This window comes from Aptenodytes patagonicus, chromosome 4 (assembly GCF_965638725.1).
Source record: "Aptenodytes patagonicus chromosome 4, bAptPat1.pri.cur, whole genome shotgun sequence".
Lineage (NCBI taxonomy): Eukaryota > Metazoa > Chordata > Aves > Sphenisciformes > Spheniscidae > Aptenodytes > Aptenodytes patagonicus.
In genome coordinates, this window is record NC_134952.1 from 60387605 (window position 1) to 60651796 (window position 264192).

The 264192-nt window shown below is 41.5% G+C and overlaps 8 protein-coding genes across 15 annotated transcripts; 5 read left to right on the forward strand and 3 right to left on the reverse strand.

The window, feature by feature from the left end:
- Nucleotides 1–1004: 1004 nt before the first annotated feature.
- MCUB (mitochondrial calcium uniporter dominant negative subunit beta) lies at nt 1005–57874 on the forward strand. 2 transcript variants are annotated; one of them, XM_076336885.1, is made up of 8 exons: nt 1005–1169; nt 47846–47921; nt 48205–48375; nt 52927–53031; nt 53258–53418; nt 54260–54463; nt 55878–55994; nt 56989–57874. In XM_076336885.1, exons 1-8 carry the CDS (start codon nt 1050–1052, stop codon nt 57064–57066), a joined length of 1032 nt encoding a protein of 343 aa, XP_076193000.1. In that variant the 5' UTR covers nt 1005–1049; the 3' UTR covers nt 57067–57874. The 2 variants fall into 2 exon arrangements, with proteins under 2 accessions (XP_076193000.1, XP_076193001.1); XM_076336886.1 differs by lacking the exon at nt 55878–55994.
- CASP6 (caspase 6) lies at nt 44200–68281 on the reverse strand. Of its 4 annotated transcripts, none has more exons than XM_076336890.1 (8): nt 68107–68281; nt 66164–66205; nt 65358–65400; nt 63168–63314; nt 62653–62729; nt 62023–62198; nt 59689–59845; nt 44200–45302 (listed from the first exon to the last, which is right to left on the reverse strand). In XM_076336890.1, exons 1-8 carry the CDS (start codon nt 68135–68137, stop codon nt 45274–45276), a joined length of 702 nt encoding a protein of 233 aa, XP_076193005.1. In that variant the 5' UTR covers nt 68138–68281; the 3' UTR covers nt 44200–45273. The 4 variants fall into 4 exon arrangements, with proteins under 4 accessions (XP_076193005.1, XP_076193002.1, XP_076193003.1 ...); XM_076336887.1 differs by lacking the exon at nt 44200–45302 and adding an exon at nt 57878–59078; XM_076336888.1 differs by lacking the exons at nt 44200–45302; nt 68107–68281 and adding exons at nt 57878–59078; nt 67305–67399.
- A 3125-nt stretch (nt 68282–71406) lies between these two features.
- Nucleotides 71407–76856, reverse strand: PLA2G12A (phospholipase A2 group XIIA). Its single transcript, XM_076336894.1, has 4 exons — nt 76652–76856; nt 75408–75484; nt 74117–74282; nt 71407–73073 (listed from the first exon to the last, which is right to left on the reverse strand). The coding sequence occupies exons 1-4, from the start codon at nt 76854–76856 to the stop codon at nt 72955–72957; spliced, it is 567 nt and encodes a 188-aa protein (XP_076193009.1). The 3' UTR covers nt 71407–72954.
- A 3328-nt stretch (nt 76857–80184) lies between these two features.
- On the reverse strand, nt 80185–95954 carry CFI (complement factor I). 3 transcript variants are annotated; one of them, XM_076336892.1, is made up of 13 exons: nt 95601–95954; nt 95153–95259; nt 93238–93556; nt 91771–91915; nt 90255–90433; nt 89133–89243; nt 87441–87557; nt 86222–86260; nt 85621–85724; nt 84865–84980; nt 83851–84125; nt 82623–82724; nt 80185–80643 (listed from the first exon to the last, which is right to left on the reverse strand). In XM_076336892.1, exons 2-13 carry the CDS (start codon nt 95210–95212, stop codon nt 80426–80428), a joined length of 1785 nt encoding a protein of 594 aa, XP_076193007.1. In that variant the 5' UTR covers nt 95213–95259; nt 95601–95954; the 3' UTR covers nt 80185–80425. The 3 variants fall into 3 exon arrangements, with proteins under 3 accessions (XP_076193007.1, XP_076193008.1, XP_076193006.1); XM_076336893.1 differs by lacking the exon at nt 95153–95259; XM_076336891.1 differs by having other exon boundaries at nt 95153–95954.
- Nucleotides 95955–96416: 462 nt separating this feature from the next.
- GAR1 (GAR1 ribonucleoprotein) lies at nt 96417–101840 on the forward strand. The gene is made up of 7 exons (XM_076336895.1): nt 96417–96535; nt 97160–97350; nt 97431–97585; nt 99083–99142; nt 99540–99675; nt 100617–100727; nt 101082–101840. Exons 2-7 carry the CDS (start codon nt 97173–97175, stop codon nt 101093–101095), a joined length of 654 nt encoding a protein of 217 aa, XP_076193010.1. The 5' UTR covers nt 96417–96535; nt 97160–97172; the 3' UTR covers nt 101096–101840.
- Nucleotides 101841–108112: 6272 nt separating this feature from the next.
- On the forward strand, nt 108113–122519 carry RRH (retinal pigment epithelium-derived rhodopsin homolog). The gene is made up of 7 exons (XM_076337647.1): nt 108113–108218; nt 114207–114397; nt 116040–116139; nt 116635–116788; nt 117148–117316; nt 121312–121490; nt 122414–122519. The coding sequence occupies exons 1-7, from the start codon at nt 108113–108115 to the stop codon at nt 122517–122519; spliced, it is 1005 nt and encodes a 334-aa protein (XP_076193762.1).
- Nucleotides 122520–123993: 1474 nt separating this feature from the next.
- On the forward strand, nt 123994–136419 carry LRIT3 (leucine rich repeat, Ig-like and transmembrane domains 3). Its single transcript, XM_076337648.1, has 4 exons — nt 123994–124124; nt 125346–125824; nt 133929–134234; nt 135317–136419. Exons 1-4 carry the CDS (start codon nt 124009–124011, stop codon nt 136417–136419), a joined length of 2004 nt encoding a protein of 667 aa, XP_076193763.1. The 5' UTR covers nt 123994–124008.
- An 18757-nt stretch (nt 136420–155176) lies between these two features.
- On the forward strand, nt 155177–217919 carry EGF (epidermal growth factor). Of its 2 annotated transcripts, XM_076336897.1 has the most exons (25): nt 155177–155905; nt 165089–165220; nt 168746–168945; nt 169925–170106; nt 173146–173376; nt 174990–175192; nt 179841–179966; nt 180977–181099; nt 183546–183668; nt 184883–185008; nt 185998–186134; nt 188072–188220; nt 189838–189942; nt 191644–191867; nt 195413–195580; nt 196329–196478; nt 196912–197061; nt 197710–197826; nt 198876–199001; nt 201379–201498; nt 203481–203631; nt 206304–206468; nt 209955–210057; nt 213524–213626; nt 215152–217919. In XM_076336897.1, exons 1-25 carry the CDS (start codon nt 155779–155781, stop codon nt 215373–215375), a joined length of 3765 nt encoding a protein of 1254 aa, XP_076193012.1. In that variant the 5' UTR covers nt 155177–155778; the 3' UTR covers nt 215376–217919. The 2 variants fall into 2 exon arrangements, with proteins under 2 accessions (XP_076193012.1, XP_076193013.1); XM_076336898.1 differs by lacking the exon at nt 201379–201498.
- The last annotated feature ends 46273 nt before the right edge of the window (nt 217920–264192 follow it).

The following is a 264192-nucleotide window of genomic DNA, read 5'->3' on the forward strand; positions in this document are numbered from 1 at the left end:
AAGTGGGGTCTTATTTAGTCCCCCAGAGCCTCCCCCTGCCATCAGTTGTGGAGTTTTTCCATGACAGTGGCACTCTTTCAGATCTGCAACAGCCCCGTTTCTAAGATCCCTTTGTCATCATCGGATAAAGTTGGTTTTGGTTTGTGCAGCATTGCGTTGGAGGAACATCATGAAGGGCAGGGAAAGCAGAGGAATACAACACCTTCCTGTATTATTTCCCTGATATAATGCCGTGGGTCTGATGCGCTTCAGTGGTTTGTACTGAACACAAAAACCTGCGTTTGTGGGCATGGAAATTCTGTGGGATAAGGTGGTATCAAACAAATGACTGACTAGAAAAGGGTTAAGCTTTGCTGATTGCTCTACTGCTGTAAACAGAACTTTCTTGTAAAATAATGAACTCCAAGAGTGTTTTTCTTTTGTGCTTTGCTGTTCATTTCTGTGGTACCACAATGTGTTTATTCCACTGAAACACGGGGGGTAGCAATAGTCCTGTTCCTCGAAAAAGGCAATACTCAGCTCCAGAAAAGGCAGGTTACCTTAATCTCATTTATAAATAGAGCTACTGAAATCCGTTTTCAATTGCAAGAAGAAGAAAGATGCAGAAGAGGGAGTACAGCACCTGTATACAAAGGGCGGTGGGTTGCGCCCAGCTGGGCCGGGGCGAGGGCCGCCTCCTCGCCTGCAGCTCACCGTTGCGGCCGCGATAACGGCTCCCAGCCGGGCTGCGGGCCGCGCCTGGCCCGGCACCCAGCGGACGGCCGGGCGGACACCCGCGCATCCGCTGCCGCCCCCGCCTGCTCCGGGGATCGCCCCGGCAAGCGGGACGGAGGAAGCTGCGCCGCCCAGCCCAGTCCCTCCTCGGCGGCTGGCGGGAAGGAGAAGAGGAAAAATATACAAAACCACACCGACCGCCGGAGGAGACGCCCTCCGCTTGGGCTCGCCCACGCCCGGCGCGGCAGCCAGCGCCGCCCGCCCCGAGCCGAGCCGCGGCGGGTCGTGCCCGGAGGCGGCCCGGTCCCCGCCGGAGGAAGAGGAGGTGCGGGACGATGCTGGGGCGGGTGGTGCGGAGCGCCTGGCCGCCGGGCAAGCGGCAGCCCCCGGTGCTGCTGGGCGGCCGGGCAGCGCGGGGCAGGCGGGATGGCTGCCCGCTGCCCTCAGCGCCTCAGGTAAGACCGAGAGCGGGGGAGCGGGCGAGGTTCACCGCGGGACGGCGTCGGGAGGAGGCGGAACTCCCCCTCGCGGCTGTTGGCGCCTCGGCTGCCTATCCCCCGGCGGCAAGGCGCCCCGGCCGCCACCGGCAGCTCTGAGGCGTGGCGGGGCTCGGCACGGCGCCGGGGGCGCGGAGGGACAAACTTCGGGGAAGTTCAGCAGCGGCGCGGTGTTGCCCCGGCCGGGCTGGAGCCGGAGGGGCTCCGGGGGTCCGCCGCGGGGCCGTCCCGCTGCTGCCTCGCTTCCCCGGGGCCTGGGGAGGGGGGAGGCTGCGGGACGGGCCCCCGGGTCGTCGCTGCCTGGCGAGAGGCGCGGTGACTCACGCGCGGGGCGGCCGTTGGCCGGGAGGAGCCGCCGTAACGGCCGCGGGTGGCGGTTTGGGGACAGCAGCGTAGTCGCCCGCCGGGCCGGGCCGCGGCCTCGCTGCCGGGGGCCTCCGTGCGCCTCCGTCCGCCTCCGTCCTCACAACTTCGTGAGTTATTTTTCAGGCGTTGTGCTGCTTTTCCGACTCCGAGCTGGTTGGAGAGTAATAGGTGAATCACAGGCTGCTGTTGTAACGTGCCAGAAATAAAATGGCAGCGCAAAAAAAAAGTTTTCCTTACAGGCTCTCGTGGAACTGCCTTGCACGTATAAAAATAGTGAAGTCCATCTGCCTCTGAGCGTCTCTTGGCTTTAAGAAGTCTCAGAGATCCTATGAGTAGGAAGGATGAAGGAAAACATGAAGGCACAATGACTTCAAAGATCTATTGGGACGTAGGACAGTGTGGTTCTAGAGTCCTGAGCGACTGCCTGCTGGGAGAGGAGACAGTTTAATCCTTGGTTATTGTTTTTAATAATAGAGATGCTATACGTGCTTGCAAACGTTGCTGTGATGAAACACGACAAAACACCGTCCCTGCGTCCAGGACCCATCCACAGCAAGGAAGTCGCTGGGGCGTGTGGTGACATCCACAGAAGGAAGCCCAGGGCGCACAGGGGCTTGTCAGTGAGCAGCATCTATAACCGGGGTCTCGAAACCTGTGGTGGCAGCTGGAGTTGAGGAGTTGGTGCAGAATGAACTCTGTACTTTTTGCTAAGAATTTTTGCACAAACTATTCAAACACCCTTTCACAAAATTCCATGGTATTAATTTGCCCCACCTCTGTTGATGTGAATGGCCCTTCTTTGCTTTGTCATGTTGTATATGAGGACATTTAAGAACGGAATTTAAGATAAATACTGACTTAGGCTCCTTAATGTTCTAAGGTTCAAATGCGGTGTGCTAAAAACATCTTGCACCTCACTGGGAGCATTTACACTGTCATTCAGCACACGCTGTTATTACCTACGCAGTTTGTCACCCCTAACTTCTCCAGGGTATTGCTTTGCAGACAAGCTTCGTGCTTTTCTAAGGCTCTAAAATGAGACTGAAAGCTGATAAAGCTTCAAGAAGAGACACCAAAAATGAGAGGAGAAGGAAAAGCTCTTGCTTTGGCAGTGCTGCCATTATAAGAAAGAGCAGAAAAATGATTGGCCTCGTTACTTTGTGGGATGGAACATGACAATGGCATGACTCAGGAATTAAATTCTCGCACCAAGTAGGTTAAGGAGAGGGATGTTGTAATGTTGAGGAAAATTCTAATTGGGAAGAGTGTTTAATGCAGGATTTTGTTTATTTCTTAAGTGGAAATTTTTGGAATAAATTAATATAAAATGCTTTTTATATATGCAATCCATAGTTCTAGTTTTTCTACAGAGTTGCTAGCATGATAGGTAATGAAGCGTGTTTACTGATTTCCCCCTTCCTGTTTTCATCTTTGGGTACCTTTCAATTTTTTTACTATGTGTCTGCAGAACAGTTCAGGCAGTTAAAATATTTGTTCTCAAAAACATTAAATGAGTGGCCTGTAGCTGTAGTTCCAAGCTAGTGAAAATAAAGCATGTCCCAATTGTTCTTTGCAGTTGTTTAGCTCTTTAGATTTTGATGTAATGCAGAACGTCAGGTTATGTACATCTTGTCCAGTGCAAACGCTGTTGTGATTATTTGATTATTTTTTTCACCAGTATTTTCTGTTTTATCTTTTCTTTTTCATTATCATTGCTATTGTTTATTGCTAGCTCTGCTGCTTGCCATTGCTATTTGGGTGAACAAGTATTTTTGCCTCTAGCTCTGGAAGGAAAGGTTGAAGTGCTTCTGCGGGGCTGAGGACAGCAGGGCTCGGTCGCTTGGTGTGGTCCAGTGCCATGGCGGGCCATGTTCTCCAGCTTGTTTTGTGCTGTGTTTGGTGATGGGAATCAGTTTGCCCTTTTGGGGCATTGACTGTAGGTTTCCGTTTGTAAAGCTGGAAGTGATACTTCAGTGGCCACGCAGGGTTGTAGTATGTGTACTTAGTCATCAGATACTGCGAGATAGTCAAGTATTACTGTGTTGATGGGCAGGTGTGTAAGTACACAGTGTATTTGTGTGCTGTGTTTTTGACTAATAACGCTGCTGTGGGGACAAACGAACCATTACTGCAATGGCTAATTTGCTGTAATTTTTCTGTAAAAGCGGGGATTGCTGTCCTGAAGAGCTGTATCCTTAATTGTGAGCTTCTCAGCTCAGCTTTTAGACAAAACCCCCAACTCTTCTGATGGCTGTGGTTAGCTGCTTTGCCTTCAGAGCAATGCTTATACAAATTCCTCGTTATTTTGTAAAGTTGAATTTTTTGTTATGTGTGGGTTTTGGTATTAATATATATATATTTTTTAAAGTGGCTAGTGCTTATGCAGACACTTAGTTTTTCAAACTAAGTGAAGCATGTTATATTGTGTTCTTTGGACAGGCTTCCTTATTACAAAAAATTTTGTTCCCCAAAGGGTGCAGTTCATTTTGCTAGAGTCCCAAATTTGTAATGCTGCAGTTATTTTGCATGTGGTGAAACCTAAAGGTTGCCAGCTATTTCGCTTCCTCTTCACTTGCATGTTTTAACTCCCGGAGCTCTTACTGAGAGAAACACCCTGCTTGCACTGCTCTCCACGAGGAAAAGCTCCCCTCACCATATCGCGATGGAGAACAGATGCATTAATACAGAATCAAAGCTTAAAATTGCTGGTTTTTTTTGTATATTCATAAACCTTCTAAGCCAGGAAACATTGAAGGGACCGGATTTAATTTTTTTTTTTTTTTAGATGAACTTCATTAGTTTCTCTGTAGTGCTGAATCCAGCTGATCTGAAGTTGTGCTGCTTTTTATGGCCATTCGTGTACGTGAGATTCCCAGTTTAGTCCATACTATGGAGATCTGTACCAGCATGCCTACACCACTCGGGATGGGTGGCAACTGTGGAAAATGAAGCCTGGGTTACACAGTTTCTCTTAGCTTAAAACCAGATTTCTTTGCAGTTGCACAGCCCTGTTCTAGCTAAAACTGTTTTTATCCTGTATGAAGATGCTGGAGCGGTGACATTTCTCCTGCAAAAGGCAGGGCTTGCTTTAAACAAGTATGAGTGAGGGAACTAAAATGGGAAAACTTTATTTTTTTCAAAATGGGAGTTTCTTTAACATCATTAGTTCAGAATGCATTCCATTTTTGTGTGCAAAGTTCTCTTAAAATTGTGCCTCTGGAATACATTGGCGAGGGGAAAGATTGTGTGTAAGCTGGCAAGATTAAATTGCAAAGGCTTCTGTGAAAAACATTACGGATTTGTTTTATTCCTTGATTAGGATATCACATATGCTTGTTGCTGAGGGGAATTTTCTTCCGAGTTGCAAATTGCAGCCAGTAGGAGAGTCATTGGTTTTGTTTATCTGCCGAAAGCAGAGTAGAGAGGGTTTTATTTTGGTGGGGGTTTTTTGTCAGTTCCCAGTGTCATCCATATCTGTCAAAAATGTTTCTTTTAATGCTTTCAGCTGATAAGTTGTTCACTACCCAGTTCCTCAGACTGGCTTGAACTTTTTTCCTGTGCTTCCTGTTAGTTTTTATAGTTATTCTTCTTACTTCCAAATTACCATAATGCTCCCAGCATTATACCTATCCAGTTTGTCCTCTAGTTTTATACAGTCTTATAAGCAAGGATCTAAATGTGTCCTAATAGCCACAGGATAATTGGAAATGTGTTTTTTCATTTGGGTTTTTTATTTTGCCCCTTTCTTTTTTGCACATACTCTGCTGTCAGGATTTCTAAGATACTCTGTCAAAGTAGCAACCCCAGGACATCCCAGGCAGCTACAGAGAAGTGAATTACCATTGAGTGTCTTGTGCAGCTGTATATTTCACGTAAGTGTGGTTTAAGTCCCTGCTTTGTATTTTCAGCCTACTCAGGTCCTTTGGAAATTGACATCTAATTGGAGCCAAGAACTTGGGAGTAATTTGTGGCTGCTGGGCCTGTTTTCCCCTGTCTTTCCTTCCCTTTGAAAGCCTTGCACAACAAAAGTTAGCTTTTTGATCCAAGTCTTGTTTTCTAAACAGAAACCTCGTGCTTATACTGGCTTATGTCAACAAAAACATACAACCCACTAAACTGTTTGTTTATGGAAGTACTGTTCACTCTTACAAATACGAATTTCTAAATGCCTCAAAAAAGCCATTTAGAAGATCTGTGGCGCTTGCTGGAGGAAATGTGCCTGCCTCAGCAAGTTCATTTATTTGCCTTTGACGCTGCATCTATGCCAGAATAACAGGATAGCATTGGGAGTGGCTGCTAGCCATTTGCTGTTGTATCTCCTCATCTGGCAACTGGGAGATGGCTAGGTTTTCTCTGATAAATACACTTTTGGGGAGAGATGTGATGTATAGCACAGAAATTCATCATCCTTTGTATTTCTGCACATGCTCTCATATACTGCTCTTCTGCGTCTCCTCTCTCTGGTACAGATTCGGTAGTAACTCAGTGCGTTGTGAGATACTCTTGTATGTGCATGTATAATTACCTGCAAAACACTCATTTCCTTAGAGGTTTAGGAAATTTCCAATAACCAGCCTCACTCAGTGTTTGAAACTGGCATCAACAGTGTGACTTCCCAAAATTGTCGGTGTTTTTTTCCAATGGGGCGGATGACAGAAAAGCAGCAAATTGGGATGTGTAGATCAAATCAGCTCTCCTTGCACAGAATATTAGGATGCTTTTTTGCCTACGCTGAGTAAATGTCAGTAGATGCGTGTCTTTGGTGTTTGTGTGAATACAGCAATTCCTAAGAAAGGAAATGAAAACCAGCTCCTGCAAGGCTGCAAAGACCGCAGTCATGTTCTTCAGGATCACAGGCTTAAAGAAGTTGGAGCTTTTGTGTGCTAAGTAGAGGCTGTGTGGTACTGCAGAAAATGTAAAGAAACCCTAAAAATGAAATGCTGGTCTAACATTACTATGTATAGCAGAATCTGTATAATATTTTAGCAAACTTCCCGAAGAGCTTTCTCATATGTGATATAGGAGTAATAGGCTGTGCTTCCCAAAGGTTGGGAAGTACCTTACTCCAAATATATGCAACGGCCTTATCACAAAGGAAAATAAAAATTTATGTAACTTCCTGTCGATAACCATAGCAACATTGTTTATTTTATATATTTTTTTTTAATTCAGAATGGGGATAGGAACAGTCATACCATGAAGTGATACCTGTATTGGGTGCTCTATGGTTAATAAAGTAGATGACAGAAAATGATGCTGTGATTTCGTTTGAAGTGGATGCTGTGGTCATACAAACAGTGCTGTAAGTGTGAGTAATTTTTTTGTTGCTCATGAGATGAGGAACATCTGAGTCTGGCACTGTTCCTTCTAGCACTCTGGGCAAGGCCTTTACTCTCAGTTTTTGTGTACCTGTAAAAAGACTAATACTAAACCTCTAGAGGGTGTCTGAGAAAATTGCTTTGCAGGTGTCTTAGGTGCTCTGAAGATTTACCACAAATCACCGAGTACTTAATGCTGTTTACAAACCTAGTGCATGTTTTAAGAATATGAGTCTCTTCTGATGATGTTTTGTTTTGTTTTTGTTCTTTTTACAGTTTTATGTTTTAAAATAATGTTTTAAAGCTTACAGGGCAAAAATGTAAACCCTATTCTAGAGCTTATAATATCTTAATTTCTGAAGGGGTGGGAGAGGAAGGAAAGGGAAATACAGAATTTTCTTTGGTTGGTTGGTTTTTGGTTTTTGTTTTCTTGTGGTGATGACTTCACCTTCTGAAGTCCTTCTTACACAGTAAGATTTTTGGCATTGGAGAGGAAGCAAACAGTACACCTGTTCTCAATATCTAGTTAAACATTAAAATCTTGATTTCCCCCCTTCCCCTTGAGGGGAAATGAGCTGAAGGAAAACGAATGGAATAGCTGGGCTTGAGCTAGGCTTGCTTTCTCTGAATCATCTTCACCCTGACAGCATGCTTGCAAGTTAGCCACAAAGGTGAATTTCTCATTGGGTTGCTCATTGGTGGGGGGGTTCCCACAGACAGGTGAGAAGGCAGTAAGCTCTTCTGAGCCCAGAGGTGTTTCACGGTCATTTCTGGGCCTTGTTACAATATGATGTTAATTAAGTGTCTGTTAAGGGCATGTAACACCAGCTCTTGCTCTGGGTTGGTTTCTCTTCTCTTTTGCTCTTTTCCAGAAAGATGAAAGGGAGAGACAGGTTCTCTGTGGTGCTGCCTTGTCCTCTGTCTTGCTGTCAAGATATTGAGTAATAACTTGGTGATTAGGTTTGCCTGGGGAAGAGTTGGCTTTTTATAAGGTCACATCTGCCACTCTTATGACTACTCACTTTGTCGTTTCTGGTATCCCAAGCTAATCTGAGGAGCCCAACAAACGATTACATTAAGCTATTTATTCTGTGAACTTGCGTAGGGAGGCTAGGAGGAGGACAGTTTTCAGGCCTGCAAGTTATTTGCTGTGACTTTTTCCATCCTCGGCTGACGCATGAGTCCCTGGGTCATCTCGAAATTGCGTCCAATGCAGGTGTTCTTACATGCTGTCCCCAATACACTGTGTTTGCCAGGCAGGCTGCTTTTTAATTCCTGTGATATGTGGAGAGCGGCTTGGTCTATGAAAGTACTGCTGTACACCCATTTGTAACTGATACAGCATACAAGGAACCTGTGGCATCATCATGGTGAAGATAGATGGCCTACGGGGAATGCTTGACCCAAAGTCTGTGATCCCCAAGCGTTGGGAAAGTGTGGATCTGGACTCTGAAGGTCAGGTCCATCACTAGTAAGATAAATCCCTCGTGTTCGAATGACTCTATTTACTGTAACACAACAGCTGAAGAAGGGAATAGAAGTTAAAAATGAACATTGGTCAGCTGCCTGCCTACTAAAGATGGTAACTTTTGTAGTCCATAAACTAATTCTCCTTCATCCAACGAGGGCTGGCTGGGGTAAGTGGCCTACTACTTTGCCTATGCGGAAGTGTCAGGTGTCAACAGTCAATGCGTGGATAAACAAACAGCTTTGTGCTTGTGTGATGACGACTGGTGAGTACAACCTCCCCTTACTGGTGAGGAAACATTGAGTACTCCCTCAGACTGAAACGGAAAAAAGATGTTTACTGTAAAAATGGAAAATTTATACCTTTTAAAAGCTGTATTTATCATGATGAGCACGGGCAGTGCATCTTCAAAAGGACAGAAAAATTGAATACATTATACACAGGCAAGATATAATTTACTTTTTTTTTTTTTACTTCAGATGATAATTGCTTCAAAATTTTTTTCATATTCACCGTCTGGTCATTTTAGATCAAAATTACTTCAGTCTTCACATTCTAGTCAGATGGAGAGAAATAAATTGTCTTCTTTTTAAGAAACGTTTTGTTTCTCTGCAAAGTAGGCAGCGATTTAATGTTCCCAGTATCTCCCCATTGGTACTTAAAAGTATAGTAAGAGACCGTGAAGTTGATTGAGATCACAAAAGCATCTTTAAATGTCTTGTATGTTTGCCAAAGTGGAGGAAAAATTACATTGCTCTTTTTTCTGGCAAATGAAACAATATATCATGAGGACATCACTTTCGTCAGAGTGCCATGATGGGGAAAAGATGACTGCTCTGTGTGTACAGTGCAGTCACTTCTTTTTCCTGAAGCGCTTATGCCATACTGTTCACAGAACAACGTTCCTATGGTTTTGTTTGAGGTTTCTTTTTTGTAGGGCCTGACATGACCTTCTCTGTACCTTCTCATGCAAACTATTTGATATTCTGTACTTGCTTTTTGAACCAACCTCTCTCTGCCTGTGACAGCACAGCTGTGAACATATTCCATGGTGCTATCTGTGGAAGCAAGACTTTTTTTATAAAACATATCCCTCACCTTTACGTGTTTGTTCTAAATAGAAGTATAAAGGTGCCAGGCCCCTGAGATGCAGCAGCATCGTAGGGACCTCTGTGGCCCCAGCTGTTCCTTGTCCGGCCCCTCTAGGCTGGAGTCCCTCCTGTGAAACACCATCACAACAGGGTTCCTGATCCAAGGAGCAAACCAGGTTTGCAGTTGGGGTGCCTCTGAGGGTTGCAGTGACAGAAGGAGGGTTGGTGTAGGGGTGGGCTAATCACCAGGCTGAGCTAGATAGAGGCTGGGTGCTGAAGTGATGATTCAGCTGGGAGAGGGGCAGAGATTTTGGCTAGCCTGGGGTATGCGGTTGAATAAGTATGTTAGCAAATAATCAGGTTTTAAGTTAACTGCAATAAATTAAGATGGATTAAACTGTGTAAAAGTGTTTGAGAAGATGGCAAACCCACTGCATAACCACAAGGTAGTTCCGCTTCCTTTTCTGCAGGTACTGTCTGTGTCTGCCTTGCCCTAGACAAGGAAAGAAACTGAAAGAAGTGTTTGCAAACAGTAAAATGAAAACAATTACAAAAATATAAACCCAGTGGAAGAAATAAATCTGTAATAAAATAAATGCTAAGTGAGAAGCTGAAGTTATGACCTTGCTGTCCTGAAAGCTGTACCCAAGGCTAGCAATTCTGAATCAACTGAGTGTTGGAAGTCAAGGATCTTGATCAGTGGCTCAGGTAAATACGTGATGCTGTTAACAGATAAAATAATTGAAACTTAAAGGCAGTCATCTCTCACAACTCTATTATAAGAGCTGTGTATCTGATTCGTATATTTTAGGTGTTTTAAGTAGAATGGATACCTGTGAAATGGCAAGGTTAGGAGCTTATCTAGCTTCTCAGTGGATCAGCTTCAATTTACCGGCCCTCCCCCTCTCCCCCCCGCCAGCTTTTCAGGATTTTAAAATTCAGATAAAACTACCAGGAAGTTGTTAACAACTCACCAGCTTCTTAAAAGACAGCAACGGTTTTTAAAGTTTACACTGAGCTCATGAATTGAAAGAACCCAGGGAGATTAATTCCCCAGTTCTGTAAATAATACTGTTTTTTTCAGAGTGCTACTTATGCTAATATTTTTAACTAAAGGCAGGAAGTCTCTTAAATTTGGGGAGGGGGGGAATGGAGACACAGCAATTAGTGATCTTGAGCAATCTGTTTTCTTCTGCTGCCAGAGGCGAGAGGGTGAGCCTGTCTCTTCTGCTTTCCTCTGTTTTGATTTGACTGCTGGATGGCCCTGAGTTGTGTTTAAACAGGAAAACTGAGTCAAGTCCTTGGAGCTCTTTTGTGAGGAGCTTTTGTGCTCAGTAACCAAATGCCGTGATTCAACCCTACATCTGTGTTAGACGGGACTTGGCTTTTAGTTTACGTGTTCCCTTTTAATCTTACATGCTGCTGGTGATACCCTGGATTCTTGTTAGCACCTTCCCAAAGGCTGCTTTTAAATGAGTCCTGAACTATTCAGGCATCGTGTTACTTGTGTTTGTGGCACACCTTTTGGCAGTTTGCTTGTGGGTTTGGAAAAGCTTTTGAAGCCATAGTGTGTTCCCTGTAATATCCCAAAGCGTAAGCCTTCCTATAGGTGCAGCACAAGGAGACTGTGAAGGTTCAGAATGGGGGGTTTGTAGGGGTTTTGCCCTCGGTGGACTTGGGAGATGACCTGCTGCAGGATAAGTTGCAATGCATTTAAACCAAGAAAAGTCTAATAAAAATCTTGAGAGAAGGTTCCTGCCAGAATGTATTCCCAGGCATTGGCACCACAGCAGTATCTTTTATCTTGTAGTCGATTCTGACTGGTACAGTTTCTCAGCTAGCTGCAATGGCTTTCAGTCAAAAGCAGTTTCTTGTAGGGCAGCTAACGCTATTTTTTGCAGAGCTGGAGCTAGTCCTAATTTAACGTGCAGGCACTGAAATGTCTGCACTGAGTTTTCTACCACTGTTTTCTCATTTTATCCTGTTGGTTGTGAGAGCATTCTCCAGTATTCTTTATTGTAGTAGTTTTAAATAACATTATTTATCTGAAGCCATAAAGTTTGATAGGATACGAAACTATAGTTCGTATTTAGGTCTGTGTGCGTTAGTCAGAAGCCAAAGGTGTGTACTCAGTGTTTGTAGCCTTTCTGGTGTAATAAAATCAGGCATGCTTAGAAGATTGCAGTTTGAAGGTTGAAGTTTCAGGCTTGGTCTTGCAGTGCCATGTGACTGTAAGCACACTGGAAATGTGACTGAGCTGGAGTAATTTAAAGAGACATCAAATGGCCCAGGCCCTAAAACTGAATTACAGCTGTTAAACCACACGTGCTCCTTGGAGTACCAACCCCAAGCTGTTCTTCATGGCAGTGGAAGTGTAAAGTCAGTATATTTTGCTATAGATCGGACCCTGATATGACTTTAAGCTGGGCAAACCATCATAGTGGTGCCGTTCTTGAGCATTTCATAATGCTGCACATACTGTAGCTTGTTTCCTTGTGAGTTGGTTACCTTTCCTTCTGCAATGGCCATGTTACTTTTCTCGTGAACAGGGATGTAACTGTCTTTGGGGATTCCCCTGAGCCAGCCGATGAAAGCTTCATCTCATTGGCATTCAAATATAAATACAGTTTTGGGCTGTTGGGAAGAAGATCTTATAACTGTGCACTCTACCGCTAACACTTACAGCACATCTTGTCTTACTTGGCATTAACTATCAGTAGTTAATAGTTTTCTTGACATATTACAAAAGCTTTTGTGCAAGTTACAAATATTCATAACTAATGCAAGTAACTGCATAAAGTTACATAATAAGGTAGATGCTATCAAAGCTTATTAACAGGCTTAAACAAAAATGCAGATGTTGATTATTCATATGCTGCTAATAATTTTGAATGTTGTATAACATTTAGAATTCAAGCCCTTAGATAATGCTGTTGGCCTTTGTGGTGTTTCTAATAGTTTCTAGATTTTGGATGAGGCTTTGCAATGGTGGGTCAGCCTGTTGTGTAATCCCATGACTCAAGGACTTGAGCTTTAAGAAAAATATGCAGCACCTCGTGGCAGCAGTCAGACTAGCAAGATCCACTAGAAGAAGCCAGCAGCAATGTGCTGGTTCACAGGTCAGTGCATGCTCCTATGGCACAGGCTAATCTTATCTGCAAGCGTGCAAGAGAAAAACAGTGTATTTCCATGACACAGATATGAAATACTGCATATGCACAAGCAATACAAAGGTCTGGGAGTGGCCATCATAAAAAATAGTCATCCAGCAGCTATTCCTAGGCCTGGAGCTGACAGGGGAACCATCTTCTCTGTTGCTTTTTTAATTCATTTGTAGCCAAACTCAAAACTGGGATGGCAGGTCAGACATTATATTTAAATCAGGTGGTTGCTGGTGTCAGAGGGGCTTCCTTGCTGCTGTTAGAAATTCACTGGTGTGTGTCATTGAAAATGAAAAAAACCCAGTTTATCTCTCTCAGTGTTGCTGACACCACACATATCCCAGCCCAATGCAGTTGGCCCTCTGTCTGTCTCTAGCTCCTGCTCCAGGCGCCTCACTGCTCTTTCATTTGAGAGGTCACCATAGGGTGCAGCCTGAAGCCCTGCAGAGCAGTGAGGGTCACGCTGCTGCAGTGCTGCTTTCTCAGCCAGTATTGGGTTGTCATGTGGTTTTTCGGTGTTCTCGGGGGATCCACTTCAGGGGGAAGCTGTAGTTGGAGGAACTTGTTTTGTTTTGTTCCCTGCTTTCGTGCTCTGTCCCTGTCCCCCCCATTGATGAAAGCAGAAAAATCTGGTGTCTGAGTTCAGGAAAATACGGTTGAACCCCAACAGCACATATTCAGAGGGAGGGAGATGTTGAACAGCAATGTTTATTCAAAGGCAATGGTGAAAGCACAGAATGATGGACTCTTGTGTTTAGCCCAAACTATAAATATTTAGTGGGCAGTTTGTCTACATTGTTACTGGTTTGTTGTAGCATACTATTCAGGCTATCCCTTTTCGTTTAAGTTATTGTTTGATAGTGTTAATTAATGCCTCTGTTTAAATTTGAATAGTTTGCATGTTGCTTCAGAGACTTCAGCTGCAACAGGTAAATATGGCAGATGGTAGGTTTTTAACTGAACTTCAATCATCTTATTCTGAGAGTGAAAGAAAATAAAGATATGGGGGAAACAACCTACAGAGACTGATCAGTCTCTTTATACTCTGCCACAAAACAAGTGAGGAAAGAGGTTTTTCAGTATGTTTATTAGTCCATATCATATCCTCGTTCTTGGAACTGGCACACTGAAAAAGCATATTGCAGCAAAATGCGGTGGTGTCAAAGAGATTGTGACTGTATTTTCCCTTGTACTTTCTTCCAGGATGACACGTTGCAAACATGGTTATGAATCTCTATTGCTTGCTTGTTATTAATCGGGTATTTTTCCTAATTTGCTAGACTTCTAATAAGCCGTCACTGAGAAAATTCAGACACTATTTTGTGCTCCAGGAAAACACTTATTGAGTCCTAAAGGTGTTTGTTATAAGCTACTGCAGCTTCTCCAAACTGCAGTTTTCTCAAGAAGATGCAGGTTTTATAATGTGAGAAAGATTTACAAGAATCCTTTTACTGTGTATTTGTGGGGAATTCAGCTCAACTCCCACTGTCTTTCTTCCTCATAACAAAGCAATAGACAGTCTGAGAGCATGGCTGATCCCATTTTCTCCATTTTGGTAAGGAAGATGGTGAGTTGATAGTCCTGGGTATCTGCATTTCATATTGCAGATGGTCTTGGATGCAGATTGGACTCTGTGGGCATGATTATGCTTTTCACTGTGGCTCGTTCTGAGTGGGCTGCTATATCCAGAAAACACTGTTGATATGGAGAAACTAGCTGGGATCCTGGAAGCAGCGTGTAGCTGCTCAGTGTGTTGGTGCACCTGGACCAGAAAGCCCTTCTGTATTGTGCAGTGTGCATCTAGCGTGCACCTTCTCACCGGGTCAGGAAGAGAGCAGTGGTGCCAGAGCTTGTTTCAGGCTCTTGCTTCAGGATGCAGCTTTTTGTCTGAGTGTCAAATTCACAAGGTAACACAAAACAAAAAATTTTCCTTAACCAAAGTAGGTTATAGGGTACAGAAGACTTTTTCCCTCTGTATTTCTAGCAGTGTCCTCTGTGTCCACGTTCAGTCACTTGACAGCAAGCAGTCCTTGAATATTTTGTGTGAGTGTGTATTTTTCTTAATGTCATAACTTCTCAGAAACATTAGGCACTTATTTTCTAAACGAATGTTGTGGTTCTGTGTACTTGCCTTCCATTGGGATTTGAGTCTTTAAGATGGGTTTGAGTAGTTGTTGTAGTTGTTTTTTTCAAGCTCTTTCACAGGCAAGAGGATAATGCATTCTTCTATGAAAAATGAGATTCTTATCCTGTAGACAGGCAATTACAGAAGATCTGAAAAAAATAGCACAAGGATTTGGAGCGTGTGGATGTCTGAGTAGCTGATGGATATGTTTTGCTGTCTGGGATTGGACTCTTTTAATTTTTTTTTTTTTTTTTAACTTGGTCAGCACTATTGACCTAAGTTAAAGATTGACTTGACTGAATCTGAAGAATCTGAAGGGTATTGTTTCAGAAGGGAATGAGTTTCAGCATCAAAGTGATTTTCCAAATGAAGGAAGTCTGATTATTGCCTTGTTAATGTTTCAGGTATTTTCTATCAAAGTATTTTTTGATCTCATTCAAAAGCTAAAAATACTTTCAGCTTTAGTGTTCAGCCTCTCCTACATAAGGAAAGAGTCAGTTAATCTGTACTAGCATGATTTAACACAAAGTCTGCTCAAGCTGACATTGTTTTGCTAGTGGAATTTACAAACTCTGCTCAAATTAAGAAAGATGTACCAGTCAAAGGACTACTTTTGCTGGTATAGCTCCATCTGCAGTAGGAATTCTGCCTTTTGAAACCTGTAACCAGCAGGGATTTTCTAGCCAAAGTCCTAGAGTTGGTGAAATCCAAGGAACTGGTGTTAATCCTAGTATAAGGTCTTTGAAGGAAGAAGAATCAGTATAATTATTTACCTGTTTTGCATACATGAGATGCTTCTATACTGAGAGGTTTGTTGGTATAACTATACTACAGATCTCTTTCCCTGTAGAAGTGGCATAATCTTTTTTTGTGGACACTTTGAAATTCCCATAAACAGGAGACATAATATTGTAACCACAGTTTTTGAGTTTAACTTACAGCATTTACTGGTCAGCTGTTTTCTGTTTACTTTGAAGGTTCTAAACTCAAAATACTTCAAATAGCATGCTATCATAATATTGATATACTTACACATTTAATTTGGGGTAGGACATTTAAAATTGTAAGGAATATGAAAGAGTATGAGGAGTGATGCTCTGATAAACATACAGGGAAGCCTCAGCCTAATATCTAGCTGTGTAATTGCCACTAGGTTTTGCTCCTGAGTGATCATTTTCTATATTGCAGCTGATAGCTTTGATAATTAATGGGGATGAAAAGTTGAGTGGATTTTTTTTTTATTAGACACTTCAGAGCTAGTAGTAGTAGCTAAAGGACTCCCATATATATATATCCTGTGTCTTTGTCGAGATGTTTCCTCATGATAGCTATATCAATAAGCTCCTTTTAATGTTGACAGTGCCTTAGCAGAGCTAATGTGAAAGTCTTTTAAAAATATATAACTCCATCTTTAAGGTCTTAATTATAGTGAGGCAAGAACTAAATCAAGTGTTGAGCCAACTGGACACTAATCACATCTATCCAGTGATGCTGTGAATCAAGGTGAGCAGCTTGTCAAGAATAACATGTCAAATTGTCTTTTTCTTTGCTAAAGCAGAGGTTAAGCATGCTGATAGGTACTCAGTGGAAGACGAGGTGCTGTCTCTCAAAGAAGCAAGATGCTACTAGCCAGTTAATTGGTGATATCTTGCCTCTAAGTGAGGCAGCGACTCTCAGTTGCTGTTCAGTGTAGACCTCTGTGGGAGTCAGGAGCTGGGAGCTGATGACTCTCACCACACTGGGACGGTGGTGCTGTGCCAGCCTGCCAGCATGGTCTTCAGCATTAGCCGTAGCGCATCTTTTTGCACCAGCACCATGGGATGCTGATCTCTCCTTTGTAGAAAGGACAGAGGCCAAACTGGAAGCTGTTTTTTCTCACCCACTGCCAAATGCAACATAATTGTCTGCTTTGTTGCTACTAATGCTGAAGTAAATTTAACCCATGCTAATAAAATGCCTGCAGAGTGAGTCCTGTGTTCTTAGTAGAATACAGAAGTGAAATAGCTGGTGTAATAATGAGATCTGCTGCTTGCTATGGATCCGAAGGTGTATTTGGGAGTGCAGTCCTGGCATTACTCTTCTAATGGTGCTGGTGACAGTTGAGCTGGACTTACGGAAATAAGTGATGTTCTAAATTCTCATTAAAAAAAAAATTTCCTCTGCTGAAAATGGTCTAACTAGAGCGTTTTGCTGCAAATCAGAGATATGAATGAAAGCTGCTTTGTCCTATCTTTGCAGTGGCACCTGAAAGACACAAAAAGAAATTGCCATGTTGCTTAGACCCACAGATGTGTCCAGAATTGCACTTCAGATTGGCCCTTTGGATTTGATACCTTTGTAGCATTTTAATCAATATGAATGTACATGATTTTCTTAGCAAACAGATTTACAGATTGGGACCCTGTAACTCCTGCTCTCGGGCTTCTTAGGTAGAGCCTGTTCTTTTCTGTGAGCTGCTCTGGTGGTCCCCTTTCAATCTTGAATGCTGACAGGAGGAGCAGAGCTTTAGAGGATTCAGTTGACTCTTTTTCCTAGGGAGATCCGAACACAGCGGCTATAATTTTAACAGGCTCAAGACAGAAGGAAAGAGGCAAAGAAGAGGGAGAAGTGATAGTTGTTAACTCCAGCCACTCCCTCCTTCAAACTCCCCAGGAAAGGAGATGCCCAAGTGCTGTAATCTTTGCTGTGTGGAGCTGTGGGCACTCACTCACTCTCTGTCTGGAACAGACAGTGTCCAGGACTCATTTGGCATCCTCAGGGGGGTGCAATAAATTGGGGCTGCTCTATGCTTGCTACTGACATTTTCCTGTAGCTGCTGGGGCCTGGAATTGGCCAACGACTTTTTCCATGTCTGCGCTTCCCTGCCCCGGTCTCTACCCAGCTGGAGAACAGTTGATCCATAGCTGTGAAATGCCACCCCTCTGTCTCCTCCAAATAATTTTAGAGAATAAGAAAAATTCTCCCCCTCTGCTAATAGTTGAGAAAAGAGCAGGTTTTTCTAATTTGTGAAGCTGAAGCTCATAAAGCAACAGATGTAGAACAAACATTCAGATGATTCCTTATCTGAACAGATAAGAGGAGTGACTGAAGTTCACCTCAGATTAAACACTGTTGTAATCTGTTACTAGGATCCCTTCACATCCCAGATGAGGAGTACGCTTACATTGCTAAATAGGATATTCTATCAGCTTCAGACCACAGGGGAAGATGAAAGCATGATGCTGAAGTACAGTTAAGGAGAATCAAGCTGACAAGTATGTTGGCATGATTCTAGTAGTTAAATATTTACCAGAAGCAGACTGCTCTTAGAGTCTCATTTTTCTTCACCCATCAGTATAATAAGGTAATAAACCATGCAGAGATCATCATTCTCCAGGGAAATGGCTGCAAAGGGTCCTGCTTCTTGAACAAGGACAATTAATGTCTGGTTCCTTTAGAAAAACTAGAATTTATTATTTGTTGAGATTCACTGGAAAACAAAGCTTCTGCTTGAGCTGTAGTGTTGGTGTAGCACAAGGTAAGGGAGTTCACTTCTGCGAGTATCAGGACGGGTGCTGGCTGTAATAGGATGGCTGTTAAAATGGACGTGATTTGGTTTTGTGGGGTCAGATTTTGCTGTTTATCAGCTGCAAGTTCAGTAGCCAGTCTTATCTCTCTTTAGTTTGCTGTTTGTAAAGGAAGGAGTTTTCAAGCCTGCCGTCCCAATGGTAGTTTATGTTAGTGTTGTATCAGTGGGTGCAGCGATTGTGCAAGGCCTCTCTCCTTATCATAAATCACTTTTGCAGGCATGGTCGTGAGTTTGCTGGCTTGATTTGGTGTTGTCTTCCTTCACAGCCCCCTTCATGCTCACCCTGGTTTCTCCTTCTGGACTGAAATCCTTAATGCTCCTGCAGAGGTCCAGAATCCATGTTCCGGGGAAGGGGAAGAGCAGTGGCAGTATGGCAGTGCCTGCTGTGTCTTAACACAGCTGCTAACATCACCCTGCAGCTGCTGCTACTGAATAGAGAGACCGTGCTTACGTGTACCTTATGTTTCGCACATGCAGAGTACAAGATGAAGTTCTGAAGTGGCCGGTGTATATTTTTCCAGGCCTTGCTGTCTCACTGATGCTGAAAAAATCGAGCCATTTGATAAAAGAGATGAATAACTATAAATTCCTCTTGTGTCTCAGTGAAATCCAATGGCATAGATGTTGAGAGAGAATCTGAAAGGCATCTGAAGAGCAATATAAAAGTGACAGGCTTTAGGGGGATTGACATAGTACTTACTTTGTAGTTTTTCTTGTAATAAACTTGAAGTCTCTAGATATTCCATTTTACTAGGCACTATCTCAGTGCTAGACAAAAAATTGCTCGACAAAAAATTGCTAGAGAAAAGGGAAAGAGCAAATGTAATACCTTTGTCGTGCTCCTCACCATCTCCCTGGGAGGAAACCCACTGAATTTTGATGCTCCTAAAAAAATGTTTTAATGATGAGGAAACCATGTGAATATGCTAGGGTGGTAGGAAAGACCAGTGTAATTTTGTGTTGCATGTGTGGGAGGCATTGTTTCAGGGGACAAGAGAATAAGAGCGCTGGTATGACAGTATCTTAAATATTATATTAAGATTCAGTGTTCCTATTACCATAAAGATACTGATCATTGAAGGGAACTCAAAAGCAGTGTAAATGGGTAGAAGCTGTAGAGATTAATTTATGAGGAAAAATTTAAAAATTAAATTTGCATAACTTGCCTAAGCAGTGACTACAGGGGTTCCTAAATCTAACAAGTACGAGAGGTGCAAGCACAGAAAAAAGAACAGAATTATGCGCATAGTCAGGGATAAGGCAGAAATGGAAACTTTGAGTATCCTACACGTGACTTCCTGAGAGTGAAATGGTCTGAGCTATTAAATATCCTCCTTTGGGAGAGGACAGGAATTCATTACTTGACGTACACAGAGCTACACTAGACAGAAATCTAATAAATATGTAGTAAGAAAAATTTTAGCGTGATTAGATGTATGTATTGAGTCTGGCTTCATCCTGTGACATTAGTCACGTTAGCTGTCAGCATTATTTGAATCTAGTGTGAAGGACGCGCAACGCAACAAGAGTTAACCATGCTGTCTTGGATCCTACAGACAAATGCGGATTTATAAACCTGACAAACTCCTCACTCTTCTCATCCTTGAACATCAGGTTGAGGGGAGGAGAGTGTCACAGTCCTTTTGGATCTCTCAAATTTACAGGACAGCATACTCTGTAAATTAAACTTTATTTAATGAGCTCATTAGAAAACAACACAAACAAGAGCTCAATCCCCTTTGTACAGACTAGTCTAACATGTGAATTCACTAATTCGTCACTTAATTCATGAGGGTTCTGACTGCCAAGTTCTCTGATTTGTAACTTGTGTACCTGTGAGCAAAGCAGTTACCTTGCTGAGGGTAAGAGTGCTCATGCTTCCTCCTCCCGCACAGTGCGGGCATCCCTGTGTCACACTGGGAAGCACGAAAGCCTCAGCAGCCTGGCTCCTGCTGGATCTGCTTCGAAAGCTTTTTGGGTAAGCTGAGGAAGTTGGGTCTATACCATTTCCATAGGTTAGTGGATTCCGAAAAAAATGCCAGACAATCGAAATGCAAGGATGATGGCTGCAGGAGACAGCAAGTTGCAGGTGATAGCTGCGTAATGACCTTTAGCCCTTCCTGCCCATGTGTCCTGCCAATGCGTTGCTCTCGCTTTGACCTAATGGCACTGCTCCCAGCATACATCAGGCCTTGGGATGGGTTGCGTGTTAGCCAAAATCTGAGCAGGAGCTGAGTGAGCAGGCACAGAGAGACTTTCTCAGACCTGCCTCTGCATCTGATGGTCAAGCTGAAGCTAAGTGGTAAGAACTCCTCCTCCTTTGCCAGGGACTGGTTCTTAGACCCTTGCTGCTCTTCCTTGGGATTCTCCTTTGAGAATGTACCAGTTGCATTTTCTTCTACTTACGGTTACTGAAGTATGCAGGCATGACAGAAGTCTACCTGAAATGGGCCAGAGTCTGAGGTAGAGTTGGCTGCCGTACAGCCGCTGTGTGCTGCACTTGTTGCTTCCACTTGTTGCTATTTTCTACGTTTAGCAAAATAGCTGAAGGCTATGAAATTGGATCTCCTAAAACCAAGTTGCTGAGTGTCTTTAATACATGTGATCTTTGCAGTGATAGTTGTGAGACAAAGCAGAATCGTAGTGTGACAAGGACATGAAGCTGCCGTACTTTGTGAAACCCACATTAAATGCACTTGTCTTTTGCTCTTTTGAAGAGGAGACATGTAAAATGTGCTCTGGAAGGGAATGAAAACATTTTTGCCCTGTTCTCATTCCTCCCTGGGCATCCCTAAGGGATCTGCCCACCCACAGTTGGGTGGGGGGATGCTGAGCTAGCTGGACTCTCGTCTGGACTATGAAGGCCATTTGTAGGGTCTGAGATCAGTTCGTGGCTTCAGTGTGGTTCTTTCTTCTTGACACCTGATCTGCTATGCCCCCAAAATACAGGCAGCAGATGGGACAGCATCCCAAAAAACCCCAAGGTCCTTTGATTAAAAAATAGTTAAATCAACAAAAATATGCACTTATTAAAAAAAAATAGGATTTAGACATTATAGATTTAAAATTAAAAAGTTGTAGGTGGATAGTTTAAAATGTAATGTTTATCTTGGTAGGGTTTTTTTCTGCTGAGTCCTAGAACAGGGAAGCACACAGTACTCTTTCATATGTGATGCAGATGATACTTTGATACACAGGTTTTGTTCTTTGCTCCACCATAAGCTTTGTGTGTTACCTTTGGCAAGTCACTTAAACTGTGTTGTTGTTTCAATCTGGATAAAGAAGTAATTGTACTTCCCTGCCTGCAGCAGTTGTCTGAGGATCAGAGATGGAGATGCTCAATTATAGTGTGAAGGAAAGACATAATCAAATTAGCTGTAAGTGCTCTAAAAGATAAGAACATGTTTCCAACCTTTCTCTCTTTTCCAAAGCAATTTAAAAAAAAAACCAAACTTTTGGCAGGCTCACTGCATTGTTGTTGAGCAGTGAATACTGACAGCTGTTATGTTCTGGGTTGAGGTGCTCTTTACTATCTGTGCCTGAACACCCAGCAGTTGAAAATAAAACACTGGAAGGGATTAAGATGCCAAGTGTTCATTCTGTTTCCTATTTAGGATGCCAACTGTGATTACCACGTAGGGTCAGGCTGTTGAAGCAGAGGCATCCTTCAGAGAACGTGAAGTGAGGAGCTGTAAAGAGCTGTCTTGGGGCACCCCCTTCTCCTTGGCAGGTGTCAGTCGGCTCCTGACTGTCATAGGCTGAAAGTGCAGGATCTATCGGAGCGGCTTCTTCTCAGGCATCAGCTGTGAGCTAAGACAGCAGCATGACTTTCTTTCCACGATAGGGGCTAAATGTGGACTAAAGCTAGCAGTTTGATGTAAAGAAGCAGCACCCCACAGAGACTAGGAATCCTGCAGCCCTGTAAAAATTTTTGCTGTTGTTGCCAGTTTAATTTTCAGAAAGCTCCTGTTCTTTCCTAGATTTGAGCTGTTTTGTTATTGTTTAAATGGAGCTGTACCTTGGAGGGTTGAACTCAGGAAGCACATTGTTAATTTACTCAGATAGTTAACAATTACTTTATAAAATCCCAATGAATTACACAGTGCAAAGTAAATACAGGTTTTCATCACTTTGACTCATATACAGCTATGTTATTGGCTACTGGAGCCTGGCTAAATCTTCATGCTCCGAGCCAATGGATATTGTCGGTAGTTGTTCCAGTTCAATCATCAGGGAAATATTCACAGATTTACAGTCAGCTTAGAAGTGAAGCTGTCAAAACAACTCACCTGATAATGATAAAGAAATAGCTATCAAAGAAGTGGCAGGCAGCTTCTGGGCTGAAGTGTTTCACTTCAGAAATTTCAGCACCATTTGCGTTTTGTATCATTTCTGAGAAATGCATAAATAAAAATTCTTTCTCATTTGTGTTTTTTTAAGGATTTTGAAATGTCCAAACTTGTCATCTGGCTATTGTTCTTACTGGGTTTTGACTATTTTTCCTTACAAGGGAAGAAAGAAAGAGGAAATAGATTAATGACTTACTACATGCATTGTAAAAAAAATACACACTGATGGATGAATTTATACAGCTTAACTGCCTGACCTCATTGTCTGCAGGCAAGTGGTTGAATCTTATTGTTTTAAAGTTTTCAAAAGAGACTGTCATATTAATAGTAGTGTTGGTTAAGTACCCACAAGTAGAAACGCAGCAGCTGAGGTCAGCTATTTCCCATGTGAGTTCTTAAACACAGGTCTACTTTTCAGATGAAGGAAATGAAAGGAAATGGTGCTATTGTACTGATCTGCTTGGCTCCGTGTGGAAGGTCTTCCTTTCACGCTCTAAGGATAGTAGGAATGGGATGTGGAAATGGTCCCATCTGGGATCCAAGTGAGAGTATATTATGAAAGCAAGTGCAGACCGAAAGAGAGGGCAACTTAGAGAAATACGCCAAAGCTGCAAACAGAACATCACCCATCTGTGCAGGAGGGACAAGGGTATTGTGTCTTTGCCACTATGCAGTGTACACCTCAAAAATAGCTGCTGACTGCTTTTCTTGTTCCATTGCAGTAGTTTTAATTTCCTTCGCCTGCTCTTTCCATGCTGTTTTTTTTTTCCTGTAGCTTCAAATGAAAACCATAAAGATGAGAGAAGCAAGGGGCAGAGACGCTAGGGAGAAAGCCCAGCTCCTGAGGAAGCAGATGCATGAGGTGAGAAAGCAACACATAGTCTGTATTCTCTGCGGCATGCAGATTGTGGTCAGCTCTGCTGCTCTGGGAGATTGCTCAAGTTTCTGTATTTGTGCATGTCCCAGCCCTCTAAATCCATGTCTGCAAACCTTCATTTGGGCTGGTCTGATATTTGGCCTGAGTGTTCAGGGAACTGGTAGCTATTCAGCTGGTGACCTACCCAGGGTCACCAGGCAGGGTTATTGTCATTGGGGACATCTTTTACAGGGTACGTGCAATTCCAGTGGTAGAGGAAGATTTCAGGCAGAGAAGGATGAAGCAGAGCTCGGAGCACAAGCTCAGCACCTTGCCATTCCCTGGCCTTCTTGCAGTGTCTGCATGAGCTGTGTGGCCATCTCAGTCCCTCGTTAGGTGAGCTCCTGTTCCACAGCTTTGCTGTTACACTGCTAGTGACCACTAAATTGCTCTATGCATCAGTGCTTCAGATAAAAGTCAATGCTTTCAATATAATATATCTAGAATACAGCATAGTTAACACTGCAGCAAAATTCAGCTGTTCTTGTGACTCTCCTTTTAGGACACAAATTGTTCTTTGCGTTCAGAGGGCAACTGACTTCCTACTTGTTTTTTTTTGTTTGGTTGGTTTGGTTTTTTTTCTGATCCAGTTCAAGATGTCCAGGTTCCCGTAGATGACTTCTTCAAGATTAATTTAGGCTAAGACACTCCTTCCCTGGTTATTTTTTTTTTTTTTCCTGCCTGTTCTTTTGCGCTTAGGTTACAGAGTGAATCCACTTGAAATCTCTCCTGCCTCTCCTCTCCCCACTCTCTCCTTTCATTGTTTTTCCTCTCTCTCTCCTGGCTGGTTTTCAGTTGGCTGAGTTTCCTGTTCTGGTTGATCAGCTGGTTGTAGTGATGAAGCTGGGACAAGCCATTTTTCTGTGACCTGCACTCTGTATCTCCTTAAGATGATCATGAAATTGTCCTGATGTTCCTGAATGCTCAGCCAAAGAAATACGTTTGTGAGCACCTCTAGGCTAGCTGAGGGAGTTGCAGGAGTATTGGAGATTGAGAACAGTGCTCCCAACAGATTCCTTGAAACCTTTCTTTTCCTCCCCTGGGGTCTGTCCTTCCTGCCCTGCAGAGCTCCAGCAGAAAGGTTGATAATCCTTATTATGGAGGATCTGCCCACCCTGGGTTGCTCTTAGTAGTCAAATGTTAAGTCTAGAAACAAAGAAACTAAACCCTTAATTTGCAGTTTGTTTTTGTTGATATCTCAGGCACTCTTAGAGAAAATGCAGGCTGTACCTAATACCTGTAAAATTGAGGTGAAAATAGCAAAATATAGGTGAGATCTTAGGGATCTAAGATTGATTAAAATGCAAATTGAGAGTCAGAGGAAGGTGTCACCATAGGAATGGTGGCACTGGTGCAGGATGCAAGATTAAGGTACGTAAGGAGTTGTGGAGAGAAAAGCAGCAAGTCTGTGGTGCTAAAGCTTGGTGTTGTGATGCTGATCATGTTTGTCCTGTTGAGCTCCCCTCTGATAGAATTAAGCAGTACAGAAAATACAAACGTCATTGCTGAAAACAGCTTTACAGCTAATGTACTTCGATTTTTGTACCTTTAGGTCTGCAACATGCTGTGAAAGCTTGAGCCATTTTATAGCTATGGCAACCCCCTTCCCTCCTCTGTCTACTAGGTTTTGCAGAATGTTTTGTTAAACCTACAAGTGTTTTGGATCCACTGCTTGGAATATAAGGAAGTGGGATTTTCCTTGTTTAAATTAATATGGGAGAGGTTGTTGGTTATCACGCTTTCTCTGAATTATCTGCTTTGTTTTGGGCTGAATTGCTCTGGAACACCAAAAAATGTGAGTGTTGCCTTGTGGAAACTCTCTATTCTGTGTAAATGTGAGGTATGTGCAAAACTGATGCAGAGTTACAGATCCCGTAACAGCCTTTCTTGATGTTTATATTCAGGTAGCCTGTAGTGATGTGATTATAGGTTGCATAGGACAAGCTGTCATAGTTAGATGGCTCATAGACCTAATGATGCCTGTTTTTCTGCAGATGTGTGACACATATTCCCCCAGTCATCCTTGTCCTCGCCCACTGGACTTGCATTGTCAGGCAGGGAATGGGAAGTGTTGGCAGGTCCCTGGCTAGTAATGCAAGGGCTGTCTGCGTGCCTGCCTCTGGGAGTGGGTGAGCTATTGCCTTTTCCTCCCTGGGGGTGTTCATTCTTCCGCTCAGCCTCCAATTTTTCCATGCAGCATGCAAGAACATAATAACCTTGAGACCTCTACCATCTCTCAAGATTGAGTTGAAATTCGCTACAGGTTCAGAAGCTCTTAGGACAAGGAGAACAGGCAACTCTCTTACAGAAGCATTGCTTCCTTAGAAACCTGTGCTATGATCACGGTGCATAAGTACAGTGCAATGAGTGGAAAAAGTGAATAATTTATCTTAAGAAATACTACTGGAGGGGGTTCGACACTCTGGTCTCAGGTTGGGGGTGGCTGGGGAGGGAGGAAGAGTGATGTTTCAGCATGTGCGCATGCTTCAAACGTTCATTTCTGGCTAGGCACAGGCAATTCTGTGCCCTTAAAACCATGGGTTCAAGCCTATCTTCCAGTGTCTCTTTACATGGAGGTAAAATTGTGCTGTTGATTTTAGAAGACAACTTCATTTGCCAGAGGTTTTTTTGTTTGTTTTTTAATCTCATAGGCAGTGAGGAGTACAATCTATTTTGCTCAGTGCAACAGCATGCTGGAGAAACAGAACAGATGGCAAATGGAAATATTTGTAATTCTATGTTTAGATAATTTTCTTCCTTTTGTCAACTTATTTGTTACTATTTTGACCACTTTGATCAGGTGGATTTGGGTGAGTGCTGGGGTATGTGATGGATCTCTCCCCATATGCAGCTGTTCAGCATGCTGATAAGAGTGTAAGAGAATTCCTTTAAAGAAAAAAAATTCTCCTTAGATTTCTAAAGCCCTTTGTGAGCTCCATGAAAATGGTCTCAATGCCTGTGTTTGTATTCCTGGTTGGTATGAATAGATACTGTCCTAGTTTTTGAGAACTGGGTGCCATGTGTTAACAGAAAGTTTAACGAAAATACAGTGTAATGTACAATCTATCAACGCCAAAGAAAAAGTTATATGGTTCGGTACATTGTGGAGATAACACAAATGATAGGAAAGTGAGGATCTTCTGCAGATGTGACAGGCACTGGAAGACTACCTTGGAAACCTGAGAGGCTGAGTGGGGGGAGAGCAGCTTACCATCATTACCAAAATAGGTGTTTAGCTGGTTAAAAACAAATCCCCCGACTCCTAAGCTCTTAGCTTGCTTACGAGTCCTCTCTTGATACTGCTAAATTTTATTCTCATCTAACAAACTCCCATGCAAAGCTACTGGAAATTCAGGAAGTCTTGCTTGGGAGTCAGCTGCTCTTTCTGGCTGGCAAGGATCGGCAGCCCCGTGCGGCCGCGTGGGTGGCTCTGCCCTGGTTGCCTCGCTCTTAGTGGACCTGAAACAACACATAGGATTTTCTCCTTGCTGTGGGCTTCAGGATGTGATTCCAGATAGTGAGGACGGAATGCAAATTTTAAGGTACTGCAAATAATGAGCACTGTTTGGCAGCAAAACAGAAATAGATAAAGTTGGATCAACCCAAAATAATATTGCTGGTCCTTACCAGAAGAAAATTTTGAAATGAACTGGGGAGTTCACTGACCACATCCACCTGGTTTTCAGGCTTTTCTAATTTACGCCAAGGACAGGAAGGATATATATATGAAATAGCTAGTTGAAGGTCATGATGGTGCCCCTGATGTCATTTTCCCATAGCTCAGGGCTTGGGGTGCTTATCTTGGCTCTAGACAGGAGTATGAGTCTCTACAGAGTGATCCATCATTTACCTTTGCCAGTTAACATGAAAATCTAGCTAATAAGTATTCCTTGATTTGTTGCTTTGATCTTCTAGAGGTAACACTTAGTTTTTGACATTGCTTCCCTTTCCTTGGAAAAAAAAAATTGAGTCCCTAAGTCCCTTAGAGTAAATGGTTTTCTTAGAAATTTCTGACTCTGTTTCACCTACATGTGAATGCTCTGCTTTTACTTGTAGGACATTAATTATGAAACAAAAGTGAGCAATTTTTTAAAATGATGATGCTAGAGACTCTTTACTGATTGCCTGGAAATTGCCTGCGGCTGACAGCTTGGGATTTCAAAACAGAAAGGAAAGGAATTCAGCTGCTCACCATTTGACAAAGGCTGGGCTCTGGCTGGTATGCAATTTTGTAAAGAAATAGGTAATCACATGTAATGTAATGGAGGTATGAGATGGCAGGCTAGCTTGACCATAAGGAGAAAAAAATAGGCAGTTTCTTCTGATGGCAGGGAATCCTTAAGCACTGATTATGCTTGTGCTGTATGAAACCTTTTGCTGTTGTCGCTATTGCATTTCATCTTTATTTTATATTCTTGAAGCAAATTCTCCTTGTAAAAATCACTTGAAAACTTGTCTTTTTCCTTTTTGTACATGGAATCTCTCTGGCACTGTGAAAGGTACAGTAATCCATTTTAAATCGTAAAGTTTGACAAACCAGAGGTAGGAACCAGTAAGACCTAACTGAGCTGCCAACATACCCATTATTAATATCTACTTGTCTTTTAATTCATAAATAAGATGTCAATAAAGTGAGAGCACAAAATTAACTGTGAATGCAGTGATGCCACATGTTTGGGGTGGCTGTGTAAGAGCTCTTACCTGCTGCTATTTGAGTATCCTAAGCACCTAGAGCAAAATACAATTACTGGTAAAATGTACAGATTACCCAAACAATATGGTTTACCAGTTGCTTGGCTGATTAATGGAGAGATCAGTGGTGGGTAACTCTGGGTGCCTGCTGAGGTTGATTCATTTTTGTCCCTTATAGCATGTAAAAGCTGGTAGAAATTGGGTTAAGTGTTATTATTTTTATTTTAAGATATCCCTATTTCAACATATGGGGAACTGAGATGCAGTAACATGTCCAAGATTGTCCAGTAAGCTGGAAGGCATTGGAAGCTTTATCTTCTGTATCTCGCTTTCACCCAGTGGTGTCATTTGAATATGGTTTGAAGAAATTATAGGACATCAAAAATAAGGTCCTCCATCTGGAAACAAAGACTGTAAATGACAGACTGTAAATGACAGACTATGTCCTGTAAAGCAGCCGTTCTGAAAGGGGCATGGAGCTTGTGGTGGCTGGATTTGAATCCCATTGTGAGGCTGTAGTCAAAAGATTCTTGGTCAGATGAGCATGGGGAGGGAACTGTGAGGTAGGAGCATTATTCTCCCATATAATGTTAGTGAGTCTGGAATTCTGAATGCTGGAAAACTGGAAAGTTTGAGTTTCCTTTAAAGAAGTTACAAGAATTGTTTCCAGAGCAGAAAAATATTCTACAGCAAGAAACTGAAGACTTTCAATCTAAGTAGCTTCATGTATTCTACGGGTACCTACAAAGGAGAGATGTTTCTGAGGCTTAACAGCTGTTGATATAAGCAGGTTAAACTCTACGGAGATTAACTCACTCAACACATTAAATAGAAATACAGTGCCTGGGTTTTTTTAATATGCTAGCTTATGATTGTCATCTCTGATTTACAGAGAATCTATAACATCCATCTATTAAAATCTTTTAAATCAAGGCAAAGTCATTTTCTGAAAAAATGTGTTTCAGCTTAGGCTGAACTTTGTGCAGACATTGCTGTGCTGTGTTACGCAGCACATCATATAGGATTGATCTCACCGGTCCATTCCCTCCTTAATATCTCTTGGTGTGTTTTCTGATCTGTACTACTGCAGTTTTGATTCCCTAGCTATTTTTAATAACTGAACTGGATAGCAAACAAAAAACCCCAAAACCCAACAACAAAGCAAACCAAACAAAAAGCCCCTAAGGCTCTTACTCTTCTCCTTTCCATATGATGCAGTAACCAATATAAAGGTCCAATAAACAGTGATGTATGGAAATGCTCTGTGTCAAAATACATACAGGGCTAAACAGAGCAAGAATTTAGGTAGTTTGTCTTGTTTGACAGCCAGCACTAAGAAAACTTCTCCCTGGAATCTAGGCTTGTGTTTAGATGGTAAAGGTGTATTTTTTGGTGAGATTCAGATTGTTTACTTGTGCAGAAGACCTGGACCCTGTGACATAACATCCCAGTGCGTGCTACTAAGGCCTGGGAAACGAACACTAGTTCTGCTGGTTGGGCGCTGCTCGGCTCCTTTCTGATGTGCAGCATTACTCACACGTTTCTCTGTTCTGCCTCCCCCAAACAAGTATGTTTTTGGGGAAATAAGCGTCCCTGCCTTTCTGTGCTCTGTTTGATTGCTTGTGAGATCCCTGAGCTGAAAAGCGTTGAGGCGGTTTAAATAAGGTTACACTCTTGGCTGCATGTGTCTAGGAAATATATAAACAGTACTAATATATTGTGACACTTATGCAATTCTCTTTCTAATAAAAATGTGTGAAGATAAAAGCTACCAACAACCAGAGTTATTTGCTATCCTCATGTGTTGTTTGGCTGATCAGATCAGATACTTGATTATATTCAGGTTTTATTACTGCAAAGACATGGATTGATTTTTGTGTGGTTGTTTACATGATCTTTAATTTACTTATATATAGGACACTGTATTTGGGCACTACCTGAACAAATTAATTTGTGTATCTGTTGGCTGTTGAACTTTGAACCTTAACTAAAAAAGTAACTTTTATTCATGGCATTTTAAATGTGGGGAGAAAAAAAAGAAAGAACTAATTCAGGTATTGTCAGTGGTGTTCTGCCACTCTCAGCCACACTGAGGGGTACCAGTGGATCTGTATGCCATTTCTCCTCTGCTGTCTGGTTTCTCTTCTAAATTCACCAACATTTTGCTTGTGATAGGCATTTATGACTAGACCTTTCATTGTTTTGCATCCTGCAGTTCCCCTCAGCTAGCCATTAGCGTATTGAGTACGTTATCTGCTTTATCCTTTTAGAATCATAGAATAGTTTGGGTTGGAAGGGACCTCTAAAGGTCATCTTGTCCAACCCCCCTGGCGTGGGCAGGGACATCTTCAACTAGATCAGGTTGCTCAGAGCCCCCTCCAACCTGACCTTGAATGTTTCCAGGGATGGGACATCCACCACCTCTCTGGGCAACCTGTGCCAGTGTTTCGCCACCCTCAGCATAAAAAATTTCTTCCTTATATCTGGTCTGAATCTACTCCCCTTTAGTTTAAAGCCATTCCCCCTTGTCCTGTCACAACAAGCCCTGCTAAAAAGTTTGCCGCCATCTTTTCTATAAGCCCCCTTTAAGTACTGATAGGCTGCAATAAGGTCTCCCTGGAGCTTTCTCTTCTCTAGGCTGAACAACCCCAATTCTTCATAGGAGAGGTGTTCCATCCCCCTGATCGTTTTTGTGGCCCTCCTCTGGACCTACTCCAACAGGTCCGTGTCTTCCTTATGCTGAGGGCTCCAGAGCTGGACACAGTACTCCAGGTGGGGTCTCACCACAGCAGAGTAGAGGGGCAGAATCACCTCCCTTGCCCTGCTGGCCACGCTTCTTTGGATGCAGCCCAGGATACGATTGGCCTTCTGGGCTGCGAGCGCACATTGCTGGCTCATGTCCATCTTTTCATCCACCACTACCCCCAAGTCCTTCTCGGCAGGGCTGCTCTCAATCCCTTCATCCCCCAGCCTGTATTGATAGTGGGGGTTGCCCCGACCCAGGTGCAGGACCTTGCACTTGGCCTTGTTGAACCTCGTGATGTTCACACGGGCCCACTTCTCGAGCTTGTCCAGGTCCCTCTGGATGGCATCCCATCCCTCCGGCGTGTTGACCACACCACTCAGTCATCTGCAAACTTGCTGAGGGTGCACTCGATCCCACTGTCTATGTCATTGATGAAGATATTAAACAGTACCAGTCCCCATACGGACCCCTGTGAGATGCCACTCGTCACCAGTCTCCATCTGGACATTGAGCTGTTGACCACTACCCTCTGGATGCGACCATCTAACCAATTCCTCACCCTTTACCGGACAGTCCACCCATCCAATCCATACCTCTCCCGTTTAGAGAGAAGGATGTTGTGGGGGACCGTGTCAAAGGCCTTACAGAGGTCCAGATAGATGACATCTGTAGCCCTTTCCGTGTCCACTGATGTAGTCACTCCATCAGGGAAGGCCACTAGGTTAGTCAGGCAGGACTTGCCCTTGGTGAAGCCATGCTGGCTGTCTTGAATCACCTCCCTGTCCTCCATGTGCCTTAGCATAGCTTCCAGGAGGATCTGTTCCATGAACTTCCCAGGCAGAGAGGTGAGACTGACTGGCCTGTAGTTCCTTGGGTCTTCCGTTTTTCCCTTTTTAAAAATGGGGGTTATGTTTCCCCTTTTCCAGTCAGTGGGAACTTCACTGGACTGCCACGACTTCTCAAATACGATGGATAGTGGCTTAGCAACTTCATCTGCCAGTTCCTTCAGGGCCCGTGGAGGGATCTCATCGGGTCCCATGGACTTGTGCACCTTCAGGTGCCTTAGATGGTCTCGAACCTGATGTTCTCCCACAGTGGGTGGCTCTTCATTCTCCCAGTCCCCACCTTTGCCTTCTGCGGCTTGGGCGGTGAGGCTCGAGCGCTTGCCAGTGAAGAATGAGACAAAAAAGTCATTGAGTACCTCTGTCTTCCTCGTGTCCCGGGTAACCAGGTCTCCTGTTTCATTCCGGAGAGGGCCCACGTTTTCCCTCGTCTTCCTTTTATCCCCGACGTACCTATAGAATCTTTTCTTGTTGCCCTTGACATCCCTGGCCAGATTCAATTCTATCAGGGCTTTAGCTTTCCTAACCTGGTCCCTGGCTGCTCGGACAATTTCTCTGTATTCCTCCCAGGCTACTTGTCCTTGCTTCCACCCTCTGTAGGCTTCCTTTGTGTGTTTGAGTTTGTCCAGGAGCTCCTTGTTCATCCACGCAGGCCTCCTGGCGTTTTTGACGGACTTCCTCTTTGTTGGGATGCATCGCATCTGAGCTTGAAGGACGTGATCCTTGAATATTACCCAGCTTTGGGCCCCTCTTCCCTCCAGGGCTTTGTCCCATGGCACTCTGCCAAGCAGATCCCTGAAGAGGCCAAAGTCCGCTCTCCTGAAGTCCAGGGTCGTGAGCTTGCTGTGCGCCCTCCTCGGTGCCCTAAGGATCTTGAACTCCACCATTTCATGTTCACTGCAGCCCAGGCTGCCCTTGAGCTTCACATTCCCCACCAGCCCCTCCTTGTTGGTGAGAACAAGGTCCAGTGTAGCACCTCTCCTCATTGGCTCCTCTACCACTTGGAGAAGGAAGTTATCATCAGTGCATTCCAGGAACCTCCTGGACTGCTTATGCCCTGCTATGTCGTCCCTCTAACAGATGTCAGGGTGGTTGAAGTCCTCCATGAGGACCAGGGCTCATGAGTGTGAGGCTGCTCCTATCTGTCTATAAAGGGCCTCATCCGCTCGGTCTTCCTGGTCAGGTGGCCTGTAGCAGACCCCCACCGTAATGTCACCTGTCCCTGCCTTCCCTTTAATCCTGACCCACAAGCTCTTGGTTGGCTTCTCATCCATCCCCAGACAGAGCTCCATGCACTCCAGCTGGTCATTGACATAGAGGGCGACACCCCCTCCTCATCTCCCCTGCCTGTCCTTCCTGAAGAGCCTGTATCCCTCCATCCCAACACTCCAATCATAGGAGCCATCCCACCACGTCTCCATGATGCCAATAAGGTCGTAGCCCTGCAGGCGTGCGCACATCTCTAACTCCTCTTGTTTCTTCCCCATTGTCGTGGTTTAATCTCAGTCGGCAACTAAGCATCACGCAGCCGCTCGCTCACTCTCCCCCCGGTGGGATGGGGGAGAGAATCGGAAGGGTAAAAGTGAGAAAACTCGTGGGTTGAGATAAAGACAGTTTAATAGGTAAAGCAAAAGCCGCGCACGCAAGCAAAGCAAAACAAGGAATTCATTCACTATTTCCCATCGGCAGGCAGGTGTTCAGCCATCTCCAGGAAAGCAGGGCTTCATCAAACGTAATGGTTACTTGGGAAGACAAATGCCATCACTCCACATGTCCCCCCCTTCCTTCTTCTTCCCCCAGCTTTATATACTGAGCATGACGTCACATGGTATGGAATATCCCTTTGGCCAGTTTGGGTCAGCTGTCCTGGCTGTGCCCCCTCCCAGCTTCTTGTGCACCTCCAGCCTTCTCAGTTGGTAGAGCATGGGAAGCTGAAAAGTCCTTGACTAGTGTAAGCATTACCTAGCAACAACTAAAACATCGGTGTGTTATCAACATTGTTCTCATCCTAAATCCAAAACACAGCACTGTACCAGCTACTAGGAAGGAAATTAACTCTATCCCTGCTGAAACCAGGACACCAATGCTACGTGCGTTTGCGTAGAGGCATTTAAGTTGGGCCCCCGATAAAGCTGTCTTACTGGCTGGAGTTCCTTTGTGCTGCTCTTCAGGTGCTCTCCTGCTGACCTGTGTTCCTTCTCCAGGCTCTGGGCATCTATTGCTGGCCCTGGCATCAAACTGGTAGGAGTGGGATGGATTGAGGTTCCCCTCCCCTGGCAGCTCTAGTTTAAAGCCCTCTTCACCAGCTTGTCAAGCCTATGACTGAAGATGCTCTTCCCCTTCTCTGACAGATGGACCCCATCAGCCCATAGTAGACCAGGTTTCTCAAAGCGAGTCCCATTGTCTAAGTAGCCGGACTCCTGGCTGTGGCACCAGTCCCGTAACCATTTGTTGGCTCGCCAGATTCGACTGGTCCTTTCAAAACCCTTCCCTTTGATCGGCAGGATTGATGAAAAAACTACCTGCGCTCCTGAGTCCCTTACTGCCGCTCCCAGGGCTCTGTAGTCCTTCTTGATAGTCCTCAGATTGCTCCTGGCTGTGTCACTGGTGCCCAGTGACTTGAAAAAGTCAAGATTTACTTGAAAAAGTAAATCTTGAAAAAGTAAATCTTGAACATCAATATATGTAGTTTGAAGAATATTATTACCAAAAACCTGAAGATGTCTGATTGATTACTTCTCATAAAAACCCAGGAATGTTGTCTTGCCTGTTTTCCATACGCTTTCTCAAATACACACAAAACAGTTATACTTTTCTGCAAAGCTGAATATACAGAATATTATCAGTGAGGGTATCCATTAATGGAGATGTAAATCTGGACAACTGTAATGACCTGTAGCACAAAATCAGATTGGTTTTGTTTTCTGGAGAAAGTTCTTAAAATATTTTAGAGTAACACGCATATACACACACATTTTGAGACTAAAGGAAAGGTTTTAGAAGAGGATATCACTACAACTTTAAGGAGGATGTTACGCTGTTATGGCTCACTGATATAAAACCATGATGCATAAATGCATGCTTTCAACTGAATCTCTTTATCCCATGAGCTCTACATGCTCTAATGAAACATAAACATTGCAAGTGATTAATGTATTACAAACCCCTGTAAGTGTCCATATGGAAATCTCCGGTTCTGATTACTACAGCTCGCTCTGTGCTAGATAGAAATCCATGAGACAGGTCTCCTTAAATCTCATCCTGGAAGTGGATGTGCGTTAACCTCTAGTGTTACAGGTTACAGCGAGTTATAGTTGGCTCCATGATCTACTGAAAGTCTTACAGCTATATTTTTTTCTGTAAAGCTGAAGTTTAGAGACTGAATAACCTGACATTTTATGACATGCACGTGGATTTGGGGTGCTTGGTTGGAAGGCAGGTGTGACTGAGGTTGAAGTCTGTGGTAACTTTTGGGTGCTTGATGGCAGGCTTAAACACCTGAAGCGTGAAACACCTTGAGGTTAGTGCCCTATCTGAAAACTTGGATGGGAGTGATTTTGCCAAGTCTGCACATTGAGTCAGAACCAGAATTACCACCTGGTCTGACTTCCAGGTCACCTGCTTACATTGCCAGCAGGAAGAAAACTGCTGCACTGTAAAATGGCAGAGAATACGTCAGTGTGGTTCTTTCGCTTTTATGGATGTTAAAATTCGTACCTTTACTGAAATAAGAAAGATACGCTCCTGTAATAGACTCCGAGAACAGTCTGTGCTGTCCCTGGCTGAGGGCAGATTCGACTGGGAAGAGCTTGCAATAGGACTGCAGGAAAAATTACATTAAAAGATGAAGAGGGAGTACCTGCGTATGCATTGAGCAGTTTATAAAGCCATTTTCCTATGAAACAGGGATTTCTCAGAGTGGATTGCACATCTTTTCCATGTTTCTGAGAACATCTTTGTTATAACTGGATTGTTCCAAGAAAGGCACTAAATAACTTGTCTTTAAATACAGTGCCCACAGTGCTCTTACCTTGCTAGCATTCAGGCCTTGTGAGTAACCACAGGCTCTGAACAGCAATATTTGCAGTGCTCCAGTGCTCTCTCTGGAGGTAAAGCTACTGATGACCTTTATGGAAGATGACAGTCTTTCCACGTTGTTAGAGATAAAGAGGTGGAAAGTATTTTTTGGTTTGGTTGGTTGGGGATGCTTTTGTCCGTATGCACAGAATAACATGTTAAAACTATTCTAAATACAAATTAATTGTTGTTAGAAGGGTACTGGGTAAACGTGCTGAGGTGGAATAGCTCACCCTTGCTCCTTAACAGCGTTGCTCCTCTCTGTTGTTTTGGTGGTACGGAGTGGCAAACTTGCTGCCAGGAATGAGCAGCTGTTAGATGTCGGTTTTGAGTAACCTCTCTGTAATCATATTTAATTTAAAATTAACATCTCTAATGTGCTAATGTTTTATGCATCCTAGTAGAGGGAATGTAGGCTGTTGGATCTTTGAGCACTTGTTTACTGTTTCTGACTGTGAGTGGCCGGTAGCTGTGTAATTAAATAATCTTAAATCTTAGTGGAAACTTTGGTAGACAGACGTAGAGCATGAATATGTGTCTTGTTCCTATAGGAAACCACACTACCGAAGCAAAAGAAGAATCCAGATCATCCATAACTCTGCGCGATAGTCTTAACCTGAAGTGGGATGTTGATGATGGGGATTTTCCCCTCTTCTTCTGTTGGCAGAGTTAGTAAGGCTTTGAATTGCCCCTGATGAACTGAGAAACTTCACCTGGAAAATATTAGGTCACTTGGAAATTCAAAAGTGCTAATTAATGAGATATATAATATGGAGCTGCCTTGTTAATCAGGTTACGAAGATAGAAGTGCAGTGAAGATGCTTTAGATTCCTTCAGAGCAAGGAGTTTTTGCAGCTGCTGATATAACCTGCACTCTACGTCTTCCTTAAGATCAAAGCTGATAAAAGGGAGAAACAGGATCCATAATTTTTAAGAGCTAAGTGTAATTTTGAATTCAATTTTATATACTTTTTTCACTTTACAATTAATAGCTTTCCAGTAAATGGTTTAGTTGGTGTATCAAAAATGTAGCTTGTCCCTCTGTGTTAGTGTTTTAAAGATGAGTTTCTTTGCTATTGTCGAGAGAAATTGGATGTAGCATGTTAGAATACCTGTTGGTTTCCCCCTGCCCCATTCTTTTTCCTGCACAAACTGCATAAACATAATGCTTTACAAAATATGACAAACTTGATATTCTTTGATTCTTAATATGAAAACATAGTGGCAGAATATTTTCCTGGTAGGAAATCTGTTTGCATATGCACATTTACATAACAGAGGGGAAGGAGTAACTTTAATTTTCCAGTGATCCTGTGTTAAAATTCCAAGATTAAGAACTAAACAGTTTTCAGGTCTTTTGAATGTGAGAATTCTGTATGTTTCACTGCTTGCTCTGAGTAGTAAAGTGTTAATGATGAGTATGTCAAACCTATAATAATTATAATAAGTTATTTGAAACTGGACTTTACATAGAATTCCTGTACAAATTCGGGTGCACGTTGGGGGTGGAGTGAATAGAGTGACCACAGACCATTCATTTTTTAGATCAGTGTTGTGGCTTGTTCTGGACTACAGGCTATAAACATGGCAACCTGACACAGAGCACTCTGCAGGATTTATTTACCTTATTTTAGAGTTTTCTTTTCGTAATGCTTTCCCCAAATTATATGCTTCCATTCAATTAGGAGGAAATCTGAGGACAAAGCTGGGCTTTAACTGCAAACTTCGCTTGATTAATTAACAAGGTGAGAGGATTTATCGGGGATAGCTTAGAGAAAACTTGCCAGCTTAAAACAAGACTTTCATCGGTGTTGCCGGCTAGAGATTCTGCTGTCCGCAGGAGTCTGATTCATCAGTGGCAGCTTCCTTTGAATGTATCTCAAAGTACGGAGCTGGATAAAAGGTTCTGCCTATAATCATTGCATTATAGCAGTCTGCTAGTGCTGGAAGACCAGATGATTACACCCGATACATATTGATGTTACTATGGGCCTGAGGAGAAGAGCAGCAGCAGCTTTTGCCTATTGGTTGCTTGTTCTGCATGGCATTAAATTCTTGTTTGCTTTAGCCTTAAAAGGGGTTCCTAAAAACACTCGGTAAACCCTGCATTTACAGAATGCAGGTTCTTGCCCTGTTTGTTGCCTCAGTCTTTCAAATACATGTCCTAAGTGAATTAATAGAGGAAGGGGAAATAGAACAACTCTTAATTGGCTGGAGTTCAAAGGCTTTGGGGTGAAAAGTGAGCAGCTAACATGCAGATTTGCCAACCCCCCTGGGAGGCACAGCGGGCACATCGGAACACAGGTGCTGGACCATCTGGGGTATATAGAGCCTTTCATCTTCTTGTACTGATTTTAATTGTTTTTCTCATGATAATAAGCTTTAGAAAAAGCCATTAGAAACCTCTACAGTTAATCTTTAGTCTTCCTGTTTGCTTTGCCTGCTCTATGGAAAGGTATAAATGTACAGGCTGCTTGTACAGAGTAAAGACTGAAGGGCAGAGTGGTAGCTCAGTGTATTGCAGCCAGTATTGGTTGTTGATTTCCAAATATCATTGCTGTCTGTATGCTTTGTACTTTTACTCCCATAGGAAGAAGATGAAAATCAACTATGCTGGATTTGATAAGGATGTTGCAAATGAGTTCACTGAGTCACTATTTCAGCTAAGATATGTTTTTAAAACACTGATGTCGACAGCTGAAACATGGAAGTGGGCAGCATCAGGAAAGCCACAGCCATTTGATATTTTTATATTAAAATAGCTTCTTCCTGGAAATGTCGTGGCAGGAGAAAAAGGAGAAACCTCTCTAATAGTGCAACATTCAGATACTTGCACCTAGACTTGCTCTAAATTTTACTGGGACTAAGCCAGACACGGACATAAGACTAAGTACCCACTCTCTGTTACTGTCCTCTGTTGCCTTAGATTTGGTCCCTAACATTTTCCTGCCCCTCCAAATAATAATTAATTCTTTAATTAAAAAGCCTGTTTGCTCAGTATGGGTGGACAAATGGAATGAATCCTCTGTGTCCAGCCGAAGTCAAGTGAAGTTTTTCTTGGTCTGCATTTTCTTGCCGGGGCGGCATCCTCTGCGCCAAGGTGACCGGGGAAGTGTTTGAGAGCAAACGAAAGGAGAAGGGCTCTGCCCACAGCTCTGCCAGTCTCAAAGCCAGGCCCACAGAGCTGGCCGGAGGCTGGCGCAGGTGGCTCTGGATCTGCAGCTAACAGTCTGCATTGCCAAGAAACATTCTGCTTTTGGGATGATGGTGTTTGGGTAGCAGAAATTGCTAGCTGTGGGGAAACGATCTTCAAGAGAGAGCAAAATTTCACTACTACTACATAAGAATAGTGCAGTCAAATTTTTAGGAAGGGAAAGAAAAAAGGTAGGGCAATGGAACAGGGGAGATGGTTGCTTTGATTTTTGCAGGATATTGGGGTTCCTCATGGCTTCTGGTCAGACCCTAAGGAGGTCTGAGAGGGGACAAGGTGGGAAGTGCACCTAGCGGGATAGAGATGGAAATGATTTGCTGGAGAGGTGGCTAAGTGAGGAATGGAGGGGATACTGTGGAGAGGAGCCAGCTTTCCCTGCCTGGCGCGTTTCAGCAGCTGCACAGCTGGTTCCCTTTCCAAGGTCTGTTTGACGGAGCAGGTCTGCAGCATGTTACCTGCTAAAAAAATTGCTGAAAAGCCGGGTAAGAGCCATCGCTGGGAATTTCTCCACTGCTGATAATTCTGACTGACCTTTTTGCACGCATCTGTCAGATGCTAATTCTAAGCCCTGAGTCAATCAAATTTCCCAGGCACTCTCTTCTTTATTAGCCAAGCTGTAAATGCCTTAAGGCATTTGAAATCTGCACAATTGAGTAAAGAAAAGCTGGGGAAAGCAATACTCATAGAAATTAACAGAAATGTGTCCTTGTAGGTGTATAAAAAACTGTTTTTATTGTGCCGGGGGGGGGTGTTAGGGTTATTTATATTGTAAATAGAAGTGTCCATTCTAAATGAAAGTGTTGACAAGCAGTTCTGTTTTCTGGGTTACATCATCTTTTTCCTGTGTGCTACAACCTGCCCAGTGCTTTCAATCTGAAAAGCTCCGTAAGAGAAAAGCGAGAGTTGGCTGTAACTTTGGTAAAACTGTAAGTGCATTCATCTGACTTTGCATCCATATCTCTCTTCTGTTATCTCATTTCAGCTGAAATTTAAACAAGGTTTTTCTTGGCTGGCAGTTTGAAGAATTAGTGTTATTCCTAGAGATGAGTTTGAGCGTTGTTTTTGAGAGATACGCGAAAGCAGCTGCGTGCATTAAGATATGCTCTTTCTAAGACCTTTGTAGGAAAAGATGCAGCAAGCCCATTTTCTTATCTAATGAGATATACTATAAGCATATTTTTGAAAGCAAAGTCACTCTTGTTACCCTTAAAGTAAAATTTTGCAACATTTCCCAGGTCAGGATACCTGTCCCAGAAGGCACGGCACAAGAGGAAAGATCTTGGGAAAAATTAAAAATACTGTCTGTGCTGACAAATTAATCTTTTGTCCAAGACTGTTGTTGGGGAACAGATGGCACAGCTCTTGAATGTAGGCTTGCTTTTGCTTTTAATAAAGCACAAATAAATTTTCACACTATAATCCCTCCCTCTCAAAGTCTTACCTCTCTTTGGTTTGCAAACTTCCTTCTAGGTGTTGCATCCCATCTTCAGTTCTGAAAATAAAGTAGGCTGGGAAGAACAGCAACTTTCAGACAACTAGACTTTATTGAAACCAGATAAAGATGCGAGATTTCCAATACTGTAAAACCTTCGACTCAGGGGAGATTTTAGGTCTGCTTCTCTTTGTAGGGAGGGAAAGAGAAGGTGGTTTGATAAAATAATAAGACACAATTCTTGGTGTTCCTCCTTACAATGCACTTGGCCTGTTGTGCAATTGTCTTGGTTTTAGGCCTGTCCTTAGGCTTGCTTGGAAGTCTGCTTGCTTTGAAAAGGAAAGACACTGCAGGCAGAAGATGTCAGCTGGTGTTCGTCCTTCTGGTCTCCTCAGCACTTCCTGGTGTTGCATCTTTGCAGTGAAGGCTCACTGTCACTGAAATCATGCTTTTGGAAGGGGAAAGGCGAAGCTTAATTTCAGCCTGCTTTAAATGTTAGTTGTTTTCAGCATCTATTTTTATGGCTTGTAAAACTGATACGGATGCAAATTCAGGTGCTTCCTTAGGTACCCGGAGCTCTGCATCCTCAGCTGCCTGGTGGACAGTCAGATGACCTCGGTGACATACAATGTGAGAAGACGGACTTTGCCCCCTGTGATCATTCATGACTTGCAGGGGCTGCATAATGGCTTCTCTCCCCTACCTGCACGTACTGAGTGGGGGTGTGTGGGGTGGAAGAGTTTGGGCAGGGAGTGGGTGAGAAAGCACAAAGGAATAGTGTGCAGAAGTCAAGTGGAGTATGTGCACTTGCTCAGCAGAGGCTGGGTGGAGGGTCTCCTGGTGAAGCCCTGCTGCAGTGGATTTGACCAGCTGGGGCTTCATAAAAGAGGTTCTTGGTGGCCAGTCGCCTTGATGCGCTTCTCATCACAGCTGTCACTTTGGTCGTTGGTAGTGTTTGGCTGGCTGCCTAAATCTAGTGCCAACTGTTCTTGGAACCTGAGCAGAGGGAGGAAATGAAAGATCATCAGGGATGATAAAGGCACCAAGAACAACAGGCATGTGAAACCAAACTTTTGATTCCTTGGGCTTTTTGTTTGTTTGGTTTTGTTTTTTGGGGGGTTTTGTTTGTTTGTTTGTTTTTTACAGTGCTGTAAGGCAAGTGAGTTTTGAAGGAAAGCCACATGAATGCTGTATTGCTCTTGCTTCTTCAGGATCACCAGAACATGCATACTCGTGTTGAAACTACTGCTTTGCTGGAAGAGACCTCTTGGCTACTTTTTTAAATGTTGATTTGTACTGAGGAAGGGCTTAAAAATACTGTGGATTTTGAATAAGCTGCAGGGTTGAAATGTAAATGTTGCAATGCAGTTCTTGTAGTGCCCTATGGAGCAGCTGGGAGAAGGTATTCACCACGTGGTCCATATTGAGACAGGAAAGCTGTGTCTCAGGAAAATAAGAAAAGCTGTCTTCCCCCCCCCCCCCCCCCCCCCCCGCTTCTCCTCTAGGAAAGAGAAGTATATCCGGAATGGTCCCAAGTATCAGAATTATCTTCCCTGGCTGAAACTGTTACTAGGTATTATGGTAGAATGAGTGATGTGTCTGTTGCAGGGGTTTTGTTTGTTTAATTTAAGTTGGGCTTCCAGAAGATGTTGCTAAATCTGAGTGATGTACCTTGAAGCTGCTGTTTGTATTGAGGCTGCTGTTGCATGGTCATCTAAATCGGTTCTAGGACCAGTGGAGAAACAATAAAAAACCTTTCAGTGTAAGCAAAGACAAATTACTGAAAAGTTAATGAGAGAGAAGGTGTTTCTGTAGCTCAAATGGGCACTTGTAAGATGACTGTAGGCTGTTATTAGGGCTCCTGATGTCTTATTTTCCTACTCATGTGGGATTGCTTATAAAAACAGCACAGAAATTTAACTGCAGATATCTCCAAAATGGCCTTGGTGACTCATTTTAAAAAGGGAAATACCTTATTATTTGTAGTTATTGTAAACTTGGTCTGAATACTGATTCATTTTTGGTAATCTTAGTTGTGCAAGATCTGCAAACTCAGTAGACTGTGACAGCACCTGCTTTTTTTTCCTCCTTTCCCTTGGTTTTAAACCTTTCTGAAATGTCTGTAGATAGTTTATTCTGAAATTGCAGATTGTTACTCCATAATTAATTAATTGCTCGGTTTGTTTCCCTTGGAGAATCAGACGGGAGCTGACACCATTCATATGCGGAGAACTTCCAGGTGTGTTTATTAGAGAGAGAGAAAAACATATCAGTCAATATGGAAAAAATAAATAGCGATTTATAGTACGTGCCCTCACTGAAGAGTGGCTAACATGTACCCGCCCTCATTTTCCTCCTGCTGCAGACAAGCAAGCAGCATCTAGAGAGGTGACTTGTCTTGCCCTCTTCTTCACAGGCCGGGCAAGATCAGTATGTGGGGAGAATGATGCATACCGGGGATATTGGCTCATCTAGCAACACTTAGAAAGAGAGGCCCCAAAATTCATTTTTAGGCATTGCAACTACTAGTTTCCACCATGGTTTTTCTCCCTTCTGTTCCCTTCCCCCAGTCCTTCTCCAGCAGCTGTGTGAAGGGAGCTGTACCAGGTGTTGGACAAGGACTCCAGGAGATAACTGAGCTCTCCTCTCCTGCCTAGGGAAAAACTGTAACGTATTACTGTTGAAAAGCACACTGCAAGATACATTTTAATTAGAGTGTGTTTTTCTGCAGTGTAATTAAAATAAGGGTAAAAAGCTTACACTTAGTGGAGTAGTGTGTTTTATTATTGTGCTTTTCTATTTCAGATTCTTATCATTGCCTTAGAGAGAAGGAAATGAGAATCTGGGAGACCATGGCAGTCATAGTAACAGTCTGCGGTAATAATTTTTTGTGAAGGCTGCTTATGAGTTTGACTTGAGGCATTATCGACAGCATCTCACGCTAGAGGAATATAATACTTCAGCTGTAGTATTGCATGGCACTTCAAGAAGAGCGCAGACGGAGTTGAGCTGACTATGTCTTTTGGTTGGAATGAAAAGCTTTCCACTAATAAATGCAAATTAATGGGGACTTGAAAGTTGAAGGAGCATTACATTATTTTTGCTGTTGAAATAACAAACCAAAACTACCGAATCTTCTGAGATTTATATAAGCGAAGTCAAAACAGTTTCAAATACGTGATTGTTGGCTAGCTGCATTTTGATTCAAATTTTTTACAACAATTTGGTATGGCAAGTCAAAATGAAATAAATCAACTAAGTGTCAAAGATGATAATTCTGTGCTCTCAGAAAGTCTCCTAATGACATGTTTTTGTAGAATTCCTTTTTCAAGGTCACTTTTTCATGAGAAAAATATTTTTACTTCTTGCTCTCTCCCCACCCACATTATAATTTTCCAGAGAACAGAAGTTATGGTTCCTAATGAGGTTTCTATTTGCATATGCAGTACTGAGGAAGATGAGAGACTTTGGTGCCACCTCATATGCTGCTGCTGATACCAATTCTTTACACGTAGCTGGCCACACATAAATTTGAGCTGATGTTTGCTGCAACACTCACTCAACATCATAAGAGATTGCTTATTCAGAACAGCTAACTCCAGAAAATGCAATGTAGATAGGTTTAGTGGTTTGCCACTCTCAAAGTGAAAAATGCAGTATCGCTGTTCCTGTCTCTCCCCACCCCCCATGCCTGGCTGCTTAGTTTTCCAGCTCAGTTATGCTGCTACATTAGTCCCTAAAGCTGTGCTGTAAACCAGATTGTTGAAATTTCCACTCTGACTTTAACAGTGGCAACTTCTCTGCATTTAGAGACAGGAGGTACCCTTAAAAGAGGAAGTACTTCTTTAAACTGGAGATATATTTTCTGTTTTACACCAGCTGGTATTTTTTAATGGAATATATTGGATTATTTTTATCACAATTAGCACTCTGTGCCTGAAATTCTCATGGGTTTTCACTCCCAGAGTCCATGCCTTGAACTGAGTCAAGAGATCTAGGTCACTGTGGCTGACTGCTGCTCCCAGGTGTTTTGTGTTAGGAAGCAAACATAGCTGAGGGAGAAAGGGTGTTTCACAGCTAAATGCTGTTCATAAGCCTTTGGCCCAATTCCAGAACATAGTTGTAATTGCATTAGAGGTATTTTAGCCAGATGTCCTGCCACGTGTGTGCTCGAGTTGCAGGAAGATGTAGAATAGCTTTCTTTAGCCTTTGTGTGGTTAGATGAATTAGCCGAGATGCATGTACTGGCATATAAGAGAGTTAGTAGCGTGCTGTCCTCCTTACAGTATCTCAAAGTCATGATGCAGTTAATTCAGGATACATTCCTTCTATTCCAGCTCTCACTGATGTTACTGTGAGGGCGTTCTCATTGGTTTGGTCCTGTGGTTCAAGTCTTCCTTTTAGCTGCGGTGGTTGCCGACCTCATTTCTTTTCCAGTGGCAGAGTAGGGGTCATTCCAAGCACCTCGAAAGTGGCACAGTGATTTGGCTGTAGGGTGCAAGCTAATGGTTTAATAACTTTCTCCTTACATTTCCAGATTTACATCTCCAGTTTCAGTGAAGTTAACTCAGCCCTTCATACTTCCCAGCTAATCAACCTAGAGCTTGTATAGAAAGAGTTCATTATTTGGTACTCAGTTCAACTCCATGGCTCAGTGGCTTTTGCTTTTCTTATACTTCACATTTTCTTTGCAGGTGATTTTAATGGGTAGGCTGCATTAACAGACAATCTAAAAAAGAAAAAAAAAAGCTTCAGTATATATTGAGATTTTTTCAATGGATCATGAATGGTAAACGTCAAAGTCTAAAGAATAATAGACTCAAATACCTTAAAGATCTTATTTCCATAAATGGAATTTAATATAATAAATATTTTAACTTAATATATTTAGTATATCTAAATATTTTAATATATTAATATGTATTAATTGTTGAATGCATTGATTCCTCCATAAGCAAAGTAGATACCCAAATTCACCAAAATGGGGCTTTGAGCGACCTGATCTAGTGGACAGTATCCCTGCCCATGGTAGAGGGGTTGGAACTAGATGATCTTTATGGTCTCTTCCAACCCAAACCATTCTATGATTCTATGATTAAAAAAAAAATAAATGAAGGAACCTTCCAATACAAGCATGGAGCAGTTCCATGCCTGAGGTGGGTTGGAGGATAAGTATCTAAATGTTAATTGCAAAGTTACGTATCAGGTATCTGTGAAAAAAAAATCAACAGCTAGTTCCTTAAATACATCCCTCAGAAGAAACAAGTAACACGGTTGCTGTTAGATTCAAGGCTATTGAGTATTACCATGGACTGTTCTAATCGGTGTGTTTCAGGGTCTTTTGTGGAAAAAACAGATCACGTGTTGAATGTTTTCCCCCTACTGCTAGGCTGTATATTTCTAAATGTTTTGTGGGTGTAGGTGCCCCCTGTAGATGGGGTGAGAACTGGTGAGCTGGGCTGAGTGTCCTGCTCTGCTCCAGGGAAAGTCTCTTGCTCTGCTGGAGAAACAAACAAGTTACCGCATGTGTCCTAGCCCTGGGTAGCCATTTGGCATCCCTGCACTCCTAGTGTCTACTCTTTCTTTTTTTTTTGACGATGCTCTTGTGTTTAAGGTATTTTGCTATTTAGTCTAGGTTTCTGAGTGCCTTTGATACCTGAAGATTACAATACACAAATTTCTCAGTGTTGGAAACTCCCAGTGTGATTCATTTTATTTTCTTCAAATCCTGAAAAGTCCTTGTTCCAGGTAGAAAGCTAGGGCAAGGTCAGCATCTTTGAAACACACAGATTTATTTTTTTACAGATGAATCCTTTATTTAACCTAACAGGATATTCCTATCCAGGCAGTCAAACTTGTGATTCTTTAAAAACAAGTAAATCACATGAACGTGGTGAGCAGTGCTCAGCATACTGAATGGGCAGAGGCCTCCTGCATTTGTAGCTTTCCTTTCCTGCCTTGTCGAAGGAGATTATCTTGCAGACTATGAAAAGTTGTGGCCTTCAGACAGATGAGCTATAAAGCTGACCAGAGGGAGAATCGGTCCTTGTCATCTCTCCCCACATCATTTTCCACTTCCCCCGGCTATCATATTTCAAACCCCATGCCTTGGTCCAGCCCATGCACAATTTTTGTAACCAGCTTACTCAGGGATGTGATTTCCCTTCTTACTTCTGCCTGTTACACTTAGTTTATAGCAGTAATGCCTACTTTGTGGGAGTCACTGCAATAAAATTGTTCCTCTCCTTGTGCAGGGGGGACTAGCTGTAGAAGCAGAGTACTTTTGTGTCAGAGTAGTTGCATCTTCCACAGCGTGGCTGGACTGCTTTAAGTACAAGGGTCTAATCAGAGCAGTTTGTCTCCTCTGTTTTGACATGGCTGTGTTGAAGCGTCTTGATGGTTCTCACCAATGTCCCTGGAAGGGATGGGCTTGGGAGCGCAACCATGCAGGTTCAAAATCCTGCTGTCAGCACTGTCCCAGGGCGTAGGGGATACTTATTGCATCTGGGTGTACCTCCTTCGATGTGGTACCAGAGGCTGGCGGTGCTGTTAGTTGCAGCAGCAGTATCTCAGCTGCAGTTGAAACAGCTGTTCAGATTTTAAAAATAAAAATAAAATATCTTCCATACTTTGGCAAGCCGCATTGTTGTTGTTGTCCTTTAACACCATGAATGTCAATAGTTAACAGTTGGTATATGATACATAATTACGAAGCAAAGGGGAGTTACCTCAGTCTGCATTGGCTTTCATTTTATTTGAGGTTATAAAGAGTGCCATTCTGTTTATGATTTGGCAGTAAAAGACCTCACTGAAACCATGCACACTGTTTTAAGTTACACTGCAGACTCTGAACTGCTGCAGAACACTTCTGCCTTCAGGCGCCACGATGTAGAGCTCTTTCAAGCAGCTGTTTTTGTGGCAGAGGAGAGGGCTTATTGTGAGAGTTGCATGAAGCACTTCAGAAACACTGGATTTTTTTTTCCCCCTTTCTTTCCCTCCCCTTTCCTTTTTTTCTTGAGTTATTTACACGACGCTGGACAAAAAGTTAAACTATGGGCAATACCTTAATACCCTTGGCAACGTTTATGCTTTCTATAAGGACGGTTCTGTCTTTTAAATAGAAATCGGTAAGCGAGGGGTTTTTCTTGAGAAGGACACCTCTGCTGTCAGATCACACAGACAGATCACCGTGACAGGCTGGGTACTGCCTTTGACCAGATAAATCTTGCATCCTAACCTTTCTAAAGCAAGCTCCCTGTGTCCGTGCTGCAGGTGCGGCTGTGGAGGCACGCCGGAGCTTGGAGGGGCCGGGAAGGAGCACCTTACAGCACGCTGGTGCCATCTGATGGTAAGCTTGCCCAGCAGGTTTTCCCCCCTCCCATCAATGTCAACAAGCTTTTCATTTATTTTGTGGGAGTAGGGTGAGATGACGTTAGTTGCATGTTATATATATATTTTTTATCTCTCTCTCTCTCCCCCCCCCAGAAATAGAAGTACTATATTTATTAAAGAAATCTAGAATGTTTTGTGTGGTTCTCTTTATTCATCCTGTGTTTTAAAAACAGCTTTTAAATTAAACTACAACTTACGATATGACTTCTTCACTTAGTTTTCTTTTCCGCCTCCCCCAGAAGTAACTATTAATTACAGACATGGTCTGCCTGTGATAACTCTTACGCTGCCCACAAGAAGTGAACGCTGTCGGTTCACTGTCAAGCCAGTGGTGACCACCGTAGGTGCATTCCTGCAGGATGTGCAGAGAGAAGATAAAGGAATTGAGAGGGCGGAAGTCTTTGCAACAGGTATCTTACATTTCTGTCATTCCTCAGAATGAATACATTCCTTTTCAAATGGACTGTACTTCTCTCCTGAAGCATGAGTTCAGTCCTCCATCAGGTTTAGCATTGTTGTTGTTGGGGTAGTTCTTGAATGCTTCTGGGGTTTATTGGTGTTTCAAATTTAATATGTGAGTCCTCTTGGAAAGGCTGATTAAAAATGCAAAATTGGACATATTACTGTAACCTTCCCTATATCCCAGTAGTGTCCTCTATTATCTTTTTCAGGTAGCTTCTCTCTGTAATGCTGCCTTAAATAAGTGTCTCTCTTCTGGTTTCCTTGATATCTTTTTCTTTTCTTGTCCTCCATGATCATTCTTAAAGACAAGCAGTCGGGCTCTTGAATGTGATGTCTGCCAGTTGTTCAGTGTTACCCAGAGCTGAAAGTATCGGTTTGCCTTACTACAAACTTGAACTTGTATGGAAAACTTACTAAGAGCTAAGCAACCAGATAATGTGTGCAATGATAAAGGGCAGCTTTTTGAGACTTTGGGAAGGTTTCATTCATCAGCTCGAGTACAGTACTTCGGGGCCCCTGGGTTGAAAAGAAAAAGCTATACTGATATGTTAGCATTGATGTGGTCTTTCCTCCTTGTAGCATACTGTTTATCCCATTGTTCAAAGTCTTCAGGTAATTTTCTCAAGCTCTGCTCACTGTTTTCATGTGTTTTGTCTGCCTGTTGATAAAAGCTAAAATCCAGTTAGTTAAACTGGTTTTTCATTTTATTTTCATGACAACGTGGTTTGTATTTTGGCAGTGCTTTGTAGTTTTTCCACAGCAATTCTGAAAAGTCTTGCAACCCCTGTCCTCATCCTAGAGAAGGACTCAATCTCAAAAGTAGAACTGAGATGTAGCTTTCTTGTCCGAATCTGGTAGAATAGGTACTTGAATTTGGCTAACTAAAAACATCTATTTCTTTCCTTCCTCTCCCCCCCCCCCCCCCCCCCCCCAAAAAAAAAGAAAGAAACAAAAAAAAAAGGATAGTTACATCCCTGTAGAAAGATTTATTTTCCATCAGGTAACACATAAACAGAAGAAAGGGTGGGGTCAAGGAAAGTTGGTCCAAAGGTTCATAACTGGGTGCATTCATAATGTTCCCTTTCTTCCTGGTTGATATTGCAGAGGGCTGCAGGGACTTTTAAAGGGACTGAAAATAGATTGATGCTCCTAGAAGATCAGGAAGCCACAGATCTAGGAGAAGCTGCTTTAGTTGCCTTTGAGAGCACATTTAGTAAAATAGGAAAATACCCCATAGAGCAATATATTTATAGAGCAATGGAGATGTGATCTGTGTGGATCCCAGTGTGTTCATGAGCTTCATGTACACAGGAACTTTGGGGTTGGCTTGGTTTTTTGTTGTTGTGGTGGTTTTTTTTTTAATGCTACGTCTGCTAGGCAGCAAAGGTAGAAAATTCTCTTGAAAAAGATAATTTCATAAGAGACACTTGTGTCTTCAGAAGCCATTGTAACAAACTGTCATTGTCAGCAGCTTGCCTTCCCCTTAACATGGAAGTTTTCACTACAAAGGATTTCTTACTGAGGTGAGGCAGGGCTAGCCAAGAACATGCTCCAGCAAACAGTTAACCTCCGAGTACTGCTATCTGTGCAGAGACATCCATGACAGGTATTTGTGATTCACTGCTGAATCCCATTCTTCTGTGGTATGTCAGCAAAAGCTAACTACTCATTCTGCTTCAGTGCAAATATCGATCACTTGTGAGGCATAAGACAATTTCAGTAAGAAACCTACAAGTCTGCCATTTTTGGCATGGGCGGGCAGCAGGTTCCAAAGTGGAAAGGAATTTGGGCTATTTTCACCTCGTCTCATCTGTTTAACACTGCCTCCCCCGCCCCCAACTTTGAAATAGAAATATTGTCCGCTTTGATTAAAACAATGACTGTTAAACAGTTCTCTGCTATGTATTTTTCAAGTGCTGGGCAATTGTAATGTTAAGAGAACAGCTTAGATGTTTAATTTATTAGGAAACTGATACTGTAAAAAGAAACTATTGGTCAAGTACTGAGAGTTGAATTTAAACATTTATTATTAAATTATGAAGCCTTGATTTAGTGCAGACACTTCTTCTGTGTCATTTAGCCGTTAAATGAAACCCAGCCTTAATTGAAAGCATTAGTGCTGTGTATGATGACTCACTTTCATTTTCTGTGGATTTGATTTTGGTCCTGCAAAACTTCTGTAGACAAAAACTGGCCCTTGGTCCACATTTGAACACTTGTGCTTTGGTATAGGAAGGAAAGTAGCCTTTTGCTGAAAGGCTGTGGCGAATTTTCTAAAATAAAACACCTCCCTTCCCCCCAAACTTTTCTGCTTTTCAGTTGATGAAAGGTTGGACGGGTTAATAAATTGGTGTTGTATCACATCCAGAACAAAGAGCCTACCTGGCACTTCCTTTGAAAAGCATTTTTTGCTTAAATGTCACTTTATAAATGTCACCTTAATAATTTATATGCACATGAGCTTTGATGTTCTATTACACCATAAAAAAAAAAGAGTGGATGGGCACATTAAAATTTCAGATTTTGGACTGAAAGTGATAGCCTTCCAGGTTTGCTTTGCTACCCACACAGAGTGGGTCGGGGAGCCAGCTGGTGCATTAGCTCATGGAGTTCAGTAGTCTCAGCCTCAGCAGATGGGGCACGAGAACAGAGTTCAAGTGAATAAATAATTGCAGGTGTGGGGTTATCTACGGTGCCTTTCTGCAGTGGGCATGTGGGGACAGATGGAGGAGCTGGAGCAGTAGCACTGTGACAAATATTTACATACAAAAATCTTCATATTTTGTAGCCTGATTGTTATTCATCTCAGGAGTAAAGCTGCTGTTTTCCACCACTGCCCACCCCTTGGCAGGAGCAGGGGAGAAGATGCCCTTTTTATGTATAGGAAATGAAGACCAGGTCAAACAGTGGAGCAGCTGCCCTGTGGCTTTTGAACCCCCCATGCCACAGCAATGTGTCCAGCAGCAATGGTGTGCAGCTCCAGGGGTTCTTGGGCCACGTCAACCCCCTGTGGGGGCTGGTTTTATTGGGTGGTTCTGGGATCTGCTGGACTTGGGCCAGTGAGAGCTCTGGGGATCCACCATTACATGTTGCTGCTAATGACTCTGGAAGCTCCTTTTCCCTGTCTTCAGCTCCCAGTGGGATGTGATGTGTTCCTTTGCGTCTTAGCTGCGGTGAGGTGCGGTGGACGGTGAAATGAAGAGGAGATATGAAAGCCGGCAGGCAGGAAGAGTAGTAATATACTAAAGAAAAGAGGTTATTTACAATTTCAGGCCCCTTTAAACAGGGAAACAAAAAGCAGAGATGGGACAAAACAGATCTTTTACATTTCAGCAGAGGTTTTAGATTACCTTTAGATTGCCTTTGTGTATTGAATGTAAAATAGGAAGGGATCCATTTCTCATTTGGATGCAACTATTTCTCCTGTTGTTCAAGAAATCGGAAATGTTGTCAGAGTACTAATCTTGCAAGATCTGCTGTGTTGAGAATGCCCTGGGAAGGGCTTCAATATGTCCATGCTGTTGGATGAGAGCCTTTTCATATATTGAAGTTGTGGTCCATCTACCAGTGGCAAATCTTTTCTAAGCCCTAGGCACACAGATACTGCCTTTTGGGTGAAAGGGCCTTTGGCAAAGAAAAATGGTAGAGAAGGGATGAAAAGAAGGAACAAATATAAAAGCAGGATAAAATCTTCAACAACCAGCTTTCCTGGTTGAATGTCACAGTTGCCCCCTTGATTCTGATTTTAAGTCATTGAAAATAGATAGGATTTTTTTTTTTTCCCTCAGCCTGTTCTCTGTGTTGCTGATGGGGTAGTATTCATGTAAGTTTTTGCATAAAAAAGAAAAGTAGAAAAGGGTTCTCCAGAGCTTTTTAGACTAATGCCTCTGTGGCTCCTGGTCTGCCTTGTACTGGACAGTCTAGCTATCTACTTCTTAACTCGCAGTCACAACTGATATTGAAACAGAGTGATTGCAAGTACCATTAATAAAAATCTGAACACCACTACTGATAAGAATTGCTCCTTTTGTCTAGAAGAGCTTGTTTAAAGAAAGACATAAATCTGTAACTGAAGATGAGGTCTTTGAAGGTCTTTTAATTTCCCAGAACCCTTTGTCCTAGTGAAGATGCAAACTTTTGTGTGGATGGAGAAACAAAAATGCAGATCTTCATGTTGCAATATGTTGCTGTTTTATGCAAGACTTCTTTTTCTTCTGCCCTCCCCTTCCCAATGGGTCATAATTGTAACACAAGAAAACACAAGTCTGCTCATAGTAGTGGCAAGTCCAAATGACACTGCTAGAGAAATCATTCAGGCACACACTCTGCGTTGATGTGTTCCTCCTTACTTTTTAGTATCAGTTACCACATTTACTAGAAGTACAGTTCCCTTCCAAACATTATTAATAAAGAACTCTAGCACTTTTTCAAAGGGATATCAGCTAATGTTTAAGATTCCTTATGATAAATGATTTAGAACTTAAATCTTTCGTCTGCAGATGGTAGCAAGGTCTCTGATGCAACCTTGATGGAGGTCTTATTGATGAATGACTTTAAACTTGTTGTCAACAACACAGCATACAGTGTGTCACCTCCTGCAAAAGGTAAGAGTGATGCTTAGTAACTCGGATTATCTCACTTCATCTAGTGAAAGGCATGGGAAGTCTCAGAAAACTGGAACCTGTCTGGAGAAAGGAATTAAGGAATTTCTCTTTTTTTTTTTTTTTTTTTTACTATTGGATGGTCCTGCTTTTTGGGGTTGGAGGTGGGGAGAAAATGAAGAAGGGTAGATTCTTGAAATGTTTTATATGACAAACACTTTCTTTTCAGAGATGCTGAGTAGTGAGCATGCTACTGAAATGGAAGATATCAAATCCTTGGTTCACAGACTGTTTGTGGCTCTACATTTAGAAGATCACCAGATCAGGAAAGAGAGAGAATTGCTACAGAAACTGGACCATCTGAAAGAAGAGTTGCTGCCTCTTGAACAGGTTGGAAAGTGGGGTTACTTCTTTTCCTTTTTAAACTCAAAAGAATTTCCTTTCATCATGAGTAAGTCCTGTGATAGAAAAAAAATAGCATGAATGGCTAGGGTGTGTCTGTTTTGTTTGTTATGCAAACGAGGGTCAATTCAAATATAATTCAAATTATTTTCAATTCAGTTCTTTTCCCTCCTATAATGCACATGCCCTGGGTAGAAACCACACACTCGGAGAAAGCTGTCATGAGCAAGCCTCCGCATGGCTAGTATTGGGATTGAAAGTCCTCTTAGTCACCTGTTGCTCTATGAGTTCTGAATACCCGTTACAGAAAAAACAATAGCGAGGTAAAAATCATCTGTGGCGTAGGCTAGGGTTTTCTATATCACCAAGGCAGCAAGGCGAATTGTTTGGACTAATGGTTGCCATAATCCAAGAAGGGAAGGTATGAATATTGATCTAGTGCAGGCTAAGCTAACTCAGCATGAGGGGAGGAAGCCAGAAAGAGCCTGACAAAGTAGACAAACTTTTCCTTCGCTTCAGACCTGCTTTGTGAGGACCAGCCTCAGCGTTAACCAGAGCTGCCTTGAATGGTAAATGGAAATCTAGTAGACATAAATCCCTAATAGTGCGAAGGGGAGATTAAAAGCAGCATTTCTTGGTGCACAACAGCCAGGAGATCTGATTGCCCTTGGATTTCAGTCCTTTTCTTTCTTGGCAGGGTAAGTTTGTAAGAGGAGTCAGTAAAAGATCCTGAAAAAGGATCTAGCCCAGCAGGAGAAAACATAGTTGAGGAGCTGCTCATCAGTTGCACTCATTTGCTTGAACAGGTTTCTATATTCCTTTTCCTTAGATGAAAGCCAGAATCACGGACAGGGCAGATGCAAAGACCTCCAGGCTCCTATGGGTTGGCTTAGCTCTGATGTCAACACAAGGGGGAGCACTGGCATGGCTCACGTGGTGGGTCTATTCCTGGGACATCATGGAGCCGGTCACATACTTCATCACTTATGGGAGTGCCATGGCTTTCTATGCCTACTTTGTTCTTACTAAACAGGTAAGTCTTCATTTTGTAAACGTCTGGAGTATTGTAAAGGAGGAAGACTGACTCTGAAAATCCCAATGTTTGGGCTTTGATGAAAATACAATTCAGTAAGTAGCCTTGCCATCAGATAGGGACTTGTTTGATCCCTAATGGGGTTGGATATGAACATTACATTATGCAGTGTCAAGCCAGGTACTGTTACACATGAACTGCAGACCAGCTGCTGAGCAGAACTACTATCTGTAAGAGTTCATAACCTAGGGAATGAAAAGTGATCAAAGAAGTCTCTCCTTTTATTTTAAATTTTTGTAGATCACTTTGAATAGTAAATGGCACCTTGCTCATTGCTGTAAAGGGAGAGCAACTAGTAGTGCTGTGCCAGTTTGTGAACGCTGCCTTACAGCAGGCCAGGAAGCAAATCACTGAACAGTAGGTTTTATTTGCTGGAGTTTACATATAAACGGTGCAGGGTGCCAAATAGTTTGGAAATCTGGCAGTTGCATTATTGAAATATACCTAATTTAGTGCCTGAAAAAATGTTATTGCTTTGTTCTTCATAATCTGACTGCTTTTCCTTGACTTTGAATGAATGGAGGTAAATCTAGGACAGCTGAAATGGGGCAGGAAACAGGCTTTGTTCAGAAGAAAAAAATTTTGCTGGGTAACAAAAAAACAGATCTTAACTGAGCTGCAGAACACACTTGTCCTGAAATCCTGTAAGACTTCGAGGAATGTTTCTTTTTCCTATTTTAGCTCTGTACTTTACTCCCAAAGTGGACATCTCAATGTCGAACTTTGTGATGCAAAACTTTTTGTTATGGAGGTATGAGGAAGAGTAGCCAACACTTCCTTCCATAATACCGATGGATCTATAGACCTCGTGAGACGTCAGGTTCCTTTAGTGAAAAGGGGAGATGTGTCTGTTTTTATGAACAGCTGGCTCTGAATGCGAATTTTACTCCTCCTCACTGACTTTTAAGAAGGGCTATGGCATTCCTACTTTTTATATGTGAGTAGATAAAGAGATTACTACTTGGCTTTTCTGAACAGCTGCTGGCGCCATTGCTTGAGACTTTCAAATAAGTCTTTGAGAAATAGTAGTTGAACTTTCTCTGACTCCTTGGAAGTAGTGTCTGTTGACTCAGGCAGCTCCTGTCATGAAGATCACACTATGTCTTTATTATGATTGAAAATTCCTTTAGACGTGATAGAAATGATTCATACCATGTGTCTCAAAGGCCCTTATGACTTATAAGGGCATAACTTCATATGTAGCCTCTTAACAGAACATGTGTGTGTGTTGAACTAGATAAATCTTCCTGAAACAGGCTGAATTTCTGTTGAAAACTCATTTGCCCAGATAATCTTCTGACCTCTACCCAGTTTTCTTGCTAACCCCAAATATGTGCCCTGCTTTCTTCACCAGGACTACATTTACCCTGACGCTAAAGACAGGCAGTTCCTCCACTACTTCTATCAGAAATCCAAAAAACAGCATTTTAATGTGGAACGATATAACAAGCTCAAAGAAGACCTAGCAGAGGTATTTAAATGCAGTCCTTAAATAATGAGGTAGCCTCTGGGTTAAGACTTTTTCAGTAAACGCTCAGCTAATGGAAAATTGACCTCAAGGTTTGTTACTTACATTCAAAACAAACAGTGTATTGCTTATCAGCCAGTTTGAGCTGTTTAAATAACCATACAATGTTTGCCATTGATGTATAAACTACTTCAGTAAGTCATCAGAAAGGGAGACCTTCATGAATTTAATTTAAAACAAATAAGTCAGTTTATCAGCCCTACACATCCATTTTTTGCATACTTGAATATGTTGCATTTTCAGCCTATTTCAGCCTATAAAATATTCTATTTTAATAGAATAGCTGTATTGCTTTGGGAGGCAGTGTGCTTGCTGCACTGCTGTGGTAACACAATCTTCTCCCTTCCTTGGAAGAAAACTGTCTTGCAGAGTTCAGCATTTAACAACTTAATCCTATTCCTCAGGTAAAAGGCTTAGATTTCCATCCAGTCACCCGTGTTCTCTAAAAGGTGGTGGTGTGTGTCTGGGAGAAATTTTGTAATCTTCATGAAAAAATGTAGCAGATCCCACTCCTCAATTCTTACTCCCCCATTCCATCTCCCCAGCCCTATGTTCCATGTCTCATAAAAGAAAACTGAAACTACCCCTAATTTTAGTTCAAGACCTGTGGTTCAGGGTATCATTTCATGAGCCACATTTGGCATAAGGCTAGAGTTTGATGCTTTTTCAGTATCCTTTGAGTATGAATTTTGTAATTGTCATTTCAGGAAAATAATACTTTGGGGTGTGGGTGAGTGGGTGGATGGGCAGAGCACATGCTTCTCTCTGGAGACTGGCTGAATGACCTGTAAACGTTCGGCGTCCTCCATTCGATTAGTATGGTTTCTTGTGTAAGACCAGTGCCTTCTGAGAAAGGAAAGATACTGGATGTGTGAAAGAGGAGGAGAAGACAGAGGGCTGCAGAAGGACGAAATCTCACTCTTTCTTTCACTGGCAGGCAGAAGAATCCCTGAGGCGTCTGCGCCAACCTCTGCACCTGAGGCTTCCAATCCAGGAAATCAATGACAAGGACTGACTTTGGTTTTTCGTATATATTAGAATTGCCCTTTCAAAGGTGATACGAACATTTAGTTACTCTATAGAAACTGGGTATCTTTGACCACTATAGTTTTGAAAGTTGCAATAAATAACTATAAAAATGATTTGGTCACTTGGTGGTTTGGGATTGGTTTTTTGTTTTTTTTTTTCTTAAATACTATAAAGAAGTTGCTGAAGCAAAGTTCTTCAAGATATTTGTCAAACCTCATTAGTAAAATAGAGGCATTCTGCCTGCTGGTAAAATGACAGGGATGTTTTATAGAACAAGGGCTGTCTTTTTAGGACTATTTTCTATAGCACAGCAGTAGCTCCTAGAATAATTTTCTGCATTGAGTATTAAGGATTTTTTTTCCTGAAATTACTGTTTTCCTTTCCCTAGCTCTGTGCTTTGACTCTGATATAACACCATTGGTGGAGGTTAGACTTGCATTACAAGTAAGCTTTTTTAGTAAATATTGCTGGGAAAGTAAGATATATCAAACTCATTTACTATAAAATCATTTATGTTTCACTGTTGCATTTTATTGAAAGAATTTATCAAAACATTCAAGTTTATACATGCATGATTTATACAAAGCTTAAAGTAGCCATAGTAAGATTTAACATCTGTGACTCAGAACATAGTATATGGAAAGATTAGCTAAAGTAGAGCCAGTAAGTCAATTCTTTTATACCCAGGAAAGTGGATTAAGACACTTTTCTCAGTGTGAGTTCTCCATTGTCCCCCAGAGTTAAGTGTATGTACCAATAATGTAAAAAAATAATAAAAGAAATATTCGCTTCTAGTGAGTACCATTGAAATTACTGATGCTGCAGTAGTAACAATCCTATGGTGAAACATCCTGTGGTGACAAACGCACTATCACTTTTATATACGCCGTGGCAGTGTATGGCTGATCTCCCCTGGGGCCAAGGGGAGGAAGAGGCTGATCCAGCACCAAGGCCTGAAGTATGAAGGTTTGCATATGTTGTATTTTGCAGAGCTGCCTAGGTATGTCCAGCAGTTGTGAGCCTGGAACCTTGAAATGATTTGCTTTAGCTTGAGAGATGTGTACAAGGTGAGCTTACCCAAAGTCATGCTAAGCAAGCTGTACGTGATCTCATTTCGCTACTGCTTGCTTTTCTCCTGAGGATGCGAAGCACCAGCAAGCTTTAATTGTGCCCCAAACGTAAATGATGTGCAAACAAAAATAAGCCCTTTATCTATATTAATGCTACAATTGTACTCAAGGAATTAAGTTCCTTTTTAGTGTTCAGAGAAAATAAAAAAATGTCTAAAAAGCTATAAATTCACAAAAATTGGAAGGTGGATACTGCTGTCCACAGATATAAAAAGACATCCTACAAACATATTCCCTGTAAACTGTGCTCTTGGAGCAAGAAAAGCTAATCTAATGCAACATTTGAAATGTTTTGGAAATAGTAAAATGTGCCATGGTTAGATGGCAATCAAGGAAAGAACTTTTAAGAAAAAAAGTAATCTACAGTACCAATTTCAATAAAATCTGAGCACGTCTTAATAGTTTTGCACCAGTCAACTTTTCCCAAATTCCCTGAGATGAACAGAGCTGTAATACTAGCTTTAAAATTGCTTTAAGATTTTAGAAACTATTATATATGCAAACTATAACATTTGATCCCAGTGTTTTTGCAAACAATCTTGTAGAATATTAGTCTCCTGAACTAAGATGGTGTGCTCTTCACTTCTGCAGTGAGTAGTAGTTAATGGTTGTCATTGTTATTTAACAATCTACTTAGATTTTGGATGAAAATACAATTTTTTAGTTAACATTGAGGCAAAACAGGGAATCTGTTTTTTTCCTATAGCATTGATGTCTCTGCACATATCCACTTTGCGATGAGATACTTTCCTGTTAACAACAGTAAGAAGTTCTGTGAACTCCAAGGAAGAGCCGTGCTTCCTAAGTGCCTCACACAAATCTTGAATGTACCAGGAGCCATTTACAGTTTCACGATGAGAAAAGTAACCTATTGTAGAACAGGAGCATGAAATTATATCCAAACATAAGTAGTGATGCCACTTGAAAAATATTCATGATAGTTACTGCTCGCTAGCTGCATCCGTAAGGGATTACTAATGGGTGTAAATCTTACTTCGCCAATTATGTAATTTCACTAGAAGTTGTAGATGGGAAATGGCTTTGAGATCACTTATAGTGCTCAGCCAAGAGGAGCATGGTTCAGGGACTGGTAGCTTACAGGATTGTATCTGCACATTACAAGAGAGCAGATGGGACTGAGGACAACATGGAGGACTGGAGAGGACAGCCACATAGTGCAAGGAAATTTATAAGCCACCAGAATCCTACAGTGCTGGAAAAGAGGGGAATGCTTGCTGTCAGCAGACAGCTCAGCAGCAATATTATGATGAGAATGTTTCTGCTTGGCAAATTAACTGCAACCTTGATGGTTTATTTTCACTTTTTCCTTAACATCTTTCCCAGACGAGATGTCACTTATCAGACATGCAAAACAGATGACCTGGAACTGTACTCATTATTTTGTTTGCAAAATGAAGAAGTGTTCAAGCTTGTTACAGTGAAGTAGCAGACATCAGATGTAAATTACTACAACTTACCTTGTGCCACAGAGTAGCACATGATAAAGTCTGCGCCAGCAGGCAGGGTATAGACACCAGCTGCATCCACTTCAGTCTCATTGACAACAGATTCATCGCTACCATCTGTTGAATCTGGAGCAATAACTGGATCGTCATGTTTATCACCTCGACATGCCTGTTGGTGAGAAGTATTGTTATGCTTTCACCTCTGCCAAGCTCACCTATGTTAATATGATACTTCTGACACTAACCAGAGAGGACTTCTGTTCAGTTAGGTGTTCCACATTACCATGAGTCTGGATTCATAAAGACCCATTTACTTCTCTATCAATTAAAATATTGGTGACGAAGCCCAGTGAAAGCTCTGAGATGATCATAGAATCGCTGAGATTGGAAGGGGCCTCTTGAGATCACCTAGTCCAACCCCCCTGGCTCAAGCAGGGTTAGCTAGAGCAGGTTGTCCATGACTACGTCCAGTCAGCTTTTGAGTGTCTTCATAGATGGAGACTCCACAAGCTCTCTGGGTGACCTCTTCCAGTGTTTGACCACCCTCACAGTAAAAAAGTGTTTTCCTGTGTAGAGATGGAATTTCCTGTGTTTTAATTCGTGCCAGTTGCCTCTTGTCCTGTCACTGGGCACCACTGAAAAGACCCTGGCTCCCTCTTCTTTATTCCCTCCCACCAGGTGTTTATAACATTGATAAGATTCCCTCCAAGCCGAACAGTCCCAGCTCTCTCAGCCTCTCCTCATACGAGAGATGCTCTAGTCCCTTAATCATCTTTGTGGCCCTTTGCAGGACTCACTCCAGTAAGTCCGTATCTTTCTTGTACTGGGGAACCCAGAACTAGACACAGTACTTCAGATGCAGCCTCACCAGTGCTGAGTAGAGGGGAAGAATCACCTCCCTTGGACCTGTTGGCAAGGCAGCGTTGAGTAAATGCTCTGAAGCACAGCCATCGTTACATGCTGTTACACTTGGGCTCTTAGTTCAGTCTCAAATGTGTTAGTTGAGGGCGTTTTTTTTTGTGAGAAGCCAGTAAGTGAGCCCAGTATTGTCAGTGTTGCAGAAAGGCTATACATGGAGAATAAGAAGGTAAGAACACACTAAAAAGATACAAAGTAGGTAAGGAGCGCTACTTAAGAACTGCCACTAAAGAGAGAAACATGAAAATCTTCTTTCATTTATACTGATGAAATTCCATCCTTGCTGTTTCCTTTGATTTCCAAAGGTAAATGCTATGCCGATTGTGCTGTAACTCAGTTAATTTGCTTTTTGATAAGTATACATTATAAATGTTTCCAAGTATTAGTTATAACTTAAAATTGAAATATGTAAATAATTCTCCATCTTTGGCACCTGGTTAAAAGAAAAAAATCAAAGCTGAGTGAGTCCTAATGAAAGATGAATTAACAATGTGCTGATTCTTGCAGCGGCCTTGTTCCTAAGGAAGCTTTCATTTGAAAAAAAGGGTAATTCTTAGAATTACTCTATAAACTACTACAATTACAATCTGCTGAAGGCCAGGTTCTCATTTGAGTTTGCTAATTGTAATCTGGATAAAGATGGGATAAAGCCCTGTGTAACCTGGTTTGACCCCATAACTGACTCTGCTTTGAACAGGAGGCTGGACCAGAGACCTCCTGAGGTCCCTTCTAACTTGCATTATCCTGTGAACCAAGGAGTGAAACAGGCAGTTACGCATGGGCTTTATTTGACTACTTAGCAGAAGCAGTATTTCTGAGGCAGTAAAACCTTAAATTGATTCTTTAAATTCTACAGAGATGCCAATTATTGGTCATGGACAGAAAAGAAACAAAACAAAAACCCAAAGAAAACCAGAAAAAACATCACCACCATCACCAAAACCAACCAAACAAAAAACCCCCACAAAAAAACAACTTCTGTAAGGATCAAGTAAAGGGACTTGCCTGTAGGGAAACAGTGAAGGTAAGGAGGTTTGATAGCCTTCTACAGCCTATCCTAGGGCTGTGAGGTGTGAACAGTAGTAGGAACTGAGCTGAGGCTGTACACAACTTTCTCAAAAAAAAATGATACTGTCTTCTCTGCCATTAAATATACACTGACAGTCAATCTGACATAGGCTTAATTTGGGTTGCTCTTCATAAATACAGCTAGAATCATAATATTAACACTTGTGTACATAAAGGTTTTTAAAAAAAGAGAAGAATCCATGTCTTAAATGCCTTTAAGGAGCAGTTTTCCATACCTTCTTTCCTAAAGATGCAAAAACTTTCCCTTGTGGAAAGACTGTATCAGGAAAACTGACTTCTGTATTACAAGAAGACATAGGTCAGTGTTAGCTCCACTGAATTCAGAAACAGACATCTTACCTGAATGATAAATATCTTCGGTTTTCCTACCAGACTCTGGCACTTGTCTCCTCTGAACATGTCTGTGATTGTCTCAATTTTGATGTGGGTGTCATATGCATAAACATGATCATTATCACCATGACTCAGGAACACACAAACAAAGCAGTCAGCATTGCTGTGGTCTTCCTTAGAGGCTGAAATAGTCAAGTGGTGTTTAAATGACTAAACAGCGATCTTCAGGTTTAAAAAACATTGTACATTTGTATCATATAATTTAATCTCCTATCAGTCCTTTTTCAAATGAACCCTATTTTCAGGTAGTGTAACACTGCAGAGATTTGAAAGGTGCACTGATTCAACATGGCTGAAGATAAGGGCCACTACAAGGAAAAAGACGACTGTTACTAACTTCTCCCAGCTGCAGGTACTTTCTTTCAGCTCTTAGCAACTTCATTAGTTCTCTCCACAGAAGCTTCACTTACATTGCAATAAAATAACCTGAAGTCTAACCCTTAAGTCCTTCTAACGTTAAACAACTCCCTTGTGCACAAGAATTATTTTAAGTTAGTTGAACAGAGAGAATGGAAGAAAAGATATCCGGAAATTCTGCTACAAATAGTTAGACATAACCAATATATAGTCTCCTACCTTCATAAATTTTCTGCAGCACATCTTCTGCTTTCAGATCATCAAAATGTCTGACTTCAAATCCAAGGTCTGTCAAACTATTGTTAAAACACATCAGTATCAGTAAAAATCTAGTTCAAATTATACATCAGTTGCTACCAACTCAGTTGCTTTCCCTGTGAGAGAATTAATATTCATGTTTATGCATTATTTATGAAAAAACCTACTAAACTTGATTTTGAACTCAAACAGGTGTCAAGTGCAGGTGTAATACCTAAAGTTACTTCAAATAGTTTGTCCTAAGAGAGGTCTGGATACACTGAAATCATAGGACTTGTGCCAGCAGTTTCTGTGACTCAAAGGACTGTGCCTTGAAGCTTTTTTATTATGACTTTCTTTGCCAAGGTTGCATAGGTGCTGATGTCTGCAAAATCTTTTGTTCTATACTTAAGTGTAAGATTTAGGTAACTGCTTATTTGACCATGACTTCTGAAGTTTAGCTTTTTAAGCTTGAGTAGAGAAACCAAGTTTCTTACCTGCGTTTCAGATTGTTTCTGTCTGCAAGAGTCCCGCGTCTGTCTGGCAGCTTCAAATGCCAAAAGAAGTGCTCGTGATTGAAGATTAACGCAACTCCTCTTCTTTGATGGTTCATTTTGTATTGCACTGTAGGATCAAGTGATTGTCTGTTGCCAGAGACGGAAAATATTCTTGATCAATGAGTTCATGGCTAATTGAATTCCCTTCCTGTATTCCTGCTAGCTGAGATTTTTTTAATTGACTGGAGACTTTGAGGATCCAATTTCAGAAGACAAGACCTCAAAATGTGCAATATTTTAGGAAAAGCCTCAATTGCTAGGTCTTTTTGAAAAGCTCGGGCGTGTTAAGCAATTCAGTAAAAAAAAGTGTTGGGTGTGTATTAGGCTCTATCAGGTAGGTTGACCAGTTTCTCTACAATGTATTTTCTCTTGTCAGGAGGCTGTCTCATTAGTAACGCAGTAAGGCATATAACTGCACTTTAGACTTGGCTCCAATTCTCTGTTATGTGTTTAGCTAAATATTATTTTAACATAATTGGATAGTGCATACGTACTTATTTGGAATTGTAGCTGTCTGAGATTTGTTTCAAGTTCTTCTGGCTAAACCGAGTGCTGCATCATAACCAAGAGACTCTAAACTGGTGATGAGGTGGTATGCATAGGGTATCTTGCAAAAGGAGAACAAATTTGCATTATTTACCCTAACAAAATGAAAGTTATGACAATACAACTGTTCATCTTAATTTTTTAGCAACCAGCCAACAAAGTTCTAAAGCTGAAGGACAGTGTTGTTCTGAAGGACAGAACAAATGACCGACCCAGCTTCTAAGTAGAGGACTTTAAACTATCATGGCAATGAACGTATGGAGCACCCGTGTGTCTGGAGTAGCATTCAGCAATTTTGTTGTTTTATGAACAAAACACAACATAGAAATCTGTGATAGCACGCTATGGACTGTACACTTGGACCCAAAAGGTTGTTTCCAAGTGTTGGCATGGCTGTATTTCGAGAGACAAAGCAGACAATCTTACTGCTTTTGTAGACAGAGGTATCGGTGCAGGGAACAGAAACCAAGACGCTTCTGGCAATAGCCTTGGCAATAGACAAGGCCAGTGCTATTAGATGTACAAGAATGACAGTCCAGGTCATGCTGCCCTAGGACCGGCTCGAGTCAGAGCTGTCATTTTTGGCATGTTACTGTTTTTTCCTGCTATGGAATGTTCAGTTTTGGTGCAATTGGTGGAAGAAGTTGCACAGAATATTTGCCTGCAGACGTTACTTAAAGATTGCAGTTTCATCAGCAAAATGCCTTTGTTTCACTACAAAACAACCAAAGTTATCCGTAAACCATTTCTGCTTCTCCACTTTATTATGAGTAGCCCCTTAATAAAACATCTTTTTGTAATGTCTGCATAAGAATTCAAACAGGGAACAGGAATTCCGGTTGACTGTTCAAAGTCTGGGGGTTTCTACAATGTTGGCTGGATAACCAATAAGAAAAGTTAAGTGGGTGCTTTATCACTCTCCCCAGTTGGAGTACTTAACATGATAAAATGCAAAGATGATAAACTTTAGCCCTGTAATTATGATATTTCACCTGTACCAGTACCAGAGTTTATTCGGATTTTGGCAATTTATCTTCCTTAGGGTTTGGCTAGATGTAGGGCTAGTAGGGATTTTGGACAGTTAGGTCCTTGAATCCTGTGAATGGCCATTAAAGGATGGTTCCCTAAATAGTTCTTCCTCTGGTCAGCTGTGTTCACTGAGTGGGTGAAGTTATCAGGCAGGTAGTTTACCTTTTCCAGGGCTAGATGATGTTCTAAGGTGGAGTACGAAAAATTCATGGAATCACTATCCCGTGGTCCCTTTACCCTCCTTCTAGAGGAATATATTCTTGTGTGACACTCTATCACTTAGTCTGCCCAGTTGTTCCTTAGATTGTGACGGTATTTTTGCCACAGTCTCTGCACATTGCCTAACATAAAAGGAGTCCACTCCTAAGAGTCCCTTCTGCATGCATTCATGATAAGAAGGGTGGTTCTACATCTGGTGTAGCTAAAACTAGAAACATCTTCTGTAAGTGGGTGGAGTTGAGTTGAATAATCCAGCCACGTTAACAAAATTCAGAAAACCCTGCACTGACCTCAATGCCATGGGCCATCTCTCTGTCATTACCATCAGAACTTTACCTTACATCAAGTGCATCTACTTCTGTGATGTTCTGATTTCCATCTGTTAGAGAGATCAAAAAGTCATTTAGCCACTAAATCATTCATTAAAACAAAACAATTTGAATTTGTGCATCCAGCCTTGAAGTTTAGCTGTTACTGTGAACCAAAAGCTCATTCGCACATCAGGTAAGTAGGCATGCAGTTAAAACAGCTCCATTAGCGTTTGTTTGCACCCACAGCTTTTGGAGGCTGTTCTTAAAGTCCTGACTCCAACAGTCTGAATTTTAGATGGTCAAGTCATGCATATTTTATATCTGTCTGTGTATCCATATCTATATAGACATATTCAGAGATCATGATTTTATGTAACGAACTAGCTGGCTGTATTTACTTAAACAGAGTCTCTAACTCAATAGTTATGATTTTACATAATTAAAAATACACTGGTGTTTCTTTTATTTCAGTAACACTGCTAATGCAAAGCTGAGCATTCTCTGAGGTTGGATGCAGCATATGAGTCATAGCAGGTAGTGTAACAGTATGTATAGCTAATGACAACTGAGAAGATGCAAGATTTATACCTTTTCTTCTGCTAAACTACATAGACATAAGTATCTCCAGTAACAAAATGCACATAAAGGTAACATTGTGGGAACAACAGGGAACATGCACATCTTGGGAGTGTGCAGAACTAAAGACTTGCAGATGGTTAGGCCAAAATATTTATTCCTTTTGCTTAAACATCTCACGGGGCTATAAGATCCTCCTCCTCCTACCAGTGGAGACTAACTACCACATTATGAAAACTATGTACTATACTGTACCTGTGGTGATTAATGTAGGTCTGCTATCCAACTGGACATGGCCTGCAATTAGAAGAGAAGATGGATCATGTATACATACATTTTACAAACTATTTTATATATACGATACTACCTTTTCACATCTGTTTTTCACATCTGATGAAAGCCCTTTGCAAAACAAACAATATAGCTATGTATTGATAGAGGAGAAAAGTTCATAAAGACATTAGAATAAACTTGCAGAAATCTAGAATTGGCTTTAGAAGCTTTTATGTTGAACACCATACCACAGGAGGGGGTGGCTCAAAGGAAGTCACATGCTTGTAAGTGTTACTATTCACATGTAAACTTCCCGCTGGCAAAGATCGATCGTGCTTTCAGGTGTTGGGTCTTACAATTATCGCTAGTAACCTGAACGCACAGAAAAGGCTATCTCAGTTTGCTTGAAACATAACATATAGGTCAGACTAATAACAGAAGTGCTGAAAGATGAGTGTAGATAGAACATAGCAACAATACCGATGCCTGTGGCTCTGTTGATAATATGAAGCCAGAGATCTTTAAGAGTGCATCTGTATGTTTAAATTTACACTGTATTTTTGCTTGTGTACCTGAGATCTGGCTGATGCTTTTGCCTCAACTTGGGGGAGGGGGGGAGGAGCTAATCCACCCCCAAAAAAACCAACAGACCATTAAAATGTTACGGTCATCAAACTTTTAGACAGAAAATGGTGCCATGTAGACACAGGAAGAACAGAATTCCTGGGCCAAAGGAAACTAGGGAAATCTGGTTTTCCTGTTCTTTTAATTCTGTTTAGTCAGTTCCCAGTCTTTAGCTTTTCATTGCCACTGTCATATTGCAGCTTCATTCAAGTAAACACTACTTAAATTATGATGATTCATGAAAAGCTTTCTGCTTGTCTTACACAGGCTTGTTCTAAAAACTGATTGCTCTGAATAGGACTACTTACTTGTCTTAAATCTCGTGAAGACGGATTGTTTCAAAGGAATCAAAGATCAGGTATGCACTGGATTACACTGGGATCCGATAGCGTGTTTCTGGATACGTTTTAATCTCAATATGTCTATCGTTTGAGCCAAAGTACACGGCATTTAGAAAATACCAGTAACCAAATGGCAGGAAAAAAAAAAAAATGTATACCTAAGCCTAACAGCATCTTCTGGAACCAAACCCACGCAGTTTTGCTGCGCCTCTCTTCTCCTGTTACACAGCACCGTTCTTCCGAGGCACCTGAACCCCGGCTATCCCGGTGTTTCCTCCTCTTTTTACGATGCTAGCTGTTTTTCTTCTGTGTTGACAAAGCAACCCCGTTTCCCAGCTCTCGGCCCGCCGCCCTGCCGGGCTGTCCCAGGGCGGCGGGGCCCCCCGTCGTTAAACCCCCCCTTTCATTTCCCGCAGCTGGGGCGGGGAGGGGGAAGCACACGGGACTTTACCCTCAGTGGGGTGCGCTGGATTTTACACGCAAATCTACTTCCGCGTTGGCTGCCTCTGCCGCCGTGCCGTCCTGCTCCCCACCTGCCACCTTTCCCCGCTCCCCTTCCTTCTCTGCAGTGAAGCAAAGGCCACGCTCCCCACGAACGCCGGCAGCCACCTCCGGGCAGCGCTCCTCCAGGCATAGCCCCCGCTCTGCCGCTTCGGGTCAGCCGAGGGGGGAGGCCCCTCTCCCCGCACCACCCTCGCAAAGACACCCCCCTCCCGCTCTTCCCCCCGCGGGAGGCGATCGGCACCGTGCCTACCCCAGGCGTCACAGGCCGGGTTGAAACCCCTGTCGCCAGAGCACGGGGCCTGCCTGGGGACCGCCGAGGCCGTTAATGGCTCCGCACGTTAACGGGAGGCGCACGAGGCTCCGGCAGGCGCGGAACAACCGACGCCCCCCCAGCCGCGCGGGCGGCCGCCATTACCCACCTCCCCCCTCGGTTCCCTCCCCCCTCCGCCCCCCTACCTGCCGGCCGCTGCCGCTCCGAGCCCGACATGACCGCGGACAGAAGCTCCCCGGTGTCGCGCCGTTCCGTGCGTGCGCGCCTTGCCTTCTCGGTACCGGCCCGCCTCCTCGGCCCGGCCCAGGCACCCCCTCGGGGGCAGGGCGTTCATCGCCCTTTCCCCCGACGCCGGCCGCCGCCTCCCTAAGAAACGGGGCGGGAGAGGGGGGGAAGTGCTGCGGGGCCGTGAGGGCCGCGGGGATCCCGGTGGCCGGGGCGGGAGGCGGCGGCAGCAGCACCCAGCGGAGAGGCGGCCGCCTCGGGGCGGGGTGACGGCCCGCTGCGGGGGCTTCAGGCCTTCCCGGGGCTGCGGGCAGGCGGCCGCACTCTGAAGGTAAGTCTGTAATGCCGGTGGCTTGGTGTGGCAACTCCCTGCTCGGGAGACTGCGAGGGCTGGCTGCCGTAGGTCGAAACTCAGCCGGGAAAGTTGAAGGGTGATGTGTTAAAGCGTCTCCTATTACTTTTTAAGTTTGTCATGCATTCTCTGTATTCCTGTGGTGGGTGCTTTACTGACTGTGTTTCATTAACTGCACTGCTATATACAAAGGTATCATCCTGAAATATGGTGAGAAGCTACTGTGTTTACTAAATTGATATTTTTCAAGACTGTATTAGAAGTCCCCTTAAAGGGACATACTGTTTCCTTTGCTGTAAGACTACTGTTACTCAAAATGCATTTTCATTCAGGCACCCGCATCTAAACCCTTGAGAGGTTTGGATGTAGATAATTTTGCAGCTTTGCTCTATTCTTGCATCAGCTCTCTTTGATGATCTTAGAACTGTGAGGAGAGCACCAAGGTATTGAGAAGAGAGTGCCAAGGTATCTTAACAAATGCTGGTATTCCCAACCTTTTCAGTATATGGCACTTACTGTTCACTGATTGATTGCATAAGAAACAACAGTTTCTAAACCAAAGCCAATGACAAAAAACATCCTTCTGTATAAGAGCTTTGCAGATTTGTACTGTGGATGGATCTGAATTTCCTATCCGGCCTATTTCTAGGTAGGCTTTAGGATAAACTCAAGTGTGACTACACTCTTAGAGATTGCTGCTACAAGCACAAATGGAGGCAGATTTAGAGTGGGATTTTAGGTATTTTTACCGTCCGTTTGGCCTGTTTTTACACAGGCTTCTTGCATGACTAAATCTTTTCGACAAGATGTCTCCCTTTTGATTAAAGGAACTATGGGTATTTCTAAGTGCCTTTGCTTGTTTTTCCCTTGTTTGGACTTGTTATCCTCATACTGCCAGTAGGCAGCTACATCAAGATAAAACTGTTGTTAAAATTGTCTTTGTGTATACTTGAGTTAGAACATGATACTATTAGAAGAGTTTAGCGTCTTCCACTACGAAACATTTAGACTCTTATCCAGCAGATTCATTTTTTGCAAACTGCAAATCCCAGATCTCTCAGCTCACAGTGGAGCTGCCCCTACACCCACTGCCTGCAAGAATCCTGTGTGAAGTAGCAGCTGTAGAACCTAAATCTTTGACTCTGTAACAGCTTTCTGTTCAGCAGAGTTTGAACTTGTATCAGCTGTGTTCCCCAGTCCAACCATTAGCTTAGATCCTAATAACACATTCAAACACCTTTTCCGCTTTGTTTTGTTGGAGGCTAAGAGCATACTCAAATCAGCCACTGTGTTCAGATGAGTTACCAGTAACTTGATCACACATATGAAGCCTAAGGTAGTGTTTGACTGGTGTGCATTTCCACTTACTTTACTATATGAAGTTTTTGTTGTACATGCACGTACATGTTTTAAACAGTTGCAGATTGTTGCAGTAGCTCCACTGTAAGTGGGTATTTTTGGAAAAAGCATTATGGATGTATCAGAACTGCAGTTCGAAGAAGGGAGTTTGATTGTGGACACACTGCTGTTATTCAGATCATCCCAGAAGAGCAAAAGAGCCTGAGGGAGTATTAAGACTAACCTGCAAAAAAAAATTTTCACTGCAATATTTAAAGAGTATTACTGACTACATAAAAGCATGCAGTAATGAGTCAAATGCCAAGAGCTGCTATGTATAGTATTATATTTTTTACATATGTATAAAAATATCTAAGTTGTTAAATGGTATGATTAATCCTGGGGGTGATACCTAGCCTTCCTGTTGGAGCTGTGGCTTGTAACATGTATTTTGTATAGTTTGCAGGTAACTGTAATCAAGGATTTCTGCTACAGGAAAAGCTTATGCAAAGTAAAGACTCCCTGGAAGAAGTCAAATGCTTCCTCTGGTTTGCAAGCAGAACTATCAAGGTGTCAACTGTTGTGCTATCTAGCAGTGTTAAAGCTCTTTGTAGTGTCATAAATGGTTTGAAGGAAACTCTGGAAGGCTTTCATGGTATAATTACAGGTCAATACAGAAGTGAACAAAAACCAGCCCTTCCCAACAGTGACAGTTTTCTGTGTTCATTTAAAGCATCTAGTTTAAGCTTGTTTCTACGCAACTCAACAGCCTTCTAGTTGAATTACAGTGTTTTGAACTCATTGTGGTAGTTTTTTTAATTTTAAACAAGCAATGCCATTACCATTCCCTGCTTTGGTGCTAAAAGACTTTTAGGGTTCCAACCGTGGAATCTCAGATAATTCAGAGTCGTTTCAATTCTATGACAGAAAATAAATTTCACCAAATTTAGAGGAACCACAAGTTCTTCAGATGTGGTTTTGTAAAACTCTACAGTAATACCTCTTTTGCAGTGCTACTTCATATCCACGAATATGAAAAGAAACTATGAAGCATGGCCAAAGAACTTCAGTAGGAACTTTATTCTATGAGGCACTTAGATTTAGTGTCATGTACAGTAAACTCTAGTGAAAAACAAAACGAAGATACCACAAACAACTGGTAAAGAAAAAACATATAAAAGTACTTCCAGAGGAGAAACCACATTATAGTCCATGAGTCTGGTAAATTTTAGGCTTTTAGCGTGGTTTCTACTCCCTGTTCACAGATGCAATATTTTACTTTTCAGTCCTCTCCTCCTGTGGATTTCTAAGGCAGAATCAGGGCACCAGGAGAGCAAATAAAAATCTTTGACAGAGGACCTAACGCCAAAGTTAGCTAAGGTCTGACAACTGGAGATAAGCAATGAAAGATCAGTACAGAGAACAAATCCCAAATAATTCAGACATCAGGTGATTTCAGCTTGTTGTGGTTTCACCTGGCAGGCAGCTAAACCCCACACAGCCGTTAGCTCACTCCCCCCCAGGGGGATGGGGGAGAGAATCGGAAAAAAAAAAAGGTAAAACTCGTGGGTTGAGATAAAGACAATTTAATAGGACAGAAAAGGAAGGGAAAATAGTAATAATGATAAAAGAATGTACAAAACAAGTGATGCACAATGCAATTGCTCACCTCCCGCTGACCAATGCCCAGCCAGTTCCTGAGCAGCGACAGCGCCCTCCCCCCGCCCCCGCCAACTCCCCCCAGGTCTTTTTGTTCAGCATGATGTCATATGGTATGGAATATCCCTTTGGTCAGTTTGGGTCAGCTGTCCTGGCTGTCTCCCCTCCCAGCTTCTTGTGCATCTCCAGCCTCCTCGCTGGCAGGGCAGTATGAGAAGCTGGAAAGTCCTTGACTTAGTGTATGCACTGCTCAGCAACAACTAAAACATTGTGTGTTATCAACATTATTCTCATCCTAAATCCAAAACACAGCACTGTACCAGTGCTAGGTAGAAAATTAACTCTATCCCAGCTGAAACCAGGACACAGCTAGAGAAGTCAGAAAGGGAACAGATGACAGAAGTACAGGCTCAGATGTTTCTCAGCCTCACAGAGGTCATGGGAACAGATGACAGAAATACAGGCTCAAATATCTGTCAGCCTCACAGAGGGCATTTTACATAAAAAGGTTTGTTGGGCATACTGACCCTATCTGTGGAACTTTCTTTTACTTTTCATCAGAATGGACTAAATGAAAGCAAAGGTGAATACGGTAACTAAATTGTGCCACAAGACAAGTATAAATCAACAACTTAGAACAATATATCCTTTCTATGCATATAATACACAACACAAAATGTTTTATTTGAAAAACAAACATTTGATTCATTTTTAAAATAACATAGCAACTACATTCCACCATTTTGTCAAATCAAAATTATATCCTTAGGTTGCAAACTGTTCATTTGAGTGGTCAAGCTTTAAAAGGATCAACATACTTGATCTGAAAAGTGCTGCAGAAGTAAGGTTGATCTAGAATCAAGTAGAAATATGTAGCACAGATGTATACCCTTGCTAAGGGCTTGGGGGTTTTTGTTTGTTTGTTTTTTTTTTTTAAAAACAAACCCACAGGACAGCATACATCAGAGAGAACTGAGGGCAATTGTACCAAAAGCATGGAAGTACAGGCTATTTAAGATGCCATATTAACGCACATGAAATGCTTTTTCCTGTTGGATCTATCAGATGCATCGACTGCTAGTAAACCTAAAATTTGACCTATATTAAAAATCATCTGAGAATTCAACACAACTCTTCTGCGCCTCTGATTTCCCCATTATGGAGTTTTCTTAAAATCTTTAAAATGGCACTAGTGTTTTACGATAACATACCCTGAGCGGACATACACCAAAGGAAACTAATTTCAGTTTCCAAGCTTCTGGCATAAAGGCGAAGAGAAGGAAGACGTGTTTCTTTTTTACATTAGGAAGAATATCATAGTGACTTTCAAACCAGTATATTCATGTCAGTGTTTAATATATTACTGTCTGAAAAGCATAAAGCTTTGTAACCAAACACTTGCTTCATTCCAGCTGAGTCTTTGACTTTATTCTACACCATGAGATCTCAGTATCTTCTTTCAGAGATCTGTCTTATCCTCATAACGACACATACATGCAGCTCTCTGGCTATCCAGGTATGGTTTACATCCTAAATGTATAACTGCATCAAACAACAGCTGAACAGTTGATTCACAAGCTGCAAGCAAAGAGGAGTTCAGTTATAAGTACTCTTTGAATGGAACATGAAACCAACAGAAATTACTCTGGCAAACTGGGAATGATTTTAAGAAAGAAGCAGTCTTCTCTGGGCATAGCAAATAGATTGTCAAATGAAAGACCAAACCAATACAGAATCATTTAAGTTGTGAGTAAAGACTCTTCATATGCCAACCAAAAAGAACAAGAAAATTCATTGCATGTGGAATGTTATCAGTGTTAGAAACATCACTTAGTCTTGGAAAGATGAAAGAGCTGTTTCACCCTCTCACTTTTTGCATCTCAATTTATGAAGAGGTTGCGATCTTTAACAGCAGCTCAAGAGAATTGAGCAAATATTCACCAGTTCTAACACTAAACACTAACATGATGCCTTCTTTGCAGTTAAATGAATTTGAGAAGTTCAAACATAGGCTTGTTCTAAAAACTGCCTGCTCTCAGTGGGACTACGTACTGTAAAAGCGACATTGTCCAAGTTAAAAAGTGTGGCTATGTATTGATCCGATGCAGGTCAACAAGCAGAAGGAGTATCATATGTCCTGTTACTGAAAAACCTAAAATTTATTCACTAAGGGATAGCATTAACTAATTCCACTATAACAAGGTATTACTCTAATATCTTACTTCATAAAAGGAAACAATTCAGTATTTTCCTAGTTTATTAGTAATCACTTGTAGTAGACATTTAGAACTCACTCAGCAGAACAGTGAATATTCAGCTATACTACAGTAAATGCAAGAATTATACATGCATTTTGATCAAGTTGTATTCACATATTCATACTCCTAAATGGGAAGCATTAATTTTCCCCTCAAGGTTAGTTTTAACCCTGATCATTTTCCTACGCTGTGTCATTGCTCTGCTGTACAAGTGTCCGGGCTGCACGACAGAAGGACAGAACAAGGCATCTTTCAGCAATACCATCAGCTTATGAAAATGTGGCATTACTGCGCTGCACAAAGATTCTTTGCCAAATAAGTTCAGTTAAACTTGGAAAAAAAGAAAGGCTTTTTCACACTTACCCTGGACACTCTCTGAGATTCCGAGTGTTTTCTGCACATCTCTGCAAATTTTGGAGAGGCAGGACTGAAACTGCTCATCACAATCATTTTTTTTATTGCCACAAGTATCGTAGCATCTGTCGTGGTGATTGCAGCACTTTGTCATCAAAGGGATACCGATGTCAAACTGTGAAGAAAATCCCGCCCCCCCATTGGTATTCCAATTAAGAAAGATACAGCCTATGAACAGACTATAACAGTTAGAAATTAAAAACTAATGCAATCAATCCAGCTGTCATTCACTTATCTCTGTGTTTTGCTGTTCACCTCTAGTAAGCTGTGGTGGTTTGACCCCGGCCACCCACAGAGTTGCTTGCCAACCCCCACCCCCCTCCACGGAATGGAGGAGAGAATAGGAAGAGCAACAGCAAGAAAGCTGGTGGGTCGAGATAAAGACAGTTTAATAGGTGAATGAAAGAGGGAAAAAATGCCCCAAAAAAAGCAGTGCAAAAGTAATCATTCACCACGTCCCACAAGCAGATGCCCAGCCAGTCTCTGAGCAACAGCCACCTCGGAAGCCAAACACCCCCACCCCCAACCCCTCCCTTCTTCCACTACTCCAGTTTGTATTGCTGAGCATGACTGTGTAAGACGGACTATCCCCCTGGCCAATTCACGTCACCTGCCCCAGCTGTGTCCCCTCCCAACCTCTTGCCCAGCCCCAGCCTACACTGGGGTGGCGGATGGGCAGAGTGGGGAAAAAAAGAGAAAGTCCCAAAGCTGTGCAAGCACTGTTCAGCAATAACCAAAACCATCAACAGTTTTAGCCAAAAATCCCAAACACAGCACCATGCAGCCTGCCATGAAGAAAGTTAACTCCATCCCAGCCAGAGCCAGTACCTCAGCTAACCCATATTTTCTTTCTAGCATTAAGGAAAATGGGTTAGCGTCAGTAAGGACAGCAAGAGTCGGAGCCAAACCCTCCACTCTCACAGGGCTACAGTTGGGGTTATTCAACGCTTTCAAGACAGTGAGAACAAAACACGGTTAAAAAATTAGAAATTAATCATCATCACTTTATTTTATCCCTATAATATTTTATGTCAATGATGAAAATGTTTATGCTGTGTTGGCTTGTAACACTGATGTTTCATGTGTTTTTACCAAAGCATGTGCTGGAGCTGATAACAGCAGGGACATTGTACATGGATACATGGATCCCCTTAGAATGGGGGAGGGAAAAAACCACCCACATCGAGGAAAGTTGACGTATGAAAGATACGCAAAGAAGCCCCAAAGTGGGAATACTTACCTGAACTCCAAATAAAGGGGATCCACAACCATTTGGTGGTGAAGGTTTATATCCGTAGCGAGGAAGGGGCTTTGATCCTGAAAAAGGTAATTTATCATGCCTCAAATACATTTTTTGCACAGAATTTTAGTACTGTCAAAACTCACCACAGGTACTTGTTGGGCTTAAGACAGTATCACTTATATTTTTAACTTAAACATATATTCAGGCACCTGAGTATCAACAATTATTACCAAATTACAACTTAGGGGTACTAAGTATTTTTTTAAAAAAGGGGGACAAGACACCTGAGCAAGTGTTAATGTCAGCTTCCCAAGTTAAAGAAAAAAGAGCTTGAGTTACTAAAATTAACGTGTCAGTTAAGCGTGCAATATGTAGGATTACATTAAAGAACAGAGTACTTCAGAGTAAGTTCATTAATACTTCTATGCTGTATATGCAAGCAACAGTAGTGCTCTGATTTTTTTAGCTTAACCTTTAAAATTAACTGGAATGAAACATCTTTTTTATTTCTACAACTGTAGCATTAATAAAATTTAAATTAGTAGAGACTGCTAAAGTGACATCTCCCTGAACACTGACTAGCGCAGCAAGACAGGGAATTCTGCATCCCAAGTTAAGGAAGGTTGTGGAGTTAATTTGAAAAATGACCCTTCACCTTGTTTCGGTACCGGAAACAAACTGAGGCCACAATTAAAAGGAGCGGAGAAGAAAAAAGCGTATTTGAAAAGCGCGTACTCTAGTACAGAGAGGAAATGTCACGGTGTCCCAGCCACTCTTGTGGAGCCAGTCAGGGTGCCACCACCAAACTAATTTCCTGACTTAACAAATAATCCGACCCGGTAAGCTAGGGGTAAGTCGATTCAGCCGAGGGAGACCAAGAGGATCTACGTGAACCTCCCGTTTTGGGGCGCTCCTGAAGCGCCGGTGAAAAGCCGGGCAAGAAACCCCTTTCCTGGAGCATCGCCCGCCTGGCACACCTCTGCGGCAGCCGGGGACGGGGACGACAGGGGAACCGCCTCCAGGCAGGCACTGAGGTTTGCTCTGCGGCTGCGACCCGTTTTCCCGGGAGCGGCTCCCGGGACCGGCGGGAGCGCTGCCGCCAGCCGCCCGCTCTCGCAGCCCCGGCCGGCCTGACCGGACCGGGCCGCCTGAGGCGAGCCGGCCGGCGGGAGGGCAAGGGTCGCCGCGGGCCGGCGGGCTCTCGGCCGCGCCGCCAGCCCCCGCCCCGCCGCCCGCCTCACCGTCGCTGCACTTGTACCGGCAGAGGCCGTCCTCGCCGCCCAGGAAGTCGAGGGCCGCGTTGAGGTACACGTCGATCTTGTGCACCCCGTTGCGGATGGTCTTCAGCGTCATCCGCCAGTCGGGGGTCTGCGGCGCCTCCTGGCACCGCGCCGGCCGCGGGCCCAGCCAGGCGCAGGCCAGCAGCAGCAGCAGGGCGCGGGCCATGCCGAGCGGCGCCGCGCCGGGCGCCCGCTAAGCCCCCGCCGCCTGCCCGCTCCCGCAGCGTCCCGCCGGCCCGGCCCGGCTCGCCGCCGCCATCGTCCCCGCGGGCGTCGCCCCCGCCCGCCTGCCCGGCGGGGAGGGGCCTTCTGCCGCCGCGCCTGAGGGAGCGCGGGGCCGCGCCTCCACGCGCCCCGCCCAACGGCCCTGGGAGAAAGGGCGCCCTGCCCGCCTTCTGGGGCCTCCGCCGCGGAGTGGAGGGCGAGGGCGGCAGCGGCGGTCTTGTGCGAAAGTACGGCTGGAGCGGGGCTGCGAGCCACCTACGGCCAAAACGCCTTCTCCTGGGCTACTGCCGACAGTCACCTGTCGGAGAGAGGGGTTGGGGTGGGTCAGAGAGAGAAAAATCAGCGATGGCTCTGAGGGGGAAAAGGGGGAAAGTCGGGCAGAGCCTTTCTCCCCCACCTACAGATGGCAAGAGGAGGCATTGCAAAATGCGGCCTAGCACCTACCGCGTTGCGACACGGGCTGTTTCAAGAGGAGAAACGCCGCCGCCTCCAGCAGGTCACGGTGCCCCTTGTTCCGTGGGGGGACCTTTTCCAAACCTGTCCAGATAGAAACCGGGAGAGCAGCTGGCTGCCACTTTGTGTGGCACGGTGGCGCTGGCTGAGCAGGGCCCTGGGAGGAACCGGTGCTATCGGACAATACGAAACCCCAGGACTTCTTTAGTTGGAAAACCCTAATTTGATGACCGTGTTAGAAGCAGTGAACTTGGCGTTGCTAAATGTGAAAGAGACGGCAATAGCATTTTGGAGGAAAGACAGAAAGGCTGATTTTTCTAGCCAGCCATTGAGATACTGCGGCCGTGGGGCTGAATGGAAGGAAGAGCAGGTTTCGTGCCAGCCGCATCGGGGCTTGGTTAGTGTGGTGGCTCAGAGCAAACGCTGCCTATGGGAGGAGCGTGCCCAAAACCACATACTGCTCTCCTTTGGTGCAGTCTGGGAGAACTTGTATTCTAAATGAGCACACTCGTTTAGAAGTAAAAAAAAAATGCAGTAGGGAATATGTACTTGAAGTGTTAAAATTTTAACCTAATTTTATGATGATGTTCAATGTGAAGGAGACTGATCCAGTGACCTTTACACATGTGAGTGATTCAGTTTCAGTTTCAGGCAACATCATCAAATGTGCAAGACAGGGCTGTAAAAGAGGGCAAAATGAAAGTATCTCTATTAAACATTAAAAGCTCAGTCTTGATTTGCTGAAAAGAAAAATCAGACCAAAATGAGCTTGCTTGCTAAACATCCTGTTTGTTTTGTGGGGGTTTTTTAATTATAAAATTTTTATTAATTTTATATTTAAATTCTAGATGCTTCACAGATGAGCTAAAGTGGAACCATGTGGAAATTGTTTTAATTTTTGTAATGAAAGCTCTGTTTTAAGACGTGTGGAATCCCTCAGAACACAGTAATATAGGGCTTCAGGACAAAGTTAACTGTAAAGAAGAACAGGAAATGGAAGGAAAACTGAGAGACTTCCAGATCAACAGGCAGAGCAGAAAGATACATGGTAAATATTCTACTGTATTTTTTCTTTTCAGCCTCAGCATTTAATATTATTTGTAGTTAACTGAAGAAATAGGTGGAAAAAGTTCTTTACAGAAGTTAAGTCAAACAAAAGAGGGAGCTCTTCCTACACCTGTCCAGCTTTTCCCTGTGATTACTTTACAAAGATCCTGATTCAGCAAAATAATTCCTGTATAGGAATATACTTAAATGCTTTCCTAAATATCAAGCCTTGTTGGGGGGGGGGGGGGTTTAAGAGAAGTAATTTGTACCTTTACTTTAGTTACTGGTGATTGACAGTGTCTTTACATGACAAATTCATGCTGACGTGGGTTTTTTACGAGACTGGAAGATGAAGAAAAGTCTGTGAAAATGTAAAAATGTTGTCTGAAGCAGACTATGGTGAATTATAGAAAAAACACCACCACAACAACTGTGTTGTGTGAACATAGGCTATTTATTCAACAGGATAATTAATTGAGAGGACTAAAGTAAAATAGGTATTAAAAACATTTGTAAATTAGAATACAGTGAAGTATGTTCTAAAACTATTGAGCAGTTTGATAGAACTGACCAAGATGGTCCTGAAGATATTTGACAGGTTTGTGTTGAGGGTACCAATCCACAAACCAAATTCTAGTACTTTCAAAAAATTTTATGCACACTTTCTGTGCATAACTCTTGCTGAACGTGAGACTATTAGGTATAGACCGACATTTTCTTATAGCAGGCACCATTACTGCTGTCTAAAAATGTGTAGCTTACGCAGTGGTCCTTTGGGCTGTGCTTACTGATTATCATGTGGGCAGAACTTCCTCACGAGGACTGGTGAAAGCAGAAGGATTTTCTGCTTAATCATTCCAGTTTTGTTGATGGCCCCTTGTCTTTGTCCAGTTCTGGGTCAGTTAAGGCAGTAGCCAAACTTCCCCTGACTGCACATTGCAGGATCAGGCCCTGGATGTTCTCTCTTGGCATTACTGTTTCATGCTTCTGTATATTGGTGTAGGAAGCTTGTGCTAATTTGAGAATCTGGTGGGGGGGATTTATGACTGACAGTATTAATTTTTAACTTTAGATCTGTAACTTGGTTTTGTAGAATTAAGTCTATGTATAATAGACTTTTAATTTTTATATATTGTTATATAAATTGTGTGTGTGTGTGTGTATAAATATATAGATATATACACACGTGGTAAAACCCTATTTGATGCCAAGAGTTTGTTGGATACCAGAAATGTATATATACATACACAGAGAACTTAAGATAGTAAAGATGCTTTTAATTTAAGTTGAAGATTCAAGTTTTAAAATTCCTTTGTTGTTTGTGACCAGCTGCAGTTAAATTAATAAAACTTAGAGCTACAAAAATTGCCCCAACTAGATGATCAGATGAGGTATATTAACTAGATAAAAATTGTCTGAGTTTGTAGCTGAAAAAACTACCACCAAACAGTTATTATCTGGGTAATTGTTCTATTACAACAAATCTCATGATCATAGTCAGGCTGCCAATTAATAGATGGGCTGAAGTCTACTTTTGCAGTAAGCCTAAGGAATCAACTGCCAAGCAAGGCACCATCCTGACAGTTTCTAGTGACCTAGACCTTGAGATGATGGAAGTTCTTTAAAGTACTCTGGTTGCTGTCCTTTCCGTGAAGTTCACATACTGCCAGTGCAGTCATTTTCCAACCACTGCTTTTTAAATTAAATAAACAACCGCAATTGAAATGCAATGTGAAACGTGGAAAAAAACCAAAGTAACAACAAGAAAAAGATATTTTAATTTCCCTGCTTTTATTAGAGACTTTTGCTGCGGACTCATGTGACTGTAAAATTATCTTCCTACAGGCTTCTGCAAAATTCTGGTATTCATAGAGTGTTAAGAATTTTCAGAATATATTCTTTAAACATTTGTACTAATTGTTGCTAAGTTACATGGCTGCTGATTGTAAAAAAGGACTAGTGTTCATTTTTGCATGGGTGATAAGAAGGAAGTATTTAATTTTCCGAGCGTCAGATATTATACCGTGAAATGAGACTCCTTGTCACATGATGGCTAATCCAATCATAATAGCTGGCAACTTTTGTATACACGCCAGGGTGACCAGCCTCCCCACAGTTCTCACCCCAACTCACAATACCCCAGACATATGCCACATTTTCTGCATCAAAACAGACCAAGGGTCCTCCCGAATCACCTTTGCAACTGTCTATGGAGCCATCATAAGTACCTGAAGCAAAAGAAGAAATAAAAAGGAAAAATAAGGTCATATACAAGCTAGCACACAAAACAGAGCTCAGGAGGTTTTTCAGGTCCTTGTTGCTTCCTGACAGATGATTGCCTAATGGTCACCAGTAAAGGAGGTTCCTAACCTCTTCGGTCTATTACTGCTCGTTTCTTTTTAAGTGCGGGGCCTCTCTTTACATTTGTGGCTGGCCCAAATTCTCCTCATTTGCTTTGATGTCAGTGATGTGAGTCTTGTTTTACCCTATGCAATAGAGACGAATTCAGCCGTATTACCTATTATATCATTAGTAGCAGCTCATAAATAGTCAACAAAAGCGGGAGGAAAAAGGTAAAAAGGTTTGTAGGCTGATTCCTATGGAAGTGAAGCTACCGTAATATATGTATGCCTGCATGTCTGCCTTTGGTGTCCTCTCTACCCAATAATTCATTGGCCAGTTTCATCTGTACAGAGCTGTACAGAGAGGCAGAGACCTCGGAATTCTTTTCTCTACCAGCTTTATGAAAATAGGTGGGCAGGTACAAGAAGGAGAGCATGTGAATGCTGGGATGGGAGGGAGAGCAACTGTCTGTTAAGCGCGTTCACTGCAAGGTCCCGGTCACAGTGTGGACCTTTTGCAACACCAGATAGCGGCCCTGAGGCACAAGAGCGAGCACTCTTTCTAAATTTCAGTGCTTACGGAACTACTTGTTTGCAATTCAGCTAATATAGTGCTTGTGAAAAAATGAATTAAGCGTGAAGGATGCGATATAAACAGAAGTACTGCTACAGAGCTAGAATATGACCTATGCTTTGTCCTATATACTCAGTAAAAGTTTATTAATTTCTAACACCCTTACTACACTTTTCTGTTTGGTTGACTGACCTAGTATGAAGGAACCCGTACTAAGCGCGAGTCTCCAAGTTTTTTAAAATGTAACCTCTTTCTTGAACCCCTGCATTACTGAGAAAGAGTTTTGTGAACTTTTCAGCATTGGAATTACTAATCCTATAAAACAAGATTTTATTGCCTTTACTCAGTTTAATTAATATTTGCTTGTATAACTACCTCCCGTGGATACTAGCCAAAGCTTGTATTTTCATCAGGGAGGGGAGGCTAACCCCAGATACCCCTTTTGTGATGTTGTCCCATGTGATCCTGTCTTTGTTCCCTCCTGGTAAAGTATGATCACTTGAAATACATTGAAGATCAAGGAGATAAGTTACGGAACTTGCACAGTAGACAAACCCAGTATCTTATAGATGTCATGCTGAATTTACCACAAATCATTTGGCTTTTATATGCAGTTTTTATTTTTCTCATTAAGTAGTTTGTTTAAATATTGCCTTTACTTTTTGATTTAAAGAACATTTGAAACTGTCTGTCCTGTAAGTTGAATACTCATTGCTCTTTTAGTCATGTATTTGGCAATACCTTTTGTTACTTGAGAAGCACAAAATGTGTATTCAAAATCCTTATTTTAGTACTAGGAGTGACAACCAGTTTCCTGGCCAGACTAATCTTAGTTTGAAAAGTTAATTGTATTTTTCCTGGCGTGCAGTGTGGTAGAGGCAAATTTCTAAGCGGATGAATAGTCACATTCTAGTCAACGGGACTACTGATGTGCTCTAAGACAGGCATTTGCTTAAATATGTTGCTGAATCAGAATCAAATATAGTAAAGGTAGGAAGTTCAGTGGGCTGTAAAGTGCTTGTGTATTTAGAAAACTTAACCCAAACTGCATGCCGAAATTTGCCCACATAATCATAGAAACTTGGCATACTGTCATCTTAACTCTGTTTATAAATAGATATATAATGCTGGATGCATCTAGGCTCCAATGGCTAGCATTTTGCTAATGGCAATACCGTGGCAATCAGTTTATTGTCTTTCACAAGTCTAAAAGATTCCCAGCCAGTATGTCTGGCCTTATAAACAGTGGGTTTGATGGTAGAGAAATTATAGTAAGAAAATTGGTGCTTGCCTGCACATGCCATTTGTTTAAAAAATCGTCCTGGATACAATTCAGAACAATTCTGAAATAAATTAACATTGCCCCACTTGAGGATATATTGTTTGGTATAACCTAGAAAAGAAAAGAATAAACTTTTCTAAATAAAAAATCGTAAGTACATATTAGACACTTTTAATATCATAAATTGAAAGTTATATATTTGCTTATCTACAGAATATAATCTTCAATATTATAAACCAGATACCTTAAACTGCCACTAACACTTACCCCAGATAAATTGCAGTACACTGCCCATATAAAAGCAGAGTAGTTTAATTGCAGTGTTAAATACAGTACTTTCACTTTGTGACATTTTCACCCTTTCCCTTTCCTTGTCTTCCTCAGGTTTTTTTCTGCGTTTTCCATATCAAGGTTTTCAGACACTGGGAAACTGGTATATTGTTTTCTATGAAATGGAGATGTGGCTCTCATCATCCTCGTTACCTTTTTTCCAATTCTACTCTGTCGTTTTGGGATGAGTGGACCAGATATTGAAGATACAGGTGAACTATGTATTCACAAGGTTAAGGAGATTCTCTGCTTTGTTCTCTGTCTGTTTGCTAGTAATTCCCAACTTTGCATTTGCTTTATGGACTGCTACTGAGTACGGACAGGAGAAGCCTCGCAACCAGTATGCGGTAGCTCCAACGCCAGGCCGTAATCACTGTGATACAAAACAAATGCTTCCCAAATCTTTGAAAGCGTGATTACACTTGGCTTATCTGTCTCGGTGCAACCTTCTCCGGGTTAAACTCAAACACGGCTGAGACAAGATGTGCCGAGTTTCCTAACTGTTGGCTGCAGCTCAAATCCTCTTGGGCAGGGGACAGAGGACGGGCTGTGACTGTGGGCCACTGTGAGCTACTAACTGCCACTTGTTAGATATCGTTACCAGGTCTCCACAGCTAATATAAATCTTAGATTGGCAAAAGGAACATTTCTTATTGTCAGGGTAGTTTTCAACCTGGGATGTCCTCCAGATGAATTTACTAAGCGGCTGAAACAGCAGAGGAAGCAGTACAGAAAAGAGAACCAACAGTGATAGCCAAATGCGGAACCACAGCCTACATTTTCTGTACTCAGCCTCTTCTGAGTGCTTTGTGCACAACCACTCTTCAGCCTTTTCAAAATGAAAGCTTGCCACAATTAGAAAACGACTGATACAATACATTCTTGTAGTAAGTACTGAAGCAAATACCTTTCGCTAGTCCCCATCCAGAAACCTTGCATCTGTCACCAGCCTTGAACATATACTTTGACCAGGGGATACAGGCAGGTGTGCTGTATTTCAGGGAGCATTCTCCTTTCCCATAACCTCTCAGCTCCAGCAGAGCAATGTCATTTTCGTAAGTTGATGCATTATAATTTTCATGGATTATCAGTTGTTTTAGTCTGAAAGTATCTGTCTCTCTGTCATACCGTATTGTATCCAGCAGTCCAATCCAGACACGGTACAGATGAACTCGATTTGCCCTGGAAAAAAAACGGTGAAATAAAATATGTTTTGGTACTTAACACAAGCACTGTACATTTCAACTAGCTGTAAATGTTTGCATTTCATCAAAGTTTCTCTAAAATAAAAATTCATATCATATACATAGAGTTTCTTTCTGCACTCGATATCCAGGTTTTTCTGAAGTGTAGCAAATGCAAGGCAGATGACACTGCTGAGTACTGCAACTAACACAGAAACAAATACTAAAGGCCAGCCTCTGTGTTTAGTGCTGTGACAAAGAGAAAGCGGGCGTTTATGCCTCTCTGATGTCAAGTGAAAGAAGAGTGAGCAGATGTGGATGGGATGCTGGGACTGGCAAATCTTCCTGTCTGTTCTTGCTTGTTCTGGGGAATATGTGACCCCAGGGACATTCTCAGGAACAGATCCTGGGCTTCCTCAAGGTAGAGATGGGGAAGAGAGGAGGTCCCTTGTATCTCCCTTTCAGGCAAAGTGGTTACGGTGAACCTTTCCTGCCTGCCTACTTTCTGACTGAAGAATGCTGTGTCTCTTCAAACTCATCACTACTTTTTCATCTTCCTATTCACTGCCCAAAATATTCTACTTTCTCTGAATCCTCCCCATCGGTAATGCGGGTGAGTCAGTGTATTCAATAGGCAAATAGAAATTAGCGAACAGGTAGCTAAGAAGGGCAATAATATCCAAATCAATCTTTCTGCCTTGCAAGAAGAAAATAATTTCACAGTTTGTTGTTTTTACCTGACACAGTGTGCAGCAGTCAGAACCCAACAGCCACCAATATAAACCCCTCCACAGTACACTGTTGCACCTTCACTGCCAGTTTCTTTAATTGCCACTTGCCAAGGGAATTCACCCTATTCAAACAACAAACACCCAAATGATGTGAAATCATAGTAATTGTACTATTTTTAGTGCATAAAGGGAAACACACTTCTTGGTATCACTTCAAGGTATCTCCTTGACTATATCTGATTGTAAATAAAAAATCCGCTATCCAGAAATTGTGAATTGGGCTCCATCTGATACAAAGGATATATATTCTAAAATGCAGTAATTTTGTTCAGTCCTCTGACTTTGTGCAATGCCTACTTCCCTCCAGCTTTCTGTCATGAAACCCCTTGTAGACAGAGAAACAGATGTAGAATCTGACCTGGTACGATCGAGTATAGCATTTTTGACTGTATTCTGTTTCAAAGGCACAAATTCAAATTCCATTTTGTCAGAATTGTTACTTCTAGCTATAGCATTAAGTATTTTGCGGAATCATTTTCAATGTGTACTTGTACTGTAATGCTTAATTTTGCAACTCCGTATTTTACTTTATAAATTGTGCTTCTCTTTACTTTTGTTCGGTGCAATGCCACTACTGCTGCAAAACATGAAATTAGCGTTGTAGCTGATTTTGTTATTTCTGCACGTTTTAACAGAAGGACAATAATGCCCATTTAAATTGATGCTGAATGAACTCATATCTGGTAAGGTTTTTTTTTTTACCTTTCTTGCAGTCTCTCCGCCTACGATTCTTTTCCGTCGAGTTAACGTGTGATTTGTAACACCGCAGGGTACTTGGGGAAGAAGTGTCTTTATCATTTTTCTTTCTTTAACAAAAAGGAAAAATGTGTCTCAGAATTCAGGTATCCATTCTCTCTATTTGGAGACAGATTTACCTTTATCTTGAAAATCTGAGTGCTGTGAATATGCCAGTAGCTGAAGTAGCAGGAAAGCAAAGACCAAAAATTTTGGCATCTGTTTTTTGCTTTGAAAATTGCTTGTGTCTTGGCATCACAGTACTTCTTTTCATTTTCCACTGCTGCTTGCATTCAGGCAAATAATTTTAAAGCAGTTCCCCTAGATTTGCTGAGAGTTTACCTCCACCAGTTGCCAAAACATGCAGATGTGGGTCCTCAGCCAGGATGAATTATTATGGCATTCTTGAAATTAGTGGAAAGTGAGACAAACAGTAAGCCCAGAGTGTATACTACTAAATCACAAAGTCCAAAGAGCTGAGCGTTCTGGATCTGGCCAGCTGGCTGGTAGCTAGAAAGCCACTAATCAGAGGGTATGCTGTTGTTTTTGGAGGGTTAGTTACACTTACCTTCATCCATACTGTGATTTTCAGCACCTTTGTCTTTGCCTGTAGTAGAATAACAAAATACTAAAAATATTGGCAAACATTTAAATTTGTGCTATTACTTGAATATATGTTTGTGTGCCAAAATCGTGGTACATGTTTTAAATGCATAAGGGCATACCATTTCACATGCACAGCAATACTTTCTCAGCCTGGTGCCTGCCGCGTCCTTTCCTACTAGACGCTCTTTGGCTGCCTCAGCCTACAAATGACCTACATCCAGCAGATAGTCATTCGTAACTACATGACATCTACTCTGCTTTCCATGCCTAGGGAGCACTTCTGCAAAGAAACCCTGAGAAATGGCCTTTTTTTTGTTTTTTGATCTCTAAAGTGATATCCCGTTCTCCTCCACCAGGAAACAACAGAAATTCCTCCTCCTGCCCCATCAACCTTTTGGAGCTTTCTAACGCCCAAAGGAGCATTAGGTAACAGGATTTTTTTTTTTTCCAATTTAGATGATGCTGTTGTGTACTGTGTGCCTCCTTTAACAGGGTAAGGGAGGGTATTCAACATGAGAGGTAAATTAAATGCTTCCTGAATCTGGTTTGTCAGCTTTTATTCAAACAAAATGCCCATTGAATTCAGTTCCTAAATGGAGGTTGAGGATTGGGTCTGTTCTCATGTTACTGACATAATATTTACATTTAGAGTTCAGTTTACCTTTACCAATTACCACCTACCAATAGTGTTTACTTTTTGGTTTTAGACTTTGTGTCTCATCAGAGCAAGGAAAAACATTCTAATTTCAAAACAAAATCTTTTCAACAGTGAGGGAAACAGTGCAGAAGAATTATTATATTGACAAACTAGTTGAATTCCTCATCTGTGAGGAAAATATTCCTGCCTGCCCCGTCTACGCTTTCTTCACAAATAGGGGGTACCAGTTTAATAGATGGCCACGTAAGCAAAAGACATCATCTGCCTTAAGCCTCCTAAAACATCATCTGTTTCTTCCTTCCTTTAGTTTTCTTGCTATTCTTTTCTAGAAGGAAAGGGAGGAAAATTACAGAACCTTTGCTTCCTACTATGCATAACATAATGTTGGGAAGACTAATTCTTGCATGTGTTTTGGTTTTGCTAATCTGTTAAATAATTTAAGAATATGCATTGTGTGGTCTCTAGTTATAATTGAGCAGAATGAAAGGAAAGAAACAAAAACATCTTTGTTGGTCTGAACAACCTTCACAGAGAACTCGAGCTTCATCCTCTCCTGTGAGGCAGTCCATTTCTTTGTTACAGACATTCTTATTTGGAATACAGATATTTGACCGACAGTGGAAACTGTTGTCTCTGCACTCTGTAACACAGGAGAATTACAAATGTAAATCACAGGATCATATGATTCAGCAACCTCACATACCTAGAGAGCTTTTAAAAATATACACAATATAATATCCTTGTTATGGGGGACCTGGCTGTTCATAAATAGGTCACAAAAGCAGGCTCTGTAAGTGTAAAATGAAATGAATACTTGGCTCTCCTCATTTTACAGTCTTGAAGTTTTAGGACTTAAAAAAATGTGGATCTCTGTTACCAGTTCAGTACTGTACTTCTAGACTTGGTATCACTCCTTACCAGTTTCATCCACAACACATGCCCACACTCAACCTCAGCCAAAGGACCTCCAGTTTTGCCAGCATTACTGATCATCTCAAATGAGGAATTTCTGATGCTTGGGTCAAATTTCGCCCCCCCCCCCTCTAAATCAGAGTCCAAGCTGGCTTTTGGTTGAATGAGCTAAATTCCTAAATGCAAGGTTAGGAATCAGAGTCCTATTTTGAAGATACTGGATTTAATAACTTATTTCTTCTAAAATTCTTGATTATGTGAAAAGTTATTATAAACCTGAGAACCGCCTTCCTTTTAATTCTCATGATCACTTTGTATGTTGTCAAAAGCAAAGCAGTGCTTGAATTTATGGCAGGGTTTTTTGAGCTACTTTATAATCTTATGTCAATCTACTATTTAAGGATATATGTCTTTAATAAAACCTAAGATAGTTCTCTAAAAGTATCCAGATATCCCAATATGATCCAAAGACCACTGAACTCAGTTGAAATACTTCTTTTGATTCCAGGAAGCATTGTTTTCAACCCGTACAGCTGAAACAGCACTATTTGGTCAAGTGGAATCTGAATAAATGTCCTCTAAATATATGAAGCCACAGGTTCTTATTATTTTTTTCTAAAATCCCTGTGACTGTGTTTGCATGAGTATCGGGTGAAATTTACTGACAATTGTAAAACTACAAAATTAAGGTTATTTAGGGATAGTGATGGGATTTGTAACCCACATTACCGTTTGGCACCTGAAACCCAATTTCTGAAAGTATTCTTCTGCATTCAGGTCATGCTAGATCCATTCCTTGTTTCTAATAAAAATTGTTACAGCTGGAATTGCAGATGCTGAAAGAATGACTGCTCATGAACAAGCAATGTGACAGGAACTGTTCACAGATATTCTATGGATAATCTTGCTTTAGTAATAAATTTGAGAGATCTTACTTTGGTTTAAAGGTAGTTCATTGGAAAAACAGTGTCTTTGTTTAATTGCTATTGATTTCTCCCAACTGAAAATACATTTTCATTCTAACATGGCTCATTTTTTTGTATCAATACAGCCTCCTAAATAATCTCATTGTATTTCCTCATCCTCCGAGGAAGTCCACATTCTCAGAGATCACTTGCCTGCTTCAAAAAATTACATTATGTCTACTTTTTTTGCATTTGCATATATATAAACTATGGTTTGATTGCTTTAACGTAGTGACTTATTGGAAAAGAGACTTTAGCTGTAACATCACTGTAAAAATTCTTCGGGGGTGGTTTTCTGCTGAGATGATTTTGAAACAGCTGATAAAGGAAATTATTACCTCTACAGCACAGTTCATCACTTAGGTCTCCACAGTCATTGATTCCATCACAGGTTTTATTCAGAGAAATGCACTTCTTGTTGACACAATGAAACTCACCATCGGAACAAGCTGTGCAGCACGATGAAAATGAAGTTAGTGTGGAAACGTCTATAGGTTCACAACTGCCCATGGAAATACTCTGCTTGGGCATTTTATTCTATCAGCAGTTTGGCCTATCAACAGTAGGCATTCTGGGGCCCAGTCATGTGAATAGGAATCTTTTATTCTTTTAATCGCCTTCTCATCAAGCTTTCAATGTGACCACTTATTTTCCTCCTCCAACTTGCAGTAGCCTGGCAAAAGGGAACTTCATTTCTTCTAGACAAGGACTAAACCAGAAATGATTGGTTCAAACCCACTGTAAATGATTCAAGTGGTGAAGATGATGGATGTTCCCCCTCTAGAAGGAAGTCATCAAGAGTCTGTGAACTCCTACTTCTGTGGCATAAGAAAAACCTGAGATGATTCATAGCTCTCCTAACCAGCAGCATCTCAGGCTGATGCTTATCAGTGCCAAAGAAAGCCCACTACAGAGAATAGAAAGCTGTTAGAAGTCAAAACAAGGACTTGATTCCCGTTATATCAGTGAGAAACTGAGGAGTCCCGAAACTCCTCAGAAGACACGAGCAGTTCCGCTATAGTCATGCTTGTCTGGCTACAGTGCTACTAGTGTCCTAATTGATCTCCCTCATAACAAAGCAGTGAGTAGGAGGTTGTCACCTGTCTCCTCACCAGTTAACCCGGGAGAGACAAGACTTGTGGGATACAATATACCTTGGTATCCTTGGAAGGGATGGGGGAACAAACAGAACCATGGGTGAAATATATTTACTTTTGGGAAACATCTGTAAAAGTACTTTAGGAGCAACAGTGATTTTCCAAACTCATAAACTCAAGACTGTCTTGACTCAAGACTACCTCAATTGTCTTAAAGTCTGCAAAAGGATTATTTAAAAAACGCAAAAGGTTTCAGTGCAGGTTTGCTGTGGCCGAGAGTTCAGCAAACTAGGTCCTAATTATTTAAAATAAAGTTAAAATGTAAGAACCCCAAATAGATATAAAACTAAAAAACCTACTAACCTCTGATATTTTCATGGCACTGGAGGCTAACAAATCCCTCATTACTACCTCTTGATTTCATCTCTATGTGACATTCAGCAAGACTTGTCTCTAGGCCCCTGCAAGTTATTTGCAGACAGTGCAGCGAATCTAAGGCAGATTCTGTGATGCTGGAATTGGCTTGGTAATATTCAGCACCTCTGTGAAGATACAAATAATAATAACAAATTATATCATTTCACAATGGATTGTCCACTGCTTTTATTGTTTAGAATTTATATGATTCTCGTCAGTGTTAAAGAATTTTGGTCATGGCTAAGAAAAAGAGCAGACTTCCCATGGAATCGTCTAGGGGTAAGTAGGAGATGTTTACTTCAGAAGAAAAAGTAAAACAAAGTGCTAATTTTTGCAAGTTGCTGCATAGAACTGTCCCTAAATCCATATGTAACTCTATGACAGTCACTGTGTATCATGATGGATAGAAAAATCTCCTTATGTAGCAAAACTTGTAACCTCAGATCTCTATCTCTGTGTGGACACGGATGAGCCATAATTTGGAAACCATCCTGCATGGGGTCAAGTATCCTTGATGTCATCAAAACCAATGCATATTGAGGAAGCTCAGGCCACTGCAAGGCTGGCATTAATAAATTTTATCTCCCTTTGTTTTACCTGAGCAGTATCCTCCTAATAGTGTGTCCCCTACCTTAAAGAAATATGGATCGAGTAAGTAAGTAACTAGAGAGGCTTACAATGCGACTCCAGGGCTGAATGCTCTGTCCCAGGACAAACCCTTCTCTGCTATCTAAAGAGATACTGATCAAGACTAGGAAATACTTGCTTCTCACCTAGAGGGGACAATTTAGGGCACTGCAATAGTATTTTTAGTCTTCAGGTAGGGTTGGGGAGGCAGCTCTACCTGACTAGGTTAAATTAGTTGTATATGTGTAAATTATGATGTACAGGATATAGAGTTGACTCCTTATGAGGAGCTGAATGTGCAACTCGGGTCATCAGTGTGGTCACAGGAAAAAGAACAAGCTCTGTGTGGCTTCAGCCATCCCTGGGGCCAAAGCAATCAATGGCAGCGGGGACAAGGGGTGAAGAAAAAAAATGTGGTCTGGTTCTTGTTAGGCTGGCTGGTGCAAGTGGCAAAACAGAGCTGTGCCCCCTTATCAGCTAGCGTAAGAAACTTCTCAGCATACAGGTTATTGCTCAGAGCTACTTGGGGATGGTCCATCTATGCACTTTCCATTACACAGACCTGAGAGAAAACCTCTGCATTGGTCTTCAGCTTTATTTTAAAAGTAAAACAATTATGGTTTGTATAGTTGTAATCTGTAAAAGAACACAGAAATCTGTTTTGGCTTTCACTCTCAGGTGTCAATTTAAGAAGCTTTATCAGAATATTGTAGCCAATATATTGTTCGTGAGTTTTCTGTCTTAACTGTTGGTGGACTGTGACTGACACTTATGTAAGCATCGCTACTTTTACAGATCCCTTGCAGTTATCCAGAGATAAATTCCCCAAACTTACAATTCAAAGCCAAGGTGCTTGCAAGCCACGTTTGCTTCATTCATAGTCCACTCACTATCACATACAAAAATGTCATTCATTTGATTCACAGGTTTTACTCGAAGCAAACTTGAATCTCCTTGGCCCACAGAGATTGAAAATGTTTCTAAAAAAACAGAGAAATAAAAAAAATCCCCAAGTAAAATCATACTATATAGATGTATCTAGTGGAAAGACAGCACAGAAACAAATCAGGACTAATTTGTATTGACAGCCAAAGTTCATATGGAAAGAACAGTAGACTGGGAATCAGAGGCTTCAGGTATTATTCCTGATTTTTCCGAGGATTGACTTTGTGGCTTTGAGCCTGCCACTTTTTCAAAATATACCAGTTTCAGGACAAATGAGGGTAATGGTTCCTACCATGTTAAGAGTACCTGGAGGTCTACCGAGGAAAGGTTGCATCTTAGTATAATGACTTTCATTAGAGGACTTCTGAAAACCAACCAGTAACTCTTCAAGTGAGATGGCCAGATCCTGCTTCTATTACCTGTGTAGCAAAACCTTGCTGTTTACAGTGGAGCTAAGGTCCTCAGCTTAACTTAGTGAAGCCATATAGAGAGTGCACCAGGAACATACCGAGCCTCTCCGGTCCTTTTCAGTGGAATAGGCAGAATCGAATTTTGCCACCTTGAGGGCGATGGGCTGAGCTGCTGCTTCTGTGGGGAAAGGGAGGGATGGTACTGGGACAGAGACCGGGCAGGAGAGCCCTGGGCCCAGCTTGCTGCTCCTGCTGCGTTCAGTGGAGGTGGGGCTGGAAGACCAGTAGGAACAGCAGCTGCTACTGCTAAAAGAGGCCACCCGCCTAGTTAGCAGGAGCCATTTCTCCCTGCACTCAAGACGGAGGTCGAGCTGACAAAGCAGCCTGGTGCAGCCTAAAAAGCAGGAGAGAACAAACAGCTGCTTGTCAGTGCACAAACCGTCACTGGTTTGCAGGGCAATAGCTTTCTGTTTTGATGAAATCCACGGCGTGAAGGTGATTGTGGTGAACATGGCTTACCTTCTCCCCATGCACTCCCACACACACCTCAGCAGCTTGACTCCATTCCTTGGACTCTTGCTCCTGTGAGGTCTGTCCCTCTCCAGAAGATACCCTCTCTGCTAATGTTCTCAGCAGGCTCTCTCCCGCTGTGCCTCCCACCATAGTCAACACTCTGCTTGGAAACCTTTGAGCTCTTTCCTATGTCTAGTTCTTCCCTTTCTACCCGATTTGAGCAACCTACCAGCAGCAGGGTGACCTGGGCCTGTCAATCACTTTATTTTTATGAAAAATCAACAGATACTGCCCATTTTCAATGACTTCTCATTTTCTGTTTCATGTTCTTACTAGTGCAAGGAAATGAACAGACTTTCTGAGCTGTAGATAGTAAGCATCTCCTTGGCCACAAATGGCTGATCGGTACATTTTGGAAAGGGAGGTGTTAATACCTTCAGACATGCATTTTCCCTTGTGCAGAAACCTTGCTTCGGGATGTTGACACTCGTAGCTCTTCAGGTGACAGTAAGTATGGAAGTACTTTGCATTGGTAGAACAAACCGAAGAGCCATTCTTTGGGCACTGGTAGGGAAGCTTACAAAGGCATTTTCCCTCCACGCATCGTTCCCATGGGTGACAAAAAACTTTCTGACAGGACTTGTGTGTGTATTGGTTGCTTAAGCATTCTCCTATGAGGTACGTGTCTTGCTCAGCTGGCTGGGCAGGCTCAACCTGCTGAAACTGGTTTTCTTCAGCATTAGATGCTGCATTCTGCAAGGCACAAAAATAAAAAAAAAGGGAGTAAGACTAGGAACTGCACCGAGTTCTGCAGATGCCCTTACTGACCTCAACAAAGTGTTCATTCATAAGCCTTTTCCTATCTTACGAGCACAAAGGTGCTAAATATCATTTATAGTGTTTGTTCCCTTGCCTTTGGCCACCTCATCTTTCTCAGTTTCCGAACTTTTTTTTTTCCTTTTGGATCATTCACCTGGGGTGATCTGCACTCTTACTGGTCTCCCACAAACTTTATACACTCTTTACTCTTCAAACTTGAGCTGAATTGCACAGCAGATGATAAATATTTTCTAAGCCGATGGTTTATAACACACCACAGCAATGGGATTGTAAGCAAATCAAAACATAAGGGGACTTAAACACCAGAAAAATAAAAAAATTAGCAACTTGTTTTTTTCTGAGACTTTTATTGGCTTTGTTGGCTTTGGGTTTAAACATCACCTGTAAATATTTATGAACTACTTAGAAGGAAAGAAGTCTAAAATTAATTGTTTCACCTTGTGACTGCTGAAGTAACAAGTTTCTTAAAGAAATTTGAAAATTAAGTGCCCTTCCTTATCAGCTCTTTTCCTGTATCTTGCACAGCAGTGGATTTGCAATGTGGCTGCTGGTCATCACTGGACTGCGAGTACAGATTCTGACCCTCCGTCCGACTGCCTCTAGGTGAGTGACTCTACACCTGCGTTTGTGCAGCTCTCTGGTGACTTTGTTGCTGGCTGAGTGCTTTTGCTTACTAAGATCTATGGGTAGGAAGAATGTTGAGACATGAAAAATATATATGGGTGGACTTCGCATAAAAACGGGAGGGAAAAGTTAGCTCTCAAATGTGATTTATCAGCTTTGACTGGGTCAACTGAATCAACAGAGCTGAAGTTTAAAGTTCTCGTGAAGAAATCCTGGCCATAGTAATGTCAGCGGGGATGTTGTTTGGACAGAATTTAATCCAATAAACCCCCTTTTAACGGTTGTATAATCTTACTAAATTCTTCCTGCTGTTCTCAGGTCAGTAGAATCCAAACTGTGAGCCAGATCCAGCTTGGCATAACACCCATATTGTACTAGGCATTTCTGCTGAATAGGAACAAAAGGTGCTGATTTTTATCTAAGGGTTTCTCTGAAAGGCTCGGGGCACGCTGAACGTTCAGCCCAGGTGGACTCTCTGGGACACTTCTGCTAGAAGAGATTCCGCAGCAAACCTTCAGGCAGTACGAAATACCATGTTGCGGTGTTAGAAGACTGTAATCTCACTTCTCAAAAAAGGGGGGGGGCAGGGAAAATTGCAGCACCTTTCTGTGGTCAACCATGTTTGCAGATTGGGTTTAGGATAGAATCACGATTAAAATCTTTTCCAGAAGCCTGTTAGCATAAACCCCAGATAGAATCAATACATGAAAGAGAAATAGCAAGCTTCAAACATTCAAGCTGGGCTAAAACAAATGTATGAAACACAAATACTATGAAAGGAAACTTAAAAAAATCAACCGGTTTTGCTTTTATAACAATAAACTGCTTTTTAACTGTTTTTTTTTTTTAAAAAAAGACTGCTGCCACAATAAAATAAATTCTTACCTCTGATCCACAAAACCAAGAGAGAGACAAGAAAACCAAGAAAACCGGGACCACTCGCATGATGAAATTTTCTCTCTCTTTGTAGACAAATTCCTCTGGCTGGGATTCTTTTGAATGTCAGTTGTTAGATTTGTGTTTAATTTTTAACCATTAGTAAAATATTCTAAAGTGTGTTTAGAAATAAAGTACAGGAGCCTCAACTATTAACTGATAAATCTGATCTCTCAGGTTTTACTGTAAGTGCAGGACAAGGTAACAGAAATAAAGCCCTTGAGGTAAATGATTAAAAGGAAGCGCTTATTAAGGATATGCATTTCCTTTCTTTTGCCGGAGGAGACCGACGGAATCATCACGCTGGTTCTCCTGATTGTAGGCGCTCATCTTTGCCAGATTATTGTAGAAGATAAATGTGTTTTTACGTAAGAGATACGTATGCCTTCATACATACGGAGAGAGAGAGAAAGGCTCGCATCCGTGCGATGTCCATCGCGTACTCAGCTGGATTACAGGGTCATGCTACACGATTCGTATAGAGAATTTTCAAGTATTTGACAAACGCGCGAAGTACTCTTCTGAAAGCCGGTTTCCAGGAAAACTTTAGTTAAAGCCAGGGGAACCAAACCACCCCCTCCCCAAATCACCGTGCAGCCCACAGGGCGGCAGCAGAACTGCTCTCCCGCACTGGGGCAGGGGGGGCTGCAGGGAGAGGCGCTCGCTCGCTCTTCTCCGCAGCGCTAGGAAGCGCGCACTCACGCCGGTGTTTGGCGCTCGGGGCATCGCACCCGCGCGCTCGGACCCAAACCAGGGCTCCGATCACGGGCGCAGCCGGGCGTCCCTCGGGCGGGGACCGAGCGCGAGACGCCAACCGCCGAAGCGGCGGCCGCCAGGCCGAACGACGCCGTCACCGCCAGCTGCTGCAAGCCGCGCGCCCTGGGGTGCGGGCCCGAGGCCGTGCCCGAGGGCCCGCGGGCCGCCAGGCCACACGCGACAGCCGCAGAGGCGGGACCGGGGAGCGCCGCCGGCTCAGACGCACGCCGTGCCGGGGCGGGGGAGTCCGCCCCGCTGCGAGGCGGCTCTGAGCGCCGCGGCTCCCGCCGGCAGCCCTCTGTTTTACACGGGGAAGCCGTACTTCCGAGCCGGCCGTCTGCCCCGGCGGCGGCAGCCGCCGCCGCCGCTCGCTTGGGACGCCAGGAGCCGCGGCGCCCCGGGAGGATGGCCTGCTTCTTTTGCGACGGTGCCGGTCGGAGGTGCCGTTTCATTTACGGCAGGCAGCCTCGTTTCCGGCGGCGTGGGCGGTTTCCCGGTGGCGGTGCGCGTTGCTGACGCAAGCGGCCGGCGGCGACGGGGACGGCGCGCACGTGGAGATACGCCACGTGCGAGGAGGTCGGGCTCGAGACGCGTGTGGGGGCACGCGGGAGGGGGCAGAGAGCCGTTAGCGGCCGTTGGGCCGTTGGCCAGTCCTCAGCGCCCGGGCGCGGGCGGCGGGCGGGGCTGCCGCCGCCGCCCCTCCTGCCCCGCAGCCCTAAGGGCCGGCGGCAGTCCTGAGGGAGGGCCGCGCCGGGCTGCGGGTGGGGGTCTGGGGGCGCGGGGTATGGGATCCCCATACCCGGGCTGCAGGCGGTGCCCCGTGGCCCTGTGAGGTGCCTGGGAAAGGCGCCGTGGGTGTGCGCCGAGGACGTTCCCGCTTTGTGCCGCTCCTTCGCGGGGCTGGGGCTGGAGGGTGTCACAGTCTTCTCCTGGGGCTGGAGGGTGTCACGTTCAGCCCTCATATATATGAGTGGAAAACATGCCGTCACTGCTAGTCACGTTCTACAGGTAGGCGTTGCAGTGGGTGACATCTTGGGTGTAAACTCGATTTTTCACGTGCCTGCATGTTTTTAGTGAGGACTGAAACGGCTAACCATTAAATTAACAAACAAGGCTGTCGGGAGACTTTTAATTTGTATAGCAAATCAAATGTGAAATATCTTTTACATCTTAAACAACTGATTTTTGTCCGCAATTTAGGAGGTAGCAGAGAATGTCTTTTCGTGGAAGAGGAGGTGGCGGAGGAAGAGGAGGTGGCTTCAATCGTGGAGGAGGTGGCGGTGACAGAGGTGGCTTTAATCGTGGTGGACGAGGTGGCTTTGGACGGGGAGGTGGACGAGGAGGCTTCAACAGAGGCGGATATGACCAGGGGCCTCCAGAAAGGGTAGTTTGTAAGTTACATGGAGAGATTATATTTATTTAATTTAGAATGACTGCTCCGTATCTTTAGCTTGTTTGTTCTTTATTTCAGTATTGGGAGAGTTCATGCATCCGTGTGAAGATGACATTGTTTGTAAATGTAAAACAGAAGAAAACAAGGTGCCTTATTTCAACGCCCCAGTGTACTTGGATAATAAGGAGCAGATTGGCAAAGTGGATGAAATCTTCGGACAGCTGAGAGATTTTGTATCCTTCAAAAAAATGTGTGACATACAATATTTGTTTTTTTTTTTTTAAAGGCTGATTGATTATTAAATGGAATTTCTTTAAGATTTTAAAATAGTTCAAGGCTTGGCTACCAGTTAGATGTGAACAGTCACAAGTCTAGCTGCAACTGTTGGTGTCAGTAGGTGCCTCATTCACATTAAATGCCTGTCTTAAAGCTTTTTCAATATGACAGAGTACCTTATGTCAGGCAGAGGTTTTCAGTCAGTACCAGTACTGGCAGACGTCTTTCGGATCCGTGGTTTTTCGAGATGTTTACTTTTTCTAGCTACCTGACCAAATTTTCTGCTATAGGTTACTCGCCTATAACAGAGTTGGATCAAGGGAGCGGGGTTTTTTTTTGGTGCATTAGGGGACCTTGCTCATACTCCAGCTTATTACTTAATTATAAAGGTGAGTTTGTGCCAGGATGTCCTGTTGCTCATTGTCCAGCTTATTACTTAAACTGCCAATAAAAGTGGGCTTGTGCTAGGACGTCCTCTTGCAAAGTAAGCTTGTTGAGACAGAGGCACTGGGTCCATTCTGTTGTCACTGCCATATTGACAGAATCCATGACAAAAGTGGGACAACTGGGGGAGTAACCCTGTAACATGGCAGTAAGACTTAGCCTGTGTTGGTTGGTTGAGCATCAGTAACTACCTGCATGCATTTTCCTGTCCCACGTTAAATGTGAAGAAAAATGTGCAGGTTTAAATCACTCTCACACTCTGAATGTATTCACTTGCAGGTTTACTTTTTGTATCGTAATTATTTGAATTTCAGAAACTTTTTTTCTTCCTACAATAACCCATTAAGAAAATATGTTACTGGATTTTGCGGATCCTTGCTTCCCCATTTAATCTTGAGTTTTAATTAAGCAGAGTTGGCCAGCAGCTCTTTTTGATCTTGGGAACCGCGTACCAAAGTCCTTGCATACTGGAGAGCCAAAGGATTCGTACAAGACTGCATGTGGGGTTACAAAGAGTGTCTGCCGCTTCACTGTAGGTTGAGGCTGGGCATGTGGTTGGTCCAGCAGTCCCTGCTGGCTCTTATCTTTCCACAGCCAGGCAGTTGTACCACCCAGCAGCAGCAGCACTAGCAGAGCCCCTGCAGCATGTAAATTGTTCCAGATAAGCCTTGAGGTCACCCTGGGGCTAAAAGGGTCATCACTTGCTATACACATTTGTTTCTTTACAATTACATTTTTATGTACTCTTTCCACTGGTATGTTCTTCCTTATGCCTTGATACATGGAAGGAAGAAGTGATTTTACCACAAAATATCGTATTTGTAAACTATGAAAAAACCCTGAGAAAAATTGGAAATAGTTTCTCCTCATCTTTTAGTTGTAATTTTTCATTTGCGGTGATGATGTTTAGCTTCATTTTTAGAAAATGTCTGAATGTGCCTTTCATATAATAATCAAAATCACAATTTCTAATGTTTTGTTCTTGCTGTGTTCCTTAAAGAAATTAACAGTATTTTTCAGTGAAACTGTCTGAGAACATGAAAGCCTCTTCATTTAAAAAAATGCAAAAGGTTAGCCAATCTCAATAAAAGAATTCCACTGTATGTCATCAGTTAGACAAATCTACTCTGTCATCAGATAATAAAAGCTTTATTAAAAGCTAGTTGTCCTTTGTAAACATAAGCATTCACTTCCTCTTCCTTTTCACTTTTGTATCTGCCATGTTCTTCCTTCTCCCTGCCCCGCAAAAAAAGGTGGAACAAATGAAACTCATGCAAATATCATCTATCTTTTAATAACTTTATAACACTGTGATTTATTTCTTGTGTGCTTGCTTTATTTGGCTGTTTGCAGAGGACAGTTTGACATAAAGGGTTAAGACCAAATTGTGGGTATTTGTAAAGGGGTATATTAATGTGCTCTTTAGCCTTGGTATTTTCAAAGCCTAATGGAACTCTCTTCCTACAGTTTTACATTGATCCAGCAAAGCTGCTACCCCTTCAGAGATTTTTGCCAAGGCCACCTGGAGAAAAAGGTGCTCCCAGAGGAGGTGGTAGAGGAGGACGTGGTGGTGGACGTGGAGGAGGAAGAGGCGGTGGTAGAGGTAAGATCCCAAGAATGGAAGCTGCAGAATGTTTGGGTTTTTTTGGTGTGGGGTGGGTTGTTTGGTTTTTTTGGTTTTTGGTTTTTTGTGGGTTGGTTTTTTTTTTTTTTGGTAAAGCTGCAGTTGAGTACTTGAATATCAACAGTTGTATTGCAAAGAAAAATGTTATGCGTATTTCTGCTTGATGACTCAGTGGAAGAGACAGTGATATCTTTCCAATGGCAAGACGTAGGCTTCTGTAGCTAGCTAAATAACAGCTCCAAAGCATAGGGAGGAGAGCGTGCTGATTATAACGAAGACAGAAAGCGTGACTGCTGAGCAAAGTTGTGGTAAAAGGTTGTAGATAATACACACTCAAAACTGTCAGAGAAAGCTGTATTTTTAGTATGTCCTAAAAATCTAGTTTGGACAAAATACTTGAAATGCAGTGTTTGAGAGAGGGGTGAATGACCTGGTAGATCTCACCCTTTGCTTTTTGAACATCATCTGCGATGTACTCCTCAATTAAAGCTAAAGTTAATTTTTTCTTACATCGCGGTTTCTTGCCTCTTCTCCCTACTCTGCCCCTTTGCAGCGAGGCACAAATGTTTCAAAGTTTTTTGTTTTGTTTGTTTAAATGTTCTGTTGAGTTGTAATTAATTAATAATTATTAATTAATAGTTGTAATGAATTTTTTGCTCTCGTGAAAGAAGTTTATCGTGGAGTTTTGTTAGTGTCTTCAGTATTTTGGACATTGTATATCAGATAATAAACAATACCTAAAATGCTGCAGATGGTCCCTAGAAGAGACTAGTAATTGACCTAGTAACTGTCCAGCAATTGACAGTTTCTGTATTTTTGTTGTTGTTCTTTTCCTTGCAGAAGCTGTCAGTGAAATTAGTTGTTATGCATAACAAAGAATTTATGTGCTCCTCAAAGTGTAATTTCTTTCCTATGTTTAGGAGGATTCGGAGGAGGAAGAGGCGGAGGAAGAGGAGGAGGATTCAGAGGAGGAAGAGGTGGAGGAGGAGGAGGATTCAGAGGAGGAAGAGGGGGTGGAGGAGGCTTTCGAGGTGAGTGTGTGGTTTTTACATTTCACTAATAAGAATGGCTCCTGATTTCTAAAGCTTTTAAATATTAAACAGAATGTTGTATTTTTTAACCTCTTACAGACATTTATAGTTTTATGCAAAAAGTTTCTGTGCATCATGGTAGCTAGCTTAGAGCGAAGCACAGTATTCTGCATTTTTTGATGCTTGTGTAAGACCATGCTAGTTTTTTGCATTCGAAAAGGACTGAGAGAACAGGTAGTGATGATAAATTATTTTATTCTATCAACTCATTTAGTGATATGTATATAATTTATTTGCTTTAAATGCATCTAAGATGTGAATTGTTCTGTGTATTTTTCTTCCCTCTTAAAATAGGAAGAGGATATTAAAAATGGAGCCACAACCATCTCCCCGATGTCTTACCGTATCACCTGCAGAAGTGAAGAACAAGGAGAAATTTTTGTAAAGGACCCTGAAAAAGTTCTTTCTATAAAGAACTTGAAGCTGTAAAATGACAATTATTTTTACACTTAACGACTGTTGATCGATACGAGGAGAGCATAGCCCCAGGCTAAGAACTGAAGACTGCTCAGACTATACTTGAACTTTTTTAACTAAGCCAGGATTCAATGTTATTCTTAAACTGTTTGTTTCTGACAAGTGGCGTAGTCAATGCTTGACTTCATGTTGGAGTTTGGAGTAAGCAATCACTTGAAATGTTTTTTCAAAAAACCCTACGGGTTCACTACATGCACATTCGTCAGTATCAACCTGTTACCTACGTGTGACTGATCCTTAGTTATCATCCTCTTTTTATATTGAATCTTCTGGTTGCTCTAAAGTGGACATGCCGTTTAAACAACCTTTGTGAAACTTTTTATAAACTAAACTTCAAAATTTTGTGTTGATAGAATTTTTTTATACATAATAATGTATAAAAGGAAAGGAAGATAGCAAAGGGTATTTGTGGATTTTTCTGCATAAATCTCAATGAAAGCCAAAGGCATTAAGACATGTTCTTCTTCGAAGCTGCTATCTAATGAATAAGACAAGGTTAATACTGTTCTTAAGTCACCTAATTGTATCTAATTACACTGATAGTAAAATTGCTAAACGTTTTTAACTGCCCCCACCCCCCCCCCTTAGCCTGTTTCTCCTGAGGTTTTGATGTCCTGGCACCGCACCTCTGTGGTGCTCTGAGCTATCTAAGGTTAGGTAGTCTATCACAGGGCTACTCTGCGCACAGTGCTTTCAGTTAAGTGTTGCTTAAAAAAGGCGTGAACAAATCTGCACGAGTCCTTGGTCTCTTCAGTTGGATTCATTATGAGGATTGTTGAAAAGCTAGTAATTGTCTCTTCTTAAGGATGGAGGAGAACAGGGTGCCTCTCTAACTTTGGAAATAAAATACGAATAGAAAAGTAGAACCTCCCTGGATTTCATCCAGAGCTGGGAGTCCGTTCACAGACTCTCGTACCAAGCACTTTTGAAAAGGGATCGGTAGAATAATCTACATGAAAGTATTTTCAACATCTTGTTCAATGTGGAAAGAAGTACAGTTCAGAATTGATCATACTGTTACACTTTTTAATTAATGAATGCAGTAACAGGCAAATGACTTATATTAGCCTTTTGCTTAACAAAAAGAAACAGGTAATTTGTCGGCACCAGGACTGGACAGTTACTGGTGATTTTAACAAACGTGATTGTTAGTTTGAATAATGTCTGGAACAAAACTTGAAACAAGGTAGCAAAGCAAATGTTCAAGAATTCAATTAAGTCTGAACAGATGCTGCATAGGTTAATAGGTAAAAATGTTCTTCAGCTTAAAAAAACAAACCACAAAACATTGGAATTTCTGCTAGATCTGCTTTTGTGAGAAGAACCTGAGTCTACTGTTCAACTGCAGCACAATCAGGAACTGAGGGATAGCGATTATTTTCCTGGTACTGCTACAGACTTAACTAACCAGGTCAGTTAAATCCAGATCTCTGAAAATGTTTCAACTTCTGTTGCTGTGGATTGCTAGGCCTGAGCGACTCGGGGCTCTGACTTGAGGCATTGTGGAATCACCCTTTATCTAGACAAAATCCTATGCAAGTCGTTGCATCTCTGGCATACCACATAGCAGTTCAACAATACCAACCTGCAGTGAAGCTGGAAGTGTCATTACTTTCGTCATATTTGTCATTGCATCCTCTGCTGTGCTGTATTTCTTCACTGATGCTTCAGTGGCTAGTTGTGGGTAGCTGACAGATCTTTCCTTATTCTTCTGCCTTTGGAAGACTTAACATAACACAGTCCTCACTCATACACCCAAATTCATGCTCTGCTTTGCTGTTCTCACTGCATGCTTCAGGGACGTACTTTTTCCCAGGGTATCGGAAGACTGTACTGCCATCACCTTGAAACTGCGTGATGTGACAGCTGATGTTTCAATTGCATGAAGTACCGGCTTGCAGCCTAGGACAAGAAGCGTATGCTTTGACTCTCACAGCAGATGGAGCAGTGAGTCAGCCTGAAGCCGTTGCAAGGCCAAAACAAAGACTTCTACATCTGTGTGCAGAGGGGTTAGAGAACAATATCCATTGCAGCTCTAGAGGGAAGATGGTCCTCTTGATTATAGGGAACTGGATTGCAGTCCCGGCTGATAAGTGCATGAGGAGCATTATGGCATGCCCTACGTATGCAAACAATGTTGGATGGGATTAACACAAATAGCCAGAGAAAATTTATCATCTTAGATCTTTGTGGAGGTTGTAGGACGTTCAGATGCTAATGGAAGAACGTCCGTAGTGATTGGGTGTGAAATGAGCTGCCATATGAGGAAGCAATGTCTGGACATGTCTGCCACGTGGTGGTGCCTTCCCCCCCCCCCCCTTCCCCATTCTGGGGAGGGATCATGTTTGTTTGTGGCAAGGCCTGTCCAGTCCCTGTTCTGCCTTGTCTTCTCTGTGCCGTGGCATGACCCTGCCCTCCTAATGCAAGTAGTTGCTAACTGTAATAGATGAAAATTCAGTGTCTTAAAAAAATTAAGACAACGTCTTGTCTGCAGTGTAATGCTGCAATGGACTAAAATACAGGTTCTCTAATTTTATATGTCACCTTCCTTTCTGTCTTGAACTTTTTATTCAGATCCTATCTGTGATTCTGTTACTGTGCTCCTGATCCTAGTAAGTGAAGCATTTGAGTTTTATATATGGGCTTACGGATATCCTAGGCTTTTTCTGCAGAGAATAGGAAAGGTGGGCTCACCAGCACCCTGACAGAAATGGGTATGTTGGCAGAAATGGGAGGTTTCAAGTCACTGTAGCGTCTGGGGAAAAAATGTCACAGTGCAGTCTGAAGGGAGGGGGGTGGGGGAAAGGTGTTAGTGGCAGCGTAGGCTCTCGATGGCAGTTTGGTGTTCCCTGGATTTGCCCTCACTGGCAGCCTTTGGGGCAAATGGCTGGGCCACCTAAAGAACTTCTCGCCTGCCACCCGCTCCAGCGGCGCGAAGGGGGTTGCTGTCCTGCAGCATTCTTCCGAAGCTCAGGAAGAAGGTAGGCTTCGGTGCACCTCACAGTGCTCGGCTTCCCACCCAGGACACAGCGGTAGTGGTGTCACCTACCTGTCTCCTTGTCCACTTGTCAGTGTCTGCAGGTGCTCACTGTTGGCAGAGGCAGAGCATTCAACAACCAAGTCCCGTTTTCAAAATGTGGTCGCAAGTGAATGTGTTAGCCAGCACAATATTTCACCCAGACATAGGGTCTGACTTTCAGCTGATTTTGAAAATGACAGCTGGTAAATCACTAGGATCAGATTGCTTAAAGGTATTTAGAAGACCTTGAGCCTTTTGTCCTTGCCACACTAAAATTCTGGTTTTATTTTTTTTCTGTGTGGGATCTAAATCCTTGCTAAACAGAGGGTGATACACAGAGGTGTATTGTAAAGCTTAAATTGTTACCCATTGCGAATGGCTTTAGTGCCCCTGCATTCCGCTTGGGGGGATGTTTTTTCTCCTTGTGTTTTCTGTAGTTGCTGGGATAGGATGGTTCAGTATAGTTCATAGATTTGCTATGTTACTTTGACAGAGAAATTCGATGAAGTACAGAACATAATTGGGATACTTTAATGTATGTCTGCAGCACTGGCTGTTGTAGAACAGAAAGAATTTTCTCTAGCACTGACATGAAGCTATGGATGTTTGCCTGAAGCAATGCTGGATAGTCACATACGTACTGGTGCAGTTACTTGCAGTTGTGCAAAGCGTTGTCTTGGCAAGAAACAGTGTCGTCTTTAAAAAAAAGCATAGCTACTGCACAAAGTGTGGCAAGTAAAAAGCTTTGTGGAGTCACGTATTTTTCATGGTGTTTTCTTCAGTCAGCTGAAAATCTCTTTAGTTTAGAGTCAAACTTTTCTAATCAACAGTTTATAAATCTAGTGAAAGTCTCTGTGAGGGAGGAAAAAACGTAATTTATTAATTTGTTTTCCATTGGGTTTGAACCATTTGCATTCGTTTGTGAAAATAAGATTAAAGGGCAGTTCTGCCTTATAGAGCCCTCTAGTGGTGATGTGCTTAATAAACGTGGGAGGGTTTTGGTTTGGTTTTTAGTGTGGTTACCACTGAAAAGAGAAAAGAGGTTTGGTTTTGGTTTTGTTTTTTAATTTTTTAATTTTTTTAATGCAAACGGTAAGTTTCTCTACTCTCATCACTTGTGGATTGAAATATACTTTACACATAACTGAAAGCAACTTGCTAAACCCTGTAATGAGTTTTGCGTTGCCCCGTATCTATACAGATACCTACAAATTGAAGAATGGACTTAAATAGAAATTGCGTTTTGTTGCTACTGATCTGGGAGAAGGGGGAAGGAAAAGCATCACTTGAGGTTATAAAGCGCCCCTCTGACACTAGTAATACTATCTGTTATTGGAGGATAAAAACAGCCCAAGGTTTTGGATTTTTTTTTTTTCTTATGCCAGTATTAAAAAGCAACGTGGTAAGCCATATTTTATCTGGCTTAGGAACTGCGGTTCCAACTTTCTGGATTGTTTGTATACTTTAATATTTAATTCCTTTATCTTTTTGGCTTTGTTTTATGATCTGCAGTGTTCTAGAAAAAAATACTTTTAGGTTAATGATAAGTAATGTCTGCCTTTAATTTTGACTTTTTTTCTCTCAATTTCTGTTGCTGTAAAATTAGCCAAATTTAAGGGAAGAGGAGGCAGAGGCAATGTGATGGTACATAGGATGGACTGCACATATTAGAAACTTGCGTTTTAACCAACAAGCGCATATAAAATCTGTATGGTCTCATTAACTGCTACTCTAAGTCTGGAATCCTATCTGAATAACAATAGTAATGCTTTGCTTTTCTGAGACGTTCAGCATTGCAAGCTCTGACTTTTGTGGAAGCTGCAAGATCGCGCTCTACAACTCCCTGAAAGGAGGTTGTAGCGAGGTGGGTGTCGGTCTCTTCTCCCAAGTAACAAGCGATAGGATGAGAGGAAATGGCCTCAAGTTGCGCCAGGGGAGGTTTAGATTGGACATGAGGAAACATTTCCTCACCGAAAGGGTTGTCAAAGCACTGGAAGAGGCTGCCCAGGGAAGTGGTTGAGTCACCATCCCCGGACGTATTTAAAAGACAAGTAGATGAGGCACTTAGGGACATGGTTTAGTGGGTGGTGGTGTTGGGTCGACGGTTGGACTCGATGATCTTAGAGGTCTTTTCCAACCTCAATGATTCTATGATTCTATGATTCTATGATCTGAGATGCTTTTGAAAATCTTGCCAAAGTTTCAGGGGAGGAAAGCAAAGATACCAAATTATCACTATGCTTTTATCTTTCAAGGCAGGACTATGGAGCACTAGGGAAGTGGCTTCATTGCCAAACAGACCATCTTGCCTTTCAGAACCCTTGCACCCTCTTCCTGCCTAATCTTCTGACAGGAAAAACACCTTAATAATACAAGTACCCTGAGAACCGTAAGGGTGAGCGTAGATCTGTGGCATTAAAGAAAATGTTTGCTGGTAGAACTGTGACACATGATCGTCTGTAGTAATGATGACTAAATGTCGTGACTGCACAAGTTTTATATCAAAATTTTCTTACCTTTAGATTCAAATGGGTGAAAGATGCAGGATGTCTGTTTTGGAAAGCTGAGGGGTGGGAGGGAATGCTCTGTGAGCGTTTCACGTGTTAGAGAAGGGAGAGCTCTTCAGGTATACTTTCCTTCCATGGGATGGCTATATTCCTCAATACTGCCTGTGTCGCTACACCCTTATTGCGGCTCAGAAGACACAGCCCTAGGCTGGGAGCCTTCCTGAGCTGCCTGTGAACCACATAGAGCTGAAGAACCACTGGTTGCTCATCCTTGTCACCTTTACACCCAGTATGAGTACAAAACTGGAGGCAAAAACTGTATGAAGGGGAACTGGTGGGAAACACCTTCTTTGATTGCTTATACTGATACTGCATATAAGCTCTTTGGGCAAGGGTTTATTGCAGCTAATATTTATGCAGGATTTTGTAAAAGGCCTTTACTTTGGTGTGCTGCTACCTCATCATTGAAGAGAAGAAAACGTGAGCTTCTGCTGCTTAAGGCTTTGGAAAACGCCTAATAATTTTCTGCCCAGTAGCATGCTTTGGAAAATTTGCCCGAAGTAAGCTTATGTGTGTGTGTTTGGGAGAGGGAGGGTGTTCAGACTTGTAAGGCATATTCAACAGCCATTTTCTGCAGACCAGGCTATTTTAGAAATGCAGCAATTGAGTTTTCTGGAAGTTTCATGCTTCACTTTAGAAAATACTGGGCTGTGTTCTTCTTGTGTCTTGTGTCTGTGTCAGCTCGAGAGTTTAAATCAAACCAAGAATCTTGAAGCAGTAGGTCTTTTAAGGATTTGACTTTGGGATGGGATGGACTTTAGAGTAAGCGTATCCTGCCTTTTGAAGAAATTGACATTTGTGTCTTTATGTTGTGCTGCGGTTTTGTGTGTTCGCTGTGATGATGGGAATTAATTCCAAGCCAGGCTGATGACCAACTGACCTGAGCCAACTTTTGTTGAGGTTTCCGAAGCATTGCACAAGAGGTTTGAAGGACAAAGTTTGGGGGCATGTGACAGTTAATCTCTTTAGCAGTAAGAATGAAGTTTAAGCATACTGTTGGAAATGTACTCAGTTCTGTGCTGCCCTTTGTTTTAATTAACAATCTCCTGCATAGATTTGGAGTGTAAACTTCTTTGCACTTTAGTCCAATTAAATCGTGCTTGGAGGCTGTCAACGGAGGGGGGAACTCCCCCCACCCCCCTTTTTTTAATTGTTCCGTGAGTTTGTTGAATAATGAAAGAATTTGCCTGACAGGGTTTTGTAGTGTTTCGTCGTCTTGATGAATTATTGCAGAGGATAGACGACAGTCTCTTTTGTCCAAAATGCGTTTGAATGATTCATCCAATTCCTCAGAAAGTGACAATGAAGCTCATTCAGCCTTTACACAGACTGAACACAACATAGTTGCAGCTTACTTAATAACAGCAGGTATGGGCATTGGCAAAACGTTGTGTAACTTTTAAAAATAGAACTGTAGATCTGAATGCTCATTTTGTATAGCAACAGCGATGGTATTTCATTTTGTATTACACAAATGTCTGATGGCTTTGCTCCATAGTTTACTGACAAGTTAGCGATCAGCAGGCTGACTGAAGTGTGCAGAAAGATCTGAAGTGTGCAGAAACATCTAAGTTTTCTGCTCTATAATTGAAGGCAGCGTTGTGTCTCAAAAAATATATTTTGTTGATATGTAATTATAGAAGAGAGTGAGAATTAATTTCTGCCAGCTTGCAAAAAAGATAAAAATAGGGCATAGCTGTCACATCTTGCATTTTTCTGTGATGTGCTTGAAGCTATCTTGAGATTTCTCCTGGCCCACACGTTCATAGTAATATATGTGTAGTCTGAGCATGTGAGCGGGTGTCTGTTAGGGGGATGTAAGGGGAAGGGTTGGAATGTGACTTAGAGGGAGGGAGCTGGTCATTAATCAGAGAAGAGCAGACTCCAGTTGCAGCTGTATTTTTCACCGATGACACATGTTAGAAAAAGCATGCTGGAAGGCTTGACATCGTGTTTGTTCCCTGTGACTGCAGTGGCCTTTGGCTAAACTTGAATGATTATGGAATTACTTTTTTTTTCCCTTGAAGTCTGTCTCATTGTTATAACCACAACTGCTTCAGTCATGTTTTTCTGAAGCATTGAGTGTTACAGCAATGAAACATCAACCTGACCAAAACCTGAAACCTACTGTGTTTAAAAATAGGCCTTCTATACCTTTATTATGGAAAATTAAATCAGTTTACAAATACTTTATTCATAGACTGTACCATGCATTTTCTATGTTAAAATTAGCTTTTAAAATACTTTAAAATATTGATGTACTTTAGGTTTATATGAAATAGTATTGCTGATGGTCACATTGTATTTAGCGTATCTGTTTGAAGTGGTGAGTATCAAATTGCTGTTCTGGTAAAGAGGGTATTTCTGAACGCAAAGGCAATCATTTATTTCAGTTTTTTAGAGGAATTGGTAGAACAGCTACACAGATCAGCAGACTTGTTAAGAAGCTGTAGAGATGGATGATGGTCAGATATTGGAAGGCTAGATACACTCTGCAGTACTACCACATTATTTGCAGGTAACTGGATCTATTAGGTGCTGCAAATATGTATGATACTTGTTACAACGTAATCAATTTTGATTAAAATGTATGTATCAAGATGGTCTTTTCAGATAGTTTGACCACCTGGTGTTAGGGATCAAAGCTATCATAGGTGATCAATGGGATTAGCCAGAATCAACCCAGATCTTCTTTCTTAATCTTGCATGGAAATTAAATGTCTGTCTTAAAAAAAAAAAGTTGGATTACTTTGTGCGGGTTTTTTTTCTTTTTTTTTTCTTACTATAGTTGGGGAAGTCTAGTAAATCTTTCACCTGTAGCTTGGACTTTGCTTTCTTAATGAGGAATGTTTTTGACAGTAAGGTCTATAACATTGCAAGTGTGATTGATTGCTTTGCAAATGCCTTACCACAGCAAATCTCACATCTGGAAAATTTAAGCTGTGTTAATAAGCAGATGTCTAAGAATAAGAACGAAGTATAGGTACAGTGTTCATCATTATGCTGCTTTTTAAAGGGTTTGAATGCTTCTCTCTTTTGCAAATAATTGCTTTGTTTTCTGAGAAGAAAGTAATTCTTACATATTGCACTCTACAGTGGTCAGTGTATTAATTTTAGTGATGAAACAGGGATACTCAGGCTGCAGGAAGCAGTACTGCCTCATGGATAACCTTCAGCTTATAATGGTGAAATGCTCTGGTACCATTTTAAAATGCTAACTGGTAAAGTAAATTCCATGTTATACACGGACCTAACCTTCATTGTTTTGATGCTACTACCCCTGTGTCTTGCTTAACTCTGTTAGGGCTTGTATTTGCATTTGGTCTGCTTTTAGTTTTTGTTGCTTCCCTGGGAAGAAGGAAAATAAGAAATTCTTCTGCTCTTGATCAGGCCGTGAGGTTTTTATCTTCATCTTCACAAAACTACAAGGTTTAATTAAAGAAGTATGGGAATAGTTGTCTAACCCTAAGATGTTTCACAGGCCAAGTGGCAGCATCCATGTGCTTTTTCTGAATCACATGAATTCGTCCCAGCTGATGATTTCAGGTTACTGAAAGTCTTGGGCTTGGTCTGCACTCCCTGCCCTCTAAGAAATCATAGAATCATTTAGGTTAGAAAAGACCTTTAAGATCATCAAGTCCAACCGTCAACCTAACACTGCCAAGTCCACCACTAAACCGTGTCCCTCAGCACCACATCTACATGTCTTTTAAAACCTCCAGGGATGGTGACTCAACCACTTCCCTGGGCAGCCTGTTCCAATGCTTTGACAACCCTTTTGGTGAAGAAATTTTTCCTCACATCCAATCTAAACCTCCCCTGGCACAACTTGAGGCCGTTTCCTCTTGTCCTATCACTAGTTACTTGGGAGAAGAGACCGACACCCACCTCGCTACAACCTCCTTTCAGGTAGTTGTAGAGAGCGATGAGGTCTCCCCTCAGCCTCCTCTTCTCCAGGCTAAACAACCCCAGTTCCCTCAGCTGCTTCTCATAAGACTTTGTGCTCTAGACCCTTCACCAGCTTCATTGCCCTTCTAATGGGCACTGCTTAACTCCTGCCTGGAGAAACTTTGTCCTTCTACTTGACCTGATTCTCAGAAACAGGGAAGAGAGAACTTCTTGAATCCACATGTTTTTTCTCATTTTGTTCAAGATGGAATCCATCTTTTTTCTTACATTTTGCTCCCCAGAACATTTTTTTTTCTCTATTATTAATTTGTTTTAGTGGTGCTAAAATTTTTAATTAATATAGGCTTAACAATTTCCACTTTCTCTTCCCTGTTTTGGTTTGGTTCCCTCCCCCCCCTTCATTTTCAGATTGGGTTCTGAAGCACTAAATTTAAGTGTGTCTAGCAGGATCCTTCCTTCACCCTGAGGATGTGAGTTTACAGTCCTGTTGTTTTTTGATTTCATTCTTGGCAGCTGTAATAATATCTGTTAAAGCATGCCTCTTAAGAAGCCTGTACTGTTTTACAAACTTGTAATTCTATTTTGCTTCCTCTCTCCTAAGAGATTTCATGCTACCTGTCAACAGAAGAGCTGACAGAAATGGCACTGTGAGTGCTTTTACTATGGTGTTGGTTTCAGATCAGATCCCCCACTCCCTGCTTTTGTTCATTTTAGGGGCTCATAGCATCACAGTGTCATTCCTGAAATATGTGAATATATGAATATGATAGCTGATGGCATCTATGTGGCTATGCATCTCCAACATCATCTGTAATGTAGTTTTTATGTACTGAGAAGGAGACTTGCACCTGAGAACAGACATGCTTGGTGGTTTTAAAAAGAGAATGGAAAGAGTGATAGCCAAGAATTAATTATAATTTTGCCTCATTTGATTTTAAAATTACTGAATCTGTTAAGAGAATTTCTGTAATGTAGGAGATTGGTACTGATTAATAAAATGTTGCAGTGAAACTCCTTATGTGAGTTTCAGGTATAATAAAAAAGGTACCAATTTACATAATTTAAATGGAGAAACTCCATCTGAAAGCTGAAGAATTGGTGGTGTCCCTGGTGTCCATTATCCAATGTATCATCTTTGTTATATTTTTATGTATGTTATTATGATTGCACTGGCTTTTCTTCTGCCCTTTTTCATATCTGTCATGGTATTAGCATAGCTCTTGCCGAGCATAGTGGTTCAGATGGTACTTCTGATGTGTATTTGACTCCAGAAATGTCTGCCTCAGTTTGATGCACTGGGGTGTGTGCTGGTATTTATAAATCTATGGATTGTGTTCTGCCAATGATGGAGTCCACAGGACTTTCCATGATTTGAAGGAATTTCCATATCGATACCAGCTGAAGTCTTCAAAATTCAACTGTAGAGCCGAAGTGCTTGAAACTGATTCTTGCCCTCAGGTTTTCTAACCCTGCTGATTTGAGGTTGTTGTTTGAACTGCAGCGTGTTTGGAGTCTGACTATAAATTGATGTTAGAGATTTTTAACCCTGTGCTGCAGCATTGATAGTGACAGAGATGGAAGAACATCGTATAATACTTAAAAACCTTATTGCCCTTTCCACAGAGGTGTGTCAGCAAAAGCTAAGCTCTGTGTGTCAGGTTTTTGGTGGAGCCAATAGAGAAGCAGAAATCCCAGCAGTAAAGGTGATGGATTGCCAGGGGAGTGGAGCAGGATGGGCAATGACTGTGAAAGAAGATGGGTCTGCTTTTGGAAGTCCCCATTCAGTATGACAGCCATTCACTCAAGCTCCTTACAGAATTATGCCTCAGATCTGTGATGATGAAAACCACAGTGTTTTGATTCATAGGTGAAACTTTTTAAATAAATAAAAAAAAAAAGAACATTTCTGAGGGGCATTTCCATGGATAATGTGTTGTTAGACTTTTACCAAAATAACATTCCACTACGCACTTGTAATTTAAGGTGCCCAGGCTATACAGATGTTTATAAGTTTTAGATTTGGTTCAGTGATACTGTAATAGCTGTGCCAGACTAGGGAATCTATGAACAACTTACAAATTCCTGTTATTATTTACAAGTTATTTTTTTAGTGGCCAAGTTTGCTTGAACATACTGGAATTCTCCATTTTATTGATAAGGGCTGTGAGTCTTTCTCTGCTGAGGTGCAAGGCAGAGTTTTTAACCTTATTCGGTGTTTATTAATAGCTTGTATTAATAGTGGGTTAGTGAAAGTTTAGAGGATGGGAGTTTGCTCTGGGTATCTCTGCAACAGGCTAGAGTCTGAAGAGAATAAAACCACAACAAAAAACCCCTCTGTTTTGTAGGAGTGCCATGTAAACTCATTCCAAGAGCCATGCAGTAGAATTTGGCTAGGAAGGAGGAATAGCAGGAGAAAAGGAGGATCTGGAGGTTTTAATATAGGTCACCAGGATCAGAAAAAGCTTGCTGATGCACAGGGTCCTGAAGAGTGTCCTGGGCACCTCGAAGAGCTTTAAGTCCAAAGCAGATTTCAGAAGGACTGGACACGAAGAGAGGAGAATGTACATTTTAGCTTTAGTACTGTATTTCTTTATTACAACTCTTTGTCTACTGGCCATTTCTTGTGTTGCCTAATAATAGACTTCAGACACAGTTTGAGTGAAGCCAGACTAAAGAGGTTTAAAAATACACAGGTTAGCGAGGCAGGAGCAAGTTCAGTGCAGAGCTAGACTTTTACCATGGCTATGACACAGCCTTAGAGTTTGTCAGGTGGAGGAAATAGCTCTGGTGCAGACCCAGCCATGCCACTGTGGCAGGCTGTGCGGATCATCCAGACTGCTTGACAAGGCTTAGAAAATACAATTTGCAGCAACCTGAGCCAACTGTGATGCTTGCAAAGAATCGGGACCTCATGAGCAGAGAGGGGAGTCAGTCTGGCTAGGATAGTGGTAGGAAAGTCAAGCTCCTATATTCCTTTTGCCCAGGATTATTGTCTGAATGCACAGTGGGAACTCTCCACTGAGAAAGGAAGATCTCAGGTGGTGGCAGGGGCCTGCTGCTAGGTCAGGTGCATCATAAGCCCCGCTTTTTTTTGCCAGTCACCAACCTGCATGGAAGACACCACTGTAGTTGGTGGCTGGAGTGTTTGAATTGTAATCCTAGATGCTTTTGAATTTCTGCTATGCTTGTTGTCATTGCATCGGAAGTCCCAGGTTTGGCAAAACATTCCACTTTTGGCCCTCACTGAATCCAAGTGAAAGTTACCTAGTTTGAAAAGCTTTTCTTTTCTTTTCTTTTCAGGTGTCTATCCTCTTTGCAAAATTGTGCTTGACTGAAAATAAAACTTGTTTAGGACTTAGATATTATGATAGCCTGCATTTTCTTCTGCATGTATCTTACTGGCTGGTGTGTATCTTTTGTAAAGTTTCCCTTTTTCTGTTTTTACAGGAGTGATAAGCATTTTCAGTAACATAGTTGTGTTAGGCATCTTTGTTAAGCACAAAGAGCTTCGGACAGCAACCAACGCAATTATTATCAACTTGGCTTTTACTGACATTGGTGTTAGTGGCATTGGTTACCCCATGTCTGCTGCCTCAGACCTGCACGGAAGCTGGAAATTTGGATATACTGGATGCCAGGTATTGCAATTCAGTCAGAGAGAAAGTTTTGAGCACTTAAAAGCAAACTGAGAAATAAGTAGTAGCTCTACCTGATACTAGTTCTTTTAAGACATAAGATGGAGATGCAAAATTTGACTGTAGACCTGAAGCTGATGTTCTATAATGTCAACAATTTCTGGATATAGGATTTTGTGTGAATTTCATTCCAAACTTGTATTTATAATCTGAAAACATTAAAGTGTAACCTTTTATTTATCAACTAGAGATTTTAAAATAGCTCTGAGAAGGCTTAGGAAATGAAATCCCCAAGTGAACAAGGTTATAGTAGCACATGCACATTTGATGACTTATTTGATAGTTAAAAGACTTTGGATGTGGCTACTGTTTTGATGGTGAGCTTGACAGATCTTAATGACTTCTGCTCGGCAAATACATGTTCTTTTGGATGGGACTATTAGGATATCCAAAATAAAGGCCTGCAAGGCTATTGGTCTTCATTCAAGATTTAGCCTAGTTTTAATAGCTGTCTATTTTTAAAAACAGACTGACTGAAAATTTGTACTTCCATAGCAGAGAGATGGTGCCCTTTGCTCGCTATGTACTGTGATTTAAATCTACTTTTTAAAAAGACTGTTGGGCTTAAGTGCCCAGGAAAATGGGTAGTAATGTGAAGACGTATGCTGAAAATGTGACTCAAGGGAAATATTAGCAACACTATACATTTTGGACCTTTATATAATGGATGTTTATAACAATCTGACATCGCTTGCCTGAGTACACAGTTATTTCAAGCTCAAAATTCAGTCACTGTTTGACAGGAAGCCTCACTTTTAACATCTTTGGATCTAGACTGACTTGTAGTGGGTTGAAGTTGATGTGAAATCTCACTACCAATGCTTTGGGAGGTAAGATCACTTGAAGCACAACTCATGTCAGCCTAAACCAAATGAATCCTGTGAACTGAGATGGCTGAATGTCATGTGGTTCTATTATAACCGCTGGTGGCATGTGGTCTGGCACGGGGCTCTGTATTTCAGGGCTGCCAGTGGTAACACAGCCCTCCCGGTCATCCTTCCCGGTCAGGCTGCCCATGGGATGACTGGGCAGATGCATTTGGAGCATGTTGGGATTGCAGCATATGTTACTCTGTGCAGTAGATCTGACACATGTAAAAATGGGGGCCGATGGGGAAAATCAGTGTACCATATCTGTGAAATAAGTGTAGTTATACAACAGAGGAAAGAGTGACAATTCAGGACCATTTGCTAAAGCCGTAACTTTTTTGATGATTCAAATGCTCTTCAGGTTTCTTTAACATATATCAAAAACATGAATTGAACCCCTGCCCCCAACCTCCAAACTCTTTATCTCTGAACCTCAAAATTTACTTATTGAAGTACAGTGTTTGTTTGCTTTTTAGACTACTGTCTTTAGGATTTCTGATGTGTGCACAAGCAGGTTGCTTTTGAAATGTTTAATTTTAAATGAGCCAACTCCAAATTGCCTGCATTGAATTAATTCCTTCAGTATCTTGCTTGTGGAAGAGAGCACTGGCTGAATGTAATGTATCGTAGTGCCTTCAATTGAGTCCACAAATTTGTGTTTGTACCTTTGAAAGATTTCTCAGGAAGGGTTTTTTGTTTGTTTGTTTTACTTTCAGATCTATGCTGCCTTAAATATCTTTTTTGGGATGGCGAGTATTGGTTTGCTCACTGTTGTTGCAGTTGACCGTTATCTGACAATCTGCAGGCCTGATACAGGTACTGTACTTATGGTAAAAAATCATTCACTCTTGGGCTTCTATGAAATAAGAGTCTAATTGTATTGTTTTCTCATGAATGACTCCATAATTACAGTGCTGGGCATAATTTGAATTTAGGGCATGATCCTACAGTACTTGGTTAAATAACGCAGCTGTATTGTAACAGTTAATTCCTCCCCCTGCAACCATGCAAAGATGTACTTGCGTGCACTGTCGCATAATAAGCTTTTTGGCAAAGGGTTAGGAGCAGGTATTGCCTGTATGCTGTGAGTTGGAATGGGTGATGGTATTTAAGTGGCGTTTAAGGCTGGAAAGCTTGAGATGTCGGTCAGCAGTATGAAACAGGTATGCTGCAGTGTTCGGGAGTGTAGGCCTTTGAAAGGATCATTATTAACCTGGTATGTGCTTGTTGGAAGCCACTTGTCGTTCAAGTTCAACACTGGAAAGAAGCAAAAGATGACAACGGTTTGTGATTGTATGTGCTTGGCCACAGGAAGAAGAATGACTACCCGTAGCTATGCCACTCTAATCCTTGCTGCTTGGATAAATGCAGTCTTTTGGGCTTCCATGCCTACTGTAGGCTGGGCTAGCTACGCTCCGGATCCGACTGGAGCAACGTGCACAGTAAATTGGAGGAAAAATGATGTGTAAGATTCCCCTTCACCCTTTCTTTTAAATTTGCTGCCTCACTGAAGGCTAGGATTATGTAATTCAGCACTATATGAGCATAACGTCTTCTTTCTGAAGTATGAAGCCTAATTTATAAAAATCATTTTAAAACAATGGAATAATAGAGAAGTCTAGAAAAAACATAGGAATTGAGCCATGCTTGAAAACTGCAAGACTTGTAGTTGCTAATAAAAAAATTAAAGCTAAAGAAAATTTTCCTAATTCTTTAAAAGCTTGTTTTAAAATTTCATAATCAAATAAAAATATCAAATTCTTTAGTAACTTTTCTTGGATGGCTGTTTGTAAGTTGCTGTGTTTTGTTTTTCTGTCTTATCAGGTCCTTTGTTTCCTACACAATGAGTGTAATTGCTGTTAACTTTGTTGTACCCTTAACAGTCATGTTTTACTGTTATTACAATGTTTCCCGGACAATGAAACAGTATGCCAGCAGTAACTGCCTGGAAAGCATCAACGTAGATTGGTCTGACCAAGTAGATGTGACAAAGGTATGGTAAATGAGGGCATGTTTTGTTTTAAGCATGTTCTTTTAAAGTCTTGGGGGCAAAGGAACAGTGCAGCCTTTTAAGCATTTCTGTTTCCTAAATTCCCCCTTTTCCTTTCATACTAAATATTAACTGAAATTTAGCCTTGGTGAAAACTCCTGGCTTGACTTATAACACTAGATTCTTTACTTTTGGCCTAATACTCTTTCCAGATGAATAGCTAGTTTGAAGGCTGGGAACAACATGAATTTTCCTTGCCGCTGCCCTCTGTCATTACATAGAAATGTACCTCAGAGGTGTCCTAGGAGGACTTTTACTCTTTGTGTCTGCAGAGCCCTTAGGCTTTCTGCTAGATTCACAGGTGTATCTGGTCTGAAATGGATTGGTCAACTCTGGTTTGAACTCATGGCCTAGAAATGAAAGTGCATTTCCAAGCTCCTGAGCTGTGTGATTCCAAACCCTTTTTCTTTTCAGTCTGTTGAGTTTACCTCTTTCTTATGTAAACAGTAGCAAATGCGGGTTATGGCATAAAATGATATATCCTGCCTGGAAGGTTGACATTTTTTTAATTTATAAAAGCCCTTGAGAAAGCTTGAAGTTCACTAGCTCCTTTGATTTTGTGTGAAGATATGATTTATGGTTGGGCATGGTAAAAAAAGTGAGAGAGTATTGGAAAGAATATGTACCTATGCTGTTGAATTACTTATCGGTGCAAACTTAACATTCCTTGGAAAACTTTCTAGAATTTTGATAGAATTTGATAGAATTAATTTTTTTTAAAATTAATTTCTAGAAATTTGATAGAATTAAATCTGGCCAGGGATGTCAAGGGCAACAAGAAAAGATTCTATAGGTACGTCGGGGATAAAAGGAAGACGAGGGAAAACGTGGGCCCTCTCCGGAATGAAACAGGAGACCTGGCTACCCGGGACACGGAGAAGGTGGAGGTACTCAATGACTTTTTTGCCTCGGTCTTTACTGGCAAGCGCTCGAGCCTCACTGCCCAAGCCGCAGAAGGCAAAGGTGGGGACTGGGAGAATGAAGAGCCACCCACTGTGGGAGAACATCAGGTTCGAGACCATCTAAGGCACCTGAAGGTGCACAAGTCCATGGGACCCGATGAGATCCCTCCACGGGCCCTGAAGGAACTGGCGGATGAAGTTGCTAAGCCACTATCCATCGTATTTGAGAAGTCGTGGCAGTCCAGTGAAGTTCCCACTGACTGGAAAAGGGGAAACATAACCACCATTTTTAAAAAGGGAAAAACGGAAGACCCAAGGAACTACAGGCCAGTCAGTCTCACCTCTCTGCCTGGGAAGATCATGGAACAGATCCTCCTGGAAGCTATGCTAAGGCACATGGAGGACAAGGAGGTGATTCAAGACAGCCAGCATGGCTTCACCAAGGGCAAGTCCTGCCTGACTAACCTAGTGGCCTTCCCTGATGGAGTGACTACATCAGTGGACACGGAAAGGGCTACAGATGTCATCTATCTGGACCTCTGTAAGGCCTTTGACACGGTCCCCCACAACATCCTTCTCTCTAAACGGGAGAGGTATGGATTGGATGGGTGGACTGCCCGGTAAAGGGTGAGGAATTGGTTAGATGGTCGCATCCAGAGGGTAGTGGTCAACAGCTCAATGTCCAGATGGAGACTGGTGACGAGTGGCGTCCCGCAGGGGTCCGTATGGGGACCAGTACTGTTTAACATCTTCATCAATGACATAGACAGTAGGATCATGTGCACCCTCAGCAAGTTTGCAGATGACACCAAGCTGGGTGGTGTGGTCAACACGCCAGAGGGACGGGATGCCATCCAGAGGGACCTGGACAAGCTCGAGAAGTGGGCCCAAGTGAACCTCATGAGGTTCAACAAGGCCAAGTGCAAGGTCCTGCACCTGGGTCGGGGCAACCCCCGGTATCAATACAGGCTGGGGGATGAATGGATTGAGAGCAGCCCTGCCGAGAAGGACTTGGGGGTACTGGTGGATGAAAAGCTGGACATGAGCCAGCAATGTGCGCTCGCAGCCCAGAAGGCCAATCATATCCTGGGCTGCATCCAAAGAAGCGTGGCCAGCACGTCAAGGGAGGTGATTCTGCCCCTCTACTCTGCTGTGGTGAGACCCCACCTGGAGTACTGTGTCCAGCTCTGGAGCCCCCAGCATAAGGAAGACACGGACCTGTTGGAGTAGGTCCAGAGGAGGGCCACGAAAATGATCAGGGGGATGGAACACCTCTCCTATGAAGAAAGGCTGAGAGAGTTGGGGTTGTTCAGCCTAGAGAAGAGAAAGCTCCAGGGAGACCTTATTGCAGCCGGTCAGTACTTAAAGGGGGCTTATAGAAAAGATGGCGGCAAACTTTTTAGCAGGGCTTGTTGCGACAGGACAAGGGGGAATGGCTTTAAACTAAAGGGGGGTAGACTTAGGCTAGATATAAGGAAGAAATTTTTTATGCTGAGGGTGGTGAAACACTGGCACAGGTTGCCCAGAGAGGTGGTGGATGCCCCATCCCTGGAAACATTCAAGGTCAGGTTGGACGGGGCTCTGAGCAACCTGATCTATTTGAAGATGTCCCTGCCCATGGCAGGGGGGTTGGACTAGATGACCTTTAGAGGTCCCTTCCAACCCAAACTGTTCTATGATTCTATGATTCTCATTGCTAAATTCTGAAAAATGGTATTTTTACGTAAAAATTATAATTTGAGTATTTTGCTCTTCTGAAGAACTTTCAAGAATGCTTGAAACTGAGGATTCAGTTATAAATTTAGACTCACATTTGTGAAGAAAATGTTTTTTTTTCTGTTTTGCAGTTGAAGACACTGAGTTATATTTAAAAAAAAAAGATTGAAGCTTTAGAGTTAAGCAGTATTCTTCTTTAGAATTGGACTTTTTCACAAATTAACATCTTCTAAGCTTTCTATGCACCAAACAAACTTCTAAACGAAAGGGTTCTTTCTTTACATTATTATCGATAGGTATTGCATTTGTATTTAAATAGGAATCTTCTGTAGAGAGAGTCGCTGTTTGTTTATTGGTTATACTCTAGAACAGCTCATACAAAGTAGCCATTTACTTCTTGTTTCTCATTTTGTTCATCACTGAAAGACTGAATAAGGGTATAGGTAAACAACACTAGGGAATCCTGTACATACAAAGAGCCCTGCAGTTTTGTTTGGTTTTCTAGTGATTTGTTTTGTCCTCTTGATTAATTTGAGATTTCCATTCCAGTTTCCATTACTGATTCATGTCCAGGACAAAAGCCAGAAAAGTCTGTCCTGGTTGATTCCTCTCCTACCCTGCCACTACCCCCAGTTTGTCACTGTTCAGTTCTAGCTGTGGCATGGTGTGTTCTGGGCTGTGAGCCCCAGCGTGCCCAGATTGTTCTCCCTGACAGGCAAGCAGAGAAGACATGACTGCTCAGGTATCTCCTTGGTATGATGCTTGAACATGGCTATCGTGCTTCATTTAACTAAGGAGACACTTCTGGGTTCCTTAAGTACATGGACTGAGCCTTTGTGTCCTAAAACATTTACGTTCTTTTATTTAACTGTACCATAGTTAAGCCTTATGAAACTTTTTTATTAACATTTTTTATTAAACGTTTGGCTTAGATTTTTCTCTCTGTTCATGTTTATTGTTTGTAATAGCATCCCAGAGTGACCTGTTATGGTGATCATAATACATGTGTGAAGTCCTCTCTGGCCATTTAAACTTCTGATGGACAGATTTAACATAATCAGTAGTGCTGACTGCGAAGGAAGATTGTACATAATGAAATAACAGCATGCCAAAATACATGGCAGTGTGATGTGCTATTAAATCCCCAGAGTGACACTTCATTATAACCTGTCAAAATTTGTCAGGTGTGCTTATTTACATGTTGTTATTTGGTTCTGGACAGCTGTATTTTCACACAGGTGCATGTGCTTTTGAGGTTAGGTTGTGAGGTCTTCATCTTCAGGTAATACTGGTCATGTGTCTGTTCCTCTTGTTTTACAGATGTCTGTTGTGATGATAGTAATGTTCTTGGTGGCATGGTCTCCATATTCGATTGTGTGTTTGTGGTCTTCCTTTGGAGACCCAAAGAAAATTTCTCCCGCAATGGCCATCATAGCTCCTCTCTTCGCAAAATCTTCCACATTCTACAATCCCTGCATTTATGTTGTTGCAAACAAAAAGTAAGTGTTCCTAATTTAGTACTGGTCTACTTCATGATTTTAGCATATCATCTAACTATAGAAGGATCATCTGTAAAATACGACAAACTGATTAGTGAAGAGATCAAAGGGTAAGCCACTGTCGATTTACCAAAGATGACCTTTTGGACAGGAAAGTCTGAAAGAAATTGTTTTGATCATCATCAGAACATACTGAATTGGTAAAGATTTTTGAGAACACATTAATGAAGCTTTTGCAAGACAGTTTTTAAAGTCCCTTTGTGGTTTCTCAAAGGGACTCCTTACGGAATTTGGGTTGCATCAGCAGTAGACTGGTTTTAATGACTGTGGCCAAAATGTGTGGTGGCTTAGTGACATGTAACTTCTGTAGATTTCCTTGCTTGATTTGGGATGTGTCATATGCTGACTGAGTAGGATGGATTGACACTTTTTGTTAAAGTAAATAAGCTAAGCCTATTCTTCTGTTTTGAGCAAGCACATCAAATGCTCTAACAAGCCAGTGCCTCTGACTGAGAGCTGTGTTTTGCGAAGAGGCATCCTTCCTTTCTCTACTACCAACCTAGAAGCAGAGCCTGTGATCTCTGTCTAGGTGAACTTATCTGATCCTGCTGAGCCAATGAAAGAACATCTCATTTTTTCACCGTTCTGTAAGTTCATCTTTGTCGTGGCTATACCCTGTCCTGGGATAAGCAAAAGCTGCTGTGACCCCTGTTGTAGAAGAAACACTGAACTTAACTGAGTTATTCCTGTACATGGAAGTGAAAAAGACTCGGGTCCTTCTGAATTCCAAATACACCATTTTTCATTAAGTTTTACTGAAGTTGAAAACTGTTTTAATACTTAAGGCCGGCTTACCCAGTTTTTCTTTATATTTGGTTTTCCAGCTAATGATCTTTCTGCTTTCCCTTTCTTGTCCTTTGCAGGTTTCGGAGGGCAATCCTGGCAATGGTGCGATGTCAGACAAGACAAGAGATAACTATAAACAATGCCTTGCCCATGAGTGTATCTCAAAGTGCACTGACATCGTAGAACTCGTGTCATTTGCCTGCATAAGTTACATGGAAAGGAGTGAAATCTGGGTTAAAGTTAATTAATCTTTTGGAAGATTAATCTTTTGGAATAATAATCTGCCCCAGCCAGCCAGCTGTTTTCTGTTAATCACAGTAATCTTTTTACATAGGTTAAGAAGACAAAAAGACAAAAATCCACTAAGAGAATTTCTGAGAGTGAGGTTTATTGGCCCAATATGTCTGTCCCAAACAAAAAAGGCTAGTGAAGTGGTCACTGTGACTCTTATAGGGTTGGACAAGGTGACGCAGGGGCAGGGAGAGACTGAAGCAGGAAGTGCTTAGGTTCTGTAACGTAGACTTTGCACCTGTAATTGCTTTCATGAATTACTTTCCCTCAACTTCCCTTGAAAGTTTTCCAGACTTGAAATATTCTGGATTCTCCCTGTGTGAATATATTTCTATACCAAGTGTCCACGTTGATAATCTTTGCAAATTTCTGTTTCTGCTAATATGTTAAGATATCAAAATATCTAGCCAAACCCTATAGAACCTGCTATCAGCTTTTAGGATTTTGAAGGAGTTTCAGGATATTTAATGTATTTTTAAAGTTTTGGCTCTCACAACCAAATGAATTTGTAGGAAAGACAGATTTTGCTTTAGTAGTAGTACGTTTCTGGTGCTTGTGACTGCACAGCAAATCCTGAAAATGAGACAAGATGCACCCTAAAGCTTGACACTTGGGAGGCACATAAAACTGAGTAAATATTTATGGTCATTTCTCATAATTTCTAAGTCAATCTCCTGGTTATATAGGTCTGTTGTATAATTTTCAAAAAATACCTTTCGCGATGTGAGTGATGGGTTTGTTCAGGATAGAAAAGATGACTGTGTATAGATCTATTTATGAATGGTAGTATATGCATTCTTGATGATTCTCAGATTTTGAGAATAAATATCTTCTATTATTATGTATGCATGCATCTGAGGTTTGGCTTTGCAGGTTGCAACTTATTTAAAATATATGGAGTTTTTTTGGTAAAAACCTGTTTTTACAGGATTTTTTAAAAGCTCTGGAATCTAGACTTCTTATTAATTTGTAATTTTTAGTATTAAAGAAAATGCCATGCAATATCCTCATGCTGTACTAGATTTCGTTCAGGAACCTTGGAACGCTTTATGGACAGTAGCTAATGCATTGCCTCTTAGAAGGAGCAAAGAGATATTTCATTACATACTAACCCTACAAGCTACATATTAAAATAGCCTTGAAACATGCTGGATATGATTTGAAACAGAGTGTGTTCTTCTGACAGAATAAAGAATGAGCTGGTTTAACTGATCCCTTTCAGGATACATTTGAAGGTTAAGTAACTACAGATCTCAGCTAATCTGACGTAATCTGCTGTTACTAAATGGATGTCTACATTCATGTTCGTAGCACACTGCACACGAGTGCCTAGGAATAAAGTTTTCAAATTTTTTCATATCAGTTCTGCTGGGAGGAAGCCATGCATCTGTTTGTTTACTTCTACCTCCTAATGAGCTTTTTTGAAGAAGTGCATGGGTTTTGTCCTTCACAATGCACTTGCGTTTACCATGGCAGAAGTGATGGCACTGGAACAAGGTATATATTTTATTATTTGTTATACAAGGCAATTTATAGGGAAAAGGGTTGAAGAAATTGGAAATAACATTCTCATAGATTGCAAATTAGTTCTAGCATAGTTGAAATAAAGGCATATTTTACACTGGTGTTATGTGGCTAGCAGCATTCCTGAATAGGAGCAGATGGTGATGATGGCTTTGTACTTAGCAAATAGCTTCCCTAAATCTTCAGGTTTTGCAGAAGGCAATTTCTTTCTGCTCCATGATTTTCCTACTATTGTAATGGTCTTTCTATTTCTACAAACTAGTTGTCTACTGTAAGGTGATTCTGGTTTAAATATGGTAGTTTCCTCTTTTTTTAATCTGCAGGAAAATAATGTAATTCTTGGTACTAAAGAGGTTAAGTTGAAATTTGATGATCTGAGTATTGTCATGTCAATTTTGGGAGACACTGTTTGTCATTGCTATTTATTGTCACAACATATCTAGTATAAAGCTGCATGAGGAGAAAGTAAAATAGAGGAAGAATACAGAGAAAAGGGGGAGAAAATTAAAGACAGGCTTATTGAAGGGAGGGGAATCTTCAAGCTAATATGTGCGAACAATGTACCCCAAAGAAATGGAAACATACTGATTCTTGAAAATGCTGAGAAAACCCATTTCACTGAAATCAACAGGAGCAGAAAATTCTTAGCACCTCTAAAAAGCAGGTCATTTCTACGTAGACACCAGAAAGAGGGCTAGAAAGCTGTCCTTTAGAGAAATATGCTAACATTTTCAATTTTCAGTCTATTCTGAAAGGTAAATATAGGCAGATACTTTGAATCTTCATCATGTAGAAAAATTAGAAATTAGTAATCCAATATTCTGAATTTTAGTAAAACAGATGGCATGCAGTTCCCACTTGAGATACGTGCATGTATTATTCGTTATATGTGGCTTCTGTTTTTCAGTTGTCAATAGAATAATGGACAGAAGATGGTGCTTACATGCTTTAGAATAAAGCAAATCTAGATTTCATGTGAAAGTATCATTGCTATTTTGTATTCTTTTTCTTTTTAGAAACTCCATGTTGCCTTTTCAATTTTTAAATGCAGAAGACTGTTCTTGATTTGATGTTCTTTATTCTGCTAGTAGCGTTGCAGAAAATAATAGCATTTGCGTTTAAATCTGAAATACAAATTTCTGATAAAGAAATGCCGATATCTCGCTCCTCTTTTTTTTTTTTTTTTGATGCTAGGTCTGTGCTCTGTAATGATCCTGACATGTATGAGATCCCTGTGAATGTTCCTGTGGATACTGTAAAACTTCGTATAGAGAAAACTGTCATACGAAGGATTCCAACTGAAGCCTTTTACTACCTAGTGGATCTCAAATACCTGTGGGTAACTTACAACTGTGTAGCCAACATTGATATCAGCAGTTTCTATAACTTGAAACAACTGCATGAGCTACGGCTGGATGGTAATCTACTCTCGACTTTCCCTTGGGAATCGCTGGCAGAGATGCCCAACCTACGGACTCTTGATTTACACAACAATAAAGTGACCAGCATTCCTGCTGATGCCAGCCGGTACCTGAGAAACCTCACCTACCTGGACATATCCAGCAACAAGCTAACGACCTTGCCGTCAGACTTGATGGACATTTGGCCCCCCTTCTCAGAAGCTGTCCTGTCCAAGAACACAGACATTCTGGCGACCCAGAGGGTCATTTTGGGTACGTTAAACAGCCCGTCTCATTCCGTATTAAAATGTACCTAAATGTTAAGTTGCAAGTGACAGCAGGTAGGGGACCAGCCTGGGATTCAGAAGAGTGGGTTTTATCCAGGTCAGTCTTCTGGTTTGCTCTGTGATTATTTATTTATTTATTTATTTTCTGTTGGTGACAGAAAACTATAAAATGAAGATGGTGACCTCCATGTATGTTGTTATCTCAAGGTTATAGAACTGAAGTAAAATCTACAAGATTCTGGTCTACAGCAATACAGGCCATATGGAGTATTCAGTATCCATAGAAATGCGGGACTTCCAAAACCTGTGTTTCTGATGACATTTGCCTCATCACTGTATGTGGTTGCAACTGCAAGCATGTCCATTTGCAACTGTTTTTTCCAGTGGCTCACAAGCCAAACAAATAGCTAGAGTTGATGCTCATATGAACTAGATTCATCAACGAGATTCATCAACTAGAGTTGATGCTCAGCCCGTCCTGAGACACAGTGGTGCAGGTAGTGTTGGTGGCTCAAAAGAGGGCAACTCTGCTCTCCCCGTGACTCCTGTTGACCTTGTGTTGCTCCAAAGCTGACTGATTATCATAGAATCATAGAATAGTTTGGGTTGGAAGTTTTTCCCAATTTACATGTTGAATATGAGAGAGAGAATAGGAATCTGATCCCTACAACTTCACAGTACTTTTTATAATATTTAAGATAAGTATTTAAGAATAGTTTGGCCAGACTGATTTTTTTCATAATTTTATTCCATCTGTCTAGTATACCATCACATCAGTTCTGTTTGTGACTTTGTGCTTTATCTTACACTTTCTCTCCACTTCCTAGTCTTGCAGGTAACCCCTTTCTCTTCTGCAGTCTCAGAACAATGTTCTCTTCTGTTGCTGTTTATGTATAAGTGCACGTTTTGAAGTTTTTGTAGTGTAGTGTAGTGTAGGAAGGGAGGAAAACCAGCTGGCTCTCTCTACTGCAGTAGTTCTATATCCACTGGTAAAGATCTGCCCTGCATTGTACTGCCCAGTATTTCAAATTTCTTGATCTCAACCACCGCTATTCAGTGTTCATATGTTCAGCTGTTTTGTTTCACAGCAGAAGCTGCAATTTGAAACTCTCATTCAGATGAGATTGTATATAAGTAACTTAATAGATGCAAGTAGGCTGAGTGAGTTCCTCACATGCATGGTAGGTTTGCAGCATTAATAGGATCTTCGTTTATTCAGGACTAAAAAAAAAAGAAAAAGCTGTAAAAGTAAGTCCAGCTCAGTACCCCTTTCCCTGTCCCCACACTGATGGCTACAGGAGGCAGTAAAGTAGGAGCTGACTGTGCTAGATCTAATCCTCCTGATGATCTCATGTGGGAGTCCCAGAAGTTATCTGGTTTCCTTGTCTTACATAGCCCTCACCACTTAAAAAAACAAAACAAAAGACCCCCCCCCCCAAAAAAAAAAACAAACCCCAAACAAACCCCAAAAAAACCCCAAATGACACACACTTTTCTCTCCTCCCCTTCCCCCTGGCAACCATCTGCAGGCTTTATTGGTGCAGGCACTTTGCCAGCCTCCTCTAGTGCTGACAAACCCCCTGTGCCAGCACTGAGTTCTCTAGAGACTTGGGATGTGACCTTTGGATCATTTTCATTTATGAACTACAGCTGGGTTTGAACACTGATCTCCAGAGGGGAACACACACTGGGTTCAAACAGCGCCTTGCTTCTCTTTTTTTAATGTTACGTGCTGAGGGAGGGTCTGTGCAGTCATTATAGATTTGGATCTGAGAATACAAAATGCCAGGTAGTACTTTCATTGTGTTGTGTTGAGTAAATCTACCTTAGGTAAGCTGTGAATAATTAGCTGAATTTTCTTTCATTGACATCGTAGCCTTCTGATGAGTATATCCCAATGCAGACAGACAGTGCTTGCTATATAAGAAACTCTATAGTGAATAAGAAAACATCCCTTTCCTGTGGAGATTAGAAAGTGCAGTGCTCTTTGTCATGGGTAATTTTGACAAGCTTACTTAGTCTCCACTAAGTGTTAGTTTTATTATCGATATTACTGGAACTTGCAAAGTTGTAGTTATGCCACTCACTGCCAGAGGCTCATCCTTAGGTTGCTGTTGATGGACTGTTACAAAGCAGTTGTTTTTCAGGAATGAGTGGTTGATAGAAACTGTCAGGCTAGAAAGATGACCTAGGAGTTGAGATGTCTCTATAATGCTCCAACCATAGGAGATGTCGGCTTAGAACAACAGGAGCAAGATGTGCTCTGTGGCATTGCTTCCTCTCTGACACCCCTCCTGTCTCTACCGGGATTGCTGGAGCCTGAGGGAGGAGAAACTATCCTTCCTCCTCCTCTGAGGTGGAGATAAGGATCACAGAGGTATGTGATCAGGAAGGATTTCAAAAAGGCCTCTAGCCTGCTGGGATGCAGATCCAGATGAACTGAACTGCTCTGGTTAAGTCAGTGCTGTTCTTAAAGCCTGTGGCCAGACCATTCCAGAGCCTTCTCTGGTAACCTCTTCCAGTGCTTATCTATCAGGATAGTGAGAAAGTTTCTCTTAATATCTAACCTCAATCTCCCTTACTGCAAACTAAGCTGATTACATCTTGTCCTGCATGAGATGGACATACAGAAAACCTAATTACCATCCCTTATAGTAACCTTTCATACATTTTCCTTCTCTGATTGCTGCCTTAATTAATCACACCATTTCTTTCACCAGTTTTTTATAGACTGTGAGGTGGGTTTTTTTCATTTTCTACCATAGTTACGGATTCCCTTTGGACTCTTTTGGGTTTTAAAAAAAAGGTTTCTCTTAAAACGTGATGCCCATAATTGCACGCTTTGATGCTCAAGGTGCTCCAGGTGTTCTCTGTGGGAACATTCAGCCTGACCTATGTGCCTGCATGGAATGGTAACTGCAGCGAGAGCTCTGCTAGAAGCTGGAAGCCAGAGCAAATAAATGCTGTTTTTGTCTAGTCAGGAAAACAGCAGTCAGATTCTACTTAGTGTAAGCAGTTATGGCTTGAGCTGGCTTCTCTCCTATTTCTGGCAAAACAAGATTTTCACTTGTATTTAATTAACAAGATCAACACAGCAAAGCCCCAAACTCAAAGGTTTGTGCATACGTATTTTTTTAACACCAGGAGGCAATTTTATCTTCAGTGTCTTGACTGAGCATCAAGAAGGTTGCATGTAAGAGAAAGTTCAGGTTCCCCACGTTTACTTCAAGGACTCTTGGAGGAACCGTGGACTACTTTTGCCAGGGGACGGGCAGGTTAGCATCTCCTTATTCCAATTCATAATCTCTGTATTTAGGAGTTTGGGGGTTTTTTTATTACCTCCCACTATATGATGTTCCTCTGTGTGGACACTATGCTAAATGAAAGAGGGTCAGGGAATGATTCCTGGCCCTATGGCCAAGTGGCTCACTCTGGGCTCTCATCCACACAGTTTAGGGCCAGCTCTCTTTAAAGCTGACTGGCTGTTCCACACTTGGTAAGATTTAGCCCTTTGTTTTCTGTGGGCTCTACAGGATGCTGCAGTGACTCTAAAATGTAACTGTGTGGGTGGAGGTGTTTTTTCTTCAGTTCAGACTGCCTGAAGTAACGTGAGAATTGCATTGCAACCCATGGAATTGTGCTTTTCTAATATAAAATAGCAAGCATATGTTGTATGCCTGATGGGCTGATAGGCATGCAGGATAGTTTGGAGGTGCAAAGCCTGCTGCACTTACACTGGGGGCAAGAACAGGATGGAGAGAGCCGTCCTTGCTGTGGTCTCATCCATAAGCCTTTCAGGGAGCAATCTCTGGAGTGCAAACTGTCCCTGGCACCACAGCTGGCTTTGTCTTGGAGAGCGCCCTTTGGAACAGTTCAAAACAAAGCTGTGGAGTGAGCTGACAGTTAAGCAGTGGAAATGATCGAGGGACCAGTGTGTGAGTTCATCTGGTCCTCTCTTGGTTACCTCTGGAGCTATACCCTAATACTTTGATCCAAATCACAGCTAAGTTTCAGCATTGGCTGCTGTACAGATATTGAAATTTCTGGCGTGAATGATGGCAGTAGCATTTTCCATATGGAAAATTACATCTAGTGAGTCACTGAGAGGAACAGAGGAATCCAGGATTTGACAGAGTGGCAGTTAGATGAGACCTCGCCTCTGTTACATGTAGAGGTACCAAAAATTTGAAATGCTGCAGGTCCATCAGGCTCCCAGCTGTTATGCTGGGCCATTGGGTAGATGCTGCTTTTCCTGAAACTACTCCCTAGCAATTACTGTGTGTAGGAAACACTGGGGCACAGTGCAGGAAGCGGGCTTTACTGTTTAGAACCATGGATCAAAAATTTTGTAGCTTCAGTTGGAAGAGAGCCTTGGGCAGGTTGGCCCAAGCTGTGGTGAATATTTCCGTCAGCCCAAAACTTGAATATTTCACATACTGCCATTTTACAGCAACTGAAAAGCAGTATATTATACAAGTTATGGTCTGAGACTGGTTACTGATTTACAAAGGAAATTTCGCTCGTAGCTATTTTGAATGCTAAAGTCCATATTGACACAGCATGGGGAAACCGTGCTCATTGAGAAGACTGCAAAAATGTGCATGCACAGACACACATATACATATATTTGTCATTGTATATGCAAGCATACATATAAATGTGTGAGAGTAAATTTAAAATATGCTAAATCTAGAATAAAGAAAGTTTTTTAGAACAATTTATAATCCATATTTAATGTTAAAATACACTGCATTGGTATATTGCAATGCATAAATATTTATCAATGTTTGTTTTGCTGTGGTTAGTATTTCTTTCTCAGGTCAACAAGCTGCCTTAATATTTCTACAAAACAATCCAGAATTTATAAAGACTTGGTGTTCCGTCAGATACACGTGCCATTGGAGACATTATTTTTATTTTCTCTTCCTAGGAAATTATTTTCCTGAGGGGATTCCATCTCAGTCCTTTATTAAAGCTCCCCATTTTTTCTGGTTTCTTCATTTTTTTCCTTTTTTTTTTTAACCTTTTCTTTATTCTTTCATGTGTTTGTTCTCACTTTTACCATCTTGTAAACACAAGCTGTTAAATTTCAGAATGCCCTTTGTAGTTTGGAAACTAGGTTTACATTCCCATTTCTGTTCTCTTCAATAGCTAACTGAAGTATAATCAAATTCAATGTTTTATCCTTGCTTCCAACTCAATAGTGCTTTCATCTTTTCATTTTGCAATTCACATGACTTAAGGACGTATAATGGCTGTGCAAGTTTACTAAAGGCAAGGAAGGAACTCCTGTAGCTGTATATATTATATGTATTTATATAAGTCCTGCTTCTCTAGCCAGTTCCGCTGGGAAGCATGATGGATGGGGGAGATGAGGTGACTAACTGAAATAACTCTTTCTTTGCACTAAAGCACAGGAGTACAGAGTCTTCTGGCACTACAGCTTTCTTCTGAAGCTGAAACCAAGCCTTCAGAAAGATCTGAGATGGTCAAACCTGTGTCCCATACTGGACTAAACAACCATCCAATCTAAGGACTATCCATCTTTGCTTCATCATTCCTTCTAATTTGTCAATTTCTGATACTTATTGTAACAACTTGGGTCTTCTTTGGGACACTGGGAGAATATGAAAGCCAGGCATTTATATATATTGGGAAAAATTTCGTCACTGAAGGGGTTGTCAGGCACTGGAACAGGCTGCCCAGGGAAGTGGTTGAGTCCCCATCCCTGGAGGTATTTAAAAGACGTGTAGATGTGGCGCTTAGGGACATGGTTTAGTGGTGGACTTGACAGTGTTAGATTTATGGTTGGACTTGATGATCTTAAGGGTCTTTTCCAAGCTAAATGATTCTATGATTCTATTAGAAAGGCCTTTGAGCACTGCTAGTAGTATTAGAAGCAATAATAAAACCCATCCTTTCCTGCAGTAAAGCTTGTAAGATGCAGAAAGGTCGCAGAAGAAATATTTTCAGTAGTGTTCAATGTAAGGGAGAATCTGCTGCCTGCTATGTGGGATGGGAGCCCTACTGATGCTGCAGATCTGTCCTGATTAACGCTGTGGACCCAGAGTTCCTGCCCTGCCGCCTGCTTGTAGCACAGCTGGGCCATGCTTCTGTCCTCTAGATAGCAGAGTCCATGCTGGGAGTTCACATGCATTTTAGCAGCATTTGTTATGGAGGAACTCTGGCAGCTGAGGCCTCGTTTCAAGGGGATCCTGTCTTCCCTCTTATACCTTAGGGGAATTTAATTTTCAAACGCTCATATAGTCACTTTCTTAACATAGCGAGGAAAATTGACCCTTTATAAGCAAGTGAGAATGAAAAAAAAAAAATTACAGGAATATTGTCTTTAACTCTCTCTAACTACAAACTAAAGCTTGCCTAATTTAAAAGATGAGCACAAATAGTTACATACATGTGCTTGACTGGGCAGAATTTTTATGAGCACAAACAGTTGATGTGCCTAGACATATGGAAAACATTCAGATGGTATCTCTTTTGCTTGTGAATATATGTGTGAAGGTCACAGGAAAAATTTTTTTTTTCTTTGTTTTTTTTTTAAAGAAAAGCGGTTGCTGATACAATTTCCTTGATTTCTCCTTCTCCGTTCCAGCTGGCAATAAGTAGTGAATAGATGTGAAGTCTCTTATGTCTGGAAGGGGTGAAATTGGATTGTGATGTCAAAGTCATGGAATCTCTTCAGGTCAAGTCTTGTTTTAAAGAGTGGGGATTAATTGGGGTTTACCACAGTTTTAACCAATCACTGCCATTGTACTTAAAATAACCTAATCTTGGTCAGGTGATAAAAGGAAGCAGTAGTTAATTAGTCATGTATTCTTTCATCTGCAGGTTTCTTCCAGAACAAAAAGCAGAATTTTTCCATTAGCTGTTTTGATAATTCCTAAAAATACACACTGAACAATATTAGCAGGTGTTTCAGGTTTTTTTTTCTTTTAATTTTGGTTTAATTAGTATGACTTGTCTGTTGCACTAATCTGTAAATTCAATAGTGAAGGGTTCTTGCATACCATCCCTCGTTTCAGACTGTAAGTTCTGTTTATTGTTAATACTTGGAAAAAATGAAAAAGGTATGCCCAAAAGTATAAGTCAAATGAGAAAATATTTGAACGCATGAGTGATATGCTGTGTGGTGTTTTACCTGGTGAAGCCACTGTTGCTCTATGAAGGTCAACATAGCGGAGTAATCAATACCAGCTGAGGATTTAGACTTCTATTCCTCAGAAATAGCTACTCTCTTTCACCATAATAAGTTCACCAAGAGGGAGAAACCTCTCTTTCAAAGACTTTGGAATCAGCAAACAAATGTTATAGCTTCTAACAGAAGAGGAGAGAGAGCGTTCTTGTGTGCCATCATAAAAATGCTGTAGTAATCAGCTTTTTTCAGGATCCTTCCCATTTTCTACTCTTCTGCTATTCTTTTTGAATGTATTTCAGAGGTTGTCCTAAGTTGAAGCCAGATTTCTAAGAATATTGCTATAGTTCAGAGCCAGATAAGAATTTTATTGGCCTAAAGCTTTGTTTCCTTAGCCTTTATCCTTTTTTCAAGGGGCAGAGATGTTGGTGTAAGCTCTAAACCCTTAAATCATCAAGTTCTCTGCAAGCATTGAAAAAAGGGTCTGAGAAGATCAAACTGTAAGAGCCCAAAGAAGGACTAAGAGCAGGGGAGAGTGACAGGATGCAATAGCCCTGAGAAGCTATCTTTCCGGAAGGTACAGGCGGGTGAAAATGTATCATCGATCTTAAGACATCTTTTCAAAGTGTTTTTTCCTAGATAAAAAGCAAAGTTAAGCAAAGGTAGTGCCAGTATATTACTATGCTCCTGTAAACTTCTGTGAAGAAAAAGTTTAGCTTAATAAATGTTCATACTGTTCTTCCTCATCTCTGCAAAAACTCCCCCACCAATCAGCCGAACAAAAAGGACAAATTGAAAGAGAAAAGGTTAACTCAGAATAGGTCCATGGTTCTCCTTGATTGTACTTGGTCATGCATCATACTGTAATCACAATATCCATATATTGCCTGACAACATTATTATTTTTTTTCTTTCCCCTCTTCCCTCCCTGCTTCAGGTTTGCAGGACAACCCATGGTTTTGTGACTGTCGCATTTCAAAGCTAATTGAATTTTCCAAAATTGTGGACAACTCAGTTGTACTGCTTGATCCATTGGTTTCATGTAGTGGACCTGAGAGCCTGGCAGGAATCTTGTTCCAGAGAGCTGAGTTAGAGCAGTGTCTTAAACCATCTGTGATGACGTCGGCGACAAAAATCACTTCCCCACTGGGAAGCAACGTACTGCTACGCTGTGATGCAACTGGGTACCCAACACCACAGCTTATTTGGACTAGGTCAGACAATATACCAGTGAACTATACAGGTATAACTGCTCTTTTATAGGAAATGGGAGAGCCTTGAAATTGTTGGGTTGCTTATGCTTTGAGATCATTATAATGAGTAACAATGGACCAGGTATTGCATCAAGCTGGCAATTGTATCTGTGCAACAGCTGTTACGAAATCCTTTGCTTAGGTCTTGGTCTGAACAGGTCCAACAGACTGTTGGACTGATTCTGGATGTGGTCTGTAATAAGAACAATGTGCGTGGAGGGGGGAAATGGATGAAGCGGGGGAAGGATAAAGGAAAATAGAGGTTGGGATAGTTGTGCCCTAACTCACAAGCTGAAAAGCAGAAAGGAGAATTTGTTACTGGAATCTCCATTTTGGTTCAAAATATTCATGTTAAAAAAGCTAGTGAGGCCATAACTGTGCCACTTAAAACTCAGCATTGTAAACACAGGATTTTAAAAAATCATGTTTTCTATGTTATTTGCAAACGTTTATTGTTTATTTGCAACACCCATCTTGAATGCTAAAGAGGCTGTGATTGATATCATTCTAGCTGCTATGATAGATATTTATGCAGTAACTTAAATATAAAAAATGTTTCTTGCTAATGCCAAGTAGTTAGCAGTTATCTTAAATCATAGGTCTGAAGAAGGTAATAGTCCAAAGTACTGAAATATCTTAAGACAAAGGTAATTTCCAAAAATGTTTTAAATGGCTAGTGTGTTCAGAGTCAGTTGAAGTCAGTGAGACTTGTATTTCCTGGTCACTTAGCAGCTTTAAGACATTTGATTTTTTTTTTTTAATGTGGTTTTGTTTTACTTAGTGAAACTGCAAATTATATTGTAATTCCTCCAGCCATTCAGTTCCATTTTGACCTAAGCTGAGCACTTTCCTGCAATAATATAATATGGCAGGGATTTCCATAGTTTGTGTGTGGGGTTTGGTTGGTTGTTGGAGTTTTTTTGGTTGTGTTTTGGTGTTTGTTTTTTTTTTTTTTGTTTAATACATGAGATTCCTTCTGGCAGAAATAACTTAAGGGAAGAAGTAGTCTAATAATGTTTACTTTCTCTTTAGCTCCCTCTTAAAATGTTTTACTTTTTGCATTTTCCTGTAGTAATTCAAGAAACACCTGGAGAGGGTGTCAGATGGTCCATAATAAGCTTGACAGGGATTTCATACAAGGACGCAGGAGAATACAGATGTAAAGCCAAGAACTTAGCAGGAATGTCAGAAGCTGCCGTTACTGTCACGGTGGTTGGTGTAGTTACTACAACTGTGTCACCCCAGAAGTATGGAAGGAAGCAAGAGGCAGAGAGACAGAATACCACTCAGGAGAAATCCAAGCAGGAACCTGAGAGGACAACCACACCTCTTCCCACCACACCAACCACCACAGCACTGGTTAGCACTGAAAGATCAACGAGCACCAGGTTTACTGACAAGAAGCAATCCAGGCCTGTGTTCGATGGAAAGAAAAATTCAAAGGCAGTGGCAAATGGAAACAAAAAGCAGACTGGGGAGATAAGCACGAAAGGGGAGGAGACAAAGCAGACTGGGGAGCTAAGCAAGAAAGGTGAGGAGACTTCATTGAATACAGCAGGTATGGCTGAGCAAAATGTTACTGTAAAGAACCTAAGAGTGATCAGTGAAACTGATGAAAGAGTGACCTTAACTTGGAAAACCGTCAATGCCACAAGCAACTCTGCAGTGACTGTGTTATACTCAAAGTACGGTGAGAAAGATATGTTGCCTCTGAGCACTGATTCTAGCAAAAACAAAGTCACTATTGATGGTTTGCAACCTAGTACTCAATATATGGCATGTGTCTCACCCAAAGGAGTGCCACCTACAAAAGAGCAGTGCATTATTTTCTCCACTGATAGGTTAAATGATGAAAGCAGCTCTCAGTTTTCTACCCTGATATTGGCCAGCAGTGCAGCATGTGTGGTTGTTTTACCTTTGATATTTTTCTTACTCTACAAAGTTTTGAAACTTCATGTGAAACCAAAAACTGCAAAGGAAGCTGACCTTGCAAAAGAGACCTATGTGAAATTTGAAACACTATCTCTGAAGCCTCGAACAGTGAATGCAGGAGAGCAGCTCTGGGCACGAAGGTACACAGATGAGTCGGAAAGACTTCTCCTTTGTTCTAGGTCAAGCATGGATTCTCAAATGACCTTCAAAAGCGAGGGCTCTAGGTCTGAGTATCTCTGTTGAACACGGGTGAGGGTGGAGGAGATGGAATACAATAGGTAAAGTTAATCCAAAATGATGATACTGCATGTGGAAGCAGGTTGGTGCTAGGTGGTGGTCAGAATATGTTATCTGATGTAATGTAGTCTACTGGATGGGTAGGGTGGTGGGTAGGAGGGAGAATAGAAGAAGAATGTTGCCTGTTTATTTTCTTTTTTTTATGTTTGTGGCTTTGGATGTGGAGGAGTGATGTTCTTCAAAAGATAAATACAATATGAAATGGCTGCCTGGTTAAAGATCTTCTATTTTATGTTTTCATTAAAACTTCATTCCGTTTTCTCTCGTTTTACTGTATGATGTGCTAGTTGCATGTATCAAACATTAATCACAACCTTCATAAAAACTATGTACTTAAAAGTAATAGGAAAACAGTTTAAGCTACTTCTATTGAGGTCAAAACTTTATTTGAAAGTACAAGTTTTTTACTGACATCAGCTTGTGCTTTGTGATGTCATACAGCTCTGTTTGCACAGTATCTTGGACTGGAAGTGATCTCAGGCCAATCCAGACTGAAGCTAGGTAGCCACAGCTTATGAACTCTTGAGAGGTACAATACATATCATATTGTCATTTTGCAGATGCTATGGCAAAGGAACTTCTTTCCTCTTTTTCCATGGATAACTTTGATTGCAGTGAAAATGTTTTTAGTTTTCTGAGTGGAATATTTTTACTTTGGCAGTTTTTTTGAAATTTGGGATTTTTTAGAAAAAGCAGATTCTTTCTGTGTCAAAACCAAGGTTCATCTGACAAGCAGTTTATGATAAACTAAATTTTTAACAGGACCTGAAGTGTTACAGAATTTGCCTTCTATTTTCCATATAGATAGTGTAGCCAGTAGTTGTTGCTAAAGGTATTTCCAATTAAAAACACCATGTTTGTCATTAATGAGAACAATTATTTTAACATTTATTTTTTAGTTCCTGGAGAATATTTGATTTCAGGTTTCAAAGCTTTGCAAGAAACTTGAATCTAATTCTGGAGTTCAAAAGTGCTATCACCTGACTTGTAGATAATACATCAATATATCGGACTGAGGTTGTGCAAAGCTTGTTTGAGAGAGTTCACTTGCAAATGTGAAACCTTTTCGTTTGACTAATCCTCGTGGAATTAGCATGTCCTAAAGTTAGAACTTAATATCTATGACCACGTGTGCTATCAGTGTATCAAAGATAGATTGTATTATAAAGGGCATGTTCTTTCAAGAAAACATGAGATACATTATTTTTTCCACAGTTCTTGAGACAACGGAGTTGTATAACCCGGACATCCTTCTGTACTTCATGTCAAAACAGCAGATTTGCTGGGGAATTTCGATAGGAATTTGACAGAAAGGCCAAATCACACAATAAAGACATGTGCCCTGCATCACCCAGGATTGGTTTAATTAAAGAACTGAAGAAATACTTCAGATACTACATATGCAAATTTTTATACTGTAAATTGTTAATATTAATGATAGAATCGTTATGAGATAGATTTTGTCACCCATAAGCAATTTGTGTAATATCTTCTGAAATGCAATACTGAATAAATCATCACTATGAACAGTGATGACTATCATGTAAACATAGAAATATTTAGGTTGGAAAAGACCTTTAAGGTCATCAAGTCTAACCCAGCACTGCCAAGTCCACCACTAAACCATGTCCCTAAGCACCACATCTACATCTCCAGGGGTGGTGACTCAACCACTTCCCTGGGCAGCCTGTTCTAATGCTTGATAAACCTTTCCATGAAGAAATTTTTCCTAATATCTAATCTAAACCTCCTCTGGCACAACTTGAGGCCGTTTCCTCTTGTCCTATTGCTAGTTACTTGGGAGAAGAGACCGACACCCACCTTGCTACAACCTCCTTTCAGGTAGTTGTAGAGAGCGATGAGGTCTCCCCTCAGCCTCCTTTTCTCCAGGCTAAACAACCCCAGTTCCCTCAGCCGCTCCTCATAAGACTTGTTCTCCAGACCCTTCACCAGCTGTATTGCTCTTCTTTGGACACACTCCAGCACCTCAATGTCTTTCTTGTAGTGAGGGGCCCAAAACTGAACACAGTATTCGAGGTGCGGCCTCACCAGGGCAGAGTACAGGGGCACGATCACTTCCCTCCTCCTGCTGGCCACACTATTTCTGATACAAGCCAGGATGCTATTGGCCTTCTTGGCCGCCTGGGCACACTGCCGGCTCATGTTCAGCCGGCTGTCGACCAACACCCCCAGGTCCTTTTCCGACAGGCAGCTTTCCAGCCACTCTTCCCCAAGCCTGTAGTGTTGCATGGGGTAGTAACGACCCAAGTGCAGGACCTGGCACTTGGCCTTGTTGAACCTCATACAGCTGGCCTTGGCCCATTGATCCAGCCTGTCCAGATCCCTCTGTAGAGCCTTCCTACCCTCAAGCAGATCAACACCCCCGCCCAACTTGGTGTCCTCTGCACACTTACTGAGGGTACACTAGATCCCCTCATCCAGATCATTGATCAAGATATTAAACAAAATTGTCCCCAATTCCGAGGCCACTGGAACACCACTTGTGACCGGCCGCCAACTGGACTTAACTCCATTCACCACAACTCTCTGGGCCTGGCCATCCAGCCAGTTTTTTACCCAGCAAAGAGTATGCCCGTCCAAGCCATGAGCAGCCAGTTTCTCCAGGAGAATGCTGTGGGAAACGGTGTCAAAGGCTTTACTAAACTCCAGGTAGACAACATCCACAGCCTTTCCCTCATCCACTAGGCGGGTCACCTTGTCATAGAAGGAGATCAGGTTAGTCAAGCAGGACCTGCCTTTCATAAACCCATGCTGACTGGGCCTGATCACCTGGTTGTCCTGTACGTGCTGCCTGATGGCAGTCAAGATGATCTGCTCCATAACCTTCCCTGGCACCGAGGTCAGCCTGACAGGCCTGCAGTTCCCCTGATTCTCTTTCCGGCTCTTCTTGTAGATGAGCGTCACATTTGCTAACTTCCAGTCATCCGGGACCTCCCCAGTTAGCCAGGACTGCTCATAAATTATTGACTATAATCTATGCTTGCCTGGTAGGAGAATTTGGAGAGGATTTAACCAATGTTTATGCATTGCCTTTCATATATTTTGTATTTTGTTAGCTCAATTCATCCTGTATTTCACCAAAAAGGTTAGACTTCTTTTTATACATTACCTACAATGGGTGTGTGAAAATTGAATGGTTAATGAAATAACTGAGAAATAACGGAGCTGAATTCCAAATAGACCTCATTTTTACTTAAAGCTTGAATGGGCCTCAACACTTGCCATAACTAATGACAATCCTGGCTTCAATGTGCACTTACTAAGCCAAACTTTAGGCATCTACGCATCTATTTTAGTCCTTGCCGCTGCTCACAGTGGACTTTGTATTCCTTGCACTATCATGAGATTCTCATACCTTTCTCAGGCAGGGGATTAAGAGAGAAAACTCTTTCGTGTGTACCATGAAAATGTCTGTAATAGCAAAAACATTCAGACTTGGGCTATATCTAAGCAGCTAAACAAAGGACGTTTTAAACTCATTACCTTTTCAAAGAAGTAATTAAAATAGAAGTTGTTTTGATGTGAAAATAAAAGATTGTTTTTATACGTAACTGTGTGTTTGCCTTTCATCTTTGTTTATAGCTTTAGACAATATGTGATGAGTGTAGCTGTGGGTACAAGAGGAAATCTGGGAAGAAATGAGGGAAAATACAAAAAGAAGGCTGAGAAACAATGGAAGGGTAATAGCCTAGAGAATGCTGTGACTGCATGCTACAGCCTTTTGCTTGCAATTCTACTATGTACATGGCAAGGGTGCTGGGGTGTCTGCAGACAGGTAGCTATAAAAGGATGGATGAAGATACTGCCAGCTTATTGCAATGAGTGGAGCTCTATACACGTCCAGTTTTGGCAAGGTGGGGGCAGCTATAAAATTGGAGTGTGGAACAAAGGCACTAGGGGAATTTGAAGAACGTACTTGAAGCTGGTCTTAAAGCCTGCCTGTGTCCCAATGAAAGTTGTGAGAGCTTTATGAAGAACATCATTGCCTGTAGACTGAAAAGGGGAGAGTGAGTAGTTTATGCATTTATTGCAAGAAAAGAGCAATTCTAGCCAGGGTGTGAACCCTAGACATAATATACCACAATAGTCCAATCATGATCTATGGTTTTCTTTTAAAAACAACCGATTTGCTAGATTTGTGGCTGGGAGGTAGGCCAACTGGAATTTCCTTCATGAGTACAGATGAGATTTCAAAATGAACCTTTTTTTAATTATCTAACTCAGTGTAGACTGGAAACACGCTGGCCTGGATGCCCTCTCTCACAGGATTCATTGCATTGTTCTAGGTGTAACAGTCAGCCACAGAAGCTCCAGGCTAGCACTGCCGCTTTCCTTTGTTGAAAATGAGAAGTTTTCAATAGAATAGGTGCTTTCTGTTTTCTTTTTAAATCACTGAAAAGATTTCCCTCTGAATTTCAGAAGATCAAAATTCACATCAGACTGGAGGCATGCTTAATGTGTCATTTTTATAAGCTATTTTTCTGAAAGGGTCCCTTGCTAAACAGTGGCAAAATCAAGCTGAAATATCAGTCTAAAACAGCCTATAGCAAGGAGAGAATTCTTTTTACAAAGCTGTGTGCATTATTCATCAGTGTTCAGGATGGGAATCTTTTCAATCAATAAGGCAGAAAGCAACTCTGAACAAAAGGATATAATCTTTCCCAAGACCTAAGAAAAAAAGATGCACTTTTTTTTGAGTTTCTATTTTTTATGAAATAACATCCTAACCTTGTGTTTAGAAAAGAATGTGAAATTGCTCCAGTCATTGCAGCAAGTTCAGTAGCACCTGTCAGGTATGTTTTTTAAATATATTTGGTCTAACTTAAGGTCTGGTATTTTTGAAAGACACTTGATTGGCTTAAGAGTGTTATGAAAGGAGTTGACTGTACAAACAACTATAACTTTAACCTCTCATAATAGTGGAATACCAGTTTACCTACAATGTGTGAATTACTACGTTTTTGGAGAAGATACTCTGACAAGAAAATACTTTATTCTAAAACACGATGAGTAATCAAATATTTGGGACATCTGTTTAAGGAGGAGTCAAAGGAATTTGGTAGTGGTGTGGGGTTTTTGTTTTGTTTTGTTTTTATGGAACTAAGGTGACTGAGAGAGGACTTGGTGAAATACTTCACATCCAGAGAAGGCTAAAATGGAATGTGTTTTCTTCTCTTTTGATACAGGAGAAAGGATTTTTATGTATGTGTGTATTGAGGGCAGGAAGAGAGTATTCCAGTGTTGCCTCAGACAGAGTTCAAGTGGTTTCTTCTGAGGCCTCTAGAATGGGCTGCTGGTACTTGAGACATGCTACTGGACTAGATGGAAAGTAAGAACAATCCAAAATGACACTTACTAGTAGATTCAGTGCAACTATAATTTAAATTCAATGGGTTGCTTGTTCAGTCAACTAAACAAGAGCTTTGTTGATATATTTTTAGTCTTTTCATTCATTTAGACATACAGTTGTAGGAAACCTTTAGAGTCCGCAAACAGCTGTTTCTCTAATCCTTCAAAAAGTAAATTCATAAGCAAATCTCCAGATCATGTTCTTGCTTAACTTTTTCTCACTTATTCTTTCCAGTTTAATATTGTTTTGGAAAACAGGAACAAAACAATATGTATAGTCTGCTTTGTAATATTTTCCAGTCTCTAAGACAATAACACCTTTCTCAAAGAGAAAGGAAATTAAGTCCAATACCCATAAGTACCTTTTTTTTGTAAGAACCTGATTTAATTAATGACGCGGAACTCTAATGCTATGGGCTGATCGGATCAACTTCTGAGTCATGTGTCTTGAATTTTATGCTGCTAAAATCTGGCCAAATGTTTGAGCCTCCAAAAATAACTTGTACCAATTATATTTTTTGTTTCATAGCCCAGTCCCTTGTGTTTAAGATCATGTGGAAGTTAAATCACAGAGGGAGAAAGAGGACAATATGAGAGTATGGTAAGCAGCCAGCTATAGAGCATGGCAAATTAAATTCAGAATAATAATACTTTCTCTTTTAATGTTACTTTTCTCTTTTCTTTGTCCTTTAAATTTTATCCTTACTTGACTTTGGATAGAGCCTTCTTCTATGTTAGACTAATCCTGCAATGTACTGCTAGCTTCAGATTACACGTGAATGACATTATCCGTGGGTATTTTTCCAGAACATGCTCTCAGGTCTTGAGCGACCTGTTCTTGTTTCTCACTGATTGGTTTAAAAAAGAAAAATACTTGGTATTTCTTGTTCTCTAGCATAAAAGTGACATGGTAGAGTGATTTCCTTCCTGCTGAAGCAGGAGTGTGAAAACAGGAATCATAACGCTCCTGCTTGTTCTGGGACTCAAACTTCATAGCTGAGGATCACTTGCACCTTGCAATTGTAGTGTTTGCTGTCACGTCTGTATTGCATCAATATCCACAAAACACTCCATTCCTGGAGTTCTGTGCCAATCATCTGAGTTCAACCTAAAATCTGAGCAAATTCAGAGAATAGAAGATTGCCCCAAATTATTTCTCAACATCAGGAAAGAATCTCTCTAGAATTGCAGAGGCACATTTTTGTGCACAAAAGTGCTGCTTGTTTGTTCCTTAGCTTGCTTGAGCATTCTTTACTCTTTGACAGAGGAGCAGACATTCCCTTTGGATTGGTAATCAGCAGCAGAAACAATGCAAGCCACGTTTTTCACAAGCCAGAAAAATAACGGTCTTTGTTCTGGTCAGGCACAATGATTGAGTAGACATTATGTCCAATATCTGTATGAATTATTTCTTTGAAACAGTAATGGGGACTTCATGAGGAGAGGTAATTAATAAAGTTCCTTGTTTATCGATAGAAAAAAGTGACATTTTCTTGTGTCTTTAATAATGACTTAGCTCTAGAGATTGCCTGAATGTGAATTGGTACAGACAAAAGTTCAGCCTGTCACAAGATGATTAAGTTTTCAGTTTCAGTTTCTTACTGCTGAAGATTCGCATAGAAATGAAGTCTGGATCAAATTATATGAGAGAAAAAATGGTGATTCTTAAAACTTGTTGACCTTGATAAAGAAATTAGAGGAATGGTCATGAAAATTCTTTTAAGAGTTGATCAGCCAAAAATGATGCCAAAAAAAGGAACAATGGTTAAACAAACAATTGCTTTTTTTTTTTTTTTTATAAAAGACTGGAAAGGCCCAGAATCAGCAGGTAGACATTTGGAAAGGCACTCAGTACAAGCAGAACACATAAATGATAGTTTGGTGGCTGGGACATGAAACAAGAATTTTTAGTATAACTATTTATGTACAAGTCTGCTTTGGAAGAGAGCATTAAATTGGCAACCTGATCAAACACAGATTCTAAACAAGCAAAAAGGCACTGGTGAAGGGGAATGCATGAGTAGCAAAGAAGAAATTCCTACAGGAAACACAGAAGTAAGATTAAGTAAAGAATAAAAACACCCTGCTGAAGCGTACTCAGTTCCCTGAGTGGAAAGACCTCATTCACCAATCTTTCCGCTTATAAAATCATGGGCAGGAACTACAAGGAGGAAGAATAGTGAGAATTCACCAGTTCCAATAAATGGCTCCAGGAAAGATCTGCAGTAGAGTTAAGCGAAATCTGGTCTGTGGGACAAAGGACTGTATTCTTGTACATGATTTGTTCATTATATTTAATATTAATTCAGAAGTTGAGGTAACTTCTTTGTAACAAGACTCATGGAAGGGGAAACCCTAGACTTAGACTGAAGGAAAGAAAAAGATTGGATTTCTGAGTCTGATGAGGCTACATAGGCAAGGACCTCTGTGATTGACACCTTTGCCATCAAAGGAGTCCAACTGAACTGTAAAAATGAGATGGGCCACATGTTAAGTGGGAAAAGCTAGGACAGTATTTGATGGCAACTGCCAGCTAGAAAGACAGCTGGAGTAAACTCCGACAGCACTGCCCGAATGATTTTCAGTCTTACTGAGAATACTGGAACAGAAGAGAGAAATAAACTGTGAAGATGACGTACTTTTATAGGATCTGTTATAGTCAAAACATATCCTTGCACATCTTTCTGATCCTTCGCAGTTATAGGAAGTTCTGGGCAGAATGAATTGACAAAACTTTAACTATAGGAAGCCCATTACAGTACAAATAACTTGTGATTCATCAAAAGGGCAGGGGGACAAGCCTGGAGGAAGTTGAAGTCAAATGTCACCACCTAAAAATATATCTGAAATGATGACGTTTCTTCCTATGATGAATATTTGGAGTAAATTCCACAAAAGGCCATGCTCTTTACGAACTGTGTGATGCCAACCTTGCGTGGGCTGGGGATAAAACATAGAAATGGGTTCTGAAAAGATTCTCTAAATAACTTATTGACCACATCCTGGGAACTGGCATTTGATGATGTTTATAAGCCCACAGCCATTTCAGCAAATGCCAGTAGCTCAAGACTTAGTGGAGTGGTACTCCAGTTACAGTGAGATGAATCCTGTCACACATTGTTTCAGGCAGCTTTCAGACGCCAAGAATAAGTATGCACAAATAGCAAGAGTGTCTGGCAAGAGGTTGGGCCATGGGAGAGATTCAGAAGATGCTTCCACATCTTGATAATTTCAGCAATGTGACAGGTAGATCGTAAGCCACTTGTGGTATTGATAAAATAGTAACAGTCAGACAAAGTGGCCCTTACTAATGTGTTTCAAACCTATCTCAAAAATATATTATACCAGGAAAGTCTCTGAGGATGACTGACTGTCTATTAAGGAGACCATAGATGACTGAGATTTTCAGCATCATAAAGGAGCCTGTGAAGATGCAACTGAATGGCCTCCTTTCATCACTGGACAAACCTGGTTTGTACAAGTAACCACTGATGACCACAGACAAACGAAAACTATCCGTGTTTTTTTGAGTTGGCCTCTATAGCCATCAGGGACCTGTGTTCTGCCTGACATTTTCATGCAAGAGGGGGGAGCTTTTTGTTTATGTGCGGCAGTTTCATAGCAGTTCCACCATCCTCAAAGGTCAGCAGTTTATGAGAAACAGCCCTGCCAGCTGCTGTAACGTTGCCACTCACAGGGCTTAACATATCCACGGCGCAAATGAGGCTACAGAAAGGTAAAGTGACTGCCATTTACAATGTAGCGTACCATTTCCTTCTTTGGTGTTGGCTGACTAGTTGTTCTAGTTTTATGCTGCTTCTCAGTAACTCTGCAATTCAGCTGGTCACAGAAATCAACTGCTTTGGGTTCAGCACTCCAATCTCAAGAGTATTACTTCAAGCCCTAACCGCTTTGCCTGAGTCCTGATTGCCAAGAGCTTTGCTGCATCAAAAAGGCTTGGTTTTTTTCTTCTAAGGTACTGAATAGTGACCACATTACGTCTAGGAATAGTCCAGTTGGTTAGTCAGGAGAAATCCTGACAACTTTGGAGGTAAATTTTAATCTATATTAAACACATGAAGCTAAGATATGGCAGTCTTTTCCTGTCTGTACATTTATCTGATTTAAACAATATGCTTAATCAGATGGGTCCTGGTAAAAACAGTGTGATGTGAAATATGAATGTTGTCATTTATTCATCATGGGTGCAGCTGTAGCAAGAGTTCTCAACAGCCATGCAGCAGTACAGGCAAACCATTCAGCCTTAAATACTTACAATGCTTTCCTCTTTGAATTGTTCTGCACTTAATAGATTGTTGTTCTTCATCTTATGACAAAAGCATTAGTAGTAGCTGAATACTTGTTCCACAGAACACTATGACTTGAAGAATTTTTAATAACTGATAATTTCTGAAGGTATAATTGCTTTGTTGTGTAGTAGTGAACAGGTGGCTGTTATTGGCAGTAGAGGAAAAGGAATGTTGATGTCAATTGCTAGTTAACGTTTCCTGCTGGAACCTCTTGTAGACTTAAGATCGAGAAAAGAAATGTCCGTTTCATGTGCTCATGCAATGGCAACTTGTGTTTGGGACAGGTGTAAAAGTGCATAGCATGAAAACCATATCCTGAAGCCTTAATTAGATTGTCCTCTTATTTTGCCTTCACTTTTACTAACATTTTCTAAAATATTAGAAATATTTTTCAATATTTCTCTTATTTCCAAGTATCAGGCCTAAGTTAAATTATACAGGTTTAAAAAAATACTTAAGTAGCCCCTGGAGAGCATATGGTAGAGATGTTCTCTTACCCAAGGACCTAACCTCTTTTGATTTCTGTGGGAGAAAAAAGAAATGTACTTATTTAGAACTGTGTTGCCAGTTAAGACAAGAATCTGTCCCTTCCATAAGATAGGCCTAGTCCAATGTTTTTAACGCAGTCAATGGGAGTTTGATATCGACTTCAGTGAGCTCAGGATCAGTTTCTCCTTCATGTCTGGAAGCAAAGAGCTGCCACTCTGGGTATTTAATCCTGGAACGTGAAGATGAGCCTGTGATCCAACAACATTCGAGGAGAGTCCCTGCCCTCGGTCTGCATGTTTTGCAGCAGTGAGCGGCTGTGAGCGTTGAGAATGTATGCAGGCATTAGTGTCTTTGACTTCTATGCCAACATATATAAGGTAGGTCCTTCTATAAGTCTCTCTAGAGGTATATAGACAATATTAGAATTCTACTGTTTGGCCCAGATATTTTAGGTACTTATGTTTCTTCTTATGACACGTTCTGCCTTGCCTGTCAGCCCAGCTCTAAATAAGGCAGTCAAACGCAAACGCGCAAATGGAGAGGTTTCTTTAGCATTGGGAAGCACATGCAAACTCTCAGAATAGATTCCCGTGCCCCTCTCCCCTTACCAGAGTCTTGTTTCATTTTGGAAAACTGGGCACCTCTGGCTAATTTTCAAAGCACTGCCCAAGAGGTACACCAAACCCTCTCCCACGGGCATTGCTGAGAAGGATTTGGGTGGGTACTCCCTTTTATAATTTTGTCCTAATGCCCGGTTGACCTTAACTGCAATAGGATTGCAATATTATACAGAATGGCCCTGATGTACTCTAGTTTTTAATAAAGATGCTATAATAGGTTGGGGTACATCTTATAGATGGTGATTTTGGATTAGCTACTGTGTTCGTTATTATTGTGGTTTTAGTTTGGTAACTTGTGAAGTGACTTGAGAGTGTGAAGCATTTTTTTTATACGGTGTATAAGGCAGTGAGTCTCAGAAATGTTATCTTATTACATTAAGCTAGCTGGTGTATTCCTACTGATGTTGTATTTTAGTTCTAGTAAACTCACGGAAGGCTTCTGTGTATTTTATCTCATAGCACTAATAGGAATTTTATTAGGCACGAATAGGAGTTTTATTATAATAAACTTAGTTTGCACTTCGAGAAAAAAAAATTTCTACAATATAGTGTAATGATTTTTGGTAGAAATGAGGTATAAACATTAACATATCTCCTTTGAAGGAAGGAGATCTTTACTGTGCTTTTCTGTATAGAAGTAAACTTATATTGCATTCTGAGAGTAACAAATGATATTTAAAAGTTTTCAGTGCTTTGCAACACCACTTGGCAAGAAGATTGTTTTTATTTCTGATGCAACTAATGTACAAACCCAAATTATTTTTCTTTTTTTCCTTCTGTTTTGTGGCCTAATTTGTTCTCTCTATGTGATCTTAGCAGTAATAAATTAACAATTTCTTTGCTATTTTGAATACTACCTTACATACAAGGATCTCAGCGCATGTTATAAAAGCTATTAAATGAAGTAACCCTCCTTCATGCAAAAGGGAAGTATTGGTCCTTTTTATTATAAAAAGGTGGATAGTGAGGTGTGCAGATCTTGCACAGAATGCCAAGATCACGAGGAAGCCTGTGGCAGGGATGTAGATGGAATGAAGGAATCCTTTAACACGCTGTGCATATGGTTAGAGCAGCCACAGAGTTTCTCTGTGCATCCATAGGCATTTTAATTTACAGAGTCTAACTGCACCTGATTTCACTGTTGCTTTTCCTTGTTTTCAGTTGACAGCCTAATGTAAGCCAAAGGCTGCGCCAAGCAATACATACTGGCAAATGTAAAGGAGGTAGCTATATCTTTCAGGAATCTGTTTGTTCACTCTTCAGCTTGACAGACATTGCTCGTTGCCGTGCAGCCGAGCAGACATTTTGTAAGAATGTATGTGACTGTTAGTGACCACTTTCAATCGCTCGTACGCTGCTCTGTTACAAAATTATTTTCCCTGGTCCTTAATGCTTAACCCAGTGCTTACTACTTGCTTGATCAGTCCCTGAGACCAAGCCTTTGTTAGGTTGCCTCATTTTCTTCAAAAACACCGTGGGAATAATACTATTTCTGGCTCCTACAGGTAATCTCAGGGGATTCCTGTAGCACAGTAGTGTTTTACAGGGCTCCAGAGGCAAAGGGACTACTGCGAAGAACTGTTTCTCCCTTTTCTGAAATCACCGCTGTCACTTGAGTCTGAACTGGAGCCTCTGTATTCACACTCCCACCAACAATACAGGATCTGTCTGAAGCTCTGGAGTATGCAGAACCATTATTTAAAAGTTAAATATAACGTAGGCTATTGCTTGTACTTGGTACGCCTGCCTTTTTCCCAACTGCTCTTCTCTTCTTGTCCCTGTCTAGATGGAGAATTGTCAGCTGTGGCCTCAAGCAGGGTGTGTTTGGTAGCTGCAGGATTCGGATGCCAAGTTCTGGGATATCATGCTCACAGTGGCATTTGGGTCTGCAACAGGCTCTGGCATTGCACTGCCTGCAGCTGTGAGGCTCTCTGTGAGGTGGTGTCGGGTCAAGCTGCCTCCTCCATGGCAGAGCCCCTTGCTGATCATTTGCCACTTTCTGTACCAACTACTTCTCGTTACGGTATAAGAAAGACACATGCAGGACTCTTATGGCCACTGTGGGTAGGGCCTGACAACCATATATTGTTTTGCTTTAGATCTGTACTGCGCCTGTAAAATTATCTCACACAGTAAATGTCATCACATGAAAAACTTGCGCTTCCAGTGCAAGCTTACTTCCAGCAGGCTCTAGGCAAATTCTTCAGGAGATTCTCAATGCTCAAATATTTATTAATTAGGACATATTTGCTTCTGGAGACCTCTTGGATGTGTTCTACAAATTGTAGGGAAATGAACATTCCCAGCAGTTAGCAATGTATTTTATTACACTCGCTCTTGGTTGCCCACCAATTCACTGATGAACCCCTCTGGCACCAGCTGCATGGCCACGTACAGGAAAATATTAAATTTCCATGAAGAGAATGTGGCTTGCAGCATGCTCAGGAAGTCATTGCCTCCTTCAGAGCCTTTGAGTCTGGCAGCAACTGGGAGCATCCTGCAGTCCGCTCGCAGGAGCTCGGTACCAGGCGCTGACAACATCTCTGGTAATTCCAGCCTTTTGGCTTCATCTCAAGTGCTTTTGCTGTGGAAAGCTGACTATAACAATGCCTGTTGCTACTTCTACTCCTATTTATTGTCCATCTTGTTTGATTCTGCCTTTGAGATGTGATACACAGACGTAAGCTTATGCAGGTGTGTGTTTGTGTAGGTATGCCAAACTGGTGTAGTAGTCACACCAGCTGAAATGGGGTTAATCTGACAAAGTGAATTAGATTGGTAAATGCAGTGATTCTGTTCCACATAGCCAGTGAGGCAGCTGTAAATGTTCCCTAGTGTTTATTTTCTAAAAAGCATCATGGTCACAAGAAGAATGAACCATCTGAAAAGGTCGGTAATGCGGAGACAAAAGTTGACTGAAAAAGTCATTTTAATTATTCATCTTCCCAGCCCAGAACTCATGGGATAAAAAGAGTAAAAGTAGCAATATCTGTGATAGATGGGCTCCAAATAAGAACCTAGGGACTGATATTTAAAATCCTCATCTCTTACTGGTATCAGTGGAAATGGTGAGTGCTCAGCAACTCTCAAAATCAGTGAAATCAGATTTCAGCCATTGTCTTTGTTCTGAGAGATCTGTTAGAGCGGCTGTTCTCATATGTGCACTAGAAATCATTTTGCTGTGGGTGAAACAGAGCTATCCCTGGGACAGAAACACAGCAAAAAAAAAAAAGGGGAGGATACATTTTTTGACCCTGATGATAGTGAAGTAATGCCATACCTGTTACTAAGATCCTTTCTTAAATGCTCTCACGTAGCAAGCTGCATAGACCTTATTCATGGTAACAAATGACTTGCTTTATCTTCAGTTTTGTCTCCACTTCAGAGAACCAAATGACTGTTTCAACATGCTATTTTAACTACTCCTTTATGTCTGCTAACATAAAAGCCTAATGTAGTCATCCAACATTGATAAATGTTGTAAGTCAGTAATGTGCTGTGTGGCTTCCCCAGAATGTTTCGCTCTTGTTCTGACTGTCTGGATACGAGAGAGAGAATATTTAACTTTCTTGGTGGATCCTTCTGTGGATTCCAGTGTGGTCTAGCTGATGAAATAAGTATTCACTGTACAGCAACTGGTGAAAGGTGCCTGTCAAAATGTTAAATGTAAAACTGCTTTAAAAAGGTAATATCGGTTATAATTAACAGTATGGTTTTAACGTGGATTTTTTTGTCTTTTTCTTTTCCTTAAAACCAGATTTCCATAAGAAAGATTGTAACATTAGCAGAAAAGACATGGGACTCAAACTACCAAAAAAAATCCAGTGGGTATTTGTTGTAATTGCTGCTGTGAAACAAATTGAGACCACTAGAAAGAGATTACCTACAATAGCACTTGGTTTTCATAAAGCTTTCATGACTTAAAGCCCTGCTCTTTAATTAATTTTACTAATAAATTAAATTACAACATCCTGCCAGCCAAATATCATCTCCAGATTGTTGAAGAGAACAATGAGTGACATGCTTGAGGACAAAACCAGCATGGCCATCATACCTCAGGAGGAGATTTCAGGAATTCCTGGCTTTTAAAGATCACTGGAATATGCCACTCCCTCACGCTGTGCCTCTCCCTGCTCTGTCTGACAGGCAATTTAATGTCACATAATGTCCCTTTTGTCAGAATTATACATGATGCAGGCTCAACCCGCTCAAATGACATTAGCAGTACTGAATCAAGCACTGTCATGTCAGAGGAAGTATGGTGATCAGAGTCAGCCATCCCCACACTGACCCTGAGATCAGGCTTCAGTAAGGCATGGCTTACAAAAATGTTGTGTATTTTTCCTGAAAGCTATCAGAAATCCCCAGTATCACCATAGAATCATAGAATCATTAAGGTTGGAAAAGACCTCTAAGATCATCAAGTCCAACCGTCAACCCAACACCACCATGCCCACTAAACCATGTCCCTAAGCGCCTCAGCTACACGTCTTTTAAATATGTCCAGGGATGGGGACTCCACCACTTCCCTGGGCAGCCTGTTCCAATGTTTCACCACTCTTTCAGTAAAGAAATTTTTCCTCACGTCCAATCTAAACCTCCCCTGGCACAACTTGAGGCTGTTTCCTCTCGTCCTATCACTTGTTACTTGGGAGAAGAGACCAACACCCACCTCGCTACAACCTCCTTTCAGGTAGTTGTAGAGAGCGACGAGGTCTCCCCTCAGCCTCCTTTTCTCCAGGCTAAACCACCCCAGTTCTCTCAGCTGCTCCTCATAAGACTTGTTCTCCAGACCCCAAAAGTTGCTTGTGTCAATCAGTTACTGCTCTGGTGGCAATACCTTTTCTGACAGAATGACATGTTGACCCAGGGGCTGGCGGGTTCCCTGAGGCCATCGGGGAGGACCTGGAAGCTGTTTTGAGGCATCTGAGTGCTCCTCACTGCTCTGTGCTATCGGTACTAGAGATAGCCACTACACATTTCCTATGCTATTTCAGTGAACCCTTGCATTTAGTCATTAACCTATGTTGGCGGTAATTGGGATTGTGATGACTATAAAATATAATTTTAACCAGATTAGAATATGCCTAAGGTCAGAATCAAACTTTCAGAACCTGACAGGAAAAGAAGTCAAAGTGCTGACAAGCTAGTGTAATGTGTAGTAAGCAAGAATAAAAACCAATATATGATTTAAACAGTATACTAATTAATACAATATAGATACTGAAAGCCCTGGGAAACTGAGGGAGGGCTCTGTTTCCTTCACAGTTTAGAAACAGCCAGAACATACTGTCCTTGCACTAGATAACAGCAGCTCTTTGCCAAGGTAGGGGAGAAGACCCTCTCCATTTGAATCACTAGCTGGTCTTTACCAACATTGGCAAAGAAAGACTTCCAAAGCTAGCCAAGATAGCGGGAAGTTCAAAAGAAAAGAATAAAATGTTTATTTTTTTAGTTAATCAGTCTCTTGAGTCAGCAGGTCAAATTAAACTAAGTCAGTTCTTTGCATTTGATGTACTGGGAGAGATGATTTTAAGATCATTTGGACTGATTCTGTGGTGAGCCCTACAAATGAGACTACTGTGCTATTTTAGTCTAATTTATTGTATGAGTGCTAGATTGAAGTAAATTGCCGTACTTAATACCTGTAGGTGAGCACAATAGTTTGCTTTGTAGAAACATGTTTGAACAACTTCTTAAATGCTAAATGACTTTAGGTGTGAAGGAATCAATGTGTGCTGTATGCTGAACCACTTGGTAAAAAATGGTATGTTTGAAAAGTTTATGTGTGGTACAGCCTGATGCATTTCATCCTTTATTGAGAACTTTCCAGTTTGGTCTAAGGGGAGGTGATTGGTTCTATCTACTTTCAAGTAACCTATTTACATCCTTAGGCCTAGATCATATCGTATCATGTTGTGGGCCTGGGGGTTACTTCTGGTCTGAGCTATATTTGGGTTTTGAGGGTAAAAAAAAAGTAATCCCACTATTAAGAGATTTTTCTTCCTGTTTTTAAACCATTCCTATATTTCTAGGACAGTAAAATTAATGACTTTATTAACCACTCTTTACCTGACTGCAGTGAAGGGATCTCTTCTTCCAGAAAAGATCATTGTGGTATTGGCGTGTCAGACAGTTCTGTCTTCACTTTTACTTTAGAGAAAGAAGAGAAATTCTGGGACATGCCTTTGACTGTGTTTTGAGTAAAACAAAAAGAGGAAATGGAGCAGGGGGGAGAAGATTGAGGGAGATGTTCAGAAAAGGCAGTGCGTGTAAATGAGAGGCTAAAAGAATGTGAGTAAGAGAAATTGCTTCTGGGTTTTAATAGGAAAGGGAGAGCTTATTCATTTTGTCTCCTTCAGTGAGTTTGTCTGAGTCTGCCCTGGAAGAGGTCAGGGCTGTGCTGGGACGGCCACCCTCATGGTCTAGCAAACACTCTGCTGGTGGTTGCTCACAAAGAAGCGACACATTCCTTTTGAGCTGTTTGGGTTGCATGCTCCCAGCTTGAACACTGAAGAAAATTGTGTGAGGAGGAACCGACGGCTGCAGAATTAGTAAAAAAGGTTCATGTGGAACATACCACAGTTCCTGGGCAGGATCCTGTAATCCTAGATGGGATGGCATTATACTGTGCTTTCACATTGGTTGCCCTTTTGTATTCCAGGGGACTATTTGGAGAAGCAAATGCTGTTTGGCATGGGTCTGGCCCTGCATAATTTACATTACTGTTATTGTATTTTATAGCATGCAGAATAGAGACTCGGTTCTGAACAGACTATATGGAAATGTGGCTGTCATTTGTCAGTCCAGATTTAATTAGTTGCATTAGCTGTAGCAGTGAAGATGGAGTGAGCAAAATGTGCCTACACACAGGCAGAAACATCAAGAAATAGTTGCTTTTAATGGAGAGTGACCCAATTTATAATCAGGTTTCATGCTTCTTATTTTCTGACAATGCAAGTCTGGACTCTTATCGCCTCAGACAAATATGGGGGGGGGCAGGATTCTCAGAGACGGAACTTGTACAGCTGTAGGTTACTGTCTGCTGCTGCTGTATCCAGCTGTTGTATTAGTATTTATTCTAGCACAACACTGCAGAAATAAAAACAAAAAGGAGGAAAGAAAAAAATGACAGAACCAGAATGCCTCACAGTAGTTAGCTCAACAAAGCCTGGCACAGTCAACCATTTAAACACCTGCTTAAATCTCAACGCATTCAAAATTCAGCAAATCACTTATGCTTGTGCACTAGAGCTTTGCAGGTCTGGGCCAAAGGACTGGGAAAAAAGGAGATTTTTTGAACACTGGAAGAATTATGATCTTGATGCACCTGGAATTTCTCTAGTTTATCTACCTCAGCAAAACAGGTGTAAAAGAGCACTGCATCACAACAGTAGCCTCTTACAGCACTGATGTGTGCATATAAATGACTGCAACATGTGTAAGAGATGCAGACTCAGAAAATGTTGCCTCAGTCTCTGACAGCAGGTATTTTCCTGGAAGTACAGAAGGGCCAAATTCAGACCTGAGAGTGGTGGTTGCAACTTCTTTGAAATCAGAATTACAAACACATACCCTAGATCTGAACTTGACCTTAAGCCAATTTGTATTTCCAGTTGAAATATATCGGAGAAACCAGAGGGATTTTTTTTTCCCTTTTTGCATGAAATGTTTTGATGACAAAGTTTGTTTCTGGTGGTAAAACACATGACAATATTAAAATGAATGCAACTAATCATGATTGAACAGGCATGGTATAAACCTGCCTACAATCCCTGAGAAATAAAACTTAGCTGGCATGCCGCAGGTACTTCTCAAGCAGGAGGGGCTGCTTTTCTATATAGACTGTATTTATTACGGGTGGCTGGGTATCTGCATTCTGGCTCAGTTCCCTGTAGTAAGGAACTGACCACATTACTATTTGCAAACACAGGGTTCACTCAAGTGGTACTAAAAAGAGAAGAGGTGGGGCAAGCAGAGCTTTAAAAAGAAAAGAGGAGTCTGTCTAAGTTTGTATGTAAAAAGCAACTGCATATTGGAGAAGGACGGTACCTGGAGATCTCGCTCCCTGTACTCCACTGAGGGCTGTGGTGAACAGTTTTCTAAATTCACTGCTTTTAAGATTTAAACAGCAGTTTTGCTTGTTGTGAGGAAATTTGCAGTGATCCTTGCGAGCATTGCTTTTAAGCTGTGTTAAATTTGTGGCAAGAGTGTCAGGCATTTCATACTTGGCTTCCAAAAAAAAAAAAAAGAAACAAACGAGAGAGAGAAAAAAACCGACGTGTGTGGGGAAGAAATCTCCCAGGAATTTCCTCAAGGTTGTAGTCAGACACAGTAAGGGCTAAAGTGACAAGAAAAGCAAGGCAAAGATAAAACTTGATATTGTGATAAGATGTCTGAGTGTAAAGTGGGAGATTGCAGAAACCTTTTGGGATTACACATGCTCATCTTGTCCTGGATATGACTGAATACAAACTAGTTTTTCTCTAGTGACAGTTCAAAAACCCCTCAAGATTATGTTTCTCTTGCTTGTTGCTTTTTTGCCAGTGGTTTTTAAAATTGGTTTTGTCAGCCTCTCAGCTCTGCAGCACTGGAACTGTCCTAATGGATACAGACTGAAGACTGAAAACTCTTCTTGTATAGGTAAGTTGCTGACTAGACACAGATTAAGAAAACTGCATTTGTATTCCCTTAATTGAGCTTTATAATTTTCAAAGAGTTTTTTTACAGATTGCTTGTGTGTTATACTGGCAGAATTGATAAATCAGCTTCTCAATCTCTTTTGCTTCTCATAATGAACAGAACTCATTTTATTTAGTTTGTTTTTCAGAAATCAGTCACTTGTCTGTCAGTTTAACTATCGGAAAGCAGGATAAACTTTTATATGATCATTAAGAGATCTGAACTGTTCCCTAGTTACCAAAATTCCTTGCCATAGCTTTAGTGTCTTGTATTTTCAATACATGTGCACACACACATATTCGTGCTTCTATATATGTAAAATTTGTGTATAGGTGTATTTTTGTATTTCTATATACACATAGAAAGTGTATTTTAATGATTATGTATTAGTATATACTTAGATGTGGTCTAGATAACTTTAAAAACTACTCTTTCTATGTTTATTGGTGCATGTAGATACGTGTGCTTATATTAAATAATGCGTCTCATACAATACATAAATCGCAGGTGTGTTTGATACTGTAGTACTAAAGTCTGGGTGAAATGTATGACACCGATATTAATATAATTACCTCCAGTGATTTGGAACATGTAAAATACAGGTTCCTATTCTTTACAAAGTGTAAGACAAAGAATGACAGAACCCTTCTCCCTACCCTGCTACCTTGAAGTCCAATTTTTTTTAGAAAGCCAGAGCCAATGAAGTCATGGGCTTTGCGGTAAGGAGATGAGGAAACACTCTGTAAGGATTCAAGCAAACAGACCTAATACTTGGAGTTAATGCTTTTGCCTTAGATTGCTTGGACTTCAGAGGCTCTGACTCAGTTCTTGACATGATTCCAGTGATTTAATAACAGGTGCCTCCTCTGTGCATTCTGCCAAGAAATACCATCTTGTAAGCAGAAAATAGAAGCATGCATGTTAAATGCTCTCGGATTGAGAGAGAAGGTGCTAGGCATTTTTTGTGTACAAATGATAAACCCGACTGAAGGTTTATCTGAGAACCAAACTCACCTAGGGTGCTTCCACACTGATGCTTGAATTCAAATGAGAAGCACACTTCTGAAATGAATCTCCATACTGCCACCTCTTACTGTGCTTGTCTTCACATTGTGGAGCACTCTCAAAGTGCACAAACTGGAGTCCCTTTAGGCCAACCTAAACCAGAAGGTGTTCCCATAGGAGACCATCTGTCCTCGCCGCTGTTGATGGCCATTCGGTCCATGGGACCAGACTAGATCTCGTTCTCCGCAACCTCAACCTGAAATATATGCAGCGTGTATGTCATATCCTCAGCAACTGTTGCACTTTACACAGCCTCTCCTATAGGTCCACAGTATTTGCTGATATGTACATAACTTCCACAAGCTAGTTAGGATGTATATTAGTTATGACTTTTACATTACTGGGTTGCCCAATTAAGAGCTCACATATAACAGGAGAAGCCTACTGACGTGAAGGGAATTGCTTGGCTATTGTTTAATGAGTCAAAATGCACTCTAAATATTGACATTCAAAAGGCTGGAAAGATGTATTTTTTATTTCAGTTGACATATTTTGCATATTGATGTACATCATTCTTCCATTAATGGAGACATAACCTGCCCTGCATTATGTCTTTTCTGTCGAAAATTAGATACATTCAGCTGCTGTATGAATGGGGGGACTCCAGGTAAAGCACCAAACCAGAATGGCCGGTAGCTCAGCAAACTCTGCAAGAAATAGTAATAGAAGAAGTCTTTTGCATAAGAGCTAACGTTACTATAACATACTCTGAGCAATTCCATGTAACATAGAATAAATGAAAAATGAGATGTGCTAGGGTATCCTTTTAATTAGATACCATTGGATTACAGGAGATTAAGCAAAGGTGAAATTTTGACATGAAACGTGAGACTGAAGGATGCTTTGGTGGAATGGATTTCCCCTGTTCTTTCCTCCGTGTGCTGGATACACAAGTTGTGTTCTGACCAGAAGACCGGATGTATGATATTCTGGTTCATTAATTATGTGAGATAGAGGGTGCAGTGGAAGCAAGTGGTAGGAAGCTGCAGGCAGGCTTTGAAGGTAATAGTGGGGATAAAAGTGGTGAGTGGGAGATATGACTCATATCACCGAACTGTGAACAATGACAGCAAGCTGAACTGTGGCTTGGTGACCATTCTTGGTGAGCTGTAATAAATATACCAATTGTAAAATGTTCTTTGTCATCTGTGATTGTGGTGGCATCGTGCCAGCCATAAGGACTACCCTGAATTGAGAAGGTGTCCGCTCTCTGTTAGTGAACTGTTACAAGCAACACTTACTGGAAAGTGTGTAGGCTTTTCTAGATTTGTTTTCCATACTGCCACTACAGATGAAGGTCTAAGTCGTGCTCTTCTTACATTGCTAAATAGCTCACTTCTTAATTAGTTCCTTTTATTTCTAGGGATATTCAAAGATCAAAGACCTTCTCATCCTGTGGAAGGATAATGAAATCTAACCCTAAATGTCTCACATAATTTTATACAGTTATTTTAAGAGAGATTATTTGAATCCTGACTTGGTATGCCAAGAGAGGAGAGGCCTTTCAGAGGGGCTGCGTGTCCCACAACAGCAAGGTTTATGAGAGAGAAAGTATGGGAGAAGAGATCATGAGGTCAGAACAGATCATGAGGGCAGAATAAGACTAGTCTGGTGAATGAACATATCAGTTTATCGGCAAGTTATGGTAGAATTGGAAGCATTTCTGCAATTTTTGACATTACCATCTTGATTTAATAATTTATTTTAAGCTGATGTCAGGACTGGGGACTCAGTTACCTTTAAATAACTCGTCTTTCTTAGACCCCAGTGAAAACATAGAACCTTTTACCTCTAAAGAAAAATGGTCTGGGCTACACAGGAGTTATTATTCCTACAAGGTAAAAACATGTGCATAGTTGGTCCTGGGAGAGTTTTGATTTCTAAAATATTCAACCATGTAAGCATACACGGTACACCAGGGGATGGGCCTTATGCCTGTTGGAATCAGTTGCCTGTGCCCTCCTGAAGTACCACTTTAACAACACTATTTTTTATTCTCTCATGGGCTTTCCCCACTCGAGACCAAAAAGTTTCCCACGTGGCACTGTTTATCTGAAGAAGCCCCTAGAGCAGCACCTTGCATTATCAATTTTAGACTGGATACTAGTGCCTGTTAGTCTTGGGCTACCCTAGGTAAATATATTATGTTCTGGATACTGCAAGACTGCAGGTGTACTTTGGCTTCAGGGCTCTTTGAATACTCAATTTGTAAGTTTTAAAAGTGAAGGAAAATAGTTATTTAAAAAAAACCAACAATATTGTAAAAAAGTTTTTGAAGAAGGCAAAGCACAACCCACATTATTGAAGTTTTACCTAAGTGTAGGTTCTTAAATTCTGCACATCTCTACTAACTTCTCACATTAACTGATCAGACCGTGTCACTTCTTCAGGGCTAACATGCTGCACATTCTTACAGAGCTACAGCCCTCAATTGAAGGTGACAACTGCAGCTATCTAGGTCAGCTCTTTTGGTCAGATGCTTCTTTCTGTGTCTCAAGCTTTCTTCCTTTCTTTCTTACTGTTTACCACTCTCCTGCCACGGAGCACTGGTGATGCGGAATATTAAGTTATTCCTCTTTGTGTTACATCTTTAAATTCACCTTAATTAGCTAAATCCTGGCTTCACTTTGCTCCATACAGCCTTCTGAAGACACACTGTTAAAGCTTCTTATGTTGTATTCTGAGAAATATGAAATGCCAAAACCTTAGTAATTCACAGCTATCCTTTCTTTGCAAGCATCGCATAAGGAGCAGTAAGAGCCAGTGAAATGGGGAACTGTGTTGTCTACCCCTGTCATGACATAGGGATAAACCTGTTGACACCCCACGGTATCCCTCTGTATTTCAGAAGAGCTGCAGTCGAGGCATGCTTGTTTCCCTGTTTTCAGTAGCTGTCTTCCAGCTAGCTCACTTCATATTATACTGCCTTGGAGAAAGATGCTTGAAAATATTGTTACCAAATAGTAGTCAGGAATTCTTGAACGTGGGTCTGAACCCACAAACCAATTCACGAGAAGATTTCCATTGAATTCTCTGGAAATTGGATCCAGCGGAATGTGGACAAATACTATCTTTAGCTGTGAAAACTTAGATCAAAATAGGAAGGAGGTGAATATGTTACAAGAAATGACAGAAATGGCGTCACACATCACATGAAGCTTAATCCTGAAAAGGGCTAAGGGGCAGACTCCAGGACCAATGACTAATACTGCAAGACTTGTCATTGTTTTGCTCAGTGGAAAATAGCAGATATTAATTTTGTGTTCTGTTTTAAACAAAACTGACTACTTTCTAGTATCTAATTTGAAAGCCGATTTTAAAGGGAGCTGGATGACAGTATTTGCTGATGCCTTTCAAAGAGGGCCAGGAAAGGCAAGCCAATAACAGTATGTTGAAAGTTGCATGATCCAGGAAGTAGAGGTCCATTTTGTAGTTACTAATTTGCACATAGAATTTATTTCAAAGACAAAACCAAAAATTTTTTTTTTCCATTTTTCCAAACCCTTGAGATCTGAGTCCAGAAAGGTAGAAAATGAAAGATAATGTAGTCCCTAGAGATCTTTTTTGCCATTTCTCTTCAAGATGTCTACAAGTGGTTTCTGAATTTGAGTATTTGAGCACCTCACAGCCTCTGTCCTCTCAAAAATTGAGAGTGATCAGGTTGTAGTTTAAACCTCATTTAAAATTAGAGAGAGAGGATACTGAGCTGTGCCTCATCTATTTTATTGTGACCTGCTGATAGATGGAGCATCTTTTTCCATTTCTGGCTATCTTCTGTTCTTTGAACTGTATGCTTTTAACAAAATAGATAAAAGGGATGGGCTGCTTTCTTTGTAACCCAGATGAAATTCCATGTTCAACCTTGTTGAAAAGATTATGGTGGTGGCTAGATATAGCGGATTGAATTAATCCCCAGTCCAACTCCAACAGGAACCAAATTCGAGCGAGGTTATTTGAGCGTGTGTATATTGTATATACAATATACATGTATATTTTATGTATATAATGTATGTATTTGTGGCCATAATGAAACGCAAGTTCTGTCTCACTGTGGTTTCTCTGTATCCCTGCCAGGCATACTAATGCTTCACCTTCTGCAATCGGAGCATTTCTCAGGACTCTCAATAAAGTAGCATATTTGTATGCAAAGTCATTGAGAGCTGCCAACATCATGATGACATGATTCATTGTTTTTGCTGATTCTCAAGGCATTTTTTGCATAAAGAAGCCTTTGAGAACTGAGCAGAACCTCATTCTTCCTTTCAGGGCTGGCTGTCAGGGCACTGCAGACGGCTTTTGTGTTCACTAAGCCGATTTCTTTCACAGGGTAAAGTTCCCACTGGGGGATGTGGTTGCCAGGACACGTAAAACAGCTACAGCAGGATGCAACTCCGTGCTTTGCTTTGTCACTAAGAGTGCAGGTGAAGGCACTGCTAGTTACACCTGATGGATGGTTTTATGATCGAGTTCTTCTAAACCTTAAGAAACAGCCCTTTGTTTTGTTTTGTTTTGTTTTTGTACTTTAAGCAAAGAAGAGAGCATGTTAAGCATAGGACCCTCTTCCATTGTTAGTGCCATAAAAGCTGAATGTTCACAGGGCTGCAGCGTATTCTACAATAGTGCTGTGTCTGTTGGTGCTTCCTGTTTACTGCTGGAAGGGGCATTCTCCGGTGGCCGAGCTGCCTGTCGCCGCTGCACCCCTTGTCTTTTATTGGGCGGTTATTCTTCCACTATAGCCTTTCTTCAGCTGGGGCAATTGCTTGCTTTTCAGTATGTGTGGGATTTGCTTTATTATGTGAACTTTGGTGGTGATGAAAGTAGATTATCAATCTATCAAGTAGATTGATAACCCTGAAATCTTCTCTTCAAGTACAATTGCTGGGGAGGCAGTGTAAATTCTTGTAGCCTGATCAATCAGCATGCTCTTTCTTAGAGAGTCAGTTTTGTACACTCATATAAAGCTGGAAAATCCATCCTGTAAATAACAGGTCATTGTCCAGTTACCTTGGTACACAGCTCAGTAACCTGTGCTTGCTTAAAGCATGTCTTCCCAGTCTGATCTTGACTTGAGAATATCCACTGATGTTTTTCACACGTTCACAATTTTTCTTGGTAGCTAGTTCCCTTAGTGAATCACACTTCCTGTTAAAATGTGAATTTAATGTCTAAATTTGATTTCCCTGGCTTCAGTTCTCAGCCATCAGTCCTTGTTAAATCTTTCCTGCAAAAGATTATACAGTCCTTTAGAAAATCTGATACTTTTTCTTTGTGAAGGTATTTATATACTGTGATCAAGCCTTTTCTCAAGCTTATTTCAGATAATCTAAGCAGACTGAGCTCTTTAAGTGTCTCACAGAAAGGCACTTTTCCTTACACTCAGATCAGGCTTTTTATCCTTGTATACACTTTCTAACTTTTCAGGACCCTTTAACCTGTATCTGAGAAATACAAACAGCATGACAATATAGTCTGATCACTGCCATATACAGAAGTAAAATTATTTCTCCGCTGTCATTCATTTCTCCTGTGTTTATATGTGTTGTGATTTGAATTTTCTTGCCCAGTAACATGCTAAGAGGTCAGCTTTCTGTCCAGTATGAACACAAATTCTTGTCAGAGTAAGCAGTCTTCCAGATACAATCTGTAGGTCAGGCCTATCTTTCTTATTCTTATTTAATGTGTTCTTTATTGAGATTGAATAATAGTTCTTTTATCAGTGTTTCACATTTCTTAGTCAAATGACCTTTGTCTTTAGCAATTCTACATCTACACAGTTGCCTTTATCACCCATACTTGTGATTTCCTCAGAGAAATAACATCAGATTTATTTAACAAGCCATTATTGTCATAAAAGTATATTGACTAACATGAACTACATCATAGCCTTTATCAACAGAGCCTTGCACCTGCTTTTGTACCGGTGACTAGATCCGATCAACTGTCCGGCTTCGTCAGCCAGTTACTCCATTTGAAAACCAGTGCATCAGGGAGAGATACAAACAGTGTTCATGCCTGCATACTTCTTCACATCTCTGCTAACACTGACAGCAGCTGTGACAATGAGCTGAGGTCACCAAAGCCCTCCCGTATTAGTTATCAAAGAGCCCTTTAGTTTTAACGACATCCAGGCAACGTTAGCCAGGAGTAGCTAGTTTTAAACTGGCAACCTGGAGCTCACAGTTTCTGTAGCCCATTAACAAACTTCTAAGTGAGTCAAACCTTTCTAGAGGCGATTTGGAGGAGTTCACTTCAACGCTGTGGAGAATGGCATGTGCATCCCTAGTACATGTGAGAAAATATGCTCCTAAAAGCTGATTGTTTGAAGAAGATTGTGGGTTAGAATTAGAGTGCTTTATGGAATTAAGTTCCTGAAAATGCTTCTGCTTTACCTTCATAATCTGTTCAACAGAAATCAGTTGCATGCGCTCTGATTATGCTTCATACATTGTCAAATTAGTTCATCTGCTATGTGGAACATAACGTTGTGGGAAAACTCTGAAAACGATACGGAAACATTCCCTAGTCTGTACAGACATGTTAGGTGGCTGTAAAGCATTGACATTCTTTTTGAACAACTTTGATACCTGACACAGAAGAAAACCCTAAACACTTCTGCTGCATGTAGTTTTTTAAAGCAGTTAAAGGAGACAGTTTCCCAGACCCATGGGATATCAGAGATCTGGTTGCTTAGCTCTCCCTAGGTTACTGGGAGAGAAAAAGTTTCTTTCAAAGTGCTGGTGTGAGTCGCTTAAATTGAAGTTCCTTGCAGTTATCATGAGGTGCCATTTCTGACCTTCTTTGAACTAGGGGAATCCTCACCTAACACTCACAGACCTCCTGCAGCACTGTAATAATTGGCACTTTATGCAAATGATCATCTAAGATAAGTTATCCAAGGAGAAGCTCTTCTTCTGTTGCCCTAAATTCTTGATCAGGAATACAGAAAAAAAATAAATTGTTGTGAGCTATACTTGGAATAACTCAATATATATATGTAGTTTTGGTTATGAATCAATGTCCTTTAGTGACTTAATCAAACGTGTCTCTCTCTTTAAAATAATTTGTGTTGATTCCTTTTTTCCTGTGTGTGCAAAGTCACACGATAAAACCCAGAACAAAAGCCAGTGACATCAAATAGATCTTGGGCAGGGAAAAAGCTGCTCCTTAGAGCAACCCTGACAGTGGTTATACAAGAAATATCCCAAGATATGGTACTGCCAGATGTCAAGCACCTCGGGAAGTTACTATCGGATGCATTTGTTTTCAGTAGGAACTGAAGTTTATCTAAATTTTCGGGGACAATCATCCATGGTACTGCCAAAGGGGTTAAATTCTTTCCCCCTTAGTGTAAAATATGCTCCCCAGTGTTGACCTTTTTTTGAAAAATAAAGTCCTTAATTTAGGACTTAATTAATAGTTACTGCCTCAAGCCCTGATAAAACACCGTAAATACATCAAATATCTTTTAATTCCTAAAGGCTCTAGCCTAATCTACCAGTTAAAAGCCAAGTTTCTAATTAGTTTGCTTGTTGCCTTGGTTTGGGCTTGTTGCTGTCAGAATATAGTGGTGTTTTTAGTGTTTTGTATGTATTTTTGAGAGTTGACAAACCAAAATGAGCTCAATGTGGAACTCAGTGCTGTGGCCGTCTGTTTGCTGCTTTGCTGTTTTGCAAAGTTTGTTAATTTGTTGGCAAAATTATTACTGTGGAAGCAGCTGCAGGCAGCATTTGCATAGCAAATGATAATGCAAATCACAGAAATGGAGTACGAGACAAGTCTGTTCCCTGTGTTTGGGCAATCAGAGACCAGAGTGCCCAGACACTAGGGAGAATGATAATTTCCCTGGACAGTCTTCTAAAAAAAAAAAAAAATCACTGTGCATGTGACAACGGACAGAACAATAATTCTGAAACCAATGCATGAAGCAATACAGCCATCTTACTCTCCATTTTAATGATGGGATATTAAATTTTGTGACCAATTTATTATTAGGTAACTATGTCAAGGGTATTCCTTCTCTTTGCTCTTTGCTGCTTTTGCTAGCTGAATTTTCCTGATCTGTTCAAAACCATGTTTCAGATATCGATGAATGCCTTGAAGGCGGTTTGGGAACCTGTGGCCAAACCTGTGTCAATGTTCCAGGGTCCTACATCTGCTCCTGTTTGCCCGGCTACACTTTGGATATTGACAAATGGTCTTGCTATGTGAACGGTAAGGTCATTTTCTTTTTTGATGACTAAAAAAAGAGCTTTAGAGACTTAGTTAGCATTATTTTTCAAAGTGAACCGTGCCCGGCTGGTCCCTACTGGACAGCGACTGGGGTGCTCTGGTTCACTGATGGAAAAACTGCCTCTTCTACTGTGTGGGTAAGCAGCAAGGCCAAAAGTGGGTGCCACAGAAGAGTGATGGTGAAGAATGGAAAGTACGGTGGTGGGAAGATGAATGAACATATGAAAACAAACAAATAAAACTAAACAATGACTTCCTGTTTAGTAGACATGCTCTCTCTGTGTGCTCGGAACTTTAAACTCTCTTATCCCGTCCCTACTACTTCCAGGAAAACACGGCAATACACAAGATTTTGCTACCTTTGCCTCTTTCAGTGTGTTGGCGTTGATGTTTTTCCAGTGTGTTTAGGTTCTAGGGACAGTGCTGTGAAATCATAAGCAGGAAGCCCTTATTTTTGGTTTGGCCCATTGGTGGTTTCTTAATAAACATGAGTGCTACTGTGAGTTCTTTCTCTCCTTTGCTCTGTCCTGAGTGTATAAATTGATTTTTGAATGTGTAAGATGCATTTAAATTAAGTTTTTAGCCCTTCTAAGAGGAAAATATCCACAGTTATGGCCTTTGAATAACCTTCATTTTGTCCTCAACGGATGCTACCCGGGGAAAAAAAATCTAGTTAGATTTTATTGATTGGTTCAACCCTATATTGCATCTAGAGTATGAGGTGGGAGTGCTCTGAAGTTCACCTCTCACCTCTCCGCCTTGGTTTCCTGAATGTCTGGTTTTGGTTCCTGTCTGGGATATGCTACAGCTCCCTTCTGATCCAGGAGCTCAGGTTTTCTTTCTCTGACTAATGTTTGCCTGGGACTCTCGCTAATGCAGAGATGGGATGTGACAGGGCATGTTTCTGACCCAAGAAGTAGGAGATGTACTTGAGTCCCTGTGCACGTAGCCTTTGGTACCACGAACATAACCAAAAGTATTCTGTGCAGCTCCCAAATTGGCACCAACACTATTACTTCAGTCAGCTCCCAGAATCACCGTTGTTGACAGCAACATGTGACTCACAAAGACCAAGCTGGATTTTTTGTAGTCATGCCTAAACATCTCTAGTCCCTTAAATAGAATTTTAATTTTTTTTTAATCAAATGTTTTGTAAACTCTTCACTTCTGAACTGAAAAGAAGTGAAAACAAACATGTTACCTCACACTGATATATATGCACAGGTATCTTTCAAAGAACAATCCTACCTTAATATTGGAGGACTTCAACTTTTTTTAACATTATTACCACATTTATAGTACCAGTAGAGAGTGAGTGATGGTTCAGGAGCTACTGTGATGGATAAGGAACCCTTGTGCTAGGTATAAACCCTTCTGTAAAGGGTACACCAAGTGAAATACCCTCATGTTTAAAAGACAGGAAGCTCTTTGATGCAGGTGTTGTTTACCTGTTCATTAAACCTCTGACAAAATTAAGTCCCAAATCTGACTGGTGCCTCTGTAATCAAAGTTACATTTGCTCGCTCCCTGTTCCATTTACAGCCCTCACTCATGGACGCCTGATAGGGAATTCAGAGAGTGGAAAGGACAAAACCAAAGTATATAAATGCTCTTGGTCAACTAATTGGCAAAAATGCAGGCAGTACAGCTGTCAAATTCCTGAGATAAATCAGCCTTGCCACACTTCACCGTTCGTTTACCATTTACGCAAAACAAGTCTTCATAGTTTAAATATTCTCACATGGGGTTGCTCAGTGCAAATAGCAGCAGAAAAAGGGAGTCACTAAAATCCTAGAAGCAGCTGTTATAACTGGGTGATAGCTTGAAAACTTGAGATACAAAAGAGTGTTAGTATAGAAACAGAGTGCTAATCATCTTCCTTGTGAACAGAAGAAACTTACATCTTGGGTGCTTGTCAGAACTTTCTGCCTAACTTGCTCTTCACTTGAAGAAATCAAAATTGGTCTCATTCCTCTGCTGTGAAAGGGGTTGAATCAAACAACCTTATAACCATGATGAAGGTGGAGCATCTGGCTAAAATTTGTAGAAGTGATGTCTGTTGAGTTTCAAGCTTCAGGTTTCACGCTAATAGTAAAGATATTTAGTTAAAAGGTTGCAAAACTGGTCAATAAAACCAGTTTAATTTTCAAAAGTATATGTGCAAGAAAACTGATGATAGTTCATCTTTGACGACATCCATCTCTGATAAACGGAGAGTCGCTCTGCATTGCAGGAAGATCAATTCAACAAGTGATTAGACAGGCTTGAAAGCTGTCATTCTGTTGCATCTATCAATAATTGCATTTCAAAGTCACTTGGTTAGAGCATTACTTGTATGCCTTACCTGTTGTTTCAGGCAACCATGCTATAAATCCCCATCACCGCCACAGTGGGCTTTCTTCTTTGAATGTTGTTTTAGTGGTAAATTAAAGACTAGGCTGTATACCCCCAATTTTTTTTTTTTTTAAATTAGAAAAAAACATGTTCCTTTTTAAAATGAAGGCTAAAATGTGACTGGTTACAGAAAAACTCCTTTCCTCTACTACACACTTGATAGACATCCATAATAGTCAAATTGCCTAAATGAAAACCATTGTGGTTTGGGAACGCAGTTAAGGTTCCTTGGACAATCCTACCCCTGCCCTATGGTAAAAACACCCCAAATACCCCAAAAATAACAAAAAGGGCTTGATAAAACTGGGTTAGTGTAATCTGCAGCCCCAACTGTTATGTCCTACTAATTGTACTTCCATACTTATCACCTGGTTTTAAGGCTGCGTTAAGGCTATTTGGACCATCCTAGTTGCTCATCACTTTCAACCTTAATTTGATTTCTAGAGTTTGGGGCGTAATTGGAACAACTTTCATTTTAACGTATTTTATGTTAAGTTACTGATACAGTCTTACCCTTCACTCAGTATGAATACAGTTTTTGTCTGGAAGGAGTTGTTGCTGTTGAGCTGTAGGAGTTTTAAGTACAGGTCTTTTGGTTTCCTTCAGCCCTCTGCATCACAAGAAACCTTCACAGTCTCTAGCTTCTTCCTTTGCCCTGTCTTGGGATCTTCAGTTTCCCTGCTCGGGTAGTTAAAGTGAGACTCCAGACCACGTCTCTGTGATAAATTCTTGCTATAAAACAATAGTTAGAAGTGGTCTTCGACTTGGAGACGCATCCATGGCATAATTCTTCCAACCTCTGTCGGCACGCATGCAATGGTTCTTCCGAATTCTGACTAGGCTGTAGGATTTGGGATTAGTGGTAACAACCACTGCAATCTCAGTGTCACAACTCAGGTTTTTGGCCTAACTTTCAGCATTAAATGTGAAAGAACCATTACATTTATATCTTATTGGTTCTCTGTGATATGCCTGGAAAGTTACCATTAAAATATGAGAGGTGTTTAGATCCTGAACTTTCTCTTTGGTTAGTATAATACTGATGAGAACATAATGCAGCAAAAGTGCAATGCTTATCTATTAATTGGTCTCTTTTTGTTTTCTCCACACCAGACCCTGCACCATTCCTCCTTTTTAGCCATGGAAATGGCATCTTTAGAATTGACACTGAAGGGACCAATCATGAAAGATTGGTGGCTGATACTGGTCAGTCAACGCTTATGGATTTTCATTATACAGAAGAGAAAGTGTATTGGGTAGACTCTGATAGGCGACTACTTCAAAGAATTCAGCTGAATGGCACAAAACGAGAGGTAAAGTAATCAGTTCTCTGGAATTCTCCGAGTTAATGGGCATACGACCCTCCATGGAAACCACCTGCTCTTTAGGTACAATTCTGCCGTTCCTGTTCATTGATTAGCACTTCAGACTTATTAAATAGTTTTTGCTGTCGTAATAGTTATGGTCCTGAGTCTAGGCTGTTTTACTGGCATTCACAGTACATTTAGTATTTTCTGTGGATCAGATGAAGGGGAGTTAAAAATGAAGGAGAGGAAATTCAGACAAACTAAAGCTTTGAAGACAATAATGTTTATCAGTTTTAAATTAATCCCTGGCATTATGGAAATTTGTCTTCCAGATTACTGTAACTCAAACTGGCACAAATGGTATGAGAAGAACGTGCTTGAATTCCTACTCATTTTTTCTCAAACCTTTTATTGGTTTCTGTGGTTGCATAAATGCTTCTTTTAGCAGTTCATTCTTTGTTCAGAAAAAGCTGTGCAGTTCATTGCATCTGGCTGATTAAGAAGGGCAGACAGGCTGTTGTGGCTGAACTTTAATGCTGTGAGAGCCTTCTTTTGTTTGAGAGAGTGTTCCTGTACCCATGTGGAATCTTCACTGATGTATTTTATGCTGATTTTTAAGGATCAGGGTCCAGCAACAGTGTGTTAGGAAGTCTTCCATCTGTAACAGTACAGGTCTGGGTGCTTCATAGTGTGCCAAATGCAAGAAGTTGTAACTAAAATATTAGTCCAGTGTATTTCTCATGGAGAACAGTTTCCCCTTTCGCAGGGGGTCACTCAATTCAGAAGGAGTGTGTGTAAGTACAAAGACCAAATTAAAATGATTAAAGAATAAGAAAGAGAAACATCTACAGGTCTGAGAGAAAATGAAGCAGGTGAAGGAATGAAATGGGCAGCTTCAGTCTGACATTCTATTCCTTACGATGAAAGTCAAGTTTAAGGTAATCATTAGGATGCTTCTTGTTGTCAACTTTTTTTTTGTTTACAGAGACTATGTTACATAGACAAAGGCATTTCAGGATTTGCTATTGACTGGATAAATCAAGACATTCTCTGGGTCAACAGACAGAAAGCAACCATAGAAGCGACAGACATGAATGGGAAGAAACGCCGAGTTCTTCTAAGAGATGTTGGTCGTCCCACAAGGATTACCATTGATGCTGAGCAAAGGTAATTTTAACTAGGTTAGTAATTTCATTGAAAAGGACTCAAAATATGCAAAGTACTATGATTGCAGTTTATAGGCTGCTGGGCTAGTCTGTGCACAGTGTATTATCTATAGTCCAATACCTCCTTGAACTTTGACAAAAGAGGATAAAAGATTAGTAAGCATATAAGAGAGAAATAGAGAAGTGCGTGAGAAAAGCCCACTGAAGTCTAATGCAGAATCTATACCTCTTGGTCATCAGTGAAAATTTTGCTAGTGAGGAGAGCTGAGGGAAAAGAGGCATTGCTGGTCCTTTCTCAAAGACAGCAAAGTTTCAGGGCAGCAGAAAGCAGGATTGGAGCATAAGGGGAATGATGCCTGCAAATGCTGGGAATCCCTGGCACACTTAGAGTATAAATTGGTATGCTTTCTGAAAAAAGGTCTAAACTTACAGTTTTGCTCCTGTTTCCCTTGTCTCTTTGTCAGTTGCTCTGAATATTGGTTCTGAATCTACTGTTGCTACTTTGTGTCACTAGTAATTTGACATTCATAAAGATGCTTCTTTCAGCTTCAAGCCATTTACACTGAGAACCATGCTCACGTAAGAGATTTGGCCTCCTCAAGAATTATCAATATGAATTGTCACACTCCATGCTAATTTCTCTTTACACATAAGCCTCTTCCACTAAAGTTGCAAAAATAAAAGCTTGAGGAGACTTTGAGATGCTTCCGTTTTGTACAGCAAAAGCATGTTTTTGTTGCCGCTTTTGATTTGCAGTAAGGTTGCTCAGCAGTGTGTGAAACTATTTTATTATTAAGGCTTATGTGTCCTTTCCTAGTACATTTATACATAAACCAATCTTCTGATGCTAATAGCATTGCTAGTATTCTTTGGAGTCTTGTCATTTAGGTAGGATTTAAAGGCCTGAACATTAGCCTATTTTTTTTTTTTCCTGATTTGCTTTTGAATGCAGTATTTACCAATCTTGGAAATATTCACAAGTCCTCAAACCCACTGTCAAATGCCATCGAAAAGCACGTTACAAATGGCATTATAGGGATGTATTTACTGAACTTATGCGAAAGTTTGGGAAGACTCAAGTGCATATATTCAGCTAGGTGTGATTCACCATGCATAAAAGCTGTACTCATGTGCTTACACAGAGAGGACAGTAAGCCAGTAACAAACTGTAAAGAAAGTAGACTCCAAGAAGTCTTGGAGTCATCATTTTTATACCCCATGGCAATTTGCTTGTATGAAAACTCTGAGGGCTCTATTTTTAATGTGAAGTGAATTAAAACCCCCAGCATTTTTACATGCACAGGCATAAATGTGAGCTAAATCTGATATTAACAATGTCTTCCTTCAAATGTGTGCAACTCTTAATTAATGAAGGTCAATGTGATACCCTAATAATAGAGTTTTTCTCAAAAAATGTGTGTAGATATTAGCAGTGATAGGATTATTTTAATAGTAATAATATAACTATTGCTGTAAGACTGATTTAAATTTTTAATGGTGTTTAGAAATGCTGAAAAGTAAGGATTAAGGCTGAAGAAAAATAGACGGCAAATACAGTAAGGGCTGGAAATTACTCAAGCCGGTTTTTAATCTTCATGCTTCTTCTGTTTTCCTGTTTGTTTATATCATATCCTGTCCCTACACTGATTTGCAAAAGTTGTGCATAGAGACGATAACTACCTTTGTTTCTTAGTTTCCCTATCTGTAAAAAGTGAATCCTAGCATTTGTCCAAACTTCCAGAGTAGTGTTGTTTCTTAAATAACAGGTGCTATAGAAATGCAAGCAGATATTAATAAAGTGTTTAAAAATGGCACTGTACAATTGGGCTGTCCTTCTGGAAACATGTTTTCATCTATACATTAATAACCTGTGATAACTGTAGACTATGTAATAGTGAAGAAAAGCTGTGAGGCAGGGGCTGATTGTTCCTACTGGTTTAGTATAGTCCCTTGCCAGTGAGATCTAGTCCATTTTGGGGCCTTTAACAAATGATTAACATAAATATAGTAAAGCTGGCTTTATGCTACATTGCTTTGTACATATAAGTTTTGCAATTTTGTGAAGACAAGGCAAAATGATGATGCTTCTTGGAACTTTTGTGCATAAGAAATCTCAGCAAAGACTCTAAACTCAAACATCAAAAATTAAAATATACATGAATGAGGGATAACTTGCTATTTTTGAAGAACTGTTGTTAACCTTAGTCACATCAGTAAATCTGGGTTCTGATCCATGAATAACTTGACATATAAGTAGCTTCAGTGCATAACTGTTTTCAGTATTGGAGCTGTATTTTGACTATGTCTTAATTTAATGACAGCATAGTCTGGCTGCTATAACCAGCAGGAAGGTAGAAAGAAATGAGAACAATAATTGAAATGGTATTTTTAAGTTAAGCACTTAAGTTAAGTGATGTGTTCAACTAGAGTTTCTGGAGATAGATTCCTCCCTAGAGACAGAGAGCAATGCGTATCTGCCTCAAAGATGTGCCTTTCCCCAAGTTTGCAGGAATTCCCTGTAGATTTGAGAGGTTATTCCAGTTGCCTTCTCCGACTGCATGGCCAAACAAAGCAGACAGACAGACAATAGTGCTTTGTGGTTAAGATGCGCTGATTCCTGCCTGACCTACATGAGGGAAATTTCTAGTATCTCATTGCTTCCTGAACAGAGTCATACAGTCTCTGATAGAAACATATTTATTAAAATAAGAAAACAACTGTTTTTAGTCGTAGTATTGCTTCTGTTAAACAGACAATGCTTTATTGTCAAAAATTATTTCCATTCTTAATAGAACTATGTTAAGAGGAGATGTATTCCTGCTTTGTATATCTCCTGCAGAGATGCTTTCCTGAAATAGGTGAGTACGTATAAAGGAAGTCCCTTGCTTTATTATTAGTTTTCGTTCTGAAAGCACTGTGGTAAGACTGAAAAATTCTGTATATGGGAGCAACTAAACAAGGAGTGTGTAGCAGTGATGTGATCTTGCAAGTGTGGTGTTTGGTTTTTTTGTTTTTCAAAAGATGCTTCTCTTGCCTGCAGGCTATTATTTTGGTCTTCAGATGGTACAGTTTCCAGCATACACCGAGTGTCCCTCAGTGGAAGTGATGTGCGAAATGTTTTAAGAACCACAGAAAAAATAAAGGCCATCTCACTAGATTTGGTTGACACAAGGCTCTACTGGATCCAACATGACCATGGGAAAGAGATTTCCCATATTGGATCATGCGATTATGATGGCGGAGCTGTTCGTTTGCTCAAAAATTCTGTCCGGTGAGTTTTCCTGAGCTTGTCAGAAATAAAAGACTCATTTCCCAGGGATGCAGTTAAGCTCTCTTCCTCATTCTCCCTTTTATTTTGTCAGTTCATAACACAATAAGGAGTATAAAATGTGGTGCAAATGGCGTGTAACTGTAAATCTAAAACTACTGATAGGAAAATGGAAAAAAAGTCACTGTTGTAAGGATAAGACTGCCACTCAGTACTCTCCATCTTCCAAGCTTTTAGCAAATGATAACTACTTAATCTTTAGAAATCCTCTCTGAGTGTTTATTAGTGGCCTTTTTCTGCTGATAGAAAAGTCAAAAACAAAGAGATTAAATTATTTGTCCAAGGTCACAGTGGGTGAGCTCAGGTGTCTGAGCTGTGCTCAAGAGACTGAGCTAGATCAGGTCTTTCCTATCCTCCTCTAAGCCTGTTGTCCTCCTTAGCTGCTGGGCGGGGAGGCTCGGATAACCCCCCGTGCTTCAGCAAGCATCAGCAGATGTGGTGAAAACTGTCCTATGCGATAGACTTGTTCCCCTCTGCTCCCCGGTGCTGAGGCTAAGCACAGCTGAGGGGGCTCTTAGACCCACGTGCTTTTAGGTGCCTTTAATATTTGGCCTTCATGCTTTGCAGTGGTACAGCTGCTCTGTGGCGGGCATGCTTTCTGCGAGGTACTCAGGAAAAGGTTACCTTATATCACTGCAGTTTATGTCAGTATGGCTGGATTGGCATATGCGTAATAGGAATTGCCAACTGCAAAATGAGAAAAATACATGGTTTCACTGGCCTGCCGATTCAAATATGCAGCAGACCGTTTGCATATGATGAACACAAAGCTGGTTTCTCCCTACACTGCCAGCTGCCAGACTGGATTTTTCCTTATCCTTTTCCCTTTTCTCCCTTGAGTTGGCTGGTGTTCACTAGGGCATCAACACTTTCCCGTTGAACCTGGATGATACGGATTCTCCTTTTTCCACCTGGAATACGTACTGGAAAGTGGAGGCCAAAAATCCCTCTTTCAGTATTTTTTCTGCTTTTCCTCTTATTTAAAACTGGGCCCTTTTGTTGTTCCTGCTGGCTGCTATAACTGACCAGCCAATGGAAACTAAATTCCTGCGATAGGAGAAGCAGCAAGATGGATTTTAGGAATGCCCTACTCCTACCCCTCCATCTCCACTCTGATTTCCTGGGACAGTCAGAAGCATCAGAGCAGGCACTGGAGATTAGGAAATAGGGGAACTTATCTGGCCTACATCCTTCAACAAAGCAAGTGTCCATTTTAGTTGCTGGGTTCACCAGAAGCAGGGTGATACCTAGGCTTTCTCTGTCAGTTGAGTCAGTCCTGAACAACAGCTCATATAACCTGTGAGAAATGCAGGTTGTCCATTTTGCAGCTATTACTTGCATATCTGCAGGATTCTGGGTGCTGGATTATTTGGGAATGTCTCTGGCACTTCATCTGACTCTCATATATATAAGATAATATAAGATATATATAAGAATACAAAGAAAGGTTATTTACAGTGAACTTGACTGAACTAGATGCTCAGAAAACGTATGAGTGAGTAAATATATAGGGATCAGGTAATGTGCCACTTTGTGTTATCTTCTCTTTGTTGTAGACATCAATTGCTTGGTATGTCTCTCTTTGCCGAGCACCTGTACTATTCAGAGTTGAAATCTGGTATGATATGGAGAGCCAGCAAGTATACTGGAAAAGTTGTAGTCACAATTAGCCTGAAGCCATCATTTTTTCCACCAGTGGAGATAAAAGTGGTGCATCCCTTTAAACAGCCAGGTGCAAGAACAGATTCTCAGGATTTTGGTAAGTAAACTGTAATGATACAGTAGTGTGTGTGAGAATACATAATAATGTCATACACTCTGATTTTTCACAGTAATAATTTTCTTTGGCAAAATTCCAGGCCTCAGTGAAGTCAAGGAAAAAGTTTCCTTTAACTTCAGTGATCCACAATTCCACTTGGCGTGTGTAACTCCAGCTGGAGTATCAGACTGGAAGTGTGCTGAGCGTGAACTGCTCATTTCATTAATCCGAATACACATGCAGATAAATGTGATTTTCTCCTTATCTTCCCTTTGTTTATACAAAAATGTTTTTATACTTTCCTGCTAAATGCACAAAGCATACAGCTTTTTAATCCCCCGTGTAGATTATCTTCATCAAAAATCTGCTTCCTTCTGGAAGTTTTATTCTAATGTGCATCTAAACACCTCTGATTGTTATGGCACTGAAGGATTTTAAGTGTGTAGTATGTCCTACAAGCGATACTGTGGATGTCTCAGCTTTGCTGTGAAATGGCTGGATGAAGAGTCAGCCTGGTTTAGACAGACTTGAAGTTGCCATAATACCTATGAAATAAGAGCCTTGGGTCTCTTTAATTGATATCAGTCGCAGCCTACAGTATGAGGTGGTCATGTCACTGCCTTTCACTATGGATCAGAAAATGAAGGTAGTTGATTATGGATAGCTCACTCCCCTTGAGGATTCCTGCTGAGGCAGTAGGGAGTGGGGCGTGTCTAGGGGAAATAATGTTTTCTCCTCTGATCTCTGGAAAGCAGACATAGAGTATTCTTGCTTTAATGGAATAGCTTTTGTCACCAGTTTTGCTTGAATACGAACAACTGAGTAAACAGCATAAAGGCATTTGCGTGTTGAGCAATGGTTGCAGAACTGCCAAAGGAAGATGGCCGTGGGTTCCCAGAGGTATAGGTGCTATAAAGACATGAGGAGAAAATAGTGTTTGTTCATATGAGCGAAAATGAAACTGTAAATATCTCTCTTGAACCATTTCTAAATATCTACTATAAAATAGGCTTTGTCTTTCTTCATGCCAACCAACAGCTTTACATGGTACCATGCTGTCTCTCCTTCCTGAAGCCTGCTCTGAGTGGAAAAATCAAAATCTTCAAGGGAACTTTCCCCTTCAAGTGCTTTGCAGTGCAAAGAGCTGTTGAGATGCAGAAGAGAAAGTGTTCCTGGAAATCAAGCTTATACTTGTAAGCACAGGGAGCCTCCATTCAGAGACAGGACCTGTTCTGTGCTTCCTTCGAGGAAAACAGTCATCCTGGCAAATGGAAGCACTTTTTTCAACTGACAAGTTTGGTGCTCTCACACAGGGTAACTAGGGAAGGATATGTCTGTGGTGCAGACAGTGGCATGTCCACACATCTCAGGGTTGTCACAACGAGATTGGGAAGGTCTCATGAGGCCTCCTTGGGTGTCGGTCACCATGTCTGCATATGCATGAAGATGGAGAGGAAGAAACAATGACCAAGAAAGGTCATGATAGTGGTCTCTTGAACCTCAGGGGCTATTTGTTGTGTTACATATGGCCTCTCCACAAGAGCGTGTAGCACAATTTCGTTGACTATGGGCACTTAGCTTTTATTCTTCTCTCAGAAGATTAATTCCACTTTTTCCACCAGAACATGCTGCTTTCCGGTGTTTCTCTTTCCACTGGAAAGAGGGTTTCCCCACCTTTATTAATAAATAAACTACCAGTGTTTTTAAATGCCTTGCAGTATATACCCCTGTGTTTCCAACATTTAGTAGATTTTTGTATGACAGTAAGTGTTGTCAGCAGTAGGCCTTTTTTTTATTCCAAATACCTTCTTGTAAAAATGTCTGGGAAGTGATGGAGTAGAAAGAAGCTTAACAGGCTGAATCCAGATGAACCTTTTGGACTTTGCATGTACGTTGCTTGGCTTATCCAGTGCAAGAACTGGGATGAAAGGAGGACTAATGAGCCTGGAGTACAAATGAGATTTATAGCTGATCTTACAACAGAAAAACCTGGAGATAAAAGCATACCTAGACTAATTGGATGCTCTGTACAAGCTAAGAAAGTGTATGTTGCAATGTAGTGTCAGCTGTGAATTATCAGGCCTTCTTTAAAGCAGATAGCAAGTGAGTTCCTTCAGATGAAAAAGGAATTGATGAGAAGTGCTCAACTGACATGATTCGATTTTTTACTGGAATTTGGATTATTTACTTTACTACTTAAATTCTTCATGTTCCCTCTTCCCTTTCTCTTTCAAAAGTCTTTCCTGGATTGGTCATGGCCAGTAAGTACAGAGAAGAGCATTAATTCAGCTACAGGTTTGCTATAACCCCAGACAACAACTTCAGTACGGCAGTATCTGGAAGATGGCCTCTAATTTACCTCAACTCTCTTTGACAGCTAATCCTATATCCGATGACTGTGTGTGTATTTATAAATGCCTGCTGGAATGTTCTTCACACTTTTATTAATGGCTCATAAAATATCTTAATTACCTTAAAACCTCAAAGACTGCCTCTGGAATTTTTTTAAAGTATCTTCTCTGACAGATTAACAATATTCAGTACCCTCAGGATATTTTCTGGAGGAATTATGTTCTGTTTCTTTCCAGTGAAAGAATCCAGCATCAGGCTATTATCTGAGAACACCCATTTCCATATAAAAGAGGTGATGGGAGGGGAAAAAAAACCCAAACCCAAACGAACTAGAAAGTATGGTTCATAGTGGTTGTTCTTCCAGAAAAGATTACCTTAAAAACTTTGTGATTCATAGTCACCATTCACTTTAAGTTTTGAAATGTGATTTTTTTTTTACATATTGATTTGGCAATATCGAGTTCTAATAATTATTCAGTTAAAAAATAATATCTCCTTGAGATTGCCCAGATGGCAAAATTATTGCTTCTGTTATTTCTTCTGTAATTCCTGGGTGTCTTAGGTCTCATTAGACCAATAATGGTACAAGCAAGGGGCAAAAAAACAGCACCAGTGATAAGCATAAGGCAGCCTTGAAAGTGGTCTTGTTTCTCTTTTGTATTGTTTTGTGATTGCATGTACTTGCACTTTTGTCATTCTAATGAGTTCTGTGTTTGAAGGTTAGACACCCCGCTACTGTATGTTCCTGATTCAGTTGCAGTAGGGACAAAGATTAAGGGTCCAATTCAAAACTAGTTCTACAAAAAGAGAGGCTCAGCTAAAACTATGTAAAATTCAAGTCTCTCAAAAGCTAACATGCTTAATAACACAGATAATATCCATCTTGCCATCCATTCATCATTTTTCATTCAGTGATACAACTTTTGTTAGAGAAGAATTAATCAGTTTGATGCAAATAAGTGCAATGTTGATGATTTCAGCCAAGCTGAAGTGTCTGTCTGGGAAATTATTTCAGTCTTTTATAGATGTGATCTGTCATTCCACTAAATGGCCAGCATTTTCTCTGTTGTAGCTAACAGAAGACTAAATGTCGAACATAAATATTATGCTGCTTTCCATCTCTTGGAATTTAGAGGGTGAATTAGAAATAGCACAAGAAAATTGTTCACAAACAAATTTCTTTGCCTGTACGAGCCCACAATTTCTCATGTGTTACACAAACAGCAGAGGGCAAAGACAGTATTGTGGGTGGGTGGCTGCATACCCACATTCAGTAGCAGCAGTTCAGCTATTCTTAGCTTGGGAAAGGGGCAAGCAACCCCAGAAGAAGATTAGGAAGATTAAAACAAAAATAATAGTTTGGGAGACAAAAATAAAACCATGAGTGTTGCATATCTGCGAAAGCACCAGCTCTAAATGATAGCTGAGCACAGACACGAGGCTCTGCAAATCCTTCCCATGAAAAAAGATAGATGAATACCTGTTTGACTTTTTCTGTGAAGCAGGAGAAGTAGGAAGGCTTCTGGGGATCTGTTGGGTACTTTTTTCTGCTTCCTTTGAAGAAAGTTTGAGCATATCTTGTTGGACATCAGAAACATTCTGAGTTTTAAATCTGAGTTCAAGATTTATAACACTTGTATTTATCATAGTCAGAAACCAGGATCCACTGCAGTACAAAGATTCTCTAGACTGTGCTAATGCTTTCTGTCCAAATGAAACGTATGGTCATTATGATCTGTCCAGCAGTTTTTTTGTTAAATAACATGAGACTTGAGCACTGCTTTACACTAATAACTTCCAGTCTTCGTATGCTCTCTCTCTTTTTAAACCTCTTTCCCCTCTCTTTTTTTGTGTGTGCTCTCTCTCTCTCACTCTCTTCTTTCTGAGTGTTTTACAGAGCCTGATAGCATATAATACCGTGCAGGACTGGTGGCATGTGAAGCCTGCTACACAGGGTTTTCCCTTTCATAATCAGTATAGGTATGCACCCAAACCAAACCATCCCCTACTTCAGGCTCTCTCTAGGTCTGCTTGTGCTGACATGGAGCTAGAAACGATCGTTCGCACAGACCTACTCTTAGTCTTCCAAGTGCCTTCATATTTATAGTGACTTTTTGGCCTGATTTTACCAATATAATAATAGAAGTTATTTTCTATTAATAAGAAGTTCCTCGGCTTGAGCAAGTAGCTGTTGAGAAGAAGACACTTCACTGAGAATCTTTGCTCAAAATAGTTTCTCCTTGAAGGTTGATATGGTAAGAACTCCATTACATTTATACTATATTTGTTCTTCCAGAAAAAGGAACCTGTGATTTGAACAAAGAAAAGTGCAGAAGAAGAATCTGCAGGCCTGACTCAAGGACTCATCGGTGTAAATGTTCTAGTGGCTTTATTTTAAGTCGAAATAAACAGTTTTGTGAAGGTAATACATGAATCTCCCGACAGCTTTATTCCATCAGATGAAAAAATTCTTCTGTTCTTTTACTTTACTCATATCTTGAGTATGAAAAAACACTCTGAGGTCTTAAAAATTCCAGTTGTGCCATTTCAGTTTTGTGTCCTTCCAGGTTCTGAAATAGTCTAAAAGGAGACCTATGAAAATGTCACAAAAGTTATTCTTGCGAGAAATTTTGATCCTAGCCTGAGTAGTTAAAGAAGGTACAGATAAGTAGACATGCTTATGGGTGCTTATTTAATTTTAAAATAAAAATTACAACAGATACATCACCAAAGGTGAAACATTGAAAAATCCTGCAACAAGATGGCTGTTTTAAGTCCCACTTTCAAAAAAGACACAAATTCTTAACAAGCTTCTAAATGTTTTAACCTGGATTGTTTTAATAAAAATCTAACATTACTATTAATAATAGTTAACATATCACTTTTAGAAGCATCTTTTTCACTACATGACCAGATTTGAAAAGACATAAAGGCATCAAAATTCCTAGCTTACAGGATTTACAGACCTGCCTGAGCAGCACCCATCCAGTTCTCAGGAAAATCACTAGGATTGCTTTCTGAATTTCAACTTCTAAACTACTTCTGTGTTTTGAGAATTTTACTTAAGTCATGTTGGAGCCAAAATTTTTAAAAGAATTTTTGTCTGAAGAAAGTGTCTAATGTAAATTCTTTGGGTGCACACAGGATTTAACTGGCACTGGAATCTGTATGGGAAGGCATACTTTTGAAAGTCCTGTAGGCACCTATGCAGGACATATGCAGCCTGAGTAGGTTTTGCTAGAAGGTTTTTAAAGCTTATTTGAATAAGGTCTGCAAACTTGCTTTTTTAGCATTTATTAGGACCAACATGTTTTTGTAAAATGATTGGGAAAAAGAGGTACTTCTTGAAGTCTGTTAGTTTGTTTCATTAATCTAATTCCCTGAGACTGGTCAATGATCTTATTCTGACACAGCAAGTGCTTCTTTTGGCAGATATCAACGAATGCGGCTTCTGGAATCATGGCTGTACTTTGGGCTGCGTGAACATCCCTGGTTCCTATTACTGCACCTGCCCGAGAGGTTTTGTTCTGCTGCCTGATAGGAAAACATGTCACGGTAAGTAGCAGTAATACATAAACGCCTCCAGTATGATATTGGAGAGAGTCCTCATTTAACACTAGAACCGCTGAAAGTTTTGTATGTTGCATTGCTCACTTCCAATCCCTTATTATGTAAGTAGGATCAGCTTAAACTGAGTGAACCAAATTCAGATGTCGTGTTTAAGGAAGTGTAAGTTACACGTGAGTAACCAAGTGTGAACATCTTCAGGAGCAAAAAAAAAAGTCAGGTCTCTAGAGAGACCTCTTTGCTCGGATTGGGCTCCGTGGCACATTCCAGGCGGATAAGCAGTTATATCTTTTAAAATGTGGTCTCTGAATTTGGCTCATTCTGTCTAACCTGCATAACAATTTGCACAGTCTCTGAATGAGCAGCTTACAGCATCATCTCTTTTCTCTTCACATCAGGGTTGATAGCATTGCTAATGTACATGAAATTAATTAAATTAAATGCATGTGCATCTGTTTACAATGAATAAGACACACGGAAGTACTCATAAAGTTGTTTATTCTGGGGGACTGCTGCACTTGTGCTTTTTTTTTCTTTTATCAATTAAATTGTGCATAAGAAGTATGCCTGAGAGAACTTATCTATATAACATAGGTACATAAACCAGGAAGCTCTGTGAAGCTGAATAAATGTGAATAAAATAAATGCAGAGAACACAGAGAAGTGGAGGGAAAAACCAAAGATTTGTCTGTCAGTAAACTTCAAGGACCATATTTTAGTCATAGTAAGAGTCAGAGGTGAAGGTTTTTGTTCTCCTTTTATGCAGCATTGCGTATATTCAGCCTACAAATCCAAGTTTTGAGGTCTTGGGATATTCCCAGTCACTTTTCTATTTCATAATGAACTGAAACTTAGGTGTAAGCAAAGGGTCCTTCTACCTTGTTTCCATGGAAATAAAACATTGGTATATGCCCCAAGTAGAAGTGCCAGTGCACACCAGTGAGTTCAGTCTGGATCATGGCAAGATCAGGACCTAGGGTATATTAAATATCGCTACAAGAGAGTAACAGAGTCTAACAGACTCTAGCGGTCAGTCTATCTATTTTAGACCTCCAAGAGTCACTTCTCCCTCTCTATTAAGAGGGAGTCAGGAGTAGGATTCAGTGACCCAAACATGTGACAGCTGCAGACGGCAGCCAGATGTGACAGAAGACCTATGGGAGTCCTGCAGCCAGAGGCTATTGGGAGGTGGGATATCCTTTTGTGTGCAAAACAACACTTAGACACTGTGCAACTCAGTCCTACTCTGGATGACTAGCTTGAACTATATGCCTGCATTTTGAGTGGCTCAAATTAGATAGAAAATAATGTTTTTCTAACACAGGCTAGGGATGCAACATGGACAGTATAACTCCTTAACTACTGCAGCACAAGGCAGATATGTCACCATCTACGCAACTTGAGAGAGAGAGAGAGATGCAAGGTGAGAAGTCCACATGCTGACCAGACATTTTGATGCTTTGTCCTCAAAGTCCTGTACGAAGCTCTCCATCTAAAGCCACAGGCTCTAGTCAGAAAGAAACACAAGATCAGTTTCTTGACCCTCTTCACTGTACTTAAGGGGTTAGAACAATCCAGTCCAGAGTGCAGTTGCCCTGGAGAAGCAATATTTGCAACAGTTATGCATCATTTAAGCCAGTGTATGCAGCTAATTCAAAGAAGCAGCTGTGGGAAACTTGCATTAGTTCCAGTCTTCCAGCGGGTGTTGCCATATGGTGCTAGAATTGGCATAAAGAGATGCAGCACTGCAATGCAGAAGGTGGAAGGAGGATATCCTGTGAAATTACATTAAACAAATACTCAGGGAAAAAAGTTGGCGCTCCAACAATTATAATGGAAAGTAAAGGAAAGCTATTGCCAGGTCCTCAGATGGTTTTGCCCCTACAGCTTCAAAAATTGCCACTAAGGAACATAGCTTTATTTCTGGAAGGTTCATCTCCTGTTTTCATTGATTCTAGCTCTGTTACCCTTGGAGTAGTAGGAAAGTAGTTTTTCCTCATTCTCTTTGTGCTTTATACTTATTCTTTCAGTATAACTTCCTTGTAGTTTTCAAAACCGGATCTATTTTTTGATGAAATGTAAAAAAGAAAGTTTTCTAAATTATTTCTATTTTGATAACACGTCTTCATACAATTTTGGAAATTTTAAAGCTGATCAGTATAATAGCTTCGGGACCCAGCAATTTTGGCTTTCTCCTTTGCTGTAATTAGTAGAGGGTGGGAAAAAAATTTGGAAAAAAACAAAATAAACCCAAACAAACCCCAGAAAGACAACAGAAGTGTTGTACTCTCAACATCACACTTTTATCTTTTTCTTTTTTCTTTCTTTTTCTTTTTCTTTTCTATTTAAGAAAGTGTTAACATCTCTTTTGGGGGGCTTAGTAAAAATTTTTATCATGATTTAAGATTTTTTTTTCCTCTTTAAATTACTGTAGAGCTAATTTCCTGTACAAGTAACGACACCGAATGTAGCCATGGTTGCCTTCAAACATCTAAAGGGCCTGTTTGCTTTTGTCCTGAAGGATCTGTACTCAAAATGGATGGCAAAGCATGCACTGGTAAGTAACATTTTTTCTAGCTGTAGTGACTGCCAAACTCTCTTTGTTCTTGGCACTGAGAGCCAGAAGTGAATGATGCCATTTTACACTCATTTTGCACAGCTGTAAATGATTGTACAAGATAGGAGGCAATGGAATGTCAGGCGCTTTGAGTGCTGAGATGAGAAATATTCATCTTCATTTTTTAACAGAAGTTTCTTAGCAGCAACATCCAATGTTTGCAGGCCATATTCTTTTGTTGTCAGCACAGATCAAGCCATCTCCCAGACGTTTCTTGCAGGAGACATCTAAAATTTATACTTGAGGGGAAATATAGGTACAAAATTAGGGCTTGGGCAAAATCTGAAGATGACTTTATTGACATTGTGCAACCCAGGTTCAGAGTCACTCTAACTTACAGCAATTTCATCTAATGACTCACAAATGGAATTTTTGCAGTCAGAATATTTGAAGCTGCTACACCCACTAATCTGTCACCCCCCATTCCAGCAAGCTTTCCAGATTCAGGGGACTGTAGCTTTTCAACTGTATCTTTTCAGTCTTAGGGGTCAAGATAGCTCCATTAATGCCAGCCTGACACCTTGAAAAATCCCCTTCTCCTTTTACATCCCTTACGTACTGTGGACTGTACTGTACGCACAGATTTAGTCAGTGTTGCTGTTTTGCTAGGGACACTCCACTGAGTAAGCTCAGGTTGGCATTGAGGCTATAACCATTGTACGGCCCAAGAAGAAAGAATAGTTTCTTTTTGTATGAAATCTTGGTTTGTTGTATTAGAAAGTATCAATTCACCATCCTAGCCTAATTAACTTCTGGGGAGAGAATGGCATTAATTTACTGTTTCTTTGCATGGAGTGCAAAGTCTGATAAAATTAGTTACTCTGTTGTAGATGGGATGAGATTTGCATGGGAGAAAGAGTTCTCTGAAATAACGAACACCTGGAAGCCCTCTTCATATATCCAACCCTCCATCCCCCCACCTTGTGTTGTGGATTTTCAGGCAAAACTCTGGAAGAAGTTGCTACTAATTTGATTTCACTTCACTAGACTTCTACTTTCAGCAGGAGGCTTTTCAGTAAATCTGTCAATCACTGAGATGCTTTGCACTGTAGAAATCCTAAGCAGAGTGAATTGTTCTCTTGCTTATACCTCTGATTTTGTTGTATTTTTTTCTTAGAATGGCAAAGTTAAATTTTTCAAATGCTCTGTTTAAGGTTGTACATCTCCAGATAATGGTGGCTGTAGTCAGATATGTTCTTCTTTAAGCCCATCGTCCTGGGAGTGTGCTTGTTTTCCTGGATATAAGCTTCAGCGAGACAGAAAGCACTGCACTGCTATAGGTCAGTATCTTGGTACGCCTGCATATTTCTGCCAATAAAAGCAAAAACCTTTTAGAGTCCTTTAAAGTGGACTGCATAACTGGGATCCACTTTTGCATTGGTTTTAGGTTACTCTGTGAAACTTGGCAAGTATTAGCTGTTTGGAAAAATAACCTATTTTGGAAATATACCAGAGCAAGCACTAGTATATGGTTCAGTCTCCCTCACAGAAGATTCAGTCTATTATCCAACTTCTGCATTTCACTCTGGGCTCCTGTACTGCGGAGGTCTATCTGCAGTATTCAGGTTTTTGTACCTTCATATAAATGTGGGTATAGTTTCTGCCCAGTGTTACAGAATTGGGGTTGAGGTGTCTACTTTTGGAGAACATGGCAGGGAATAGTCTGTTGAAGAACCTTCCCTACAAGGCTGTTTCTCCCCCATTGGCCCCAGGAAGCCCAGGTATTTGATGTGATGATTGGATTCCAGACCCTTCTGTTTCTTCTGAGAAAAGGGCAGACCCTGGTGAGCAGCAAGGTATAAGCAATTGCATGAGAGAGGGGAGGAAGGAGCAGTTTGTGATTTGTTTCAGGAATAAGGGAAAAGCTTTATTTTTTGGAGGACAGTATTTTTCTTGCTTTTACTGTGAAAGGCTTCTCGTGCAAAAGTCAAGTGTTCTGGCATTTATGGTGATGCTGTGAAATGCAGAGGGAAGATTGTCTTGAGGCTAAGTAAGTCAGTGTGAAATGCAGCGGGGCTAGTGACTGCCTTTATCACAAATTTTGAGGCTGATCTTGGGCAAGGCACTGATGCTGAAAACCTATATTGACGTTTATTTTTGATTTCTGAGACAAGTGGAATGTAGGACAAGGGCCTTCATTTCTTTGTGCTTCTGTTCCTCATTTTGTCTTCTACTGTTACTTACTTAAAATGTTAGCTAGGTAGTGATGCAGGCTAGAGATCACTTTGAACCTAGTGGAATTAACATATGTGCAAATTTTCATTAACAGGTCCTAAGCCATTTTTGTTATTTGCAAATGGCCAAGATATCCGCCAGATCAGTTTTGATGGCACAGATTATGCAAGTTTACTTGACTGGCAGATGGGAATAGTCTTAGCACTGGACTTTGACCCAGGGGAAAATAAGGTAAGGCATTAAAAATGAGAGGATTTTGAAGTGGTGCAAGGACAAATGGATTGGGCTTTCATGTGCCTTAACCTTTCTGCTGTCAGTGATCGAGATTACATGTTGTGCTGCTCGTTGTTTTGCTGCCTGTCCAGGAGCACAACTGGTACAGGATGCAAAACACTAGTCGAAGAGTTTCATCCTTTACTTACCAACTGAATGTGCTTTTTACATAGACATGGATAATTCACAGAGAATTTGGATTTCTAAATTCACTTCAGGCATGATTTAAATTTCAAAGAACTTTTGCGTGATTGATAGTTTTCTCCCTTAAGATTTCAGTACTGTTTTCTGGAAATATATTGTGGGGTTTTTTTCACTGGGTAGCTGTAAAAGCAACAGTATCTTTTTTTCTGCACAGCTACATCCCACAATCCCTACTAAATGTAGGAGTAATCTTAACAAGAATTACTTCCAATGTCCTGACATTATTGAACAAAACTGCCGAACACTCACTGGGTTTATTGCTCTTACGAAATGAATTCCTCGTATTACCAGATATTGCTGTTGGAAATGGGAGTCTTCTCCGCATAAAGAGCTGTTTGTCTGTATGGCCACATCCCAGTGCCCTACTCCTTGCCTGCAGAGTTGGGAAAGAATAGGAGTTCAGCTGTGCTCTGCTAAACCTTCTGTGGCAGATAGTTATTTTTTCCCATGGTGAGACTTATTTACACTGTAAAAAGTGTTACAAAAAGATACTGGATGGTACAGTGAGAGCTGATGAGGAGCTCAGTTAAGTTGCTGGAAACATCTCAAGGCCTGGATGGACACAGCTAAACAAATGCGAATGTTACCAGATCTGCGTTACAGGAGGATCGTTTCAGGCGCTGCTGGAGCATCGCCACTTGCTCCTGAAATAGGGCCCTGCTGGGGAACTAGCAGTTGTTCTGTGCTGTGCCAAATGTAAATCAGCGGCCCCGGTGACACTGGGTGTGCACTCTTGTTCCGCTTCTGTAGGGAGCTCTGTGCGACGGTGGGGTTGGCAGTGTGGAGGTGAGGTGCTGTGCAGGGGCCAGCCAGGCTGCAGCAGTCTGGTCCTGGTGGCGCAGAACTGAGGTGCGAGGAAAATTAGCTCAGCATCACTCTGTGCTCCCATGGTAATTGTATTAGCTGCTTTAATGCTAGAGGCCTTCCTCCTGCTTTGTTTGGCCTCATGGTTAGCATCAAAACGAAGTTATTTGTTTTGTTGCCACCTTTTGCAAAGAAAGCCTCAGCATTGCTTTGTATATAGTTCTGCCATAGAGTGTTTGGCTCCCTCTGGATATCAAATACAAGACAATTTTTTTTCCTCATCATTGGAAAACACAGACCTAGTTTCCCCACCAGCAGAGAACTTTTATTTTGACCCAAAACTGAGAAGCCTCTTCTGGAAATGTTAGAGTCTTTCAGTGTAGACACCTGGTAAAAAATTAAGATACATGCAGGTTGAAAGAGGAAAAAAATAGAAGCAAATTAGATAACTCCTTTTCCCTTCCCAGCTCCTTGACACACATACACTACTACTCTCTTCTCCCCACTCCCCCTTTTTTAAAAAGAGCAGCCAGTGAAATGATAACATGCTTCTTTTTGCCTGCTCCTACTTTTGCTTCCTCAGCTGTGCTTCGTGTGAGGTAGCTGCTCGCTGAAACAAAACCACAGGATATTCAGAGGGCTGTATATAGGGCAACCAGGATTTACAGCTAAGCACAAGCTGCCTGTAGAAGTCATCCTGGTTGAAGGATAAGTGCCTTTTTATTTGATCAGGGATCACAGGTTACCTGTGCAGCTTTTTGTGAATAAGCAGTTCAGGGAACTTTCAAGATGATGAAGTTATTTTACAAGTGGAGCTATTAGACAAGGGAAATTGAGCAGAAAGTGAGATGGGGACTAATAACACCTCATCTGTTATTTCTTCACAGATTTACTTTGCCCATACCGCCTTGAAATGGATAGAACGAGCTAATCTGGATGGCTCAAATCGTGAAAAAGTTATTCGTGATGCTATAGATATACCCGAAGGCCTTGCTGTGGACTGGATTAACCGTAAATTGTATTGGACAGACAGAGGGTACGTGCTCCACAGTGCATTTATGTTGAAGCATGCCATAAAATATTTGGAATAAATGGCTGGTGATACAGAAATAGCTGAGATATCACTCTAAATTCAGTAATGCTTCACATTCTGGTTGGGTAGCTGTAATCTCAAGTATACACAGTTGGAAAGTTCTTTAAAACTGAAATACTGGAAGATCACTTTGAGTCTGCTATTGTATTTTTATCTTTGTCTTTCCAAGAAGCAAGGGTTTGGACACAGTTGCAAGGAATCTAAAGCATGTACTGCATGTATACATATCTGTTTTGCACATGCACGTGTGAATATATATATGTATACACTCATATTTATATACATACACTGCATGTGTGTATATATAGGTGTATCTTTATATCTTTATATATATATAAAAATAGTAAGTATTACTGCACCGAGTACATCTTGGACAGAAGTCAGCATTGTTGACAGCTAGAATCATGCCCCTTTAAGCTAATGGAGAGTCTTTGTCAATTATCTCTGATAAAAGGCGAATGGCCACTGGCAAACAATATGACTACACATTCCAGCTAATACCTAACCTTACATGCAGAGAGAAACAAAATTGACCTTTGGTGGAAAGGCAGCGTCAGATCAGAACACATAATGAAGACTCCTTGAAGAGCGGTCATGATGTTTCAGTATGACCCATATTTTATTAGTCAATAAAAAATGGTTTTGAATGTACAGATCACCCTCCTTCTCCCTTTTTAAATATGTTGCTAGTCCACTTCCTTGCTATTAGGTACAATCTTGTCTACACGATTGTGCTCCTGTATAAATACGCCAGTGTTTCTTGTGAAATGGGAAATTGTGGTGCTCGTCTCCGTAAGACAAGAGTCAAGGGTTAAGCTGTGAATGTGTATCTGCCACTTCCTTCTCACTCACTGCATTTCCCTGTTCATATTCCATATTTGCACGAATATATTTCTCCTTCCATCTTTGTGTGGCCTTTCTTTGCAGGTTCAGGTAGGCGTGGAAGGCTGTAGGTTTTCTTTCAGGTAGAGGCTGAAGGTGAAGTTTGTAGCAATAAGTACAGTTTTCTGGAAAAAAATGGGACTGGGGGACTGGCAACTTAGAGTCTATACTTGACTCTGCCATAGACTTTAGGAGTGATCATAAGGACCTTAGCTTCATTCTTTCCTGTAAAATAGATATAATATGTAAATTGTTTGGTGATTTCTGGATGAAAAATGCTATGTAAAAGTACTATTTAAAAAAATTCTTTATGCATTCGATAATGTCATTCAGTTAGCAGCTTGTTTTCCTCCTGACTCCCTTTAAAGCTGACATTCATCTATTAGTGATCATACTTCCGTCTCATTATTTGCCCAGAAAAGGAGAACTTCATGTCTCCTGCAGAGCAGCAGGTATTTTATCATCATGACCTGGACCAGATAATGAGGCTGTAACATGAATTACTTGTTGATAAAACAACTAGACATCCCACATCAGCAGGATTATTTCCTGTCATTGTAAAGTTATTTATTACAGTTTTGTGCTAAACTAAAGGAATGCAAAAACTTAGTATGTTCTGCCTGAGAAGGTAATTAAAAAGATAGCAGGGAGGACCTAACAGTGCCGTGTGTGTTGCAGGAAGGCATGCATCGAAAGGAGCAATCTGAATGGAATGCAAAGAAAAATGATCATCTGGGAGGATGTCTCCCAGCCCCGGGGGATTGCCATTCACCCATTTGCTAAGTAAGGAGTGATAAACCAGGTTAATTGTGTAATACTTGGGGAGGCTTTTTAAAAATGAGCATGCCAGTCTTGCCTTTTTGGCAGTCAAAAAGTGCATTAGTCTCATGTTAGGATAGTCATTGCCTTGCAGAGTTGTGTGAACTGCAATATTTTCTTGCTGGGTTTCTTTTGTGAGTTGGGGCATGTTCATTTCTCACATAGCTTTAAAAAAACACCAGAAGCATTAAATATATTGTAAGCAGTTTAAGCTAAAGAAAAGCACAAGTGACTGAAGTCACCCTGACAGTTTGTAAGCACCACACTACAAACTTTGATGGTTCTATATCTATTAGTGTGAAAAAGGTAGTCACTTTTAACCAATGGTGCTTACAAAGGATTTTTTTGGCCATGTTTCAGTTTCTGAGGAAACTTCTACTATTGTGGAGATGTGTTGATTTAAATGCACCTTATATCTTCTTGTCTAGTGCTGAGATGATCAAAGGCATTTTGAATGTTTAAACTATTGATGAAATTCTGGCCATTTCAATCAATGGCAAAGCCCCATGGATTTCAGTCAATATGCTTGTAGTAGGATGGTTTTAAATCTGTTGATTTTTTTTTATGCTCATATCCTGCTGTAACTAAGCTCTGATGAATGAAGCAGAGTTGGGGAGGGTGTTTTATTAGCTTCACTCTGTACATAAAAGACCTGAAAGAATCTTTCAGTAGAGGTTGAACATGATAGAGACATTTTGCGGGAAAACTTTTAAGAACAGGTAGGTTCAGGGAGATGTTTATTAGAATTATTGGTAGAGGCAAGGGCTACAAGGGGAAAGGGAGGAGGAAACATCACTAAACCCTTCCTTATTAGAAAGTTAATGGTGAAAGGAGGAACAGACATTATAGTAATGTCCATAATGGTAAAGTCAGTATTAAAGAGAGATCTGAGACATAATTAAGAGTATTGAGAATACTGATCCCTGCATTGGCTACAGCAAAACTGCTCATCTAAATAAAGCTAAGTGAATCTGTGAGTTATCTCAGTAAAGCTGGCAAAGGCAGCTGATGCCTGGGAAGACTGGAGTCCAAACTTCAGAATTAATTTGTGGGTTTTGCTGTCTCCATTTTAAGTGGCCATCTTGCACTGTCTGTTCTTTGAAAAACAGTAAGCACTCAGTGAGTAACACTCAGGACTCTAGAGAGAGACCCTGGGAATCATGATTTTATTAGAAGAAGAAAAGAGGCTGGGCCTGATACCGGTTTATTTTTTAAAAACCTGAGGACTCTTGCTTGATTTCCATGGGTGGTGGGTAATTTTGGTTCCATTTGTGCATTGTTACACCCTTGTTTAGACAAGGGGCTGGCTAACGCACCATCTTCTGTTGTCTGGGTTTGCTAAACTGCTATCACCAGTCATGTGGAAAACGCAAAAAGCAGATATGAAAAGTTGGCGGTTAGCATAGGCGGGAGGAGTTGTTTTTCAAAGGTTTTGTGCCAATGAACAGGGTGGGGATTCTGCATAAGTCCCGGTGTAATCACCTGGAGTCTTATGGCAAGTGTGAAAAGATCAGCAGTCAATATATTTGCTTGAAGTGTGCACTTTTTCTCATGTGCCTCAGGCCTGTATTGCTCTGATCTGGTCTTTCTGCTTTGAAAGAACTCCATGGAGAGGAGGACAAACATTTACTTACTGACTTCCTGTATGCATTTTGTTTTCTAAAGGAGATTATTCTGGACTGACATGGGGGTCAGTCCCCGGATTGACAGCTCTTCATTAGAAGGCATCGATCGCCAGGTTATAGCCAGCAGTGGTCTGGTGTGGCCCAGTGGAATAACTCTCGACTACTTAGCCGACAAGATGTACTGGTGTGATGCTAAGCAGTCGGTGATTGAGAGCGCAAACCTGGACGGTTCTGGTCGTCGAATTCTTGCACAGAATGATGTAGGTGAGGCTTTGGGGTTGATAATTACCTACTGCTGCTTGTCAATGTGCATGTGTATCTGCATATGTGCACGTGAATTACCAGCCAGTGGCTGTGCTGTATATCCCATGCAACTCTGTGTTGAGGTTAATGGCATCACTTAGTTCTTCATTCTGTTACCCAGTTGACTTTTATTTATTCATTTTAGCAAAAGAACTCCTTTCTAACACTCTGCTTTTGCTAATCAGCCACTTTGCATTGTACAGAGAACTTCTCTGCCTTCACAGAAAAATGAAAAGAAGGAAAAAGTTAAAAATGTGATTTGCTTGTTCCATGCATGCCTCCTTAGTGTAATTCAGGTTTTGCTGTGTTTATTACACCAGTGAGTTTATTGACATAAGCTGGAAAAGAATTAGTATCTTGGCCGTTAAGGTCCTTGAGCAAAGAACCTGCATCTGCAGTGTTGAACACTGGGACAATTCTAAATACACGATAGACACTGAATGGAAAAATGATTTATGTAATATGCTGGTAGTTGTTATGGCTGAGATTTCTGTTGTTTGACATGTAACTGTGTTGTTCTGGAGCAAGAGAACAGAAGTATTAGCAATGAGGAACTGATGTTGTACCACATCTAAAGTAAAACGTGTTGAAGAATCTTGTACATGGCAAATTAGTTTCTGGAGAGGACAGTTCCCTTTGTGCATGATATCTCTCTGGGGACCATTTTGTAGGTGTGCATACAAAACATGGGCAGAATAAGGACTTTTGGCTCAATACCACAACTGCCATGGGTAAAGACTTTATGGTTACTCTGTTAAGCAGCTGCTGTTCTAGTCTGTGTTCTGGGAAGGCTTTTGTTCATCTCCTAAGCCAGATGCCCTCCCACTTGTTTGAAGGTGAGCAGAGTGAGGTCTTGGAGGGAGCAGTGTTCTCCAGTTCATAAGACACCAAGAGCCCTGAGCAGAGTGACTTCCTAGCATTCCTCTCTTTTCCCCTGTTGTGCATATTCTGCTGTATGTTCCACCTCGCAACTGATCTGCAAAGGGGCACCTTGAAGCCTGTTGAAAGTTTCATTTTGTTTCTAGACGAGGAATAAGACAGTGTCTTATGGGGAGAAAAGAGAGAAGGAGAGCTAGGAGCACTGGAGAAACACAGGGTATGGGAAAGGAGGTAGGCTTGGAGCAGTGATATGGCTGTTTGGAGATGGGAGAAAAGGACATCAGCACCTGTATGGAAAGAAGAGAAAGAGATGAGGTGCAGACCTGTAGGGGTATGAATTTAGAGAGGCAGAGAGACTTGATATCCTGATGTTTTGCTAATGTTGTTAGTGAGACCAGAATTCAGCTTCTGTTCTTGGACAGCTGTACACTGGAGGATGGGAAGGTGGCACCTCTTCATAGGCGTTCTGCTGTAACATGAATTTTTATTACAGCAGCTCCCTCTAGTGCCCCTGTACTAAGAATTCATTCAGTATAGCTGCATGCAAAATAGTTAAAATTTTTCTGCTTTTCTGCTAACACCGTTTTCAGCTGTAAGTAAAAGAGCCTGTAGCACCCGCCCAAGGCAGTGAACAACACAACCATTCCTTTTGTTTATGCAATGGGTTGGGTTTGCACTGTTGTGGAAAGAGTTCATGTGATTATTCATTTTCCTGTTCCTGCTATCTCCATTGATGACACTGCACTTCTATTTTTAATCCTTAATGTATTTATAAGTTAAGAGGTTAAGGAATTGCTGGTCAAAGCAGGCTGTTGTGTGTTGATAGTGCAAGGTATAGAGCCTAAAATTGTAAGTGTTTGGATGGGACCAGTATCTAGATCTTGGGCTAGTTGCTCAAGTTTCATGGAAAGAAAAACTAAGAACCACGCCCAGCGATTAAGCATGGTTCAGTGGAGGTGGTGAAGTGCTAACACAATAACAATATGCTCTTCAACTTAACACTTAAGAACACTTAAACAGTGTCTTAGAATTTTTCTTATGTAGGAGTGGTTTTTTTCAGTTTATTTGTGATGTGTATTTAAGATATACCAACACATACTCCTTCCCCAAGGTTCTAATTTATCTGTTATTTTGTTTGCTTGTTTGCTTGGCTTTGATTTTTTTTTTTAATTATATTTTATTTTTTAAACTAATGCCTTTTGGGGTCCCAATTTCATTACTGAAATTAAACATCACCTAGTTGAGATCTATATAAAAAAAAAAACCCAACACAGATCATAAAATCACATGCCTACAAAACATACCTTTCAGAGGGGCTCAGACTGCAGTGGTACAAAGTGAGGTGCATATTCAGACTGTGAGTAAGGACCAGGGCAAAGCAAACCTGCTTCAGCCAGGAAGCACCTACTCTGAAACCAGGTGGACATCCATGGAAGAACAGTATGTGTTCTCACCTTCTATTGCAAAAAGCTTGCCCAAAGGCTATCTTGAAAGCAGGAGATTTCTAAATGTATAGAAAGAATGCATAGTCCCATATGGACCAATAACAATTTTCTATCATGACAAAGATATTAAAAAGAGTTAGAATCATTTTGCAAAGATCTTTCTATCTATAAGTATGCCTGCCCTTATATATGAAAGTGTCCTTTGGATTCTGAATTGCTGAGCTTCTCTCTGGAAGTCCAACTAGGGATCTGAGTTTTCCTAGTGCAGATAATGCTGTGCTACCAAGGAAAAACTGCTGTACTCTGAACTTGGGGTGGGATTTCTCTCACCTACTGTCAGTCATGTAAGTGTTAGGTGCCTGGTCTAAGCTGGTGTCTAGGTTCCTGTTGTAATCAGTGAAAAGAGACGAAGCTACCTGGATGATCTATTGCATCCTGTGGTTTGTGTTAGCTGTTACTGTTAGTTAGCTGGCTCCCAGACAGTGACTAACTAATCACAGCCTACTGCTGCTAGTTGGCTGAAGTGAGGAAAATTAATTCCCCTCTTGAATTTTGCACTGTGATGAATTGGCTAGTGAACGTCTGTGCATGTTTTTGTGTACGTGTGGACCAGTGTATTGCACTTGTATGTACTTTTGGCAGCTGCAGAGAGCACACACTGGCTACCATGAGTCAGTGGCTACAGTGTCTGTAGCTCCCAGGCTGCCCCATGCCAGTACACTTATGCAGGACGACACATGCCATGAGCTCCTCTCCTCCCTGTTATGTGAAGACGGCAAAAGGAGCTGTGTACCTCAGCAGCTCTGTGCTGGGCCACTTACTGGCAGAGGAGGGAGGCACTCCACTTCTGAAAGGCTGGTCCCAATGCTGATTCAAGAAATGATGATGTCTGAGGTAGAAGCATCTTGTGAACTTGATCTGGTTGGAGGTCACCGGCAGTATAGAGACTGTACTGAGTCAGGCAAGTGTCATAGCTTCCTCTGCTAAGAGCATAAGTAACATGTGCCCACGGTCCATCATTCATGGACACTTATCCCTCCCCATGAGACATCAAAGTGGAGAAGTGGCTATGGCTATGCCACTGTGTTAGAAGTAGACCTGTATGCAGATACTGCTTTTGTTTATGTGGTTTCTTGTGTATGTTCTACAGACGTGGAAATGAGAAATCTAATTTCTTTGTAGGCCACCCTTTTGATGTAGCGGTGTTTGAGGATCACCTTTGGTTTTCTGACTGGGCTAGGCCATCACTAATGAGGGCGGACAAGAAGACCGGCCAAAACAGGGTACGTCTTCGAGGCAGCATGCTGAGACCCTCATCAATGGTTGTAGTTCATCCTTTGGCGAAACCAGGTATACTGCAAAAATTAAGCAGTCATTCCCTTCCAGCGTCCTCTTGTTCACTAATATCAGTAGAATAGATGTCCTTGGGGAGAGGATTGTCTTCTCAGAAATAGGCTCTTTAAAAGGCTTTGCATAGTCAGACTGGCATTTATTGAAAGCATCATCTGGGCATGTGTCCCAGGAATGCTAACAGATTTTGTATATTTATGATCATGCCCAAGAATAGATGCTGATCAATTGCCACAAGGCTACCATGGTCTTCTAATTCCTATATATCCTAGTTTATTAGCACCCCTCATGCAAACAAAAAATAACAAATGACATGGAGAAAGATTTTGTAAGATTTATCAGTTTTGGATCAAATAATTTGATTTTCTGTTGGGAACAATCTCCCTGTAAGCAGAAAAAAGTAATTCAATAGACCAGGACTGAAGGAAAGTAATCATAGGTTCCCTATGCCCTTGCAATGTTCTTTCAGGGAATGTTAGGACTCTAAATATTAAAGGAGAAATAACAAAGGAAATTAAAAAAGCCTGATACGTTTATTAGATAGAGAGTGTGCAAATATGCTTTCCTGCCAGAGGCTAGGTGATAATATCTATGCTTTGCTATATGCATCTCTTTTTAATTAAAAAAAAAAGGATGTTCTAGTTTTTGTCAGTCCTTATTCTTTTTCCAACTGCTTCAACTTTGCACAGCTAAAAGGAGATGTTGACTGAAGAAGCAGCTTGTTAAGTTGCCTGTTTTTCTGCATTAGGGGCAAATCCTTGCCTTTACGAGAATGGAGGCTGTGATCAGATCTGTGAAAACAATTTTGGAGTCGCCCATTGCATGTGCCATCCAGGATTTGGGAAAACTCAAGATGGAAAAACCTGTCGTGCTCTGGATGCTTCCAACACAACAGCAGGTACAATTCTCCAGTTCCAAAACCCTTGAGGATCCTGACAGATAGCACTGGAAATTATTCACCTTGCTCTACATAATGAATGATGGTTTCTCTGATGAATGAAAACACTGGGGTGTTGTCCTGGGGCAATAACATGTTGTCTGACCATTGCAATTTTTCGCTTGGCTTATTAGCAGTAAGGGAGAGGTGTGCAGTGCTGACAAGTATTGTGAGCAATGAGTTACATTCCTTGTCTTTTGTATTTGAGAAAAACCACCAGTCAGTGGTTTTAGGAATAATTTGAGGCCAGAAACAGGCTAGTCTGGGAGGATACTGATGTTTACTTCAAAAGGAAACCACCATGATTATTGGAAAGTAGACAAGTGATAGAAAATCAGAAAGTTAGTCCAGTAGATTTAAATAGTCTGTGTCGCTTTTTTCTTGTCTTTTTCAGGAAGTGTCTCTGTGCACAAGGAGGTAGTGCTGATGCCAACACCAGAGACCTTGCTCCGGAGCACACAAAACAGTGGGATATTCAAGAATATGGACAGTGGGGAAAAGCAGAAAATCAGCATTTTGTTGATGGCTGAAATCATGGTATCAGGTAGAGTCCGATGATTGTCTTCCTTCTATTTACTGTGAGGCTCTGAACAGGTTTATAGAACAGAAAGAAATCATAGGCCTTAAAGGAAGAAAGGCTCAATGTCAAGACTGGTGACATTCATGCTCTTACCCTCTTACAAGAAGTTGAGTCTATGCAATTATGCCAGGTAGGACTGCTTTTTTGTTTGTTTGTCTCCATGTTCCTTCACTATGTCAACAAAACTTGATAATATTATCCAGGTCTAGAGAACAAACATTTCTAGTTTGGAACACTTGTGAAAGTCTCTCCCTTAGATTTTATAAGTATATTAAGTTCCTCTTACCAAAATTGCAGTAAAACCATTGAATTCTACATACATTCAATGACACTAGATCATTAAATTGTACAATAGGTTTTGCATACAATATTCAGAAATCCTGATACTAAATGGCACTTCAACTCCACCTAGACAAAGACAACAGCCCTAACGATTGTATTGGCTTGTCATCATTAATCCTGGAGAGCTATGTTTCAAACTTTGACTGTATTTTCAGGTTTTCTTGGTAATTTTTTGGTTGGTTGGTTGGTTGGTGGTTTTTTTTATACACAGTACCTCCTTTGATCTGTCCAAATGCATCTAGTGGATTTTTGGTTTTGTTTATGCTATAGATCAAGATGACTGCACTGCACTAGAATGTGATGTCAATGCACAGTGTGTTTTGCTGGAAGATGGTGCTATGTGCCAGTGTTTGAAAGGATTTACCAGGAAGGGGAAATCATGCTATGGTAATAAAAGACATTAATACAACCTGATGGAAAACTGTAGACTGGGGGAGAGTAAGAAAATCTGTCTTTTCTCACATTGGCAGCTCTGCTGCGTGAGCCATCACAGAAAGGTCAATGGTATTGCATGTTTTGAAAGGGATGATGAGCAGAGAGTGTGAGAGATGAACTGGCTAATTATCACATGCCTTATTTTCCCCTGAGTCATGAGTGTTAATCCTATTAATATCAACAAGCAATAACGGGGATAATAGCAATAAAAGCATAATATATTTATTTGTAAAAATTGCAGAATTATAAAAGCTCAGTCTGTAAACATGATAGTTTATGTATAATTTAGATCTAAGTATTAAGGAATCTCTTAAAAATCAGTATTCCTGGTGTAATGTTTATATAAAAGTGCTGCTCATGTTTCTTTCTAGCACTAGAAAGAGACTCAAACAATCAGACAACACGTTGCTCAGAGTGATCTTTAAGTTTTTGGACTTGCATACAACATAAATGGAAGCACTTTGTTCTCTCATAAAGGCCAAGACAGGAAGGCATTAGAAATGGAACAATTTAACATTTGGTGGCTAAGCATGAAGACTCACATATTCCTTTCCATATATTGATATGGAAAGGAAAAAAAAATTGGAAGGTGAAATGGGTGTAAATTTTTTTTCATTGTGGTACCTTTGTTTTTTTTAAGCTTATGTGTTCTTTCTCAAAACAAAGTTTCTCTCTGAGTAGGGTTTAAGAATATAAGGCTAGTTTTGAATAGGATCATTCCCTCCAAACAGGATGTTTTTTGGAAGTAAGTGGTATTTGTGGAACCTCTAGGTCTCCAGCTGAAAGTAGCTGGTTGACTGTCTTAGGCTCTTTAGAACATCCCCATCAAATTTCATACCAAGAAAAGACCACAAAGCCCTTCTCTTCCCATTTGCTTCAGATGCACAAATGGCAAGTGACAGCATAGTCTGGGGGAGATTCATGATGTAGACATTTCTTTTTATCGATTTACCTGATGGTTTCATGACCCATGTGTCCCGTCTCCTTGTTTTGTCTCACAGATGTTGATGAGTGTGCTGTAAATATGGACCGTTGTAATCGAAACGTGTCGGGCTGTATCAATACGGAAGGGGGCTACGTCTGTAAATGCCTGGAGGGCTACACTGGAGACGGAGTCCATTGCTACGGTACGGGCATGTGCGAGGGCTATGCTGTGTCTGGAAGGCTGGGGCAGGATGAATGAGCAAGAGACATGTCTTAGGATTTGGGCTAGCCTTGCATCAAGCTGTGATGCTGTCAAATGAGCTGTTTGGTTCTTTTTTTAAAAATCTGGTAGGGGCATGGGTCCTGACAGTGGCTCCCCCAGACAGTTGACATTTATCATTTCTTCCTTTTTGATTCTTTCCTTCCTGTTTGAAGTGTGGCATCCTCAGCAACTGATCAATATGCAAAGCCTGTAGTTGTCAGTGGATACCTCCTCTCAGTGTTTGCACTCTTTTTAGTAGCTACAGCAGGAGAGAGAGGAAGAGTGAAGGGGAGGAGGGAAGTGGAGGTGAAGCAGTAGAGCTTTATTGGAAATCGTTGCCATGAATATAAACGAAAGCATGTATTGAGTGTGTCATAATACTCATCAAATAATTCCAGGTCTGTTTAATAGGCATGAGGTTCAAGGTGTTGACACTGACAACTTGAGTACATTTAGAGTCTTGTTAATAATCAGACCCACTGATTTTCCCATCCAGCTCTAATGCCAGGTCTTTAGTTCATTCCCTACATTTCTAAATTTTTTAATCCATTTTAGCAGTAAATATGAAGGAACAGGAAGCTTTTTCCCCCCAGTATTTGACTAGCACACAGTTTGTTCAGAGCTTTATGAGAGTCTTGGCTTCTCTTTTGTCCTTTTCTTTTTCCTTTCTCCTTTATAGCCTAATTCAAAGCCCATTAAATTTGACCCAATTCTTAGATAGTCTTTACTGGACTTTGGTTCTTCGATACAGATAAGGATGACTGAAAAATTAAGAACAATATCATTATTATGGGCAAGGTGTGGAAAATATCAGAGGCAGGAGGTTCGAGAAGGCATTCTGCCTACAGTGGTCAGAGATCCAGAGCTCATGTCTTTGAAGATGTTTGAAAGTGCAGACAGAAGTGACAAGCTCCTCTTGCTGTCCCAGCACCACCTACAAGGCATGGGGTCTCACTGTCTGTGGTATAGCTGCTCAGCTAGAATGATTGTGGTACCTACCACTATTATTGAAAAACAGTCCATTATCCTCCTGAAGTCTTTAAGTCCAGAAGATGGTGAGACATGTTTTCACAGCATTTTATAAATGATGCAACGTTGTTATGATGTAAACAGAATTGAAACTAATTTTGTGTTTGATGACTTGAAATGTACTACAAAAACCAGAAACTGGTAAGTAAGTGATTTTGTACTTCAGTTTTAGACGCCTGCATGCGTGCACTGTATCCAGAAATGTGTAAGCACGTCCAGAGATGGTACAAGATGAGTTCATGTTGTGTTGTTGAAATCACATTTTTTGGAATATGCTGCAACAGTTTTGTTCCTGTATTTTTGCTTTTAAAAGTGCTCTGAATTTTCTATAGTCTTTTGGGCCAGATCCTGTTAATTTTACTGTAGAAAAAGTCCCAGTGGTTCAAGAAATAATTTCCCACAAATTGGGATGGTAGATCTGTGATTTTGTTTCCCCAGAGTAGATCTGGCACGTGTATTCCGCTGACAGTTCATAAAATGAATCAGAGGCTCCCAGACTCTGGTATGTGAACCCTTTCAAAGTTCCCGCCTTTGAGGGGGTGCTTAGGCACTTAGCACCATGCAGGTGCCAGCCCAGGGGGTGAGTGCCAGACTGGCAGGAGCTGCCGCTATGGGCTGTGCTAGAGAAGGTGTGGAGGCAGGGTGAGGGCGTGCAGCAGGATGTGGGTGAGAGGTATATATGAGCCTAGCACAGCTCTCAGACTGGAAACTCTTGTTGTAATCGGGGAGCCTCTTCATAGTAATTCAGAGACTCACTTCATTTAAGTGTGTACACAAACTGGATAAACCTGCAGGTTTCTAGACCCTTTCCTTCTGTCTAAACTTTTTGTCTAGGCTGGACCAGGTGGGTGGTACAGGGGCGGGCAACCCCACTCCCAAACCCTTCTGATGTCTCAATGCAAGAATGCCAGCTGACAGTACTTCAGTACTCATCCAGGGTGCAAGCTATGACTAGCAATGCCAGGAGAATATATCCAGTACAAATAAGTCTTCTCTTCAACTCTACTGTACTCGTTAGGTTTCATGGGGAAGCCTTTCCTTCCTTCTCCCTGTGGAGAGCTTCTGCAGCAGCATAGCACACTCTGAGAGGCTGGGGAGGCTGTGATTACTTGGCATAGAAAGTATGCTGGTTGCTTTTCCGTTACGTTTTCCGTGAAGGCATATTTGCAGAGGGAAGGTCTTTGATGCTTTTCCCCACTGCCAGGAGACTGCAATGCTGCAACTGCTGCCCTTCTAACCGATGCTCTGAGGCATTTCGTTCTTCTAACTGCAGACTGTTTGGGTGACAGATATTGATGAGTGCAAGACGGGGTCCCACAGCTGTGGAGAGAACATAACCTGCACAAATACAGAAGGAAACTTCACTTGCTCGTGTGCTGATGGTGCTTCTGGAACTGGCATAGGTTGCAGTGAGTAAATGGAGTGAGAAATTAAAATGAAGTGGCCCTTAACTAAGAACTGTGCTCTTGGATAAATTGTTAGACTTGGAAATTAAGGAAACCCTGTACAGTGACATACTGGGCAGCTTGTGGATCCATTTAGCATTGCTTTAGGAGGCTGTTCTGAGGTGGGCTAAGGAAACCAGATCCAAGTTTAGTTTGGAAATATCTACATTAAGGTTCAATGCTAATTTTTACTGTCTAAATGTAATGACACATCTATCTATTGGCCTTTAGAATCAACAGCAGAAGTAAATGGTCCTTGGAGGTAACATTTTTGGAGGTGATTTCAGTCTGTGTCATTTTTCAAACTCTCTGTGCCTTCTTTCCCTCTGCACAAGGCTAGCACAAGAACTGCACATAATTTAAGTCCCATTTAATTCTTCAGAATAAGCTAGCCTTTCAGATCCAGTGGCTAATTTTTCAAAAGGGCTCTGAAACTCTTTAGAAAATCTGGTTACCTATTTAATGAAGGGAGCTGCTGAAGGTTCAGCAGTAGTGACTATCCGATCCTCATTTCAGTGCCTCAATGTGACAGCAGCATTCTCTGAAAATGTGGAGCTAAGTGACTTACTGTCTTACTCGGTGTCAGCCCTCTTCATCGGGGTGAATTTTACTCCAGATCAAGTGACTGTCTGATGATGGAGGAACACTGCGTGATTGTCACAGATCTGTTTCTGCAGAAAACCAGAAGGAAATTAGGGTCTCTTTAAGTACAACACCTATCAGTATCCCCACCCCCTTTTCAGTTACTCAAGCTTTCAGTAGTTTCAGGTGTCACTCAGGAAATGATGATTTTAAATGATGCATGACTTGGAAGTAATGCCATCTAGGTCCCTCAGCTGTAAATCTGATCCCATGTCTTCATGTGTGTTAACACGCTGTTTTAGTTCTTTGCCTAATAAGCTCTTTCAGCAAGTTGAAATTTTCTTTGCAGAATGCAGTCACACCTGGGGTTCACTAAAATCACTCATCCCTTTCCATTCAGGCTCTTTGTTATTCCAGTTCTCCTGCAAATGAAATTTTAAAAACCAAATGTCATTGAAGGTCATGTTGCAATAAAACCGGTGTGAGTCATAAAACTGATCCCATAAATATATGAGAGCGATTAGGTGCATTTGTGCTAAGCCATACTGTTAGAAATTCTTTGCCATGTAGATGTTTGGTTCTGACCTATAGATTTGCTGTAGCATCAAAGTAGGCAAGAAAGCACTCCTTTTCTGGAAGGGCATGTCTGCGCTGTAGGTCATGCTGTGCAGAGATAGTAGAGCTACCTTTAAAACGAGCTAGTTGGATATCTATGTAGGTGACAGTGTGTGCGATTCAGAGCAGGCTAGAGAACCCTTTGAAGAATTGGGTCAATAAGGTTCCCTGCTTCCCCAGTGATGCTGTTATCTGTACCTGAGCCCGCTTGAAACAATAAAAATGTGATCTGCAGTCACACACAGATGCAATCAACTGGATGGTGGCAGAGTAGAAATAATCTGCATGAGAATGACAAGTTGCATGTGAAAACTCAGTCTGAGATCCAAGTGCATGAAATACAGTCACCCTTCACCTGTACATCTGACTCTGGTACTTTATGCATGGTAGAGATTTACCATACCCTAAAGCTGCATAAGTTGCAAAAATCATTTAAGCGTAAGTAACTAGACAGCCAGTGCAGTTTTTCTTCAGAGCTGTACCCACACATCTAAATAGACAGAACGCAGCCAACCTCTGTGGGTCTTTCATTACAAATCTAGAATCAAGCATATTTAGTATTTTGATCTAAAGTTCCGTGTGCCTAAATTTGATAAGCAACATAAGCAAATAGGTAAAACACAAGTAATTGGTCAAAATTAGAGATTTTTACCTACTTTCCTATCTTGAAGTTCTGGAACGCTTTCATAAGATCACATTGCCAATGCGGCCAAAAGTTTGAGATGTCCTTGTGAAATCCTGTGTTTCAGAATCTACTGTGTCCCCCACTGTTGTCAGCAATGAATACTCTACACGCCCTGTGCAAGGCGATTCTGTAGGATGCCCTCCTTCGTACGAGTCATACTGCCTCCATGGTGGAGTGTGCAATTATGTTTCTGATCTACAAGACTATGCCTGCAAGTAAGTACAGAAATTTGTACTGTCTGTGCTGAGGAATGGTATCCTTAGAGCTCAGCTGAGTGCAGACAATGAAGTGTTTGTCCATAAATTATCTGTTCATCACTCATGCTAACAATTATCATTAGACTCTACTCCTTTCTGTAAGTGATCACTGTAAGTTTCTGTAAGTGGTCACTCCATTCACACCCATTGCAATTAATAGTAGGATTGGATTTGTTCCCTAAGCACTCGATTCTTTGCTTTGGAAATGTGAGATAAGTTGTTAAATGACTTAATGCTCATGGCTTTATGAAAGAGGTGCTTGCTGTCTCTCCTGTACGTATCGTGCTGACTTGTATATCCCTGTTGGCCTTGCTGTTCATGTGTATGGGATGGAAAAGGAAACCTCTGTCTTGTCTTTTCTGATTGGGACCAGGGAGGAGAAGTCTGGTGTCAGCATCTTCCCTTACAGTTTGAAGAGTCTTGGTCCCTGGCAGAAAAGGTACAACATGATGGTCCTCTTAAAAACAGGGAGAGTAGCAATGAGACCTCAAAAATGAGACCTCCTTCCTCCTGTCGATATTTTTGTGAGCCTAATTCCCAGTTCCCCAAATGCAGTTACTGATAAAAGCAAAAACAATCTCATATTTCCAGAAGTCAGCCTTGGCCTGGTCATTGTGACAGCCTAGTCCCATGGGGTAATCATTTCTTCAAAACCGTTAGTGCTGGGGTTTAATTATGTAACTTGATTATATTTGAATCTGTGTTGTATCTTTCTTCAAAATCAAGCATAAAAGTGTTTACAGTGGGACAAATCCAATGCCTGCCTCCTCCCCTGGGGTCTCACCTGGTAAGTGAGGACCTGTGCAGGGGATGGATGCAAATCTCCCTCTGTGTCTCAGTAACTCGGGTGGCCCTGGTATAACCTTGGAGTGAGGAGAGCAAGCTTTGTGCTGACGGGTTTCTTTCTTTGACCCACCATTCCCCCAGATATGCCTTGTACTGCCCTGCAGGAACCTCTGTACCAGGCCATTCCTGCAAGCACTGTCAAATCCTAGGCTTTCTTATTTTTGAATATGAGTGGCCTCCCCTGCCTACAGACCTCTGTACCTGCAGTTATATGAAAAGAATGTATCTCATGTACGTACATAGGAATGAAGTGGATGCTTTGTGCAGTGGATTTCCTAAGCTCAGCAAAGCCCTTGGGTGAAGCCACTACTGGAGGTGGACTCATGGTCATCTCTGGTATTTGTTATGAATTTTTAGTGTAAATTTTAGAGGCATTGAAAACTATCTTTTTTCACCTCATTGAGTTTCTCCTATTGCAACTGAAGTCTACAACTGCAGAACTTTCAAATTGGATCACATCTTTTTTTCTTTTATTTGTTAGGTGTTAGTGCATAATAAGAAACCAAATGTATGTATTCTTCAGTGCTGGAAGTGGAAGCCATTTAAAAAATTAAGGAGCAACCGTGCTCAGCTGTGTTCTTGGGGGCCAGGGTTTGTGTGTGGACTTTGCTGAATTCTCACATTGCTGAATTCTCACTAGATGGCAGCATTCATTCATGTAGACTGTAATATATGAAATACCAAAACGAAGTCATGGAAAAATGTTATCTAGCAAAAAACACATACCAAATGTGATTTGTATTTTAATTAATAAAAGCTCTTACACTAGAAAGTAGATCTTCTAGCTTGTTTGGAATTTATTGTGATCTTACATTAAAAAGTTAGCATTTTTCTGCCTTCCAACATATATGCATTCTAATTTGTGACAGAATGAGAGTGCTTGTGCCTGATTTAATAATGAATATTGATATAACGTTTTCAGGACATTAGGTAAAACCTGCTGCAGGTCAAATCCTGCTTCTTTTGTTCATTTGACTAGCTCTTTTGACTTGAGTAAAACTAGACCAATAAGAATTGTGAGAAGGATTTGAGCCTACATTGCTGAGAGATTATTAAGAATTGAGTAGACTTTTCTTTTTTTGTGTTTATTATTTTCATTTTTTATGTCTTTCACCTTGGACAGTAAAACTAGGCTGAGATTCTTTTTGAATTATTTCTCACTTTCTAGTAATTTTGATTTGAGGGTTTCATGCACTGATAAGATATTTCTATGTTGGGTTTTACAGTGGTAAAAACAAACAAATAAACAAAAATTGCCTACAGAAGAACTTTGTATTAAAACTAAATTATGAAGACATTTCTAACCCAAAGGTTTTTTTAAACACTTTCATTCGTCTTTTATTTTAAAGTAAGGATTCAGATTAAAATTTGATTCCCTTAGCCAAATCACTCTGAAAATATGAGTAAGTCCTATATCGCCTATTTCAAAGAAAGGGAAGCTTGCTGCTGTAAATAGTTAAATGGAAAACCTTAGGGAAACACTAATCACACAGCAGTATTTAAGAGAAAATTATTTTTTCTATTCTTTACCCATTAGAATTGGGAAATTATAATTTTCTTGTATAATTCTACAGCTTTACAGTAAAAAAATTCTTTTAATATTAAATTCTACAGGTTTAGACAGCCATTCCTTTAAAGTAGTTTTGTCTTCACCACCACTAAATTCAACCAGATCTTTCTGTAGCAGTTGCCAATGGTAAATCAATACACAAGGTGACTGAAGTGATGATCTGGGGTTTTTTCTCCACTTCCAGTTACAAAGTGTGCTCATTTCCTTTTGGCAGCTGTGTGACGGGCTACGTTGGGGAGCGATGCCAGTTCAGCGATCTGGAGTGGTGGGAGCAGCAGCACGCCAAGCGGGTGAAGATGCGGAACATCACCATTGCAGTGTGCGTAGCAGTGCTGGTCCTCCTGCTCCTGCTGGGCTCCCTGGCCGCCTACTGCCACAGGTAGTGCTTCCAAACATGTGCTGTGAACGTGTGGCACAGGGACCGAGGTGCTGCTGACTTTCACGGAGGGCACATGGTGAAGAATGTGAGCTGTTCCTCAGCTGGTGGAAATCGCCATATCATCCTTGCTACTCTTTTGCTTTTCAGTAATTGGATCTATGAATAATTCAGAAAGTTCTGGCATGTCCCTTGCCTGCAGTACTCGCATTGGTGTTAGCGAGTGACATGTGTCTGGGGGGGAATAAGAACAGACCTTATTAGGTTTGAAGAGGAGCCATAACTTGTATTGATGAAAGAATTCAGGAGCATGCTATTTACTTCTTCCTTGGTTTCCCTTAAGAGCCCTAGATGCCTGAAACTCATGGTAGGGTTTGGCTCTTCTCTGCTAGCTATCCCATTAGTTTGATTTTGCTTCCCTTTCAGTGTAAAGTGGCACCCGAAAGTTTCCTTGCCATTGAGAAAAGCAGCCTACTAACCTTCCAATAGCAAACTTCCACAGTGATGCCTCCAGCAATGAAGGTGAAAGCAGTTTTCCTGGCAGTAAAATCAGGGATGTGAGCCTAAGGCACATCTGTTGTAAAAGTACTCCCTGGCATTTTCCATGGCTGTAATGAATTGTGCAGGTTTGGGATTCTTCTCGTGGCAAAAAGAATCCCTACAGTCACTATTTAAGAACACAGCCTGACGTGAAATTAAATGTCATCAATGTCCCTAGGACTGGAAAGTATTCAGCATTTAATAAGTTAGAGTCCTTTGGCCATGACCTTGACAGATAACTGTTCTCAGAGGCTCTTGTTTAAATGCATATTTATATTTAAAAGTAAACAAACAAAAAGCCAGAGAGCAGCCAAATCAAGAGTCTCCTGCTGCATGCTCACCTGCCCTCCCTGTGCAGGGGTTTTGTTTGTGGTTTAGGTTAATTATAAAATTAGACTCTCCTAGGCATAAAAAGTCAAGCTACAAAAGAAGTTAACAATGGAAGCTAATGTTTTCCATTCTTATTTAATGGTTCCTAGCATATTTAGTCCATAAAAATAGAGAAGCTGCCACTTTTCTTATTTTCTATTAACTAATGGTAGAGGTCCGGAATTAAAGCTAAGTGCAGCCTGGTTTGCTCTCATGACCTGGGATTCAGAAGCTAACTGGTGGAATGATACATACAGAATAGACAAATTGTGAGATTCTTCTATTTCCCATATATGTCATATAAACTGTCATGAAAAATAGCCAGAATATGGCTGGTTTTAAGGTGTGAAGGTATTCATTCTCTTCCCTTCCTCTCCCTTTTGTCATTTCTCCTTGATTTACCTTTCTTTCTTGCCAAATGCTTTTGATCAATATAACTATTTACCTCAACAACAAGTTTTCAATTACGTACTTGACAGAATTTGTACTGCAGCTATTACTAGCCTAAACAGATCAAAATGAAACCACTGACCTAAAATCCCTATTTAACTGGAGTCTGGAAGCTAGTATTTGGGTTGAAATTGCTATACTGCTTTTTCACATAATCTACTGTACTTTGAAACGTACCGATTAAGTCTCTAATAGCCCTGTTCCTTCCCTTGTAAAATGGAGACGCCTATCTCCTTTTAATTGGAGGAAATGAAGCTGGAGATCTACACCTGACAATCTGAAAAATGTGTGAACTGGAGGCCAAGAATACCAAAGTATTGTGTGGATTTGTTCACTGACTGTAGTCTGCTGAAGAGCATTGTGTTATTCTTAATGTTAGGTTTATGTAGTCTGACTGTATAGTATGCCAAGTTTCCCATCTTTCTTGGGAAGCAAGGAAACAGCTCTTTTCCAACAACAAAAAAAATCTGAGTCACAGATTTAACACCCGCAATCCCTCCACCTCAATTGGCCAAGGCCATGCAAAAATCGACAGTAGGACTGGGATTAGGATTGAGAAATTCTTGGCCTCTTGCTCGTGCTTGGTCAACTAGATTTCACTGCCTCGCCTGCTTGTGCTCAGTCGCACACGAAGACTCCCGTGTCTGCCAAGTCCATCTGGCATCTGTTACTCTGCATGCTGTAAAGTAAGATGTAGAATCAGTGATACTCTTGAGAGGGGCATCCCACTGAGGACCGTGCTCTGTGCAACGGATTTTATAACTCTTGAGTAATGGGCTCGAGTTTTGTCAGCACTATGAGCTGCAATGCAGAATGGGCATATCCAGGTGACAAAACATGAACAGCAGCCTTGCCACAGGAAAAGTCAAAATGGACTAATTTACCTTATTTCTCAGCATTCTCCTCTGTGGATATACCCTCAGATCTGACACCTATTTGATTTTGTATTAGCAGTCCCAGTCTTATCCTCTACTGGAGATAATTACTTCTTTTTTTAAGGTTTGAATATACAGGGACATGTTATAGAGAATCTGGGGAGAAAATTCATGGTGGAGACAGGTCTTTCTTGTTTCTAGCAAAAAGCAAATTTTATTTACATTGTATTTTCATGAAGGGAGCAACATATGATAATTATGGCAGATGCACTTTCCTAGTTAGTATATGAATATGATGTAGAAATAAAAGGAAAATTCCTATTTTCTTTGCTACATGTGTATTAAATTTCATTTAAAATAGATCAAGTAAAAGGAAGTTATAACTTGGGAGTTCTGGAATTTGAAGAGTGTAACATTAATTTTGTTAGCTGATGTCTAGGAGGAGAAAAAGCATGTGTGTAAAGTCAGTAAAGATGTACTGACTTGGATCTCAAGCAGTGTAAATGAGCTCCTTTTCTTATGACCGTGTCTTCTATGTTGGGGCCTATATGAGATTTTAATACTGCCTTATAAGTGATTGCTGTGTAACTGCAAAAATAATAGTTTTTGAATTTATGGAACTAGCCACTTAGAGCTAATTATTTGTATCCTTTTCCAACTCCAGGTTGTATTCTTGGCTTTTTTTCCCCTTGAGCTAATTCTGTTGGTCATGCTTTTTCCTGGAAATGTCTTCGTTCCAAGTTTTTTGAGGCTTTCAGTTTCTTTATTTCATAGTAATTTCTGAAATTGTTGTTTTTTATAAATGATGCAGATTAATGCAGAAGCAACTTTCATAATTGTATCTATCAATAGTGTACAAAAATACAGTCAGATTTTTATTTCTGAGCTTCACCCACAAATACTGTTCATTGTATTGGCTGAAACCTAAGTCTTTGTAAGAAGAATGTATTATAAATAGAATAATATAAGAAAACGGAAGGGGGTAGTTAAAATTATGAGGCCTATTGTTTTTTCTAATGAATGACCCTTTACAGATGGCACATTAGAACAAACATTTGTTAACTTCTTACTGACTTCTGTTTCTGACAGTTTTAACCACTGTGCTGTAATTGACAGTAATACACCCCTTCAAACCAATGAAAGAAAACAAAATATATGTCCCTTCTGTAAATACCTATAGAATAATGTGTAAAAGGAAGCAGCATCTGTTCCTCCCAAAGCAAAATAATTTGTTTCAGCTTTTGTTCTGTTGCAGAAGTCAAAACTTGTATAAGAAGAATCTCTATGCAGAAGCGATAAGAGATGCCAGCAGCCGCGCTGACAATGAGAACGTGACACCTACTAGCAACAAGTCTCGGGTAACCATATTAATGTGGAGTGGAAAGGGAAGCAGGAAGGATCAAAGTGTGTTAGGGATCCACTTGAGATTATCCATCAAATAATTCACATCTTAAATATATTAAATAAGTGCTAGAGTCATCAAGTGCTTTGCTGTGAACCCTAGTTCATCTTACCTCATTGTTATCCCTCAAAGTTCACAGCTGCCTGGATGTATTGCAACCATTAGCCAGTGTTATTGTTAGCTTTGAACACAACAGTTGGGGAACTGTGTTCTAAATTAAGGAAATGGCAATATGATGACATGGCATATCACAGAGTTATTTTCACAGGAAAGTATGCCCTCCGTAAAAAAGGCTTCTTGGAAGCCAAGTATTCTATGTGCTACATGAGAATTTGAACTTTATTTTGGGGGTTGATGAAATTAAATGTCTTTGTACTAGAGGCTGCTGCCTTGTAAAGAAAAAAACCCCAGGATGTTATCGGGCTGTTTGGGAGGGAATATAAAATACAAAATTTGCACTGGTGTAGGTAGAAATGCCATCATGATCTGGTTGTATTGGCCTGTTTCTGTTGTCATTTTTGAAGTTGCATCAGAGAATTTGGACCCATAAGATCTGATCTAAGGACCTGATTCTCACTGGCATTAAAATGACACTGCACCGCTGGATGATAGCAATTGCAACTTGAAGGTGGCAAAAGTGACATAATTGGCATCTGTGGCTACTTCTGTGCCTAGTCTGAGACTCCTTGCTCGGAATGGCATGACTTACCCTGAGAGCTTGTCTGCACACGCATAGAATTCAGCTCTGAATAAGCTGCTGTAATGCAGGTATCACCATACTTGTCCAGGCAGCATCACATTAGCTAAACGGCATACACTCTTCAAAACAAGCACAGTTATGCCAGTGGAAAAGACTACTGGAAGAGTTTATACTTGTACGGGATTGGCAATAAACTCCAGTGAAGCACTTACCTTTTTACTGGGGTAACTGCACACATGTTTTTCTAGTATAAGTATTACTGCAAGGTTTTAAAGCCTTCCACACCCAACTATAGCTTGAAAGGTACAAGGACCATGTGTGTAGTAGTCATGGTCACAGAAGAATTTTACTTTAAATGGCCTGAAGTTTGACTCTGCTCCAAATCTTTGAGTCCAGAAAGAGATGAGTTTGTTCTACTTGGGAGTCTGTTTGAGGGGTTGAATATCATGGAATATTTATAGTGCAAATCCAAGGATTTTTAATCAACCCGAAGAATGCCTTGCAAATAGTTTAGATTGAGTGTCTGGCAGGAATTGTGAGCGGGTAGCCACTGAAACACACTATCAAACATATGTTGGGAGTACTGAATTGACTTGACCCTGGTTATGACATATTGTTCCTTAGCTGGTCAACTGCATACTCTTGTGGACCTTTTATCACCAGCACTTTGTTCCTCCAGGTACTGGACAGCAAATGTGCTGAATCGTGGCGATGTCATCATTTGTTCACAGCAGAGACAAAAACCACAGCTTGCAAAATATCTGAGGCTGGGAAAATCAGAAACATTTGTTGGGACTGAGGATAGCTCATTGCCTGGGAGCAGTGCTCTAGGAGGCCTGCAGCTCATCAGCTCTGTCCCCACCTGCTGTTGTCCCCACAGTGAACGCTAGTGGTCAATGACATTTTTGCTGAATATAGGAGTAATTGGACAGCTAAGCGATGGACTGAATCAACAAAACCAAATCCAACCTACTCATCTATTAACACACTCATGTTAAATTTCACCATGCATTCTTGCACTGGGAGACATCAAATACATTAGTAAAGTAATTTATTGCAAATGGCTTGTTGCAGGCTGGAAGAGGAAATCACTGACCCTTTGCTAATTATTGCTGCTTACACAGTAATGGATTCCTGTGGTTTCATGCATGTGATTTTCTCTGTGCTGATGTAGCCATTGAGTGTTAAGTTCACTGGGGCTTCATGCATGCATGCACTTAGGTTAAAAACTGTAGAGTTGCCAAAAAGCAGCAGGAAATTGCCCATTTCTACTGTTCACTTAAAGTGGATTATTGGGGAGCTTTATGTAAAAAAAGAGATTATACTACATAGGGGACAGAAAACTCTATAGCTCCTCAACTCTTAAGGTACTGGATTAGGTTTTTGGGTGCTACTGATTTACACAGCATTAATAATCCTAATGAAGGACTTTGTATGGGGACTGGATGATGTGTATGCAGTAAATGTAAAGAGCTCATAAAATTCACTCCTTTTGTAGCCCACAGTGCTACTGCTCATTTGTGAGGCTGGGGAGGGGGAGTGCAAAGACTTTCTTGTTCTTGCCCATCTAGGTTAATGTAGAGGATAATGAGCTTTTATGCTATCACACATATCAAATGCTAGGTATCGTGATACTGAAACTATACCTATAAATTGTCCAAGTGTCATTCACTTTTCCTGTTACTTCTATTCTGCCAGGGGAGGCTACATTTAGCTGAGGGTATGCCTGGGTATTTTTTCATGTTCGTATTAGAGTTCCATAAGCCAGGCTAGGTTTGTCCTAGGGATATGTAAGCCTTGGTAAACTTCTGCACATGCCTGGATTTTGATGCTATTCTGAGACTTTTCATCCAGTAAGTGTTCTGCTTTGCACAAAGGTATTTTGCAGAACTGCATGTAGCTGAATCTCCTCCAGGGGTCTGCCACATGTGGGTTAGCAGCTGTAAGCCTACAGATTTTATGTAAATGAACTGATGCCTAAATAGTCACACCTGCTGCACCTGTGATCTATCCACATAAATCCACCAATTATCCACCTGGACCACTGAATCTGTCAGCCCTTCTGTTGGAACATCTTATTTAGAGACATTTTCTCTTCTTCCTTGTCTCTGCTCTTTAAACAGAGGTTTCCCTCTTTCCCTCTATACTATTTCAGCACAGTGCTTCACATTGCTTTCCTCTACCCCTGTTTTTTCTGTTTTCCCCCTGGTCTTTTCAGCACGTTCCCCCAGAGGGTCCCACCTTCTGCTTCCGACGTGTCACTTCCACTGTCACCGTGGGACGATAGACTCGCACACCCCAGGTGGTGCCGAAAGCCAGAAAGGGCGGCTCGCTTCTTTCCCTGTGTCTGACAGGGTTTCCTGCTGTCTGGTTGCGGGTCTCTCTAATACTTTAAAAGTGGCCCTCAGTACTATGGAGAGGGTTAATTTTCGTGTACTATTGTTCTTGCATCTGGAAAGGTTGATTTGCAAGGCAAGAGAATGGGTAGTTCTTTACTAGACTGAGACTGCACAGTTTCCAAAGAAAGACCGGGGCTGTCATCAACTCAAATGTTTAATTATCTGCAGGGGAAGGGTCATCCCAGAAGCCAGTATGACCTTTTTCCCCCTGCTGTGGTTGGAGTGTGTGGCCCTTCTAGTTTGCCTCTTGGGTTTCAGAAAACCAGTTCATTTTATATTAAGTTGGGCTCTGTATATTTTGTGCATATTGTATGTATTTGCAGTTTGCGGTTGTTAAGGAGTGTAACAGTTCTCTGGAGACTAAAGCGGTTGATCTAATTGAGTGTGAGACAACAGATCCTCATCCTGCCTGTCCTTCAGAATATGGTGAGTAGGATTTCTTTCCTTATTGGATCTCTCCTCACCTTTGTACCAGCAGGACCAGCAGCTGATAGAGACAGAGAAACCAAAATTATATTTCTGGCCTGTTTATAGCTGCTGTGCACAGCAGAAGCCATGTTTGTATTGCTGTGAAGAGACCATTCAGTCCTTCACTTTGCAGATTATTCATGAGAAATTACACTACAACAGTGCTTTCACACTCATAAGAAGCCAGTGCTTCTCGTGATAGTAATAATATCATACTTTTGCATTTATATAGAACTTCACAGGTTTGCTTCATAGCAAGTGAGTTATGCACATCGTACTGATGGGGCATGTATATCCATGGAAAGATATACTTTGACAGTCCTTATTCATTCAGGCAGGATAACTGACGTGGTGTGAGGAGTCCAGGTCTCCCCAGAAATCTTTTGCCCTGCGGCAGCAACTGCAGTTCTGCTTTTTGTGTTAAACAAGGTTTTTGACTGCTTGGGGAGTGTTTGGTGCTTAAACAAAGATGAGATGAATGAAGGAGGTGTGCCTCCCATCCCTGGTGCAAAGGCAGCAGGCAGCACAGAAGCACACAATGGGCTTCCATGGCCCACGTGTTACCAGCTGGACCACTCTGAGTTTTAGGAAATGCTGCCTTATAGATGGCAACTGAATCTCCTAATTGCTCAGATGGTGAGAAATGATGGAAAAAGACTGGTATCCTTAACCATTTGTCTTATTTACCATATATACCTCCTAACTACAGAAGTTACTATAGAACCCAGTTTGCATCACTTATTTAGAAATATGCAAAGACAAATGTCTGAGGATACTCAAATGGGCAGGCATCTTGCAAGATTTTCAGAATTGCCCATCCTGTCCTTAGACATATGTTGGGAGGTCACTTTATTCATCAGAAGAAAATATGCCTCACATTTACTTTGTTGAACTAATATTGTGAACACGTGTAGAATTGTATTGTCCAGTGAAGGAAGCCTGATGTTTCCCATTAGGAGGCTCTGTTTTCATTTATAGTTTTATCAGATGCAGCTATTGGAACAGGAATTTCTCATGACAGGTGTCTGATTTTTTCCTAGTTGAAAATTTTAGCAAAAGTGATTCAACCATTTTAGACAGCAAGACTGGTAATTAATCTGATATCTTTTCTAACATGCTAAAGAAAGTTCTTATACCATGTCAGTGAATAATTCTAAGATCTTTTGACTTTGGAGCAGGGGCTTTAATTTTGCCAGGCAGGTGGTCTTCCTGTCACGGGCATGCATTTTCCTCTTCTTGTATATTAAAACAGAGAACCATGAAATTTGCCTAGGACAAGTCATTTCTTAAAATCTGCAGCAAGTTCTTGACTTTGCCTCTTTTTTTGTTCTTTTGACATGAATTGGTTTTGTAATTTTCTGAACTCGATTCTGTGCTGTCTTTCATAGCTTTCCTCTCTCAAAGCTGCCATTAGCCTTCTTTTAGCTTAGTTATTGTGAAGCTTCTCAAATGGCTTTCAGTAATACATATCCGTTTTCTCCAGTGGAAGAACAGCCTATAACATACATCAAAGCAGCAGAGACTTTTGCAGAAGAGGAGAAAGAACAAGGCTGTCGACAAGAGGTTCCTGTTGGTGAGAAATCGCATCAGCCCATGGGAGCAGCGAAAGGCCCTTCCCAGGCTCCCTGGAGCATCCACCCCAAGCCCCCGCTGGAAAGGGAGCCCTGCGAGCTTGCCCCAGCCAGCCTGCTGATGCAGCCAGACTAGAAGCAGCCTGGGTTTGAGTGGGAAAAGGAGGAAGGATGAAGTCAGTAGAGAACGGGAACTCATGAAACACTGAAGCAACCCTCATTTTGTCATTAAAATCTGCTTTAGAAAAAAAACACAAATCAAAACAGAACAGAGAAGTCCTTGCCACTTCTTCCCTGTCATCTCTGCTTGGAAGAATTACTGTGAGCAATGTATCAGCAATGAGTACGCTATAAGTATCACTTCAAGGGTCACCGCTGCTAACTTCATTAACTGCCTGCTAAAAGGACACTGAAGGGAAAACAGACTAGTGGGTGATTTGTCAGAAATAAGTATTTTCTAATGGAGTTTATTGCAAGTAGTTTTCTTTACACATACACACACAGAGTCCAGAAAACTGCCTTGAAAATGGGCCACAAACACAACTGCAGAGAAACTGGAATGAGAGATGATGCAGGAAAATGAGTTAAAAATTAATCTTTTTATTAAAATATTGTTCATGGACAATTTAAGCCTCTCCCCAGCACCGCTGTCAGGCCAGTGTAACTTCTTGGACTTCACCAGAGGTATTCTTGTATCTGCTTCTGTAAGTGAGCACCAAATGGCGTCTTGCATTTCTCAGATTTGGTGGACTGGAGGATTGTTTGTGAACATATGGTATTAATGATGGTCACATCTATTGAGGGGTAACATTTGAGGGGAAAGGTGATTCTTCCATTAAATTTTCCAGTCTACAGTGGTCCTTCAGAGCACAGGATTGTTTCTGGACTGAGGCAATGGGCCTGAGTCTGCTTTCAGCCCTGCAAGGAAGTATGTGCTGGAGCTGTCCTTGCCTCACAGAAGCGTGGCTGGCAGCAAAACCTGGTCCATTATATAGGACTTAGTGTGGGGAAAGGAGTCCAGCCAGTTGCTACTCCAAAAGAACAGGAGGAGTGGGACAAACAAAAAGCCGCCTCAGTTTGGACTAACTTCCATGTAACTGATTTGTGCTGCCTGATAAAATCCATGGGATCAATTGGAAAACAACACCAATTTTTCTTGTAACTGGCTTTCTAATAGCTACAGTTCCCTTCCAGTTATTTACCAAGAACTAACTCACTTATAAAGCTCTGTTGTATGCAGAGTTGTAGCTTAGTTGTTTATCATCTCAAGTGATTTTCATCACTGGTCTTGACTCCCTAAGGTTGTTTTCAGAAGGTTTGGGAAGATATCTGGAAATCAGCTATATTACTAATAAAGTTTTAATTGTAGGGGATCTCTCAGTCCTCTGCCTTTGAAGCCTACTACTATAACTATTGGACACCTTCTTTAAACTCCGCTACAGTGCCCACCACTAGTGTTCCTTGTAATTCATTAGCTGGATAATAGTGACAAATGTTATTAATTTGTGTGCTTACCATCCTGCTTTTTGTTTTTTTAGAATTCTGCCAGGAAGGTATGGGATGTTGTCATTCGGTTACGAGGTCTGTAGGCCAATGATGGGAAAGAGTTTTGAAAGGCTCTTACCTCTGGCCCAAAACAGTTACATACTTGAGTAACTTTGTGGAGTCAGTTCTGATTTATGTTGGTGTAAATAGTAAGAACTCAATAGTATTTGAGCCCAAGGTGTCTGAATTACAATAAATATAATGCTCTGTTGTGTAGAGAGTTGTCATTTATTTGTTTATCTTCTAAAGTGATTTTTGCTAGTGGTTTCGAATTGCTGGGTCTGTTTTCTAATCACATCAGTTCTGAATTCAGAATAAGCTTGTAAAATAGGCATTTCCAGAGGTTAGCTGGAACCAGTAGCAATGAAGATGCATTCTCTTGTGTGAATGGCAACAAGGGTGCTTCCTTGGAAAGAGAAGTGATTGAGGAGACTTGGCATACTAAACTGTGCTCAGGAGAGGGCAACCACTGGGTTGAACCATTATTATTTGGTAGATTTTATTTTAAGTTCTGTATAGTTTAATTTCATTAACATTGTTGAAAGCATCTCGTTTGGATTCCCTGGTCTTTCACAGTTTATCACTGATCTTTTCTATTTTGATGGGAAGAGAGTCCAGCTATAAAGCCCTGATTCAGTAAAGCATTTTATTTCCATGAGAGCTAGACAGTAAAATGACTTTGATCTCTGCAATTTGATAATCTCTGGTGAAATATGTTTGTGTGCTTAAATTCAAAGTGTTGTGTTGAATGACAGTCAACATTTAGTTGGAAGTTTCCCCGCTCAAAGGAAATAAAGATTTGGAACTTTGAATCTTGTCTAAACAAAGGTGTTTCAGACTCCTTAACAAATTAGTTTCATATTCTACCCCATGTTTTGTTTACTTTGCTTTCCTCCAGCCTAAGGATCTAATTTTAAATTTGATAGTGTTTTTCACAGAATAAGATAGGAAAATCGAGCTGATGTGTTTTTATAATTAGGGTGTTTTAAGTTTTAAATGTTTCCTAAACTCAGCTCTAAACTCAAAATAATCTTTAGTGTAAAACCTTGAGATAATATTTCAACACAAATATAATATATTCGGGTTATTTGTATGTTTATAAAGCTATTGATTTATAAAATAAAATAAAAAATGATCCCTGGTGTCCCTCTTGTTTTAAAAGACGAGAATGCAAAATTCTGGTTTCAGTTAACCCATGTCATGTTTGTTGATAGTTCCATTGGTTTCATACAGTCGCAGTGTGTAATGTGTTGATGCAGCATGTGCAGATATCATGGTTTTTTCTTTCACTGCTCAGAGAATCTATACTAATGAGGATGATCTTCTGCAGCTCACCGGTATGTCCCAGCTTGAATACGGTAAGTTTTTATGTATTATTTTAGTTATACATTCCCATAAACCAGTAGAAGCCATATACTCCTTTTTGTGCACATTTAAATGGCTCTATTATGAATGTTGTTACTTGTTTGTCTAGAAATATTATCCATGGCTTCACAATATGTTTTCAAATGTCCAAGATGCTATTCTCAGGCTTTACATCCAGACCCGTTGAAGTCAAATGGTTGAATCCTAGAGGATCCTCAGGTTTTTTTGCTAAACATTTTTCAGGTATGCAAAAAAACCCCAAAACTTTTAAAAATATTAGACTTTCTGGGTATGTAGCTAACTTAATATTGACCTCAAATCCTACTGGTATACTCTGACTTTTAAAAATGAAATTAACATGTGTTATATTAAGCTGTAAGAGAGGAATTCAGAAACATAGGGGGAAAAAGCTTGACAAATCCAAAGTGAGAAAACTATTGGGCAATTCTAAAAAGCAAGGGAGAAAATGAGTTTGTTTAGTTCACTAAATCCTGACCTTATTGAAATTGACATTTCAATTCTCTAAAGCCATATTTTCATTGTAAACAAGTGAGGAATGATTCATGCTCATTCATAATGAACATAGGCAATGCAATGGTTCCTAGTCATAGGAATGCATGACACATCTCATTTTAAGTCCCTTTTGCAGTCACTTGCAGCTTTGCAGAAATTTATCTGTTCAGGCAAAAATTTTCCATCCTGATAATCTCCTTCAGTATGAAAATCTTTCTAAAAGAAATTCTAGGAAAAAAGTAAAAAATTATTCAGAATGGGATTAGGGGAAGCCTCTGCCTTGTTAACATATATTAGTTTTTTGTCTTATTGGGAGTCATTTTATCTCATGTTATTTCAGGGTGATGCCTATGCTTTTCAGTTAGTCTTCAGGACACACTTGGTGTTATTGCTTCACGCCCTGATAACTTGCCATCTTTATCTCTGTGCATGTGAAAAGGAAAGATGTTAGTGGCATTAGAAGCCTCCCCCAGAGCCCCAGGAATGCACCCCAAACACAATCTGCAAGGGTGATAGCCTAAGTTGGCTCATGTTCCTCTGATCTTTCATTAAGACTGCTGTTTAATGCCGGTTTTGATGTGGACCAGGAGCAGCCAACTTTGTGAAGACCATTCATCATGGGATTAACTTTCAGGCACTCCTCAGTACTGAGGTGGACTAGATTCAGACCAGTGAAAAGCCTTAGTCCCTTCTAACCAGCCTTAAGGGCCCTCAATATCCTGCAATTTCAAGGCTTTGGAACTTGACTTCTGAGGCAACTGCTGCAATAATCATCTATAGAGATGCAGAAGCCCTTTTGTATTGTGACCCTGGGCACTAACACATCTTCCTCCTCAAGCCTAGGTGTTACAACCAAAATGTCTTCTCCCTGCCTAATTTCTTTTTGGAGGGGATGGTTCTGACTCTTTCATTCTATGAGATACAAGCAGAAGATAAACCAAAGCCTAGAAGTAATTTCTACACTTCATAGATCAAGACCCTGTAGTCTGGCAGCTGTCTTTTTTCCAGGTAAGAAGTTAGGATATGTCTCCAAGATAAATTTTAAGAACATCTGAGTCCTAGACCCTTGCTTTTGCTCGCACCCACTGCTGCATGACACTGCTACCTTTCCAAGAAACCAGCTTTATACCACACGCCTTCCACGAGTTTCAGTTCACAGATAGTCTTGTCCATGTTACTCCTAATCTGGCCCCATCAGTCTGACCCTCACCGTATGCTCATTACGGGTTATGGGATCCTGGCTGCCAGCCAGTCTTCAGTCCATGTAGCAATATTGGCCTTACCCACATGGCCTTTATCCAAACCAATTTGGGATGGTTTTAAAAGTAAGTCAAAGATACCATATAAGGGAATTTCTCACTTTTATGTGAGCGGCTACTGGAAACAGAGCAGCTGGAGGCCTGGTCCATTAATAAGTCCTCTAGGTATTAATATGATGCAAACAATGAAAAGAATACTTAATAATTTATAAAACAATTAGCTACTCATGCCTATATAAAAAAGAGATTTATTAAAAAAACCCAAACAGTTTAATAGCTTCGTAGTTTCATGACCCAGCAATTTTTGTGCAGCTCTGGGCATTTTATTGATTAAAACCAACAAGTTTTATGTGCTGTATTCAGCCTACACATCAGTGTGCACATTTTAATGAACGTGATCTTTGTTAATATTGATTGCACAAAACAATACATTTGAGTGTGCTGTAATAAACGGAGAGATTGCACAGTTGATATTTCATTAGTCTATTAACAATAGTTAGTCATTATGTAAGAGTAGTAGAAGTGTGCTATATATAAATTTATCCTTTTTTCACTCAAGAAAGAAATAGAAATATTTAGACTAAGATTTTAATGGCCATTTGGCTGTTTATTTCTTGTTTGCAGAAGAAAGTGGGGCCCAGTTCTGTGCAGCCTTTGTGCAGTGTGTGTGCCTGTAAATAGTAAGAGTTAAGAAGAAGAAACATGCATTTTAAATGGCTCTTGAAAGGTAACCGTTTAAAAAATAAATCAATAAACTAAATACAGCCAGATACTGAACATCTCACTGGAGACCAAAATCACTAATAATCATGGGAGATTCCAGGATCCCTACAGTATTTGTATGAAATAATAATAGAGTTCAAACTTATTTCCGCTGACCTTAGTGTTGCTCATTAAAGGTTTTAGCAGAGACCTGGATATAGTCGTATTCAACTGAGGTGTTTGGAATTAAAATACAGATAAAAGGGAAAAGGTTAATCCAGGTCAAGGGAACAGACCAAAACTGGGATTGCATAAGATTATAGTATCTTTCCTCATTTCTCCAATGGTCAACAGCAGTTAGTTTTAAGTAACACTCTTCTCTGCAAAATCTCCTAAATGAGAGCCTAAACATGGTATTAACTGTCCCTTTTTTGGCTTTGTCAGTATCCTTAATCACTATACCATGATTTTTGACCTCTAAGAGAATTTTGTTTGCCTAAACCCAGAAATGTGCTAAACACCACCTCCAGCAGACTGAGATATATAACAAGGTGACCCCTACTGCTTATTATATGTTGTAATCATAATAGTTCTCTTCTCCTGTCTCATACCTAATAATGTGTATCAATTGTAGGAAGTGAGTACATCAAAACGCACTATGAGCCCATTTTCATAATAGCAAGTGAACCATGGCCCCAGAGCTGAACACTACCAAATGCTGAGGCAGTTGGATCTGGATCTGATGTACCTTGTGGCTAGATGTAATAATAAACCAAACCTGCAGTCTTCATCCAGCCAGTGGTTCCCTACTCTTCTTCTGCATCCCATATAACATTCCCTCAAAATGCAAATTCAGAGCTTTGTGGCTGAGGATGCTGCTACATTATACAGTGGTAGTGAGCAATCAGGAGCACTTGGTTCTCACTCCACTACTCATGGGGTGGCATCAGGCAAATAACTCAGCAGGTCCTTGCAAGCTTGCTCCCCACTTGAAGAAAAAAAGAGATGGAAAGAAAGGGAGCGAGAGAAGGACACAAGAATTCTTAACTATACTGTAATAGCTCTCAGTGTGGCGTGTTTTTTGATCTTTGAAAGAAGTTCCCACACAAGGGCTATTACTATAAACAAAGCTAACATTAAAATCGTCAGACCTGGAATCAAGCTGATTGAGATTTGTGTTTCTTGCTGCTCCAGAGACAGATTAAGACCTGTTTGAAGGGGGTGCAGTTTTAGCACAGTTGATAGTGTTGATTCATTTTACACCAGATCTGAATCTAACTCCATTCTCACATTATCTCTCACAAAGAGTGGGTACTGTGCACCCTAACTCACTCAATATTTTATTTTTGAGTGATGTTAACTAATCTTTCTTGGTAAAACTCAGCCCTTTGTCTAGAGCCTGTTCACCATAAGGTCCAACTTAAATCCTAAACCAGTTAAACTGTGCTAACCTTTTGTGTAGAGGTGAATTTACCCTCTGTTTATATGTGTAATGGTAAGCAGATCCAGATTTAAGATTTTAGAAATGCTTTACAGAACAGAAGTACTGAAGCTCTGCATCAGGAGGCTTCAATAAGCAAAACACAGGTATGTTTGCCTCAGTGTATATTTTAGGATGAAGGGAGCATTAGAAGCATTTGAATGTATCCACGCGAGGTCTTCTGATCTACAATAACACAAGGCATGCAGTGTGAAGTCTGGTTTAAGAGTCTCTTTAATTAAAGATTTCAACCAAACCTGTGGTGTGTAAGCTGGGGTATGTGAATGTGCTGTATACCACCCAGCTTGCTATGACCAAAGGAGGGAAGGGTGGCTGGGTTCTTTAAACAGTTAGACCTAACAAATGACACATTTTGAAGTCTTAGGAAAGAATGTGTGCTAGAGTGCACTAATACTGGCAAACAACAGAAGAGAAACGGATACGGCCAAAAGCTGGCAGATCTTCTCTTGGAATGTAAAGGGGAGGGGAAAAAAGAAGCCAAGAATAAAAAGGCTAGGTGTTATTCTTTCCACATGTGTTTATAGAAAAGGGATAGATTTCACGTTTCACCTTTTTCCAGTTTAATGTGTATTTTTTCTTCTGGTTTGGTTTTTGATACTTTTTTTTCACCATCCATTGTTCTATTGCAGGTCATTCAGCCTTATGTTTAGACGGCTTTATAACCCAGGTAGAATCCCTCTGCTTCCCATCTGGAAAATCAAAGGGTCATATTTAGCACACTACTAAGCATTCGCATTTATCCTGCATGCTGTGCGTAGATAACAAGCATCCACAGTCTGCTTCTTCAAAAACATGAAAGTGAAACAAATGTCCAGAAGGACAGGAAACATGTCCTCCTAAACGACAATGGTTGCAGGTTTCAAATCTCCTCATCATAAAAATAAGAATGAAATAGGGAGTTTAATCATTCTGAAAATGGTCTAGAAGAGGGAGAGGGAATGGAGAAACAGTGGTTAAAGGCAATGGCTCATCAGAACAGACCTTCCTGAAGACAAACCTAGATCACCTCTCATATGACATAAATTCATGTAAGCTCTTCTTTATAGACCTCTCCTTCGATTATTTCCATGTGTGAAACTACCATTTCTGGTGCAGTGTTTTGTGGTTCTTTTGTATGCATATTTGTGTGTTTCTGTCTTTACATTAGCACATAGTGAATTAGTTTAAGGATTTAATAGAATATGTTATTGTACTAATGGACAATGGACATATCTGAGAAATATCACAAAGCTGAATGTATTGTTCAGCGGAACTAAGCTCTTTCCAAGGGTACAGAGTCTTATTATTGCCCCAGCCTGTGGATGAATGCGATCTGTAGTACCTCTGTGGGTTCAGTAGCTCTAGGAAGGGCGGTGATCGAGCCAGTCTGCAAGCTTTCTTCACACTGGGTTGTGCTTTACACACGTGCCTACTGTCGCACTCAAGCTAATAGAGAATGTAGATCAAATATCCATACCCTTTTGTAGGTTACCTATATGAACTGTATCTACTTACCATATACTGTCTATCGTACTGAGTGACCACCTAGCCCCATTGAAACACACAGATTTATGTAGGAAGACCATTTGTCTTCTTCACCAACATGACTAAGAAGCAATATCAGTTGACACTTTCTCAAATAGGAACTTTAGCTATTCCCAGAAACATGTAACTTAATTTAACATTTTCTGTCCTATCAGATGAAAGGGACACAGCAGTGAATTGCTTCAGTATTTCAGATGTTAGATGAAAGTTGCATCCATCTACAGGTACTCTGAGCTGTAGGATACATTTTTCTTTAAAATTCTGAAAGGTAAATATAATTGTGAGTGTATGATTTGTCTTCTTGGCTGCTGGATAGAGAAGTAATATAAGTTTGCAGTAGCATCTCCCTCTTTCTGAACATACATATAATCAGTGTTGCAAAATGTGAGAGGCTGGGTAAATGTATGGAAGATTTCCAGTCACAGCTTCAGTCCTGCAGGGTATGAGACTTTCAGCTTTTTTTTTCCCCTTCAGGACTTTCTGAAAAGTCTTTTCTTGCAGAACTTTGCAGATCACAAGGGTTTGGTTAAGCTTCAGAGAAGTCATGTGAATGTGTAGGATCATAGCTGAAAGGAACCTGTCGAGGTTCCCTTTAAATATCTGGTGAATGCCACTGGAGCCCCTGGTTTTGTAGAACTCTCAAATTGTTTTTAGATTTTAATAGTGTTTGCATTCGTTAAACTTTCTTCCTATACTTTGAAACTCCATTTATTTTCTTGAGAAGGGTTTTGGGGTCTAATTTTTAATCAAACTTCTAGCTGAGGGCATGCCTCAGCTGTAGGAGAAGAGAAAAGCCTCAAAAAAAGAGATTGAAATGAATGAGTGAATGCTAGATATATAGTAGAACACTCTCAAAACCCCCACAAATGAAAATCCATTTATTTACTAGCAAAGCTGATCAATTGAAAATTATTAAATGTTGTGTTCAAAAGTGTCTGTCCAACATTAATTCAATCACTTTGTTTATGTGCATTACATTGATTTATTTTCTTTGCTTCTATGGATTTTTGCTTCACTTATGAACAAAATGATTTAGAATAGATTTACACTAAAAAATTATTTTGGTACTCAATCCTGATTGCATTTTACCAGCAAAATCCCTATTGTGGTTTTAGAGAAAGGAAGCGTTAAATTAATTTAAACAGTATCTTAGAAAGTATTAACCCATTTTCAGGTAGAGCTTGGATTTGAAAGTTGAGTTCAAATATGCCTGCTTCGCAACACTACCATCATTGTGTAAACTATTAGCAATGATGTTCTATGTTGTCTCTTTGTCCTGCTTTACTACCGCTGTTCAAGTTGCTCCATCAGGAAGCCTCAAAAACTGGAATTGCCCCGATACGTCACCTAACTCCAAACCTGTATGCCTGTTGTGCTTAGCTTTCAGTAGCCTAATGAGACTTTTGTAGAACCTGTTCACATCTGAGTTGCAGAATTTAAACACAATGAGTTTAGGAAAGGATGGAGTTCCAGCTCGAACTGTGAATTTCCGGACTTCTGATTAAAACCAGATGCTCAGTGCTGTTATAACATAGAGTTTTATGGGTGAATACAGCAATATTTTATTTCATAAATGTGTGCTTTACAACAAATCTAATGGGAATTGTAAAGTAGTACCTGACAATATCAGTGTTTAAATGTCCCAGCATAGCATATTAAAAAAAAGCAATTCTTTGCTCATGACACAGCTGAGGTGCAAATCCATATGCTGATACCCTCTGTAAAATGTGTCAGGTGGAAGAGAGAAACACAGTCTCTCAGGACAATATTTCAGGCCCAAAGGCAGTCTCATGGGATGTCTTTGCAGATAGATTTCTCAGGGCTATGAAAAATAAATGTAAACATTCTTGCAAAAGTCTGTCAGCGTTTATGGCTTTGCATTATGTATAACTTCTGTCCATTTATGGTAGAAAGAAACACCATAGTGTGTCATACAGACTTTTCTATATTACATGCTAAATGTTGCATTGGTGTGTCAATGGGATTTCAAAGAAAATCTTGCCTAGATCAACGTTTGCTTTCTTGGAAAGAATTAATTGCACATCCACATCCTTCTCCAATGGGAAAATCCTATGTAAAGCACTTCTTTTTTTGCTTTTTTTCCCCTGTCTCCCTGCTCTGGGAAGGTATCCAGCCACGTAACAAGAAAAGGAAAAGCACTGAGAGATGCGCTCCCAGCCAGTAAGTGGTGGAGCCGACCTGGCAGCTGTTAGTCCAGTTGTCGTTCCCCTGCCTGGCCTGTTCATGCCAGTGCCAGACCCAATGGCTCATATAGGAAATAAGGAGGCTTTGGTGGCATCCAGGCTGCTTGAGCTTGGTGCCTCAGGTTTGCACCCTATATTGCATTTTATAGCAGAGGAAACTGTTGCCTCGGGGGTAAGGCAAGGGCTGGGCCTACTGTACAAACAGGGGTCGGAGTGCCATGAGGTGTGGTTTGTGACTGAAACAGCTCTGCTGGCAAAAATTCCTCATGTGAATGCATATGCACAAATTAAACTTTCCTTTAATTGGGGCTGGCGGTGAGGTGCGGTGCAAACCTGGCTTTCTCTGCCCGCCTTTCCTTTTTGCTCTTTTGCGGGAGCCCCTCCCTCTGCTTTCATTGATGTTTCCCCAAACCCAGTATGAACACGAGCATATGAAGGCAGATTTCAAACCCACAAGCAGGGTAACATGTAAGCAGCAGATATAAGAGCTATAGTGTTTACTCTATAGTGTTTACTCCAAAATATTAGAGGAAGAGAGCTGACACAAAGCATCAAACGCCATTTTTCTTTGAGAATGAGAGCCAGGACAAAACACCACCATGAAGTGTCTTCCTCATTTCAGAGTTACAGCGGTCAAAATGTTGCCGTTGTTCACCTGTAAAGCTCAATTCCTAAATTGGGCATTATGCTTTTGTTCCACTTTACAGCTGATATGGCTGAGATGGAAAGTGCTGGAATGGGTTGGTGCCTTCAACCTGTCTCCTGATTTCTGTGCCAGGGAGTCTGTATTTCTATAGGGAGTGCAAATTAAGACATTATATGGATGAAAGTCTGGATCATCCTGGGCAAGGTCCATCACTGTAACCCTTTGATCTATGGGGAAAAAAAATGGCCTCTTACATTAGATCTATTTGGTGTTTGTGAAGACATATGGAGTGAGAATACTTGAAACCACATGCCCACGTTTATCTGAAGGTTGGGGATTACCTTCCTGACGGGTGAGACAGAAGTTGTCTCAAATCTCATTCAAATGTTTCCTTTGTTTCAGTAAATCTTGGAAGAGAGACAAATTATAGCAAATATGTAATTTTGACATGAAAAACAGTCCAAAAGGGCCCAAAATGAAACCACAAATTCCTTTCAGCTAGGCACGGAGATTGAGTGTGGCTCTCTTGCAAGCGATCTGCTCTCGCCTGTTGAAACTCCAAAGGTTGGTCTCTCTCCTTCTTTTTCTCTTTTTAATTGGAAAAAAGGATCACTGCTCCCCTACCTCATTAACTCGGCCAGTCTCCAGTGATATTAAATCTCTCTTCCTAGTAGTTTAAAGCAACCCTTTTACATCATTTTAAACATATACCAACATCAGCTTGTTGAGGGTCCTGTGTCCAGGTGTCAAGTTGGGGGTGGTGATAAGAGCAGGACCTCAACGAGGGGATCTTCATGTTCTGTCAACTCTTTCTGACTTTGACCTTAACAGAGAAAACATGTCCTAAGGGACTGCATGAACCAACGTAATCCAGCAACTTTCTGTTCTGGTCCCAGGTTCACCGCTTAACTGGTCTTTGATGTCGGACAATGCAGTGCTTTATCTGTGTCTCTTTTCTCCATTTTGTCTGTACCTGTTGAGACAGCCAGTTCTTTGGCTTCATGGGACTATGCTCCTGTGCAAAGCCTACTTACACCATGCCCTGCAGTGCTGTGCCCAGAGAATTGCCCAGGTCTACCCGAGCCAGGGCCAGAGCAAGATCACCCTGTTGGTGCGTCAGGCTGGGCACAGGGCCAGCCCGTGCCCCTGCTGGGTTGGGAGCAGACCTGGAGAGCCTGCGTGGTGGTGCTGCATGGTATGGCTTCAAAATGCCCTAGCTGATCCACAAATGATAATAATAAAAATAAAATGCACGGTGTTGCTGTAGGATGCAGCACCAGTGATTATCTAGAAAATAGCACTTTTTTTTTAACTCATCTTCCACTGAAAAGGAAGTGTACCAGGAAAAAAGTGTACCACTGAAATAGCTATGAAAACTACCCATCTAAATGACTGTTTGCACCAGCTCACTCGTCCTGTTGCATGTTCTAATGTTAAACATTGATATATTTCAGTGAGTGTCAGCTGCCAGCATATTTTTTATTAGTATATAGGCTATCACATCATTGCTCTCAACACTAGAAAGTGACGGCAGACTGAGAAACGTAGAAAGCCGCTGTTATTTCATCATCTCCTTCCCCACTGAAGGTTCCTTTCCTTTACGTTGTATCATTTGAACTGGAGAGCAGCGTTTTGTCTTGCTGTGGACTTACTTAAAGCAGACGGTGCGATGGGAATCAGTGACAGACTTTCTGCTCACAACAGTGACACCACAGCAACTTTGTGACCACTTCACTTCTGTTTTTGACTTCTCTGGCATCACCCTTTAAGACGTGCTAGGGAAAAATAAACCAAACCCAACCATAAAGTTCCTGTGTAAGCAAAACAGGATGTTAGGTTAAACAGTCTGCTCGAACTGACTGAAAGCTCTGCATTAAGGGGCAAGCCGCTTGTCGAACGGGTTGGAAATGGTGCGAGGAGGAATTTGCAAAACAAGGCGGTACTTCTGTGAGCTCTGTGCAGGCCTCCATAGGGATGGAGGGAGGGAGGAAGGGAGGGAGGGAGGTCTCCTCTTTTATTATCTGATGAACATCAGTCCCTTTGGTCAGACTGCTAGGCGCCTCCTGGAGCTTAACCTCAGATTAACATCTGCTTCATTTCAGTGTCTGTCTGATAGTGATATCAATAAACATCATCATCTTACAGTAAAAACTGATAATTAAATCTGTGCCTGCTGACTCACTATCTATTGTGCCCTGGGGAATAATTGCAGATAGTGAAGATTTAATAGATAAAAAAATATTTTATATTTCACTGAATAATGAATATGAAGCTCTTGTAAGCATGATCAGGGATTAACCACATACAATGTGCGTCTATAGATCATATGAAAAGCAGACAGAGGCAGGCTGAGTTTTCTTGTGTTGGTTTAGACCTGCTGTAAATGGGTAAGTCCCGTTGACCAGATTTGGACCTGTTACACCAGGACGGTACCTGCAGGCCTGACCCCTGCCTCCTTTCTACTTTGCAAAGATCTGTGGCAACTGAAAAGAGTGTATTAGAGGAAAAACACAGGTGAGCATGGTGTCACATTGCATATACATTTGCAACTAAGAACCCTTGCACTCTCTAGTAGGCAAATCTACTGTCAGGCTTTAGTTGGACAGACCTGCTTTTGAGCTACAAAAGTCCATTTTTCATTACTTTCCTCTAGACTGCCCCATGATTTCTGGTAAACAGCCTCCTGACCTGATGGGGCTGCACCTCCCACCAGCAATGAGGAGCAAGAAACGTCCTGAAGGAAAGCATGAGGCACGAAGTGCTCTGAGTGATGCGAGGGCTGACAGGCACTTTCTAGTATTACATGTGGGGCCCTGTTAAGAACCGAGCGTGGCTCAGCGGGGAGACTCCTCACTGGCAGAAACAGCTCTCCTAGGGCCCACCGCACGGTAGCGGCTGAGCGCCCTGCTGAAACCACTGCACAGCCCCCAGCGGAGTGACTGAGTGGTGCTCCTGTCAGCTTCCATTCCTCACTTGCCCCGTCTCCTGCTGCCAGTGCCGTGCTGAACCACAGAAGACTAGGAGCCGGAGAGGGCTCAGCCCCCAGACTTGGAGAGGTTTATGTAGGTGTTCAACTCTGTGCACTGCCAGCGGTTTCTTGGGTGGTACTGCAGGCAAGATCAGAGCCTTGAGCTGAGGGGTTTTGGTTGGTTTATTGAGAAGACAGAAAGGGGGAAGAGAGATAAAGACAAAAATTGAGTATTTAATTTTGCTTTTCTAAACAGCCAGCCTACATGTTTGTACATTCAGAAAAAGTCACTGTCAGAAAATGAAAATGCAAAGAGTGAATCAGAACAAGAGTGCAACAATGTAGCTCTGCCATAAGCAAGAGAAAATGAGACTTCTTTTTTAAATTTTATATCAAATTCTGTCCTGCTGGTTTGGGAAAAAAGGCACAGTAGGGAATGTTAAACTGGTTGCATAAGCACTGATTTTTTTTTTTTTAAATAAGTGTAAAAAGCAATTAAAATACTTCAGTTGTGTTTACATTTATCTTCTTCAGTCTACCTGTTCAAGAGGGGTTTGTGCAATTCACCTAATGTCATTACTTCTGGAGATCGACCAAGGAACATAATTTGATCCTTCTGTGATTTGGGCAGTATGTCACTGAACCTGCACGAGGCTTTGGGGTCACTTCTGAAATCCTGTGTGCAGGGCATTTGGGGTCCTGTTAGCAAGTGGTGTATGCTGGTACACAGAAAATGTACCTTTGAATTTGGGATCTGCTCTGCAGCCCGGGTCATGGTGCAGCTTGAGTAGTTTATGAATGAGAATATTTAAATGCCTTTGCTAGACATTCCTAGATTGCACTACAGTTAAAGTTTATTTAGATTTGATTAAAAAGCCCAAACACTGACAAACCCCCACCCTGAAACCCTGCAGTTCTGCACTAACACTGACTGTCATAAGATTAAAGCAGAGGTAGATGAAGTATCACAGTGATCTAACGTGAAAACCCCCAAAATAGGGATGTGAGGACCCATATTTAAGGAATCTTTAGAGATTTGAAATAAGCTGTTCTTACTTTAGCTAATCTCCATCATTAAAACGTGAGTTTATCATGGATTAATGCGTATCATGTCGTGAAAGTCTGATCCTGTTAAAATCAAAGGCAATTTGGCCCTTGATCTTGATGAGGTATCATTTCAGTTATTTAAATAATTTCTATTTTTAAAAAAAGAATTATCTGTAGCTCTATGTGTGTATCCAATGCAGAGAGCCAACCAGAGATCCGTAACTTGTACCAAGATTTTATGTAATGCTTCAAAATGAGGCCCAGTTGGCAGTGAAATGGGGGACTGAGGAAAGATAGTGGGACACATTCGTCAAAGTTTTCATTGACAGGACAAATCTCCTTTGCCAAGGTTTAGGCTAAAAGCTTTTGCTTTACTTTTCCCGTGTGGATGGTCCCTGTGGTTCAGCCACGTGCATTAACCCATTTAGCTGCCCAAATGCATCTGTTTGTTGAGAGAAGGGAGAAACCCTTGCTCTTACCCTCTCCCCAGGGGAGAGGAGGGGACACTTGAGCTTTGTTTGGCTTAGCCTGTTTATAATTATATTTTGCATTAGGAAAAGAAACTTTATGTTTAGGGGCAGGTAAGAGTGGCAAAGCTTTGGGGAGACTGTGTGTGGTCTTGGAGGGTCTGAATTTCGAATTGTGCTTTGCTGCAGATTCAGGGGGTCTCCTACCCCGCAGCGATGCCCTGAGTGACTTGGAGGGAACCAAGGGGCTCCCCTGCCGCTGTGCTTTGAGCATGTGGGGGCACTTTGTTGTTTGGCTCTCAGAGGCATCCTCACTCATAAACTGGGGATGGGTATCGGTGGGGGGACAACCCCATCCTGCCCTACTTGCTGAATCTGAGGCTCGGACAAGGGCTTGCCTTTCCTCTGGGACCATGTCTTGTGGGCTTGCAATGCCGCGCTGTGGCTTCCTCCCTGCTCCAGGGGCTGATGGACCCCATGAGGGTATTTAGCAGGTCCTGCAAGCTGCTGTCTAGCTTTGCCCAGCATGCAAGGCCACTGCGCTGCTTTACAGCCCGGGGGGGGGACAGCTTCTAGTAAGCGGCTGTGCATGGAAAAGCTTGCTAGGAGAGGTGGTCTTTAGCTTGACTAAATACCACAGGCTCTTCCTCTGGCCAGTGGCCGGGTGGGCTTGAGGCAGCTGGCCAGCATATGCAAGGTCATACCAGCCGTCTTCCTCCTGGCACAGGGTCCTGGGCTGCATGGGCAGGCACGGAGCTGGCTGGTGCAACAGAGCAGGAGAATCCCGAGCTGTTGGGATTAATTGGGTAATTCATGCATTGGTTTGAAGATATAAAGAAAGAGCTATAAAATGCCAATTAATATTATGAGGTGTCTAACAGCCTTTTTTAATTTACTGGTACTCTTTTCTTTAGCGTGCATTTGTAAAGGGCTTCTGGCAAAAGGGACTATTATTGTTAACATTCAGAAAGGAAAATTTTGGGTTACGTGTCCAGTGCTGTCTTGGAAAAATTATATCTGATAACTTGCCCGATTAAAGTGAGACCAAAATTAATGGAGCAGGGCTTACATTAATGGAGCAGAGCCAGCTCATAGCCTTTGCTCTCTGAGCCCTTTTGAAATTTCTGGAAGCATATAGATCCCCCAGAAACCTTTCGACTTCACTAAATGTATTTCAGTTACATTTTTAAAAGGAGTGGTAGCTCAGCGTGCAATATTATTGGCCTGTATTTATATTTATAGAGAAAACACTTCTATCCGAACTCTTAAGTGCTTTATTGATGTTAATGAATACTGGCTGGAGAGAAACATTATTTGTATTTATGAACAGGGCACCTGAGGCATGGAGACAGTGAGTTATTTGTGTGAGTTAATGCATTAAGCCTGTTGCATATCCCTGAACAGGAGCCAGGAGGCTGCTGTGAGGAGGCCTCACCCGGCACCGTTACCCCTCTCCCTGGAGCCTCCCACAGCACGTCAGTCTCTGCTGGTGTGGTAGAGGCCTCTTGGGGGTCACAGGCAGCCAGCGAAGGTTACGGGAAGGGAGCTGTAGCTTGCGCCTGGACCCAGGGACTAGCGTAGTTCTTACCCCACACTCTTGCAAGATTTAATTCTCCTACAGCACTAGCAGAGAGGCACTAACATCCAGCCCACACAACGTGCTTTTCTTTGTGGCTGCATTGACTAAAGCTGGTTAGCTTCTAAAACGTGCCTGTGGCTCAACAGCACCCTCATGGATCGTATTGGCATTAACCCTCCTCTGTCCTTCTCTCCTTGTCCTCAGTGCTCTCACACCTAAAGTAAAAATGGCAGACCCTTTCAAAGATCTTGCTGCTTCTGCAGATTTCGTGGTGCATTTTCATTGCTTTCACTGGTTTCTGGTTGGGCTGGAGCTTCCACAAATAGACACACGTGGTAGAAAAAAAGTCACTCATGATACTGGGATTTGTGTCTAAACCGGGAGCACTTCCCAGCTCCTAGGTCTCCTGCTTGACTTGGCCAAACCTGTCACCTTCTCTCAATGAGACCTGCACACATCCATAATGCTGGCACTCTGGTTTCCAAGCGATGGAAACCTAAGTGCACAGGAGGGAAAGGAGCTGAGGCAGCCTCAGCCAGGTCCCTGCATGGATCATCAGGGCACCACGACCCTGGACCATGCAAGCAGCACATCTGCCAGAGAGCATGAGCATAGTCAGAGAGTCGTTCAGCAGCAACTCGCTGAATCTGAGCGTGGTTCGCAGTGACATCTCAGGTGTTCCACATTGGCTTTATACTACAAAATGTTTCCTCCTTTGTTTTCTCCTTCATTTTTTCCCAAGCAATAAGCATTCCTGGTATTGACAACTAGCATGTTAAAATGCACAAATTCAGGTAGCAAAACCAAGGAACTTTTCCTTTGAAGTTGTAAAATAAGGTATTACTGAAAGCCCCAGCCCGTACTGCTGCCAGACAGTGCCATTAGACAAAGGAATGTGAACTAATTCATGTAACTTAAAAACCTATGCAGTGTTTCTCCTGCAGCTTATATCAAACCTTTGAGGAAGTGTTGAGAGAATTTGGCAATTTGACGTATATTTGAGAAAATGCATAGTAACAGCCCTGAATATGTTTGGGAATTTGTGCAGAATTTTTTCCTTTTTGGGAAACGAGGTATCTACAGCAATTTTTTGGGTGTTATATTCTCCCCAAACTATCAGCTGGGAAGAAATTTCATGAAATGTGCACAAGAGGAATAGAAACTAGAGCTATTGTTTTAATGTGGCAGGTATGAAGGTGAATAGTTAAAGAACTGATTTAATGTCTATCTTGAAATGTGTAACTGGAGAAAAAAAACAAGAGGATTTGGGGACCTTGGTTTAGAAAAAAGTTCTTTTTCTTACAGGAAAATTTAAAGATTCATGTTCAAAACGTTCAAAAAGTGTTTGGCCACAGCCAGTTCTTAATCTATGGACTAATAGGAAATAAAGTGGGTAAACCTTTATAAGGTTTAAAAACCTTATAAAGAGATTTGGGTAGATATAAAGAGCCTCTATAAACTGCAGGAGGCAGCACGGTGACTGATGCAAACGCTGGGCTCTGAGTGGTGGCCAAAGGCTTTTTGGGGAAAGCAGGACCCCACTGAGCTGCAACCTGGATAATCTGTCCATGGACAACCAAGAGTTAACTGTATCTCTGATAAAACTAACAGTTTAGTTTGCCAAGGGGTTCAGTGTCTCTCAAGATCTCAGTGTGCGTATCTTGCAGAGAGGCAAGGAAATTGGGCTTTATACTCCATCGGAGGCATGTCATGTAGTTTTCATTTGTAAGAGAATTGTATGCTGGGGTTTGTTTTGGGGCATTTGTCTTCAGTGCTAACATCTTTCATTTTATTGACTAAACCCTTTAGACGTGAGGTTTTACACAGATTAAATTAGGTTATAACAGCCGTTGTTTAGTCTTCCATTCAAAAGTAAGCACATTTAAAGAAAAGAAACTGTAGCATGTAAATAAAGGAGAGCAATGAATGTATACCCAGAGGGGCTGTCACTTCAGATAAGTGTGAAGGCGAGTTCTGTGGTGTGCTAACGTGGAGAGCTGGTTTCTTCATGTGTTACTTGTGCTTACTACTGGATATAATCAGGAATCCAGGAGCTGTTTAAGCTGACTGAGTAGAATAAAAGCTATATTGAAGTATAATGCTGACAGGTATTCAGGATCTGATATATATCCCCTAATATATAGGGAAACAATGACTCCAATCTGCATTCGGCACATAACAGTAAACACAGATCTGGTTATTTACCATGTTCTAAAAACACACATATTCAGTAATAACATATATGCCTGAATGACTGGCTTAATCTTTTCACCTGGATTTATGAATCTATTAACAAACCTTCCTATTCTCTCTGAAAGAGGCTGGTATAAACACTGTAATTTAATCATAAAGATTTTGACCTTAGCACTATCAATGAGAGGCCTTGTTGCTGGCTGAGGGTATATAGCTGTATGCTTGAAAGTGGGTATTGCAAAAGTATGTTTGCCATGAATTAACATTTGAGTGAATTTTGGCAGCTAGTTTTATGTCTGGTTTTGTCTGTAAAAAACTTTGTCAGGAAAATATCAGAGAAGAGTTAAATTCAAACTCTAATGCAAAAGTATTCAGTGAAACAGAAATATATATATAAGCTACACAATCATTTTTGCTCTCTCAGCCAAGGGCTGGAACCAGTCCCAGTCGTGACCAATAATAGCTCAGCAAGCCTCAGTCTGGAACATTAAGTATTTGCTTACAAGCTGATTTGGTAGATAATTATACATGTACTTATTGAAATAATTGGTAAATTAAACAGTTGCATAGATGTTTGCAGGATGGTGTTTACAACTAAAACTTTACAGAACGAAATAATTCTTTTAGCAGTGGTAGAACAAGAAATACATTCGAGGAAATTACAATTGGTCTCAAATATTCTGCAGGTGGAAAGAGACTCTTACATCACAGGATGTGTTATTTGTTGAGAATGAGTTGTTCTAGCTCCAGCTGTGGATGAAAGACAAATTTAAACCAATCAAAAATTACACAGAGCCGTAACTGTGAGGTTTAAAATTTAAGTAGGTGAAAGCTCAGAAGTGAAAAAGAGCTATTTCCACATGGCTGAACTGAGATAACGACTTGGGATGAGATCCCTTTGACACAGCCTTGATCCAAGCAAGAAATTGCTTGGAGGGAATGAAAGAGCCAAATTTGTAGAGTGCATAGAGAGAAGGCGAAGACAAAAGGGTAAAGTTAGCTGCACGGTTTCAGACTTAGCGAATGCTTTGGAGGTCAAAGAGTTGACTTGTGAAAGCTTCAGTCATACCCTCTTCTGCCTGATTTTTCTTTTGTCTCCTGTTTCAAGGAATTTAAAGAAGGAACTTGGGAAATGTCGTGTTAGCTAACACTGCTGACCAAGACTTGTGAGGGTTTTTTGGTCAAAAAGTCGGTGAGCTCTGAAAGTACGCTTTGAAGTGGGTTTTACTGATCTGTTTGATTTCCACCTGGGCTCTGAGATCGGCCAGCAGGGAGAGATGGTGACTACAACAGCAAAGCAGAAAACTGTGCCTCTTCTTTTGTCTCAGAGGGGTGGGACGTTCATTTTTGTAGCAGAAGGTCTGGTAAGAGTGCTCTGTATTCACCTCTTTCAGGACACCACTGCACCTGAGCCCTCGCAATCTGAGAGTATTTATCTTTGCGAAGGTCTGATGAAGCATGATAGTACTATTATTCTCATTTTACAGGTGGGGGAGTCAGGAAAAGAGAGTAAGTAACTTGCCCACTGTCACAGAAGTGTATTTGAGACAGAAAGTTGAGTCTTATTATCTCACAGTTTGCCCACGTGGAACACACATTCCAGAAAATAAGTCATTTGAGGGCTCAGATTAATATACTTATTTACAATGTGTTTACCAAAGGAAAGGGGCATTATTTATTTTCATTGCTTTCCAGGTATGATGGTTCACAGCGAAGAGTTTGGACAGCTGTATGGACCGCTCCTCCTCCAACCCCATGATACTCTTCCGTGAAACTGTGCTGCCTCTTCTACACTGATGAGTCTCTCTCTTCCACATCTTGATGCCTTTCTGCCATTTTTACCTGCACTGAAAATGTTCATTAAATTTCTTCCTCTACTAATGACTCCATATGCAAAACTACAGTTGTAAGCCCTTCCTTGAGTACCTTGCCTCACATTCTTTTCACTGAAGTCCTCACAAAATTACAGGGCTCCTTTCTCCTCAATCATATGTTTCAGCTGCTTTTTACTCTAATCCTTCAATGGTTTGTGGACCTTCCCTCTCCAATTCTTCTCTTTGCTCACTGGGGATGCTTCCTCTTTTGTCTTTGTGAGATGCTGTCACACAGCTTCAGCAAACCACATGTAGGAGAGATTTATTGCAAACTAATGATAGTCCCTGTGTTTATTTGAGTTGCTGTCATGTTTAGTCTCTAGCAAGTCAGAGTGAGTGGCTGCATCACTGGCTCTCACTTACAGGCTTGTGTTAAACGTCGTTTTCAGAATCATAGAATCATAGTTTGGGTTGGAAGGGACCTCTAAAGGTCATCTAGTCCAACCCCCCTGCCATGGGCAGGGACATCTTCAACTAGATCAGGTTGCTCAGAGCCCCGTCCAACCTGACCTTGAGTGTTTCCAGGGATGGGGCATCCACCACCTCTCTGGGCAACCTGCTCCAGTGTTTCACCACCCTCAGCGTAAAAAATTTCTTCCTTATATCTGGTCTGAATCTACCCCCCTTTAGTTTAAAGCCATTCCCCCTTGTCCTGTTGCAACAAGCCCTGCTAAAAAGTTTGCCGCCATCTTTTTTATAAGCCCCCTTTAAGTACTGACCGGCTGCAATAAGGTCTCCCTGGAGCCTTCTCTTCTCTAGGCTGAACAACCCCAACTCTCAGCCTTTCTTCATAGGAGAGGTGTTCCATCCCCCTGATCATTTTTGTGGCCCTCCTCTGGACCCACTCCAACAGGTCCGTGTCTTCCTTATGCTGAGGGCTCCACAGCTGGACACAGTACTCCAGGTGGGGTCTCACCACAGCAGAGTAGAGGGGCAGAATCACCTCCCTTGCCCTGCTGGCCACGCTTCTTTGGATGCAGCCCAGGATATGATTGGCCTTCTGGGCTGCGAGCGCACATTGCTGGCTCATGTCCAGCTTTTCATCCAGCAGTACCCCCAAGTCCTTCTTAGCAGGGCTGCTCTCAATCCCTTCATCCCCCAGCCTGTATTGATACTGGGGGTTGCCCCGACCCAGGTGCAGGACCTTGCACTTGGCCTTGTTAAACCTCATGAGGTTCACACGGGCCCACTTCTCAAGCTTGTCCAGGTCCCTCTGGATGGCATCCCGTCCCTCTGGCGTGTTGACCACACCACTCAGCTTGGTGACATCTGCAAACTTGCTGAGGGTGCACTCGATCCCACTGTCTCTGTCATTGATGAAGATGTTAAACAGTACCAGTCCCCATACGGACCCCTGTGAGATGCCACTCGTCACCAGTCTCCATCTGGACATTGAGCTGTTGACCACTACCCTCTGGATGCGACCATCTAACCAATTCCTCACCCTTTACCGGACAGTCCACCCATCCAATCCATACCTCTCCCGTTTAGAGAAGGATGTTGTGGGGGACCGTGTCAAAGGCCTTACAGAGGTCCAGATAGATGACATCTGTAGCCCTTCCCATGTAGTGATGTAGTCACTCCATCAAGGAAGGCCACTAGGTTAGTCAGGCAGGACTTGCCCTTGGTGAAGCCATGCTGGCTGTCTTGAATCACCTCCCTGTCCTCCATGTGCCTTAGCATAGCTTCCAGGAGGATCTGTTCCATGAACTTCCCAGGCAGAGAGGTGAGACTGACTGGCCTGTAGTTCCTTGGGTCTTCCGTTTTTCCCTTTTTAAAAATGGGGGTTATGTTTCCCCTTTTCCAGTCAGTGGGAACTTCACTGGACTGCCACGACTTCTCAAATACGATGGATAGTGGCTTAGCAACTTCATCCGCCAGTTCCTTCAGGACCCGTGGAGGGATCTCATTGGGTCCCATGGACTTGTGCACCTTCAGGTGCCTTAGATGGTCTTGAACCTGATGTTCTCCCACAGTGGGCGGCTCTTCATTCTCCCAGTCCCCACCTTTGCCTTCTGCAGCTTGGGCAGTGAGGCTCGAGCACTTGCCAGTAAAGACCGAGGCAAAAAAGTCATTGAGTACCTCCACCTTCTCCATGTCCTGGGTAACCAGGTCTCCCGTTTCATTCTGGAGAGGGCCCACATTTTCCCTCGTCTTCCTTTTATCCCCGACGTACCTATAGAATCTTTTCTTGTTGCCCTTCACATCCCTGGCCAGATTTAATTCTATCAGGGCTTTAGCTTTCCTAACCTGGTCCCTGGCTGCTTGGACAATTTCTCTGTATTCCTCCCAGGCTACCTGTCCTTGCTTCCACCCTCTGTAGGTTTCCTTTTTGTGTTTGAGTTTGTCCAGGAGCTCCTTGTTCATCCATGCAGGCCTCCTGGCGTTTTTGCCCGACTTCCTCTTTGTTGGGATGCATCGCTCCTGAGCTTGAAGGAGGTGATCCTTGAATATTACCCAGCTTTCTTGGGCCCCTCTTCCCTCCAGGGCTTTGTCCCATGGCACTCTACCAAGCAGATCCCTGAAGAGGCCAAAGTCCGCTCTCCTGAAGTCCAGGGTCGTGAGCTTGCTGTGCGCCCTCCTCGGTGCCCTAAGGATCTTGAACTCCACCATTTCGTGGTCACATTCCCTTTAGTTCTGACCCATAAGCTCTCGGTTGGCTCCTCATCCATCCCCAGGCAGAGCTCCATGCACTCCAGCTGGTCATTGACATAGAGGGCAACACACCCTCCTCATCTCCCCTGCCTGTCCTTCCTAAAGAGCCTGTATCCCTCCATCTCAACACTCCAATCATAGGAGCCATCCCACCATGTCTCCGTGATGCTAATAAGGTCGTAGCCCTGCAGGCGTGCGCACGTCTCTAACTCCTCTTGTTTCTTCCCCATGCTACGTGCGTTTGCATAGAGACATTTAAGTTGGGCCCCCAATGAAGCTGTCTTACTGGCTGGAGTTCCTTTGTGCTGCTCTTCAGGCGCTCTCCTGCTGACCTGTGTTCCTTCTCCAGGTTCTGGGCATCTATTGCTGGCCCTGGCATCAAACTGGTAGGAGTGGGATGGATTGAGGTTCCCCTCCCCTGGCAGCTCTAGTTTAAAGCCCTCTTCACCAGCTTGGCAAGCCTATGACTGAAGATGCTGTGTTATAAAACATTGTGTTACAGCACAGCATGTGTTATAAAACATTGCATGGTGAAGATAATCCATTTTGTTAGTTCTGAAACACAAAACTCCTCTCACCAGCCATCAGGAAGAACCTCACATAGGTTGTATAAATGACTTTTTGTTATGGCCAGGCTAGATGCTGGACTCAGGTTTGTATCATCATTAACTGCTTAAGCAGAAGTGCCTGACAGGAAAATTCACACTGACAGTATAGCATAACTTGGTTTACTTGCTGTTACCCAGGTGGTAACAGCGTCCAGTTTTGTCCAGCAAGCACCCACAGGTCTTCCACTTCTTGTATGTTAAAAGCTATCCCTGCTGTAGACAGCACCTCATTGAAAAGAGCTGTATTAACTGATGACCTAATGCATTATTGAGCAGCTGGACAGGAGTCGTCCCTGGGTGCAGCTTAGATACTGGGTGGGGGCCCCAGCAAGGAGAAGAGACAATTGGCGAGCTTTCCTTGGAGTCAAGATCCAGCTGAAAGAGGGAAACCCATAATGATGGAGCTTGTCTAAAGAATAAGATATCCATGGGGACCTATAAGACGTAACCAGGGAGGTGTTTTGGCTTCAGAGGCTCTTGGGTGAAGAGGACACACACAACACAAAGCTAAACCAGAGCAAGGACACTGTAGTACTGCAGAATTATTTCTCAGTATCTTTCTCTGAACAAAGTAAATGATTCTTTAACCTCATGTTTAGGAAAATAATAATCTTTACTTTTACTCTAGGTCTTCTCTGACACTGAGTGATTTCAAGGTGGCAGAGCAGCGCACTCAGTTCACTGGGACACATTGGTTTTATTCTCCACTTCCTGACATCTTGCCCAGTTTCGATGTTCCTCAGTATTTGGAAGATCATCTCCACAAAGATGAAAGGATTGGTAATACAAGATGTCTCTTGGGGAATGGCATCTCCCTCAGCCAGATCAGAACCTCCTTGGCATGCAGTGGGACACCACGAAGCAGCCTGAAACTTGGGTGTCCTCCAAAATTTGGAGAAAAGGCCTTCTGCTCACCTCATGTGTGGGGTAGATAAAGTATGTGCTCATCAAAGTGTGCAGCGTTTTAGAAAACCTGGCCACTTCTGTGACTTATGTTGCATCAGTCAGGAAAAGAGCTCCCTACTGATGGAGAATTGCTTCATCGACTTGTCCATGTTTTGGGGGAAGGGGGATGATCCAGTAGTTTTATGTATTGCTTACATGTCAGGCTGGTCCAGCAGAGGGGGCTTTTACACAGAGGAGAGACAGTTTTACACGTGCAGTTCCTGACACACAGGTGCGAGTGCTCCTTCAGCAGTCTGACCAGAATTCACTTACAGCACTTAGTATGTAAACACAGTGATGGGTTTATTAGATTAAATTTGTGATGCCGGAGACATTTGGCATTTCTTGTTTGTGCCTGGACCAGTCACCTGAAGACAACTGATACATATTGTTATGTCTGATAACAAAATGTTCCCCCGTTGTCACTCCACCTCCCCAATCATAGGATGTTTCTATAACTGCTATAAAATATGCTCATGCTGAAATGTAGCAGCAGTGATATGATCTTGGAGGAAGTGATATGATCTAAAACCTCAAAAGGTTTTAGAATTAAATTTATGCAGCACCTAGAATTGACCCTCTATAACATAGAATAAGCTTTATTTATTGCTCTGAAATGTCTTGTTTGATTTTTAAGTTAGTTGCCTGCACATAGAAAACTGAAACTCCATGAAATGAAAATTGCTCATTTGCGCAAGCAGGGCCTCAGTGGATAAGAGAAGCTTATGACCTTGTTTTTGACCGCTAAACCCCGCTCCTTGCAGCCAGCCCCCCTGTGGGTACGTTGCCTTCTTCAGATTTCATTTATACATCCCAAAATCATGTGCCAGACCTGCAAATAGCCATACACATGCTTTACAGCAGCTCCTGGTTCCTCCTCTAGTCAGCCAGTCTCTGTGCAGAGCCATGGGCAAACTCTTCCTTGGGCATGACTGGCCTTTAGAAATTCACCCATTGATAAATAAAAAAAGTTGACTATTTTATTTCATGCAGAGGCAGACCTTGAGTTATAACCCCCTCAAAAAATATATTTTCAGATATTCCCAGCATGGTCGAAGGTTTGGTATCGATCATTTTAGACACAAAGTGAGAAATGACAGTTCAGCTAAGGTGGCTTCTACTGTGGAGCAACCCTGGCTATTGAAATCCAGACATGATTCCCACTGGCTTTGTATGTTCCTGTGCAATGTATATTTTAATCTGCTGCTGTTTGCAAGCTGTTCATTTTCTAAGATTTCTGAATACTGCTGCATATACAGCGGTAAGCATTCTGGGCAGACTCATCTGAACATCTTAATTGTGTTAATTTTTTTGTACTTGCTGGTTTTTTGTTTTTTTTTTCCTTGTTGAAAATACAGCCTTTTCATTTGAACTGATTTACAACCTGCACATTTCTTGGCACTGCCTTCTCAAATAGGGTATTGTCAAATAACATTCAACAAGAAGAAAGTATGATTTAACAGACAAGTGTGAAGAAAAATGTATTTTGGCAACAAATCCTTAAAGCCTTACCGAGAGCGTTGTAGGAAGGCTATGGCTGCTGCAATGGAAAAGTTGATAGGAAGGTGAAATCTGCATTTCATGAGAACCTCCCCCTGCAAGTCACTTTCAGAATGATCATTTTTTCCTGTACATTTCTGTGCATTGTATTTATTATCAGTTTGGCAAAAATTTTAATCAGGAGGTCCATATACTGATGGAAAAATCCAGGAAACTGAGACTTTGGACCCAGGATCCTGCAAGGCAGAGGGATTTCTACAAGGGAATGCAGATGAAATAGGTTAAGTTTGTGAGCTGCTTCCACAGTGGAGAAAGGATATGATGTCCAAACTGAGATGGAATGCGCTTGCTTGGGAAAAACGCTTGAGCAATTTGAATTTTTTGGCATCCCTTTCTCCCTTTTAAGTGTTTGACTCCCTGTGGCAGAGTGGAATCCATATTTATATGAATTATAGCACAGCCACAAAGAATAACAAGTTAGCACAGCATAGTTTGTTCAAGTAATCCAAATCGGACAGTGCTTCTCTCAGCTTCTTTTTTCTGACTCAATTTTTTTCTTCCTACTCAGGCATGTCCAATAGCAAGTAGCAAAACTCCAAAACTTCCTGTGCAAGTAAGTAAGTAAATGAGCTTTACTTATTAAACATGTTATTTTAATATAGCAAGTTGTCAGTGATGCACAAAGACCATGCGTTGTAATTTAATATCGGAACCTATTCTTCAGTGTAGTTCTGCGCTATCTAAGTTGTGGTAGTGGTTTAATCCTTTATCTTCATGCTGAACCTCAGTAGGAAGACACAAGATACTCCATTATGTTAAAAAAAAAAAAAAAAAGACACCTAGTCTTATACCTAGCACAAAATACATTAGCACTTGCTATTGGAAATCCATATAAATTCTGCCACCTTCACTGGCCCAGGGTGACTATCGGAGAAATACCAGTTGCTTTTTAGAGAGTTATTGTTTTTTCTACTATAATTTGCTATTGATTTCATATATGACATATAGTTTGATTATGCTTTTAATACCGTTTTGCCTAGTAGCTGCTTGAGGGTTTCTTTTGGCCATTTTCTGCAAGTTTAGTACTTGGTCATATCCGATCCTCTAGAGTAAAACCCATCTGTTCATTTTTAGAAAGTGAACTTTTGTAGCTTTATTACCAAGCATACAACTTGGTAATCATGAGTTTTATGTTTCTTAGCAAATGCTTTGTATAGCTCTAGATTGGAAAAAAAATGCCAGGAAACCGGTTGAGGGTTGCAATAAAAATCATAGACGCAGCACAGGGCTGAAAGGCGATTAGATTGCCTGGGTCTTTCTGCTCCAGGATAAGGCCAATTACCTTTATAATAATATTGTATTCTGTTATCATATTATATCTTTCTAATACGTTCTTCAATACTTCCAGTGATGGAAACACCACACCCTTGCTGTACAATCCACTGCAGAACTTCTCTTACGTCTTACCGCTACCCTATGTCTAACCTTGAAAGAGTGTGTGCTATAAACCCTTCGCTCATTCCATGGATGCTTTGAAATATGATAGATGAGCCTGAAAAGGTCAAACCACTTGTCTGTTTCAGAACAAAACTTTCTAAATTACCTTCCTCAAAATGGCAGTTTTGCAAAACCAGTGTCACTGAAAGTGTCGGGGCTTTCTGTTTTAAGAATAATCGGGACTATGATCAAGAAACATGACTTCCTTTTAGCAAATGACAACATGACTGTCAGTAGTGAAAAATGTCCCCAAAAGAAAAGCCTTTGTACATCCTGTGAAATGAAAAATAGCATTGCAACTTGCATATATGTGCGTGTGTATGTTTGAAAACAGAATTAGTTTCCTATTCATTGCCAGAGAGGGAGCTGCTCTGTGGTTTGCAAGATTCAGAAGAAGCTCCGCAAGTGATATTTCACAAAGTTTTGAAATCACTCAACAGCACAGAACAAGATGTCCCACCGTGTTCAATCATTTAGACTGAAAGCCACTGTAGTATTTTAAAAACTATCACTGCCTCTGCAAAATTTCCACCTATCCCCAGGACATCTTTATAAAGAATTAAGATAAAGGAAGGAGACCACTAGAAAAAAAAAATTCAAATCTCAGCTGATACATAAATAGCTAATGATTGAGTTGCTGTCTGTAACTTAGGAATAGCAGCAAACCACTGATCCTTGTTTGTTCTTCATCTCACTGAATAGTTGCTGTGTTTGGATAAATGGGAGTAACTTTTGCCAAGATTTTCTATAAGTTGTTTTTGTGGTTTGATACTCTAAGGGAAAAATTATACTGCAGTGAATTAACAGAAGAGCTCAGCCTGTGTTATGGCTTGGTACACTGATGGGGGGGAAAACGTGTTCAAAGCATACCTGCTATATGACTATCAGAATAGCCTACCATCATAATTTAACATAAAAACAGATAGTCAACTTTTGGCCAGTGGGCAACGGGCAACTAACATAGGACTTGGCTGTCTCATGGCAAAGCCCAACTGGCCCTGCAGCTTAGGTGAGGCTTGCAAATGCTAATTCAACACAGAGGTTTAGTACACAGGCATGCAGGAAGCATCTTCAACACCTCAGAGTTTTCTGGGCAGAGCGTGCCTAGGGCCAGAAAGTCCCTACTGACTAAAAACCCACCAGCCTGGCACTGAGAGCAAAGAAACTGGAGGAGGATGAACTTCAACTGCCAAATACTTGCTCAGAGACTGCCTGAGCTGGTGCAGTCCTGCTGTGTATCATTGCTGCGGTTGTACTGCCTGGCTGGATTAAAACCGAGAAGCCCCTGTTACCGCTGTCGCAGATTACCCACTAAGCTCCTACACCAGTGTGCTGCAATACCCCATATGCTAGGGGTATTAGCAGGTTAGTAGACAGGCCTAGGAGTCAGATCTCCTCTTCCTCACTCTTTTTCTCTGGATTGAAAATAGAAGGATGAGCAATGCTGGTTTATTCCTGCAGAAGGGTTTTGGGGCATGGGCAGATAAGCCACATGTAATTTGCTGTGTTTTACACACAGATATCGTAGTTAATGCTATGAACTTAATTCTAGTGGTGTTCTTTGATCTTGCTCCATTTGCAAGATCTTTACAGTCTTAACAGTAATTGAGCGATGTCTTAGAATAAGGATCCTTTCCTCTTTTTTTAGCATTGTCATTTTAAGCTATTTTTTGGATCAATAATATAGCTATTTTATTTTAATATAGCTGCTGAAATTCCATGTGGTAGTCAAGCTATTAGGAAAGATATATTTGCTTCAGTATGCTTTATGTCAGATGCCCAGAAAATAAGTAACTGCATCATAAGAAAGAAAAACAGTGGTTTCTATTCCCAAACAAGAGTCTGTCTTGTTGAAACCTCTGAGCATCCACTTCATTTCTTTCTTTGATCACTTCATTAAAGATGGAGAAATGATTGATTTGCTCTACTTTGTTCTGACCTTAACAACTTTGCAAGCTGTGTGATTGTTACAAATGTGTGATTTAGATTGCTTAAGGAACCACTGTCAAAGGTATTAGCAAAAGTGGTTTTAATATGATGTTGTAAAAGTGCGACTTAACAAAGTTCGATGGCAAGGTTCACTCTATTACTGTACGGCACAATCATTTGAACAATGATTGAAAACTACCAAGTCACAAATCAAAGTTACCAAGTCACAAATCAAAGTTACCAAGACAAAATCAAAATTACCATACTACAACCTTATGCGCGGTATTGGTTGCTTACCAAAGATCTGCTGTTGGTAAAAGGTCTTTCTGCCTCAAGGAGCAACCTTGAGAGGTGTCCCAGCTCAAGGGGAGATCACCACCATGCAGCCATGCTGCCTAGCAGGGAGAACTCAAAGAAGGCTCACCTAGGCTGTCATATTTATGGAATAAAGTGGTTGGCTCGTAGTCAAATTACATACGACAGGAAAGGTATGCATGAGACTCCTTGTATCCACAACTGTCTCTGTTCCTTGATAAATGAGTCTTGGAAAAGCCACCTGCTATTCATGTGTTAATCGCATGATCGGTGTTCCAAGCTCATATGCATCAACGCTCACTGTGTCACTCTGCTCCTTTGTGGGTTTTCAGAGAACAGATTGAAACTAGAGGAGTTCTTGGCCCAGCTACAGCTCAGGCCTTTACCTCATTTGGAACCTGTAGCAAACTACTGCTAGTTTGGTTAAGGGGTCAAGTGCATCCGTCACAGCGATACAAAGAAAGACTCCTCAGAAAGGAGAAAAAGGAAAATCAGAAGGAAGGAAAATTCTGAAAGGTCTCCTGGCACTGTAAGTTGGAACAAAGAAATTTGATTATGACAAATCATCAATTCTAGTGGCAAAGCATAGACCTGCAGAAACCAAGTGTTTAACATCTCAGGAGGTTGGGCTCTTGGCTGATGTATTGCCATACGCATTGAGCTGTCCTAACAGGAATGCATGCCATTGATGCTACTCTGCAGACACTTTACCCGGCTTGTACCGGTCCTTTCTGGTGAGGGAAGGATCAAAGATTACTCCCTTAATTCAGAAAAAAATTACTTGTTCCTGCTAAAATTCCTTACATCGTTGCGTAATGGCTCGCCAATAGCACAATGTATGGGCTCTTCCTAAACTGAGGGAAAAAAATACCTCTTTTCCTTCCTTCCTTTTTTGCCTTTTTTTTTTTTTGCATTAATCACTTACAATCATATATTAATTCTTGTTCTTCCTTACCACATTTTATGTTAGCATAGTAATTTATTTTCTCCGTGACTTTAACTCCTGAATCAAACTCCAGCTGCTAGTCCTGTGACAGAAGTTTGTCCTCCTACTCTGTAACTCAAATTGAAAGAAAAAAATAACATCCACAGACAGTGCAGGTATTACAACAACCTGCTTCCTTTCTCTCTTAGGCAGAATGAAAAAACTTGCAAATTCATTAGCCTAGAACAGACAAGTGTTGAACAGAAGGATTGGCAAATAGCACAACTGCACAGCATTTGAGTCAAGTTTCCATAACACCTCTGCAGACTAATTTCTCCAAAGAGCTTCTCATTCTAATCATTCTCAAACATATTTACGATTGTTGGGGTTTTTTTCCCCATGATTTCTAAAAAAAAAAAAAGGGAAGAAGGAAAAAGGGAAGAAGACAGGAGGGAAAGTGATGTGAAGCGCTGGACAGCAATTTGAGGTAGTTGGTCCCATGCTGTGAGATGAACTCATGCTCACTTGAAGGCCCAGTTCTAGTTAGAGCCTCTGTTTGCTCTTCACGCCACCCTTCTCCACATTTATTCCAGTCTCGTGCATCTGTCTTGATTCTGGGTGAGCGGGGTTACACCCTTAGAGGATTAGCCCCACTTCTGTCTTTATCATTTCCTAAGGGCTGGTCTGTCCCCTTGGGCTGCTGGCTTTCTGGGTAGCTCCTTCAAGGACAAAGTTTCACAAGACATTAGTAACAGCAGTATGTAATATTAATCTATGAAATATCAAGAAGTTTTGCTTGAAAAAACTCTTAAGAGGAAAACTGACACTGGAGCACTTAATCCCTAGTGAACGGGAAGAAACTGGTCTAGGAAACTTTTTGCCTCAATATAATTTCCTGAATCTTCTCAAGGGGATGCTGTCATCTTTGCCAATTTGCATTGAGTGAGTAGTTCCCCACTGACTTGCTGGCTGGCCTGTATTATTTATGCAGCATGAGGAAAAAATTTGTTGGCCTTGCCTTCTCTCTTTTGGCTTAGCAGCTGGCCCTAGCTATAGGGATCAAGTCTATTGCTTTGATGGTATTAGCTGGTTGCACTGACTTGCTAAACTACAAGCTTACAGGAGCGCCTCCTACTCTGTTATAGACTCCCCTAAGTTGCATAAACACCACATATAATGTAGAGAAACCCCTGGGGCTAGCTCATACTTGTTTGTGCTTCGTAGGTGTTGAGGACTAACCCAAAAGCATGAGTGATGTCTGGGACCTGAAATGCGCATCAGATGAGAGAAGAGAACCACTGGGTTGACCCATCTACCACATATGTGCAATCTCCTCCTGGTCTGCTTGACTGGGGCAATGGACAGGAGGAGTGAGAAGGGAGCTAGGATGAAAGGGACGACAGGTGGGAGCGAGGATGTGCACCTGAAATGCACAGTCTTAGTAAGAGCCATAGAGGGACCTGACCCTGACACACCTGCATATCAGCTGAGAACATTTCCACCATGCTGACAGCTCTAAGCTCATGCAAGTTTCCCTGGCTTGCAGTTTTCCCTCTGGTGCTCTGAACGCCACCAAAGAAATCGTAGACCTATGACCGTCTCTGGAGAACAGTTTTGTCCATCCCCTTACATGCAAGCATCCAATGCCTGCGTCCAAGTCCTACTGCTCTTTTCCTTAATGGGGAAGGATGCTGGCAGGGGGCACTAGGGACTCTTCCCACCGCCAGAGCCCTGCTGCGTGACCCAGCCTCTCAGAGGCATCGGCCGGGAGAAATTCCCGGTAATCCTGTCTGTCTGCTCTGCCTGCCAAAGGCAATGCAGGGCTGCTAGGTGTGACCAAGCAGGGTGAGAGCAGGAGCGAGACAGCACGGCTGTCGGGCCGGGCTTTCCCAGAGGTGTGGGAAATGCTGCTGCCAGACCCCAATCTGCTTGATTCATATCAGACTTGGTAAGAAAAGGCGTTACTCATCAATCAGACAAACCCCCAGGCTGCTAATTGAAGAGAGAGTGAACAGAGCAGGTTTTCTTCACAGCTTCTTCATGCACAGTCCTTCCCTTTTATATACATTATATATTTATGGGAGCAGGAATGTGAACTACGGTTATTTACACAGGAAAACCAGATCTACCAGGTGGTCGAGTGAGCTGCTCCATTGCAAACTCTCTCTGGTCTTCTAAGTAACAAATTTTAACTATCCAGCAGGAAGCAGCTATTTAATGTGTGTAAAAAAATGGAACTGAAAAGTGCTTAGAGAAGCCGTGGGGCAAGTGGCACTGAGCCAGCACTTACTCGGTTCCCTTTCTCTGGATTTGTCACGTTTAGTGCCTGTCACCTTGTCCTGCTGCGTGAGGATTTAGAGAGGAAAATCCGTTTAGTTAACCTTTTGTCCAGCAGAATTTCTCAGAACTCCATTGAGAAAAGTCTGCAGGCAGGAGGAAAAACATGACTTTTTTTTAATTTGAAGGCTGTAAATTTTTATTCAAGGGACTGATGTTTTACTAGCTAGTGAAGTAGGCTGATTAGCAAATTCAGGAGTCTTGCTTTCACTCATGCAAAAGAAAAACAGGGCAGCTGCCACTTTCCAGACCCACATTGCTTTTAGCAGGGTCTCTGCACTCAGGTTGGTGTCCCACGGAGCATCCAAATTACTGTTGAGATTTCTTTTGCATTTTGCAGTATTACACAGCATGACCGACCATGCTGCTATGAAAGAGCAGGGTGGCAGCCCAGCTTCGTCCAGCAATCATCTGGGTGGGCACCAGGAACGCCGCACAGGCTGGCTCCATGGCAGGTCATGTTTCTGATGCAGGGCTGTGGCCGCACTGCCTGCAAGCATCTGTGTCGATACGGAGACCCGCAGCTCAGATGGGTGGCTCCCACCTTTCTTCTGAAGGGAGGAGCCTTCAGGTGCCCAATGCAACTCCCTCCATCACTGCTTGCCTAACCCTTATTTCAAGGGATAATAGGAAAGCAAGGAAGCCTGTGGACTTTTACTCGCACAAGTACACAGGTATATACTTCAAGCACTGCCCGCTCCCAGTGCTTTGCAGCCCGCAGCTGCCCACTCTGCACTGCCTGGCAGACAATGTAAGGGAGGAGTGCAGAACTGCAGCACACGGCATCCATTGGTTTTCATTTTTAATTTCCACACAAAGACAAAATAAAGATTCCTTCCCTCTCAAAATGTCTGCTGTCCTCCTCTTAAGGGCTACATACCTTGATGATTAAAGAAAGCCACAGAGACGTTCACTTTCTTCTGATGATGCATGTGTTGGCACATATGTTTGTTACTCACTCATTTGCAGTCACTTCCTAGCTCCCACCGGATTTCAGCTCTCTCATCTATAAAGCAGGAATTTTGGTGAATGGAAGGCTTTTCCCCTTATTAGACTGCCTGAGAGGGTTGTCAAACAGGTATTTTTTCCTCTGGAAGCTATGCAGCTTTTAGCAGTCAGGTATTCTCCCAGTCATTTTCTCTCTCAGTTTTTGCACATTACCTAACTGTAGGCTTTGCTCATGCGTCACAGTGTGCCACGCTGCATGGTGGAAACATGCTCAGAATTACATCTCATCCACACCCTCCACAGTACAGGTTCATTATAACTCAGTGCTCCTGATGGAAAATTTCTTCTTCTTCTTTCCTTCAAATTCTGTCCAGAAAACCTCAAATAAGCTCAGGTGTGAGGGAAGAAAAAGAATATATAAGAGAAAACACTCCTTCTTCCCTGCCGTGTCCCTGCTGAGTATCCACGTGTTTCCTTCCATCAGGGCTAACCTTCCAGATGAACATCCCTTTACATACTTGGAAGCTCATACAAATGCAAACATACAACAATCCATTTCCAGAGCCTAAAGAAGTGTTGCTTCCTCCGTCCTGTAACTGAGTATCGTGAGACAGAGTATGAAATGACATCAGGGCAGGCAAATTAAAGCCCTTTTGATGCCTACTTCAGAGGCATGTGCACCGGCTTGCTTGGTCTCCTCTTGCAGGCTGGCCTGCCCAAGCGATTAATTGCCCCTGTAGTAGCAACCCCAGGCATTCTGGCTCCTCCAAAATAACTACCTCGGGAGTCTGGCTGGAGTGCTTGCTTCCTCTCCTCCCAAGCTGCGATAGCAAAACCCTAGGCACACTCTGACTCTAGGATCGGCGCCCTCTGCTTTTAGCCAAGAGTTTAGTAATGAAATGTATTTCTAGGAAAAAAAAGTGCTGGCTGCTGAAACTGAGGGCTGCTTTTCCAGCCCGTAGCTGTCCTCACTGCTACGAGCTTCCTGGCTGCTCCTCTTTGCTCAGGGACTCAGCGACACAGGCTCTGCTTGCAGGCAATGGACGGTCCCCCAGCACGCATTGCCTTGGCAGCGAGAAGCAAGGCTTTTCAAACACCAAGGCATGTATTTGTGTTGACCTGCTTGTCCATGTGCTGCTGGCAGGGGATGGTAGGCTGGCACTGAGGTTTCACCTTCAATCTGTGTGGTGAAAAGGAAGCTGACGCTGGGAAGGGCATGATATTTCTCACTTGGAAAGTGTCTCAGAAAAAGAGTCTTGGAGGCCAACTTCTTCCACGCTTGTGTCTGAAGTAAGCACCTTTGTCAACAGGTCTGTCACCCCACTTGCTAGCTTCTCACCCAGTCATGCTTTTTTGGCAAGGAAATCCTAGAGCTACCTGATGGCTTCCTCCATGGGAATGAAGTTTGTCCCAAGCAGGAATAGAGATTGTTTTCCCTTCAATCTTAAACAAAGATAATTTTTTTCAAAGTTTCCTTTAAATCCTGGTGCTGGAGGAATGGGAAGAGGAGTTAGCACAAGAACAAAACTAAGCTTCCCTTAAGGTTCAAACCCAGAAAGTTGAAAACCTAGTAGCTTAGGATCCAAGCTTGAGATGAAAGCTGTGAAGTATTTTTCCTGAAATGGCAGATTCCAGAAAGTTTTAAGGGGAAAAAAATGGTTTTATGGTTTCCACGTCCAGCTGGCAGAAGGAAGTTAAATACCCCCTTGTTCCCCAAAATACCATCTCCAGAGAGAAGGAACTTGTGAAGAGCAACAGTCACTGGTCAGCCAGGTGCAATCCAGACGTAGGATTGCAGGCCATTACAGAGCCCACTCTCCCTTTTGCTCAGCACATGAACATGCAGATTGCAACATATCCAGTGCCTTTGCCTCTCAAATCCCATTTTTGGAAGGACTGGAAGGCATAGAGAAAGGCAGGTCAGTAGAAAGTCTGCACGTGGACTGTGCATCTGTGGTAATTTTGCACTGCAGAGCAGAGACTGGTAATACCAGTATAGTCTCTCATAAACCAGGAGAGGTTCTTCGGGGCATTTCTTGCGCACATCTTCTAGCTGGCCTCCAAATGGAGAGCTGTCAGGCTAAGTGAGGACAGCCATGTTCAAGTGAAACATGAGTTAAGTAATGAGCAGCAAGAACTTTTGTTAGAAGAGGGTTCATGCTTAGAGAGTAGGTCACACAAATCCTGTAATTATGTACTACCCTCTAATTATGACATCAAGACTTTCATTTTGTGTCTTTAAAAACAAGTTTAAGAAGTGCTGATGCAATAGTTACTTCCAAGTTTAGGATTCATAAGTAAGTCCTGCTGGTGAAATATCTTTTAAGGAAAACATTGGTTCCCATTCTACCATTTACATGACCAATGGAGAGATTAGCTTTAGTTAAAATACCAAAATATTTTCTTTTGGGTCTTTCTATAAATTGGCTTTGGAAGCTTTCCCAGTTAATAATAATTATAACAGTACTCAGCTCAAGCTGCAACTGTGGAAGATGCTTAAAGAACTGATGAGTCACTCTTTAACGAATGCTACATTCTAAAGTTAAAGTTTTATAGTTTATCTTGACTTTGTTATTTTAATTATTCTTCCCTCTACAGAGTTATAATCCCTGTAAGGTATATATTACTTAACAGTATAAACAGTCTCTATGAATTCAAGAAGGACTATTTGTACTACTCTTGCACAATTTATGACTGCTGCCATGGACGTCAGTATGTACAGGGAAGTGTGACTTGGAACAGCTCAACCAAACAGCAAGCAGGACTGGAAGTTTCACGCTTGCAGCTCTTGTAAAGAATTATGAAAGTCGCTGGATAATATTATCTTACTTTTTGGAACCAGTGAAAGGCATCTAAATGGAGCATGTCAACAAAAGGAGTAACAAATGATGAAATAAAGAGGTAGCTTGTAGATACCTGAGCAGAACTTTGAGGGAAAAGTTAAATAAATAGTTTAAGCTCTGGAGACCCATAGAATTACAACCACTGCTTACACAGATGGTGTCTGTCTTATCTAGGCAATTTCAGTAAAAACTAGAAAGTCTGAAAAGCTTAACCTGTCTAATTAATACCGATTGTGAGGTTAAAGATAACTGGGTTCAGTACACTGATATAAATGGGGCCATCAATGTTGAAAGCTCATCAGTAACTGCACTTGAGCCCAGTGTTATCAGGGAAAAAAAAAGAAAAAAATAATCTATTAACAAACATATTGTGGCTAACAGCAGGTTCACAACTGACCAGTTACAAGCACTTACACGCACCTCACCAAGCAGTCAGAGTCATTAAGCCATGGATATAAATAATCCTACATCCAGAGTTTGCTAAGTGAACTGGTTCAGTACATTGCAATGCCACCGTCACAGCTCTGTAGGCTACTGCACGGGCAAAGCCTTTGCTTGTTGTTATTCTTAGTACTTTCATTTCTGTGTTTTGTTTGGTGACATGCTTCAGACTCACTTTTTCTAACTCCTCGCAGCAGAGAGGCTACAAGTGCCCAGCCAGCCCGGGCCTTTGGCAGTCCAGGCACCTGCTTTGAAGACGCAGGTGCCCTGTTTCAGAGCCCCCAGTGGCAACGAAGTGACTGTGAGCAGCCTCCGTACCTGCGTTTCCTCAGACACGTGAAGCGAGTTCAGGTGACCCTTTTACTATTTCATCAGGCATCATCTGGAAAAACAACTCATTTCCTTTTCCCCTTTTCCCCTTTTTTAGACTTGCCAGGGTGTTATGGAGGAACTAGACTGGGAGAAGCATTTGCTCAAAGTAATAGACACAAAGCCGAACGTAACCTGTGTGCTTCACTCCTCTTCAGCAGGGGTTGACTCAGGAACAGGAGGCCGTGTGTAGAATTACAGTGGATAAGAGTTTACAAAGGAAGATCTACATGAGTACCATACAGGTCTTAAACCTGGAGTGTCTGCCATACTATATAGCATTAAGCTTATCGGTAGGAGTGAAGAACAGTTTACTTGAAGCAATAGCCTGGACTTTTTCTTTTAAACTGCCATTATTGTTTAACTTTAAAAAAGAAGTGACAGCTGCAAAATAACCAAGTTGTTGATGTCTGATGAACACACTTCACTCTGCAGGTAGCTGACTGGCACTGTGTGTTTTTAACTATTGAGACCTTTCCCACTGGGAGAGTAAATTCATGGAGGACTGGCAAATGCATGCTGCATAGTGTTATACAAGCCCTTTTTGAAGGCAGCATCAGGAACAAAACCATACCCTGTAAACTTACTTTATACTTTGGTTGTCATTTCACAGCTCTGCTTGCAACACTGCAAATTCAAAGTTTGCATAGGATACTTTCAAGCAGTGAGCTGTCATTCAAAATGAAGGTTATATGTTCCTTTAAAAATCTCCTGATTTTAAGAACAAATTCAGTTGCTACCTTTTAAGAAAATAACTCCAAAAACTTCTATACATCAAATATTCACCTATGAGACCTTTGTAGTTAAAATATAGGTATTTTTATATATAAGTGCACACACACTTTTGATGAGTTTTCTAGATTTCTACAAAATTTGAGCAGTAAAGTTAGCTCCTGGTGCCCTGTACTGTCACTATCTTAAACAGAGGAGGATGAGAAAGTGAAAAAAAAAAGAAAATTAAAACCCCCCCACACAGTTGAGAGCAATTAAGAGCATCTCCTAGAGACCCTCGTACAGCTTGGACTTACTGAAGCTGTGCGCAATTGAAGTTCACTCCCTTAAAAGATGGGAAACCTCTCCCCGTCGAGGAGCGACGAGCGCTGGCAGTCCCTGGTGGGCAGCAGCCCCAGGCAGGCAGAGATCCCGGCACAGGCATTGCTCAGCCTCCCCGGGCGTGCGGGCAAGCAGGCGGCTCCAGCTGTACCGATGTACAGTACTGGAGACGTCACAGCATGGGCTGGTTTTCCAAGCTGTGACAGTGACTTTTGGTCAGATTTGCTGTATCTGCAGTTATAAAAAGGCAGGCTTAGGAAAGACTGTCTGGGTAGTGATGACAACTTGTTGTCCTCTTCCAAATACCAGCAACTTTTTTTTTTCTGTTTTACACCTGAAAGTTGTTTAATTTTTTCAGTAATGTAGTGCTTTTATTTCCCAGAGTAAGACCCTCAAACTCATTAGCATTGCTCTACTGAAGGAGGTGGAAGGAAAAGGAGCCTTTTTCTTGCCCAGTTTTTGATGGCTCCTTCACTAGATCCTCCCTATGGTGTTGTATGACGCTAGGAGACAGGGACGTCTTTGTTTCTGAGGCTCCCGTGCAGCATTTCCTTGCCAAGCTTTCTTTCTCTGAGCCATGCCGTTTTATGCGCGTGGCCTGGAGCCCCTAGCAGTCCCACAGGCAGCGCACAGGACCTGCCAGCAGCACTCCTGCTGCTCTCCGGGACGGTACACAGCTGTAACACAGCGGCCACCTCCTTCATACAAATGAATCATTTCTTCTGCTCAGAGCAAAGCCCTTTGCCTCACTCACTGATGCCCAGAGAGAGGCCGCACCTTGAGGTTACACGGCAGGGAGCAAGTAGTATTTTGTCAAGGCAGCGCAAGAAGCAAGCAGCTCCCGGGTGCTAGAGTGCTACCGCATGTTGCCCACCACCTCCTATGACAGCAGGGATGCGCAATTTAGCAAAGCAAGGTCGAAGCTGCTTACAGCTGTAGGGTAGAAAGCAACCTGGTGCCAAGGCTGTGTGAGTCCTTGGTAGTTGCCTACCAGGGACTTCTATCTGATCCGCTCACACTGAGCAAGCCAGGTGTTCCCAGCCTCTGTATGCAAATCCATACAAGCCACCAACATTATACACCGCATGCAATGATCCTGGCCAACTGCCACATCTCATTTCTTGGATTCTTCTTTTGCTTGAAGGAACAGGTTTTACCTGATTTAATTCAAACAAGTCTAGGATCAAGCAGAGAAAATATCAGCTCAAAGGCGTCCTCTTGAAGAGATATATATTGCATAGGAGCAGATATTCTGGAAGCTTGTTCCCTGGGTGTAGTCATACTTAAAAAAGTTTAACTCACACAAATTTTTCTCCTGCCCCACAAGATGTATTGCACTGGGTGGTTTTGTACTGACAAGGCTGGCTGCAGTGGTGGAAACTGGGGTGAGAGTTCACAGAGGAACTCAGCTAGAACCAAGAACTTAGGCTGGAGTCTTTGTAGTTTTCCCAGTTTTCTCTTGAATGCCCCCTCAGCTAAAAAGAGCAGATGTTTCTGAGAAGCCAAGTTGCCTGTACATACCCTCCTTTTCTGTTTAAAATAAGCCCTGTGAAGAATATGACCATCTATACTATCCTCAACATACTACCAGCATTAGCAGCCACACACTTGAATTGCATCTTACAGCTTCAGTCACTCTGCATGGGTGGGTCAAGGTCCTCTTCTGCCAACCTAAAAAAACAGCTGCATGGGGCAAGCCGAGGGGCAGAAGTCCCACCAAGAGCAGCCCCCAGACCGTACCTCGCGGTTAGCCCACTGGCCAAGGCTGGCTAGGTCTTCTCCAGGCTTCCTAAGAGCACCTGCATCCCCCTCTGCAGGGGAGTCGCGGCCCACAGATGGGGCCAGGGACCCCCTGGGATGGGTATTTCTTACAACTGTGGGATGCTAGGCCCAGCACACCTCCTGCAAATGCACTCTCTTTAGCTTTTGCATGTGGCTCCAGGCCCCACGCTTGCATCATGCTAGTTGCCAGATGTGGGGCAAACAAGGTGATGTTAGCTTGCAAAAGCTCTACCTGAAGCAACAGTTATATGAGCTATGCTTGAAGTGATGTAACGTCCTTCCAGCCTAAAACTCTACGGGCGTCAGTAGCCGTGAATTAAAACTCCAAAACGGCACAGAGTTGCATTCGTGAAATGCATAACCCTCTTAAGTGATAACAGGCCTGAACTGCTTTTATCTCCCTAGACCTAGACTCTGTTACACAACAGAAAAAATTCCCAAGCAAACAGCACTCCCCTAAACAGCTGTGACCTTCCCTATCTTACAGACAGATACCTTGAATTGTCATCAGCCTACGTGTGCTCAGTTTATCTTATATAGATGAAGCCACGTTGAAAGAAAAGCTTTAGTGAGAAAGCAGAAGAGGTGAACAGCAAAGTCTTTGTTAACTGTATTTAGCTGTCTGTCCAATGAATACTTGGGAAAAAGGATTTAAACACCCTCAGCAGTTCCAGTGCCATTTGGGTGGCAGCCAGCATTGTACTGACCAAACCTAGGATCCCTGGTATTTCTAGTAAAATTTAAAAGGAAAAAATAGTGACCCCCAAAAATCCTTTATGTGTGACCTTTAAGGTTCTTTTAGCAAAAATAAATTATTCTGTATAACACATTCCAAAAATCAATATTTTCTATTACTGTTTCCTTTATTATAACTTCACCTGCTACCATTTCTATGGTTAGATGAGTTAGATGGAAAATACACAAGAAGCCACATGGCTCATTTTTAACAGGTAAAACTGAATTTCTGCATCATTTGACACCGCAGCTGACACCGTTAAGTGTTGGTACTTCATTAATAATTTTGCATGGAAATGCAGTATTTCTATTAATGGTGAATCGCATTAACATCCCTAAACCAACATGATCTGAACAGGTGACACCATGCTCTGCAATTTCATTCCTATTGGAGGTGCAAAATAGGACATGGAGATGCTTAGTGCAATTTCTTCATCATCTGCCCCATGGGTTGGTGGAGGTGCCGGCAGCGCTGGGTGGCAGCAGCTGAGGTGTATTGCTGGGGCATGAAGAATTACAGTCACCACAGAGGCAGAAAGGATTCGAGCAATGAATTGCAAATGCAATTCAAGGAACTGCAGCTGGCGATAGCGGGATGGGGACTGAAGCCAGTACTCTCACAGGTGGACGGAAAAGTCCTCCTTCGCGGCTAGCCCAGGGCAGCTCAGGACAAGGACAAATCTGTTGAGCAAAGCAGTGGAGCTCAGCCTGGGCTGAACAGGCAGACCATCAAAATCCTTGAAGCAACAGGGCCCAGGGCTGTCTTTAGGCTCATTGCGTAGAGCAGAGAGGAAAGCTGAAGAGCGGTGCAGATGAGAGGCAAGACAGAGCACGTGCCCCAGCAGAGTTCATCTGGCTTCACTTGTCTTCCCCAGATCAGTAATTTAGGCAATGCAGTCTACTCCTTTGCTGTGAAAGATGTTATAAATAACTCCTTTTAAGCCTTCTCTGGTGAGCTTGTGACAGATCAGCAGCAAGGGTTTGCTTCCTGCCAAGCCCTTAGGCCTCCAAAGGGCTGGAAGGTGGCAGAGCAGGCGCAGCTGAAGGCGTTTATGTGGGTTTTTCCAGAAGGGATTTTGTGGACACATCACTCTGAGGGAGCACAGAGGGCACTGAGCTGCTTAGAGGAGAACGGACGAAGAATGTTTATTCAGCATTTTCACATTAAGCTATGTGGCAAAGCCTCAAGAAACTCCTTGGCCAAGCCCAGCATCACTGTGAAATCTGTGTTTGCTTGCATGGACTTACTGTCAGCTTTGTGAAACGCTTCAGCTTTGTCTTTGAGGCAATCGCTATGTATGAGGGACAAAGTGTAGCTGAAGGTAAGGCTGTGCCTGGACAAGCAGGCAGGAGAGCGGCAGCTATGGCCCCATGGCTCCCCTCTGCTGTGGCTGGGCTCCTGCATGGAGTCAGCTTCGGTCATTCGTGCCTGGCATCTGCTCTGGGCCAGAAAATGTTTCTTCTTGCCAGGATGGCAACAAACAGAGTGCTGCTAGAGCCACGTGGTGATGGATACCTGCCTGGCCACGCAGTGCTAAAGGACAAGCATGATGCAATTTCTTTTGTCCTGATATCATCTCTCTAGGTAAGCGGCAGCCCACGTTTCTTGGGCTGTCAGGAAGACCGATTCTGCCAGGGACTTTCAGCACAAGGTCATTGCAAGTCATGGCAGCTTGACAGAGGAAACTAGAAAGGAGAGCTCATTTCTGCTTGGGGTATAAAGGATGACCCTCCCTACCCATAGCCTTGCCAAAGGTACTGGCAGAGTGTGTAGTACATCCAGAAAAGCTGTACCCCTTTGCTTTCCACAGAATCTTTATAAAAGAAGGATTTACATGCTTCATCTCTGCTCCTACCTCAAATACAGCTGTAATCCAGCCTGGGTCACAGGTAGCCGTCAGAAGCATAGAGAGCTGGGTAGTGGAGCCAAGGAAATGTAGTTTCTGCCATAAGCCTGAAACAAACCCATACTGCCCACATCCTATTTTTTTTTCTCCCCAGTTATTGTTAGAGTTCTTCCCAACAGCAGAGCTGCACCTACCTTGGAAATCCCCCTCTGCTTTGCTGTATTGCTCTTCCACTCTCCCTGTGATAATATTGAAGATGGTAGGCAGCACTTTCCGGTCTGTATATCCAATTCCCTCTTCTTGCTGGTCCACTTCCAGGCTGCTCCTTGGGCTGGTTCCCAAACCAGTCCTCAGGAAGGTCACCAGGGTCTCTCACAGCCCCATGAGCGCCTATCATGGGCTTCCCACTCTGCTTTACCTGCCTCCCTCCACCTCCAGCTCATGCTGCCTTTGCTCAGAAACCTGTTGTGGGGCTGGAAACTTTTCCAGGTGGAGAGCGGTGGGGTTTCAGCAAGGATATGCCGCAGCCCAAACATTTACGCTTTGGGTCCTGCCTCAGTCTTTGGTTAGTCCTGCAATAGATGCAAATCACCTTATTGATTTGTGTATATGGGGCAACAAAGCTTCTATTTTCCTTTATAGACTGCTTTGGTTTAACTACAAAATATTAAGAACAAAACAAGCCATGAAATGCTCTTGCTGTGCAGAGTGGGGACGGCTATGCCCATCATTTAGCATGGGTGCTTGTCTGCATGAGTTGTGCTGCAGGCAGAGGGAGGGGTAAAAGTGATCTTCAGGGAACAAAGGACACATGCTCGTTCAGAAAAAGGCTGATGCAGAAATGTTACAGAGCAGACAGTGCCATCGGGAGCTGAGTGACAGTGCTGGCTGGGCCTGCTGGCGAGTGCTGTGTTTGCAAGGTTCCCCAGCTCAGAAAGTATCATGATGGGCAGGGATTTTGTTTCTTACCAGAGATGCAGAGATTAGGATTTCCAAAGTATAAGTGTGTAGAAACAGGACATTCAAGCACTGATTATCTGTATGATACGCACTCATATCATACAGATGCATGTGCACACATACACACAAAGAAAAAAACGTATAATGCTTCTGTGTGGTACACAAAAATATGAACTTGATAGAGATTTGCCGGGAAGTGAAAGACAGAGTAGCCACACTGTAGTCTCATAGCTGGAGAACCGCTTCTCTTTTTCAATAGCTGGACTTGGTGGCAGTATAGAATACAAAACGGACATTACAGATTAATAAAACACAGAGACAGATTTTATTTTGAACCAAAAGTTAAAATTTTATTTGGAATATCAATATACCCCAAAAAAATAAAAATAAAAACTTCCTTTTATGTAGTGAAATAGCCATTTGAAAATGGTAAAATAAAGATATTTCTCATACTATTCTCTCCTAGTTATTGTACACATATTTAAGGTTGTTTTTTTCTGAATATAAATCTAGCTTGAGCTTTAAGGCTCCAAAAAGCCTAAAGCATGTAGTGGCTCTTTTGAGAAAGCAGGTAAGTCAATCAGAGCTGTGTTTTTTCAGCAGACAGGCCTGTTTGAAGCTGTCCAGGACTGGACAGAAGTGAGACTTCTCAGGAAGGTCACTGTTTCAGGAGAGTATTATTTTATACCCATTGGGAAATACACTCTAACCCCACTTCATGCAGCATTTTATTGAGCTTTATGATGTACCGGGGAGGGCCCTGGTTCCCCTTAGCTGTTGAGTTCTTGTGCAGATCCGATCTTATTTATGTTGGTACAGTTGGTTTAATTTACGAAATCAAATCCTACCCTGTGGTGTTTGCTCTGCTAGAAATAAAGTCTGTAACAAGGCACTGATCCTGCCTTTACCCCTGTAAGCAAAAGGTTTCTGTGCCCGTGCATAGCTGCACTGACCACAACAGAGCGTTTACGATAGCAGGATCAGGGACTTGTCCTTTAGCTTGCTTTTAATAAAATAAATGGAATGGAAAATGTATTGAAATAAAACACTAGAAACCCACCGACAATTCTGAGTTGTAATTCTCCCCTTTTAGAGGGCTCATTGACGCTAGGCTGGAAATATGACTGAAGACCCATGTCAGGGCCTGAGCGATGCCCCAAGTGGTTCATGTCACCACTAAGTGAACAACAAGGGAATTTATGTCTTGCATTGCCCTCTGCAACTGGGCTGCAGTGGGCTGAAGCAAAGCTCACTGAAGTCACTGGACATCTCACCAACAATCTCACTTTCAGTAGGCATTGGACCAAGTCCTGAACTTATGCGCTATGGTCTGCAATTTCTTTTGATTTTTTCCTTGACCAAGGCCATTTTTATTACTTAAAGTATGTCTGTATTTATGATTTGTATATAAACATGTTATACTTCTGTTACTGGTTCTGAAGTACAGGATAAACTACAACTACTGGAGATATTACTGCACTAATATGTTTTATCTAGCATTGCTTACAAAGGCTGCTGTTTCACAGTCACAGTAATTGGTGTCTTATGCTCTTTGTTGCCTGAAAACCACCTGAATATTGATCCCTGAGGTACCATTGCTCTCAACTGAAATGTTGTCCCAGGTTTTTTACTTTCAGGAGATAAAAATGAAATACACCCAGGCCTTGAAGGTCACAAGTTGTTAGACCACAGATGTTCCTCCAAACAAATCCACAGACCCACGCTTGCACTCAGGGAGCCACTGCATAATTAACTGCCGTAGGAGGGACCCCTTCATGCAAGCCTTATTCCACCAGCCACCCCATCCTGGGTGCCTGGCACTATGCAGCCCATCCTCCTCCCGCTTTGCCTTTCCTCATCTTGGGAAGGAGCGAGCGTTCAGCCTGGAAATACTTTCTCCTGGGATGTGGAACGGGTCTTCTCCCTCCTTGTCTCTCCTGCAACTTGTGCTCAATACTTTATTCCTACTACCCAGCTTGGCTTTTTCAAGTGATTCCTTTTGCACACTTTGGCCCTTATCTTGTAAGTAAAAGCTTGTATTAGTTTACTGTGAGATTCTGGTGAGAGGTCTCTTTTGGAGCCAGGCACTCTTAGCTGGGTGTTATCAGTAAGCCCAGACATAAATCATTTGTGACTCCGAGTTACAGAAGGTCTGTAAGCACGAGGGGTTTCCTTCTCATCACAGGCACGATTTCAAGAGGCTGCAGAATTACCCAAGTTTTTGTTCTTCCACTAACTAGTTGAGAATATTTTCCTTAAAGCGTTCACTACACAGTAGTGTTCAGGAAGAGCCAAATTCTGCTCGCAGCTGCCTAAGCGTAAATCCATAACAGCTTTTCTGGTTTTATTTCAGTACATTGGATTAATGTGTCAAAACATAAAACACAGACTTTGACCCTGGCAGACTGACCTTATCACCAGTGCAACTTTCCTGACTTTAATAGTGAATCCCATAACAGCATTTCCAGCATCTGTGGTGGTTGTCACAGGTCCCATAATGCTTGGTAATTATTTATATAAAGTTTGAGTTCCCCATAGCGTATGTGAATGCAACAGAATTACAGCTTTATTTAAAATAATTAGGAAAAAAAGGGTTCTCTTAGTGGACAGAAAAATTTGAAAGTGTGACCCCAAGGCTCAAACCAGGGGAAATAAATAGGACCCAATTAGCTGTGTTTATATCTTGTGGCTCATAGGTTGGAACAGCTGGAGTATTGTTGAGGTGTCATTACATTAGGGTTGACTGGCTCAGTGTTTAAGTACATGTGAGTAGGTTAAATGTGATGTCTAAATATCATGCGTGCATGTTTTAGGAAGAAAAAAAAAAAAGTAAGAAAAAGTGTAAGTTGGTTTTGGTCTTATCCTCAATTTCTTTAATGCCGGTTACCACATTTGACTCCAGTGGAAAACCTCAGAGGAAAAGCCCAATGGTATATAGTAGGACCATAGGACCTGTGTAAATGCATGTGTGATGCGTCATCTCCTGAAGCAAATGGCACTGTGACAGCCATTTTCCAGCGTGATGATAAATGTTCCCTAATTTACCACTGTCCCTTACGTGCCTGATCTTGCTGCCCCTTCCCTACACATATGCTTGCCTCCAGCCTAGTCACCTGCCAGGATGCCCACTGAATTCAGCGCCGAGTTCCCCCTGCACACCAGGGGTACACCTGCACTGCGTTTTGAGGGGGTCGCTCGGACTGGTTCCTGCACTGGAGCCGCTTCCCAGGCAGTAAGGAAGGTGACCCTCGCCCGCCCGGCCCCGGCTGATGGGGCAGTGGGCACATCGGGGAGCAGGCGCTGGGAACGGTGCAGAGGTACCCGTGAGGGCTTTGGGAGGATAGGGTAACAGTGGGTGAAATTCTTGCTCCGCTGAAGTCAGTGTCGGCATTGCCAGCATTGCCATCCAGCATGCACAGGTGTGGTTTTTTCCTCTTATGCGATTAGGAAAACAGTGTATGAAACATGGTAGATTGTTTGCAACCCACCCTGTTTTCTGCCTGTGTTAAACTTAGGCTGCGAGTCCTTGCCTTGCTGTGCTGTTGCTTCTTATTGATAAAGTTTATGGGGCTTTTAAGTCATTAGCCGTAAGCCTCAAATTAGCAGGAGATGCGTGTGGTTCCTTCCCCTCTGCTTAGATAAAAGGCAGTCGGACACACCGGCTCTGTTCAAAGCAGAGCAAAGCCTCCACTGACTTCACAGGGTCCAAGATTTCTGCTCCAGCTTCAGCTCCAGACGCTGGACCACTTCCACCCCCTCTTGCTTTATTTGAGAGACCTAAGACACACAGGACTGAGGGTCTAAATGGCACGATGGTGGGCTTCTACCAACGCTTCTCATCTAATTGCAGTCAACTTTAATTTTGCCTTTTCCATTC

What these genes read in the sequence shown, in the direction of transcription:
- MCUB (XM_076336885.1), top strand. Translation starts at nt 1,050, where the DNA reads ATGCTGGGGCGGGTGGTGCGGAGCGCCTGGCCGCCGGGCAAGCGGCAG. An exon ending in CACGCTGGTGCCATCTGATG is followed by an intron (nt 47,922 to 48,204) that starts GTAAGCTTGCCC and finishes CGCCTCCCCCAG; the next exon opens with AAGTAACTATTAATTACAGA. An exon ending in TGTGTCACCTCCTGCAAAAG is followed by an intron (nt 53,032 to 53,257) that starts GTAAGAGTGATG and finishes CTTTCTTTTCAG; the next exon opens with AGATGCTGAGTAGTGAGCAT.
- CASP6 (XM_076336887.1), bottom strand. Translation starts at nt 68,137, where the DNA reads ATGTCGGGCTCGGAGCGGCAGCGGCCGGCAG. An exon ending in ACCTACATTAATCACCACAG is followed by an intron (nt 65,401 to 66,163) that starts GTACAGTATAGT and finishes TCTCTCTAACAG; the next exon opens with ATGGAAATCAGAACATCACA. An exon ending in GTGCTACTCTGTGGCACAAG is followed by an intron (nt 59,079 to 59,688) that starts GTAAGTTGTAGT and finishes GTTCTACAATAG; the next exon opens with GTTACTTTTCTCATCGTGAA.
- PLA2G12A (XM_076336894.1), bottom strand. Translation starts at nt 76,856, where the DNA reads ATGGCCCGCGCCCTGCTGCTGCTGCTGGCCTGCGCCTGGCTGGGCCCG. An exon ending in CCGGTACAAGTGCAGCGACG is followed by an intron (nt 75,485 to 76,651) that starts GTGAGGCGGGCG and finishes TACCTTTTTCAG; the next exon opens with GATCAAAGCCCCTTCCTCGC. An exon ending in CCCCTTTATTTGGAGTTCAG is followed by an intron (nt 74,283 to 75,407) that starts GTAAGTATTCCC and finishes TTTTCTTCACAG; the next exon opens with TTTGACATCGGTATCCCTTT.
- CFI (XM_076336892.1), bottom strand. Translation starts at nt 95,212, where the DNA reads ATGCGAGTGGTCCCGGTTTTCTTGGTTTTCTTGTCTCTCTCTTGGTTT. An exon ending in GTGCCATGAAAATATCAGAG is followed by an intron (nt 89,244 to 90,254) that starts GTTAGTAGGTTT and finishes CGTGCTGCACAG; the next exon opens with CTTGTTCCGATGGTGAGTTT. An exon ending in TAAACAAATGGCATGTGCAG is followed by an intron (nt 80,644 to 82,622) that starts GCAAGCACCAAT and finishes CTTTTGCTTCAG; the next exon opens with GTACTTATGATGGCTCCATA.
- GAR1 (XM_076336895.1), top strand. Translation starts at nt 97,173, where the DNA reads ATGTCTTTTCGTGGAAGAGGAGGTGGCGGAGGAAGAGGAGGTGGCTTC. An exon ending in GCCTCCAGAAAGGGTAGTTT is followed by an intron (nt 97,351 to 97,430) that starts GTAAGTTACATG and finishes TCTTTATTTCAG; the next exon opens with TATTGGGAGAGTTCATGCAT. An exon ending in CATTTAAAAAAATGCAAAAG is followed by an intron (nt 99,143 to 99,539) that starts GTTAGCCAATCT and finishes CTCTTCCTACAG; the next exon opens with TTTTACATTGATCCAGCAAA.
- RRH (XM_076337647.1), top strand. Translation starts at nt 108,113, where the DNA reads ATGCGTTTGAATGATTCATCCAATTCCTCAGAAAGTGACAATGAAGCT. An exon ending in TTGGATATACTGGATGCCAG is followed by an intron (nt 114,398 to 116,039) that starts GTATTGCAATTC and finishes TTTTACTTTCAG; the next exon opens with ATCTATGCTGCCTTAAATAT. An exon ending in ACCAAGTAGATGTGACAAAG is followed by an intron (nt 117,317 to 121,311) that starts GTATGGTAAATG and finishes CTTGTTTTACAG; the next exon opens with ATGTCTGTTGTGATGATAGT.
- LRIT3 (XM_076337648.1), top strand. Translation starts at nt 124,009, where the DNA reads ATGCATCTGTTTGTTTACTTCTACCTCCTAATGAGCTTTTTTGAAGAA. An exon ending in AGTGATGGCACTGGAACAAG is followed by an intron (nt 124,125 to 125,345) that starts GTATATATTTTA and finishes TTTTGATGCTAG; the next exon opens with GTCTGTGCTCTGTAATGATC. An exon ending in TATACCAGTGAACTATACAG is followed by an intron (nt 134,235 to 135,316) that starts GTATAACTGCTC and finishes ATTTTCCTGTAG; the next exon opens with TAATTCAAGAAACACCTGGA.
- EGF (XM_076336897.1), top strand. Translation starts at nt 155,779, where the DNA reads ATGTTTCTCTTGCTTGTTGCTTTTTTGCCAGTGGTTTTTAAAATTGGT. An exon ending in TGGAACTGGCATAGGTTGCA is followed by an intron (nt 201,499 to 203,480) that starts GTGAGTAAATGG and finishes CCTGTGTTTCAG; the next exon opens with AATCTACTGTGTCCCCCACT. An exon ending in CTACTAGCAACAAGTCTCGG is followed by an intron (nt 210,058 to 213,523) that starts GTAACCATATTA and finishes ATGTATTTGCAG; the next exon opens with TTTGCGGTTGTTAAGGAGTG.